Below are 288,358 nucleotides of genomic sequence, written 5' to 3'. Positions count from 1 at the left end.
CTTGGGTGTTATGGACCTCAGAAATGGTCTTCTGCTTACATCTTATTGTAATTCTTTCAACCAACTGACTTTTGCATTTGTGAAAAAAAAAACCAAAAAACAATTCTCTAGATTTAAATATCATTATGATTCCAAAAGTGAAATATTTCTTTTTTGGACCAGAAACTGTCTCTGGTTTAAATACAACAATCAACAAAAAAATGAAAAATAATAGTTGGTTTACCCAGCATACATTTTTGCTAATTTATAATTTAAATATTTGCAGAACTATGCTATAATTTCCTATGGCTATTAATTTTGTCACTAAAAATAAATAAAACAGTGTTGTGTTAGATCTGCTCAAAATCACATAGACATTACTGTTTATTGTCCCACAAGTAGGCAACATGCAGCCTTTGGTCTTCTCACATGGATGTCTGTACGCAGAGGCAAAGGGTGAAGGAAGATGGTGAAATGTGTATGAAAGAATGCAAATGTCATGATTTATTTGCATCAACATTCCAGACACAAATACATAAAGTCAGCCTTTGCATGATTGTGTCATCTGACGCTCCTTCTGATTTCAGCATTGTTGGGCTTTCTTTGAGACATTATTTCCCCATGCAGATTACAAATCATACTTTTGAATTTCCCACCATTTCATGATAGGACATATATGAAAATTATAGCATAAATGCGAAAGATTTCCATTGCATCACTAAACATTTTGAAAAATTTGCTTGGGGCACAGTGCTATGAACAGAGTACTTTTTTGCAATTCAGGCATTTTGCTCTCCTCCAAAGTATCTTTTTGGAATTGAATCTGAAGTACCGGGTAGTCCAAATGTAATATAGTAAGAGCCAGATTGTATAATGACTGAAGTGGAGGAGAAGGACTAGGAAAACTCAAGCCTGTTCATTTCAAGTCATGTATGAGGAGGGCCCACTTCTCGTTATATTTGAAGTTTTCATTATTTCTTTACAGAATTACAACAATAGTGCAGTTTTATATATAAATTAAGTTCGAACTACATTAAAGAAAATATGGTTACTGCAGGTATGTGAGGTAGGAGCATCTTACTCAAAATCACATTGGAGAATATATAAAGAGCCTATTAAATCAAAATAACAATCTCAGTACTCTGTCATTCAGTTTTTGAGAGAATTAGCAAATCATCAAATGGGCTTTTTGACTGCCAAACTAAAGGAATGTGGGCACTACAAATAGCAAATTAGTGCTGTGTATTGCATGTTGTACAGATAGTATAAAAACGGAATATAAATGAATCAGTACACCCACAAACATGCTCTTTTGCTATAGGCCTTCAAAACAATGTCCATTCAATGGGTAGCACAAGTTTGCTTTTTTGCAATATTCAGGAATTTCACATAAACCAAAGTTCTGTATCCTACTTTTTGATCAGAAGCATAGGGTAGCATACATGGCACTCCCTTCTCCTATTTTTCATCAGAAAACAATTCTGATTTGATGGCTCAGTGATTAGAATTCTGCCCTCTGTCAAATTCTGCCCACTGTCAGGAGTTCAATCCTGATCGGCTCAAGGTTGACTCAGGCTTCCATCCTTCTGAGGTGGTAAAATGAGAGGGGAATGAAGTATATAAGTCTAAGTGCTATTGTTATTTCCAATAGAAACTAATTGGCCCAAAATTAGCTGTTAGGTTTTTGTAGCAGAGGATGGACTAGAAACTGGGCCTCCATAATTCTCATCCATCATCTTAATCACTACATTGAGTATCTATAGAAATAATGTGATACCTGTAGATACAATCCTGCTATAATTATATTCATTTATTAAAGTCATATGTGTACAGTTCTCCTACATGTATCAAAATCTTAGCAAGTATAGGTAGTCTTCACTTAATGATCACAATTGGAACCAGCAATGCTGTTGCTAACGATGCGGTCATTAACAGAGTGCTACTGCACCAGGCTTACAATGTTAGTTCCATTGCAATTTTTTTTGAAAATTTTTTATTAGTTTTTATAGGGTTAAAAAGGAAGGTAGGAAAATGGGGATTTGGGATAGGGTACAGGAAAGGTTAAAGGTGAGGGTTGGGTTTTCCCCCAATAACATTCAATATTTGGCAAACAGCATGTTGCCTGGGTAAATATACATAAATAAAGATAATGAGGCTAACAATAACACTGATAGATATAATAAATTATCAGAAACAATACTAAATTTTCAATGTATGATATCATTCTTACTCAAATAAATTCAAAGTTGCATATCACATTCCTTTCTGTCTAACTCATTTATCTAGCCATTGATAAAATTTATTCCAAGTTCTATAATAAAGTAAATGTTCTTTCTCTTTAATCTCTAAAGTTAATCTATCCATTTCTGCACAATCCAATATTTTCTTAATTAATACTTCTTCCGTCGGTGACTTTTCATTTTTCCAATATTGGGCATACATAATTCTCGCTGCTGTCAATACATGTGACATTAAGTATCCGCTGTCCTTATCATAGAAAGGGCCTATCATTCCTAAGAGAAACAATTCTGGTTTAAATTCTATTTGTTTTTTTAATCATCTACTCTAACCATAAATGTATCTTAAGCCAAAACCTTTTTGCTTTAGGACAGGTCCCCCAGATATGATAACAAGTACCTGGTCTTTAGGGACGCAGTGGCTCAGTGGGCTAGGACACTGAGCTTGTCGATCAGAAGGTTGGCAGTTTGGTGGATCAAATCCCGAGTGCCGCGTAACAGAGTGAGCGCCTGTTACTCGTCCCAGCTTCTGCCCACCTAGCAGTTTGAAAGCACATAAAAATGCAAGTAGAAAAATAGGGACCACTCCGGTGGGAAGGTAACAGCGTTCCGTGCGCTTTTGGCGTCTAGTCATGCCGGCCACATGACCACGGAGACGTCCTCGGACAAGCGCTGGCTCTTCGGCTTTGAAACGGAGATGAGCACCGGCCCCTAGAGTCGGAAACGACTAGCACGCATGTGCGGGGGAACCTTTACCTTTACCTTTTTACCTGGTCTTTGCTTGCATTTCCAACAAATATTTGAAGTATTTTTGAATACTTCACTGGTGTCGTGCCATCTATAAAACATTTTATACAAATTTTCTTTATATGATACAGCTTTGGTTAATCTAATATTTCTATCCCATAGCTTTTCCCATTCTTCAAGCTCTATAGTGTGACCAACATTTTTTGCCCATATTATCATTGTTTCTTTAATTTGTTCCTCCTCCATCTTTAACTTAAGCAGTAATCTATAGAGTTTTTTAATCAGCTTTTCATCTGTTTCTAACAATGTAAGATCAAGTTCTGTCTGTTCCTTATAGAGCCCCGTTGCTTTCACGTCTTTTTCATATCTCGATTGAATTTGTAAATATGGCCACCATGGTAGGTCAATACCTTGTTGTTGTAAGTCTTGTCTAGATTTCAATCTTCCTTCATTATCCAGTAAGTCTTTACATGTTACAAGTTTATCATAGTTAATTAAGTTTGGGTAAGCAAAGGCTTCCATTGTTGAGAGCCATTCAGGTATCTTAGTATATTTTTTTTCTTTTGTTTTTTTCCCATTCTAAGAGAAGTGCATGGTTCTGAAAATATCTATGTGCTTTATTCTTTCCATACCACAGAAAGGCATACCAGCCAATCTGCAGGTCATGCCCCTCCATTGCAATTGTTAAACACATCACCCATGATCATTAAGCATGTCATTGTAGTTTGCAAATTATTACTAACTTCTCTATTTCTTTATAAAGCTACTTTTTGAGTGGCATTGTAAGTTTGAGCAGTCACTAAACAGGGCAATCATTAACCAAGGGATAACCATATTTGCTTATTTAATGTACTTGAAAGATAAAACATTCTATTTTGCTAATTTATTGACACGATAACCTGATAAAAAGTACTTAAGTAAATGACAGTAATTTTGAAAGAATACAGTATCTTTGTATTCTATTATTTATTGATTCAATATATTTAGCTATCATCTTACAAGAGCCTTGGTGGAGCAGTGGGCTAATGCCTCCTTAAGTAACACCAGCTGCCTGCAATTAGTGCAGGTTCGCATCCCACCAGGCTCAAGGTTGACTCAGCCTTCCATCCTTCCGAGGTAGGTAAAATGAGGACCGAGATTGTTGGGGGCAAAAAACCTGACTTTGTAATAATGCCACTTGGGGTGGTGTGAAAGCCCTAATAAGCAGACTTATACATAGAATGAAGGCTACTGCTAAGTTTGTAAGCTGCCCTGAGTCTTCGGAGAAGGGCGGGATATAAATGGAATTAAAATTAAAAAAAATTAAAATTAAATCTTGTAGATATTAAGTCAGTACACAGATATTAAAATAAAGACAATAAAGTCATATCAGCTAGTTTTATAATTTTAGAAGAGTACATTTCTATTAACTTGCTTATACATTCATTTTAAATTAAATTTATACCCAAGCTTTCCACCAATATAGGTAAAGAAGATAAATTCATGATATAAATAAAATAAAATAAAATAAGTAAAATAAAATAAAATAAAATAAAATAAAATATAAAATAAAATAAAATACTTATTGTTGGAGAAAGGGAGAGAGAAAGCAATGGATTCCACCTGACAAAATTTGAATTGAGGTTTGTTATCAAATTGAATTTGTGATCTTTCTCAGATGCTTGGTTCCTTCCACTTTTTTGTGACACAATGCACCTCAGCCAAAATTGTTTGTCGTAAAAAGAAATTATTTTCTTCTCATATACTGCATATTATTTTTCAGCAATTATTTGAAAGGACTGCCTGCAGGGCTTTTGGTGGTAGCGTACCACTAGTGGTACGTTGGCACCTGGCAGGTGGTATGCGTACCACCAGTTGAATAGCACTGTAAAAAAAAGTATAAAAGTGGATGAGGTTAAGCGGCAACAGTGCCGCACAGCCTTGTGGGAAAGTCAGCTTCAGCTGCACATTGCTTGGGTCCAAGAGCCCAGGATCAAAGTGCACAGCTCCAGCTGATTGGCGGTGGCCTTGGGGGTGGCAGGCAGCCTCTTACAGTCTTCAGGCAGAGATTCAGCTGGAGCTGCACGAGGCGTTGCATGGGTCCTGCTGAGGGGGAGAGAAGAGAGGATATAAATGGGGTGAGAGAAGAGATGATATTAAAGAGGGTGAGAGAAGAGAGGATATTAAAGGGGGTGAGGGCTACCTGTACTTTATCACTTTTTTCCTCTTTTTTTTTGGTCATCAAGTTTTTGAAACCTTGCTAGGCGATTGGTGGTACTTGAATATTGCCATATTCTAAAAGTGGTACAATCGGTGAACAGGTTGAAAAGCCCTGCTCTAACAGATATTTATAAAAAAAAATAGTAAATTTGCCCCTGTATTAGTCTATTTACTTGTTTTTTAACGTAAATCAGACTACGTGTTGCTGAGTAGAATCATGCCAAAAATTTAAAGAGACTTGGCTATAACCATGAGGTAGCCTAGATGATTCCCTCTTCCTAAACTGATAAACTATTAATAAAACTTAATTAAACTTAATTATTAATGCCTCCTTAAGTAACACCAGCTGCCTGCAATGAGTGCAGGTTCACATCCCACCAGGCTCAAGGTTGACTCAGCCTTCCATCCTTCCGAGGTAGGTAAAATGAGGACCCAGATTGTTGGGGGCAATAAGCTGACTTTGTAATAATGCCGCTTGGGGTGTGTGTGAAAGCCCTAATAAGCAGGCATATACATAGAATGAAGGCTACTGCTAAGCTTGTAAGCCGCCCTGAGTCTTCGGAGAAGGGCGGGATATAAATGGAATTAAAATAAATAAATAAACTTTAAATGTCTTAAATCTAATTAAATCTAATGAATTACTTGTACACCATAAAGGATCAAATAACGTCATAATTCACCCACACACTGAATAATTTTAACAATTTTGCATGTGAGATATTTTCTGGACTATTTTAGAAAACAAATTGGCATGGACTTTGGGACATGCTGAACAGATTCAACAAAATATTTCTTTCTCTAATTAATTCTCTTAAAAGCCAAAACCGAAAACAAGTTTCACTATAGTAATGTCACATTTTACAAACTGACAGCTTCCTGCTAATAACTGCTGTTTATTTGTGTCTCTGTATAACATAAAACAGCTTCACGATGTGAAAATGAAGACATTAAAAGTGCATGCTTCATGGAACTGCAAAATAATTGATTTGTCCATTTAAAAAAAGTTCAATCTGAAAGCCTAAATTAGGGTTTACAAAATAATGGCATTTGTCACTTTCATGCCCTCACATATCATAGCACATTTAGCTCCAATCCGGAGATCTGGTCATTTAGGACTGCTTGCTGTTTCATTCATTCAAAATGCAGAATGCAGTGTGTGTCAAGGCCACAGTTCAAAAGCAGAAGGCTTTCAATTTCAGCAAGTTGTCACTGGTGCAATTCAGAGCGAGGGTAAAAGGACTTTTCCCATTCTTTCCTTTAGTTTTACTAAAATTGTTGAGGTCATTGGTATAAGCTGATTTAAAATTTGGGGGTAAATAAGATATGTCATATCTGTCTCAGCTTAGAAGCTAAGCAGGGTCAGGCCTGTCTAGTAGTTAGACAGAAGATTTGCGGGAACATCAGGTCTGTAGGCTTTACTAGGAAGTTGAAAAAAATCCCAGAAGAAGGTCATAGTAAACCACTTCTATATTGTTGCCATGAACACTGCATGACTAATTCAAAAGTCAGCACTATCTCAAAGAAGATTTTAGACAGAAGCTAGAAGAAACTCTTCAAGTCAAGTTTTCCTTGCCAGTTGTACAGAAGTGTCTTTTTCAGGGATGTTTTCAACTTTCCAGTCTAACCTGCAGCTCTGATCCTCCAAGTAATTTTTAGTTCATTGGCTTTATATTCTCTTTAACTAAATATAAATCTTCAGAAATATGTTGGTTTCTTATGGAGAAAAAGAAATTATTTCCTTCTCATATACGTATGTTAATTTTCAATGAAGTTATTTGCAAGGACAGTCTGCAAGGAATAAAGCAAGCTCCAAACAAGTACTTATAAAAGATTAGTAAATGTCTACATTTGCCCGTTTATTAGTCTATCTACTTGGTTTTTGTCATAAATCAGACCATGTATTGCTGAGCAGAATCATGCCAAAAATAAGTTAAACAACATTCTAATACTATCTATGATTCAGGTTCCAGGCTGTGATCAGCTGTTGCCTCTTGGTGAAGCCTTCAATCCAGATACAACATCTGCACAAATGCATGTTTCATAAGTTAACCTGAGTAGTATCTAAGGCATTCAAATGTACCTTGTTGTTGCCCCTCTATATAGCTTGGACAAGCACCCATAATTCTCAACTATTGGCCTTGCTAGTTGTTGATCATGTGAGTTGAAGTTAATCTAATTGTAAAGAAATTCAATTGAAAACGGTTGTTGCAAGTTATTAAATTTCATATTTATTTTATTTATTTATTTATTTTAATTCCATTTATATCCCGCCCTTCTCCGAAGACTCAGGGCAGCTTTATAAACTTAGCAGTAGCCTTCATTCTATGTATATGCCTGCTTATTAGGGCTTTCACACACACACCCAAGCGGCATTATTACAAAGTCAGCTTAATTGCCCCCAACAATCTGGGTCCTATTGTAGGAGAATTTGCATAGATTTACATTCCTATGGAAATATATGAATAAATCACACAGCATCACTCTTCCCAGATTGTGAACTGGGAGCAGGTTAGGGCATTCCTATGTATTACACGGTTTCAGTGGTGGGATTCAGCCAGTTCGCATCACTTCAGTAGAACCGGTAGCTAATTTTTTGTTGCCCAGGCCCAGAACAGACTTCCAGAAGCAGCATCCACATAGAGAACCGGTTGTTCACATATTTGAATCCCACCACTGCACGGTTTGTTAAAATAATGTTAACTTAATAAACTATCATAGATACGATTTTATGCAGTTGTGTACAGTATAATAAATTAGAAAATAATTTCTCTGATATGCTATTTTCTTTTGATGTACTGCTAATCTAATGTAAGTTTTCTTCTAATGATATGAGTAGGGTGTTTGTGTCTGCCACAAACTGCATAGATCAGAACTTCAACTATAATTTTCAGTGTATCCCTTAATATATATTTAGAAATTATCTAGATGTAAAAGGCAATGTAAAGTTAAGTAAGTCAAGAAATTCAAACTTCCTCTAAGTATGTATATTTCATAATGCGGGAAAATGAAAATGTTTAACCCTGCCAGGCTTCCTCAACTGTAAATTTGTTCTCTGCATATCTCAGTGCTTTTCTGTCAAATTTGATGTTTTATAAGCAAGCAAAATCCAGATTTCTGAATCTTTGTTGTATCAGTTTTGATTTAATTCACTGTTTTGACTTTCTTCACCACTTAAATCGGTTGCAGCTAATTAAAAAACTGAAGTGCAGAAGTCTAGCACATGAATTCTTAATGCCACAAAGATTCTTCAGTGCTTTATACAAGCTCTGAGAGTCTACAAAGTTTCCACTTTTATTCCAGAAAAACTGAGGTACAGGTCTGTTGTGTGTTGGTATAATGTATACAGAACTGTGTACAATTCTTATGACATCATTCTTGCCAAGCAAATAAGTATTGGAGTGGGAAACATTGAACTTCATCTGTTTAAAAAAAAGCCTGAAAAGGCAACTTCATTAAACTTATGAAGGTTTTTTTTTCCAGTGAGGTAACAGAGCTTATAGTGTTTTGCAAAGAGAGATGAGAAAGGGCAGGTTTTTCTTATCTTTTGTTATTGGAGTTGACCCTCAGGATCCTTAGACCTTGGTGAGAGCTTAAGCAAGCTTAGATCAAGGAAGGATTTTGAAATTGAATTTATTCAGATTAGTAAACCCTTCCATGACAGGATTTAGTTTCAACAAGCTGTTGCCAAGTTGGAATATACAAAGCCCAATGCATTTTGCTGGTGTACAATCAGCTTCTTAGAAAGATAGAGAAATGAAAGAAAAGAAAGAAAGAAAGAAAGAAAGAAAGAAAGAAAGAAAGAAAGAAAGAAAAGAAAAGAAAAAGATTTCATATAAACAACCATTTAAGTGTTGTTTAAAACATGATAAAGAAATGATTCATAAATTAAATGCTCTTTTTTCTTTTTTAAAATAATAGTTCATTCTTTTTGTGCAAAAGTTATGTAACCAAATCAAACAAAAGAAAAATATAAATTAAAGTCACACAAAGTTACAAAATAGAATGGGCATGTCAAAATTAAAACTAAACACTGTCATTAATTAAGGTAGATTTTCAGAGAATTAACAAAAATATGAAAATCATTTGGAAATTAATTACATGCCTCCAAAATGATCTGTAATGTAAGAAATAAACAAATAAATACTGTTTCATGAAAAAGTAAACAAATAAACATTGTTTTATGAGGAAGTAGACAAACATTGTGTCATGAAGAAAAATAATCTTTCTTCATTCATTCCCTGCATCCTCTTCTTTTTACAAAATTATATATCTATGTACTACCAAACCACTTGTTTCTGTAATGTTTAACTGGGTGAACAGTGCATCATAGGACAAAACTTTTTCAACGAGGTATCTCAAATGGGCTAACTTACAGAATGCATCCAAAATCCTGTGGAAGCAAAATTTGGGAAATTTTATAAAACACTTTATGAAATAAAAATTATCACAAAGCATTTTTATGACATCATACAAAATATCACCAAAGATTTTCTGAGGTCAGCTGGTGATGTTTAACTGTGCTGTTCTGTTCAACATGGACTGTTTTCAAGTCAGATCCATTTCTGAATATTTCCCTAAATTTTTAAGAACTTTTCCAGTATGTTAAAAAGCTCTGCAATTGTTGAAGGCATTGAGAAATCTGATAATGAAATGTCTCTGATACAATGACTCAACAGGTTGTCTAGTATATTACTAAAACACTCTGTCTGTTTGATACTTTGTAAGCTTCAATTGGGCAAAAGGTTGCATCATAGGACAAAACTTTGTCACCAGAGGTACTTCAAATGGGTTAACTTACAAAGTGCTGAGACACATTGCTCCCAAGGGAATTAAATTTAGGGTTCTATTCCAAGTGTAAAGCCATATTTGGAATACTGCATCCAGTTTTGGTCACTTTTAGAAAGAGCACAGAGAAGAGCAACAAAAATGATCAGGGGACTGGAGGCTAAAACATATAAAGAACGATTGCTGGAATTGGGTATGTCCAGTTTAAGGAAAAGAAGGATTTGGGGTGACATCATATCAGTGTTTCAATATCTCAGGGGTTGCCACAAAGAAGAGGGAGTCAAGCTATTCTCCAAAGTGCCTGAAGGCAGGATAAGAAGCAATGGATGAAAACTAATCAAAGAGAGAAGCAACCTAGAACTAAGGAGAAATTTCCTGGCAGAACAATTAATCAGCGGAACAACCTGCCTCCAGAAGTTGTGAACGCTCCAACACTGGAAGTTTTTAAGAAGAGACTGGACAACCATTTGTCTGAAATGGTATAGAGGGTTTCCTGCCTGAGGAGGGGATTGGACTAGAACAGGGCTTTTCAACCTTTTCACCCATTGTACCACTTTTAGGATATGGCAACATCCGAGTACCACCAGTTGCCTAGCAGGGTTTCAAAAACGTGATGACCCCCCCCCCAAAAAAATGAAAAAAGTGATGAAGTACAAGCGGTCCCTGACTTACACCATTTCACTTAGTGACTGTTCAAAGTTACAATGGCACTGAAAAAAGTGCCCCCCAAGCCACAGCCGACCAAGACACCTACCTGCCTGCCCGGTGGCGCTCTTCCTCCTGTCCGAGGTTTTCACTATTGTGAGCATTTCTGTTGAGGATTGGCAGCAGGGGTGAGGTGGGGGGTGTTTGGTTTTATTCCTCCCCCCTCTGCTGGTTGTTTGCAGCAGGTTTTGGTCACTTCACATGACCCTGGGACACTGTGACCGTCATAAATATGAATCAGTTGCCAAGCATCTGAATGTAAATCACAAGACCCTGGAGATGCTGCAACATTTTAGCTGATCGGCGCTTCTTCTGGGCTCAGCTGGAGCTTGGCGCTGAGCCCTGACACTGATCCTGGCAGTTCCGCTGAGCCCTGACAGCCCTGCAGCTCCAGCCATCTCTTGCTCAGGCTTGTGCAGTACTGCCACCAGTTCAGCTCATTCCCCTCCCCCGCTGCCACTTTTCTAGGATGGTCGCGTGCCACCTGCCAGGTGCCAATGTACCACAGGTAGCACCCGTACCACTATTTGAAAAGTCCTGGACGAGAGGACTTTCAAGGTCCCTTCCAACTCTATTATTGCTATTGTTATTTTGTTTTGTTTTTATTTTTTGCCACTTCTGTGCTGATGTGCTGCTGCTGTTCAGTGCTGCTGCCAAACTGCTGCAGTGAGACATTGTTGCATGATCCTCATTTTCAACATTCCCTCCTCACAAGTCAATGGGGAACCCAGAACTGACAGTCCTTGCCACCTTCCCACTAGCAAAGTATTTGCTTGTGGGAAGCTTGCAGTGAGAAGGAGAAATGGTGCACCCTTTGCCAGTCCCTCTGTGCTTGCACCATGCCAGCCAATTGTGGAATTGTTCCATAAAGTTGGAAGTCAGTCCCACTGATTTCCTGCCCTTCCATGGCCATTCTGTTTGTCTATTTAGGTAAGGAGCTACCTCTGAAACAATGACTCAGCAGGTCATGAGTTGTTTAGTTATCTTTAAAAAAGACAAGAGAAAAAATATAAAATTGGAATTATGGGTTTTTTCTTTAGGGTTGCTGGACAAAGAATTTGAAAAAAAAATCATCATACGTGATGACTGCAGAAATGTAATAAGTGCAAACAGAAAGATATATTATCCCTCACAATGGAAAAAATGAATGGGAAAAAGGGATTTGGCTGAAATGGCATTGTTAACTTAAAAAAAAAAATAGAGAAGATTTTATCCACTTTTGTTTCCTATTTGGAAATTGCTTCAGACTTCATGCTTGAAATAGAAGGGAAAAAAATGAAGCCTGTTTGAAGATTGGTTAATTGTGTAGTAACAGAAGCGGCTTGTAGTAACTAAATGTAATGTAAAAAAATTGATGCTGTAATTGTAGTTAATATGTTACTGTAAAGACTTGGAAATCAATGGGCTCTTTTTTTCTTTTAGTCTTTATTTTCACTGTATTTTTATTGTTAATAAACCTGAATAACCACCTAAAGAAAAAAAAAAGATAAGTGAAAAAAATGTATCTTCAGTTGGGGATAGTGAAAGAAAACATCTCTGAAAATCATGTACCTTTATTTCATCAATTAAAGTTGAGAATTCTATAAGTAACTCATACATTAAGACCCTAATTTATAATAATAAAGTAGACCTACATTTGCAGAGGACCGACAGAAACATACCAGTTGAACCAATTACCAAAGAAAGAAAGAAATGCAGTCCTCTTCTCCAACTCAAATAGCTAATTAGGGCTGATGTTTGTTTTCTAACATGGCTTTTCTCATACTGTCCAGGGAGCCAAACAAGAAAGAAGTAGCAAAGATTTGGAGGAGGTTGAGAGGGCAGCCCCTGTTGGATAGATGTTTTTGTACGTGTCTATTTTCAGGCCATTTATAAATCCTTTTGCTAGTTTTATAGCTTTTTTAAAACACAGCTTATAGTTTAAAGAAAAGTGTCGGGACTTGGGTAGCTTCCAAATTTCTTGCATAAATAAATAGCCAGGGCAGAAGTGAGCTGAATTCGTATGGGAAGGCAGTTACTTGAAAAGCTGGCGTCACCATTTTTATTTAATAGGATAAGGAAATATGGCATGTGTTTCCTAATAAATAAAGCTGCTGAGATTCATTACTGGCAAGAGAGCTATCTGTTGTTGTGGCAGCTCTGCTGATAAGGTGTAGAGAACTAGGATGATGACGATCAAAATAGGCAAAGGGGCTTCAAATTGTTTTAAGTTCTGAGAAACAAGATAACATTTAGTAGCAAGTCAGGCAGATGCTATCTCGATTCGCTGAAGTGTAAGAAAAGGGAGGAGGCATAGCACCATCAAACTTGCAATATTCTGTTTATTATAGCCAATCTCGATAAAAGTTTTCTCCTTCCTGTGGAGTTGATTTACTGGTCCGATTTAACATGCCATTAATAGAAACCTATTAGGAAAGAGTCCACGATCCACTTTATAACTCTAAACAAAAAGAAACATTTTTCCTCTTGAGAGACGACAGGTGATGTGAGCTATGGCAACTTAAAGTGTCAGTCATGGATATCCCTTTTACCAACAGCAAGATTTTTTGCTCTGTAGCGTTCTATGTGTCAACTACTTTTAAGTTATCATTTATGCTACTCACAGGGTTCTCCAGACAGACTGGAATTTCCAGCCAACATAAAGACCACATAGTGATATTTTGTGGGAGTTCAAGCTGAATCCATATGGAATGACATAAGCATGAAGAAGGCGGGTCTGGAGCACTCACATTTCCTACAAAATTATTTTTGATACACTGTGTTCAGTTATATTGTGTTTAGCTTTCAAATATTGTTTATATTTATACTGTGTACCATTTTCAGATTTTAATGGGAATCAATATGTAAGTGTTTTAAGTAACTAGAGTAACTGGAATTTTTATTTTCAAAACACATTTCTGCATATATTTAGTGTTTTCCATCCATGTCATTTTTTTAAGCCAGTCAAGCAAAATTATAAAAAAACACAATTTAATGGTTTAAAAAGCAATTGGATTACATATTATGATGTACAGAAGCAACAGAAATGGGTTTAGAAAACAGAAGTTGAAACTACCGTAGGTCTCTTAATAAGTGGCATAATAATGTTATAATATACATATTTACATAGTATGTTCAGATATTAATAGGAAACAATATATAAATGTTTTCAGTAATTAGCATTGGGAAAAAATTTTTATTTTAAATATATATTTCTGCATGTATTTAGTATTTTCCATCCATGAACAGTATATGTAGCTGCCACTTTTTTAAAGCCAGTCAAGCAAAATTATTTTTAAAAAAGGTTCTAGTGCACTTGGATTAGATATTATGATCCACAACAGCAACAGAAATAGATTTAGGAAACTCTGAAACTAGTTCTCTTACTGGGTGGCATTATAACATAATATTAATAAATTTACAGTATTCATTTCTGTCCACAAAGTTCAACAATTACTATAGCAAATTCTGTAGGGCTTTTTCCCCTCATGTTTTTGCTTTCAAGAGTCTTTGCATTCATTGGTTTACAGATATGTTAATGAAACCTATCCTGCATGAATGGAAGCCAGGCCATGTAATTAAACTTTTTTTTGGTTCAAACATACCAATTTCGCTTCTAGATTTAGGAACACACTGTTACTCATCGGACAGTAAGGCATTGTTTTTATAACCTTTTAAGTATACCAAACTGAAACCAGAAAATTATACTGCCAAAATGGTAATTGTGGAAATATTAATTTTGGAGGTGAAGTGAAGTGAGACAAACTACCACTCAACAGGTCCCTCCCTCCCTCCCTCCTTCCCTCCCCTTCTTCCTTCCTTCGTTCCCCTTAAAGGGTATCCATAGGCAGGGATTGCCATAGGCAAGCTGACAATTGCAAATTCTTATTTTATATACATACTTGACTACAATTCCATTGTACTGGACATTAGGCCTGTTTCTTCTAAGAAAGGCTGCTTGTTGTATGTCTACTATTTTAAATGTCTTTTTGTGACCTTAGTCTGTAACCTCCAACAACTGAATCTTCTACTGACTTGGGGAGGGGAATAAGCATTACCCACGCAGTGCACCAAGGCATACAAACTTCCTTGTGACCGTATTTAAAGAAACAGACACAAAGAAATAGTCATTGCAGTTATAATAGGGGAAATCTAGTATGCATTTCCAAGGAATCGCATTTTGGGGAGAATTACAGAATAATTACACATATGCTTAGATCATGAGCATTCAATGAAGCGAACACTATTTTGGGGATTTAAGATGTTAGTGTTGTGGTCGTCTCTAAGAAACCAGGATAATTCAGACATTCAAATGCAAAAATGCACCATTTGGAGAGTGTAATGCGGTCTGTTCTGGTCAGTGTTACAAATTCGGAAAGGATTCCCTAGCTGCAGACATTAGCTACTTAATACTTAAATCTGTTTCTAAATGTAAAGCGCAGAACAAAAGTACTTTGCATTAATGAAACATATCCTAATACTGGTGTGGTGACACATTTCATTAATGTGTCGCTCTGGGTACAAAATAAATATCCCTGTCATATAGCTTGTTTCTGTTCATATATATATATATATATATATATATATATATATATATATATATATATATATATATATATATATATATATATATATATATATATATATATATAAAACAGTAGATTAAAAACATGTTTGGGGAAAAAACAAGGACATTAAACTTTTACAAAAAGAATGAACATTTGCATTGCCTTTAATATGGCTCTCATATCAAACCCTGGGAACTGAAATAGCAAAAAAAAAAAAATAAGATTAAGAGAAAAATCCAATGTTTCTAAATCATTACAATGTGATTAGAACATTCCAGAATACCCCCTTTTACCCCTTCCCTTTCCTTCCAATAAATTTGGTGATAATTTCATATAACATGGCCAGGGCTGCAACTATAAATTCCAAAAATGATTTTCTTCCCCAGAAACATAAGTGTGCAGCTCTTTGCAAATATATTTTCTTCCATAACAAATATTTTTGAATCAAGACCAATATGTGTTGCAGTTCTGATATTACAGTATAACAGTGAACAGCCTTAAGTTAACTTTGTCACTTATTGGTCTCCATTTCAACATAACAATTATATATAAGAAAACTTTTTAAAATCTTTTTTTTTAATGGAATTTATGTCAGTGCAGAAATCTGGTGGGGAAAATGCTATTTTGCACATGTACATATACCCTGCAAGTCTTCCTTCGAAGGCAAAAGCCAAAACCTGAGGCTAAATCAAAGCTTTTACGTGGATAATAAGATCTGACTATACTCTCTGATTGCAGATAGAAAATATCGCTAATAACACTGGAAAACCAGGGATATCTCTGTTACATTTCGAGTTATAGAAAGTACTTCTGTGACAGGCAGCATGTCAGAAAGTTCCAGTTCATCTTGCAATGAAACAAGAATGATATGAGTATAGATTCTGTATAGGCATAACCAGCATGGATGATCTGAAGAATCATGAAATGTGGCATTCCTGCTTACATTCATACTCTCAACCTGGAGAAATATATAGCCAAGTTGGTCAATATCCTCCCATAATGCACAATGGAAAAAAGAGGGTAATTTTTAAAAAGCTCAACAATTAAGTAAGATGCTATTTTTTAACCTGGTCTGCAGTTGGCAAGACTTTAGAAATATTTGAACACACTGATTCATTAATATTAGTGCTTAAATTTGTCTTGAGCAGTACTGACCTTTATTTTAGACTGTGTAGTTATAACTTTTTCAATGTAGGATGCAAATGCATAAAGTGCTTTTAAGAAGAGCAAACTTGGGACACTACAATACAATTATGTTAATTTTGATATGAAATAGGGTGAAGATGATGCAGATTGTTAACATGGGAACAATCCAATGAATGTTTTATGGGTATCTGTGGTTCCGTCCTTTATGAGAATACCATTCCAAAGAAGAAATAGAGTAGACCTCATGTGGGTTGTCCAAATGTGGCTTAGCAGGTTTGGACAAATGAAGGAGCACATCATATATGAATAAATGTGTGAAAGTAGAGACATAAGAACATTCTATCTAGAGTCTTAAATAAAGTAATTGAATCATTGGTAGCCTCTGCAAACAGCATGAGGGAGTAAATGACATTTGCTCTTATTCCACAACCTCCCTATTGTGTAAACAAAGAGGATACCCTTAGATTAATAATTCTCACTTTGCCGCTATTTCTACCTCCAAGTGAAATACCCATATTAAAAATAGTGTTTCCATTCTCTCAAAATCACCCCTTCCCCATCTCAGAAACAACACATCAGCTAGGGCAGCAAGCAAGCAAGGAAGCCAAGTATTGTCTGGATGTACTTCTTCATGTGAAAAAAAGTCTGATTATTACTGCTTTGGGATTGTAAAATTTGAATCTTCTGTAATTTTCCAGATTTTTCCCCCAAAACATTATTTTTGAAAGATTCTGCTTGATACCTATTATGAAAACATGACACACAATATGTGCTCTCTTGTTTGCCCTGCAGATGGCTCCAAATGCAAAGAGAGTCAGCCAATAGCCCCCATATGATGATGTTTGGGATATATTACCTGAACCATTTAGATAAGAGAGCAGTTATAGCGTTACTGTTACAATTTTTGCAGATTTCTTAAGGTTGGAATCCTGAATTACTTGCTAATAAATAAACGTTATCATACACAACCAACTTTGCTTCTGAATACATTTGGATTGGATCAATTCATATGCTATAATTGTGGAGTTAATGTAATAAAATAGGGACGCGGTGGCTCAGTGGGTTAGGATGCTGAGCTTGTCGATCAGATGGTTGGCAGTTTGGCGGGTCGAATCCCGAGTGCCGCATAACAGAGTGAGCGCCTGTTACTCGTCCCAACTTCTGCCAACCTAGCAGTTCGAAAGCACATAAAAATGCAAGTAGAAAAATAGGGACCACTACGGTGGGAAGGTAACAGACGCCAAAGGCGTTCCATGTGCCTTTGGCGTCTAGTCATGCCAGCCACATGACCACGGAGACGTCCTGAGACAAGCGCTGGCTCTTCGGCTTTGAAACGGAGATGAGTACCAGCCCCTAGAGTCGGAAACAACTAGCACGCATGTGCGGGGGAACCTGTACCTTTACCTTTTAATGTAATAAAAGTCACAAGACATAAGTAGTGTTGCAACACAGTGACTAGGCAGAAAATTTAGCTACTGTTGAATTTCTGCCACAGAGAGATTTTGAGGGATTTACTCAATAGAATATGGAGTAAAAGTAAGTCTTGCAACACTGTACCAAAAACAATGAAGCATGAATAGATTGTTAGAATACCAAGCCATAATACAGCTTCAATCTTTTGCTTTGTTTACCTGAGAACCATGGCTGGGCTAATAAACCAGGGCTCAGTTTTCTACAGTGCATCAGAATGCTCAACATAGTGTAGCTGCATGGTATCATGAGAAATTAAAATTGTGGACAACTTCATAGACACAACTAGATAAGTCTTCAATAGAGGCACATCAGTTGTGAAGCACCTTCTCTAAATTATTATCACTCTTACTTTCCTTTTCCCCCTGCACATAATGAATAACAGTGCACTGTTATAATCTGTATCATTTGTACATAATTAGTAGCCAGTGGCAAAAAATACTGTTATCAAGAAAGCAACATGGAAATATGTAGCAATACAGAATTGGGCTTTACTTAATATGTGTCCTTTACGTAGAAGAAGATTCTTGGAACACAGTTTTGAATTAAATATTTTTTCTAGTTGTAAGTCAAAACAAAAAAGGGAAATGGATTAAAAGAAATTAAATTGCAATTGCAAGCTCTTTACATATTAAATATATTGTATATTGAAACCTACTTGGACTGCTGAAAAAAAGGCTTGCACAGCCTAGTATGGATGGATGTTGTAGATCAGTGATGACAAACCTTTTAGAGACTGAGTGCCCAAAAACTTTGCCCCTGCTCCGCCCCCTGCCCTGCCCCCCACCCTCAGGGCCACCCACTGTTGTCACGACCCACCGCAGATCGTCCAGGCGGCCCAGCAGCACTATGGCAGCCATGCCCTCCCCCCGCACCCCGCAGCATGCTCTGCATGGGACAGGACGTGAGGGCGGAGTCTTGCATGGCTGCCATGTCCTTGGCTGTGCTGCTCCACATGGGCCGCACCCAGGGGCAACTCTCCTCTGGGGGGGCTGCTGGTGAGGAGGTGGCTGTGGGAGGAGGCGGGGCTGAGGCGACGGCACATGTGCCCACAGAGAGGGCTCTGAGCCACCTCTGGCAGGCGTGCCATACGTAGGTTCACCACCACTGTTATAGATGGATTATTCTGCCTGTTTCTCTATAATGTAAGGGCTTCAGTAATTCCTTGGTTTATTTCCATCAAGCATCTGCCCAAAGGAGCATTGGTCCTCAAGCTATGTCATAGTCATAATAAACTCACACAAGATCTCTTATAATGATCTGATTGGTCCTCACACTTGTCTGGGGACCAATCTTCAGCCTGGAACTCAGTCTAGTTCTGAAAATCAGCATATCCTAATGTTTTCTCTGACTTTTCCCAAAGATTTGGCTTCCACCTGTAGAAAGGAAATGTTATTTTCCAGGCCAGTCAACCTCTAAAAATTTCTCTGTTATATGAAATTTATATTTTTATTTTTTATAATAGAAAAGAACAGAACAGAAAAGAATAGAGCTGGAAGGGACCTTGGAGGTCTTCTAGTCATGCCCCCTGCTCAAGCAGGAAAACCTGTACCATTTCAGACAAGTGACTGTCTAATCTCTTCTTAAAAACCTCCAGTGAGGGAGTGCCCATGACTTCTGAAGGCAAGCTATTCCACTGGTTAATTGTCCTCACTGTTAGGAAATTTCTCTTTAATTCCAGGTTGCTTCTCTCTTTGGTCAGTTTCCAACCATTGTTTAATTCAAAAAAAGTTTATTGTTAAAAACATCCCTAACGCATGCTGGGAAAACCACATTATTTGAGGGACTGCCTCTCCTCAGTTGTATCAACCTATTCCGTTAGTTCCAGCAGGAGAGGCATATTATGGGTCCTGTCTGTTAAGGAGTATGATTTGATGGGGCCCAGGAGGAGAGCATTTTATGTTTTATGTCACAGTACCCTCCCCCTTGACATATCATCTCCCCAGAGGTTAGATGGGTCCTCATCCTGTTTGTCTTCCAGAAAATTCTGAAGATGTGATTTTGCCACTGTGCTTGGGGATTTGATCTATAGCATGAAGCATTCTAGTTGGTTGTTCTGTTTGTGATATGTGGATTGTACTGCTTGTGATATAAACACTGGTGATTATCTTTCTATAGTTTTACATTTTTTAAAGTATGGTTTTATGTTTCTTTGTATTTTGTTTATTATATTTTGCTGTGGTTTTTAATTTATTTTTTAAATTTAATTTTTAATCTTGTGGCTTTAATAATTTCAGGCTTTAATAATTTAGGAGAATAGGTTCCCAGATATTCATGTGTGTTGAATTGATATTCATATTGACACCTGTATTGATATTCATATTGCTATTCAAGTCAATATGAAGTGAAGGGGGGAGGCTTTGCCTAAGATGCCTATTGGTAAGGTTAGAACCAGTGGGAATTCAAGCTCCAGTCTTCTGCATCAAAGATGACACTCTGACAACTCTGCTACCCAAACACTTGCACTTACTAACAGCAACTTACTCATGTACTTATTCACAATGGTGCATGGATAATTAAAGTACAAATGAACCAGCTGTTAGCAGCATTCTTGCATCAGGACTGGCTAGGAGAGTGCAGATCATGAAAGACCTCCACTGTCCCACTGTTGGCCAATAATCTGACTCCCCACAGTGTGAAAAGTCCTATCAGGACCACATGGGCTAGTACATGACCACAACTCAGAAGGGCATTGGGAACAACACCAGAGGCTCAAAATACTAGTTGCAGATAGACAGAGCAGTTGTCCAAGACTCAAGATGGAACAGTCTGAGCACAGCCTGGATAACCTATAGGAAAGTCTGTGGTTCAGTATACATAGATCTGTAAATGCCTGGCATTATGCATAGTCAACCAGACACTAAGGTTCTTCCTCAAGAAATCAATGGGACTATGGAAGATAATAAAGGTAAAGGTAAAGGTTCCCCTGCACATGCATGCTAGTCATTTCCAACTCTAGGGGCCGGTGCTCATCTCCGTTTCAAAGCCGAAGAGCCAGCGCTTGTCCGAGGACATCTCTGTGGTCATGTGGCTGGCATAACTAGACGCCAAAGGCGCACGGAACGCTGTTACTGTCCCACCGTAGTGGTCCCTATTCTACTTGCATTTTTATGTGCTTTCGAACTGCTAGGTTGGCAGAAGCTGGGACAAGTAACAGGTGCTCACTCTGTTACGTGGCACTCAGGATTTGACCTGCCAAATTGCCGACCTTCTGATCGACAAGCTCAGCGTCCTAACCCACTGAAGTGTTCATCAAATGAGGCATACAGTATATCAATGTGATATACTGTCCCTGCTATACTAAATAGGCTTGATATCCTTCAGCTAGATAATCACAATGACTGGATATGGATACAAGTGGAATTACCATCTGCCACATTCTCTACATGGATAACATCAAGCTGTATGCTAAAAGTGAACAAGGTATCAACTCGCTGATCCACTTAATACAGATCTACAGTGATGACATTGGGATGTCATTTGGACTGGAGAAGGGTAGTCAGATGGTAATAAGGAGAGGGAAGGCACTTAAAACTGACGGGATGAATACCAGCAGGCCACATAGCAGACATACAGACCAGATACAAGTACCTCCCACAGTCAGATGAGAGTCATGAGGAGGAGGGAAGGAAGTCAGTAACATACAAGCACCACCAAAGGATAAGACAAGTTCTGAAGAGCCAGCTCAGTGGGAAGAACAAGATCCATACCATTGACGTGTTCCTTGTCTGCCCTAAGATACCCTGCCAGTATAGTCAGCTGGACAAAACAGGACATAGAAGCTGGCACTGTGAAGGCCCTGAAGTGCATCACAATGTGTAGGGGTTTCCAACCCAAGTCCAACACCTGGACACAATACACGAGCCAGAGAGAGGATGGTGGGGTGAGTGTCAAAACCACTTTCCTGGATGAAACGTATAGTATCCAAGAGTACATCAGTAAAATGTTACCCAAAGATGAGCTGCTGAGAGAATGCCTGAGGCAGCAGACATGGGAGAATGATCAACAGAGCAAATGCAAGATAATAACTGCATGGCATGTATCATTGACAGTTAGCTGAGGTGGCAGACATTGGGAAAGGCTACCAGTGGCTGGAAAGAGTTGGACTAACAGACAGTACTGGGGCAAGATTCTACCACACTAGACAGGACCCAAGGTGCAGACTGTTCAGATAAGCCTCTAAGACAGTCCAACACATAGTGGCCTGCAAGCAGGAAGAGCACACACTGAATGGAACAACCAAGTGGTTGGCATTGTGTACATAACTACACTGTAACTACACATAACTACACTGTAAATGGGAGATTCCACAGAAAGTCCTAGAGAGAAAAATAAATATATCTTTCCTACTGCTTGGAAATTTAGCAAGAAAAACTGCTTGTAGGCTATCATTCTCTGGGGGTCAAAGCATCAACAGTGTAATTGTTAGTGATTTTAACGGCATTATCGGAGCTATCTATGCCGGGAGACCTCTTTTATCGCATTCAAAAGTTCTTTGTGCAATTCCCATCTTGTCAGACTTGCTTTGGCCCTTCAGTTCCCAAACCTCTTTAAAGGGAGACAAAATTGGTTTCATTTAATAGGTGATGTTAAAAGACATTCCCAGTGAACCTGGAGGAAAAGGGGAATAGGAAAATCCAACTTATGCCCTCTCTGACAGAAATCATTCCAGTTTGGCCACCTGATGAGCTCTTGGGGTTAATTAGAAAATCCCCATCAGGACCTCAGAGGCCAATATCAGCTGTCAAAATCCCACATTCCCCCTCTTTCAAGTGCAAAATAACTTGTGTCTGAAGATATGCCAGAGTATAAAAGGGCACACCACCACCACTGTAGGCTCTGATTTAGCTCTATTCATAGCCTCACTACTATGAATACAGCAAAAACTCAAACGAAAGTTTTAATCTCCCCACTGCATTCATCCCAAAGAGAAAAGGGTTTCCCTTTTAATAATTTCCCCCCTTAAATCTTTTGTGTTGGTCTCTTTGGTGTGTGGGAGAGATGAGGTTTTACTCCGACCCAACTAGAGGGGGAGGATTTTTTGTGTTCTTTCCTTTCCTTTTTTTTTGTATGTGTGAAGGGAGCATAGAAATCATTGCACCTAAAAATTTTATGCTTGAATCGGAGGAAAGAGTTCCTCAGGCTAAAAGTAACTAATGCAAAGGGGCTTAAATGCAAACTGAACAAGCTTCAAGTTTAAAAGAAAAAGAAGTGTGATTAATGTATCCATTTCTGCTTGTCTCCCTTATACAACCTGCATTATGTAATTTGGCAAAATGTTAGGTGACATGAGACATACAATGCTAACATTTATATTTGGGAAGAATGGCAAATATACAACTTTCTGAAAAGAGACAAAGCTTACATCTTATTTAACCCCTACCCTCAAGCTGTTCACTCTACAAACTTTTGTCACTGTTTTACAATGACATCACTGACCTTGGCATTCCTATGACAAAATATAATCTCCAGGCACAGAAAATTGAATCATTATGTTCAAGAGATAAGTTATAAGCATTAATCAAAATACCTAATTTCATTTAAATAGCCAGTCTTCAACCTTTTGTATTTACTTGCTATTGCATTTAAAATAATAAAAATAATACATTGTTAAAAATACATAACAAGTGCCTAAAAAGCAAAAAAAACAACAGAAAAAGCAAACAATATAAAATATAATATATTGTTGCAACAATAAACAGTTACCATGAGAGAATTATCTAATAATAACATTATGCAAATATAGCCAATCCTAAATCTTAATGATTGCAGCAGTTACATTTGTTTGAAACATGAATCTGACAAAATTAGATCCAGATTTAACTTCCAGTGAAATCAATGGCACTTATGAAATTATTTTTATATCTATTTCAGTCAGACTTATATGATGGTATCTTTTCTTTGGATCTAGTCTAGAATAACAAATGAAGTGGAATATCTTTAGTAGTTCAAAATCCATGTGTTTATTCATTAGATTCTCATCTATGTATAGGACAAACACATTGTTTTTCTTCACTTTCATACAAGCTTTTTGTAAAATACATATGTGAAGCTATAATCTTTCCTATAGCAATTTAGGACGCTGAGCTTGTCGATCAGAAGGTCGGCAGTTTGGCGGGTCGAATCCTGAGTGCTGCGTAGCAGAGTGAGTGTCTGTTACTCGTCCCAGCTTCTGCCAACCTAGCAGTTCAAAAGCACGTAAAAATGCAAGTAGAAAAATAGGGACCCCTACGGTGGGAAGGTAACAGCGTTCCGTGCGCCTTTGGCGTCCAGTCATGCTGGCCACATGACCACGGAGACGTCCTTGGACAAGCGCTGGCTCTTCGGCTTTGAAACGGAGATGAGCACTGGCCCCTAGAGTTGGAAACGACTAGCACACATGTGCGGGGGAACCTTTACTTTTACTTTTAATCTGGATAACTTGACTACTGACAAAGCCTATTCAAGAAGTATATAGGGTAGGACCTTGTTTTATGATGGTTTGTTTGATGTGAAATACTTTCCCCAAGCATGCCTGGAACTAATTTTGTCATTGGATAAGATTACTATGCTTTAATATACATTTATGAGTACCTAGAGTTCTCTTTAACAAATGTGATATATTCTGTAGCACTGTTTGCTCAACTGATAATAATTCCTTGGTAGTTGTGTTGATACTGTTTGTTAGTTATTCCGCTGCTTGTGATCTGCTCCACAACATTTTTCTGAATGATGGAATAGAAACAGAGCTAATTAAATAAAGATGGCAATGTACCTCAGAAGTGTTACACAAAGCATAATGTGTTTGCAGCAATATGACCTATTGTAAAAGAAGTACACTCTCCTATAAGATGAGGACTCTTTTTTTTTCTAGTTTACTGTGGCAGAAAGGAAGACTGTCTAACAAATCCTACAGCAATATTCACTACTTCAAGAGGCATCTGTAAAGATGTTAATGGTGGATAATATCCATGCAGGCAAGCAACATGCATGGGGGATTTTTGTATTTAAAATGCATCTTTCAAAGCTCCGTTTGGTCTTTTTGAGGGCTATTTCACTCTAAAATGCCCACCGATTGACTCACAAAAACCAAGGCAGATGCTTTTCCAATTACACTGAGAATAGCCCTGTGCTTTCTGAGGGCTTCCCAAACCCCATGAAAGTACCATTCCGAAGTCACCTTTTGTACCCCTTCCCTCTTCCCGTTATGAAGGAGGCATGATTTTATGAGTGAGTGAGAATGTTCCCCTCCCTCAGCAGCCTCAGGTCCCTTCGAGTGATTATTGTTTAGTTTCTTTTCCTCTAAGCAGTAACACCTACATTGTACGCGGGTACAGACAGAAAAGCATTCAAACTCTCAGAAAAAGCATTCACTTAAAGGGCAGCTGGACAGACTAAAGTGTTCAGCTTGCCCTCTTCACTCTTGGATGAGTTTTGTGCAGAGCCCAAGCTTGGAGTCCTTTCCTTCATAGAATCAAGCAATTAATGAGAGAATTATTGTTTTTCTTTTTTTTTTCTTTTTTAAAAAGAGGGGGTAGGGGAGAAGAAAAATTGTGACCATGTTTGGTCTACTTTTCTGATTTGCCTATTTCAAGTTGTAATTAAACGAACCACTGCAACTGTCTACCTTAATGGAAAAGCGACTGGTCTTTTATTTTCTATCTCCCTTCTGCCTGCTTTTTAGCAGGCAATGAAAAACTAATGCTGGTTCCATAATTAATAGCCAAGTGTGGCTTTTCTTCACATTAAAGGACGAATAAGGATTTGAATATAGAGCCTACTGTTAAACTAGCAGTAATTGGAATTAATACTTCCCAAAAGGTTCTTAGTTAAACAGGATATAGGTGGGGCGTTAATTGTGCACAACACCCCCTAATTCTGACAGGCCAGCAACTTTGTGTGTTTCTTTATTGAAAAGTTTTAAAATACATTTTCCCTTTAACAATCCCCCCCTCCCCCTCCCCTACCTATCCCTCCCTACCCCTACCCCCTTCCCCCCCCCCCCACTTCCCAGAGCTAAGTACAGGGTATAAAAACAGAAAACAATCATAAACATCCATATGCTAACAACAATAAACTCTTAAATCTATCGCTCTCTAGCTCATACAAGATAACTACAAACAATATTAATATTACATATAAAAAGAAAGAAAAAGAAAAAAAGAAAGGAAGATTTATTCAAATGCTAAATGAAACTTTTTAGTCCCATATTTCTTCTGGATATATTCAATCCATTTTTTCCACTCCATAATATAGCGTTCTTGCGAGTGATCTTTCAAATAAGCCGAAATCTTTGCCATTTCTGCCAGGTCAGAAACCTGGCAGAAAAGTCCATTCCTCTATAGTCGGCAATTCCTCCTTCTTCCAATACTGGCCTATTAGAAGTCTTGCTGCTGTAATTAAATTCAACATCAACTTAGTGTCCACAACAGTAGCCTCTGTAATTATACCCAGCAAAAAGAATTGTGGACAAAACTTTATCTTCTGCTTGAAGATCTTCTGCATGTTCCACCAAATTTTTATCCAAAAAGCCTTAACCTTTTTACAAGTCCACCATATATGAAAATATGTTGCATCTTCATCACCGCACCTCCAGCATTTGGGCTGATAATTCGGATACATACTTGCCAGCTTTTTAGGATCTAAATGCCACCTATAAAACATTTTATAAAAGTTCTCTCTTAAATTTTGAGCTTGTGTAAATTTCACGTTCCTCACCCAAATCTTTTCCCACGTGTCCATTGTGATAACTTCTTGGATATTTTGAGCCCATTTTATCATACAATCTTTAACCAGTTCTGTTTCTGAGTCAATTTCTATCAATGCAAGATATATCCGCTTGATATGTGCTGGACCCTGATTTCTAATTTGCTTTATCAGATTTTCATCAGTCATTATAAAACCAGTTTTCTGATCTTCTTTCCACCTGGCCCGTAGCTGGATATATTGAAACCAAGTTTGAATAATCTTCTCATCTCGCAAGAGGCTGTACGGTTTCAGACACCAAACATTTCTTTCCAGGCTTAAAATCTCCTTATACGTAGTCACATCATGTTTAAAACCAACATTTATATTTTCTATTGCGTGTTTTGGGATTGCCCACAATGGTATCTTACAATCTAGCTTATATCTATACTTCTTCCAAACTCTCAACAATGCCTGTCTTAAAATATGCACTTTAAACACATTATCTACCTTCTTATCATACAACAAATATGCATGCCAGCCAAACAACAAGTCGTGGCCCTCAAGATTTAATAATCTCTCTTGTGTCAAATTGATCCAATCACTTATTCCTGCTAACGCAGCAGCTTCATTAACTTTGTGTGTTTCTAAAGAAGTTTGTGTAGAAGAAGCAGAGTTCAAAAATCCTATAGGAATGCTAAGGAGCTCTATATTATGCCTTGAGATTTGTTTTTACTAAAATCAAATTCCTAGAATCACTGTAATTATTCACTTCTCAGAAAGCCTATTTATGAAATTATTTATATATACTTCTTTCCACAAAGATATGTATTTTATAAGGCAGCTTGAACATAGTTTCTATGTTAGATACGCTTTATTATTGTTATACCAGCCCCTTGAACTGTGAAGATGCCATTCACTCGTAGTTTTATGCAGTCTTCATATTTCCACAGTATTCTATCTACAATAAATCAATGATATCAGATGTTCCATATGTCTGAAAAATCCATTGCGACTTGGTTTTCAAATATATGCAAAAAATAGATTTGTGGAGGCAGGAACAGACAATGATATAATATGCTTATATTTTAACCTCCTCAAAAAAATGATGATAAGGCCATAACTGAATGTCAGTTGGCACACTTTTGAGGAAGATCTAGAATTTCCAGGTATTTCTGGAAAATAGAACTGTCCAAAACCTGAAGAACTACTTTTTGTCGGTACATGTTAAAGCAGGGAAAAGCTTCTCCAACTGCCTGAATACAGCTTGCAAAGATTCTGATCAAACCCACTATTAGAGATCAGCTTTGTCTATTCTCTTATTTGCTTGTTTGCTTGATTGACATTGTTGTTGTTAGCTGCAAAGTCATGTCCGACCCATCGCGACCCTATGGACAACGTTCCTCCAGGCCTTCCTGTCCTCTACCATATTCTGGAGTCCATTTAAGCTCACGCCTACTGCTTCAGTGACTCCATCCAGCCACCTCATTCTCTGTTGTTCCCTTCTTCTATTGCCCTCAACCTTTCCCAGCATTATTTATTTATTTATTTATTTATTTTATTGAATTTGTATACCGCCCTGTTCCCATAGGACTCAGGGTGGTTTACAGGGCAGTTAAAACCATGAAATACAAAAATTAAAATCAATTAAAACAATTAAATTAAATTCAAGCCCCAAGAGTAAATCTAAAACCCAGTTAATTTAATTTAATTTAATTTAATTTAATTTAATTTAATTTAATTTAATTTAATAACATTTATATACCGCCCTTCTCCCTGAGGACTCAGGGCGGTTCACAGGGCAGAATAAAATAGCAAATACAAACATTAAAAAAAGATTAAACAATTGCCCTAGTTAAAAACAATGGAAATACAGCGCTAAAAACCCCAAAAAAAAAAATTAAAAGACCAAAGATAAAACAACCCCAGCAATCCCCATCAGGCTAGGCCAGCTTGTACAAACAGAAATGTCTTAAGATCGCGACGAAAGGAGCGAAGATCGGGCGCCATCCGGAGCTCTACCGGTAGCTGATTCCACAGCTCCGGAGCGCCCACAGAGAAGGATCTCCCCCTGGGGGCCACCAATCGACATTCTCTGACCGGTGGCACCCTGAGGAGGCCCTCTCTGTGGGAACGCACAGGGCGCAGGGAGCTTGATGCCGGCAGCAGATGTTCCCTGAGGTACTCCGGCCCCATGCCATGGAGTGCTTTGAATACCGTTACCAGTACCTTGAATCTCACCCGGAAGGCAACTGGCAACCAATGCAGCTCACGGAGCAGAGGCGTAACGTGGGAGTATCGGGAGACTCCCAACACCACTCTCGCGGCTGCATTCTGTACCAGTTGGAGCTTCCGGGTGGTCCTCAAGGGCAGCCCCATGTAGAGAGCGTTGCAGTAGTCCAGACGAGAGGACACGAGCGCATGAGTGACCGTGCATAGATCATCCCGGCTAAGATAGGGCCGCAACTGACGCACCAGGCGAACCTGTGCGAAGGCCCCCCTAGTCACAGCTCCTATATGGTCTTCCAAGGTGAGCCGTGAATCTAGGAGGACCCCCAAGTTGCGAGCCCTATCTACGGGGGGTAATAGTTCACCCCCCATAGCCAGAGGTGGAATGTCCGAATAAACCCGGGATGAAGGTATGCAAAGCCACTCAGTCTTGTCGGGGTTGAGCTGGAGTCTGTTCCTCCCCATCCAGACCCGAACCGCCTCCAGGCAACGGGACATCACGTTGAGGGCATCACTGGGGTGGTTTGGGGTTGAAAAGAAAAGTTGGGTATCATCAGCATACTGATGATACCCAACTCCAAAGCCACGAATGATCTCACCCAGCGGCTTCATATAGATGTTGAACAGGAGAGGCGAGAGGACCGACCCCTGAGGAACTCCACAAATGAGAGACCTCGCGGTCGACCTCTGCCCCCCTGCCAACACCGACTGCGAGCGTCCCAGGAGATAGGAGGAGAACCACTGTAAAACTGTGCCTCCCACTCCCAGTCCCCTGAGACGCCGCAGCAAGATACCATGGTCGATGGTATCGAAAGCCGCCGAGAGGTCTAATAGGACTAGGACAGAGGAATGCCCCCTGTCCCGAGCCCTCCAGAGATCATTCACCAGCGCGACCAATGCCGTCTCCGTGCTGTGCCCGGGCCTGAAACCCGATTGGTACGGGTCTAGATAATCCGCTTCATCCAGGACCAGAGGGAGCTGATGCGCCACCACACTCTCAACAACCTTCGCAAGAAAGCGAAGGTTGGAGACAGGACGAAAGTTGTTCAATACAGCCGGGTCCAGGGCAGGCTTCTTGAGGAGAGGCCTCACCACCGCCTCCTTCAAGACGGCGGGGAAGATACCCTCACTCAAAGAAGCCGATATAACTGCCTGGAACCAGCTGTGTGTCCTCTCCCGGGCTGCATAGACCAGCCAGGAAGGGCACGGGTCCAGTAAACATGTGGTGGTGCTCAGCCTCCCCATGATCCTGTCCACTTCCTCCGGAGTCACAGAATCAAACTCCTCCCAGGTGATATCGACAAGACCACCCGTGTCCTGATCGTCAGACTCTGCCCAGTCAGAGTCCAGACCGGTCCGAATCCGAGCGATTTTGTCCGACAGATGTTGGTTAAACTCCTCGGCACGTCCCTGCAAGGGATCCTCCCTCACCTCCTGATTTAGGAGGGAGCGAGTCACCCTAAACAGGGCAGCCGGGCGATTATCTGCGGACGCAATAAGGGTGGCGAAGTGGTTGGACCTCGCCTCCCTAATTGCAGCGAGATAAGACCTAATGTAGGCTCTTAGTCGCAATCGGTCGGATTCGGATCGGCTGGACCTCCAACCGCTCTCTAGGCCCCGTCTCCGACGCTTCATCTCCCGGAGCTCCGCAGAGAACCATGGAGCTCGACGGGATCTGCACCGGGTCAGGGGCCGCAGGGGTACAACTCGGTCAAGGGCCTCAGTGGCCGTCCTTTCCCAGGCTTCCACTAAGGCCTCGGCCGAGCTGTGAGCAAGGGAGGCAGGTGGGGACCCCAGCGCCGCCTGGAACCTCTGGGGATCCATTAAGCGTCTGGGGCGGTACCATTTGAGTGGTTCCAAACACCCACGGCGGGGGGTGGCAAGACGGAAGACCAGCCGCAGGAGATGATGATCGGTCCATGACAGGGGCATGATAATTGGAGAGCCCCCACCAAGATCATCTAACCACCGTCCAGACAAGAAAACAAGGTCAAGGGTGTGGCCTCCCTCATGAGTCGGTCCCGAAATTACTTGCGTCAGGTCCATGGCCGTCATGGAAGCCATGAACTCCCGAGCCAACTCAGATGATCCTCCCAGAGATGGTAGGTTGAAATCCCCCAAAACTATAAGTTTCGGGAACTCAACCACCAGCCCAGAGAGGGCATCGAGCAGCTCAGGCAGGGCTGCTGCTGCATGACTAGGCGAAAGGTACACCAGCAGCAAGCCCAACTGCGCACCAGGGCCGCATCTCAAAAAGAGAGACTCACACCCGACTATCTGGGGAACGGTGGCCTCCCGCGGACACAAGGTCTCCCTCATAACAACAGCCACTCCCCCACCCCTACCCTGAGCCCGAGGCCGGTGCAGCACCCGGAAACCTGGTGGGCAAAGATCAACCAGAGGAACACCGCCCTCTGGGCCCAACCAGGTTTCCGTGATGCAAGCCAGGTCAGCCTGCTCCCCCTCGACCAGGTCTCGGACGAGAGGGGCCTTGTTAACGACCGACCTGGCATTCAAATACACCAGCCGGAGCTCAGGAGGCTGCCCATCCTCACTCCCGGGACCTCGGGGTAGAACCAGAGGGTCGGAGTGCCTCACCGCTTGTAAGCAGCGGAGAGGCCTTCCCTGAGACCGATACGGCCCTCTGTTCCTACACCTGCTGCCATTCCCTATCGTCGTGGGAATAGATAATCCCACGACTGGCTCTGGAGCCCCAGAAGCAGCCGACCCCCGCTCCTCCCCTCCGCGATCAGCCTCAGCACTAGCCTGAACAAAGGTAGTTGGACTGCCCCCCTCGTCCAAACAACCAAGAAAAGAACCCTCCCTCCTCCCTAACCCCCAAAAAAATTTTGACAAAAAACAAATCAAGGACCTCCTATTAGGTTTACGTCGGAGGCCCATAACCGTGCCCGGCCATCTCTCAGGATCCCAATAAATGGGACCTTCCTCGAGATTATACTCGGCTGGAAAGGCGGGCCGCCTCCAGGAAGGGGGAGCACCCCTGAGGGCGAGCAAGTCCGTAGATGAGTACCTAAAACAAGGCATAAAAGCAGTCCAGATATAGGCAGTCCATAGTCAGTTGATTTAAGGAGGAACCAAACAGAGAGCAAATAGATGTCCCGAGCCTCCACCCAGCCACTGCCACTCAGCTGGGTGCCACCCCAGGACAGGCCAACCAACGCCCTCTCACGACAGTTGGAGAGCCTATACCAGGGGGGAATAGTCCGAAACATCCATCCTGGGTACAGCATGTCCCCTAGAGCTCTCACCTCTAGGGGCAGCAGATGTAAGTTCAGGCCACCCTCTCACTGTGGCCTGTACCCAGGGGACTCTGAATCCTTTGGGGCCGATATGTGAATGGCAATAAGGAACAGTCCGAAAGAAGGGATGAGATAGTGTGTTACATCATCAAAGTCTGCACTACTAGGTGGCCAAATCCTCCGCTGCTCTGTCCTTCGAAAAAGTTGATCATGGCCAGTTCTGCAGTCATTGGGGTCTTCCAAATTATCTAATTCTTTTAGGTCCACAAATCCAGTGGCACCAACCAGAGCCACAACTGGTGCCACGGAAAACATAGATCTTCCAAGGGACCATTGGGCTCCACTGGGATCCACCGGCATTAACCGGCTAGCCCAGGAACCTTCGAGGCCACCAACAGCAGTAAGAGTACCAGGCCATCTAGAAAGAACAAAGTAAGCAGAGGGAGCAATAAGTTGATTCCAGCGTCGCCGCTGAGCCGCCAGGGCCACCACCACCACCGGAGCGTTGCTGCAGACGACGACGCCATTGCTGCCGCCGCCAGGACGCTGATGGAGCCGAGAATAATAAGCAGTCGATGGAAAGGGAGGCCTAGAGCGGCCCTGGCGCAACGCCACCGCCGCCGCCATCCCCGTCGCCATCGGAGCGAGCCAAGAACGCCGCCGCCACAGCTGAGGGAGACCAGGCCGACCACAGAAGCGGCCCGAACGGCCCGAAACGCCTCCACCGAAACCGCCAGATGCGAGGTACCATCCGAAGGCCGACTCCGCAACCGCCGAGGACGCCCAGCGAACAGTCGATGGAAGGCAGGCCCAGAACAGCCCCGGAGAACGCCGCCGCCGCCGCCGCCATCCCCGTCGTCCCCGGAACGAACCAACAACGCCGCCGTCGCCACAGCCGAGGGAGAGACGCGAAAGACCCAGCCGACCACAAAAGCGGCCCGAAACGGCCTGAAACACCTCCGCCAAGGCCGCCAGCAGCGAGGGACCCCCCGTGGACGCCGGGTCCGCCACCGCCGAGGACGCCGCTGCCGAAACCGCCGGCCGCCAAAACCACCAGGCACCGCGAAAACGGCCCGGAAAACGCCCGAGGGAGCAGGTAGGCGCCGCCAACATCCAGTCGGAAAAAAACGGCAGAGCTGGCAGCTAACGGAGTCCAAACCTTCATCCTTCAGCTGCCAAATCAATTGCCCTCGCTATCCCCCCAACCCAGAGGGTGTAAACACCCCTGGGGGGCTCCTAGGACGCCTATTTTTCTGGGACTTGCAGAGCTCACTCTAACAGATCCGCCCGCACGTCCGCCATCTTAAGTTAATATAAATTAACAACCCCACAGTCTGGACCAAACAGATCAAAGAGCCAAGTTTTCAGGTCCCGGCAAAATGAGCAAAGGTCAGGGGCAGTCCTAAGTTCCGTGGGTAGTTGGTTCCATAGGGCAGGCGCACCCACAGAGAACGCCCTTCCCCTGGGAATAACCCGCCGGCATTCATTAACCGGCGGTACCCTGAGAAGGCCCTCCCTGTGGGGGCGCACAGGATGATGGGAAGATGATGCCGGCAGCAGGTGTTCCCTTAGATAGTCCGGACCCAAGCCATTTAGGGCTTTATAGGTCATTACCAGCACCTTGAATCTAACCCGGAGGGCAACCGGAAGCCAATGTAACTCATGGAGAAGAGGTGTTACACGGGAGTATCGGGAAGCTCCCATCAAAACTCACGTGGCTGAATTCTGCACCAGTTGAAGCCTTCAGGTGGTCCTCAAGGCTCTTCTCCAGTGAGTCCTTCCTTCTCATAAGGAAATTGAGTTTCAGCTTCAGGATCTGGCCTTCTAAAGAGCAGTCAGGGTTGATCTACTCTAGGACTAACCGGTTTGATTGCCTTGCAGTCCAAGGGACTCGCAGGAGTCTTCTCCAGCACCATAGTTCAAAGGCCTCAATTCTTTGGCGCTCAGCCTTTTTTATGGTCCAACTGTCTGATTGGCATTACCCAACTCCAATCAAAGCTGGGTGGCTCTCACCCAGCATAAAAACAAACTATATGCAGTCTTATAAAATAAAAACTGAGTAAGGAGTCCAACTACCCGAGTCTTTCCCACCCCATGCTCTACTTAATGCCCAAGTTCAGTGGGGAGGGGTTGTGATTGTTAAGTGAGGTGATTACATGGGGGCCTTGCACAGTGACTTATGACCATAATTCTAGGGTCAGTTGTGATCATAAATTGTGGACTACCTGTATGTGTTGGATATAGTTGTTCAATCCATCTGGCAATAGAATCCTCTGTTGCAGATTGTTCCATGTTATCAAGAATGAGCTTAAGGACAACTTACTCAAATCCCTTACTGAAGTCTAAGTATACTGTATCCATATCATTCTCTTTGTCTTTCTGTCATCACTTCTAGTTTAGACCCTTTCTCTCCTGGCCTGCTTAAACCCAGTCCACTTATCTTCTTGGTTCTTCATGCTGTGATCCAGCTGTAATTAATTCAGTGGGTGGTTCCTTTCAATCTCCACACTGGCAAAGCATTGCAAACTGATACAGCTGTCAGGATTCCTTTGCATCCTAAAGCTACCTCTCTCCCCTAACTAGCTGTAGCAATGAAATAAAATTGGATAAGGAAACTTCCTACTTTTCACCTGATACTCCTGACTTACTCATGAAAAATCTTGTTGGTCTCTCTTAACCTAACGCTTTGTCTCTTATTCTATTCATCTCTTTAGGCTGCCCATTTCTAAGGTAAACTTTCCTTTTGTTCCCCATGATACAAGGATAAAAATCTTCTGAGCCTCTTCTTTCTTCCTACCATCCCTGAACCACTGCAGGCATTTTGAACCATTCATATATCGCCCATGTTTTTTTTATCAGTTTACTAGTTTGCATCATAGAAGATTGTATCATCAGAATGACATACCCTAAGAGATGGGTTGTTGGTTTTTTCCCCCTCTAAATTAACAGCTTTTAAAATGTTTAAGCTGGTATAAATTTAATAATACTTCAGACCACCAGCTACTATTCTTTTTAAATCTCTCAATGAATCTCACAATAAATCTTCCAATTAATCCAGTTACTAGCTGCTACTGCAAGGATGATTCACGTGGTACAAGACTGCAGGGAGAATTTTCCTGCATTATTCAGAAATTTAAAGGAACGTGCTATTTACTATTTGGTGGATAAGAAGCAATAAGGCAATCTGATCCAGGATAAGGGATGCCCTATAGAAGAACTGTTTTTGTCATATGGATAATGTGTTCCTTTTGTCGGTGATAAATGTTTTCCTTGTCTAAGTAGTAGCAGATGACTAGGTGTTGGCCATCTATTTAAAATAAGAACATTTTGAAAAGGTATCATGTGTATATATACCCATATAAACAATTACACTACTCAAAATTAGATTGCAATTTAATTATATTGCATAATTCTGAGATAATACATTTTCGTGCCTTGTAAATCATATTGAATTGCACTACTGTTATTATCATTTATTTCCTTCTTCTTTCATGCATTTCAAATCCATATAACATAGCTGCAAAGTAGTCTGGAAGACAATGCTAATGTTACCCTCCTTATTTTGTTACTTTAAAATGCAATCAGCCATGATACTCATAGCTCAAATATGATTTCCATGTTTCCCTATTTTTTTATAACCACTTGCTATTCTCCAAAGGATTCTATCAGTTGAAAACTACCATCCTTTTTCTTTTGTCTCACAGAGCCTTCATGCTTAGTAAAAATGGGTTATTCCAGAGGTCTTCAAACCTGGCCCTTTTATGACTTGTGGACTTCAGCCTCCCAGAATTCCTCATACAGCGTGCCTGGCTGAGGAATTCTGGGAGTTGAAGTCCACAAGTCATAAAAGGGCCAAGTTTGAAGAGCCCTGGCTTATTCTAAGTCAGAGGCTGGTTCACAGACGTAATCTGGTTACCAGATGTCCAGCAAAAGGAGACCATGTCCTCCTTTTTGTCCTCAGATCCTCTGTCTGACAGGCATAGCCTTAAAATCAAATATTGTCTGGCTTCCAGAGTTTATTTTGGGTGTGACTGTTTCAAAATAGTATCCATTTAAATTTTTATGCATTGTGACTATAATCGTTTCTTTTCTTCATCCATCCACATGCATTATTTCATTTGTCAACGCTGCTAAGGTCAAATGTTATTGCTTGACAAGAGATGAAGAAGTAGCCATTTCATATGTTAAACTTGTGTATTGCTTTAAGGGACTGAATTTAAGGTTGGGAGGTGGGAAGAGGAGGATTGTACCTTCAAGGCCATCTGAAACTAAAGAAGATAAGACCTTGGCGGGTTTTCTAACGGAAGGGAAACTGATTCTTTAAATTAATTGGAGAATATGATTAATGACAAAATTAGAAAGGTGGAGAATTGTGTTTTAATATATTGTGCAAGGGGCGGAGATTTCAGATTCCAGCTTCCTTCGAGCAAGCATTTGCCGGTGTATTAGGCTGAACAAAGGACTTTTAAGGTAAAAAATGCCTCAGAGTCACTTGAAAAGCCCATACGTCGGAAACTTGACATAATTATTTTCTTTTAAAAAAACCCAATGAGTTGCATCATCTCCCATTATTACTTTTTCTGATGTGTTCAGGATTAAACGTTCTTCTGAGGGATTGTTAAATATTATAAATATGATGCCATCGACCCATAGTCTTCAAACTTAAGATACCCAAGAGATGTTTCTCAGTGTGAAAAATTGCTGTAAAACTAAAAAAAAAGTTTCAGGGTATATATATATATCTACATATTATTTGAACAAATGTTACACTTAGTGTTACAGTTAATTTCATGCAACGTAAATAGAAATTGTCAAGTTGAACCCCTGGATGATTCTCAGGGAGCTCAATTCCTACTTAATATTTTATTTGTTTGTTCAGTTTGTATGGCCACCCATCTCAGTCAATGAATCTGAGGGCACTTAGACTTCATAAAATATATTACAATTAAACATTTTAAACCATTTTAAAGCAATAAAAAGTAAAAACAGTAAAAACATTTTAAAAACATCCAGTTTAACACACACACAAGAGCAAGATAATATTAAATATTATCCTGATGGGAACAGAAAATCTAGCAAAATCCAATGGGATGGTAATCAGAACACGGTTCTCACAGGTGCTAACATGTTTTTCAAAGTACTTTACTTGGTGAAGGTTGCGACTGTGAAGGATGAGATATAGGTGTTTGACTGAATGCATCTTACGCATATATGTCTGACTGTGCATGCTGATGTTAGAATTTGAGAGCATACCCTCCAACAATTTATAAGGGTAGGGATAACCTGTTTGAAAAGAATTAAAGGGGCCCAGAATGGAATCCAGTCCAATCTCAAGGCTAAGCCCTGAAATATGTCTGGTAGAGAACAATAAGTCAAATTTGAAGCCTTGCAAACAGAAATGATCTAAATGACTCATGTGGCTGAAATTCAGAAATGAATTTGAGGAAGTAATTTAAGATTAGAAGGTGAGTCACACTAATGATAATACTCAGTAAAAAGCAGACTCTGCTTCTGTGCAATGTACAAGAATATCCACATCATTTCAACAGCAAAAAGATGAAATAGAACAATGGCACTTAAAAACACTTATTTTGACATAAGAAATACGTTTCTTTGTTGGTAATCTATTTTGGCCCTCCCAAATCTGGAGACACTTCTGATATGCTGGGAATTGTTGCTCCAGTCTTCTGGAAATATCAGATAGGAGAGATTGGTTTAATTAACTGGATCTCACAAGTATTTTACTTCATTAAATAATTTAAAATGCTATTCTGAAAGAATTACACTTGTTTTTATATTTGGTACATTACTTAACATATTCCTCAACCAGAGACTATCCAGATTTCATACGAATTGTAGTTATGTCCGGGAATAACTTACTAGATAGAAATATTATGCTAAATGGTTTAACATTTCTCTCAGAAAATGGTCATAAAAGCAAAGAAAATGGGAATGACAACAAAGAATATTATTCTATAGAAAAATATTCTTTTTTTGGCACTTCCCAGTTCTAATACTTATAGAAATTAGGTCTTCAGACTCTTTCTAAAAATAACCCCATGACTCTCTAGAAGTATTCCAGCTTCTATGACTTCTCACACAATATTCATTAAATAAATTTAAAGCTCCTTTTTTTCTTGTCTAAATCTCTTAAAATAACTGCAGTGTGGTTTCCATCTACTATTATGCAAATATATTAATCAGCTGGTGCTTGAGTGAGAATTAATTTATATTTGAATCAAATGAGGCCTAGGCGCTTTATTATCAAACCCTTTGCCCAAGGCTTGGGCTAGGTAACAGCCCCATGTTATTCATTTGACGAAATGTGAACTGACATAAATACTAAGGCTAACTTTCAATCCGATTATGCCGTTACTTCACTTCAATGCTCTCCCAGCCATCAGAGTCTGACATCCTGCGTTTCAATGGCTTTGCTAACAACTGACAACTCCACTCTGATAAACAAGCATCCATGCTACCACTTTGTACCCCTTCTCTTAACCCATAATTCCAACTCAATGTGCCCTATTGGACAAGGTACTTTATTCTGTTGGTAGGAATCGAGGGCAAAACTGGGCTTTCAAAAAAGTCTTTTTCTTGTGGCTAACATTCAAAAGTTCACATTCACAGCAGCCAACTAACATGAGCCCTTTCTCTCTTCCATTCGGTCTCTCCAGACGCATACATAAGGCATATGGGTGCTTTGTTTTTAAGTTTAAGCCAGTCACCCAAGTTTATTTTAAATCCTATTTTTGTAAAACATCTCTTTTTCTTTTCTGAACCAATGATTTTATAGGGAAAAAACTAGTAAGCAAAGATCAACATAAGCTAAAACCATGTTGTACACATACACAGTATATGCACACATATATTCTGTACTAAATTCATGTTAACAACTAATAAAATCTTACAGTTGTATTGCACAGAAACCTATCTCCCCCGCCTCCCCACCACTTCAAACTATGTGGATTTAAACTTTTTTCAAAAAGGACCGAACAATCTAAGAAGTGTAAGAACAACATTTTTCCACATAAGCTGTTTAGTGCTGATAAATGCCAGGTCCATGAGCAGCCATGACTTACAGAGGACTATGTGCGTACTGTATTGCTAAGACCAGGTTAACTGAAGCCTAAGATCTAGGACCCTAGATGCCTGGTCCATCAACTGTCAGGCACAAGCAACCGGAATCACTTGTGAACAGCCTCAAGCAGAAGCTTTGCTGTTAAGTCACCTATGTTATAAGAATCTCACCAGACTGATTACATTCTCTTGGGAACGGTCAAATAAGGCTTCAGGGATTCTGGGGCAGGTCAGGCCTGTGCCACTTTCTTCAGTGCAAGGATTCTTAACTCAGCCCTTCTTTAACACCTCCCTGTAGTCTAGCTGGAGAATCCAGCACATTAACAGCCTCAATGCTAGGACTGCCATGGGGGAAAGGAGAAATCAAGCAGTGATTGTTCAGTTATGGTACGCATCAAGATTTTGTTTTTCTCCCCTGCTTTTAAGTAGCTTTATAAAAGTACCAGGGGAGGTCATCCATCAGTTCAAGGTACAAAACCATTCAAAAGGACATTACTCCCCAGTCTTGACCCAGAGTCTGTGAATGTCTGGATAGAACAAAGCAGGCTAAAATTGAACTTAACCAAATTAGTTTGCTCATTGGACTTGTCTGACACCCCCAGGGTGGTCCCTTTATGGGATTGCGTTGCCTCTGAAATAGCAGATTTGTGAGCTGAAGTTCCTTTCAGATTCACAGCTACTGTTAGACAGGCATGTGGGGGTCATGACAGGTAAGAGGTTTCTTTGTCCAAGTTCAGCTGTTTACCTGTGTGAGGTTCTGGTAATGGGAACTCAAACCCTTCATCACTATTGATTTGGACTCCTACAGTGCAGTGTTCAAGGGATTATCTTTCAGGAACATCCAGAAACTTTACTTGATGCAGTTGAAATGGCTCAGATACTGACTGTCACATGTTGCTCTGAGTTCAGCACTGGTTATCTATCTGTTTCTTAAGTTCAATGCCAGATGTTGGTTTTAACCTCTGAAATCTTGCACAGCTTGGTATTTGCAAGATCATCTTCTGCAATCGGCGTCAATCTTTTAACACATATAAATAATGTGGGAATAAAGGTTCACTGGCACTTTTTTTTCCATCTTGGTATGTCTTGCCCTTTGGAATAGGCTCTCCCCAGATTTTGATCCTCTCCTGTGCTTTTACATTAGACTTGCCAAAGGCTATTAAAAAGGCAGCATTTTCGGGGAGCCTTCAAAGAAGCTTTCCTTCTTTTATATTATTCGCTTTTTAAAAATATGGATGTTGTAACCTTCCGACAATTCCTTCAGTTGTGGCAAGAGACAAATCTATAAAATAAATAAATAAAATACATTTTCTGGGTTTTGGTTCTCAATCATAAATGTGGCCTACTCTTTGATTTCCATGTTTTAAATTGAGAACTGACAGTGTTTACAAAAATTGGTATAAAGTTCTATTTTTTTTAAAAAAAAGGTTTGAAAATAAAGACTGTATCAGTCTTCCAGTTACATTTCCAACACAAAACACCAGGAACCTCAGTTACAGTTGGTTGGTGCCCCAGCAACCGTTTGGAAGATGCAATTTGACTAGAATTGAAGGATAAGACTTTCTCAAGAAACTCATAAATATTTCCCATTTTTCCGCATCCGAGGGAGCTCAACACCATATCTTCTCAACTTCTCAGTTTTATAGGATGTAAGTTCTGTGTTTTAAAATAGTCCTGGGTAGGTCTCCAACAGCTAATCCAACATCTCTATCCTTAGTTTGATAGTCTTTAGATATGTTGGCCTGTAATTGACTATTGAATATATCTGCTAATTAAGAAAATTGCCCTACATTTTCTTGTAAAATTCACAAGAGACTAGAAAAAAAACTAGGTTTTTTATTTTTATTTTCTCAATTCTTTGAAAAAGGGTGGCCAGTTAAGACAATTCAGAAAGGACTGCAAACCCTAGTGAAAGTTGCAGAAGTAGCCAGATTGCCTATGAAATATCAGTAGGCCAAGGATGCTAGCAGCACGGATGAAAGGGAAAAAGAATATAGGTGTTAAAGCCAAATAATTTTGTTTCTTGATTTATTTATCATATAGTACCAAAGTATAGTACCAAAGTATAGTACCAAGTAGCAGAGTGAGCGCCTGTTACTCGTCCCAGCTTCTGCCAACCTAGCAGTTCGAAAGCACGTAAAAATGCAAGTAGAAAAATAGGGACCACTATGGTGGGTAGGTAACAGCGTTCCGTGCGCCTTTGGCGTCTAGTCATGCCGGCCACATGACCACGGAGATGTCCTCGGACAAGCTCTTTGGCTTTGAAACGGAGATGAGCACCGACCCCTAAATTTGGAAACAACTAGCACGCATGTACGGGGGAACCTTTACCTTTATTTATGGGCCAAGGTTGTGATATTTTTTATAAAAGAAAGGTTTAGCTGGTTCTTATGGTTTGCCTGATTGTGCTATGATGTTTAAGTGCATAAAGAAATTGGCTGTAGACTATATGAAATCAATGAAAAATAATATCCAGAGCTATGGAAAATGAAGAGGGGGGGGATCCCCTCAAAGAAGACAAGAGAAACAAGTGAAGACGTGAAGGGGCAAATTAACCAGCCTTGCAGTTGCTCTAGCAAAGAAACAAGAACAAAACTCCAGTGAATTACTTTTGACCTGATCAGGTCCTTCTGCTCTGTATTTGAGAAGATGGTAGTTCAGGGCTGGCCAGTCTGAATGGAAGGGGTGGAAGCATGTAACTCTCCACTCCAGGTTTCCTTTGCCAAGTCTCGTCTTTACTGTTCTATCCAAGATCCTGTCTTTCTTTGGAGCAGGAGGGGAAAGAAGAAAAAACACACCACACAGTTAACCACCTGTCAGGGCTGAGGATACAATAAGGCAGCCCCCAAAAGAGCTTTTCATGCATGCGTAATATATTTGTTCAGCTATTCACTTAATGGAGCTGATAAATGTGATGCAAAACAATAGTCAAGTTAATCTATTTAAGTAAAATGTTTTGAGACTTTCAGGCAGTGTTAAGGAGGGTAGTGTATGCGAGCCATTTTCATTTCAATACACTCATCTCCCCACTCCTTTGGGGAATAGAAGGAGGAGGGAGTAGAGTCGGACAACCTATGTGAATATAATTTCGTATAAATGTGTCTTTAATGGGTTTAATTCACCCTTGCCAGCTGTTTTTAGAGCTAGTTTGAAAGAGCAAAACAAACGTGCCAGGTTTGGAAAGCTAGTTAAAATTAGTTTCGGTCATTGGGGCCAAGCTATATTTCCTGCAAACCATCTGCTTGATTGGCACAATAGAAGGATTTTCAAGGGAGAAAAAAGGTGGAGGGGGGGGAGAGACTAGCAAAGCTCTGAACAACCGAAGAGTTACTGTGGTTGCACTGCATTCTAAAGGTGAATGCCTTTCATGTCTTAATATAACATGCTCCATTCAGGAACATTAAGGAAAGTCTGTCAGCATTGGTAAGGATGCTTCCGAAGGTCTTAAAACATATAGAGAACTTCCCTCTTGAGCCACTCAAGGAAGCAGAGAGAGACAAATGCCACAGAAAAGCTTGCCATCCATTGCAAAATGCACAGGAACTCCAATATTTATCTGACTTCCCAATTCTGCAGGTTGAAAAAAAAAAGCATATATACTGAAGTGTGTTTAAATGGATACTTTTGTTCTTTTTAAATCTCAGCTGTAGCTCACCTAGATGCCCATCCCTCTCCTCATGTATGAATAACTAGACATACTTTCAGATTTTTCAGATTTTCTTACTTTAGAGAAACAGAATGATGGTGGGCGAGCAAAAAAATCACTGAGAATAGGAGCAACTTCTGACTTGTTGCTGGTTTTCTCATTGACTTTGCTTTTGGAAAGCTGGCAGGAAGCTTTGGAAATCACACTCCTCCTCCATCTTGGCTGGCACACACACACACACACACACACACCACACACCAGCCTGTCTTACTTCGCCAAAAGGCATCTGAGTTTCTCCCTTGTCCTTCCTTGCCACTCACGACTATTACAAGATTTGACATTTTAGCCTATGTTCCAAAGGAGCCAATTGCTACTCACCTGTCTGATCTTGCTACCAACCAATTGGAACCAGAAGGAAGTGGGAAAGAAGATAAGGGTATGGCCCTCCCATCTTCCCTTGTACCATGCAGTCTATAGGTTTCTGGGAAGTGTAATCAGAAGGCGCAATGGCACTGAAAACGGCCACAAGTTCATTCCTATGGGAGTCATGGGTCCCAGTATTCTGTAAGTTAGCCCATTTGGTTGTCTCATTTCAACAGCTGTTGCCTTACCTAGACCTTCCAGTTTTGCTCAATTCCAGACATGGTATTCCATAGTCCCCCAAATTATATTTTCATAATTATTTATGTAGATTTTCATTTAACAATAAGGTGAATTTTTAAACATTCTGAAAGTCTATAGAAACCAATTTTGCATTAATTAATCTTATTTCGGTCACAAGAATGAGCTTGTACTTGGGATGGTCCACAAAGGAAAAAGGCATGGACGTCTATGGATTGAAGCCTTGTCATCTACATGTCTTAAGTACCAAAGAGGGGTTCAACTGCAATGAACATTTTGCTCCCCTGCCCTTCTCCCACTTGCTTGTGACTTCTAAGCACGTGTGGAAAGGTTTAATCTGAGAATAAATACTTTAGAACTCTGAATAGACGTTCATAGGATTGCCTTGAAGAAAGCTTTTTCATAAAAGAAAAGAGTTTACTGTGTAGGCATTTCAAGAATCTTCATAGTCTATTACTTTAAGGAGGACAAAATTTGTAAACACCCTCTATGATCTCGATCCTTAGTTGCTCTTAACCCATCCTCCTCGCTATTTGTTGTGCTTTGTACTGTATCCTTTACAATTCTTTAACTTCAGGAGCAGATTTTCAGGAAACTGGGTATGGAGAAGATGCCACCTAATTGGGCATGATCCATGTTTACTCTACAGGCAAAGGTTTACTATCTTGACCTGTTTTCAGTTATAGCTCATCATGTCTTCTGGTAATCTTTTTCATGTTTTGCATTACCATATCGGTTGTCTTACCCTTCTTCTAATTTTCTAAACCTTGCAAAGGACAGATTTTTTTTAGACCATCAGTAACTTGAACCACACACCCAAAGTATATGGCTCTCTGCATTCATTGCTAGAAGACCTCCAAGGTCCCTTCTGTTATTCTATATTCTGAATAGTTACTGTATTGTTAAATAATCATCACAATTCAGAATTCTTCCATTCTGGGGGAAATAAGGGGTCCTATTCTCATCTATAATTTGTAAAAAAAAATGATGCCACTAAAAATTAGTCATTTTTTTCACACTATTTCAGCAGTGTGATGTCAAAAGGGTTGGAAGAACCTAAATAAAACAGGGAGGGCATGTAATCTATTCCTCAGTTAATAACTGTTAGAAAGGCTCTCTACTTTGGGCAAGGACACTAAGTGGGCACCACTTATTTATTTATTTATTTATTTGTTTGTTTTTATATACCGCCCTTCTCCTGAAGGACTCGGGGCGGTGTACAGAGCAAGGTAAGTATACAGTAAAAATAATAGTAAAATAAATGAAACCCCAAAATCTATCCCAAAATCTATCAGGCCAGGCCGGCTTGCTGGAATAGGTATGTTTTTAAGTCACGTCGGAAGGTGCGAAGGTTGGGGGCCATCCGGATTTCGGCAGGCAAGCAATTCCAAAGGGTTGGCGCACCCACTGAGAATGCTGTCCCCCTGGGCGCCACCAGCTGGCATTCTGACCGGTGGCACCCTGAGGAGGCCCTCTCTGTGGGAGCGCACAGGACGGAGGGGTGTTGACTCTGGCAGTAGGTGCTCCCGTAGGTAATCCGGACCCATGCCATGTAGGGCTTTGTATGTCATCACTAGCACCTTGAATTTCACTCGGAAGGCAACTGGAAGCCAGTGCAGCTCACTGAGGAGAGGTGTAATATGGGAGTATCGGGAAGCCCCCAAAAGTGTCCGTGCAGCTGCACTCTGTACCAACTGAAGCTTCTAAGTGACTTTCAAGGGCAGCCCCATGTAAAGAGCGTTACAGTAGTCAAGGCGAGAGGTCACAAGTGCATGGGTGACTGTACGCAAGGCATCCAGGTCCAGATAGGGTCGTAGTTGGCGCACCAGGCGAACCCGAGTGAAGGCCCCCCTGGTCACAGCTCCTATGTGATCTTCTAAGGAGAGCTGTGGGCAAGGACACTAAAAAGATTCCTAATGAGAACAAAAAACAAAGTCTTTGGGAAGTGGACAGCCCAGGAAAGGTCTAGCACACATAATCATTCTACTTTGGATCCATTATCTCTATAGAAATGCTCTAATGCTGGGAAAGGTGGAAGATAAGAATAGGACAATTGATAGCAAGGCGGATGGATTCAGATACAGAGTTGATGAGCACACTGTTGGGAGATGTGAAATAACATGTTAGGGTTAGGAACATATTAACTGTCATGAAGAAAATGTATGTGATCGCTAGCAGTGGAAAATAACTTTAATCAAAAAAATCAATCAGGAATGCTTTTGTTAATTTGGTTTGCTCTCAAGCCTAGAACAGATCTTTCCTCCATCCCATCCCAGCCTTGAACTTTTAAAGCCCAAAGAAGGCAGCAAGGAATTGCTGTCAAGAAATGTGAAGGTAAGGGCATCAGAGTGAAGGTGGGGCTGTATACCTGCTCCACTTGACACATGTCAGGTGCTGGCTTTCTGACAGGGTTTAAAGCAGGGGCCCCCAAATTTTTGGGCACCAGGGACCGGTACCGTGGAGAGAGGTTTTTCCGCAGACCAGCATGGCCGTCTTTTTCATGTGTTGCCTGCATCCCGCAGAGGGGCTTTGCTTGTTTGCTCAGAACAGTTTCTGGCATGCCACAGGTCGGGACCTGTCCACGGACCCCCGGGGTTGGGCACCCTTGGTTTAGAGCAAGGCTGTGCAACTTTGGCAACTTTTCAACCTGTGGACTTCAACTCCCAGAATTCCCTACCCAGCCATTATGGCTGGGTAGGGAATTCTGGGAATTGAAGTCCACAAGGCTTCAATGAAATCGACACGGTTGGAGACTCCTGATTTAGAGGGAAAATTCCCCTCCTTGAAATGACCAAGAGCAGCGCCTTTGAAAGAGGCATTCAAAGGTCCCGCGGGCCAGACGGTGTGTTTGTGGGGAAATAAGACCCCCTCCCCTTTTTTTTTTTTGGCTTTTCCACCTGGCTTCCCCGTCTCCGAAACCTTTCGCTTCGGCGCTTACCGAAGGCCCAAAACGGGCCCAAAGAGAGACCGGGCGCACGCGGCTGTGCCGCGGCGTGCGCTCGACCCAGGCCGCCAAGAGGCGAATAAAAAGCCGCCTTCTCCGAGCGGCCCAGCGGTTGCTCCGAAACCTGCCCCGAAGTAACCCGAGCAGACATCCGTTTGAGGCCCAGGCGCCTCCGGCTTCCTGTCGTGCTCGCTTTAATCCCCCGGGGCGGGGCGGGCGTTGCATTGCAGCCCATTGCCGTCGCCTTGGCTTCGGGGCCTTGGACGAAAAGTGGCGGGTCGCCGGATCCCGGCGGCGTAAAACTCCTGGATCTGCGTTCCGCCTAAGCCAGGGGTAGGCAACCTCGGCTCTTTTATGACTCGTGGACTTCAACTCCCAGAATTCCTCAGCCAGCCAAGCTGGCTCAGGAATTCTGGGAGTTGAAGTCCACGAGTCATAAAAGAGCCGAGGTTGCCTACCCCCGGCCTAAGCAAACGCGTTGGAGGAAGGAGGTCGCCGGCGTCGGACGCTAAGAAGAAAAGTTTCGGAGAAGTTTTGACGAAATGGGGGGGGGGGGGCGCAGGGGTTAATGAGTTGTTTGTCTGCGGCATTTCAGCCCGGCCTCGTAGGAGCCAAGCGCAGAGATGGCAGGTTTGTAGGGCAATTGGGCCCGGCCTTTAAGTCAGCAGAACAGCTTGGATAAATCAACGCGGGACTTCGGTCTTCCCCCGTTAGAAATGGTCTATTTGCAAACGACCTCCGGAGCTGAGGTTAAAAGGCGAATTATTTAGAGCTGAGCCTGGATGCCAAAAATCGCAGTTTATTTATTTATTTATTTATTTATTTTATTTTATTTTATTTTAATTCCATTTATATCCCGCCCTTCTCCGAAGACTCAGGGCGGCTTACAAGCTTAGCAGTAGCCTTCATTCTATGTATATGCCTGCTTATTAGGGCTTTCACACACACACACACACACCCAAGCGGCATTATTACAAAGTCAGCTTAATTGCCCCCAACAATCTGGGTCCTCATTTTACCTACCTGGGAAGGATGGAAGGCTGAGTCAACCTTGAGCCTGGTGGGATGCGAACCTGCACTAATTGCAGGCAGCTGGTGTTACTTAAGGAGGCATTAGCCCACTGCTCCACCAAGGACCTCAGTGTCCATAAAGGTAGACCCCGGTTATTATTTTAAAAATAAAAATCCTACCAGGTCTACCTCACTTGGTTCCAGCAGAACTTGCTTTACAAATTTGAGTGTGCCTTGCTGTCACTTTCTGACTCCTGGTGACCGCCTGGACAAGTCCCTGCAGTCTTCTTGGCAAGGTTTTTCAGAAGTGGTTGGCCATGGGCTTCTTCCCGGGCTGAGAGGAAGTGACTGGTCCAAAGTCAGCCAGTTGGCCTTGTGCCTAAAGCAGGACTAGTATTCATGGCCTCCTGTTTTCTCATGTGGTACCTTAACCACTACAAAACTAGAACTCACTACCAAAGTATGCCTTAACAGAGCTTTGGCTGTGTACCTAGAACTCAGTTAAAACATAGTACCACTTACTTGGAGATCTTCCAGATTAATGTCCTGAAGTTAAAGATTGGTGCGTCTTTGTATGATTCCAGTTTTCACAATAGTTTTTCCAATGTTTCTACTGAGGGAAAACATGAAGGCTGAAATTCTGTAACCTCTTCCTTTTTTAAATCATGGAACTCAGCTTTCAGAGGCAACCAGAAAGTCCCATTGTTAAGTTTCCTACACATCTCAGATTTCAGTTGTGTGCAGAAAGAAGCCATCATACTAAAACAAGTTTGAGGTGTTTCTTTCCTACCTGCAAATTAAAAGGACAAGGTTCCTTATGGCTGGAGGGCTAGGAATTTATTTCCATGGGAAAAGAAGCCTTCACTTCAGAACTGTTGAGGTCTGAAAAGCCTGAAGACAGAATGTGAACATTTTTTGCACACCTCTTCTGCAGATACCTAGTGTCCCAACATTTTTTTTCTGCTACTATTTTTAGATCATTGCAATCACTAGCTCAGTACTTAAAGAGTCAAGTTCCCTCCAAGCAAGATGCCCACAACTTTTCCATCTTATCTTTTTTTTTTTGAAAACTTGATGAACTAACTGACTATCAGACTGAGGCGGAATTTGTCTTTTTCTTTTTACTTGGTGATTTTGTAAGAATTCTTTCAAACTTCCCAAGCCAGGGAACAGTATCCCAGCAGAGACTCTGGTCTTCTGCAGGAAATTTAATTCAAACTTCAATCCAAATTGGCTTTCTTTGTGCACATTTAAATTCCATTTCTCTTTAAACCAAGCCACAACAGATTTAATGCATAAAAAACAAACCCTTAAATAGAAAAATCATTCTGTGGTTTCTTTTCGGGTCCCACTATTTTGTTTCAAGGCTCTCCAGCCACCCATCCTGAGAGGGGGGAGTTCGTTTGGTGGGGGGGGAGCAAGGGGTGGAATAGTCTTTCCTTGACTAATTCCCTTTGCCTTTTCTCAAATAACTTTTTGATTTGAGTCAAGGGAGAGGTTGAACAGGCGTTCTTTCTCCTCCTAATGTGATATAAATCGCCAATGCACTTTCACTTTTCTTTTTCCCCCCCAGCCCACGCCTTTCTCTCCCTTTTCTTTGAATGGTTAAAGCACCGACATGGAGATCATGACCATTAAAAAAAATCCTATCGGAGAAATAAAGCTGGTTAATAAGATTTTTGGGAGGGAGAAAGCTTTGTGTTCCCAAGTTAAAAAAAGGCAGGAAAAGTGTGTGTGTGGCGAGGGAGAACAGCTGAAGGTGACAGTTACTTCATGCTTAATAGGATCAGGGCTGCTTGCCTTGGGCTGCACGCTTCTACTGGCTAATAGTTCACCACAGAAAAGGATGAATGGGGGATTTTTAAAAAATACAAAGTTTTTAACACATCTGTTACTTTTTTTTGCAAAGGAAGGGGATTTTTTTAAGCCTTTGCTGTGATTCCATGCAATGTTCATTGCTTTCCCTTTCCTTTGCTCTGCACATTTTCTTCTTCCTCCTCCTCCTCTAACTCCATGAATTCTTCTTCCTCCTCCTCCTCCTCCTCCTCCTCCTCCTCCTCCTCCTCCTCCTCCTCCTCCTCCTCCTCCTCCTCCTCCTCCTCCTCCTCCTCCTCCATGTTTTAGAGGAATTATCCCCTGCTGTGATGGAGACTTCTTCAGTTAGGTAGAATAAAAAAGTGCTTTCAGAAAGTCTGCTTTAAAACCCAGATAAGCCAAGTTAACTTTTAGACTTGAGCAACAGGTTGCTGCAAGTCTATACATGTTGCATTTTGAATAAAACTAAAATTCCTGTTTGTTCAATGGCTTATTCCAGGGAGGTGTGGGCAAGGTTTCAGCTATATCTATTGTGGGGGTTGTCTGTGCTTTTAAAAAATCCAGTGTTGAAAGCCATCAGTCTAACTCTGTATGAATTTAAGCCAATTTGGTCCAGGTCATTTGAAGCAATTCAAGCAATGCGATTTGAATGTCAGTGGAAACAACTTAAATAAAAAAAATATTGTAAATTATGTAAGTGTGGAGTTCAAACCAGCTAAAATATTCTTGCAGTTTAGTTAGCCTTTCCCTCAAATCCATTTAATAAGTACAATTATGCTCCATATTTTTAATTTACAAGTAGGGGTAAAGTTAACCGGAGGGTATTTTCTTTCTTTCTTTTTTTTAAAGGCCTGTTATTTTTATTGGCACCACTGGAACATCATCAGGATGAAATCATCAGGAAGAAAATCTATTTACATGTAAGAGTCGACGCTGACTTGAAGGCGTCTGATTGTTATTGTTATTCAATAACAAGAAGGTGGAACAAGCAACGTGAAATAATTTTTTGAGTATTTAAAAAGTGATTTTTTTCACTTTTCAGAGTTAAAATAGGAATGAGCTACTGTAGGAAACTGTATGCACGCTCAGAATTTTCATTATATTTGGAGCCACTGAAAACAGATTTATGATCTGCAATCCTTTCCCAAAGCTAGGAAAACAAATATTAGAGCTCTTTGCCAGAATACTTTTAACTGTTAAAGGAACCCAGACCCTGGAGCTAGACAAAGGAACAGACCTAATAAACCACTGGTTCCTACTTCAGCCTCCTTTTTCATCCACAGCAGAAACCTGATTTCCTCTTGCCTCATTTGTACTCTCCATTCTTTAGAAAGTGTCAGAATAAGATTATATGAATATATCGTCTAATTTCCTTAGCCTCAGCGAAAAGGAAAACGGAATGAATGCAAATAAATGTAGCGTTCCGCTTCTCTTGAATAATCCTTTTCCCTCTGGAGGGGAGGTGTCATTGGAACTTTTTAAAAAGGCATTTAATTCGTGTGTGTGTGTGTGTGTGTGTGTGTGTGTCCCTCTGTCCGTTCGTGCCCAGCGCTTCGGATCAACACCCTGCTGCCGCCGGCCGCCTTTGGAGCCACAGCTTTCCCAACGAGGCGGTCAATATGCAAACTTGATGACCGCACCTTCTTTGTGGCGGCCCATTGTGCGCCGGTTGCTTATGAAGGCTAATCCAATCATAAATTGCACCCCCGGACCAATGAGGCAGCCCCGAGCGTCCGATGAATGAAGCTCAAGTGGAGCACCCCATTGTTAGAGCTGTCACTTTTGAAAGCGCCTCGGCGGCGCTGACCACTATAAAACCCACCGCCACGGAGGAAGGGCCAGGAGACCCCGGCCGACTGGCGAGGTGGATCTCTGCCGAAGAGGGCGGGGGGGCCGTCGGGCAGGCAGGGCTAGGAGGAAGAAGGGGGAGGGACAGAGCAGACGAGCATCGGGCGGTGATTAATATTAGTATTATCTAATCTGTAAGCGAGGGCTTCCCTCCGTGTCTCGGCGAAGAGCGCCCTTCCCTCCAGCCTCGCTCGCCTGCCTGCCTGCCTGCCCGATCTTGGCGCTCTCTCTCGCCCAGGCCATGATGTTCCCAAGCCTGCTTGCGCCTCCCGCCGTGTACCCTAGTCTCTTGCGACCGACCCCGGCTCTCACGTTGCCTCAGACGCTGCAGTCCGCCTTCACCGGCCCCTCCGGCTTCTTGGTGGAAGATCTCCTGCGGATCGGCCGGCCGGCCGGTTATCCAGCCCGAGGAAGCGCCCCGCCGCCCAGCTTGTCTCCCCCAGTTGCCGGCGTCGGGGCCGCCAGGACTGAAGCTGCGAGCTCAGCCGAGCTGGCGAGGGTTGATTCCTCCGGCGCCAAGACTAGCTGCTCCGCCCGCTCGTCGCTCACTTCCAGCGGGGACGCCACTTTCCTGAAGTTCGGAGTCAACGCCATCCTGTCCTCACCTCCGCGGACAGGTAAGTGGCCAGCGCGTCAACAGCGCCCGCCGAGTCAGCCCTCTGCGTAGAGTGTCGGGAAGGGCGCCGAGAGACGGAGAGGGGGGAAATCAGGTGGGTAGTGAATGGCGCCGGAAGGGCAAAGATCGTGCTCGTCGGACGCGTCCTCCGAGAGGGAAGTAGAAGGAGGGACTCGCAGAGTGGCGCGTCATCAACCAGGTGGGACTGGGACTCGTAAAGAGAATCCGGCACCACCACAGGGAGCCGGCGCGCTCCTGCCTCCGCAAGCGGTCCGCCCGTGCAGAATGAATCGGACCCAGGGTGAAAATTAGGGGAAGAGAAGCCAGGGGTCAGCTAAAATCTGCCAAGGGCCCGGAAAGACAGTCGCCCGAGTCGCTCCTCTCCTAGTTCCCGCCAGTGCGGCGGGCTGGCCAATGAAGGAAGCGGGATCCAACCTATGGGTGAATCGGAAGAGCAGTTCGGATCTCAAGTGTTTCGCTCGGTTCTGCAGGAGAGCGGAGAAATGTAAGCTTGCCACTTGAGACGCACTTCGGGTCTTTGCTAAGCTTCCTTTTCTTTCCCCAGAGACTTCTCCTGCGCTGATCCAGAACGTCCCCGTCAAGACCTTCTCCTTCCCCTACTTCGAAGGCTCCTTCCAACCTTTCATTAGGTCGTCTTATTTCCCAGGTAGGTTTCGAGGCGAGCGGCTTACTCAACTGCCCATCCCTCTTTCCCCTGCTCTCTTCGACTGCCCCCGACGTATCTAGGCAGTAGCTTCGGGAGCGGGGAGAGGTTTTCCTGTAGCAGAGGATCTTCCTAGTCGGGCCTCAACATAGTGTAAGCTGACCCCGCTGCGCTTGAGCCTCCTCCTCCTCCTCCTGATCCTGGATTCCTGCCTCAGAGTCTTGGCCTAACGGCATCCCCGAAGCTATTCCCTTTGTGGTGAGCATTTCTTCAAATCGGCCCCTTCTCTCTCTCTCTCTCTCTCTCTCTCTCTCGGAGGGGTGGGGAAGGGTGGGGAGAGGAGAGGAGGGGAGGACGGGCCTCCGGTTCAGAGGTTGGACGGGGTACAACACTGAAGAATCAGTCGCGCCAATTTGATGCCCTATTTAGCACAAGCGGCGACGGCGTGACATTTTGCTTCCCAATTCTTTCCCCCGCCTTTCCCCCCCCCCCGGCACTACAAATTAGCCGGGATGGTCACGGTCCAAGTGTGAGGCGCTTGATTTCTGACTGAGCTGCTGCCGGCCTTCCTTTCGGGGCGGCAGTTTTCCCACAGAGTCGCGGCTTTTTCGCTCGGCTATCAACAAAAGTTTCAGCACCATGACCAATTTGGTCAGCTCCCTCCGGGCAGCCACACACAGACCCGGCGCTGACTCTACGGTGCTGCTGATAGACATTTACCAGCCATGGGCTAATTTCTCATTAAGGGTCATTCGCTTTGCCAACGGTTTCACAAGACCTCATGGGGAGCTCCCTTGTTTGGGTGCTTCGGTGTGGCCACACCGAAGCCAACCTTCTTCAACCTTCTCTTCTCCGAAAAGTTTTTGCTTCGGCCGAGTTCTTACATCCAAGAAGGCATGGAAAGGAGGAAGGGTTTGTGGGTCTGCAAAATAAGGCTAAAAGGAAGAAGAGCAAGACACATCTATGCACTTTCACCTGAGAACTACCATTTGTCCCTATCCTTAATGTTGCTGGACCAATACAGCTCACTTCTCTCCATAAAAAAAGTAAATACCTGGAGAGCAGCTAAGACAAGTAGCAAAGCAACTTAATCAGTACTTGGAAAAGAAGTCATTAAGAATTCACTAGTAAGTCGCCTGCCATCTCTCCCGAGGATTCTTTCCTTTTTTTAAAGATTGGAATATCTCTAAGAAATGTCTAGAGCGATGTTCCAGAAGCAATATATAAAGATAATCATCCTTACTGAAGAATTCTATAGTGTTTGGATTTTCTAACTTCATTTGTAATTAGAGACACATACAAAGAGACCAATAGAAAGGGAGAGTTAAATATCAGAATACTCTCATATGCTTCATATTATACTTTAGTCCTGTAAGCAAAGGTCATAAAGTTGCAGAAAATTCTGCGTTCACCATAAACGAGCTAAATAGCTAAATCAAATTAACTTCAGACCTTAGTTTTGGAACTGAGTAAAATTATGACTAAAAATAACAAAGTTAATAAATATTGCTTCAACTGCATCTATTCTGTTCCAAAAGCCAAGAGCTCTTCCATTCATTCTCTTGATAATAGAATGTGCTTCCTTTCTCCACTCCTTGAATGGCCCAATGAAAACAACTTGAGCTTTATATATAGCTTTTCATGTCCATTTAATGAAAATGATTTGGGGAAAGAGAAGGCTGTGTCATCAGTATTCTTCCCAAGCAGCTTGGCATGCAGTTGTGTTTAGTTTGAAAGTGTAAATGTCTTTTGTTCCAATAATATATGGCTTTAGCTGCTTGTCCTCAGTCTTTTTCTGTTAGTTCATTACTACACAATTACTATTCACGCTTCATTAGAATCTCTGTTTCTCTTTGGGAGTTTTTCTTTCCACTTAAAGGCAAAACTCTGCCCTTTTTATCATACCAATCCCATTGGGAACCAGTCAGTGTGCTAATTAGCTGTTACTTTTCATGTCTCCAGAATGAATTCTACAAGTTTTGTAAGGAAGAGGGAGGAAAGATTCATATATATATATTCTTTTAAAAAAAAGATGAATACCTATTGACCACAATGTTTATGTAAAAATGAAGGCTTTATTCTAGCTTTTAAAAAAAGTCCCTTATTTTTACTTTGGATGTAATGATGTGTGTGGTATACTTTTTGAAAATCTAATAATAGTCACTTTTTTAAATACCCTCTTTTTTTAGCTCTTGTTTTCTTTTCTGTCCTCATATCTTTGGATTTGGTAACGAAGCAAGCTAGCTGTAAATATATTGACATGATCTATTAAATGGAATCAAGTTACATTTGCTGGAAAGAACAGCAAGTCTGTTTCATGAATTCAGATTAAAAGTTGTGATCTGCTAGATCCAGATAAGTGTATGTAAAGAAAATGAGGAGCCACAATAAGAGAGAAGGGATAACTAGTGGCCATATCTTTAGGCATGCAAGTCACGGGGAGATTTGTCATTAATTTGAACAGAATACACTGTAGATGCCCTCTTTGGGAACAGGGATATCCTTGGCTCCGTCTTTTTTCCAGCTGATTTAGCCAATCATGCTCATTCTTTTTTTCTGACAGCTTCCTCTGTGGTGCCTATCCCTGGGACATTCTCTTGGCCCCTGGCTGCTCGAGGGAAACCTCGCCGAGGGATGCTCCGTAGAGCAGTTTTCTCAGATGTACAACGGAAAGCCCTGGAGAAAATGTTTCAGAAACAAAAATACATCAGCAAACCAGATAGGAAAAAACTGGCAGCTAAGCTGGGCCTGAAAGATTCCCAGGTAATTCTTTATCCTGCTATCCAGTCATAATAAACTGGTTAATCTCTAGGCAGTTTGTGAGCTGTTCCTTAATTTATGGGCTAAATCACCCAATTACAATAAGCAACAAATTAGTCAATAATATTTGGTGTGAGGTAAGGAAGAAACTTAGCCAGTGAAGTTAGTTTATTATTCAGCGTGTTGTGTGAAAGCAGAAATGAGTGAATGGAACAACAGCTCTGAGGGGCTGCCCTTTAAAAGATGCTTGGGATTTGCAGTTAATGTAAGATAAAGCATCCAGTGGAATAATAACCAAGGCAAGTGCAGCATGCACATAGCATACTGAAAAGACTTACCCGCAAAATTGAAGGTATTTATATTATCCCAGACAGGGACATGGTAGCTCAGTGGGTTAGGATGCTGAGCTTGTCAATCAGAAGGTTGGCAGTTTGGCGGGTCGAATCACGAGTGCCGCGTAGCAGAGTGAGCGCCTGTTACTCGTCCCAGCTTCTGCCAACCTAGCAGTTCGAAAGCACATAAAAATGCAAGTAGAAAAATAGGGACCACTACGGTGGGAAGGTAACAGCGTTCCGTGCGCTTTGGTGACTAGTCATGCCGGCCACATGACCACGGAGACGTCCTCGGACAAGCGCTGTCTCTTCGGCTTTGAAACGGAGATGAGCACCCGCCCCACAGTTGGAAACGGCTAGCACGCATGTGTGGGGGAACCTTTACCTTTACCTATATTATCCCATAAAATCCTTAAACAAGGTTAGCATGATCAAACTTTTCAAAGAGAATTTTAGGATGAGAAGGTTTACCAAATTAAAATAGTTTCTTTAAAGAATTGAGCCATAGAAAAGATGTTTGCGCTCTCTCTTTCTACTCCGATTCCCACACTAGATGGGACAGAGATGTGGGTCTTGCTTTCTTACTTTAGAAAATCAGTGAGATCATTATAGGTGGGTCTGATCCATAAGGTGAACTGTAAGGTGAATTGGTGGTAAAGAATGGGTCAAGAACCTGAGATTTGAGGAACTAAGAGTCCCAGCGTTCCATATCCTTATCTGAAAAGGTGGAACTAAGGGTACTGGAATTACAGAGATACAGTAAAGATAAAAGTGGAATTGTAGGACTATTTCAATTAGAGAATGTTCCAACATTCAGTTTTAACTGACAACAGTTGCTACTGAATATTACAGGTGAACAGTGGTTGTAGCTGATGACTCGGGATTATGAAAACTATAGTCCAAAATATCTACAGGGCACACAAAGTTGAGAATTCAGCCCAGCTAATGTTTAAGATATTAACAGAAAAAGAATAACTAAAGTAAAGCTGGAGAAAACAAGCAGCAAAGGAAATATTTCAGGAAATGTGGGGGAGATGTGGGTAAATTCATCCCTCTGTGTGAGAAAAGTTCAGCCAAATAATTATTTCCCATTAGATTTAAAATCCAAGGAACTTCTTCAGTATTATGCAAACTTTAAGAAATTGTCTTGAAAGCCCAATGTGGGAAGAGGATTTGGGATAAAAAATCTCATGAATCACCTTGGAATTTTTTGTGGCATAAAATTTAATTTAAATCTGTATTGGCAAGTAATTGAGATGCGATCATAAAATAATTCCTATATTGATCTAAAATCATATTAGTTAAAATAGCTGTATTTTGTTTGAGGTGTTACAATCAAATTAGCTTATTTTATCATGAGAAGGCACATTGAATTAGTTAGGCAATCTAATGTGTTTGAGGAAATCATTAAAAATTGCCATACTATCTTTTGTAATCCATTAATTCTAAGTTTCTTGTCTTTATTTTACATTTTTATTCAACTGTGGAGAATTATTTTCTTCAATTTTCATCTCCATTTTTAGTTTTATTAATGATCTGTTTCCTACAATAAATTTTGTTCATCTGTTCAAATGTATTTGAATATGGATTTTTTTTTACAATTTCTCCTTAAAAATCTATTCCCAGATTTTTGTATATATTCCACCCTTTATATTTATTTAGGGTTTTTTCTTAAAAAAAACTTTTAAAACTTTCCTTCACTTATTTTCTTCTTATAACTGATATGCTTCTTTAACTGAAAAGAAGAAAAACTAGATTTTCTTAATTTTCACGTTGCTGCCACCTTTAGCAAGGCTACATGTCTGGGAAGCCAAATAATGGTCAGGCCTGTTGCAGAGTGTCATTAAAAAAATCTATAATACAAAAATCACAGTCTCTCATATTTAACAACAAGATGTGAATTTTTGGACCACTTTGATGATTCTGGAAGAATCCGATAGATTGGTTGCATCCTATAGATACAGCACTTTGTTTACATTGTAGATTAGATTTAGATTTTTTTATGCTGCTTTTACTATTTTTATAAATACCTCAAAGTGGGGAACATACACAATAGTCCTTTCTCCTATTTTCCCCACAACAACCCTTTGAGATAAGTTAGGTTGAAAATGACTGGCCCAAGTCACCCAGCTGGCTTTCATGCCTAACTCACAGGCTCCTGATTTCTAGTCTAGTGACCTAACCACTAAACCAGGGGTAGGCAACCTAAGCTCTTTTATGACTCGTGGACTTACTCCCAGAATTCATGCATGGCTGGCTCAGGAATTCTGGGAGTTGAAGTCCACGAGTCATAAAAGAGCCGAGGTTGCCTACCCCTGCGCTAGACCAAACTATAAAATTATTCTTGGTGTGTTTTGAAGTTGAAATTTCCCCAAATGCATTCATTTGTATCAATTTCCTACACTATACTATTGCCTATGGACTCATTGGAGCTTTGAAAGAAGAGAAGGATCGCAGTTCTTGAAAGGTTTGACCTCAGAAAAGTATTTCAGGGTTGACGCAAGTCTTGTGTGTGGTTAACTTGATCGCCTTTCTTGTATATTTGAAAATTCTAGGTAAAGATCTGGTTCCAGAACAGAAGAATGAAATGGAGAAACTCCAAAGAGAGAGAACTTCTGTCGTCCGGTGGCTGCCGGGAACAAACCTTACCCACAAAGTTCAACCCTCACCCAGACCTCAGTGACGTGGGCAAGAAGGGCATTGGGGAGGAAGAGGAGGAAGCAGGGGCGGTGTCCCCATTGTACCCAGTGAGCCCAAGAGATTCTTTAGGTTACCACCAGTCCACAGTTCACACACATCAGAGAGACAGGTTGGACTCCCAGATGCTCCCCTCCCCCACACATTCCAGTAGTCCCAGTAAACCATCAGACTTTTCAGACTCAGAAGAAGAGGAGGAGGAAGAAGGGGAGGAGGAGGAAGATGAGGAGATCACAGTTTCATAGAGACCTTCTCCTTATGAAAAAAAGAGAAGACATTGAGGGGGTTGTACATAAATTAAGGGCTATTTGATTGAAAAGGTAATGCTTTTCCACATCCATGCATTTCTTGTGGAAAATGCAATGCTCGCCATTCATCTACAAGACTTTTACATGCCATATGTTATATCTATCCAAGCTGTGAAGCCTTAGCTGTTACAATCTGTTGGGTTTTGTCTAATCAGCCAGCATTCTTATTTAAAAACCTATTTTTAAAACTAGTCTAGAAATGTTGGATTCCGATTCTTAATGTTCTCAGCCAAACTTGGCCAACACATCTAGAAGGCATATTTCATATGTGGGTATAAGTACACAAGTTTGCCTCTTCGGTTTTTTTAGTTAATTTTTGCTGTCTTTGCATAGCAGATATGAACTGTACATTATTTTGTATATTCATGTTGTAGGGCTCTTGTATGTTTACAGATAAAGCAGAAAGCTTTGTATATTTGATTGTATATGATGGGAAAATAGGAGACTGATTGTATATATGTGTTTTGTAATTTTGTTAAACCCTAAGAGGAGCTTAGATTTTAGCTATGTAACTTATATAAAGCGTTATTTTGTATTCTTGCTGTGTACAGATTTAAATATGTATATTTTACAAATGAAGCAGATGCCTTTGAAAATAGACTGCAAGGCTGAATTTTTTTTATTGAATTGGAGTGTTTTTTAAAAGCATTTATATCCTATTATTTATGAAGTATTTGCAATAAGGTGTTTCCAGACATGACCCGCTGAAATCTGCTGTGCTGAAATTTTACAAATCAGTAAAAGCTATCATATTTGTCTCCAATGCCAATTTACTTTTACAAGCATAGGAAAATTACTGACTAAATATTGTTAGCTGGAAATTGACTTTATTCAATTCAGAATAAACTGTCTGAAGTCAGTAGAAGGAGGGATGAGCAGCTTGAAAAGCCAAAGCATTCTTGTGTCCATAAACACCACTCTCTGTGGTTTATCTGTAGGATGCTGTTAACTTTCATGTACACACATTCCATTCCACAGATTTAAGAAGTGAAATAATTGTTTGCTCTTGTCCTATTTGAGGATTTCTTCTATCCTTTCCTGTGGGATAATCAGCTTTAGCAAGAGGGCCTCAGTTAAGAAGTTTGCTAGCAGTAAAATTCCAAATATTAGTTTACTATTACACTGGTTTTACAAAGCAGTCATTTCCACCACTGTCCTATGACCCAGCAAATAAGGCAAATGCATTAATCAAATGAATAAATAATACTATCAACATTATTCCATGATAGCCTCAATTACAGTGATGAAACAAAAGAAACTTCAAGGTCAAAGGTCTTTAATCAAATCCTAGTTGGACCTCAGTCTTCTGATTAAAACCTAGGGCTATGCAAAGCTTTGAGGCAATGTTGGAATTCAACTGAGCTTCAGCTGAATCACCCAGTCAAGGCAGATGTGAGAACCAAAGCAGGAATCCTCCTTTGAAGCAATATATGCAATCAGTGGCCTTCATAAATGTGTGCCTTTCGAAATACTTTGTGACTTTTGTGGTTACCCAGATGCTGTTCTCTCTCTGTGTATATGTATTGTTCAGAATCCCATACATTGTGAGGATGTTCCAGTTCTGTGGAGAGCTCGCTAACACTAGTTTAAGTAGCTAGTGGTCAATGAGTCTCATACCTTATCCATTGTGTGTGGCGTGGCTAGCACTACTTTGGGATTCAGTCACAGCTTCTTGACTGTGTCCAGTAAGAAGCTTCACTTGGTTCTCCCATGTATTATTGCCATAGGATATCACACTTATGTGCATCTCTTGCCAACCCAATTGGGAGTTCAGTTTGACCATCAGCGGCTCGACTATATGTTCAAAACTAGCCATTCTCATACTGGTTCTTGGGTCAGACCTTATTTTGAGATTCTTTGCTTGGAGCAGGTTGAAATATCTTAGCAAGGGATAAATGGATGCTGGCAAAAACACTTGCAGCTGGTAACTCAAACATTTATTGATTTGAGAAATGGGGAATGGCAGAAGGAGTGGTGAGCAGCTGGCCCTTTAAATCACATACAGGCCAGCTGTGCCCAGAGTGAGTCACCTGGGCCTTGAGAGCCAATAAAGAAAAAGAAGTTCAATCAGGTTTGGGGTGGGAAGAGCTTTGGGTTCTTGGGGGAGTTGCCAACATTCCCAATGTAGGACTTATCTCAGGGAAGGCAGGAACTTGAGGAAATTTGTTTGGCCTAGAATTGTACTAGGAATTTGTATATTTTATCTATTTTTTACTCTGTGTTTTGGGTGTGTGTAGCCTTCTTTTTAGGGACGCGGTGGCTCAGTGGGTTAGGACGCTGAGCGTGTCGATAAGAAGGTCGGCAGTTTGGCGGGTCGAATCCCGAGTGCCGCATAACAGAGTGAGCGCCTGTTTCTTGTCCCAGCTTCTGCCAACCTAGCAGTTCGAAAGTACTAAAAAATGCAAGTAGAAAAATAGGGACCACTACAGTGGGTAGGTAACAGTGTTCCGTGCGCCTTTGGCGTCTAGTCATGCCGGCCACATGACCACAGAGACATCCTCGGACAAGCGCTGGCTCTTCAGCTTTGAAACAGAGATGAGCACCGGCCCCTAGAGTCGGAAATGACTAGCACGCATGTGCAGGGGAACCTTTACCTTTACCTTTAGCCTTCTTTTTGCCAACTTTAATAAAGTTTTTGTTTGTTGTTTGTTTGGAGTGAATCCTGGCATTGACCAGTTGCCTTCTAGGATGCACCTCAGCTTGGCTGAACTACAGACTCCCAATGTTTTGTTCGGTTTCCGTTCTTGCAGTTTAGCTAGACCCTGAAGTAACCTGGATTTAAGAAGAAAGCATGAGGACAATTAACCAGTGGAACAGCTTTTGCCTTCAGAAATCGTGGGCACACCGTCCCTGCAGGTTTTTAAGCAGAGACTGGACAGCCACTTGTCTGAAATGGTATAGGATCTCCTGCTTGAGCAGGAGGCTGGACTAGAAGACCTCCAAGGTCCCTTCCAGCTTTATTCTATTCTATTCTATTCTATTCTATTCTATTCTATTCTATTCTATTCTATTCTATTCTATTCTATTCTATTCTATTCTATTCTATTCTATTCTGGTGTAAGAAATTATATAATTAATTAATATTACTCAAAATATTATGAATAGGATTGGACAATTGTAATTTGATACTCATGAGTTTGCATATGTAAACACCCCTTCACAAACAGGGGGACATAGGTTAAGTGGTGCTCTTCTGTTTGAAAGAAACTAATAACTGAACTTTTGCAAGTGTAAATAAAAAAATATAATAATTACAAAATAGATTACTTTTCACTACAAATTGTCACTACGGTGCATATGAACTGCAAGAAGCAAGCTTTATTTTTTAATAAGGTAGTCCTCAATGTACCGCCACAATGGAGCCCCAAATTGTTATTGTTCAGTGAGACATTGGTTGAGTTTTGCCCCATTTGACAACCTTTCTTGCCACAATTGTTAAGTGAATCACTGCAGTTGATCAGTTAAGTGAATCTGGCTTCCCCATTGACTGTGCTTCTGAGAAGGTCACAAACGTTGATCACGTGACCCTGGGACACAGCAGCGGTCATAAATACGAACCAGTTGGCAAGCATCTGAATCATGGGGGATGCTGCTAAGGTAGTAACTCTGAAAAATGATCGTGGCTCCCTTATTTTCAGTGCTGTTGTAATTTTGAATAATCAAATAATAAGCGAACTGGTGTAAGTCAGGGGCTGCCCCTCCTGTGCCGAGAGTGTTAGGAGCTGATTTGCACATGCTCTGGCGGCTGTATTTTTTACAACACATAGATCACTACCTCATGGGAAAAGGGTTTGAAAGAAGCAAAAAAACAACAACAACAGCCCTTCCAGTTCTACTTGGACATAAGAAAAAACACGGTGTAGCTATGTTATATCATTACAGTTTTACTAAAATTGGCAGCTATGTTATGTTATTATGGTGATGTGCATAGCATGTGGTTAGGAGAGTTCAGGCAGCAGGTCTAACATCTTCATTTCGCTGGCCACCCATACAATATCCTAACCCTAACCTATAATTCTTCGCTCCTTCCGGCGCGAGTTAAAGACCCATCTATTTGAACAAGCTGGCCTGGCCTGATGGGGGAATTTTAGGGTTTTAATGTTTTTTATATTTTGATCGTTTTAATTCGGGCAATAATTTAATCTTCTAACTTTTGTATTTCTATTTATATGCCCTGTTCACCGCCCTGAGTCCTTCGGGAGAAGGGCGGTATAAAAATTCAATAAATAATAATAATAAATAATAATAATAATTATGGTGGTGTTTTTGTTAACACCACATTCTCAGGAAATCTGGGCATAATAAATGAGTGTGGGACGCAGTGGGATAAAGTTTACAGAATCCAGAATGACTTTGGAGGTCTTCCAGTCCAACCCCCTGCTCAAGCAGGAGACCCTATACCATTGCAGACAAATGGCTGCCCAGTCTCTTCTTAAACACCTCCAGTGAGGGAGCACCCATAACTTCTGGAGGAAAGCCATTCCACTGATTAATTGTTCTCACTGTCAGGAAAGCTTCTCCTTTATTTATTCTTTTGTTTATTCCTTTATTCAATGAAGTTTTATCCCCTTTTTTCTGCAGTCTTTTTTACAACAGTGGCCCCCAACCTTTTGGGCACCAGGGACGAGTCCTGCGGAAGCGGTTTTTCCATGGACCAGAGGGGGGGGGCGGGCCTGGTTCCGCATACTGTCTGCATCCCACAGCTGGGGCTTTGCTTGTTTGTGCGGCCTAGTTTCTGGCGTGCCATTGCCCAGTGCCGGGACCCCGGTTCACAATCCTAAAACAACTGTCAACACTGCTAACATCGAATATTATTGCTTGACAAGAGATGAAGAAGTAGCCATTTCATATGTTAAACTTGTGTGTTGCTTTAAGAGACTGAGTTTAAGGTTGGGAGGGGGGACGAGTAGGATTGCACCTTTCAAGGCCATCTCTAACTAGAGAAGGTAAGACCTTGGCGGGTTTTCTAACGGAAGGGAAACTGATTCTTTAAATTAATTGGAGAATATGATTAATGACAAAATTAGAAAGGTGGAGAATTGTGTTTTAATATATTGTGCAAGGGGCGGAGATTTCAGATTCCAGATTCCTTCGAGCAAGCATTTGCCAGTGTCTTAGGCTAATAAAGGACTTTTAAGGTAAACAATGCCTCAGAGTCACTTGAAAAGCCCATACGTCGGAAACTTGTCAAACTTCTTTGGAAATTTGGAGCAACTTACTAACCCATGTCAGAAAATGTCACAAGGAGACAACGGCTTATCTTAAATCTGGCAGAGATTTAATCAGTTTTGAGGTAATTTTTCCTGTCCCTTTCACATCTACTTTTTAAAAAAAAAACATTTTGAATGCAGAGGGGTTTATAAAAATTCACTCCAATTTGCCAACTGGGCCTAGGCTCTGGGTTTGGGGGCCTGCCAATGCTGAGACTCTGCCATCTTTGGTAGTGAATGGGGTGGCATTGCCGCAAAGAGACCTGGGAAACAACTTTACATCCTCCTAGATTCATGAATCCTGCTCAAAGAGCAGGTAGCAGTGATGCTAGGAGGACCTTTGTGTGCTGTGCACCATTTGTACCCATTCTTGGACCAGAAGACTCTGTTCATGGTCACTCATGCCTTGGTCACCTCCACAATGGAGTACTGTCATCTCCTCCACATGGGCCTGCCCTTGAAGACTATCCATATGCTTCAGCTGGTGCAGAATGTCTGGTGCAGGCAGTGATATGTGCTCTTAAAGGATACATGTGACTCTTCTGCTTCACAAGCTTTATTAAAAAGAGCCATGGTGGCGCAATGGTTAGAATGCAGTATTACAGGCCAACTCACTGCTCACTGCCAGGAGTTCACTCCTGACCGGCTCAAGATTGACTCAGCTTTCCATCCTACCAAGGTCAGTAAAATGAGGACCAAGATTGTTGGGGAAAATATGCTGACTCTGTAAACTGCTTAGAGAGGGCTGTAAACCACTATGAAGCAGCATATAACTCTAAGTGCTTATTACTATTGCTATTGGTTGCCAGTGTGCTTCTGGGTCCAGAATGCTGGTTTAAAACCTTCATGGCTGGGCTGGGTTACCTGAGGGACTATGTCTCCCCCTGTATTTTCCTAGAATACTATTCAATTGTCTGGAATCCTTACTAGATATCGGACATTAATAGAGTTGAATGAGTTCAGAAGTCCTTTACAAGAAAAGTCTTTCATTCTTCTGTCCATAATAGAATAAATACCCTATGCTACTAGGCTTGAAATTCTTGGTCTGGATGGTTTAGAACTGTGATGCTTGCGGTCAGATTTCGGTATTGCATACAAAATTGTACACAATGCTTTATCTGTAAGTGACTTTTTTTAGCTTTAATTACAATGTAACGCATGTGAACCATTGTTTTAAACTTAGCATAAACCTTTTGATAGTTAGAAAAAAATCTATTTTTGTAACAGAATTGTCAAAATCTGCACTATCTTCCCTGATTCAGTTGTCTCAGCCATCAACTTTCAGAGTTTTAATTCTAACTTAACTTCTGTGCACTTCACCCTAAGGGAGAGTGCCTATTGTTCCTGTTACATTTTGATTTTCTTATTTTGTCTGTTCAAATTTGTAATTTTTGTTTGACAAATGAAATAAAAATAAAAGAAATTACATTGGCCTGTCCCATTAGGTCCAGCAGGAGAGGTCTACCACGGGTCCCATCTGCTAAGGAGTTCCATCTGATGGGACCCAGGAGACAAGGCTTTTCTGCCTTGGCCCCCACCCTCTGGAACATCTGCCCCCCCTCCAGATGAGACTGGCCGTGTCTCTGCTGTCTTTCCAGAAGTCCCTTAAAACCTGGTTGCTTCATCAGGCCTGTGGGGGGAGGGTGTCCCAAAGGAATGGAAATCTAATGAGGCACCCCCATTGTTCATAATCTCTTAGCCTTTTCATAATATTAACTTTTGTAATTTTTTGCATGCTTTTCAAATGGTTTTTTTATGGTCTGTTTGGATGCTGGCCAGAATCATACCATGTGAGATGGGCCTAAATACAGTAGCTTATAACATGATTCAACCTTTACCTTCCTCATTAGAGCACTTGCTGAAATCCTTGCTGAAAACACTGATATGAGTTAGTTATTTCTGTTTGAAAAAAACATTGATTTCCAGTCCTTACATGTGACTGGATTTACATCACTATATGATCATCAAAGAGGCAGTCTCTTAATTGGTTAAGGCACCTGGCTAGTAATAGGAAGCCTGGGATTGCTAATCCCAATTTAGACTCAAAGCCAGTTTGGTGATTTTGAACCAGCCACTCTCTCTCAGCCCAAGCACACAGGCAATAGCAAATTGCTTCTGAAAAACTTTCCAAAATAAGTGTAGGAGATGTCCAAGCAGAGTCCAGAAATCAACATAGCTCCCCTCCAAAGAACACGGAGCACTGCCTTATGAAGAAATGCTCAACTCCACCACATCGTTCCATTCTGATCCTCTTTAAAACAGGAATACAAGAGTTGGAAATGTGTTTTTTTTTAAAATATAGATTTATCCAAATATAGATTGTCAGAAGAGACTGTTATAGCCATTTCAATTCACTTGTGTTTGGTGCCATCTAATGGTCAGTTTTAGTTAAGACACCTTGTTTAAAATTCCTCTCAGACTTGTAAAATGCAAAGGAACTGGTCATTTGCTACAGTCAACATTAGTGATTTTCCTATTGTATTGGCTTGTTTTGTATACTGATATTCTGTTTAACTTAGATAAGCAACTCCAAATAAGCCAGCTATGGAAAAAGAAGAAGGGGACAAAAAAAGAACCTGGTTCTACACATCTGAAGAACTGAAGTTCGAAGACTTGCAAGGACTTTATACGCAAAGTATAAGTACATAGTTTATTCCAAGTGATAAATACAATCTACTAGAACTGCCTGAATTGTGGAAAGTGGAAGACTTGCATCCTCATTCTCAGAAGATGAGTTCCTTTTCAGGGAGTTGTGTATGTTAGCCAAACCACCAGTCCTTCTAACTATGTCTAAGATGTAGTGGGCAGAAATTATATTTGCAGACCCAAACATGGTTTAGTGTCTCCTAAATTCTGAATCTGTGTCTTCTATTTCAAATAACTAGTAGTACTAAATTAACACTAAATAGGTTTCTATACATTAAATCAGCAGTCTCCAACCTTTCTGGCTTTGCAGACTGGTGATGGTGGGGAAGAGTTCAGCATGAGAGGTGGGCAAGTGCGTGTGTGCATAGCTCCATTTGCATAAGCTGTGTGCATGTGCTCATCTGCCTGCCCACCCTCCTGCTATACACACAAGCAAAACTGTGCGCGCGTGCATGCACACATGCACTTGTCCACTGCTTTCATGAACCTGGTTCTGACCAGGCCACAACCAGGTTGTGGGCTATGGCCCGGGGGTTGGGGACCCCTGCCTTAAATTGCTCATTTAAAATAGGGGAGTTCAAGGTTTCTTCCAGAAAGGCTCCTGAGCAAATAATGGAAGGCAGTGGAATAATCAAGGAGAATTCATTTCGTCTCAAAGACAACAACAGAACTCAGTGCTATCCCATTCGTGTTCTTGTCAAGGACAACAATATTAACAAAAGAGATTAGCAATTGTGGAAAGCAATCATCTTCTAAACATGGAATTTTCTGTCTTTAAACTTGGATGGGTAGCACTTCCCCCATTCAAAAGTGGTGTGCATTCTGGAGGTCTTCTTGGATTTACAGCTCCTGCTCAAAAACCAGGTGACAACTGTGGCCAAGGAGGCCTTTGTGCAGCTCCATCTGCTGTGCTAGTTGTGCCCCTTCCTAGACTGAGTGCCCTTTCAGATAGCCACTCAGGCCCTAGTCACCCCATGGCTCAAATTATTAAGCACTTTACACAGTGCTGTGCTTGAGATCCACTAGGAAGGTTCAACTGGTTTAGAATGCAATGGTATGGGGAGTGATGGGCACGCCTTCGAATGCCCAGGTGACATCCATGCTCCACAAGCTGCACTGGCTCTATCAGTTTGCTTCAAGGTGCCAATTATCAACACAAATCCCTACATGGCACAAGGTCTGGTTACCTAACTGACCACCCACCTCCCATGGTGTGTGCTGGGCCATTATGGGCTGACAGAGTGGTCTATCAGTGCCATCTGATACCATGGTCTAGCAGTAGCTTCTATCAGCATGCAGAAAATATGATTCACTGTCATGGCACCTGCTCTCTGAAAAGAGATCCCTTCTGAGATCTCTGGGGCTCCCATCCTGACGATATTCCAGAAGGCTTTGAAGACCTGGCTTTTGGTTAGAGTGGATGGAGCCCCTTGTTGAATGCCTTTTTGTACTGAGTGTCCAAATTCCATAATTTTCTATTGCATTTTTATCTTGCTGTTTTGAACTTCGTTCTGAGTCAGGAGGGAGCTAAACCAAGGTTAATCAGTCTTTCTTGTAGGTCACTTTTATGCTGCCAAATGTCTCAGCTATACTTGGAATCGGCACAATGGCCCTCAAGTACGATGACGACAGTAGTGTTCTCTAAGTCTGCATGCCCAACAACTCCCCACAAGTTTTACAGAATGATGACATTAAAATAGATGTTTGGTATTAAGAAGCTGTGATCCTTCCCTCCTGAGAGCCATAGAGCACTTTGACCTTCTCTTATGAGAAACCAGAGAATTTAAGGATGTGAAGCATGCTGGGCTGGAGCTGCACTTGTTGTAGGGTTAATGTATCCACCAAGAGTTATGAGTCCAGCTCCAAATCCTGGTTTGATTTGGAATGTGATTATAGGTAACGTGAAACTAGTAGAAATGTTCATGGCCTATAGAGCTAGTAATAACCACCACGTGCAGGGGCTAGTGTTTGATTTGGAAAAGTCCTATACATCCTTGCTAAATAAGAAAAAATGGCAGCTCACTTAAATAACTGCAGAAGAATAGTCCAAATGATCAGAAATAAGAATTCTTTAGCATTTTGGCATCTGGTAGATGATCTTTCCAACATACTCTGAGGGTCAGCTAGTCTGATTATGAGGTCTGTGTGCTATTCAGTTATAATCAAAATGATTCACATTTTCATGGATTGTCCTTGTCTAACAGCCCAGAGAAGCCACCTGGGGCCCTTGTTAAGATCCATAAACTTGTCCTGAAAAAGAGTGAAACAACTAAGGGAGATGTCAATCCAGCTGAGCTCTTAGACAAAAAAACTGATTAATGGGTCTCAGTCCTGCCTCTCTATACACATTTATTGAACCCTTTCTCCAGATCCCCAAAGACTGATCCATGTCAGTATAGTCCAAATCTTGAAGCCAGGAATGATTCAGTATTTTCTCCCAGTCTGCCTTTTTAAAAATCTGAGCAAATTGTGAGACTTACTATTAAAAACCAATATTAAAAGCTGATTGATTTATTCAGGACCAAGTCCTAGTTAAGAACTATGAAGTGTATCTAACTATTACACTTGGAATCTGAGCTGTCTCCTTTTTAGCTTGCATGAGGCTTCACCTCCATATTCTGCCATAAGCCACCCACAATTGGATCCAAGATGGGCGGCAACTAAATTTCATAAATAAATTCCTACTCAAAAAAAATATTCTGTTTCCTTCTTGACTTTATAGGATAGATATTAATCATCCTGGGAAAAATAGAATTGAATTAGACTGGTTAAAAATAATTAAAAGAGAATATTACTGGAAGAAGAAGAATAGAAAATCAAGCAAAGCCATTATATGGACTATAGAATTATAGAAATTAATTGCTATTGTTTTTTTAAATATAAACCCAGACAACATGCTGTTTACCAAATATTGAGGTGATTATGTTAAAAATCAATAAAACATTATATTTTTTTAAAAAAAGTCTAATTAAACTCATCCATTCAGGTTTGAGGTCTCTGTCTTGAGCCTGAAAAAGTGCCCTTGTCTCTGATCTTCAGGTTTGCAGCAGAATCCCTTGCCATTATGATGGGACCCTGACTGCTCTTTAGAAGGCCAGATCCTGAAGTTGAAACTCAAATACTTTGGCCACCTAATAAGAAGGAAGAACTCACTGGAGAAGAGCCTAATGCTGGGAAAGATTGAGGGCAAGAGAAGAAGGGGACGACAGAGAATGAGGTGGCTGGATGGAGTCACTGAAGCAGTAGGCATGAGCTTAAATGGACTCCAGAAGATGGTAGAGGACAGGAAGGCCTGGAGGAATGTTATCCATGGGGAAGCAATGGGTCGGACATGACTTCACAAATAACAACAACAACAACTGACCAACATGTTTCTTTGTTGCCTAGGATAGTCTTCTCCCTGGTGAGTTTTAACATCATCCTTTCTGTCAGGGAGAGAGATAGCTCAGTTCAGAACTAAATATGCTCCTGCTAATTGGTACATTCCTGAGGGACGCGGTGGCTCATTGGGTTAGGACACTGAGCTTGTCGATCAGAAGGTCAGCAGTTTGGCGGGTCAAATCCCGAGTGCCGCGTAGCAGAGTGAGCGCCTGTTACTCGTCCCACCTTCTGCCAAGCATGTAAAAATGCAAGTAGAAAAATAGGGACCACTATGGTGGGAAGGTAACAGCGTTTCGTGCCCCTTTGGCATCTAGTCATGCTGGCCACATGACCACGGAGACGTCCTCGGACAAGCTCTGGCTCTTCGGCTTTGAAACGGAGATGAGCACCGACCCCTAGAGTCAGAAACGACTAGCACGCATGTGCAGGGGAACCTTTACCTTTACCTTTTTAATTGGTACATTAAGTCTGTTTCATGATGGATTGAATCGTCCTTTTTACATAGATTCATGATCACACTTAAGATCTCTATGACAGAATGGACACAGTCAGCACTGTTTAATTACTGGCACGGGGTTTGTTTGTTTTTAAAATTTAAAGATTAACTGTAGCACAGATAAGTCATAAAGTAATCTTTATGTAATCTTTGAATACTGACACAGGAAGAAGGGGACTATAGATTTGCTTGTATGCTTGTATGAATTCCATTTAGTTTCTGGCTGTAAAGTCAACTCTATGTCCTTCTATCTTTGTTATAGTAAGAACTTTTAAAAAATGAATTTACTCAAGACCTTGTTTGTCATATTTTGTCCAATGAATGAATGATATACTTTAATCTCCTGTGCTTTATGTAATATATATATATATTCTGCATATATGAGCTTTGAATATATAACACCTATAAAACAGTTAAAAGGCCATTCAATCTGTTAGGTCAACCTGACTGTCTACCTAACTCATAATGGTGTTGTCAGAAAAGTAATAATAGCAGCAATATTGATTTGACAGTGAGGACACAAATTGGGATACCACTTCTTCTCAACGATTGTAGAGTTTTAAATTAAGATTCAGTAGTTGTCATCTGTCCCTCGCAGCTGATCATCCTACAATAGTCTTCTCTGACCGAGGGTAATATAAAGTGGATTATGCATTTCAGTTCTATTCCCCAAAGCACCTGAAGGTAAGTCAAGAAGCAATAGATGGAAACTCATCAAGGAGAGAAGCAACCTAGAACTAAGGAGAAATTTCCTGACAGTGAGAATTATTATTATTATTATTATTATTATTATTATTATTATTATTATTATTATTATTATTATTATTATTAATTTAATTTCTATACTACCCTTCTCCCGAAGGACTCAGGGCGGTGTACAGGGCAATAAAATGCAATAAAAATACAATATACAAAAGTTAAGATAAAAATTAAATAGAATAGCCCAATTACAGTAAAAGTTAATTAAAATTACAATTAAAATACCCCAAACCCATCAGACCAGGCCGGCTTGTTCAAATAGGTGAGTTTTCAGGTCACGGCGGAAGGAGCGAAGGTCAGGAGCCACCCGGAGCTCAACTAGTAAATGATTCCAAAGGTCTGGCGCGCCCACAGAGAACGCCTTCCCCCTGGGGGCCACCAGCCGACACTCTCTGACCGACAGCACCCTGAGGAGGCCCTCTTTGTGGGAGCGCACTGGACGAAGGGAATTTGACGCCGGCAGCAGGTGCTCCCATAAGTAATCCGGACCCATGCCCTTTAGGGCAATATAGGTCATCACCAGCACCTTGAATCTCACCCGGAGGGCAACTGGAAGCCAATGCAGCTCGCGGAGTAGAGGCGTTACATGGGAGTATCAGGAGACCCCCAACACAACTCGCGTGGCCGCATTCTGCACCAGTTGAAGCCTCCGAGTGGTCCTCAAGGGCAGCCCCATGTACAGAGCATTGCAGTAGTCTAAGCGAGAGGTCACGAGCGCATGAGTGACTGTACGCAAGGCATCCCGGTCCAGATAGGGTCGCAACTGGCGCACCAGTTTAGAATATTTAGTGGAACAACTAGCCTCCAGAAGTTGTGGGTGCTTCAACACTGGAGATTTTAAGAAGTGATTGGACAACCATTTGTCTAAACTGGTATAGGGCAGGGGTCTTCAAACCTGGCCCTTTTATGAATTATGGACTTCAACTCCCAGAATTCCTCAGCCAGCATGCCTGAGCAGAGGGCTGGACTAGAAGACTTCCAAGGTCCCTTCCAACTCTGTTATCCAGTTCCTTTTCAGGCTACATAATTTGTGGAAGTGAGTGGTAAAGACCAACATATCTTTGATATTGGAATCTGAATGGTGACTCAAGAATCAAATATACACTATGAGCTTTTCCTGATTTAATCTCTCTTTAGCGATGCCCATATAAATCAGGACAGAGGCATCTTCCAGACATGCAGATGTTTCTTGGTGGATAAGGACTACTCACTTTTCCATTTGGATATTAATGTCGTCAAAATAAAAATATTTAGAAAAGAAGGATATTGGATTGATGAACTAGAGGCATTGTCATTTATACGGCATATGAGTTATATTTAAAATTATATTTTAAACGTGATGATGATGATGTAGCGGCCTAAGGTAATAAAAAGGATAGCAAAAGCATTACATCTGAATAAATAAGCATCAAATTTATTGAATCATGAATAATTTAAGACTGGTACAATCATTAGCTTTATTCTCCATGACACAGGACATGGGTAGGAAAGAAGGAAGAGGGGAAGGGGAAACAAAGGATGGCATGATCCAAAACAGGCCAGTTGCAAATCCCAATCCTAAATGGAAATGTAAAATTAAATAGAGAGGTGTGGGAAAGGGATCGTACTGTACATAAAATACTCGATTCCTAGTTTTTTTCTCTTTTAAAAATGGCTAGAAAAAATTCATCAAAATGCAGCACTTGTAATCAATTATTTACATTTCTATGTTACAATGAAAAAAAATGTACATCTTAGAGAACTTTTTTTCATAAATGGTTCCACTGGAAACAACTAGATCGAAACAGCAACTTTTTGTTTAATAGCCACGCTTTTGAGTTCATTTTCCTTAAAAGAGAATTGCCACATTTAGATAAAGTTCAAGACACAATATATTAAAAAAAAGTATTAACAGTACAGTGTTTTAGGTTGGATTTTTGTGTGTGTGTGTGTGAAAAATATACCAAAAGGAGGTTAGCCAACCCCTCCCTGTCTCTGCATCAACTTAAAATCAAAATTGCATCTAACATGTGACATAGGAGTTGCACAATTCTAGGCAGTTGTGTAGCAAAGAGAAAAGAAAGTTCCAATTTCTAACTTATTGGGAATGTTGCATAGTCTTGTACTAAAACAACAAGAAATCCTGCCAGCTTTGAGCACTGGGGCAGGGGGTGAGGTGGGGACAAAGCAAAAATGGAAGCAATCTGGATGACATATGTTGTCATTTTAAAAGGAAAAGGTAGACATTCACCTCAACTGAACTAGTTTAAAAAAGGTGCATAACAGGCAACCCTGTTTTCCGAAGTTTTAGAAGTTACAGTTTGTGATAACTTAAAAAAAAAAAACAAGATTCCATGTGAATCATTTCTCAGTAATCTCAGCAATTCTTATTAGAGATCAAGAAAAGTTCAAATTCTTTTTTATTTATGGCAACAGAACAGCTGGCAGCACTTCAGACAGACTCAATTAAAGGTGTCAATAAACAAGGGCTCTGAGGGGGAATCAACTTAGCTGCTAACCTTGGTCATAACTTAGATGTCATTTCTGTCAGCCTTACAATTCCAGCAAACATTTCTTGTGCCACCTGAGGTAGCCATATATAGGCAAATCTTCAACTCAAAACCATTTCTCCAATCATTTCATCCCCATATTTCTTTTATTCTTTTTTTTTTTTAAGAAAAGAGCTTCCTTTCCTTTGAAATATTCAGCTGAACTTTTGCCCCCAGGATATGCAGCAGAGAGCATTCATGCACAAGGAACTGGCTGGATCATGATTAGTATGGAACCATTTCTTATAAAAGACATTTTGCATACGTTAAATACATTTACAGGGAGTCATGTTGTCAACGAATACGTATTCACACATTGCATCTCAATGGAAATCGCTTGCAGTAGGAATTAGGAAAGAATACATAAGAACAAATTCTAAATATTTGTTTCCATAGATTATGATATACTTCACTCTCCTGGCAAATGATGTAGCTAGATTGTTTGCTTATTCCACAGGTTTGTGGCCATTCTGGATCAGAATTATTAGACTTCCTGAGTGTTTCTATATACAAAGTTGCCAAATGGGAATATTGGTGCTCTCCAGGTGCTGATTGTGAATTGGGACATACCGGCAGGCTCTCATCAATTTGTAATTGAGCACACCCGAGAAGCTTCACTTAACCTTAGATGGAGATACGAAGAACCTATTATATTAACAACCGCAGATTTGTCTGGAACAAATAGATACAATCCCTTTTCCTAGCAGGAAATTGACTTCCTGCGGAGATGCTCCACAGAACATACGTGCAATGTGTAACAGCTGCTTACAAAAAGCTGGAAAGCTGATGGCCACATTGATCTTGGTATGCCCCCTTGCCAAATCAGATGAGGAAATGCCTTACTCTTCCACTGTCCCTTAGGGTAGGGGTCTCCAACCTTTTGGCAACATTAAGACTGTGTGGCTTTTGACTCCTAGAGTTGCTGGCTAGGGAATTCTGTGAGTCGAAATCCACAGGTCTTAAAAGTTGCCAAAGTTGGAGAGTCCTGCCTTAGGCAATATACACAGGTCATCTTCCTGCAGTGGAATCAATCATTTCCATAGATGGCAATTTCTTTTCTAATTTCTTAGCATCTCATGGTTCTTACTAAAAAAAAGCAGGAGGGAAGGAGGGTGCTGAAGAGCTAGATGGACCTATTACAGTAGTCGGATCATTTTAGAATTATGATTTACTCTAGTCCATTTTCAGGAATCAGATTAGAATTTGCATTATACTTTTTTTTCTATTTTGTAAAGAAAAATAAAGACTCAAGAATTCGCCCTTGATTCAACAGTTAATGCCCACTGTTATTTTGCTATGCTAAAACAAATTATGTAATGCTAGCAAGATCACAACAAACTCAACGGACAATGGGTTGAGTTCACTAAAAGCAGAAATCATGAGGTATAAGAAAAGCTACCCACTTGGTAAATTTGTCATGGTAGCAAAACTGTGTGTCTGTTGCATCATATTAATCCTATAAATCCTATAAACTGTAGTAAATATTCTACCTGCATATTTTAAAACACAAACAAAAAATAATTTTCTTTTAGTTGTGATGGCACTCGGTGCCACAAAAAAAGATTTGCTTTTGCCTGGATTGAATAAACAACATCCAATAAAATGTTCCTTAAAAACTGATGTATAGAGATCTTAAAAAGCTGTTTCCCTCTTTTTATGCCTCTTCTTTGATTTTTGTTATATTTAAAACCTAGGGGTATCAAATATCTCATTTCAAACAAAACCCACAGCAACTCACATCATTGTATTCCAAAAGATGACTTCTATAGCCCTGTTTTGTCTAGTTCTTTAAAAAGACTACAAACTACAACACCAATGGAATTAAAATACAACTGTAGAAACTCAGTAAGGCATCACTTTTAAAAAATCAGCACCCAAAGATAGCTGAAAAGGCTTGCATGTGTTTGTGTTTTGTGTGTGCGTGTGTGTTGTTGAGAACCTCGGTTCTAGTTTGAGGTATAACCTGAGACAGCTATTGGTTGTTGTTTTTTTTAAATGGCACCAGTTGGTGTCCACATTTTTGTGAATCTTCTCGCTGTTTAGCATAAGCACTAAACAGTTTTCTAATCTTCCTCCCCAGTTTTCTTCTGAAATGAAGAAAAGAAAGAGGGCTCAGAGTTACGTTCTCTGCTTGGCTCTTGGTTTAAAACCAAAACCCAATAAGCTTTACGGAAATAACTTTCCTTTATTTAAGACTTGGTGAAGCAAAATGGAGCATTTTTCTTTCTTTCTTTTTATAAAAAGAGGCTCTTTATTATCGTGAGAGATTCAACAATGTTCAGTCCCAAGTTTTGTTAACAGATGGTTGAAGCTAATTATTTATCCATAATTTCACATGTGATGACCTTGACCAGAAGATATTTATCCATATCTTCATACGAATTGATTCTGAAGAAATACTAATGCCTGGCCCTAAGGAATTGGCAAAACAGCCCTGCCTTTTTCAGAGAGCTTTGAAATTTGAACCTAAGGCACCATTTTCAGCCTTGTTGAGTGCTCAAATTAGAGGAGCCATTTTCCTACACTTTCTCCCCCTGCCAGCACAGCCCCCCCTCCAATTTTATAAAAGATGTTTGACCAAAACCAAAACAAGGAAATAAATCCTATGCTGGTTCCTGAACTACAGGAAATTGTCAACCAATTTGTTGATGGTAACTTGGGGTGGGGGGAACTGGGAACTTGGAGGGCTTTGGATACAATGGATCTGCAGCTCCTTTTGGTATGTTACCCTGCTCCATCTCCAACACCGTGCAGCCTATTCTTTCTAATAACAGATTCCTACACAGGTCTTGGAGAAGTTGTGGGGCAAGGAAATTTGATGTTCTCTTTTTCCTCCCAGAAGGGAGAAAACCAAAGATTGCCTTGGCCTTGGGTGACCACTTAGAATAACGTCATGTTAGAAAAGCATAATACCAAATAGCCGCCACACTTTCCATTCAAATAGTCCCTTTACTGTATATGCAGGACATGCTTCCTAGCTGCTTCCTCCAAGTTATCGCTTCTCCTTGGTTCCATGCTAACGCCTGTGCACTCACTGCTGTCTCTGACAAAGGACCTCCAGAGATAATTTCTGCCTGCCCTTTGAATATAAAAACATTAGGGAGGGAGGTCAAGGAGGGCTAAGCATGTGAGGTGGGTAGCCATTAGGTGTGGTCCTCATTTATCCTTTGTGCAGAAAGGAGGCCTATATAGGACAAGTAAAAATAGATGCCATTTCCAATAGTTAGAACAGCTGAATGCCATTAACCCCAAGAGACTTAACACTATTCAGTAAAACGGAAGTTTCCTCATGTCTCACAACAAGCCACTTAGAGCAGGGGTCCCCAAACCCCCCGCCCATGGACTGGTACCGGGCCGTGGCATGCCAGAAACTGTGCTGCACAAATAAGCGAAGCCCCATCCACGGGATGTAGCCAGCACGTGAAACCACGCCCCCTCTGGTCCATGGAAAAACCTCTTTCCACGGAACCGGTCCCTGGTGCCCAAAAGGTTGGGGGGGGGCCCACTGATTTAGAGGAGTGGAACTTCAGGAACAGATTGCTATGGGACATGAGGCCATTGGGACAAAAAACTAAGAAACTGTACCATACAGTGGAAGAATGGAATTATCTTTTTTTTCTTTTCAATCTGGACAACTCTCTTTTCTGAGCTTTGCTGGAACATTTGGTACAGTTACGAAATGATCCCAAAACCCGAACGAATGATTTGAGGGAATGACACTCCTGTGTTATGTATTTGAGGCTGGCATCCGCTGAATCCAAAGACAAAGAGACTGGAGCTTTGTTTTCACTTTTTACAAAGCACTTCTTCTAGTTGCAGAGAAATGTTGTGATCCAGGTCACTTCAACAGAGAGTTCTGAAGCAAATATGAAAAGAAATTCTAGCAACTTGTTTTGGTTTTTTTCTTATATGTGTTTTTCCCAGACTTGGGATCATGGCTAAAACACTCCACAATTGTTGCTTTAATTAACACTGGCAGCTTTAGAGATGGTTTTAGAAAGATATACAGCGACTGTGCTCCAGCCCAATGCTTGGAACTATAAAAGCAAATGAAATAACCAAAACAAGGGATCATGGTCTCAAATGGCAGAAGACCTAGGTTTTGCATTATATATGTGAATATTTTAAACTTCCCTATTTGTAATCTCTTTGCCTTTTATGGAATGTTATTGCCAAGGCGAGCAATTATTACAGCACCAGAATTATTGAGGTTAGGCTGAAAAAATATGACTTGGAAAAAAGCCAGCCATTAAATGAGTTTGTACAGAAGCAGCAAAGCTGAGATCCTCTCCCCTTTGGGATCTGATGTGGCACAATGCTTCCTAGGTTCACAACTTCGATGGTGAATGGGTGTGTTTTTCCCCCTCCATTTATTGCCTCCAACTCACTCTGCCCAGAGATTAATGGAGTATACCTTATGTGAATTAAACACAATTCTCTCGCGCTTCAGTTTTTCCTCTACTCGCCTCCCCGGCACCCTTGTAATGAAATTTACTCCAGATGTCCCTTTAAATATTGGAGCAGGTTTAGGGAATCAAGAGATAATGGCAATCCACTTCACAAGCAGAAGTTGTTTGGTCAATGGACAGACACAACTAGATAAGCACCGTTGTTTTTATGAAAACAATGTGTTCAGTGTCGTAGGCATGTGAACTCACAGCAATGTAAACTACAAAACAAAATAAAAAACAAAAATAGTGCAGTTCTTATTAAGGAAAACAAAACACAAGATATAAAACATCAGCTGGGTTGCCTGCACCCATCTTGGACACTGAATGAGGGAGGCAGAGAGGATGGAAGAGACTGTATTGTTCTCGCAGCTCTAATACTGAGATGTCCTTCTGAACCAAGGTAAATTCTCTCCATGGCTTGGTGATTCATTTTTTCTAAGGGAGGCAAAGGATGGACCACTGGAAACAACCATTTCTAAGTTCTATTCATAACGTTGACTCCAGGGATGAGTCAAGGATATCATCGTGATGGCTATTGCTGTTGGAGTCACTGTCGTAACTCTGTGGACTTGAATAATTAGCTGCCTCCTGCAACCTCATCAGCATGTTCATCTGGTGAAATACAGAAAGGACAAAACATATTACTTGACTGTCATGGTCACCTGCCTCTCTCGGGCAACTGAAGCAGACATGGATTTTTATGAACTCTCTTCTGCAGTTAGCAGTTTGGCCTGGTCTCAGAGCCACACCAGGCCTATCCAAAGCTTTCACTGTTGGCTCTGCTGATATCACTGTGAGACCTTAAATCGGCATTCCTCAGTTTGCTAGGACCTCCACAGCAGAAGGAAAGCCTTACATTAGAGATTAAAACATGTTGTGTGTGCACTCATGAAGAAACACTGTTATAGAGGATAAAGGGACCTGGCTTTATGACTTAGTGCAGACATGTCAAACACAAGGCCCGGGGGCCAGATGCGGCCCGCGAAGTGGTTTCAAAAAGCCATCCTGGAAACAGTGAGGGAACGGCCCCCACTGCCTTGGTCCTGGCCCAGAGACCCTCCTTCTGCCAGAGACCCTCAGATCTGTCCCACTCCTGCCCAGGCCCCCATAGGCACCCTTGATGCGAACGATGTAGAGCTGGCCATGCCCATCCAGTAGGCCATACGCACTCTAGCCATGCCCACCCAGTAGGCCACGCCCACCATGGCCATACCCACCCGGCCCCCTGAGGGCAACCACAATGCTGATGCGGCCCTCAATGAAATTGAGTTTGACACCCCTGACTTAGTGGGATTGTCTAACTTTCAGCAAAATCCAATCATTAATCTTTTTTTCCCCATCATAGACTGAGTTGCTCTACCCACAGGACAAACAAAATAGACCTAACAACTAATTCTTTTCTAGGATAGAACTGGATACATCATTGATTTGCATTGTAATCGTGAGGAGAACTATATGGAAAAAATAAATGCACATTGGACATCCTGGTTGAATAAACAATGAAAATCCAGTATCGTGTCAATTTCACACTGGATGATCCACATGGTTTAACGCCATTACAACTTTTCTACTTGCCAGGCAATGTCATCAGTTCAGAAGAAACAGCCTGTTGTTCATTTCTAGGGCTTCAAACATTACAGCAGTTCCATAGGAAGCCATAGGAAATTTCAGCAATTTCTACAATGCTGCTTGGTTGTAACATAAAACAGCACCGCATACTGTATATGGACCGCCTTATTATAGAGATAATAAAGCCATGTTTTGTAACAAATATTCTTTCCTACAAATTTTCAATGGCAGCTGCAATGATGCAATCTCCTTGTCCTTAGTTCCAGTCAATACATTTAATAAAGCAAACATAAGTAACTGTCAAGTCTTAGAGTCTGGATCAGCATTTTGGAAGGATTGATTTATTATAAATTTGAGTTATTAAAAATATTTTACTAAAACTTGCTTGAGATCAATACAGGTAGTCCTCAACTTACAACGGTTCATTTTGTGACCATTCAAAATTACAACAGCACTGAAAAAAGGGACTTACGACCGTTTTCACACTTACAACCATGGTCATGTAATCAAAATTTGGATGCTTGTCAAGTGGTTCGTATTTATGATGGTCACAGAGTCCTGGGGTCACATAATCCCCTTTTGCAACCTTCTGATAGGTAAAGTCAATGTGAGATTCAGATTCGCTTATCAACCATGATACAACTGCAGTGATTTACTTAAGAACTGGGGTAATAAAGGCGGTAAAATGGGGAAAAAATCACTTAACAAATGTTTTGCTTAGCAGCAGTTGGGGTCAATTGTGGTCATAATTCGAGGACTATCTGTATAAATCACCACACACAGAGCCCCACAGTAATTTCATTTCTATCCAACAATAATACTAAATTCCTAGTATAAATCACACAATCTCGCCACACCTATTCCGAGTTTACCTTTAGAATATTTTACAAATTAATTTGAAGAAACAGCCTTGATACCTCCCAGCGTTTAATCCTTTCACCATCTAATGTCCCGTATATAAACAACGTTATGCTGAGAATCTCACCAGAGGATCTCCTTCAGCATCACTAGGTGGAACCTGTTTGCTGGTTGAACCTTCTCGTGGCATAGAATAGCCATCAAAGCCAACATCTTCTGGACGCAGTTGCAACAAAGGAGGCCACTCGTGGTGTTGTGGGGTAGCTGCCCATGGATAAGTGTCCATCACCCATTTGGCAGGATCCTCCCACGGTGCTCTTCTACCATACAGCTGCAAACAACAGTACAAACCCATTCTGAATAAAGGGATTTGATATCAAACTCGTTTTTAGCCACAAATGCATAGCAACACTCTCATGTTTTCCTCATGAGTTCAACTCATGTGAGGAATCTTCCAATCCTGTGTTTATAACAATGTGAATAAGAGGAAAATAAAAGATGAGAGAGAGCGAGCAGTGGTCTCCTCGTTTTTCAACCAGAAGGTCTACCCTGTGCTGAAAATAGTCTGACAATGTGGAGAGAAAACAAACAGAGCAGAGTTGGATGTTATTGGGTTTTTAAAAATCTAAATTACTGGGACTTTTTTAAAAAAATATTTTAGAAGTACCGCTATCTATATTTTTGAATCTCTCTCTCTCTCTCTTCATTTAAAAGAAAAATGCAGGAAGCAATGCTATATACATATTTTATACCTCCAAATCCTGAATGAAGGCTGGGATATGAATCTGCTAAATGAATGAATGCCTCCTACATAGACGCAAAACTTGGGAGAAAAATACGTTCATTTGAGACTGAAGAACAAATTGGCATTTTTAGATCTAAGCCAGAGATGATTAAAAAAAATTCCTGACAATCTAGAAAAAAAAATCTGCTAAAAGATACAAATACATGTGACCATGGATGCCTATGAGCTGGGTTACACTCAATATTTAGGGAGGAAGATTCTCCTCTCCTACCCATATTCTTAGCACCTTCTACACTGACAGCACAACAAAGGCTTTGTGAGCAAAATCTGCCCACTAGATGTCACCATATCTTCTGAAAGCAAATCATAAATTAGGGAAAGCCACCAATAAAAGCGCAGATCTTTTTGCGGAATGCTTCTTGGGTGGTTCAACAATTACTACAGGAGACAGCGGGTGGAAGAAAATGTCAAGATTGCCTCTCCCAACTTGATGTCTTCTAGATGTGCTGCGAATTTCAAGTCCCATCACCTCAACAAAATGAGACCAGAGATCAACTTTGCTGATTGGGTTATATTGCAACATATCGGGGAGCACAACAGCTAACAGCTGAATTAAGGTAGACAACTCTTTAAAAAAAATAGTTGTCTACCTTTTTAACTCTTCCCTTTTATTCCCCTTCCTTTGTAATGGCCATTTTGCCTTATAAGCCAGTTTTAATATTGATCTCTCTAAGGTGTTCTGGAAAAAGTGGGGCTCAAGAGCTATGATAAATATTTTAAATTCTTTTTTTTTAAAAAAGGTTCTTTATTCCAAAGGCAAGGGTGAACCTGGTAAGTCAAGACATACAACATTCAAATCCAATTTTTATGGCTCACACAGGACTGCGCAAAGCTTCAAAGGGGCCATTTCCCTCAGGCAAGGCACCTGGAAAGCTCGCCTTTGAAGCTATTTCCTGCATGAAGCAGTGCAGCCCATCCACCCTACCAGTTCCTAAAGCAAAGCAAAACGGTCCTGCGGCTTGGCTTCCTCTCACTTCAGAGGCCTCCTTCAGCACTTCCAAATAACTGCAGTGCAGCGTCCTGGCATGGCCAGTGGTTCAAAATGCTGCCTTCTGCATTTTTACCCAGGGACATTTATCTTAAATTTTATCTTCCCTTCACTCCTGGGGAAAAAACAAAACAAAAAACAGTTCTGGAAATGATTTGTTGCTGCTGCTCTGGATGTTGCCCAATTCACTTCTGGGTGATCAGGTGGTTTATTCTTGTTACAGGTAGCAATGAAAGGAGTGACAGACAGTGGGGCAAAAGCGATTTTGGGTGTCTCTAATTCAGTCTCAGGTGTAAGGAATGTGCAGAAGGGATTTCTGGTGCAGCTCTATCTATCCACTACATAACTTAATTGGGACTTCTACTCCCTGAATATAGGTTAGGAATTCCAGGATCTTCAACATGGCTGGAACACACTAGCTGAGAAATACCGCATTGGGGGGGTTGTTCCAGAGTTGAAGTAAAACTGAGGAGTCAAATCTAGTCTCACTTTATAGTTTGAGCAAATCCTTCTCTCTCAGTCCAATCTACTCAAAATGTTGTTATTGTGGGGATAAAACCACTGGAAACATTTCTGTCTTGAGGCTATTTCATATAATGGTAAGAAGTGAAAGTGGTCTTGGACTGCAAAAACTGCAGTGGTTCATCTTAGCTTCCTGTAAGGTGAATGTGTGTGCTTGAAACCAAATGTTTGATGCATTCACAGTTTACATTGTTTGGTATGCAGTTAAACCTTTTTCAATAAATCTTGAAATAAAGAATGGAATATGCAAAGAGATTCTACGACCTGCTGAACAACCCGTTTAATATACTCAGAGACAGATAGACAAGCATGATGCATGTCAAAGTTATTGCTATGTTACATCTGAAAGAGATATTCGTGCAAATATTGAAAATTAAACTCAAGCACTCAGAGACTTTTATTGCTTAGAAATAGTGAAAGGCATTTTTCCCCACTCAATTCCTCTATAATCAGAATAATATATAGTTTGTTAATGTGCACATTGCTATTTAATATGTCACGAACTAGTTTCTGAATCATGGTAAATTAAAATTACAATTTTCTCTTGACCCATCTCTTCCCATTACTAGTTTTCTGTCTGATAATTGCAAGGTGGTAAATATATCGATCTATTAGAAATATATACCTACATTTGGATTTATTTATTTATTTATGGGATTTATATCCCGCCCTATCTCCCGAAGGACTCAGGGCGGCTAACAACAAAACATATAATAAGTACAGAAATTAAGATAAAAATAAAATTAACTCAAGGGGGAGCTGATTCCATAGGACTGGCGCTCCCACAGAGAAGGCCCTCCCCCTGGGGGTCGCCAGCCGACATTGCCTAGCTGACGGTACCCTGAGGAGGCCTTCTCTGTGTGAGCGTACTGGGCGATGGGAATTCGTTCCCGGCAGCAGATGGTTCTGCAAGTATCCCGGGCCTAAGCCATGTAGGGCTTTAAAGGTAAGTACCAGCACCTTAAATCTCACCCGGAGGGCAATTAGATAGCTATATAGAGAATTGTAACTCTTTACAGCTAAAATGATATAGTATATATATTTTTTTCTTTTTCTTTTGTTGTAAAGGCTTTCTATGTGTTTTTGTTTCAGAATAAATTTATTTAAGATTGAATATGACACAAGGGTGGAGAGATAACGGCACTTTTCAGGAGCTGGTGAATAACCAAGTTGGAGCCCAAGTCAAATGTTTATTTAACTTTCCAATTTTCCAAATTTCCAGAAAAACTCAAACTAGAGCAAGTGGGGGCTATTACAATGGCCTGTTCATGGCTCAAAGTAGAATACCTCATGACAAAGACTATGCTATATTCTTTCCACAATGTACCCAAGAAGTCACTGACTGGACAGAAAAAAGGGCGGGTCCTGTTCTTCATTTCAAAGTCATAAAAAGTGTTTATAAGCATTAAAACCCTTGAGAAAAAGAGAGAATTGCCAAATTGAAATAAGTGCCAAATTTAATGTTTCTTTATTTGATAGTACTACAGAGGAAAGTCCCTGCAGCACACAGAGAGCCAGCTTTTTGCATCAGGATTAACATCCTGTTGTTGATGCAACCTGACCTCAACAAAACAAATATTCACATTATGGAAAGAGAAGTCTGCCCTAGGGCACTTTTTTGAAAACTTCAGTTGTTCTGAGCATGGCTCCCTGTGTTGATGTAACTTGAATGCCTCCAGTGGGGTGGTTTTATATGTCTATGCCTTGCACAACTGTGCTAACAATAGTCCAGCTTGGATAATATTAGTTAGACAGTATATAACCAAGGATTCCTAGCTGATTTATTCCAACTGTCTGCATTTCCTTCCATATCAGTAGCAGGGAATATAAGGCCTCATGAATGACCATTCCATCCACCTGAAGAAGAAGGCATCAGCATGCTCGGATACGCAGGAGTCCAAAATGAAATTTCTGCAGAACAGCCCGTTAAAAGGGAAATACCTTCTTAAAATGGGTAAATGAGAAAACTGGGAACAGTGATTAGTCAAGAACTCCAAGTTTGTCTATGATTATTGAGGTCATAGACCAAGGATAATTACCTGTAGGAGCACATGGCCTTAAATAGCAATAGCACTTAGACTTATATATCACTTCATAGTGCTCTATAGCACTCATTAAGCAGTTTACCAAGTCAACATATTGTCCCCTGTAATCTGGGTCCTCATTTTACTGACCTCAGAAGGATGGAAAGCTGAGCCAACCTTGAGCCGGTCAGGATTGAACTCCTCGCTGTGGGCAGAATTAGTCTGCAAAGTTGCGTTCTAACCACTGCGCCACCAGGTGCAGTGGTTAAATAAGTGAACAAATAAATAAATAAATCTGAGTCTCAGAGCACTTAAGCAGGGCTGATATTTTCAATTCCATTTGGAAGAAAAATGGGGGGGGGGTTTAAAGGTAAAAGACTACTCTTGTTGAGACATAGCAATCCTTAAAAAAAACCCTCCAAAATTGGGTGATTGTTACCATTTTGGCAAGTTTAAAAGGAAAAACCAATGTCTTAAGCACTAGCAATGATTTTTTCCCTTTAATGCTCAACAAAACATGGAAAAATAGATCCAAAAATGTTGGCTTTGTTGCCTCTTGGGACATTTGTGGCTGTTTTCAGAAAGGGCACAAAAAAGTGTGGTCCCGTGCCTGTTGTCCAGGGATTTCAGGATTTTGCGAGGTCCTGTCTGACCACAACCAGCCTGCATTTGTGCACCTGTGCTATATTTGTCATATTTATATCCCAGTTTTTGTAAACTGTGCTTACCTGTAGCCCTTCTCTGACAGCCTCAAGAAGATAGGGAACAATAGAATAGTTCCATAAGTCAGTAAACCAAACCCTTGACCCATCCACATCTAGAGGGCAAGAGAGAAACAGGCGTGGACCTGTGAAAATCAAGGGAAATGTAAAGTTGATTATTTTCAGTAAGGAGGAACTGATGCATTTATCTTAACCATAACATCATGCAACAACAACAGAAATAAAAAAATAAGACAGATAAGGAAAATTTATTATGATAGAGTATATTAGTTGTACGAAATAAACAATTTACATGTATTTATACTAAGCAGGAATTTATCATCAAAAACATGTTGTTTGCGGCATCTTGGATGATGAACATTTAAAAGTGAGTTTTCTCTGTATAATCAGATAATTTAGATTATATAATTATCAGATTATAATAATCAGATGACCTCTAATTTTCTATGAAAAGAGACATTAATGTTTTCTGTTCACAAGAAGCCTATGAAAGATTAGGACACTTATTTATTTATTCATCAAATTTGTATGGCTGCCCATCTCACTATAGTGATATCTGCAGCTAACCACAGCTAAAAAAAATAGCAAATAAAATATATAACTGGCAGCCAAAGTAAAAACTAGTCAGCCAGCTATTATAGTAACCATCTCACAAACTCTTAACTCGCAATCCAATCTCTATGTACAACTCTCTCTTGAGGACGTTGTGATACTCAGCAGGCTGGGGCCATCTAATCTCCAAGGGAATCATGTTCCAAAGGACAAGACCCTGATAGAAAAAGATCACTTTTTTGGTCCCACCCAATGATACGCCTTAATTGTTGGGACTCACAGCATTCCTGTTCGGTCAGATCCAACGGGTTAGGAAGAAATGATTGGACAGAAGTCACCCTGCAAATAATCCGGGCATAGTTTTAAATTTCTCACCGATAGTAACGTCTGAAGAACTGTGAGCTTCCAAGAACTTGTTGAGATGTTGCCAAACCTTGGGAATCCAGTCTACAATCTTAATTAATTCTGCATTTCTCACCCGGCCACCAATTTCTGTTTCAATGAGTTTTCTTCTCAAGAATCGGGCAAGAAAGCCCTTGACTGGCTCAGTATGATTGGCACATAGTACCCATCTAAAGTTGTGGTGCAGCTGGAGGTTAGGAGTGGAGGAAGTGGCTTGGTTCATTGTTCCAATGATGTAAGGGCTGTAGGGAAAAGATTAGCCAGCTTTTATTTTTAGAAAATCTTTTTTTTAAAAATTTGCATTATCATCCCATGTGCTTTTTTCTTTTTCTTTTTGCTTCCTACACATAACCTGTGAACAGATTCTATCCCAGGGTTATTGTGATGCTCCTCCGTGCTAGCTGAATTTCTGGGATGCTTTAGAATATTTTATTTACTCTTCAGGGAGACAGTCAGTTAAATCTTTGAAAAAAACATTTTAAAAACAGTGAGAGAAAAATTTAAAATGTACAGATTTAAAAGAGGAGGGTTTCTGGAAAGGAAAGTGCTCAGAATGTGAAACCCCCCCCCCCAAAAATTGAGAAATGAAAACCCGTATGAAATCTAGAGCAGTCTTCCTGTCAAGCACAGGAAATCAGGAGTCAAGGTGGCTCACATGAATACAGGTTTATTGCATGCTAACACTCTCTACAAGAATCTGAACTACTAAGGGTCAAAGCAAATTGGCAGTAGATAAGAGTTAATGGAATTCAAGGGGGGCTGGACTTAGATCTCTTGTGGGCATGAAGAGACTTGAGGCTTATGACTTACTTGACCTCTCCCTTGGACTCAGCCTGGTCATCTACACTTCCCTAACCTACTGTCCTTTGGATGTACTGCTCATGGTAGAATTCAGAATCTACCTAAAAGGTAGTTTTTGGTGAGGGATGTAGAGCAGGGGATGGACAGCTATTTTCAAATTACTCCAGCCATTATGTGCTATCAATGAAAAAAGGACAGGCTTTTTAAAAAGAAAAAACAGGCATTGGCAGAACTCTGCAGAAAAAGGCTGGTTTTCCATCTCTCCCAAAGCTTCTGTTAATATTGAATCTTTAAGAAGCTGGAGAAGTCTACATAATCAAAGCATAGAAATATTTGTTTTAGGGATCTCCTAGTTTTGTAGACACAGATAAAATGAAAAGCCAGGGATTTGCTTTAGATTTTTTTTTATTTCTGTGTGCTGTGTAGTTATGTCCTTTGGGTCTATCGGTTATAGAATGTAGCGCTTTACATCAAATCTCAGGGTACGTTTGTGAAAATAATTCATGTACTAATTTGAATAAATCTTCAGTCAAACCTTTGGTTGCAGGATTTATAGCTGCATTTATTTTTTACTGATTTAGACTATAATTCATATAGAAATCCTGCATGCTTACTTAAGAGAAATGCTTACTTCTGAGTAGCAGTTGAACTAAAATCAATAACATTTTACTAAGATTTATTTAAATAAACAATATTCTATTTGTGGGCACTGAAATCAGTTAAATGAATCTTCACAGAATATGTTTGTTGATAGAGAAAGAGACTTTCCACTATGAAAGGCAAAGGTAAAACAATGCTGTTACCATTTGTGGTACTTGCAGTTCAAAAGCCCATTGAAGATCTCTCCTAGAGAGCTGACATGATGTAAATTGTCCAGGATGATTACAAGAGGCATCTCCACTGCATTATTTTCACTGCTACATTGGTCTGCAAGGTTGGAGAGGTATTGTCGGAGTTCCTGTAAAAAGAGAAAAAAATGCAATCAGAAAAAAAACAACAACCTGGCTTGCAATTGTGTTTCGGAAATCTTGGGAGGGAAGGAAGGCTGATTGGTTCAATTCTAAAAAGTTTGTTGGAAAAATCTAGCAGTAACCCCAGAGCAACCTAGTTCTTTAAAACATATTTTGAATAAACTCTTGAAATAATTCTTCAGGCAAGCTGGTTTTCTAGCCTGAGATAAGTGTTCTTTTGCTTAATCCTCAAATAGTGATTCTCAAAGCATGTAATTGCTTCTCTGTATAGTGATAGGTCTACCTTGATCTCATATCTGAATAGGATATTTAGAATACTATCTAAAGCCAGGAGTAGAACAGGGCCTATGAAAAGCAGCAATTATGAAAATTTGGCATTATATGCCTGGATAAGGAAGAAGACAAAAAGGGAAGTAGCACTGACAGGCTTGGAATTCCTAAAGGATTAAGACACCAGTCAAGATATTCCATTTCCAGGAATGCCATTGTATAGGTGGATTTTGTAGAGTATTAGTACAAATTATCATTACAGGAGACAGAAGAGGAAATCCGAAAAGGCATTAATTAGTAACCAAATACTATTTCTCGTTATATAGAAGGATCCCTCTTCCCGGTCCAGAAATCATATCCATCTACTATTCAAGCAAAGTGCCTAACATATCTCCATTCTTGGTAAAGTATAAGAACTCATTTCCCATGAAATGTTTGCTCTGGAAGATAAAATTATTTATGAACAGAAACAACATTCATGCATGGAGACAAATTTACGTGTTCCAGGATAAACTTTCTGGATCCCATCTGGGTCAGTCACTGGGACCAGAGGTTTAATCTTCCAAGCTTTCTTAAAGGGAAAGGTTCCCCCGCACATGCGTGCTAGTCGTTTCCGACTCTAGGGGCTGGTGCTCATCTCGGTTTCAAAGCCAAAGAGCCAGAGCTTGTCCGAGGACGTCTCCGTGGTCATGTCACCAGCATCACTAGACGCCAAAGGCAAACGGAATGCTGTTACCTTCCCACCATAGTGGTCCCTATTTTTCTACTTGCATTTTTACGTGCTTTCGAACTGCTAGGTTGGCAGAAGCTGGGACGAGTAACAGGTATTCGACCCACCAAACTGCCGACCTTCTGATCAACAAGCTCAGCGTCCTAACCCATTGAGCCAAAAGCTTGGAAGACTAAAACTCTGGTCTCTGTGATCAACACAGATTGGATCCAGAAGCAATATTTTCACCAACAGAGTATCTGTAACACTCACCTTACTGGACTTGTGATCCACATTAAAGGTTGCAATAGCACCATCAGCCAGCTCCCTGCCCTCTCTAAGCACCATGTACTCAGACAGGCGATTGGCTAAGTAGGTCTTTCCAGTGCCGCTTGGACCAGACAAAATGATTCTCCGATGTTCTATCAAGAGTGACACGTAACGCTGTAGAATTGGCTTTGGGATTAGAGACTCAAATACCAGACCGTCCAAACTATTCTCTACAAGACCTGTAGTATTGGGGGGGGGGGGAACAAAAAAACCACAATTTAAACCTTTTTTGTGTTTTTTTCTTTAATCTATTATGTCACTTGCACAAGAAAGAAGCGGTACTACTTCATATGTTGTATCTTTGAACTTCCCCATCCTCAAGCTCTTTAATTTTCAATTTTTATTAACTTTGATAAATAGGCAAAATACTCCTAATAATTCTCAAAGAACGTTCCTTTTTACAAAAAAAAGACTTCTACATAGAATGGAATAGAAAAAGGAAGATAATGCAGTACAATGGGGTCCAGTGGAACAGATCCTAATCAGTATCAACATTTTGCAATAAAGAACTACAAAAATTTGTCACCTTGTAAGCCAGTGAATTAAAAACATGCCATACATGGTTTTTCAAAGGGAAAAAAAAATCTAGGTCTGACTAATGAAATAAGTAGTGCATTTCTGTTGTCAAAGTCAAGCTTCCTGTAGAGTTTTGAAACAATAAATACAATCATGATGTGCACACTGAGGTGATTTCAAGAGAAAAAATGAATGTGCAAATTGTTTCATGAATGTATAAATGCATAAATCAAAAGTATCCATATAGGTATTTGTACACTGATTAAAAATAATCTAGTGCTCTTTGTACTTCTCCATTCATTTTTTTTAGCTTATTCCAAAATTAATCAAAGTAACCTCTGAGAAATAAATATTTTGACTATCAAATGTAGGTGTCATGATTACTGGCCTAATCCATTTCTAAACATTCTCCATTCTTGTGATGGCTAGGCATACTAATTATGTGTATCAGAATCTTCTACCATCTGACAGATTGTAGATTTCTCTATCAATGTGCAACGATAACTTGAGTTGCAGCATACTTTTCTTAAGGAGCATTTTTAATTTCAGCAGACAAAATATTTCACCATCAACTCTTCATGCAAAATCCAAAGGCAAACTCTTGGTTTGGGTTTAAAAAAAAGAAGAAAGAAATTAGGAGAAAGCATTTCAAGATTCCCCCTCTTCCACACTTTAAATTATTTTTTGCTCATCTGTAAATCTTGCTAATTGATGTCTATGGAGATTGTTAGTCATCTAGGTCATGGTTGTCTCAAAAGGTGTTTTTTCCAAAGGCAGTTGGATTATGTTTCCCCCCCCCTTGAGGAAGTTATTTTGCTTCTCATCCAAGAAGCTTCTTCAGTTCTGACAGAAACGTCTTCCTGAAGAGGGGAAAAAAACATAGTCCAGTTGTCTTTTGAAAAAGCCCCTTTGAGACTTGCAAATTGATACTTGTCTCTTAATTCTCACTGGTTGCCTACTCATCAACATACATCATCTCAGTTTTCTGTTAGAAGAAGTTGCCTCCTTTTTTTTGGCAGAAAAGCTTCCATACACAAAAAAGCTATTCAATGTCAGCAGGCACAGCTGGCTGACATAAAAGAGAAAGCTAGCAATTCTTGCAAACCAACAGATGGAACTTCTGCAGAACGACTGCCTGGACATGGATGTTTTGACACTCAGGCAGAAATTATTAAGACTGAGCATCATAGAACAGTTGCATATGGGGGGGGGGGTTAATATAAATGTGAGAGTGGAGGTTCTTTCTCTGAGCTTGTGGATTGGTTTCCAAACGTTTCATTACCAGGCTAGGTAACATCTTCAGCGTAATGTAGGGAATGTCAAGTGTTTATTGTGAGTTTATTGAATCCCGGCATTACACAAGCAATTCCATCAACAGACACATCGACCTACAACCAGCCTATGAAGCCCTCAGAATCCAAATCAACCTCACCAGCAACAGTATCAACCTTCAACCAACCCTCACCCCCCACCCCAACCAGCACTTCCACTCCCAATGACCCTCACCTGATGTGACCTCCCCATCACAAGACCCTCATGTATCTGATATGACCCACACCTGATGCCCCACGAGATCCCTCAACTGACCTTCAACTGACACGACTCACACCTGACCCCTCACAAGATCCATTACAAGACCCTCACCTGACATGACCCTCTCATCACAAGACCTACTGACCACTCAAAGCCCTTATAAGCAGAAGAACACCAATACTGACATTCCCTACATTCTGCTGAAGATGTTACCTAACCTGGTAATCAACCCCAAGCTCGGAAAACAAACCTCCACCCTCATCCTATACCCGAACTACAGATAGTCACCACTGTATACAAAATTTTTAATAGCGTACAAAAAATGATGGAAACGTCAGTTTAGACCTTTCTTACTAAAAGAAACTTATTAGCAATAACTCAATATTCCTGGTTTTTTTAAGTGTAAACTTTTAGATACCACATCAGAATTTGTTACAGAGCAACACATCAAGAAAAACTGAATAGTAATAATCTTTGGAGGAGGGACTGCAAGCAATCACCTTTTTCCTTGCTGAACAATATTGGGTCTTTAAGATGTGGTTGAAGACAATAAACCTACATTCTCTTTATTTGCCAACGTTCATGGACTGTTACATTTGGAAGAACTGATTTTCAGGTAACCCAAACATCACAGCAATTAGAATAATCAGTGGAAAAAGTTGCCTTCAGAAGTTACGGGTGCTCCAACAAGGGAAGTTTTTAAGAAGAGATTGGACAACCATTTGTCTGAGATGTTATAGGGTTTTCTGCTTGAGCCGGGGGTTGGACTAGAAGACCTCCAAGGTCCCTTCCAACTGTTATTCTGTTACTATATAAATGCAAAGCTGTATTACAAAGCTATCTGTAGCACTTTCCAGTTTGGGTTGGGGAAGGGATGGAGAAAGGAAAAAAAATCTTCTTTTCATAGATTTTCACAGCTCTGTTGTGTATTCACTCTCTATCCTAGTCTGCACATATATAATATAATTCCAGTTCTTGGTCTTAAGCTTTGAGAATTTTAGCAACTTTAGCAAATGCCATTAAGTTAGCTTTGTTGGGTCCCAAGCTCTATTGTATTTATTTACTTCTCTTGAAATAAAGAATATTTCAACGATAAACAAATTATACAGGTTAACAAAACTCTACATAATAAGACAGGTCCTTTCTTTCTAATAACTGGAAATGTTTTGTGAAATACACACTTTATTTGCACAGGTGGTTTTTGTTATTTGTGGCTTAATAACCACAAATAACAAATCTCTGGATAATGAGACCTTGAGAAAAACTCATGCATAAAGTACCTAAGAACATTGCAGAAGGCTTCTTCCAAACAAACTCATCTGCCCCAAACTGTGAAGAGTGACAGCCCTTGCTTACCGACCATCACAATGCTGCTATGGTCACAGCTTGCAATTACAATGATTACAAATACAATCAGTCATGTGATTACCATCTGCAACCTTTCCTGCTGGTTTCCCACAAAGTCAGTGGGGAATCTGGCATGGAAAGTTGCAAGGTGGCTTTGATAAATCCCAGCCCAGATTTCAACCAACCCTTGCTCTTCCGCCTTTGAGCTCCCTGCACTTGTGCCACATTACAGCATCTCCTCCTTCAACTTGTGTGCAGTCTGTGCATCCTTCTCAGCCCCACCCTCCTGCAGTAACTTTGCGCTACTAATATGAGACTTCCCACCACCTCCCACTTAAAAACCCATGGACTTAGGGTTACGACGGCAATAGGAAAGTCCTTGATTGCTAATTGATGTGGTCACATGATCTCGTGCTTTATATGACATTGCTTAACAATGGCAATTCCACACCCAACTGCCATCCTAAGGAGGACTCTCTGTACATGAAACTAGGCAGTGAGTAACAAGGTCTGGTCTTTATTTGCCAGTCATGGATATACAAAACAATGCAATGGGACCATGACTAATGAGGCCCACCTGTAGAAATCCACAAACAGGGACGTGAAAAGTTCATAGGAATGTGGTTGCACTTGACCTTTCTTACTAATAGTGGTATCCAACTGAAGGAGAAACAACATTTAGCCAAGAAAGAAAGGCAGAAAGAAAGCTAATTAAATTTTCTTCTGTACTGAAATCCAGAAAGCCTACAAGTATAAAAAGTCGTAACAAATAAATCAGCTGCAATCTACCTTTGATTTTCACAGAGATGGTGTTGTTTTCACCAACCAGATAGCCACAGGGTAGCAGCTCAGGCGTTTCTGTGCTATTTGTGCGAATAATTTCCCCAATGCTGTATCCCAGGACACTGTCCGAATTCAGCCCAAGTTGACTCAAGGGATCAACATGAATGATGTATTCCTGGGAAGAGGGAGCAAAAGAGAAAATTAACATACAGATGGCTTTGGGCTTTAAGACAAAAACTTCACGATCAAATACTTAGGGGAAATAATTATATGCCATCAAGTCATTTTTGACTTCTAGCAACCACACAGATAGGCAGATCTCCCCAATGGTGCATTCATCACCACTGTAACTGAATCCATCCACCTTGCACTTCCTTTCTTTCCTTCCATCTTCCCCAGCATTAGAGCCTTTTCCAGAGAGCCAGGTCTTCTCATAATGTGTCTGAAGTAGAATAATTTGAGCCTGATCATTTGTGCCTCAAGATGAAAATTCTGGACTGATCCGTTCAATGATCTATTTGGTTTGTCTTCTTGACTATCCACTCTATTCTCAGGAATCTTCTCCAGCACCAATGTTCAAAGGCATCAATTCTTTTCCTATCCTGCTTCTTTAAAGTCCAACTTTCACTTCCACGGGGTATATACTACAACTTGCACAACTGTGGTGTTTGTGAACAGAAACACATTATGGCATTTGAAAGTTTTTTTCAGGGTCTTCATTACTGTTCTACAAAGGGCTAGTTTGGGGCATATTTCTTGACTGCTTGTTCCTTTACTGTTGATGGTTCATCCTACAAGGCAGAAGCTATTGTCATTGTGACAAATATTTCCCTGTCACTAGGACTGTGCAAAATCTTCTGAGTGTAAAATATTCCATGTTTAGAATGGCTGGTTTAATTATTTCAAATCCTGAGAGTGGCAATCTCTGTATATTCACCTGATCTGATGGTCTATTTGTCCAGGTAGGTAGTGAAGCAAAGATTGATGCATTCCATGAGTATTTTTTTTTATTTAGCCATATTGTAAAATGCAATTGTGCATAGTGCACATTGATTAAAAAGTGGTTGTTATACATTTAAGCTTACAGGCTGCCATAAACAAAAACTAAGTTGTTTTGTTTGCTGAATTTGGGAGCAAGATTGCAGAATGCAGAAGTGTGTATGTGCATTAGGAAGAAATTTCAAACCTACAACTAAAGAGGTATATTTTTATGAAAAATATATTATTTATAGGATGGGCTTAATTAATCCATTGCTCCTAGGATTTTTGATTGACTTAGGTTCTGGGGCTATATTGCATAAGCATTATAGCAAAAATGGACAATCAATCAATGATAGCATTAAGAATGACTAGTGATTTCTCCAATTTCTTCAAAAACTTTCAGTCAAGATGTTTAATTAGGCATTGTTACCAAAAGTAGTGCTATGTGCCGATTTGTTTACAGCCTTGTCAACTGCAATTTTTTGTAGTTTAATTGTACCAAATTGTAGTGCCCAGGTAGAAAGTAGAACCCAAGGTCTTCAGGTTAGATTGGATTGCCAATCCTACTCAAGCTCCAAATGTGGAAGAAGGCAAATGGCAAATTCTAGAAGAATGAAGGACATTGTTCTAGAACCATTTCAGTCGGAATTTGGTCCTGAAATTTTTTTTTTTTTAATTTAATTTGTATACCGCCCTTCTCCTTGGTAGGGACTCAGGGCGGTTCACAGGGCATATATAAAAAAGACAATACAAAAATTAAAAAAGATTAAACCCATTCCCAATTAAAAACAGTAATACAAAACTAAAACAACAATTAAAACCCATAATCCCCCGTCAGGCCAGACCAGCTATTTCAAATAGGTGGGTCTTCAGGCCACGACGGAAAGTTCGGAGATCTGATGCCATCCGGAGCTCCACCGGCAGTTGGTTCCATAATGCCGGAGCGCCCACAGAGAAGGCCCTCCCCCTGGGGGCCACCAGTCGGCATTCCCTGACTGGCGGCACCCTGAGGAGGCCCTCTCTGTGGGAACGCACTGGGCGGAGGGGAGTTGATGCCGGCAGCAGGTGGTCCCTGAGGTATCCCGGACCCATGCCATGTAAGGACTTAAAGATCGTAACCAAAACCTTGAACCTCACCCGAAAGACAACTGGTAACCAATGCAGCTCGCGGAGCAAAGGTGTAACATGGGAGTACCGGGAAACTCCCAAGACAACTCTCGCGGCCGCATTCTGTACCAGTTGGAGCCTCCGAGTGGTCTTCAAGGGAAGCCCCATGTAGAGAGCATTACAGTGGTCAAGGCGAGAGGTCACGAGCGCATGAGTGACCGTACACAGGGCATCCCGGTTCAGATAGGGCCGCAACTGGCGCACCAGGCGAACCTGGGCGAAAGCCCCCCTAGTCACGGCCACTATATGATCTTCCAGGGTAAGCCGTGAATCTAGGAGGACTCCCAAGTTGCGAGCCCTATCCACGGGGGGTAAGAGCTCACCCCCCATAGAAAGAGATGGAACATTTTGAATGTCCCGGGATGCCGGGATGTACAGCCACTCAGTCTTGTCAGGGTTGAGTTGAAGTCTGTTCCTCCCCATCCAGACCCGAACCGCCTCCAGGCAACGGGACATCACAGCGAGGGCATCACTGGGGTGGTTTGGGGTCGAAAAGAAAAGTTGGGTATCATCAGCATACTGATGATACCCAACTCCAAAACCACGAATGATCTCACCCAGCGGTTTCATATAGATGTTGAACAGGAGAGGCGAGAGAACCGACCCCTGAGGAACTCCACAAACGAGAGACCTAGGGGCCGATCTCTGCCCCCTTGCCAACACCGACTGCGAGCGTCCCAGGAGATAGGAGGAGAACCACTGAAGAACTGTGCCTCCCACTCCCAATCCCCTGAGACGCCGCAGCAAGATACCATGGTCGATGGTATCAAAAGCCGCCGAGAGGTCTAATAGGACTAGGACAGAGGAATATCCCCTATCCCGAGCCCTCCAGAGATCATTCACCAGAGCGACCAATGCCGTCTCCGTGCTGTACCCGGGCCTGAAACCCGATTGGTAGGGGTCCAGATAATCCGCTTCATCCAGGACCAGAGGGAGCTGATGCGCCACCACACTCTCGACAACCTTCGCAAGAAAGCGAAGGTTGGAGACTGGATGAAAGTTGTTCAAAACAGCTGGGTCCAAGGCAGGCTTCTTGAGGAGAGGTCTCACCACCGCCTCCTTCAAGACGGTGGGGAAATAACCCTCACTCAAAGAAGCACATATAACCGCCTGGAGCCAGCCTCGTGTCCTCTCCCTAGCTGCATAAACCAGCCAGGAAGGGCACGGGTCCAACAAACATGTGGAGGAGCTCAGCCTCCCCATAATCCTGTCTACTTCATCAGGGGTCACAGAATCAAACTCTTCCCAGGTAACATTGACAAGACCGCCCGTGTCCTGATCGCCTGACTCTGCCCAGCTGGAGTCCAAACCGGTCCGAATCCGAGCGATTTTATCCGACAGATGTTGACTAAATTCCTCGGCACGACCCTGCAAGGGATCCTCCCTCACCTCCTGATTAAGAAGTGAGCGAGTCACCCTAAACAAGGCAGCCGGGCGATTATCTGCGGACGCGATGAGGGTGGAGAAGTAATTACACCTCGCCACCCTCATCGCTGCGAGATAAGACCTAATATAGGTTCTTAACCGCAACCGGTCGGGTTCGGATCGGCTAGACCTCCAGCAGCTCTCTAGGCCCCGTTTCCGACGCTTCATCTCCCGGAGCTCCGCGGAAAACCATGGAGCTCGCTGGGATCTGCGCCGGGTCAGGGGCCGCAAGGGTACAACCCGGTCAAGTGCCTCAGTGGCTGCCCTTTCCCAGGCTTCCACTAAGGCATCCGCCGAGCTGTGAGCAGTGGAGGCAGGTGGGGACCCCAGCGCCGCTTGGAATCTATCAGGATCCATTAAGCGTCTGGGGCGGTACCATCTAATTGGCTCCGTACCCCCACGGCGGGGGGTGGCAAAACGGAAGACCAGCCGCAGGAGATGATGATCGGTCCATGACAGGGGCATAATAAATGGAGAGCCCCCACCTAGATCATCCAACCACCGTCTAGATAAAAAAATCAGGTCAAGGGTGTGGCCTCCCTCATGAGTTGGCTCTGAAATTACTTGCGTCAGGTCAAGACAACCAACTTGTCTTGGTTGTTCTGCTTGATGATCTTTGCTGACAGGCAAACTTGGTTTTCAATATCAAATCATCTCAGGTATAGTAAACTAGTTCTTAATAAACTTTGAGATAAGCTGTGGTTCTCAAAATCTTCTACAATTAATAACTGCTTACTTACCAACAAAAAATATCCTAAGTTTTCTTTTAGGTCTTAATCAAATAAATTATATATAAAAACACTGAGATAGCTTACAAAATTTGGCATTGTTAGAAAAAAAAACAATATAACATTATTTACCTTAAATAGTCTTCTAACAACGCCATCAAGAACATCCCATCTGGTTTTTCCACTGACTCCTATGCAGCCAATTAGGAATAAGCGAGGCCTAGAATCCTAAATAAAATTTAAGTTTATTAAAAGAAAGGTGTTCAACGCACAGCTCCACTCAGTCACCCTGACTCCACCCCAATAGAAAGTATTACAGGATCGTAAAAAAGGGAGGGGGAAAGAAATGTGTTCAAATAAATAATTCAATAATTCACAATATTTTACTATGGTCCAGAAGCATTGCTCCACAATCTTTAACCAAAATTATTCCAAAATATACTCTTAAAGTTGCAAGACCTTTATATCAGATACTACCTGTAATGGAGAAAGATATTTTTGTTTGCAAACACTATTGCACAATTTCTTGTGTAATTTTACATAGCTTTGGATCTCTCTTGTTCAATAGTTCATAAGACACTGTCCAAGCATCCTTCTCTATATTCTTTATATCTATCTTTATATCTATCCTCTAGATATTCTTTATATCTAAAATCCATAAACTGGGATACATCAAAATTAGCTTTTTATTGAGACTGAAACATCAGAGTAGGATTTTTTTTCCTTAGATTGGAATCACATCCAAAATAATTAATTTAGCCTAAAACGAGTTCTACTGACAGAAAAGTCCTTTGCCCCTTGCTCTACATCTGATGTAGGTGTTGAATCACTTTCCTCCCAAATACTTTCAATTACTTAAAACAAGAAAAGGAGAAAAGCCAGAGGATATTTTTTAATATGTACAAGACAGAGCTTGAAAATATTTTCCCTCAAAGCTTGGTTCAGTTTCCCTATTTATTTATTCTAAATTCCTAAAGCACTAAGAGGTCTGGACTTCACAACAGTTGCTACCACAATCATGGCTGCTGGCATTAGGTCTGGAGTAGAAGTCCAAACATAATCATACATCAGGAGCAGCAATGAAATAAGATACAAGGGGTTAAAAAAAAACCCAACACATATGCTAGGAGAACCCAGGTCAGAACTCATCTTTTCAGCACTGAAGCATTTCTGCAATTACAACATGACCTTTCCTTGCACAGCTTTTGAAAACTAGGATTAGTTTTAATAAATCTCAGCATTCTCAATTTCAATTTATGGAGGTCACGTAGCCTGAGAAAGGTGGCTGTGCATTCAAGAGGTACTTGAACAATGTGCTGGCATATTCTCTCTTTAACACCCTTCTCTAGTTATGTTATGAGCAAGGTGGTAAATCTGGTTCAAAGGCAAAATAGGTTTTCAGGACCCATTTCCATTTGGTGTCAGATCTGGTTCAGAAACTGCTTGTTGAGTGATTTGGGGATCCCTCAATGAAAAACACTCTATAATTTAAATAAACAGAGCAACAGTAACCTTATAGAGATAGTCTTCAACTTATGACCACAATTTAACCCATTTTTTTTTTTAAAAATCCCATTTATATTCCGCCCTTCTCCGAAGACTCAGGGAGGCTTACAATCTAAGAAGCACAAATCAATGTGCTTAGCAATAGCCTTCATTCTATGTATATGCCTGCTTATTAGGGCTTTCGCCCCCCCCAGCGGCATTTTTACAAAGTCAGCTTATTGCCCCCAACAATCTGGGTCCTCATTTTACCTACCTCGGAAGGATGGAAGGCTGAGTCAACCTTGAGCCTGGTGGGACTCGAACCTGCACTAATTGCAGGCAGCTGGTGTTACTTAAGGAGGCATTAACCCACTGCTCCACCATTGTTAAGCGAGACAGTTGATGTGAGTTTTGCTCCACTTTACTATCTTTCTTGCCACAGTTGTTAAGTGAATCACTGCAGTTGTTAAGTTAGTATCATGATTATTAAGTGAATCTGGCTTCCCCATTGACTTTGCTTATCAGAAGGTCACAAAAGGGATCATATGACTCTGGGACACTGCAACCGTTATAAATATGAGTCAGTTGCCAAGCCTCTGAATTTGGATCGCTTGACCATGGGGAGGCTGCAATGGTCGTAAGTGTGAAAACAGTCATAAGTCACTTTTTTCAGTGCCTTATAACTTTGAACAGTCACTAAACAAACTATTGTAAGTCGAGGACTACCTGTATTAACATGATTAATCATATTATCAAGACCAAAAATATTTCGACTCACTTCTTTCCATTTCTCTTCCTCCTGAAAGCTGACAACTATTTTAACATGCCTGCCACCTTCTTTCCGAGAAGAACCATCCGTGGAGTCATCCAGCAACATATCTGTTGGTAGGAAACACAGATTCTTTCTTCAAATATTGGAGGTTAGTTTTGATTTGGTTTTTGAAATTTATAAAAGAAAGCTGAGGTTCACATGCTGTTTAAAATGTCAGCTTTTGTATTTTGAAAATTGTGAAGCCCACTTTGAACAAATGAAAATCTCCTAACAACTGGGAATAGTTACATAAGAAACAAAGATCACATAACTATTAACACAAACTTTTGTTTTTTTTAAAAAAAACTTTTAACTCTACTAAATGTTTGCAATCAGATCATTGAATGTGATTTATTTTACTTGAGGTTATAACTAGAATGCTGTGTTTATATTACATTTCAGCTTATAGAAGAACTAACTTTGTTATGGGAGAAAGATTTACTATTCCCGTTCTTCCACTTTAACATCTTATCGATTAATTGAATTCACTGTTACAGGAGAAAACCTGCCCACTGACTTTCTTACATACTCACCAAGACTAGCTGACTCTGTGAGGTTCAGACTGTGCTGTGACAGACCCATAGATTGCCTTGGAGACGATGAAATGATAACTTGAGATTGGGCTCTACTACAGGTGCCTTGATTTTCAGATTTCAAGCGGTCATTTTCGGCTTTCAATTTCTCAATCTCACTCTGGATTTTTAAAAAAAAACAGTAAAGGAGGAAGACAGACATATATTTTTTGTTATATTGGAATGTGATCAAATATATCATGGAATAATAGAAACATAAAATGTAAGGTTTGGAAAGAACCATAGAGATCAGCATGTCTAAACTCCTAGGAAGTACAAACTTATGCTCCAGTATAGTCTCTAACGATGCATTTGTGTTACCCGCATCTCAAGTGGAGATAGACACAATTACACACATGTACCCACACAATACATAGATTCTAGCTGAGATCCTGCTTCCTTCTTTTGTACTTTCTTCACTGACCCTGTTCCAGTGAACTTTTTATTTCTCACAAAAGATAAGGTCTATCTTCTTGTCACTAGATATAGAGCAAAACTGGTGCACTATATACACACTAGAGTCCTCCAAAGTTCAAAGGGAAAAAAACAACATTTGTAGCTTTTCTTTCCTTGGTTGAGCTGGTTTTTTGTCAATCCTGCAACAAAAGTGTAACTTTCTCAGTTAAACTGTAAACCTGATTTGCAGGTGGTTAAAGACAGTGATCCCTCTCAGAAGCAAACTTGAATAGAGTTTATTGACAACACAGAAATTATGGTTCCTCCCAGATGATTATTTTGTTGCATTTTTATAAAATTTAAACACACAAAAACTCTCCCTGCTTTCTCCCCCTTCTCACTCTTTACCGCCAGCTGCAACTGAACGGAGTGGGAGGAGGTTAAAAAAAAGAGAGGGGGGAGAAAGGGGGATGCTCCCCTTTTTTTGTAACACCCTTTGTAACACTGTGTTCTTCTCTCCGGCCTTACCACATGGCAGAGAGGGTGATGGCCAATGCTCGGCTTGTGTCTCTGCGTGCTCCCACAGGCCAGGCATCCACCACACACTCCCATAGGCCAGACATCCCCTCGTTAGGGATTTAGTTGAGGGTGAGCACGCGGACCTGACTTGCATCACGGAGACTTGGTTGGGCCCAGAGGGTGGGGTCCCTTTGGTTGACCTCTGCCCACCAGGCTTCCGGGTGCTACATCGGCCACGAGCTCATGGTAGGGGTGGCGGTGTGGCGGTGACTATGAGGGAGACCTTATGTCCGCGGGAGACCACCGTTCCTCAGATAGTCGGGTGTGAGTCTCTCTTTGTGAGATTTGGTTCTGAGGCGCAGTTGGGCTTGCTGCTGGTGTACATTTCGCCTAGTCGCGCAGCGGCAGCCCTGCCCGAGCTGCTCGATATCCTCTCGGGGTTGGTGGTTGAGTTTCCCAAACTTATTGTTTTGGGAGACTTCAATCTACCTTCCCTGGGAGGTTCATCTGAGCTAGCTCGGGAGTTCATGGCTTCCATGACGGCCATGGACCTGACGCAAGTAATTTCTGAGCCTACTCATGAGGGAGGCCACACCCTTGACCTGATTTTTTTATCTGGACGGTGGTTGGATGATCTTGGTGGCGGCTCTCCATTTATTATGCCCCTGTCATGGACCGATCATCACCTCCTGCAGCTGGTCTTCCGTTTTGCCACCCCCCGCCGTGGGGGTACGGAGCCAATTAGATGGTACCGCCCCAGATGCTTAATGGATCCTGATAGATTCCAAGCAGCGCTGGTGTCCCCACCTGCCTCCATTGCTCACAACTCGGCGGATGCCTTAGTGGAAGCCTGGGAAAGGGCAGCCACTGAGGCACTTGACCAGGTTGTACCCTTGCGGCCCCTGACCCGGTGCAGATCCCAGCGAGCTCCATGGTTTTCCACGGAGCTCCGGGAGATGAAGCGTTGGAAACGGGGCCTAGAGAGCTGCTGGAGGTCTAGCCGATCCGAACCCGACCGGTTGCGGTTAAGAACCCATATTAGGTCTTATCTCGCAGCGATGAGGGTGGCGAGGTGTAATTACTTCTCCACCCTCATCGCGTCCGCAGATAATCGCCCGGCCGCCCTGTTTAGGGTGACTAGCTCACTTCTTAATCAGGAGGTGAGGGAGGATCCCTTGCAGGGTCGTGCCAAGGAATTTAGCCAACATCTGTCGGATAAAATCGCTTGGATTCAGACCGGTTTGGACTCCAGCTGGGCAGAGTCTGGCGATCAGGACACGGGCGGTCTTGTCAATGTTATCTGGGAAGAGTTTGATTCTGTGACCCCTGATGAAGTGGACAGGATTATGGGAAGGCTGAGCTCCACCACATGTTTATTGGACCCGTGCCCTTCCTGGCTGGTTTATGCAGCTAGGGAGAGGACACGAGGCTGGCTCCAGGCGGTTATATCCGCTTCTCTGAGTGAGGGTTATTTCCCCACCGTCTTGAAGGAGGCGGTGGTGAGACCTCTCCTCAAGAAGCCTGCCTTGGACCCAGCTGTATTGAACAACTTTCGTCCAGTCTCCAACCTTCGCTTTCTTGCGAAGGTTGTTGAGAGTGTGGTGGCGCATAAGCTCCCTCTGGTCCTGGATGGCCCCAGTGATGCCCTCGCTGTGATGTCCCGTTGCCTGGAGGCGGTTCGGGTCTGGATGGGGAGGAACAGACTTCAACTCAATCCTGACAAGACTGAGTGGCTGTACATTCCGGCATCCCGGGACATTCAAAATGTTCCATCTCTTTCTATGGGGGGTGAGCTCTTACCCCCCGTGGATAGGGCTCGCAACTTGGGAGTCCTCCTAGATTCACGGCTTACTCTGGAAGATCATATAGTGGCCATGACTAGGGGGGCTTTCGCCCAGGTTCGCCTGGTGCGCCAGTTGCGGCCCTATCTGGACCGGGATGCCCTGTGTACGGTCACTCATGCACTCGTGACCTCTCGCCTTGACTACTGTAATGCTCTCTACATGGGGCTTCCCTTGAAGACCACTCGGAGGCTCCAACTGGTACAGAATGCTGCCGCGAGAGTTGTCTTGGGAGTTTCCCGGTACTCCCATGTTACACCTTTTCTCCGCGAGCTGCATTGGTTACCAGTTGTCTTCCGGGTGAGGTTCAAGGTCTTGGTCATGATCTTTAAGTCCTTACATGGCATGGGTCCGGGTTACCTCGGGGACCACCTGCTGCCGGCGTCAACTTCCCTCCGCCCACTACGTGCCCACAGAGAGGGCCTCCTCAGGGTGCCTCCGGTCAGGGAATGTCGACTGGTGGCCCCCAGGGGGAGGGCCTTCTCTGTGGGCGCTCCGGCATTATGGAACCAACTGCCGGTTGAGCTCCGGATGGCATCAGACCTCCGATCCTTCCGCCGCGGGCTGAAGACCCACTTATTTGAATTAGCTGGTCTGGCCTGATGGGGGAATATGGGTTTTAAATTGGTGTTTTTTAGTACTTTATTATTGTTGTTTTTTTAACTGGGCACTGGTTTAATTTCCTTTTAACTTTTGTATCGTTATTTATATATGCCCTGTGAACCGCCCTGAGTCCCTAGGGAGAAGGGCGGTATAGAAATCAAATAAAACTAAACTAAACTAAACATCCCACAGGTGAGGAAAGGTGTGGCCCGGCAAAGCAGAGCTGGATGAGGAGAGGTCCGGCAAAATGGGTCATGGCTGGGCATGATGGGGTTAGGTTGGGAGGGCTGGGCTGGGGTGAGGCAAATGAGCTGCAGCTACTGCTGTGCACCACCAACCCCTAAGCACTCATGTGTGTGCGCTGGGTGGTGGTGGTGCTCAGCTGGGCTGGGGTAGGCCAGGGCTGGCGCAGCAGAGGCCAGTCCCTTGCCATTTCTGGGACAGTCACGGGTGCCAAATATGGGCCCTCCGTGAGCCGGATCCGTCCCGCGGGCCTTGTGTTTGACATGTCTGCTCTAGGGCATATAATGTTTTAATATAATTTTCCATTTTTCTCCATTGTAATTATATTTTTAACTAGTATCAAAATGTCTATTTTGGATGCAAATTTAATTGCAAATTGTACAAAAATAAAAGCAATAAAGATAGCAAGACAGACTTATGAAACAAAAATTCAAAAAACCCCTGAAAGAAAAGTGCAAAACTAGATAGAGGAGGTGGCATACAATGAATCTGCCTCACAGTGTCTTCAGCTCTCACACATTCAGTCGAGAAAACGTAAGTACAACTTTCTTGAGTAACTCAGGTCCCTGCCTTATCAGGTTCCAAAAACAGCTGCACAAGCAAACAAGCAAATCTGACTGTAGCTTTCCTCTTCAGACCTTCAAGTGAAACTTGTGGGAGTTGGGGAGAGAAAGAATAAGCTTCATGCATATTCCATCTTCTATTTACCTCCAAGCTCTTTTATGTTTGAGTAAACATCTGCAGAAGTGTTAGAGAAACACACAGATGTAGGAAATGTATTTTCTCAGAGTATACTTTTATCAAAGCTCTGAAGAGTCACAGTTGCATAAGAACCAAGCAAACAGTTGTTGCTTCTTATGAACTTCTGGATGACAATTAGTGGCAACTGTAGTTTAAGGCCCTTGTGTTGGCACTTGGTACATACAAAACTTTCTGGTTTCAGGAACCTGATCATCTTTGCTCAGTGGAAAGCATTAATAGAATACCACCAATGTCTTAACACAAGGGATCTGCTTTCAAGCTTCCTGGATAGACTACACATTTCCTACCTGCATCCTGTTCATAGCTTCCCGGAGCTGATCCAGTTGATGAGCAGAACTGAGGGCCTCTAAACGGATGTCAGTCAACTTCATCTCTTTGTCTCTCAGCTCATTTCGCAGCTGCATAACTGTTTCAGCTTCGCTGTCAATGCATTCTGAAATTCTGGGAATTTATTAAAAAATAAATAAAGATCAAGCTAAGATATTGGGAGGTATGAACAATGCATAGTAAAATTTAAATTTTGTTCCCTAGGTTTCAACAAAGATTTTTTTTTTACTTTATGCTAATGGTAGGATTCACAGGGCATAATTATTTGAAATTGGTATCAGTGCAAGACATGAATTTATGTATGACCTATTCTTTAGGGATGAACAGTGTGCTTTGGAGCCAACTGGAAGAAATGTTTTAGCACACGTTAAAACACACCCACATACAACTCATTTCCAAGACTGCACAGCCATATGGAAATCTTTCCTTCAGCAGTCTGAGGAAAAGCTGTGGCTGTTTCAATGAGTCTCACACAGGGGTATAGGATTTGCACTATTTGTTCTGACCAACTGCAGCTACTTAGTTTCTGTAGATAACTTGCTGCTAGATGTAGTGAGTCTGTGGAAAATCCATTTACCTTGAAAATCCCAAGTACATTAACAAGATGGAGAAGCAGCAGCAGTCACTTGGAGATTGATGGCCTTAAAGAAAGATTTAGACTCAGCAGGTGTAGTGCACAGCTGGGCCTCCCTGTATGATTCTAGAGGGCTTTGGAAACATATACCTTTTCAGACATAAAGCATTCTTTTGCACTCTATACAGCCCGGGTTAAAAAAGAAAAGAAAAGAAAAGGCGCCCTTTGTTTTCCTGGTGTCAGCTTTCTCCCTCGCCGTTTCCTTCCTTTGCCTTACAAAACTAAATTGAATTACTTTCTCAATACACAAAGGACCAGGAGCATCATTTGCTGGCAGTTTTTCACATACACATTTTATAAATACCTCCTGTTCACTTTTTTTTTTTTAAAAAAGTAAATGCACAGCAGTCAAGAAACATCAAAGCACAGTGAGAATTCTGAAGGAATCCCGTTGCATTTCAAAGAATTCAGACTTGGAATATAACCTTGAGAATTCATTAAAATTGGCCATCAAAGGAGAGGTGAATTTTCAAGGGACCCAAATTCTCCTACTGGCGTTTAAATCCAAGCTTCAGTGGGATATGCAGCTTGCTTTTGAACATTTTTAGCAGCCCTCCTCCTTTACTGATAGTGCTGCCCTTGGCCTCACCTTCCAGGTCCCTTGCGTTGAAACTCTGACAAAGTTAGTAGCAGTGGGAGCAAAATAAATGTGGGGAGAAAAGCAAGCCTTTTTTCCCCAACTCCTTTCCTCTTATTTTGCTTCATGGAAATTCAATTACAGCATTCTATAGATAAAATACATTGCACCTAAAGCCCTATTTTACTGTTATTTAGCTACTGCAAAGGTAGGAAAAAGAACACCTCCATCCTCTCCTTCCTTCATATAGCAATAGCAATAGCACTTAGATTTCTATACCACTCCACAGTGCTTTACAGCACTCTCTGAGTAGTTTACAGTATATTGCCCCCAACAATCTGGGTCCTCATTTTACCAACCTTGGAAGGATGGAAGGCAGAGTGAGCCTTGAGCTGGTCAGGATCGAACTCCTGCCTATGGGCAGAGTTAGCCTGCAATACTGCTTTCTAACCACCTGTGCCACCACAGCTCTGGGCTGTTGTTCCTACCACCAGTTTTTGGGAAATGTGGATTTGGTTATGTATGTAAAGGTAAAGGAAAGAAAGCCGTATGGGGCTACAGAAATATAAACAATGAATTATGTCATACATGTAACCTTTTTGCATCTCCTTCCTTCTCCCCAACTACAAATACTTTTAATAGCTCATCTGTAACCTAAATCAGGGGTCCCTAACCCCAGGGCTGTGGCCCGATGTCGGGCCACTGCCTGTTGGGAACCGGGCTGTGTAAGCAGCTTTTGAGCATGTGTGTGAAGCTACATTTGTTCAAGTGGCATGCACGTGAAACCCACCACCACCACCAGCAGCAGCTGCCACTGGTCCACACAGCCAGAAAGGTTGGGGACTGCTGATCTAAACAAGAAACTAAAGTAGCTGTTGGGAAAAAAAAATCTCATCTCTTCAGTCACAATTTCAACTTACTGATCTGGTAATTTGATATATTTTCTAAGGAAGAAAACTCCACTTTATAATTAATATACCGGGCAAATAAGGAAACAGTTAAACATATTTCCACTTTATAGTTAGATTCAATTTCAAATATCTCACATGTATATTACTGAAAAAAAATCTAAACGTGAAGATGTCATTTCTAAAGGTTTTTTTTTTAAAAAATACATTCTTAATTTTAAAAGTGAGGTATTTGCAGAAATTCATGTTTTGTGCTTCAATGCCTGAAGTGAAAGTTGCCCATTATCAAATACTGAAGATGTCAGCAACTTTTTGTTCAACTGCTGTTTGCAACTACTGTACGAAAAGTCATATAGGGATTTTATCAGCTGGAAAGAATAATGATGCAAAGAAGTTAAAAATGATTGAATTTACTTTACCCTTGAAGTAGTTTAAGTAAGAGAAATAACAGAAAGAGAGAAATACATGCATATATTCATCCCTGAAATAACAAGGAGAAATTCTTAATAAAATATTGCAGTCTTAAATGCAGCAATTTCCTCATAAATTGAATGAAGTTTTAAAACTGAGGCAAATGGGGGGAAAAGAATGAGGAAGCAAATACTCCAAGAGATACAAGGTCTGGAGATAAACTGATATAAAAAGCAAAGAAGTTATGGTGAAGAAAATCTGTTTGAACCGATGAATCTCCAGAAAAATGAGACTTACATTTGGTACAGTGTAATGTTACAATATTAAAAAGAAATGCAAGACTTTTTGCTGATGGATTCAACTTACAGGGAATTGGAATGTGAAGTTCTGAGTAATGGCGTAGATACCACTGTACCATTGTGTGGCAATTTCGGTGAAGAAGGCAATGAGCAATCTGTCATCTCCTCAATGTCGGAGTGAGAAGACGCTGATTTGGGGGACTTCTTTTTTCCAAAAGCTTGCTTGAAAGAGCTGCGCAGCTGAAAAGAAAAGAGCAAAGTAAAGACATAATGGATTTGAGGGGAAATGCTTTATGACAATAAAGAACAAAGGAGAGAAGAGCTAACATGCGACACTTAAAATAAAAGGTCACCAAGTCATTCCATTTGGTAGCAGTGCAAACTTGACAAGAGAAATAATTCCTTCCTAATAAGGCTAGCATCTGAGTTGCTTTGCTAATGAGTGCTGGTAAGGACAAGCGCTGTTTGGAAACATTTTCCCACCTCCCGCCTTTTTTTTTTTATAAACAAGACCTACTCCGACCTCTTTTTATCCCAAAGGTTGTTTTATTAAGATGTTATGAGAGGCTGCAGTTATGAGGTGACATGGCTCAGACAGACACTGATGCAGATACAGTTAATGGATGAGTTAGCTTATTTAAGATATATCTTCCTTACCTCATTGACCTGCCACAGGAAGTGCAAGCAGAAAGGGAAGGGGAAGGAAAAAAAGACAAGTTTTAACAGATAAAGCCAAAGACAGGGAAAGCACTGGATTGCTCAGACAAATATTACCCCTCTGCTCCCACGAAGCAGGCACAAACAATTTCACTACCGTAGTCAATTTTTTTCTTGCCTTTTAATGTATGATCGGGATGTTTTTGTACACCTAAATAGTTGCCATATTGGTTACTTTCTAAATGTATACAGTTATCTGAACTTCACTAAATCCAGAACAGGATGATAAAATACATTTTTACCTAAAAGCTCTCTTTTTCCCCCTCAAAAGTGATTAACTATGGTCTTGGGAGGATTTATATATAAATGATTGGAGATGCCGAAAAGGTTATAACATGGTATGTTCAAAGTTGTAACCATGATGTGTCCCTCACCCGCCATTAGTTTAATACATTAATCTATAATATGCCTAGAACAGACATGTCAAACTCGCGACGTCACGTGACGTCGTGCAATATATCAGAACTTTTTCCCTATTGCCGGCAATGGGTTGGGCGCGGTTTCCTTGTTATGCATCCGGCCTGCGGTCCGGCAGTTTGACACCCCTGTTCTAGAAGAACAAACTTGATCTCCTCCACGTGTTGAAACGTGGTACGGTGCAGGAAAAACAGATCTTAATATTATGCTTAGGCCTACATATGTATCCTTCCCATTTTGCCTCCTCAACCATTATGGAAGTTATTCTCTGCTCTAGGATATACACATTTACTTGATGTCCTTAAATTTAAGGAAAAGAAACAATTCAAGACTTTTTGGTAAAAAAACAACTTCAGACAATCCTAAAATCTCCAGATCAAGGAGCAAGGGAGATTACCAGATGATCTGGTGGTAAAGTGTCTTCAAGTTGCCAAAAACAGACTTTTAGTATAACTATTTTGAAGGCCAATATATGTTGAAAAATTAGTGAGCTAAATAGTTTCTGCAATAATGTTAGTTCGCAATTATTGTTTGGATTTTTAAATTCATTTGGGATAGCACATGGTTTATTTGGACACAACTCAGTATCTGACCATCTAAATGGGAGAAGGGCGGTATACAAATAAAATTAATAATAATAATAATAATAATAATAATAATAATAATAATAATAATAATAATAATAATAATAATAATAAATAGACTGTAGGAAGTAAGAGCTTTAGTTCAAACAACAGGTACTTCTAGCACAAGGGACTTTGCATAATAGAAATCATGACCAATGAAGAAACAGGATCTAAAAATATTACAAAGTAGCTTCTCCATCACAAGTTAAGTTCAATGATAAATATTTTGGCTTCACAATTCTTACAATAGCTAAAACAGGCTCCATGGGAATAATAAATGTAACTAATACTTGCTCAAAAGTTGAACTTTATTCAATACACAGATATTAGTTTTGTCTTATCAGCTAACACAGTGTGTGCTACATAACATACAACGAAGCCACAAAAAATAATAACAAAATTAAAATGACCAAAATATCATAAAATCTTAAAATCTCAGGAGATTCCAGTATTTTAGGGGCAAGGTCAACAATATCTTTCATGAGATTTTGGAATTAAAACAGACAAATTCTTGCAAGATTTAGCAATCTCTGACATTTTGTGTTTTTTTCATAGATTATAATTAATAACTCTGTGGGTAGCTGTCATTATACAAAATTGCATGATGGTGTCCACTACCTGAAAAGATTTGTTAGCTTTTGTCTAACTGCTAGACATTTTATCTCAAGCATGACTACAAATTGCAATTTGTGTGCTAAATTATATCAACTGATTTACATTTAAAGCCAACGTAGGCAACCCATGACCCATCAGGTTGTCCTCTCACATACTGTATGTCTTAAACACAGTGTGCTAATGGAAACCTGCTGCCATGTTTCCGTCAGCTGCGGTTTTGTGATCCCCACTGACTATTTCCCTGCAAGCTTCCCAGGCTTTCCTATTGATTTGTGGCAAGGTGTCAGGAATGGTGTAAATGAGGATCAGAAGACCATGGTCGAGCGGTAACAGTACCGTGTCATTTCCATAGATGTAATGGCAAGAACCTTCCAAAATATCATTCCTATGGGAGTAACAAATCCCAACATTTTGTAGGTTAGCCAATTTGAAGTATTTATTTTTTTGTTTGTACCCCACCTTTATTATTTTACAAATAATTCAAGGTGGCAAACATGTCCAACACAACTTCCTCCTCCTATTTCCCCCCACTACAGCAACCCTGTGAAGTAAGTTGGGCTGAGAGTAACTGGCCCAAGGTCACCCAGCTGGCTTTCATGGCTGAGGCGGGACTAGAATTTGCAGTCTCCTAGTTTCTAGCTTAGCCACTACAAGACCAAACAGGCTCTCTTGTGTCTCGGTTGGAACTATTTTGACCTACGGCAGCAGTCCCCAACCTTTTTGGCTTGGCAGAACGGTGGCGCTGGCAGGAGGGGAGAGGAGACGGTTTTGCACTCGCCGCTTTCACAAATGCAGGTTTGTGCGGACGCACACATTCTTCCACCATTTCCACAGCCTGGTTCTGAACAGGCTGCGGGCCACGGACTGGGGATTAGGGACCCCTGCCCTATGACACACCATCTCACCCTGTTAAAGGTTACACACACACACACACACACACACACACACACACACACACACACACTTCTTCCAACTTCTGTAACAGAAATATGACTTTTGGGTCTCTGTGCCTGGGTAACTCTTGTAAAATATGTTACAAAAATTAAGATTTTCAACTTACATATTCTTTAGGTTGCTTGCCCCTTTATCACCCTTCCAAGCACAATTTATCTGGAGCAATATACAGACATATGAGAGCCTGTTTGGTTTAATGGTTAAGGTGCCAGGCTAGAAAGCCAGAGACTCTAAGCTCTAGTCCCGTCTTAGCCATGAAAGCCAGCTAGGTGACCTTGGGCCAGTCACTCTCAGCTCAACTTACCTCACAGGGCTGTTGTTGTGGGGATAATAGGAAGAGAAAGATGTGTTGGATATTTTTGCCACCTTCAGTTATTTATAAAAATAATAAAGGCAGGATACAAAGAAATAATAAGGAAGTGTGTGATTGTGTGTTTAACTCTTCCTTCACACACTTTGCCAGTAAAATAAGTTCTCTCCTGCAGGCTGCTTTTGGCCATGGTATGTAAAATACTACATGATTGCAAAAAAATAAAAGGAAACCCCCAGATCAGAGATACAATTTTGCCCCCCACCCCAGTCCTCATGGGACACAGTAAAAACACCCACAGGTAGTCCTCGACTTATGACCGCAATTAACCCCAACATTTCTGTTACTAAGCGAGACAGTTGTTAAATGAATTTTGCCCCATTTTGTGACCTTTCCTACCACAGTTGTTAAACGAATCACTGTAGTTGTTAAGTTAGTAACACGGGTGCAAAGTGCATCTGGCTTCCCCATTGAATTTGCTCAGAAGGTTGCAAAAAGGGATCACATGACCCCGGGACACTGCCACCGTCATAAATATGAATCAGTTGCCAAGCATCTGACCTTTGATCACGTGACCATGGGGATGCTGCAGCAGTCATAAGCGTGAAAAATGGGTCATAAGTTTTTTTTCAGTGCCGTTGTAACTTTGAACGGTCACTAAATGAACCGTTGTAAGTCGAGGTCTTCCCGTACTGAATGACTCTAATACAGGGGTGTCAAACTGCTGGCGAAACCGCCCCCACCCCATTGCCGGCAATGAAAAAAAAAAGTCGCAATAAGTCACATGACTTTGCGAGTTTGACACCCCTGCTCTAATATATCATCACAGCTCAGGACAATCTTTTACTATTTGGCTCCTTATGTAAGACGCTTTGGTATATTCAAGGAAGCACGCTTTATTCCCTGGAAGACATTATTCAAACATACCCAGTTTTTCCTCTTCTTTTTCTTAGAATCACACTCTATATTGCTCCCCACACTGGAATGACTAGTAGCACTGTTAATGCTAGAGACGCTGTCTGAAGAATGTTGTCTTCTGATCCGCAAGTCAGTGGTCTGGGCAGTTCCACCACTTCCTAAATATGAATTTAAACATCCTTAATATTTATTTATTTTATTTATTTAATAATATTTATATACCGCCCTTCTCCCGAAGGACTCAGGGCGGTGAACAGGGCAAGAATAAAAATACAAAATTACAAAAGTTAAAAAAGAATTAAATATATGCCCACTAAAAACAGTAAATACTAAATATTAAAATAACAATAAAAAACCCCACCAATCCCCCATCAGGCCAGGCCGGCTTGTTCGAATAAGAATGTCTTTAGATCGCGACGAAAGGAGCGAAGATTGGGCGCCATCCGGAGCTCAACCGGTAACTGATTCCATAGCTCCGGGGCACCCACAGAGAAGGACCTCCCCCTGGGGGCCACCAATCGACATTCTCTGATCGGTGGCACCCTGAGGAGGCCCTCTCTGTGGGAATGTACAGGGCGAAGGGAAGTTGATGCCGCCAGCAGGTGTTTCCTAAGGTACTCCAGACCCCTGGCATGTAGGGCCTTAAACACCATTACTAGTACCTTGAATAGACATTTGGACATAACATTTGGCCTTTCTCCTCTACTCCATGTATTTTCTATTGCTGCATCTTATTGCCTTCTGCAATCCTTATTGTTTGTATTTTTTCCCCATAAACAATCCAACAGCTAGGATTTTTACACTGTACTTTTTCAACTGACATTTCTTTTATTACACTTAACTCGGTTTCTCATCCATAATTATCTATGACAGACAGTAGTGGTAGGGGGACGATGTCATTGGAAAAAAGAAGAGGCTAACCACAGTAAGTCTGAAATGACGAAATGTACTTTGTGATATCACAACACAAGTTCATCCCTTTTGTTCTTGGGTCCTACGGTCACATGCAAGGGGTGGAATTTGCGTTGTGACACACTGTTTGTGACACACCGTTCCACACCATGGAATCACAGACGTTAGACTAGAAAAACAGCACTAATTAAGGAGAATGAAAAAAAACAGACCAATTCTGAACGTTGTGTAAGATTATCGTAGCAATGAAAGGCCAAATGGCAATGCCCATGAAAGACTGCAGTATAACAAGCAGGCAGGTAAGAATGGCAAAGAGTGGGAAGACAATTTGTAATTATCTCCCCCTTTTGTTTTTCTTTTTGCAGATATTTGTAGTTTTGATCAAGCTTACACACATCTGGTATTAGTGCAGTTTATGTATCTGAATACTGTTTACTGTAAAACTATAGTTGTTGTTTTTAAAAAAATCTATACTTAAAACTATGGTATACTAATAATCAGTGCTTTTTTTGTAAAAGAAAAAAGTGCTGGAACTCACACATGTCATTCAACCCGCTTTGCCTACCCTACAAGGTTCCATCCAAAAAAGGTGCTGGAACTCCGTTCTGAGCGTTGTATGACAAAAAAAGCCCTGCTAATAATAATGTCATACTCTTAACTATTAAATAGTTCAGCTGTTCTTTTTAGTGTTAAAAGGATTAGGGGAAAAATAGAGATAATTTAAACATATATTATTTATTTATTTATTTATTTATTTAATTAGATTTATATACCGCCCTTTCCCGAAGGACTCAGGGCGGTTTACAGGGTATTTAAAACAACCAGTACAAAAGTTAAAAACAAATTAAAAAAGATTAAATTATCCCTAAAATTAAAAAACCCCAGTTAAAAATTCTCAGCCTGGGCCGGAGAGCTCAAAGAGCCAGGTCTTCAGGTCCCGGCGAAATGTGCGAAGGTTTTAACTACACTTAAAACTTTTTATATCCTGATTTTGGTTTATTGATTTTGGTTAGCCACCTTAATGCTCAGCACGGCATGATATAATATATATAAAAAGATAACATCTGGTTATTGACAAATACAGGCTTCCTATTTCATGAAAGACTCTTTCAAGATTGTCTGATAATTATCTGTCTCTAGGAAAGAACTTTGCATCAGCTATTACCAGGAGGCTGAAATGTCCTCTGAGTGCTACGTTGTTATTGAAAGTAAAGATTGTATTTGGGATACTTTACCTTTGCAGGCGAGCTCAGGTGTGTTAATTACTCCATTAATGGCAGCCTGAGCAGCAGCATTTTGTTTTTTCAGTAATTCAATTGTTTTCCTTAACTCATTCAATTCAGAATCCTGAAGCATGAAGAAAACAAGCATAAAGAAAAAAACACACACACTGAAGGTTTCAATAAGTACAATCAATTAACTGGAAAAAATGTTTTAAGACTCTGGTAAATCTGCAGCTGGTCTCTGAGCAACAAGCCAGCTTAACATCTTTCCAAATAGTCAGGGATTGTTGGTATTTTGATCTGGCTGATCAAGGATGGCTAGAGAGTAATAAAGTACAGTTCTCATTTCACAGAAACAATTCAATTTTACACCTGAAATGATTCGACAGATTGGTTTGACCATTCCTTCAGCACCAATATTATCAGGGAATATGAGCAGTGGTTCCCCTATATATTTGGAGGACATTTTGTCTGTTTAAGATTGGCCTGTTATTCACTATATATTTCTAGTATATTAACTTTGCCTCAAAGTATAGGGGCTGGACTCCAGAATCTCATAATGTATGTTTTCACTGTCCTACCTTCCCTGCTTCGTGGAGCATGTCTCACTTCTTCAACCATAGGGTGCACATTCATGCACAACACTTTTTAATTAATATTGTTTTCTCCATGTGCACAATCCATTGGATAAGATGCATTGATTTGTCAAAGATACATATTTTGTTTCCCACATTTACACTGAAATGCTTTAAAATGCAATTGCCTTAGCACTTATAAACTGTGTCGATGAGAAGGCATTGGTGGTGAAGCTTTATTCAATTTTAGGTGCTTTAACCAAAACTAGGGCTTCTAAATGTGTTGGGCAACAGTCACCTATTCACTAGCTGTTACTAAATTTCGTGGGACTTGACATCACAGCTGACAAGTCTAGGACTGCACAGTTAGATGATTCTATTATCCCAAATGGCATCAAAGGGGGAAAAATGTAACACTAAAATTATCTAAGGAGTCAGTTCTGAATACATATAATTTTTATGTTTACTTTTATGATAGGTCTACTGTTCTACAGAAAATATTCTTGATTTAGATTTAAAACGTATTAGTAGATAGAAAATATGAGAAATTGTTATTTATAGCTAGGATTGTTTCTATGTGATATAAATAGAGATAGAAAAACACAATACAAGTATAATATTGGCTGGATGGAATCATTTAGTGTTGTTGCACTTGATTTCAGATCTAAACCTATCTTCCATTATGTAAACTTTTTAAATAAGAAACCATCTGGAAACTATAAGCCAGGGGTGTCAAACTCAATTTCACTGAGGGCATCAGCATTGTGGTTGCCCTAAGGGGGCCGGGTGGGTATGGCCAGGGTGGGCATGGCCTACTGGGTGGGCGTGGCTAGAGTGCGTATGGCCTACGTGGTAGGCGTGGCCAGCTCTACATCGTTTGCATCAAGGGTGCCTATGGGGGCCTGGGCAGGAGTGGGACAGATCTGAGGGTCTCTGGCAGAAGGAGGGTCTCTGGGCCAGGGCCAAGGCAGTGGGGGCCGTTCCCTCACTGTTTCCAGGATGGCTTCACGGGCCACATGAAAACACTTTGCAGGCCGGATCCGGCCCCCGGGCCTTGTGTTTGACATGTCTGTTATAAGCTATTTGGCTACAGTTAAATGGGATGCAACTGAAACTGAAAGATATTTTTGGCTTTATTATTATCCTAATATTTTTATTTACTCTCTAATGTACATAAGACCTGAAATGCTAATTTTCTAGAATTGGAGAGAGAATGTCAAGAAAATGTGGATTGAAAAAAACCTCTTTGAATGGTAATTAGAAACCTGGCCTGACATGAATTGCTCAGATAAATGGTCAACAATCTCTTTCATTCTTTCTTCCGGGAAAGTTTTATACTTCGATTACCGGCAAAAGAGCAAATCAGAATTCTGACATGCGCTGAGGAAAGTTTTACTTTGCTTGCTAAGTTGATCTCAAAATCATCTCTTACAATAAACTCAATTTCAAAATGTCAATTTTGGAATCATCACTCATGGAAAACAAACAAAGGAATGTCAAACTTGCCTTCTGTTCTGCAGTCATGGTGAGACTTTGCAGTCTAATGGTCATGTTTCCTAGGCTCTGCTCAAATGCTGCCACAAGGTGAGCCTGTAAATTAAATTATATGATCTAGTTGATTGTGAGCTTATCTGCTAAAAAAATGTAAAATACTGCACAGGATATTTGATAATCCACAGATGGATCCACTCTGCTGCAATTGTCATTTACAAACCCAACATAGACACTTGAGATGTGGGAACAAAATCAAATAGCTCAATACCAACTAGCTACCGTATACACATCTTGAATGGATAGCACTACCTAACCAAGGAACAACGAACAACTTTCTACAATTCCTTATTTAGAGCTGTGGCACCTGTTCCAACTAATAAAAGCTTCACATTATGATGTTACATAGTTAATGATTAGTGCAGGGTGCTAATACTGGATCTGATACATACATACATCTCTGAAACAATGTCTAAAGCAATGTTTCTCAAACTTAGAAATTTTAAGGTGGTAACAGAACAGTGCAATGTATGGCAGTGCAATGTATGGCAGTGAAAGCTGGACCATAAAAAAGGCTGAGCGCCAAAGAATTGAGGCCTTTGAGCTGTGGTACTGGAGAAGACTCCTGCAAGTCCCTTGGACTGCAAGGCGATCAAACCGGTCGGTCCTAGAGGAGATCAACCCTGACTGCTCTTTAGAAGGCCAGATCCTGAAGCTAAAACTCAAATGCTTTGGCCACCTAATGAGAAGGAAGGACTCACTGGAGAAGAGCCTAATGCTGGGAAAGATTGAGGGCAAGAGAAGAAGGGGACAACAGAGAATGAGGTGGCTGGATGGAGTCACTGAAGCAGTAGGTGTGAGCTTAAATGGACTCCAGAAGATGGTAGAGGACAGGAAGGCCTGGAGGAACGTTGTCCATAGGGTCGCGATGGGTCGAACACGACTTTGCAGCTAACAATAACAACAACAACAGAACAGTTGTTTGTGTGCACAATTTAAAGTCCACAAGAAACATGAACTTTAGTTCCCAGAATTGCCCAGCCAGCATGGCTGGCTGGAGAATTCCTGAAATTGAAATCTACACATCTTAAAGTTACCAACTTCGAGAAACACTAGAATGGCAGCTTTTTCCTCTAACCCAGTTCTTTTTTTTTTTTGATTATGTGGTACAGTAAGTTTTCTGCATTTACCCATCAGCATATCTGTCCTCACATTTGCAGTGAAAACAACCATAACGAAGATGGAAACATTGGGATATGTGGCTTTAACTTTTCTCCACCACTGTAAAAACAAACTAGACTGAGACTGTGAGAAAAATGGCAGAAAACAAAACAAGCTTAGCACAGAGTACATGTATTATACAGCTAAAATGTTTATTTAAAAATACTGGAGCGTATCATTCTTCTTTGAAAAAAATATACCAACTATATCAAATACTCTCAAAGGTTTTCATTTCAAAATGAAATGGGGGGGAGAGCTTTTAAGATAAAATCAAATTTATGACTTTTGTGATGTGAAACCAAAAATTTGTTTACTATTGGGCAATTATTCCATCTGTTCCCCCCCTTTTTTTTAAAAAAGACAAGATATTAATTACACTTTTGAATAGTAGCAACCTTAATAAAATATTCCTACATATATACTATGGCTCAGCCTTACACCTAACTATTTCATAGCAAAATAGCAGCTTCAGTTCTAGAAAGTGAGTCATCTCTGCTTGGTGTACTGCTTCGCAACTTTGTCAATTTTCAGATATGTGGCACTCATATCCCAGAATTCTATGGCCAGCATGGCCACTAATGAGAATTCTGGGAGTTGAAGTCCATACACTTAGAAATTGGTAAAGTTGGGAAACACTGGTTTAGTGCATGAGAGGAATCTTACAATTCATGAAAATATTCATCAAAACAGCATTAGTTGCAATATTTTCCCCACATTTAGCCAACCTGAGTGCTATATCCATACTTGAGGGGCGGGATATATATTTAGAAACACATCTTTTTGGATGAATTGGTTCCAAACTATTTTATAGACAAACTCTTAGGACTGACATAAATTCCGATCATTCAACAGCTGTGCCAACTTGATCAAAACCCTAGTCATATATGGAATATCAAACACTTTTTTTGTGAAAGAAAAGTCATGTGAACAAGCTAATTTTACAGAAATATAGTATTGCACTGAATGTTCCCTGGTCATTTCAGGAAAAGAAGCTAAGTCATCCATTAAGGAAAAAAAGATTGTTTTCTTCCATTACAATGAAACGGAGAAAAAAAAGAGAACAGCTGATCCCAACATTTTCACGTTTGGAACTACAACACTTGCAATGCACACAAACATTTAAGATTAAAGTCAACACATAGAAACATGTACATTATAAAAATACAGGCTTTCATACTGCTTAAACATTTGTGGATGCTGACATGTTGCCATACGAGGTTCCAAAAAGATATTTGTTTCTTCAAAACAATAAGCAACTATCATAATGCAAAAAACCTAAAATGAATGTTTTTAAGTCATTGAAGCAAGTTCTTCCTTTCTTTTACAAAGATATCTATCTAAAGCTATATAATATTTTAGATCAGACAGGTCAAACTTGTGACATCACGCGATATATCGGAATGCCGGTAATGGGGTGGGTGCGGTTTCCTCATGACACGTCCCCCTGTTTTAGATCATTTTTTTTAACCATTCATTATCAGTTTCTGTCTCTCTGAACTGTACTCACGTTGGCAGTCAACTGGGTTGTCAAAGCTGAAACTTTCTCCTGGGACGCATCCAACTCCCTCCTTAGTTTGCGAATCTAAACATTATATTTCAAAACACGGTTTTGTTTAACAAGATCTTCAACACACACACACACACACAACCCCTATATATAACTTCTGGACGATTTTGAAGACACACTCTTGGCACAGTTATAATGAAACCCATCATTATTGGCTCAATTACTGCAAATAATGCCTTTGGCACTATGGCATGGATTTTGTAGAAATTCATTTTGATAGAAGTTCCAGATCCACCCTCCTGATCCTCTGGGGAAAGCAATTGCAATTCAATTATTTTGTATACAGCTGATTTCTACTATTATTTATCCTGTTGGTAATCATTGTTTTCCATTTACTTTACTAACTTGGTTCAGACACAATGATGGACTAAGATGTAGTTATTTGTTTTGGACTAAATGTGATGTTATTTATAAAACTGCTGTTGCTTAAACAATTGCTTAAACAAACTCTGACGGTTTTAGCAGTGCGGTCCATTTATTAATTTGAAAGTCTTGTTTTAACTTTTATGGAGATATATTGTCCTTTTGTTAGCTGCTTTCAGAAATATTTGATCAGAGAAAGAGATACAGATGAAAAGTTTGGTTTTCTAAATACTGGGTAAATATTACCTAAGTATTAGCAAATTGCACTTGTAGATCTTCTTAAGAGTTTACATAGGAACGTAGCCAGCAAAAAGATTAATTATTATGATTCAATGTTATTCAGGTCAAATTACATCATGCACTAGATTAATAGCATTACTCTCAATTCTTTCAATTCAATATGTACTGCCTATCAGCAAACAACTGTCCAGGAGTTCTCCACACTCATTCTTTATATAAAAAGCAGAAATAACATCCCAACAATATTTCCACCCACGTGGTTCAGATCAGATGACAGGATACAGAGCAAAATTTATTGAGCATTTGAAAAATGAAGATATTCAGACAAAAGACAAGAATGATACAAATATTACACTGCTGGAGATGTCTCTCTTCACACGTTATTGATAAATATAAGCAGGTGCTTAACTGCTGGTGGTTCTTAAATGATAGTTTGATTAAATTTTTGAGTGAGGAAGGAGGGAGAGACAAGGTTGGCAAAGTTTCCAGCAGGGAAAAGATTATAACAACAAGCCACGACTGAACAAATCTACAGCCGGTTGTGAACTTTTTAGTTGTAATAGTCATTTTGAAGTCCAAGAATATATTTTAAGTCAAAGCCAACTAGATATGTGATGAAGGATCAAGAGCAATAAATATAAATATGCAATAATGTTTTGGATATAATCCAGTCCATTCCTGTAGCTGAACCATTGGTACATGCAGTAACTGTACAGCACAATACACATTGGAAGGTATTCCAATAAAGTTAGTGAAAGGGATTTATATTAAGAGAATTAATAAATACTTTAAGAAGCCACTATATTAGCATCACTGATTTTTTTAAAGTGAAATATCATATCCAATTATCTAAATATTTAAAATGAGACCTGTCACTGAGTTTAGTAATTTTAAGAAAAACAAAATCCTCCTTACCTCTGATTGACATTTTTCTTCAGGCTATGGGGGGGAAAAATGAGATTCTTATTTGAAACATCTATTAAAATTAGTGGATCCATTTAACTGTTCAGCCTACCAATAATCTGTCATTCAAAACATTTCACTTCATTTGAGTCCAAAACAGCTTTTATTCAGCTAAGTGATAAAAAGGTTGTCCAAACCATATATTAATTTTATTAATGTACCATTTAATAATATTTGTGATGTGCAGTTCTTATAATATGAAAATAGGAACATTCAAATATTCTTATAATATTATTGCATTCTATTCCATAATGTCAGTAAATGCAGCAGTCACAATTTTTAAAAAAAATACTATTAGAATTTTTTCCCCCCTGATGTACAAAAAACTGAGTTCATTGTTTTTTGTCTTTCCTGCTAAGCTGTTCCACGATGTGTTATAGGAGTTAGGGCTTAAAATTTAACAAAAAGAAATACTGATTTCACTGATTATTTTCTGTTCCAATTCTGTAGCTGTACTAATGAATACAGGAGCTTATCAAATGGGACATGCTCCTCTTGATTGGTGGTAAATTATGTTAGGCTGCTGACCAATTAGCAATGTGTACTTCTCTTAAAGAGCACTTTTTTTAAGCTAAAGACATCCACTTTTCACTAGGTAATGTTTTATTTGAAACTGCTATATTACATAAAACAAATAGAAGAGCTTATGTAATTCCCTATGTGACTTCTGCTTTGATAGTTCTAAGTCCAAGAGGACTTGGATTCAGCACTTTGTCAGCCACAGTTTCTCCATCTACTGATTTCATAGGATTTTTCATCCATCTTATAGAAATCAAAGGATAAAAATACAACAAAGCATGGAAGTTCCTCGAGGGAACGATTATTCCTTTCCTTGTTCTAATTTCAGCTCTAGGGCAGGGGTCTTCAAACTTGGCGCTTTTATGACTTGTGGACTTCAACTCCCAGAATCCCTAGGCATGCCTGGCTAAGGAATTCTGGGAGTTGAAGTCCACAAGTCATAAAAGGACCAAGTTTGAAGATCCCTGACCTAATCCAATACATAATTTAATTGGGACTTCTATTCCCTGAATATAGGTTAGGAATTCCAGTATCTTCAACATGGCTGGAACACACTAACTGAGAAATACCACATTGGGTGGTTGTTCCAGAGTTGAAGTAAAACTGAGGAGTCAAATCTAGTCTCACTTTACAGTTTGAGCAAATTCTTCTCTCTCAGTCCAACCTACGTTGGCTGAGGAATTCTGGGAGTTGAAGTTCACAAGTCATAAAAGGGCCAAGTTTGAAGACCCCTGCTCTAGGGTCTATAGTTCTATTTAATGAATTAAATTTGTTACAATTTTTTTTGCTGCCAACTGATTGTGGCTAAGACACTCACCGTTGAGTAAATAGATGATGTGCTTGACACCAAAGATAGAGATGAACCATGCACTATAGGAAAGATAAGTAAACAAATTAGCCATTGGATTTTTGTGTATATATGATAAGTAACGACAGCAGATTATTACAGATGCAGTATACATACTACGGATGTTCGTAAGGGCTACACATTTCATCAGCAGCCTATTTAAAAAATTGCATCACCAGTCATGAACGTATTTACTGAACATAAATCTTTGCAGACGAATCAGAAGGTAAGCTGAAATAAATGGAAGCATTATACAGACCATAGCTCAAAATGATCTCAAAAAATCAAGCTTTTAAAAAAATCATTATTTGGATGTAAATATTTGCCTGCCTGCTGTATTTCAAACATTGCAAGGTTATGATAGTGCATGGAAAATGGAACAGAAGATGATGCGAAGCAGACAAAGTAAAGGTTCAACTGACCAGTCCAGTTTCACCATATTGTTGGCCTGAAGCATAAACAGTAAAAGGGAGTTAAAAGATTTCGTAAATAAAGGAATATTTTGGTGTGACTAGTTTAGGTAAAGACTCATTTAATTGTAAGTCAGCAATGTAAGAGAAAATACATTGGAATATATTTTGATATTTCCTAAAGGGAAAAAAAACCTAGGAAAAAATACATTTTTGTCAAATATACTCACAAAGCGATTTACAAAATAGTTTTAAAATATTAATATAGAAAATTTATTTACACTTAAAAAACAAATAGAATTATTTAAAATAAACCCATCCAGCTTTGGTTTCAAAAACTATTCATAGCTAAATGGCACCCAAAGTCTGTAAATATCTAGAGTTGAAAATACATTGAATTATTTTCCAGAAACACTTCCTATATTACTGCTTTTAAAATGGCTAATCCCCCAGTCCTTAAAGAATAAAGCTAGCTCTTTCACAGGCAAGATGACATTTTCTTTCTATATTAGTCCTCAAAAATCTTTATATTGCCAAGAAGCAGAGAGTGCAATGGACTCCTAGATCTGATTCAATGCAGAATGGCAGACCATTTTGTAGAATAATTACTGCAAACTAAACATGTTGCTTTTTTGATTATCTTCCTTCTAGCAACACACCTGAGTTGATGCTCAATAAAGTATTAAAATAATAGTAAAATGGCAATATATTTGTCAAAGTAGGACCCAGGATTCCTCATAGGAATTGTACACTTTTTGGTCCCTTTAAAGGCATATTCAATACTTTTTTATTGAAACTGAACAAATGTCAACATATAAAAAATAATCGGTTTGTGTGAAACATGAGTCTCGCCTGCCTACATTGCTGTGGACCTTTTATTGTACAGTATGTAAATATTATCAGTAATTTTAAAAATAAATAGCACTTTCAGCAAATATGTAAATCAGGCTATTATATTTTACAGTTACGGTATATAGTGTAATCAAGTTTACAGAAGTGACTTTATTCTGGTATGTGAGTTTTTGAAATGTGGTTTTATGACATTTGAATTCTGCTTCTATTAAACATTCCTAAATCATCATAAAGGGAGCTTGTATGAAAATAAATCACCTACTATTGTTACAAAGGCCAAAAAAGCATAGTGATTTCTGGTATTAAGGAGCTTACTTTTACATTCATTGAATACCAAGAATATTTTACAACCTCTTAGTTCACCAAAGTGCTTATTTGTCTGAAAATCTGAATACCAAGTATGATGTTTCTCTATTTCAAGACTGCATATTGAATTATTCTGTTTTGAGTTCAATATTATTCTTGGCACAGAAAATATTATACATATTTAATTTGTTATACTTTACCTTTTTTCTTTTAATAAATTTATAGTTCTCACAGAATGCAAATTTCCCAAGAAATTCACATATTTCCATCTAAAACATATATTCATGGTTCCTGTAACTGTGTAAAATAGTAAAAAATGTTTTGTTCTGATCCATAAGGGTCACAAACAAAATTTAAGGATTATACTAAGAAAAGTCTGGTCTTAAATTAGGCAATTAAAATCTCAATTTTATTTTTGAACCTTCACAATATTTTTTTACCTCTAGCAAAAACCAGACCCAGTTAATCCACCAACTGGTCATGCAAGTGCTGAGCTCAGTGAACAAAATATCGTCAGCAAAAAAAAAATAGTCTTTTGTTCCACCGCTAGTTTCAAGATCTTGAAAATCTACTTTTTTCCCCCGAGTGAAATCATTACCCTAATACTAGGCACAACCAATTCACATTCATTTGAAAGTAGAAAAAAGAAGACCGGGAAGAGAAAGATCACTAACCTAGGAAATTCCATTACTGAACTTCAATCAGTAAACCAGATAAGTGGGAAATGGGAATTACTGTTTTATGTGCCTAACTCAATATTAGAATAGAATGGAATAGAACTGAAAGATACCTTGGAGGTCTTCTAGTCCAGCCCCCCCCCCCCCGCTTAAGCAGGAGAACCTATACCATCTCAGACAAGTGAGCCTCTTCTTAAAAATCTCCAGTGATGGAGGACCCATGATTTCTGGAGGCAAGCTGTTCCACTGGTTAATTCTCCTCACTGTCAGGAAGTTTCTCCCTAATTCTAGGTTGCTTCTCTTGTTATTCAGTTTCCAACCATTGTTTCTTGTCTTGCCCTCTGGTGCTTTGGAGATATTCCTATTCAGGCCTTTTCTATGCTAGTTAGGTGCTTCTGTTTTTTAAATGCCAAGAGTCTTTGCTCCCTCCCACCTTTACTGTTAGGAAGAGTAAAGGCAACTTAGAGCAGTGTTTCCCAACCTTAGGAACTTGAAGATGCGTGGACTTCAACTCCCAGAATTCCCCAGCCAGCATAGCTGGCTGGGGAATTCTGGGAGTTGAAGTCCACGCATCTTCAAGTTCCTAAGGTTGGGAAACGCTGACTTAGAGGATGCTGCTTCTTCAAGGTGATAGATTTCTTGACATGGTAAATTCCCAGAGCACTCCTGGTGTATGAGAAGGAGTCTAGGATATGTCTGGTTCTGGGTCCAGGAAGAGTTATCACAGGCCTTGTTCCCTTAATTTGAGCTAATATTCCACCACTGACAACAAGTTGATTCACATCCCTGACCCAGTATACTTAATGCAGCCTTTAGGACAAAAGAAATTTTTCTATCTCTGCCAGGAAAAGTAAAGATGAGCTAAAAAGTTCACTATTTGAAATCAGTGATATTAGATAAGCTGAAAGCAGGGATAAGCAATATGGGAGGTCTGAAAAAGAGAACTTGTGCATTCAAGGGAAGCATTAAGGCTTTGTGGGCTTTTCCCCAGATCTTTTCACATCTAAAAATTACAAATTTGTTTATGCTTTCATCGCCTTGATTTATTTCAACCATTTTTTTTCAACTCAGGCAAAACAGTGGCATCTGATTCCTACCCTATTTTCTGACATTGACATTCATTGAATCCAAAGCCTACTGTGTAAAAACAGAGTTTAATATGCGTTTAGTTGTTTTTTTTTCTTTTCTCCCTAAATATAAAGGAAACAAATATTTATCAACAATTAATAAACACTTTTTGTCAAGTTCCTTTCCATATGCATACACTATTCAACTTTTTTGGGGGGAACAATGAACTGGATCACTTACCCTCTTCAAAGCCATCACGGAATGACCCAGAACGGCTCATTGTCCTGCTCTTTTCATCCAGTGACATTGAGCTGTTCCGGAACCGGGTGTCATTGTAAGGATCGTAAGGGCCATCTGCGTTAGAAAGACTGTGTGTCCGGAGCATGGTTGGGTTGGATAAGCTCATTTGGGCAGCTGTGGTGGGGCTCGCTAGAATGCAAACCAGAGATAGGAAATTCACAGATCTGTATCCATGCTATGCTAGTTTCACTAATGAACAAACCAAACTATTACTATAAGCACAAGAGTAGTAGTCTCTAACAAAATCTTGCTGAAAAATTTGTCCTGCGTTAATCAGACAGGTAGAAAATGAAGTCTTGGAAGAATCTTCTACAACATGCCTACTCCGACCATGTTATTCTATTGATTCTGGATAGTAATAAAATTACAGGTAGTAACTGAAATTCTGGTAGTCAGGCACAAAGTCAGACATTGTTAGAATATCAAGTCAATGAGAGTCACTGGAGAGGATACTCTCAAAGCTAAAACTCCGTGGATCAGAATCCTCCCCTTTCCACAATAAAGTAATTTGGTACCCTTATGACATTGCGATCTTCATTATCAAATAAAAAAGATAGTGTTCCCAGAAAAATAAGCAAGTAATATTTCAGAGGCAATGTTGATCCATTAAAAAGATATATTTATCATAGAATTGGTTATATGGTAATACATTTTTGGGTATCACAATAGACATTTGCAGTTCTGATTTTTGGCTCCTGTCCAAACTTATTGGTACCAGTTAATAGTTAAAAGGTAAAGGTAAAGGTTCCCCCGCACATGCATGCTAGTCGTTTCCAACTCTAGGGGCCGGTGCTCATCTCTGTTTCAAAGCCAAAGAGCCAGCGCTTGTCTGAGGACGTCTCCGTGGTCATGTGGCCGGCATGACTAGACGCCAAAGGCGCACGGAACGCTGTTACCTTCCCACCGTAGTGGTACATATTTTTCTACTTGCATTTTTACGTGCTTTCGAACTGCTAGGTTGGCAGAAGCTGGGACGAGTAACAGGCGCTCACTCTGTTACACGGCACTTGGGATTCGACCTGCCAAACTGCCGACCTTCTGATCGACAAGCTCAGCGTCCTAACCCACTGAGCCACCGCGTCCCTTCATGTTAATAGTTAGGGCTGTGCAAAACTGAACTGTTTTGCTTCACAGAGATTCAGTTCTGATCACTGGAGGAATTCACTTTAAAATGTTGTCCAGATTCAGAAAAGCAAGACACTCCAATGGGGAGCATTGAGGTGAGTCATTTCATTTCACTTGGCTGTTTTGCTTTGGTGGCAATATCTTCTATTGAAGACCAGTGAAACAGTCAATTCAACGTAGTATGACAACCCTCAGACAGTGTCTAGAAGCAGGGTGTGCATTAAAAGGGCAGTTGACTGAAACTTTTATCAAAACAAAGAATCTCTTTGAGGCTTTGTAGCAATCTAACAACCATTGTTCTTATGACTCTAGCAAGTCAAGTCTGTATGTAGTGGCTGCCAAACCATCATAGATGTTATTCATTCATAGTGAAGATTAACTAAAATAAAAAAATAATCATTTTTAAAAAACAATTATAACGTGCAATGTTTTAAAACCAGATTAGCGAAAATAGTGAACAGCTTTTCAGATATAACATAAACCTTGCATGGCTCTAAAAATCTGAAAGAAATGTTGTATGTAAAAGCAAACTCCTCTGACATGCCAAAATTCTAAGTTATAAATTAGAAAATTATGTGCCTAATAAGCATACTGGTTTGATATGTTTCAATTGGCATTCTATATCAGCACATACCAGCTTATCAGTATCAATCACCAATTAAATTTACATTTTTTCAAACCAGCTATACTTTTCAGAGTTGAAAGGAAACATAAAAGTTTACTCACCAAGCTGAGAGAAGTTAAACCTAGTCCCAGATGGTGACGTGATGCTGGAACCAGAAGAAAATGGAGAATTGACAACATTGTCCTGAAGACCTCCTGCAGAATGTGAACGCAGCCATTCTTTTGCTTCCTCTTGATTGCGAAGTTGTGATGATGGTGTATACCTGTACAAATCACAATCAGGTTTAGCTTTTGCTCAGAAAAATCTAAACTAAACTACAAAAGTATTTTAGAGAAAACAGCAAAACTGAAAAGAAGTCTGTCCCTGGCTTGTATCATGATTAAAGTAGGAACCATTGATTTCAGTGGACCTACTTTAAGCATGACTAAGTCTGGATCCTCTGAATGTCAAATTCAAGCAAATGCTTTTTTATTGGCAGCTGTTACTAATATCTGTTACCAATGAATAGGAACATTATGGATTCATCTGATAGTTTCCAATACATCCTGGCTTATAAATAGCCACTCATAAGACGACTATGCAAGAAACCATGAAATCTAATGTGTGACCTAAAACCAGTTAATTATTCCTTATCTGGCAAGATACTTGCGAACATCTTAAACTTGATGCCCCCTAGTTATGTTTAAACAACTTCCAATGTTCGTATTCTACAAGGCCAACAGGCATTGCTGCCACTACATACTAATTTTGAGAGTTGGTCCTACACAAATATATGTATAAGAAATACATGGAGGTTATTGACTAGTAGAAAGGTGTTGGGAGAAAAGCTAGAATTAGGTCCTTAAAATACTGCTGCTCAAAAGCCTAACACTGAATGGCAAGAATCAATACCTGAAAATCTAGCAAAAGGAGGTCCATGTATGCCTATAGATTGTATACATATTGGGTTCATATGATTACCATCAATTGATAATGACTTAGTTGATTGACTCAACCCTTTGCACTCCTGATACATACCATATACTCAAGGATAAGCCGAGAATTTTAGGTGCCAAAATACACCTGAAACATTGGTTAGGTTTATTTGTGAGTATATTTCCTCAGCTTTTTAAAGTATCCACATCACATATATACTTGTGGATAAACTCAATTTTTTAAGCAAAATACAATGAAAAATTGTATTCACTAGCCTTAAAATAAGCCAATAATGAAAACTAAATATATGAAAATTTCAAAGGCTGGCTTATCCACAGGTGGGTTTATATGTGAGCTTATACACAACAATACCCAATCAGAATATCAGATTGGTGAAGACTGAATTTAATACGTAATGTGATATGTGTTGATTTTCCCCCCCTTCTTCCCAATGATAAAAATAAAATAAACACTGCCAGCAAGTAAATGTATTCTTTAAAATACCTCCTTTAAAGTACAAGCATTTACATTTCATGCATAGCTTTGCTAGGAATTTCAATATTTAATTCTCAAGTTCCAGAGTGATCTAGTGGTGTTAATTTGTACTTGGCACGAAAAAACTAAGCCATCTAGATTTTTGCAGCTCAGATTTACTAACCCTATTAAAACTGGATATTTTGCAATTGTTATTTCTTATCAACTGATCTCTTATTTGGACATGTTGGTAGTGAATATGGAAACTGTTTTCTAACACATCTGGAAATTGAGGAAGTCTGATTTAAAGTAATTGAAAATACAAATGACAGCTCTGGAAGCAGCAGTCTTCCATTAGCCTTTATTTTCAGTAAAATTATCTGATATTAAAAGTTGTTCATATGTATTTAGAAATTGGAGCCATAAGGAGGCACACAAACGTTAGAGCAATGTGCAAATGAACAAACTACAGATACCTACCTCCTTGACATTTAAATGTTTCAAGCTTAAAAAATGGTATTCGTTAATAGTTGGAGACATTTGTTAGGTGGAGAAAATATTACAAACCAATTAACATATTCAATCTTAGCCTTGCCGTATTTTACACAACGCTTCTAGCATCCAGCTCAGTGAGACAATCAAAGATGCTGCAAATAACAGGGTGTTTATAGCACAGAATAAATTGCAGCTGTAATTTAAAGTCATCAGTTCAGTGATTGTAAAAAGCAGCAGCACACTCTAGTCTAAAATTGAACGGTTTCAAGTTGGACAGTATCTGTGAATTAGTTTAGAGCTTTCAATTTGTGACAATCAGGTTAATAAATGGAATAAAGTTGTAAGTTTTCATTGAAAGAAGAGCGCGTATTTTTTCGGTGCAATTTTTCCTGATATCAAATTGCTTCTAATACATAATCTAATTTTTAATCATTAAATCACCATCCTTTTCTTCTTAAGTACAAATACAGCTTCAGCTATCATTTAGCAAAATCTGCACTTTTAATGACTTCTCAGTTCTTCTCGATCTGCACTTCAGAAGTTAACGCTGTGGGAATAACATCATTCAGTTACTATTTCAGTCAGAAAAGCTGCAAATTATTGCTTGCAAGTCAAGCTTGGTGAGTTGGTTTTTGAAAAGCCAGCCAACTACAGTTACAAATCCTGCTCAAGCTGAGAAGCTATGAAAAGAAGCATGTAGGTGGGAAGACAGAGAAATGGCCTGCTTTGAGAGGAGGGGTGTGTGGGGAAGGGGATGGAAGACAGGGAGAAAGAGACTGCAGCCACTCACTGCAAAGCAGAGACCACCACCAACGCTAAAGAAGACACGGAAAACATACAGGCAAAAAAAAAAAAGCTCCAAAATCCACATGGAAAACTACTTATGCCATATGGAAACACCAATACCTGAGTCCTTTCTTAGGCAAAGTGTTCCTATCAAGATGTGGGTCGCTGTAGAAAAGTTAAAAAGAAAAAGAACTTCAGAGAAGAGGAAAAAGGGATTTTAAAGGTCAGTTTGAAAAAAGGAAGAACACACTATAGTATTAAACAACTCTGTCTCTTAGCACTGAAAAAGAGAGATGAAGGCCCCTGTCAAACCAACATGCAAAAACCTAACCAGGTTTTGACTCTGTTACACAGGACATGCAAGAGGGACCATGCTATATGAACTCAAACCCAGACTGAGATCACACAGCTCAATTCAATCTTCTCCAGTTTGGAACTTTTCTGATGGAAATTTAGGAAAGTTGCAGTCTAGCATATCTGGGGGACATCGAATTTGGAAAGTTGTAAATACTTATTTTAATGCAACTTTTCAAGCTCATTTGGAAGCTGGACTGGCTGTTTGTCTATCACAAAAGTAACCGGGACGGTTTCTTTTCTTAATATGTACATACTTCAAATGAATGTTCCTGGGTAAATTATACTGCTCACCTCTATGACAATGTCGAAAATTTGCCTTCAAAAATGCACAAAAAATACAACACTATCTCTCAACTCTCAGCCAAGATTGTTCCAGCATCAGATTGGAATTAATAATACAATCTACAATCTTTTGAAAGGTAAAAAGGGGATAAATTGCATGAACTAGCAAATAGGTATTTAGGCGTTTATGAGGAGAATTATTTATTTGCTTTCAGGAAAGAAGATTATCATTGAAATAAGCTATATTCAGATCACACCTGACCGTCTTTCAAAAAAACACAAGTTCTGTACAGAAACATATGGTTTTAAGTGTTCAAAAGCGTTCTGGATAATATCTACCAATAGTAAAAATAGTTTGTTTAATGAGGGAGTGAATAGTAACTAGAGTCCCTCTGTGACAGAGATGGGTGGTTCCAAAATGTGATAAATAAAATAAACTAGATGTTCTAAAGTGAATCCTGAAATGATATATCAAATGAAATGAGTTATGCCTGAAAAAATGCATTTATATTTGGGATCCCACAAGATTCTTTGCTATTCTTGCTCTAATAGAGTAACAATCACCTCTATGGAAATGATTTATTTATGTCGTTTATTAAACAATTAAATATCTCTAATAATAATAAAGGGACACGGTGGCTTAGTGGGTTAGGACGCTGAGCTTGTGGATCAGAAGGTTGGCAGTTTGGCGGGTCAAATCCCGAGTGCCGCGTAACAGAGTGAGTGAGTGCCTGTTACTCGTCCCAGCTTCTGCCAACCTAGCAGTTCGAAAGCACGTAAAAATGCAAGTAGAAAAATAGGGACCACTACGGTGGGAAGGGCGGTATATAAATCAAATTAAATAAAAAAAATAAAAAATAACAGCGTTCCGTGTGCCTTTGGCGTCTAGTCATGCCGGCCACATGACCACGGAGACGTCCTCGGACAAGCGCTGGCTCTTTGGCTTTGAAATGGAGATGAGCACCGGCCCCTAGAGTCGGAAATGACTAGCACACATGTGCGGGGGAACCTTTACCTTTACCTTTTAATAATAATAAGTTCTGAAACTTAGTAAAGAAGAGTATTGCCTGCATGGATACAGTTTTAGTGCAGGAAATATGGAGAATTTTATTCATTCTACCATTATAATTAGTTTCTAAACATCTAATGATAGCAATAACATTTCCAGTGTGCTTTGCCACATATTGTTTCCATACATTCATTCTTACAAGGAAGCACACATAACAAAATATCAAAAGAGACAAAGATTCCCAAAATCGACACCGATGTATGCAACTTATTACAGGGACTAATTTCAGCCGCAACGGAAGAATTGGGAGAGGAAACCAAGACAAAAGGTGAAACAACTGAAAACACGAGGGAAAGCTGCATGCCACCAGAATGCAGAAATGCTAGTGAGAGTTTGTTTACCCTTCCAGTACAAACAATACAGAACTTTGTAAGATCCTTAAGTTTGTGTTCTTGAAAAAAAACATGACTTTTGTCCACACTATTCTCCAGAATAAGGGTTATTGCTGCTGTTACTCTCACTGGCATGTCTTTGAGTGACCATTCAACACATCCCAGTGAAATAGACACACACTCTCTCCACTGAGCACAGTCTTGCACAATAGACTTTGGCTTCTTAAGTGTCACAATGAACCCTCCTGGATCTTGTTGTATTTCATTGCCCTTTGACAGACAGCATTACCTGTCCTGCCTCCTGGGTAAAGTATTTCTGCAGAATTTGGGACTAGCAGCAGGGGAAGAGAGAGGGCTAGAAGAAGTTCAACAAGACAGAAAAACAAAACAACAACAAAGAGAGAGAGAGAGAGAGAGAGGAAGATTAGCACAAAGGGAAGAAATGGAAAGCTTTTAGAAAAAAAATCCATTCACAGGTTGATAACAGTTGTTTTATGTTGTGAAGCCATAGATCATTAACAGAGTCAAGGAACTGCCTAATTGATTTAGCAAGGTCAGCTGCATCTAAAATAATTCAGAAAGAGCTACAGTCCTGGGTCTTTTTGTCCTAGGCCTCGCTTTTGGCCATTGGGTTTTCTCTGTTTATATGCAGAGACAGACAAAGATGACTCTTCCAATTGTTCATTTTCCTAGAAACAGTCTACTTCATTCAGTCCTCATTCTTGTACTACAAACGGATTTCATCTACAGGTAATCCTCGCTTAACAACCAGTTGTTAAAAGTTATGACAGCCACAGTAAAAGAGCTTTTTGGTCTATAAAGCTCAAAAGCCCTGACCATAGAAAATGGCCGTGCTGAGGCCATGTGTTCACATGACAGGCGGGTCAGTTTTATGCAGTCTGTAGTAGGGTGTCTGTGATTTGTGATTTTTTTTTTTGCATGTTTCTGGCATTTTTATCTGGTTTTTTTTGGGGTAGGGAGGAAAGGCCATTCAAACGAATGGGTACACTTAACGACCACTGTGCTTGCTTAATGCCTGTCACGAACAAGGCTTGAAAATTACTTCTGATCACATGGGTGCCTCCACTTACAACCACAAGAACTTACAGTCATGATTTTGAGCTCAGTTACGTAAGTCAAGGACTACTCATACAATACTTAATATGTTTATATGATCCTGGCAGAAATCTAAAAAGCAGCAGAAAAGAAATCAGACAAGGAAGTCTGCCTTAAAGTGTGGCTTAACATAAAGCATGTTCTTTATAATTTATTATTTATTTATTCAATTTCTATAGCCACTGAATCAAGTGGCTCTGGGTGGCTTACAATTCTGAAATTATACAACAATTAAAAGAATTTAAAAAAACCCAGTAAAACAGTAAAAACATCTGAGCTTAGGTGTTTTCTTGCAGACGTTTCACTATCCAAACTAGGTAACATCATCAGTGCTACTAGGGAGTGGGGATTGCTCTCAGTTTATATTGTAGTGGCTTCGTCCTATCAGTATTGGTAGGAGTGGTCTTGGAAAGTCTTTGATTGGGCTGCTTACTGTTAGCCTGTCTGGCAGTTCCTTAACTGGGGTATTGTTTACTTCTTGAATGCTGGTCTGATGTTAATCTTACCTGTAGTATTAATCTATGATCACCTGGATGTTGATTGCTGGTGAGGAAGTGTTTTGATCTTTTTCTTCTCTTTTTGGCTGGTTGTCTCTTTCACACTGTATGTAGATGTTGTTTATGTCTATGTGTCTATTGATGGCCAATTTGTCAGAATACCAGGCTTCCAGAAATTCCTAGTATTTTTGGACTAGGCTCGGTCAGTGGCGTAGCGTGGGGGGTGCAGAGGGGGCCGGCCGCACCGGGCGCAACATTTGGGGGGGGCACGCTCGCACTCGCAGCTCTCTGCCCCTGCCTGGCTCACTCACTCTCTCTCACTGCAGTGCTGGCTGTGCGAATCCAATCCGAGCCGCCGGGTCGCCGCCCACTGTGGAAGGGCGGGGTGCCAGGCGTGCGGTGCGGAGAGAGAGCGAGGGACTATCTGGGGGAGGGACAGTGCAGCGGCCGCCCAGCGCAGCGCTGAGCGCGGGAGAGAACCACACCAGACCAGACCAGACAGCAGCAAGAAGAAGCTTGCCTTGCCCTGCCCCGGGTGCTGACAACCCACGCTACGCCACTGGGCTTGGTATAGGATGGTCATACAGTAGTTTCCTAGTTGGAACTATGGTTGAATCTGTCAATATGTTATGAAATTAAAGAGTTTTCAGAGTTTTTCAAAAGACACTGTGGCAAATTGGCCATAAACAGACAAATAGACATTAACAACATTTACACACCATGCAAAAGAAACAACCAACAAGCCAAAAAGGGAACAAAAAGATCAAAACCCTTCCTCACCAGCAATCAACATCCAGATAAGCATAGATTAACACTACAGGTAAGATTTACATCAGATCAAGATTCAAGAAGTAAACAATACCCCAATCAAGGAACTGCCAAACAAGCTAACAGTAAACAGCCCAACCAAAGAATTTCCAAGACCACTCCCACCAATACTGATAGGACAAGCCACTACAATATAAACTGAGAGCAAACCTCACTCTTTACTAACACTGATGACGTTACCAAGATTGGGTAAAGAAATGTCTATAAGAAAACAACCAAGCTCAGAGAGCACACCAAGGACCCCTCATTTCAACCCTGAGCTACAAACATTCTTCTTTGCCAGTAAAAACATACATAAAATAAATACTATTATATCACATTATACTATATATACATTTCTCTCCCCCTCTACACACACACACACACACACACACACACACACACACACACACAGAGAGAGAGAGAGAGAGAGAGACACACACACATTTTGGCATATTATGTATGACAACTTAGTTAATTTCTACAGTTTATGCTAAAAGAAATCAAAGTTGCCAAGGGGACAATTTTCCAAGTTGTGGAGAAGTGTAATTTTATTACAATTGCTGGAAGCACTTGGTTTGAAATTTCCAGAATGACAGAGACCAAATGATATAGACTTCCATTTGACTGTCTATATTACCGTACTGTTAATAAAAATAGCCTTGATGGAGCAGTGGGCTAATGCCTCCTTAAGTAACACCAGCTGCCTGCAATTAGTGCAGGTTCGAGTCCCACCAGGCTCAAGGTTGACTCAGCCTTCCATCCTTCCGAGGTAGGTAAAATGAGGAGCCAGATTGTTGGGGGCAATAAGCTGACTTTGTAATAATGCTGCTTGGGGGGGGGACCGAAAACCCTAATAAGCAGGCATATACATAGAATGAAGGCTATTGCTAAGCACATTGAGTTGTGCTTTAGGTTGTAAGCCGCCCTGAGTCTTCAGAGAAGGGCAGGATATAAATGGGATTTTAAAAAAAAAGACCACTCTATATACCAAAGAGAAAAACCAGTTTGAGTAATTATCACAGATTAAGAAGACTTGAAAACTATGGAAAGCATCTAGCAGTCGGTTCCTCAATATAACACAAACAATAACTGGGGACAGGGAAAATATTGGTATCTTTTGAAATTCTCTCACCTTTCTGACAAGTTTGTCTTAATGCTGTTGGTTCTAACAAAGGGAGGCACTGAGTCATCCTTAGAAGCTGCAATCAAGCCACTGGAAGAATTGTGGTTCAGCCCACTTCCACTGCTGAGAGAAATATCAATGGATTCACAACTGGTGTGCAGGCTGCTGACAGACTGGTATCCAATCCCATCCTTGCTTACAGCAGATGAACTACTGGGGTTGGTACCCCAGGTCAAGCTGTTGGAAGGAGCCGAGTGAGCTGAACTGGGACTAGATGCTAATGGAGACTGATTTGTGTCTGCATTTTTACAATAAAGAGGGCTACTACCACCACTGCTCAATATGCCACTGCCAGAAGGAGATTCTGGATTTCCTTGTTGGTTCATGGTTGCATGTGGGTTGGAGATGACTACTGAATTTTTCATGCTTTCTGCTGTTGTTATGGGAGGTTGTTTATTTGGCTTTCCACCAAAAAGTCTGAAGAAGAAGAAGAAAAAGAAATCAGATATACGGATTTTTTTCATTTCATTTATTTATTGGTATGCCACCTGTATTATATTTACAAATAACTCAGGGAGGTGAACATATCCAACTAAGCCTCCTACTTCTATGTTCCCCATGATAACCCTGTGAAGTGGGCTGAGAGAGAAAGAAGCTCTCGCATAGATGAAAAAATTATCCTTAATATCATTAACATTATAAATTAATTTCTTCTGCTGTAAACATACCTCCTCTCAGTGAGGAGAGGTATATTGTGCTAAATTTTAGTAGTATTCTGGGGTCCTAAACAACATGTGGCATTTTTACTTTTCTTGCATTTACTTTCTTTACATTTAGCTGGTCAGTACAAGCAGAAACAGTCAAAAGGGGCTACAAGATTTTGCCCCATATTAGCTAAATTCTCTTTTGATTTTGCTGTGAGAAAGAGAAAAATACTCATCTATTCACATATTAGTGGTATAGGTAGTCCTTACTTAATGACCGTCTGTTTAGCAACTGTTCAAAATTACGACAGCACTGAAGGAGCAGTTATGAGCTTATGAGCAGTTCTTGTAGTAGCCCTTGATGACCAGCTTGCAGTTATGATGCCGCAGTATCTCATGGTCATGTGATTGCCATTTGCAGCCTACGTTGCCAGATTCCGACAAAGTCAGTGGGAAAGCTGACAAGTGGCGATCATGTGAGGTTGTCTTTAATGACCATGCAGTATTCATTTAACAACAACAACAGAAAGTGCTGGAACTGCAATTGGTCAAGTGATGTCATATTGGTCAAGTGATGTCTCTACATGGGGCTGCCCTTGAGGACCACTCAGAGGCTTCAACTAGTGCAGAATGCAGCTGCGCGAGTTGTGATGGGAGTTTCCCGATACTCCCGTGTAACACCTCTTCTCCGTGAGCTGCATTGGCTTCCGGTTGCCCTCCGGGTGAAATTCAAGGTGCTGGTAATGACCTATAAAGCTCTCAATGGCTTGGGTCCGGATTATCTAAGGGAACACCTGCTGCCGGCATCAACTTCCCATCGTCCTGTGCGCTCCCACAGGGAGGGCCTTCTTAGGGTACCGCCGGTCAAGGAATGCCGGCGGGTTATCCCCAGGGGAAGGGCATTCTCTGTGGGCGCGCCGGCCCTTTGGAACCATCTTCCCACGGAGCTTAGGACTGCCCCCGACCTTCGCTCATTTCGCAGGGATTTGAAAACTTGGTTTTTTGAGCTGTCTGGCCCAGACTGAGGGGTTTTAATTATTTATTAATGGGGTTTTAGTTTAAATTCAGGGACTTAATTTAATTTTAGTTTTAACCGATTTTAACTTTGTATGTATTTTTAATTTTTCCCTGTAAACCGCCCTGAGTCCTACGGGAATAGGGCGGTATACAAGTTTAAATAATAAATAAATAAAATAAATATTTTATAAGTATATCACTTAGTAACGGAGCTGTCGGTCCCAATTACCATTGTTCAGGACGGACTACCTGTTTGTATTTTTCAGAACGTAACTGCAATGTTCATATTGTCTATTATGTGTCCTATATTGTGGTGGTGAAGCAATGTATTTACCTAAACAGCACATACAGTCCTCACCAGGAAACTCATAGGCCGATACTAGATTTCAGTCACATTCCTTAATGGCTCTATTACACTTATAGGTAGGAGTGAGAAAATATATAATAGAAATTTGCCTTCCACATTATGTTCCTAAACAAATAATTTTTGGAACAGATGACCTAAAATAACTTGATGCTCTTCACTTCTTCTTACAAATCCTATTAATCATGCAACCTGGAAATTACCAGAATTTGAAATCCAACATATTTGGAGGATATCAAGAGGAAAACAGTGGTGCAACCAGGGCTTTTTTTCTCATAGAACGCTCAGAACGGAGTTCCAGCACCTTTTTTGGATGGAACCTTGTAGCGTAAGCAAGGAGGGTTGTATGATATGTGTGAGTTCTGGCACCTTTTTCTTTTACAAAAAAAAGCACTGGGTGCAACTACAGATTTTTATTGATAAAATGATTTCTATTCTAGACCCAAACATCAAGGATAACTTCCAGAATGTTTCTTCACATTCTTTGAAATACACAAATTCAAATGAAAAAAGCTACAATTACCTGCGCAGTGTAGGAGAGGCCACATCTGGGTACTTTACGCCTTGCTGGTGAGTGTTCTGGGGTGCACTGGACGTTGTCTGAGGTGATGGGTTTGCTTTAACAGAGTTACAAGAGACCACACTTTCATTATCTGAGGAGATCCCTTTCTCTTTATCCGTCTGGTTTATTAAGCCTGGCAGAGAGCTCCCAAGGGCAACTTTTGTTGGTTCTCTTATTTTAGGAACAGGCAAGCCTGCAGACTTGCTGCTTATGTTGGAGTCTATGCTGCTAGTGCTAGATCTATTGCCAGCTCCACTTCTGCTACTGGATTTGCTGGGGCGGGGTAGACTCCGATACTGAAGATTGGTTCGGGTAGAAATGGCTAAATAGCCATCATCCTGATTTTGTGAGCCATCAACACTAGTCTTCCGGCCAGTGGACCTACCCATGAGTCCAGATGACTTGGGGATTTTACCCAGAGTAGCAGCTCTACTAGTAATAGTTGCTCCACTAGCTGTAATCATGGTCACACCTACAGCTGACCCACTCTGCTTTTTAAATCCAAACATGTTTGTATTAGTACTAGCCGTTCTACAGTTATTTGCAGAAGGCTTTTTTGATTCATCCCCACTGCTTCGCCCAGCATCTGAAGGGGAACGTTTAATGTTTCCAGATTTGGGAGAAATTCTGCCCTTTTCTGAAACCTTGGCATCATCAGTTTTCCCTAGAAAAAAAGAAAAAAAAGGAGAAAGAAAATAATTTTAAATAATGAAGGGCTTCAAATATTATGCAGAAACATTGCAATTTTTTTAGGTTATTTGTAAATGATTAATATATCTGAGGGCCAGGAGAACATACTTAATATGCTATTTAAGTCTAAAAATGTAGCAAATGTAAGGTTACAACTGTTTTGTTCGATTACATGAAAAATTACGTTATCTAGAACTAGCATCTGAGATATCTCTACTCAATGATGGTTAAATATGCTCATTCTAGACAACAACAGTATAATTTTGCATGTACTAGAACAAAATATTTATGTAACTAACATTGAAACAGAATGATGAAAGAAGACTGAAGAGTGGTATAAATGCCTTCAGATGGCTAAAAGATTGAGAAACTCCAGTAAAAGTGAATGTGACACTTGAGGAGGCAATCAGTTTCACTGATCGACAGTTCTTACTCTTGAGTTCATACGGTAGCCACCTGGGCTCAGGAAATGATATGTCTGAATTAAATAAGTTTTAAGAAGATTTAATTTAAAAATTAAAATTTTAGTCTGTTGCTTCCAGCGTGCTATTTAAGGTTCACATCTGCCCATGGCACCCACACCTAACCGTAGCACCCTCTTGTTCCCAGGACACTGCTGGCGGGGACTCCTGCCTCTTCCTGTCTAACAGCCTATGCAGTCCTGGCTTATGACAGCAACCAGATCAGCTGGAACTGATGTCACTAAGTGATATGGTCACATGACATCACTATTCGGTCCCAACAGCCATCATAATTCGAGGACTACCTATATTATCGTCCTTATTTTCTTTGAACTGCTATGATGACAAGGAGATTATAGTGTAAACATCTACCATATCGAATGTTGATGAGGAATTTTGCTACCTAATTATATACAATTAGAAATGAGAAGAGAGGGAACTTAAAAAAAAGTCTCCCTCCTCCAAAAAATTTTCAGGAAAACTGTGGTATAATTTGGTTATAGCAAAATCTCTTGTTGAAAATACACAGCCTTAGAGAGATTTCCAAATTAAGGAGAGCTTGAAAAACAGTTGAGAAACTAGCTCTTATTAAACGTTATGTTGATACCTTTTAGATTTATATAAATTAAAAACCATGCAAGCAAATTTTCTTTTCTTGATCAAATCTCAGTTATCAGTATCCCTTTAATTTCCTTTAAAGGAAAGAAGATTTATTGTTATATTCACCATCAAAGAAGTGCATTGATCAAAATGCAGTTAAAATCTTGGCAGTGGATTTTTTTTTAATACTAACAGCATACATTCTTGGCCTGCACTGCATGGCTTTTGGCTGTGCATTCCTCACCTGTTCCAGGTGTCTTCAAAGTTCCTGAGGTGGCTGCCGTTTTCATCCTCGGTGTGGTAATACCAACTTGAGCTGACATGCCCCGTCTCCAGGATCCCGTCTGTGAAATGACGATGTTCTTCCTTCCAGAAGTGCTTTTATCAGATTCATCAGACACATCAGAGGGATTCCTTCTCCATTTAGATCCAGACTCCATTTTTACACCACTGTCTGAGCCTCCATCTGATTTTTTTATTTCATCACCAGACCACAAAGAATTCCGCTCCACTTGGGAATGCTTTTCAGTGTCAGTCTGTTGGAAAACAGAAATGAATCAACTGACACTGCAAACTTTTCTTCCTCCCAGGAAGAAGGATAATATTTCAACATTTTAGTAATTCCTATAGATAAAGAGTTCTGGTTTTTAATTATTTTTTAAAAAAAAATAAGAATAAGATACTGATCTACAAACAGAAAATCAAGGAATTTATTTTACATTTCTAATACGCTTAAGTAAAAGAAAAGCAAATAAAATGCAAATCATTCAACATTACATAAAACAAGATTAAAGAAAAAAAAATTATGAAAAGATCTGTCTTGATGCTGAGCAGCTTCCTTGTCCCTCTTATTTTGCACAATACATTGCAAAGCACAAACTCATTCACTTCAAAAATGTGTTGTGAGCTTTTCCTTTGTTCTGCCTTCTCTATCTCTTTGCTGGCAATTTGATCTGTGGAGCATGAAGAGGCAGCTTTTTCTAGCACTAAAGATAAATGAAGCTCTCTCTGTTTCAGCCTTGCACAAACTTCATCATCAACTGAAGTGAGAAATGTTTAGAAGTGACAATGATTCACTGCTCCATCTCGCTGAATTTCATCGCCGAGATTACTTATTTATTCATAATTAAATTTATCACTTTGAATTTACGTGAGTGATTAGGGCCCTTCAAATAGAGTAGCATTCTATTTTCTCCTTTCTCATGATGATTACCACAAGAGACAATGAGCTGGGCTGTATTCTGCATTTGCCCTCTTTGTTCCACTTGTACTGCCTTTATGAACTATCTGAAATCATTTGCAATTCAAATCACTGACATAGAGACCAATGCCAAAATTAATTGAAAACTCTGAACATGCTACACATATGGGGACCTCCCCAAAAAACATAGTGAGAGATCCTTCCTGTGTGGTTTTTTTCTCTTCTAGTCTAAGGTTTATAAAATGTGATTGAAATTTAATTTGGAAAGTGGACATGTAAAAAACTGTATGATTCAGTGAATGAGGAATTTTGGGTATAATGTGATGCTGGAACAATGGGAGAATATGTGGATGAAAAGCTTAAAATTTACACTGAATTATAATTTAAAAGAATTTTTTTATAAGATGATGTATCATTAGTATTTAACACCAGAAAAGTCATCTAGAATGTATAGAGGTATTTCAAATGAATGTTGGAAATGTAAGTGTAAAGAAGGGACCTTTTATCACTTATGGTGGACATACGATAAAGCAAAAAAAAAAAAAATGGCTTTCAAGGTTAAACCTAGCATCCTGAATTGGGCCTGGAAGCAAAGTGACAACCAGTGCAGCTTGTGGAGTAAAAAATGTGACATGCACTGTTCTAAGAACATCAGTGGTGGAACTCAAATATGTGAATAATCAGTTCTCTGTGTGGATGCTACTTCTGGAAGTCCATTTTGGGCCTGGGCAACAAAAAATTAGTTATCGGTCCTGCCAAAGTGGTGCAAACCTGCTGAATCCCACCACTGAGGAGCATACATAATTGCTTGCACCATTGCAATCTGTACAAGTGGAAGCTTCCAGATACTCTTTAAGGAAAATCCATGTGAAGTGAATTGCAGTAGTCCACTTTGGAAATATCTAGGGCATGAATGACTCTAAGCAGGGTCTGTTTATCTAGGAACAGGCATGGCTGGTGCATAAGATGAAGCTATGCATAAGCCTTCCTAGCCACAACAGTTTCCTAGTCACTGAGTGGGAGCCATGAGTCTAGGAGGACCCTCAGGTTGTGTACTAGGGCTGTCTTGGATAGTACAATCCTATTCAGCACCAAAGATGGCATAGACCTCAAATAAGAGAGCCCCAAACACAAAAGTCAGTCATTCTTGCCAGGGTTCAACCTGTTCCCCATTCAGACATTCATAGCTTCCAGGTACCAGGATAAAATGGTCATGGGATGGTTTAATTCACCAGCTAGAGATATACAATTGATGGATGAGCTCACCCAGTGGTCTCACGTAGATGTTAAAAAAGCAGAGGAAAAAGCACCACACCCTGTGGCACTTTACCTAGATGGGGCAAAGGGTAGGACCTTTCCTCCCCAATCATTTTCAGGTGAAACCAACCTGAAGGAAAGAGCTGAACCAGCACAAACTGTGCTGCCCACCCCCAGTCTTCTGAGCCAGTCCAGAAGGCCCTATGGTATGAAAGGCATTGAGAGATCAAGAATGGCAAGGATGCACTATCTATCCATCCTGCACACACCAGATGTCATCCAAAAACACAAGAAATGCCTTTTCCATACCACTACCACTTTGTCTACCATCTTCCCTCCCAAAAAGGGAAGTGAGATACTGGATGAAAATTGAACAGGGTCCATTATGGTTATAGGTTAAGGACTACCTATATTATGAAACAATGGTTCCATGACTCCCAAGAGCATCCCATTTCTTGTCTCCCAGAATATTTACTCATGCCGGTCACCACCATACTACTTTGGTCCATCTCCAACTACCAAATAATAGCCATTTCCAGGACCCTCAGTTCCCTGACTCAAGAACCATCAATATTCTCAGCCAATGTCCCGAGACATACTGAGGCATTTTAGCTTAACCAGCTTTCAGCACCAACAGGGTCCCCATAAAGAACTTCCCCCCTCTCTCCTGCTGCTCTCACCCACAGGTAAGGTCCCCTTCCCCACTCACTATCATCAGTTCCCCCTCTGACTCTCATTCACATTTGCTCCCATCAGCAAGGAGAGATTCCCAAACCCTTACATCCCTCCCATCAAAACCACGTCTGGTTCTAATCCAAAGGGAGCAAAGAAACGGGGAGTCCCCTCAGCCATATTGCAGTTTAGAGGTTTAGAGGACTGCTACAAAGCAATCCTCAAGCATAGCTTATTATAGAGGGCAGCTGAGGGTGAAAGTGTACTTTATAAATATCTCATACCATTATCCCATATATTATACTTCACATAAAGAGATCAGAGTGAGATTAAAAGAATAGCATATTGCTAATCCTATAGTATCACCCTGTGTCATTAATCCCACTTTAAAATTGCATGAGGGTGGGGAAGGGAAGGTTACATTAAAAAGGTACCCTATCAGGACTCTACAATGTTGTTCACTATTGCTTATAATGGAACGTAGTCCTCTCTTAAAAGTGCAAGGCAAAGGTGGGACTGAAATGCACTGAAATTGCTAGATAAAAACTTTTAATGGCGAACAATGCAAAATAATAATAATATTAGCCTATTTAAAACAATTGCAAACAGAAATTTTAAACTCTACTGGCTTGTCTGCAAAAGCTTTGAATTTTTTTAAAAAATGAAAAACAATCACGTTGTTCATATAAAATAAAGGTAATTAGCAACCAGCCTGTCTAATATACATACTAATATGTAAATTAATATGCCTGGATCTAGGGAACTGAAACAGGCAGTGCTACTGAGGGGGGAAAAAAAACTCCACTGAATGGCTGATCTGAAGCAAGGAAGCTGCAGGTTCAGAAACGCCCATACTTCTCTATTTCTAATTACTCATCCCAAAAGTGACTTTTCCAGTTTATAAAAGCTATTTGGAAATTAATCAACATGTAACATCTGATTTGCCTTCAAGAAACAGGTACTTCAAAATCAGTAATGAAGGATGTTATGAAAAATAACAGCTGAGGCACATAGCAATAGCATTAGCACTTAGACTTATTTACCACTTCACAGTGCTTTACAGCCTTCTCTCTAAGCAGTTTACAGAATCAGCGTATTGCCCCCAACAATCTGGGTCCTCATTTTACCGACCACAAAAGGATGGAAGTCTGAGTCAACCCTGAGCCGGTAAGAATCGAACTGCCAAACTGCTGGAGTAAGCAGAAATAGCCTGCAGTACTGCATTCTAACCACTGCACCACCACGGCTCCATACACCATATGTATATATAGTGTGGCTGTCAATTCAACCAAATTAAAACTAAGATGTGCTTCCATTTGGAACATTATGTGTATATTCCTAAAGTCCTTGATAGAAGAAAGACTGGACATAAATGCACTAAATAAATTGCTGAAATTTATTTATTCAGTCATTCATTTATTTTTTTGCTGCCCATCTAGCTGCAAGGCAACACTCAGATTCTAAAACACTGGTCTTGGATTCCATTCCCCAAAAATGCTTTAGATTAGAAGGTGTGAGAGTGTGACAAAAACAGATAGTCCACAACTTACAACCACAATCGAGACAGATGTTAAGTGAATTTTGCCTCATTTTACGACCTTTCCTGCCACATTAGTTAAGTGAATCACTGAAGTTGTGAAGCTAGTCACACAGTTGTTAAGCGAATCTGGCTTCCCCATTGACTTTGCTTGTCAGAAGGTCGCAAAAAGGGAATCACATGTCCCCAGGACACTGCAATGGTCATAAACATGAGTCAGTGGCCAAGGGTCTGAATTTTGATCACGTGATCATGGGGATGTGGCAACAGTCTTAAGTGTGAAAAATTCCCATAAGTCACTTTTTTCAGTGCCCTTTGTAACTTTGAACGGTCACTAAACGAACTGTTGTAAGTCGAGGACTACCTGTATAACACTTGTTGGCAATACTTTAAAGCAGCAGGACTTTTCTCCTTCCTGTCCACCTCAAGGCACCTTTTGGAAATGGCATCTGAAATGCCGCTAAGCAGCACAAAACAGATCTGGAAAACTCCCTCTGTCTCTTCCCCCAGTTGTTCCAGACATGGAATTATTTATTTATTTATTTATTTATTTATTTATTTATTTATTTATTTATTTATTTAATTACATTTATATACCGCCCTTTCCCGGAGGACTCAGGGCGGTTTACAGGGTAATTAAAACCAAAAATACAAAAGTTAAAAACCAAGTTTAAAAAAGATTAAATTTATCCCTGTATAAATAAAACCCCAATTAAAATAAATTAATCCTCAGCCTGGGCCAGAGAGCTCGAAGAGCCAGGTCTTCAGGCCCCGGCGGAATGAACGGAGGTCGGGGGCAGTCCTCAGCTCCACTGGCAGCTGGTTCCAAAGGGCAGGCGCCCCCACTGAGAAGGCCCTATCCCTGGGTGTTATATCTGAATGTTTCCATGGAATAAAATTCTGTTGAAGAAAGCATCCACAGGATAACTTTTCCGAGAACGTGGGCACTTTCTGCACATGGAATGAAAGTGTTGGAGGCAATCTGTCCATTCATCCGAAACCACCTGATACAACTATACCAATTAAGCAAACGGAATAAGCATGGAACAGTTCTACCAAAGATGTGGCAATTAGCTTCAGTTAATTGGGGGCGGGGGGGCGGGAGTTTAAATGCAGAATGTGAATTATATTTTGGCAGAAAAATCAGAATGGTCAGCATCTAATGCAATCACTCTGTGAAAGGAAGCACACAGAGAGCTCCTTCGGTGAATGAAGCCCTTGTTCTGCAAGCAGCAATTCCTTCCATTCATGGAGCAATCAAACTGGATTCCATCCAGTGTAAAAAGTTTCAATATACATTTTAGCCATAGACACAGATTATTCTGTGGTAAGAACAGCCAGCACTCTGTTATACATATGCAAGCCTATCTATTTAACACTGGGTTGTTCTTTTCTCCCCAAACTCCAAAAGGCACATTTTAAAAGTAGTGTACTGTATTTCAGTATCTAGTTAAACAATAAAAGAAACAGAGAACAGCTGAAAGAAACTTGTTGCTATAGATTGTAATTTTGCAGGCCTAGGTTAATAATCTCATTTAATATTTGAATAATAATTGGACACATAGATTTACATTTTTTTTCTTGGTATTAGCAAAATACTTGTGATTCTTCTAATTTAGCACACAAAGTCCATACAAAAGTTATATTTGTTCCAGCTTTTGAATTCTCTCAGAAAGTGAGATGATTTAGTTCATTTATAGTTAAGACACATACATTAAAAAAGGAGAGATTTCCTATTTAGTCCATCTCATTGCTTTTCATTTTTATACTGTAAAGACAATTGAATGGAGGAGAAATTCATGTGATTCACATTTTGATGTGAATTTATCTAATTTGTACTTTTCAAACTAGTCTGTGAATTCAAAGCGCTGATGTACTTTGCTGAGTTTTAAGATGTGGTCCTCAAAACAAGGAAAAAAATGCACACAAAAATATGACAACACGGGAAAGCAGCAAAGGAAAAATGGATCTTTTATGGAGAAAATATTTGCAAAAAGTGCAGAGTAGAAAAGCAAGAACAGGAGAAATATGCCTCAAAATAAATTTTGTGTGCACTTTAAGAAGTCTGGCAGCAGTTTTTCAGCTTACACATTTTATTAAAAGGCACCAGCTTTTAATAAAACATGTACTCAAAAAGGTGCAGCCAAACTCCTGATTTTTTTGCCACCAGAGACTAAAATGGGCCTCTTACTACAACTTCTCCTGCCAGAGTGAAGCTCAGAAATGATCAAGAAATGCAGCCATTTTTCCAATAAATCGTATTCATCATCTGGATTGGTGTGATAATCAGAACATTGTGAAAACTTTTTTATGGGTTGGTTTCCATTTGCTAAGAAAGGTGTGCAGAGAATTCTGGGAAAATTATTTTAATTTTCTATTAATAATAGTTGTGGGAGGAAAATGCAAGCTGCGTCTCTCTCTCTCTCTCTCTCTCTCTCTCTCTCTCTCTCTCTCTCTCACACACACACACACACACACACGTTTAGAATTTAATGTTAGCAGTTGAAACTAAAGCAACAAAACCCCTTGTTTACAACCAGAGGCAAAATTCTTTCATGCAACCAGGGCTATATGCTCAAGTGAACAAAGAGTAATATGATCCTTGCACCGATGTACAAAAGCAATTTAGCACTTTATGGCAACTCTATGATACATTAAGAACTGTTATTAAAGTAAATTTTGGTTCTAATCAAAAAGGGGTGGGGGAATGAAGTAAAATAATAACAAAATATTTATACAGTAGTAAGTTTGAATGAATATGCAGTTTGACCCTTGTTTGGAAGACACCCCCCATAGATCGTGTGTGTGTGTGTGTGTGTGTTGTGCTTAACAAGAATTATATGTGCTATATATAAAGCAACACAAATAATATATATGATCTCAACTTATATGTTAGTAGTTCAGAGGTAGAGAAATATTAAAAATTTCTAACTGATTCAGGATTCTTTACTATGTTGTCTGTTGGATGAAAATTTGATGAACAAGAAAGTAACATTAGAATATAATTTACTTGTGAAAAGCTGCCAAAAGCTGCTTTTAGCTTGTAGCCACATGCAGGTCTAGAAAATCAGAATATACTTAATTAAATAGCAAGTGTTCACATTTCCTCTGACAATGTAATAACACTTGAGCTTTTGCGTGACCAAAACTAGATTTCTATTCCTTAATTAATGTATATAAAACAGTATGGCCAGTTCTGAAATATGAAGTGTCTGTGTGAGTACAATTGTGTATTCATTACAGCATTTAATACTATGTCCATATTACTGGGTTTCAGACATATAAATATTGCTAAATATTCTCAAACTCTGCTCTAAACTATCTCTGATTTTTTTTTCTAAAGATTTAAGGATCTAAAGGAGGCTGTCTGAGAGAAACAATCCAATTCTTTTCCCAAAGGTGCTTTTTTCAACAGGAAACTGGACTTTTGTGTTTTTTTTTTGAAAATGTTTCGCTTATCATCCAAGAAGCTTCTTCAGCCTTGACTGGATGGTGGGGAACGAAAGGATTTATACTTATAATCCAATTCTTTCTGCAGATGGGTGATGGTATTGGATATAATTCTTCATTTGCTGAACATGAATAGAGTCAGTGCCAGTACAAACAAATCAACAGATAAGACATTCAGATGTTTCTCTCTTATCTCAACCTCTTTTCAGCCATGTATCACACAATTGGCCATGTAAGCACATAAATAGAAATATTGTACAACATTAAGCAAGAACATTAGCATGGATAATTCATTATTCTAATTTGGCCCCATTGCTCTGTGTGTGTTACCTCTCAAAGCAAGCATCAGAATTTTCTAACTGTTGTAGCTATGCTCAATTAGTAAATGTATTTAGAGGTCAGCCCTGACATTCTTCAATTATTTATTCTCTTTAGTTGTTGTTGTTAGTTGCGAAGTCGTGTCCGACCCATCGCGATCCCATGGACAACGTTCCTCCAGGCCTTCCTGTCCTCTACCATCTTCTGGAGTCCTTTTAGGCTCATGCCTACTGCTTCAGTGACTCCATCCAGCCACCTCATTCTCTGTCGTCCCCTTCTTCTCTTGACCTCAATCTTTCCCAGCATTAGACTCTTCTCTAGTGAGTCCTTCCTTCTCATTAGGTGGCACTTGAGTTACAAACAACAAAACTAGCTTTCGGGGTGGTGAGTGCCCTCAGCAATATTATAATTTACATGGAATTTAAGAGAAACCTTACCTGGGATTCTAGGTTTTTCCGTGAGGATGCAGGGGTGTTGGCGTAAGAACTGATGGAGGAGCTTGTATTAATGTCATCAGTGCTGAGGTTATCTATGGTATCACTTATACCACTGCTGACGGAACTGCTGTCATCCCAGCTGCAGAGAGGCAAAAGAATCCCCATAAAGATAACTCAAACAAGCAGCCGCCAACACACACACACACACAAAAGCAGTGTTTTAAGAAAATATTAAGATCTAAAGCAGTTTAAGCTGTTTTCAAAATCTTCCAACGTAATCCAGCAATATCCTAAGCAAATATCTCAGGTAATTTTTCACCCTGCTTTTAGACCTACAAAAAGATAAGTTTTTTTTTTAAAGAAATGCTACTACAAAACTTGAAAGGAACAAGAGAAGCAGCTGCAATTTGGGGAACAATGAAGTAAATCATTCTGAATTTGAAAACAGCAATTCAGAAGTCGTCATAATATTCAACCAGTTCTTATTTTAATTATTAAATAACAGTTTCTGAACTTTAAAAATGCTTTACAGAGATGCACTGCATTTCTTGTTACCATAATTTTGTGTTGAAGGCAATCATTCTGCTCACCAATAATGTGGATCAAAGTTTCAGCTTATCTTCATTATTATTATTATCAGCAGCAGTGCTGGAACTTGTGCAGACCAGCTGTTCACGGGCTTGTGGTACAGCTGGGTTTACATGTTTAAATTGGCTGAATTTCTTCTGTTTCTGAAGGGGAGCAGAGTTTAAAATCTCACTGCCACCTCTTCTCACAATTTAGAATTCTCACAAAGTTAGCTGCTTTCTTATTGACTGTATCCTGCCTGATATTGCTGTATCTTGAAGCTTAAATATATAGCAATATATTATGCCTTTTATTATTTAGATGACCAATTGTTGGCAAACCTTTAATATTTCATGTAAAGGCAGCACTATATCAAAAATTACTATAACATATAAAGGATTTCTATTAAAATGTACATCAAATAACCTTGATTTTTTTCAAAATGATATTTTACTTTTTCTCAAAGGCCACCTGTATTTCTCTCTTTTTTAATATACCAATTGTTTGTTTCCTTTCTTTTCCTTCTATTTACTCAGTGTGTTCTTCCCAATACAGGTTTTCTTAGTTTTAGGCATTATTTTTCTTATATATATATAAAAAAGTCTGGTTAACTCTTAACTTGAATTCCATCAAATAACAATCTAGCATGGCACTATTGGTTATTTAATTATATGAGAAATTATGGAGAACATTTCCTTTGTCTCAATTTTACCAATATTTCAGAGAAGCTTCCCACAATATACTATTAAGAAAAAAATATATACATCATTAAGCATAATTGCCAAGGGTGTTTGGTGCATGAATACCTATGTATCAAAGTTATGATATTCTACAACCACCAAGCAGTATTGGGAAATATCACATTTAGCAGGGTGAAGGGGTCCTTGGGAACTGGATAGGCATGATTGAGAAACTAGAAAGTATCAAATGAAGCAAACTTTGAACTGCTTCAAAGAGGAACTCATTTGTGTTCCCCAGGGATGCCGTCAAAGTGCATGTGTGTGCAAGCCACCTTTCATAGATGTCCCTGACAGGAGGATCTGCTCTTTCATCAACCTTCTCAATATACAGAATTCTAAATTCAGGTGCAATTGGCAGAGTGCAATATAGGATAAGAGGTGTACCCAAAAGGGGCATGCTGGCTCTAATTTCCAACAGTTTAACCATATGATCATATCCCTAAGTTTTTAAATAACCAGCTATCCTTTTCTACCAAGTACAAAGGCAGGATTAGCATGTTGAAAACTACAGATGCAAATTTGCAGTTCCCTGAACATGTGATTGTAGCCCAGAAAGTAATGCAACTACACATGCTGTTGTAACTTTCATATTACATGCTTTGCATTGAATACTGTACAACTGCAAAGAAAAAAAATATGAATATTTATGCATTTTTCACGGGCAGCCCTAGGGAATTATTAGGCACTCACCCAGCTGTTTGCAATTTATTACGAAATGTGTCACATAAACAGTAGCTGGGAAAAATGAACTCAGAAGATATGATCTGGGACTGAGCTACTAATTTCAGTAAATAACTGGCAGACTATGATTTGGGTCAGATGTACTAATTCCTACTATTGATTCAGAATGCAATCTCCTCTTCTTTCTTGCAGAAAAAAAAAATCTTCCACAAACACTAATTATCTTCTGAGTTTATGGGATATAGAGTTTTCTGCCATTTCTTTGAATTGAGAAAAATAAGGACATTGATTTAATCTCTGTGCAGTCATATAATTCTACTATAGTATACTAATGCAATATATATCAAAACTAACAACGATATTTCCATGGAAAGTACAAAGGACAGGAAAAGGACAGGCCATACAATCTAATACTCACTGCTAAAGAACTGTACCATGTTTTTTTTCCTTAAGCCACAAGAATATATTTCTGTTGGTACTATATCATAAAAAAGGCTTATGTTGTAATATATTCAACTGACATTTGTGGGAGGTACAAATGATAAAATGTATTTCAGTAAAGTCTAAAGGTAAGGATAGAAAAGGGAAATACAATAGCTCTCTTGCTTTCCAGGCTCTGTAAGCAAAGATAGGATCATTGCAATTTAGCTGAGGCAATTAAGAACCTAAAAACCTATTCAGCTGTAACTTCCTTTTACTCAGTTGATCAATCAAATGAAATGTATGTTGGATACTTGAATTCATGTATTTAGAGGCTTTGTATTCTATCTAATGAAAAGCACAACTTTAAAAAGGTTGGAAAAAATATTGGAATACATTCTGTGAAATAAAGCATTAAAATTGTGAGAGGATGGATAGTTTCTTCAAATAAATGTTAACAAGCCCTCCATGAACTGTGGAAAAAAAATCCATTTATAATTTATTAAAGTTTGATTATTTTACTATACTTGTTGCCTGTTAACTCCTATGAGTCTGTCTGGAGTCAATCCTTTAAAAATAGGACATATAAACAAACAAATAATTCCTGGTGTTATGAATCAGAATCACAAGAAATCTCCTTTCCCCCAAATTCTGAAGCTGATATCAGACATAAAGAATACAGAATGAACTAACTGCCTTGGAGAATGCCTCTCAGTGCCTTGCAGAGTGTCATCCTGGCATGATTTCCCTACAAGAAGCTTCCCAATCTTAACTATATTCTGATTAACGATCCCTGAAGGATTTTCCTAGGTTGTAGCCAGCAAGTTTACTCTTTCCATAATTTTACAGAAGAATAAATGCTGCTGATTATGTTCAGAGCAACTTCACATATACATGTATAATCTTGAAACTCTAGATCTAATATGAATATAGATTTAGAACTATGATATGTAAAATACATATTTTGGGTAAGATAAAGGTAAAGGTTCCCCCGCACATGCGTGCTAGTCGTTTCCGACTCTAGGGGCCGGTGCTCATCTCCGTTTCAAAGCCGAAGAGCCAGCGCTTGTCCGAGGACGTCTCCGTGGTCATGTGGCCGGCATGACTAGATGCCAAAGGCGCACGGAACGCTGTTACCTTCCCACTGTAGTGGTCCCTATTTTTCTTGCATTTTTACGTGCTTTCGAACTGCTAGGTTGGCAGAAGCTGGGACGAGTAACAGGCGCTCACTCTGTTATGCGGCACTCGGGATTCGACCCGCCAAACTGCCGACCTTCTGATCAACAAGCTCAGCGTCCTAACCCACTGAGCCACCGCGTCCCTTCTTGGGTAAGATACTTACAAGCATAATTTTCAAGTCTATCATTTCTGCATGCAATCACTTTTGTGATGGCTGATTATGAACATTACCAAATTCAGCCCTGCTGGGTGCAGCCAGCCTCAGGAATTCAGCCTCTTCAGAAAAGTAGGATAATAAAACCAATAGTTTTTAAGAACATACGTATATACTGTTCTCCAACAGTCTCCAATGTTACTTCTCAGCATTGCTTAGCTATTCATAGACTTACAAACCAAGTATAGAAGTGTCATAATTATTTCTGAGAAATATCACTTTAATGATTTGTTTGTATTTGTCTACTAGGATAGTCAGGTGTATATATTTTTCAAAAATTCTTCCCAACCAAGAATGACATTCAGGTGCTATTAAGAGGTTTACTGAACTGGAAAGAGGTGGAAGGCACTTTCTTGTATACCTACTAAGTAATATATTAAGAGTTTGAGAGTAACTCTCTTTGTAGTTAAACATTCCCACAAAGGTTACCTTACACTTCAGAGAGGAAGACCTTGTGATATTTATATTGGTAACTTTCTAAATGCCTTCTTTCTAAAACACTTCATGTTGCATTTCAAACTGGGAATTTGCTTGCTAATTTCCCTTTTTTTTCTAAAAGATTAGCTACTCACTTCTTTTAGTACAGTATAAAAAAGAATTTTTAAAGGAAGGAAAAGGCTACAGAGCACATTCAATTATACCATAAAACAATTTGTTCCCATTGTGCCCCTTTGGGACTCCATCAAATACTGACATCATGGTATGAGGAATTTCAAGAACAATATTGTATGGGATTTGTTATCAAAGTTGTGTCATCAGCCTGCAGGTTAAATGAAGACATGCTGCCGCAAGTTGAAAAAATAAATTAGGGAAATAATAATTTTATCTTTTAAAACTCTGCATCTCCAGAGATTTAAAACCAAAAGGTCATGTTTTGTAACCTTCCCCCAGCCTAGTGTATTAAAACATCATTTAAACACTATCATGTATCAGCTTTTTCATCAAGCTTCTTGATCTTATTGCAAAAAGAAGACCTTTTTCACTTTGGCTTTCTAGCATATATATTGTATGTAGATCTTTGGTCATTTGGGTTTTTCCCCACGTAGAATTGAAGGTATAAGAGCAACGTTTCGACAAAATCTCATCTGTCATCCTCAGGCTGGTGGCTTCAGCTTCGTTCTTCTGGGAGAAGTGTGTGGTAGTGGCTGTTTGTTCCTCTTTTTTAAACTGCCAGAGGGGGTGTGTTCTGTGGGTGGAGGTGTGCTCTGATTGGGTGGGGGGTTAGCTGTGTTCTGATTGGGTGGGGGGGGTGTTTTGAATGGATTGGCTGGTCTCAGCTGCCAGCCTTAGACCTGAACTGCCAACTGCCAACATCATCAAAGTAAAATTGCCGGAGATGAGGGAACACGTTTATACTGCCGGCGTTTTTTGCGCTCTGCTCACAGAGCACGTCACGGGTCTGTTCGCCTCCACTGGCCATATTGAGAGCTGCCTCGCACTCACTCTTGTCCGTGTGATCTCAGGTTGGGGGCACTGTGCACTCCTCATGAAATGCGAATGTGTCTGAATGCCTGTTGTCAGGGGTGGATCGTGGGCTGTTCTTTCTGCCGCGACCGGCTCTCCTGTCATCTCTCATGTCTCCATGTTAGATGTTTTTGGGGATTCCTCCCACCCCCATTTACCTATTATGATGCAATGGGGTCGTGCGGCCAAGAGATCTTAGTCCTGCCTTAAAGGCGCTCTCCATAAGTATAAACATGTTCCCTCATCTCCGGCAATTTTACTCTGACGGTGTTGGCAATTGGCCAACAAAAGCTAGGTATATTAAACTGGTTAGTTTTGACTCTATCCCGGTGTTCAAGTATTCTTTTCTAGCATTAACATGCCTGGGATTCGTATTTTTGGTTTCTCTCCCTCTCTCTCTCTCTCTCTGTGTGTGTATGTGTGTGTGTGTGTTAAGGAATTAATTCAATCTATTTAAGAGGAAAATTTTTTAAACAATCTAATAAAGGAAGAATGCATTTGAAAACTGAGTAATAATAAGGTGTTATTTTTGTCCATTATAAGTACCTGATTACAACTCATTTATCAGCTCTTGTCTTTATGAGGCCTTTTAAATCTTGTTCAACCATAATTAATAGTTTGTCTAAATGATACCATCAACAACCCAAAGTCAGACCATAATAAATAACAATTGTAAGCATGCTTATAGAAAAAAATGTGACATTATTAATTGGCATTTTTAAAAAAATGAAATGAGGACTGTAATGTGCTAAAATCTTTGGGAATAAAACAAGCAAAGCAACTCAGGCCTTAGCACTTATGCAATAATCTCCAAGGGCCTCCAAGATCATACCCCTGAAATTTATTTGAAAAATATTTATTTATTTATTAATTTCTATACTGCCCTACTCCTGAAGGACTCAGGGCAGAGTACTGGGCAATAAAAATACAATTAAAGTACAAAATACAAAAGTTAAAAATAAGATTAAATAGAACTAGCCCATTACAATAAATAATTACAAATTACAAATTAAAATACCCCAAACCCATTAGACCAGGCCGGCTTGTTCAAAATAGCCATTATTTTGTCTCTGTCCCTTTTAACAGTATATTTCCAAAACTGCAAAATCTCAGCATTCTCTCGCAACTAACCAACCAATAAATAAATGACCAAATATACAGGTTAAAGTGTGGCCCTTGGCTGAGAAATAGGTCTTCCATATATAAATGAGCACAAAGCAACTAAAGAGAGATCAGACCATCTTATCAATGTCATGATAGCCATATAACTTTAGAATATTTTTTTAAAAATAATATAAACAAACTTAACCATCATGGCATTCCCTATCAGGGCAAGTAACCCTGCTGCCCGTAACATTGGATCCACTGCAGTTTGCATACCGCTCAAATTGTTTCACCGATGACGCCATCTCTACTACACTCCATCTAGCTCTCACTCATCTAGAAAACAAGGACTCATATGTACGTATGCTGTTCATAGACTTTAGTTCAGCATTCAACACTATTATTCCCCAACACCTGATGGGGAAGCTGGCCCTGTTGGGCCTGAATACCTCCCTCTGTAATTGGGTTCTGGACTTTTTGACTGGAAGACCTCAGTCAGTCCAGATCGCGAATAACATTTCTAACACCATCATACTGAACACTGGGGCCCCTTAGGGCTGTGTGCTCAGTTCCCTGTTGTTCACCTTGCTGACACATGACTGTGTAACAATGCACAGTTCGAACCACATCATTAAGTTCGCTGCTGACACGACCGTGGTGGGTCTCATCAGCAAGAACGATGAGTCAGCATATAGAGAGGAGGTGGAGAAGCTAATAGACTGGTGCAAAGCCAACAACCTGTCTCTGAATGTAGATAAAACGAAAGAGATGGTTGTTGACTTCAGGAGGACAAAATATGACCGCTCTCCACTGAACATCGATGGTTCCTTCGTGGAGATCGCAAGGGGCACCAAATTTCTTGGTGTTCACTTGGTGGAGAATGTCACTTGGTGCCTCAACACCTGTTCCATAACAAGGAAGGCCCACCAGCGTCTTTACTTTCTGAGGAAACTGAGAAAGTCACAGCTTCCACCACACATTCTCACAATCTCCTACAGAGGGACTATTGATAGCATCCTGAGCAGTTGCATTACTGCCTGGTTTGGAAACTGCACCGTTTCGGATCACAAAACCCTACAGCGAATAGTGAGGATGGCAGAGAAGATCATCGGGGTTGCTCTTCCCTCTGTCGTGGATATTTACATCACACGTTGCATCTGTAAAGCCAGAAACATTGTGGCTGATTACACACACACCTCATACACACTCTTCACTCTTTTGCCATCTGGAAAGAGGTTCAGGAGCATTCAGGCTCGGACATCCAGATTGTGTAACAGTTTCTTCCTACAAGCCATTAGAATTCTCAACACGAAGAAACTGGAATTATAAATACTTGTATTTGTAGTTTTTTTTAAGTTTTTAGTTTAGAGTTATGTGTAGTTTGTGTTCTGTTCTTTTTTTGATTCGTGTTGTCTGATGTAGCACCTTGGTCCTGGGGAAACGTTGTTTTGTTTCACTGTGTACTGTACTGTATATTGTTGAAATGACATAAATCTACGTCTACTACTACTACATTATGCACAGAAAAATAATGGAGATAGTAAATAAAGAAATGAAATATAAGTTGCAATAGAAAAGAAAATGTAAGTAAGTCTGATTTATAGCTACCCTATACCCCCATACCTTTCTTTCTCTGCAAGCCATCTTCACTTTCACCATGTTCATAAACCCATTAATAAAACTTCTTCTGTTCTTTAAACTTCTTGCTTTTTGATTGAGGATCACATTAATTCCATTTAACTATGACTTCCTTGATTTACATTCCTTTTAACCCATTCACCATTCTTTCACAAATTCTTTCTCTTTAATTCCTGATTACTTCTCTCCTTGATTAGTTTCCATCCATTGCTTCTTGTCTTGCCTTCTGGTGCTTTGGAAAATAAGTTGAACCTCTCTTCTTTGTGGCAACCCCTCAAATACTGGAATATTGCTATCATGTCACCCTTAGTCCTTCTTTTCTCTAGACTGGCCATACCCAATTCCTTAAGTAACTTGTTCTATGCTACAGTTAAAGAAATACGATTTCAAGGTAATTGTAAGCTTTTCCCTCAATTTTTTTATTTGTGAACTACCCAGAATCATTGGGAATCAGGTAGCATATACATTTAAATACATCATAATATTTATTATTCTGCCCTATCAGAAGAGTAATAAAAATATTACCACTTTTAATTGTAGACAACAATTCAAAATAGCTAGCAAACATAATTTCCCAAATAACAATCAAGTAACTGAACCACAATATTTCATATGGTTAAAAGCAAGCAACAATAACCCCATTGATGCAAGCTTAAAAATATATTTCAGATCGTTAAAATAATATTAAAAACCATGCCAAGTATCAAAACAAAATAACTTAAAAGCACTATTGAGCACTGCTCTCAATTGAAGATTTTGTTGCTTTAGATTCCACCAGCAAACCAAATAATTCTAAAGTTGTAAAGAAATAAGATTCATAATAACCCATTTATTATTGCCAAGACATTTCTCATTTTAAACTATGTATACCCAATAAGGACTGTGGAATTTTTATTGTCTAGATAGATCATTTCATATTTCTCCCTACAAGAACAATTTTTGCTTTGTTAAACTTGATTTTCATGTTCACCTTTGCCAATCTTCTTCAACTTCTTCAGCCTTCAGATGCTTTGAACTTTAATTCCCATAATTTCCATCTAACACAGTCCCAAAGATGGGGGTAGAGTAATTTTGACAGAGTTGAGCTAATTTAACTTTCACTTATGTTTCCAGTATCTGTTGATCTATAGTTATTATACCTTAATGAATGTCTGTATAATCTATTTTATTTAAAATATTTATATGGCTCAACTCAACTGGGTAGCTTATAGAATACACCCATGGAATGCAGTAGAAAGAATACAAATAATACATAAACCAGTAAACAATGATGAAATAATAAAATTGTGATCTAAACAAAAATGACACATCATCCTTTCAGGGCCCCAAAGGGTAACTGATGATTATATCAATGCAATAACACAACAAAAAAGTTTGGGGATCGATTCATTCACTTGATCCCCGAGATTATTTCTCAGTTTAAATTTTAGGGTATTTTAAAACATTAAAGTTTATTTACTTGCTAATTTTTATACGCTGCTCATTCAAATGAGCAGCCTCCTTAGTTCTAGATATAAGAAAAAGTCCCTGCAGATTTTAGTCTGCTACTCGTTGCTGACAATAGGGGGCAGTACTAATCTTCATTTCAAGACCATTGAGCTAGCACTGTCTGAAGACATTTCTATGGTCATGTGGCCAGCATGATATCATGAAGCGCTGTTACTTCCCACAAAGTGGTACCTATCTATCTACTCACATTTGCATGCTTTCAAACTGCAAGGTTGGCAGCAGCTGGGGTGAGGAATGACACTCACCCCATTGCTGCTGACAAGCTTAGCATCTTAGCTGCTGAGCCATCACCCTCCCACCACAAATCTCTAGATGTAAAGCACATCATCAATCATAATTTTCAAATATGTCAGGCATCACACCTTCACAAGCAACTCTATAGTCACCTTTCCAAAATGGCCCTCCAACAATGGCTTAAAAAGTATAATAAGAATATAGTGAAGTATTACTTCATAATTTATTTATATATTTAAAAAACTCTGGCCCATGTTTGCTTGGATTGCATTTCCTAAACTTTCTAGACAACTATGGTAATGCTGGGTGGGAATTCTGGAAAGTATAATTCCATTTTGTTTGTAGGATGTCATATTAGGGAAGCTGGTTTAGATTAATTCCAGATTCTGTTAAATCAGTGTCATTGTGCTATATCTTTAAGATACTTATTTGGGCATTTTTCTGCTGATAAAGAGATGCTATAACACCTTTGATAGGCAACTGTCAGGTGCCCTGTGATCTGAAATTAACAAGAGCTGCTACCCTCCAAGGCAGTGTTCTTTCGTCAAATTTCTCATATAATCAGACAATGCCTTTACTTGTAAACAAATGTTAACCTGCACTTTCTTTAGGAGCTTGCAATGCCAAAAATTAGGATTTTTCAAACTTTTTCAAGCTGTAGAAACCATTAGTTAAACAAACAAACTCTGGAACCCTGGTCAAGGGACAACTTCAGAGACAGAAAATTATCTGTATTTGAATAAACTTGATTTTAGTCTTTCGTGGAAACCCATCAAGATTTTGCACAACTCCAGAATTCAATCGAACACTGAAAACCTCTAGCATTGAGAATATTTTTCTGCCTGTTATTTTTTATAAACAAATTCTATAAGTTAAATATAAACAAGTTACACTGGAAGATAAAGAATGAGTCAGAACAGGTACAGCATAGCTGAGTCAGACCAAGACTCATTGAGTCCAGCATTTTGTTTCAGACACCAGCTAATCTGATGCTGGAGTTGAGACCTGTCCTCAATTCTATATCAATACTCTAATCATGCTGGCTGTGTTCACATAACATGGTAGAAAAATAGCAGAAGGAACTGAATAATTTTTGCTTTACCATATTATCTCAGACCAGGGGTCAGCAAACTTTTTCGTTAAAGGGTCAGAGCCTATTTTGCTTCTATGGGTGCAGCTGGCAGGTCTGTAGGCCAAAGAGCACAGCAGCCATTGGAAGGCACTTGCCCATCAACAAGGAGGCTGCTGATATGGACCATGAACCAGTTTACTGATGAATCTTAGCTGTTAGATGCATGTAATCATCACACTAAAGGATACTCTGGTTAATTTGTGCATGTATGAAAATAAAGCAGTATTGGCTAATATTTAGTCAAAATATTCTAGAACATTAACACTTTTAGTCCTATTAAATTAAAATAGACATATCTGAACATGGCTATAACACCCATTCTATAAGGTGAATAGAGACAGCTCCTCCAGCCTTTCAACACAGGTCTTGGTCTCCTGGTCCTTAAAGAACTTCATTGTCCTCTAGATGCATTATAGTTTGTTGATATCCTTCTTAAATTACAATGACTAGAATTAAGGGCATCCCTGACCAAAGCAAGTTAGAATTACTACCCTGAAAAGCTTATGGCCTAACTGTCTTCTATGATCCTGCCTGCTTACTTAGATCAGCAAAAGGCACAGTTATGAAGATATCCCCATTGCCAGAAGCTTGACTACCTAATGTAAGGGGAATGAATGAATGAATGAATGTTCTTTTCTTGTGTGGTTCCCACGCTATGGAATGCTTATTACAAGGAGGCACGATTGACTCCCAATTGCCCAGTATTTAGAAAAATTACAATGAACTTATTTTGCCAATCTTTGGATTTTAATGCTGTTTTTTAAGTGCACTGAGTTGCACAGTTTAATATGATGTTTTATATTTTGCCTTACTGCCGTATGATATATAAGTCATACTGAGTGTTTATATAAGAAGGCAGGAGAGAAGGAAGGATACAATTTGAACACTACATAATGCAGAATCACCTTATAGGTTTTTAAATATACCGGTAACTGGCTTATGTTTTATTGTTTATTAAAATACCACCTACTTTCGACAGTATCAACCAGGTATCACCCATCTTGTTTATTTGTTTATATTTTATATTTGTTTATATTTTTCTTCCATTTAAATCCCAAAGGCAAATGGACTTGGGTTTTGTTTTTGTTTTTTACAAGAAAGTCCTCATGAAAAAAGCACCTTTGGGACAACCATGACCTGGATGACTGAGAATTTCCACAGACACTTCAATTTAAATGCACTTTTTACATTAAGGTCTGTCAAATTTGATTTTGTATTATTGTCAAATATATTAAAACTTCTATCTTCTCTGAAATTAGTCCCTCTAGTTCAGGGGTGTCAAACTCAATTTCATTGAGGGCCGCATCAGCATTGCGGTTGCCCTCAGGGGGCCGGGTGGGTATTGCCAGGGTGGGCGTGGCCTACTGTGTGGGCGTGGCTAGAGTGCGTATGGCCTACTGGGTGGGCGTGGCCAGCTCTACATTTTTCCCATCAAGGGTGCCTATGGGGGCCTGGGCAGGAATGGGACAGATCTGAGGGTCTCTGGAAGAAGGAGGGTCTCTGGGCCAGGGCCAAGGCAGTGGGGGCCGTTCCCTCACTGTTTCCAGGATGGCTTCGCGGGCCACATGAAACCACTTCGCGGGCCAGATCCGGCCCACGGGCCTTGTGTTTGACATGTCTGCTCTAGTTTGTGTAAATTACAATCTAAGAAGCATCCGTTTTTACTCCTTCATCTAAATCACTTCATCACTTCATTCTCCTTCATCTAAATCTTGTGAGGTTCCATTTGTTAGTTTTCTGCACATTGGCTGGGAACCATTGAACCATTATATCCAGGGTATAATCAATCAACCACCAACAAATCTGCTTAAAAAAAGCATTCTTCAACCTAAATTTATCTAATTGCAATTACACTAGAGGGGAATGCTAATTTTCTATAGCTTGGTATTTGTCATAATCATGCTATTAACCTAAATTAGCTCTTTTCTTTCCATAGCACTTTTTTTTAGTAATGTGGCTTTCAGTGATGAATAAATCACTTGGTGCTATGATTTCTCTCCCCCCCCCCAAAAAAAAAATCCCTCAAAGACTTTATTAATTTATATGCTGACCTCCAGTTTCACTTTGGTTGACATTCTCATATTTCTTACGCAAATGACATGCCAAAGGATTCTATTTCAATAATACAAAGATTTCCCTCCAGCTATTTTAACTGCTTACAAATGAAGGAATCCTCTTTGTCTTACACTACGTTTCTCAGACACTCTATGTCTGCAGTCCCATTAAATATACCATATCTTAAAGGACTGTCCAGGACTTCATTCTCAAGAGTGCAATTACCTCAAAAGGGAATACCATGAGAAGTATTACGTATAGAAGTAGTCCTTGAGTTACGGCCACAGTTGAGCCCAAAATGTATGTTGTTAAGTGAAACATTTGTTAAATGAGTTTTGCCCTATCTTATGACTTTTCTTGCCACAGTTGTTAAATGAATCATTGCATTTGTTAAGTTAGTAACATGGTTGTTAAATAAACATGGATTCCCTATTGTCTTTACTTGTCAGAAGGTCACAAAACATGATTCCAGGACACCCATCATAAATACAAACCAGTTGCTAAGCATCTGAATTTTGATCACATGACAGTGGGGATGCTACAATGGTGATAAGTGTGGAAAACAGCCATAAGTCACTTTTTCAGTGCCATTGTAACTTTGAACGGTCACTAAATGAACCATTGTAAGTTGAGGACTGTCTGTACATAGATAATGGTAGTAACGTAGCTAAAAACTTCTGTTTTGGTGATAGGTTTTTTTTTTGAGTGTGAAAGGTTTTAAGGCACAAACACCTAACCCATATAATAACTCTTCTTAGAGATAAAAGTGCAGAGATTATTGTGATTATCATAATAGATATGTCAATTAAAAAAAATCTTTTTAGATACAGAACATTTTTCCAGCACTAAATCAGAATAGTAGTGCTACATTCTCTCCAATCTAGGAATTATTCGGTCTTTTTCATGCTTCTGCCAAAATGTGTGTTGGATTAATATGTAAATTTGTACATTATCCATGGTATTACAGTGTAAAGATCCTACTTATAAAGGAAACAACTGTCCCCATGACTTAACAGCTAATAGCTGGGAAATTGAGTCCCAGAAATTCTAGCTGTATCAGCTTTTGCTTCCTGATCACCAATGATGGAACAATGTTCAACTCTCAGGCTCTACATTGTGAACCAGTTTCTCTTGGTTAGTGAAAATCCTATCTCTTACTCCTTAGTAATTCACCTTTAGTCTCTGATTCTGATCTTTTGGGTTTTGATTTTGATTCTGTTTTCAATTGCAATGTGAACTGCTGGTCTTTTGCAGCCTCTGATCTTGCTATCAGCTAAATTGCTCTATTACACTGTGCCTCTGAGAAAGGACAAACCCATAAATACCTCTATGTGATGCAACTATACCCAAGGAGAAACAAAGACAATTTGAATGTGCTTCGGAAAGCACATGCTAAGGCTGGGGATAAAATGCTCCCAACCAACTCTAACTGTTGAAATCATATAGTTCTAGTAGCCATTACTGTTCCTTGATGCTTTCTTAAGAATATAAAATGTACTCCATATGTATTATTAACCACTACCTACTTTGTTACTTTGCATCCCACAGAAATGTACACCATATTCCTATGATGGCAGATGTACTGTAGTTTTACGATGTATAAGCCGGGGGTCATGCTGACACCTCTAGTGGGTTGTAGCTAACATTTCAGATCTGAAATACATTTGTAAATATTTTCTGGACTTTAGATCAGAGGCATAAACTGGTCTTAATCATGTCTGCCTGAACGTTCCCTGAAGCAATGTAGAGAAATTCAGTGATTGCTCACCAAACAAAATAAAAGTAAAATAAAGGATAAATATGAGCAAATAGTTTGTGTTTATTCTCAGTGTTATCATTCATCACAGGGCCTGTGAGACTGCATTTGGATGCCAAGTGCCCATCAGTCTGAAAAACAAAGAGACCCTGAACTTTTCTATAAACTCAGCACATTTTCTAAGTATGCAGAACTCTCTCTTTCTCTCTCTCTATCTGTGTGTGTGTGTGTGTGTGTGTGTGTGTGTGTGAGAGAGAGAGAGAGAGAGAGAGAGAGAGAGAGAGAGAGAGAGAGAGAGAAAGAAAGAAAGAGAAAGAAAGAAAGAAAGAAAGAAAGAAAGAAAGAAAGAAAGAAAGAAAGAAAGAAAGAAAGAAAGAAAGAAATATTGTGGGGAGGTTTATACATGTTTAAAAATAAAACAAAGCATACTGGCCTAAATATTTGGGTGGTTCAATGCCTTGGACTCTGCCTTAAAAAGGCAGTTTGGAATACACAGAAACACAAATGTAGTTTCCGTTTGCAACACCATAAAACAGCAGTCCCTTTTCCTGGGATTGTAGGGCGGCATCCTAGGAAAAGATGCAGGTGTTCTAACATGTTGTGAGCAGGTGTTTTGTGAGCATTATTACCACATATTCTGAACCATCATTGGTAAACTGATTCTCAATTGCTGCATATATCTACTATGTATTGTCCTGGCTTTGATTGTGTTTCAATTGTTTTAATTATAACAAAAAAAGGAAAAAAGAAAATATTAAATAAGAATCCAGGAAACTCGAAAACCAAATGAAATGTCTCTGGAACCTATGTTAGACATTCTTATAAAATGAATATGGTGTATTGCTGCAACCTTTTGACTTCCTTCAAATTTGTCCTATACAAAGGAGAAGACCGGATTTGTGTTTGGGATAGGTGGCTTCTAGAAAGTCCTAGAATTCTAGATCAAATCATCTCCCAGAAGAAGAAAAGAGGCAATCACTTCAGTACTCCTGCCAGGAAAACTACCTAGCTGTGTGGACAAAGTCATCAAGAGTAGAGCATAAGTCAAGTGTGAATTTAATGTCTGTTGACCTCAAGGTAATCTGTCATCTGGAAAGGGAATTCAAAACTCAAAATATACTCTATTTGCTCACTGCTTTTTTTCTTGCTATTTTAAGATAATTATGCATGTGTTTAATACAGCATATGTTACTGTCCAATCCCATCTATACTGAAATCCCAGAGAGTGAAAAATGCACAGGAAGGTTAAAAGTTCAGGCCTGTAGTCTAGCATTTAAAGGGAGGCAGAGGCTCAAATGAATCTAGCAATTAAGGAGAAATTGACACCTAACCAAGATTCTATTCTTGTTCTCAGTGCGTAGAAGAATGGGAAGGGAAAGAAAATAATAAATTTAAGTAATCTGAAAAACTGAGGAAAATAATAAAAATAGGAAGGAAGGAAGTCTTCTTGAAGACTTCAAGGCAACTGTATTTACACTACATCAGTTTAAATAAATAAACCTAGGTTAAACATTGCAAAAGATCCAGGCTAGAAAAAGTGAACAGTGAAAATACAAAAGCCTCAACTGTTATCTTAAACTTAGATCTTGACATTTACTAACCAAACCTAGAATAGCTGTAGACACTGTTTTTCTTATTGACTCATATGCTGTTCAAAAGGATCTAGAATAGCATCCCTTTCTATAGAGATCTGCTGAATAATCTTTCTACAATTACTATTTAATATTAATATTTTTATAAAACACTAACATTAACTAAGAAAATGGGTTTTTTAAGACAGCTTTGCCTGAGGCTTGATTATTATACCATACTCTTCTAGAGCACTGAATAACTAAGAAATAAAAATGTCCACCAGGTGGTAGACATGAAGTGAGAAGGAGCAATTGCTTGCTCACCCTAACCATACAGAGAGAGATTCGATTGGCATGCTTTTTGTAGTCCAGTAGCAATTATAGAACCTCCAGCATAATACATAAAAGTGGAACATCTAGGGAAGCTTTGTTCACATCTCTCCCTTGCTACAAAGCAATAGGCCCAATTCAAGCCTGCTTGTTGGGATACTTGGGTCCCAAAAGCAACAGGATGATCACATTTTTAATGATATATAAAGCATGGCTGATGTCCTCAAGCACAACAAGCATTCAAGGTATGTGGTGGTAGAATCAAATAAATTTTGGAGTACTCAGAGAGGAGCCCAGTAAGATTGGTCAGCATTTTCCAAAGTTATGGGTGATTTTACATACGTATAGAATACACATTATAATAACTGCTTTATAGGATATTAACCAGGAGAACTTTGATGGACATTCATTAAGCCTGAGGTAGCTGTTACAAAAAGTAAGTTTGCTTAATTGCATTATGATATACTGAGGTCACTTCAACCTATCCTGAACTGCCATTCTTCTATTTTCCGCTCTTTTTATTAGAATATTTCTATATTAGTAGGGTTCAGTAGAATGCCAAACTCATTTCTATGCACCCTTACAGTTTCCCAACTTTGCTTTATTTATACAAGAGGCTACCTCAATAATGTAATGCCAAACTTTTTCTGCCCTTCCTTTCACAGAACCATTCTCAGGAAAAACACATGGAACCAACCTGAGGTCTGAAGATTATCCCTGAATTAAAATGTGGAAACAGTGACATCAAAGATCACCACAAATCTGTGTTCAAGACTTTGGAAACATACTGAATGACTATATTTGCAATGGCAAATTGAAAGATTTGAGCATTTTATAGGAAGACAAATAAAGCAAACTGTAGTGAAGGAAGGCGGGTCTTAGTTTCAAAGAAACAGCTGCATAATGGAATGCAGCATAGTTTGAAAAAATTGATGCAAAAAAGTGCCCCAAATTATCCATGTCCCTATTTATCCCAATATTTAATGTGCTATGTTTGTCATCACTTCTTCCGGACCACATAATAAATCTATCACCAGATTTCTGACTTGAAATTAAAGTTCTTGCATTAAAAACTACCCTTCTCACACTAAATGATATTCTGCATAATGTTATATATATAAGGGTGCTGATGATAATACACACGCTCACAAGAGAGCCTCACTGAGTTTTGCCCTAAACTTGTAAATAAAAATTATTTATTATCAAAATATTGCTGTTAGGTGTGTGAACAAAAAAGGAAAGCATAGAATGTAAAAATAATCAAAACGTATTTGAAATTAACTTGCAGAAAGCAATATGCACTTACAAGTGTACCAAAGCAGCCGAGAGGAGAAAGTCATACAACTATCTTCTAAAGCATGTAATCACACTGGAAATTAAGAGAGTAAAAGTTAGATTTCATTCTCTGGCTTAATTTCAAAACACTGCAGATGTTTGCAGCCCTTGGTGAGGAAATTCTTATTTCAGCGCTGCTAAGATACGAACACCTAAAACTACTTCTTGCTCCCCCTTCTCTGTGATTCTCCCTTACCTTCTGCACCCTGATTTTACTTTTGGTGAGCTGACAACAGTCTTACCTTGCCAGGTCCCTTGGCCAAAGCATCTCTCCACTTTGCTGCCCATGAAGAACTCTAGAGAAAGGGGTCAGGTTTATTTTATAGGTTGACACCTTCATTGGGCTGCCATCAAAATACTCCACGCTGGAGGAAGTGACAGAAATGAACAAGGCAAGTTTTCTCAATAGCTCACTCAGTGGCTCTGGAAGAAGCTGGGGAAAAAAGCAAGCTAGCAAGAAGGTGAACACTATAAACAGCCCTAGAAAGTAATTTGATCCCTCTGGGAAATTAACCTGTAAAGTGCTGAAGGAGAGTGAAATTAAGCCATTCTGGCATTAGGTTAGCTGAGAAAGTGTTCCACCATCCTTGATGGTAAAGAGGTAAAGAAAGTTATGCAAAACTTTCAGCTAAGATAGCTGGAGGGCTGCAACACAAACAGGCAGTGTTGTTGTGATTGAATATTTTGGGCTGCTGGAAACTCATTCACATGTGTCCTAACCTACTTTGATGTATACTTCTTAATGCTTTCAGTTCATTTTATCTACTGCAAGCAGCACAATGCATTTTCTTTACTTGCATACCTATACTGACATTCACATGGAAAAAATATGTTGGATTTTTTTTAAAAAGAAGTTTCCTTATTATACTGTAATAGGAATTAAACCTATACATAAACAAATCTGTTTCCATGGAAAAAAGTTTTTAAAAGTTCTGCTCAATATAGAGTAGCCACTAGAATTAATTTTATTAAGATTGAGGGATGGCATATACAGTCTCCTTCTGTATGAAGATAGTAATCTGATTTTTCCCCCTATTAAATTTAACAAAATTCAGCAACAAATTGATATTGATATTTATTACCTTTAAAGACGTGCATGACAAGAGTCCAGATTACATGGGGGACTGCATCCATCCACTGGTATCTGAGTGTCCCACCAGAACATAAGAGTGGGCATTCTTATAGGTCTTTGAAAGAAAGTCATTTTAGCCCCTGCTCTAGGGAACACCCTCCTCCCAATATCTGACAAGTCGCCACCTTCTTAACCTTCAGGACAGCACTTAACAGCTGTCTCTTCTCCCAAATATTGGGATAGGTGAGGACATAACAGATTGAGAATATTCCATCGATGAAATATGGATGGGGCATTGCAATTCTCTCTTCTGGTTTTATTGGGGTCTTTTGGGGGTGAGGATGTTGTTTTTATTGCTGTATATATCATTTTATTTTTGGACTGTAAGCAAGCCAGAGCTTGTATAAGTTTGGTGGCTTTACAAATATGTTACATAAATACTGTACATACAAAATACAAGATAACTAAACATTGATTCCATCCATCAGCAATAAACATATCAAAAGAAATCAAAGGTTTGGCCTAATCGGCAAACTAAAAGATAAAACAGAACCATTGAAAATACTGAATGTACTTCTAAAAAGTTCCACAATGAGCATGACAGAATCAAGAAGGATAATACATCAATACATCATTATTAATTGAGATAATCCTCATCTCAGTTATTGCCCTTACACCCAAGCCCAGATGGGATGGATGGATGGATAGATAGATAGATAGATAGATAATAAATAGGGCTGGATAAAAGAAAGAAAGAAAGAAAGAAAGAAAGAAAGAAAGAAAGAAAGAAAGAAAGAAAGAAAGAAAGAAAGAAAGAGGAACAACGCTTTTGTTTCCAAAGTGATCAAATATCAGGAAGAAGCAGCTGCAGACATTTAAATCTCTTCTGCCTTCACACAGTGCTGCCAACCCGACCAAGCACTATATGCTCATTTGTGAATAAATAAAACTAGAGGAATTGCTTGAGGAAATTCTGAATGAATGTAAATGCAAATGCAGAGACATCCAACTCTGATCTCAGGGACCTCCTTGTCCTCTAAATAGAATCAGCCTGGGGAAACTAATGGGCCCATTCCTTCCCTATGAAGAATTGAGCCTAGGCCCTTGGGCAAGCCTTCTCCACAATGGCTCCCATGGACTGAAATTTCTTATTCTTATATGGCATCCACCCTGCTGATCTTCAGAAGGGACAAGTCTTCAGAGGCTGATAATTGTGAGGTGTCATGGGTGGGCAAGTTAATTCCTTGACTGTTTTTTTTTATGAGCTACTAATAATACCAGAGTCACTCAGCAAAGTGATATGGAACTAACTGTGATAAATAAATAAAATGTCACTTGAAGAAAGATGCTCCAAAATTAAAATTTGGTGCATAATTTACAACATCATTTTGCATTTCAGATACTAATCCCAGGTCACCCAACCACCTGATATAACCTTCATCACACCATTCCTCCAAAGGAAAATTACAAAATAGACTGTGGTTCTTTAAATGCTTCTTTTAATATTTGTTATCGCCAAGCGCTGTTAATAAATCACCTAAGGGAGGTCTGCACAATTTCTCACAGAGTGCTAAATACAGATACTGACCATGTGTTACAGTCTACTAGGTAATTGAAAATCTCCCTGTTATTGCAGCTTAGGACCCAAAACAATTTAACTCAAGCAGCTTTTGCAGGCACCTTACAATAGATTGAATTTGGCCAGTGGTGGGATTCAAATATGTGAACAACTGGTTCTCTGTGTGGATGCTGCTTCCAGAAGTCCATTCTGGGCCTGGGCAACAAAAAATCAGCTATTGGTTCTGCCAAAGTGGCGCAAACCGGCTGAATCCCACCACTGAATTTGGCCTGCCAAGTCATAAACTGTCCATACTGTATAAGACTTAAAATACATTATAAAGGAAGGTAAAACACAATCTAGATGTGACGGTACTATCTTTGACTTGAGTAGCAACAATCTTCTACTGTAGAACAGGGACTTTATTGTGATGTCACAGAAGACAAGACAGTGACCACAACCACATGATCTAAGTACATTTTCCTTTTTTTTAATAGATGTTTCCAAATGGACATTTAAAAAAAATTAAATAACTGAACTAGTTAAAATAATAATGACCGCATATAAACAAATTACAAGGGGAAAACTGACTTGGGTCTCTGTATGTGACTGCATGGATTATTCCCAAAAGTCATCACACACACACAGAAACACAAACACACTGAAGTATATGAAATGAATAGATTTAATAGGCAGGAAAAAGACAGATTTTGGTGTACTGGCTTGGGAGAAAATGAAACTTTCAGAATAGATAAAAATCCAGGCAGAGAAAAATTTGGAGTCTTTAACTGTTGCCTCGTATTCAAAGCATGCATTATAAGTTCTCCAATCTTGCACTTCTGTGCTGAAGCCAGAAGTTCTGCTAACATCAATACATGGACTTACAACTGTGAAATATTTTCTATTTTTATAGGATTACTTTGCATTTATAGAATGTAGATGAGGGGAGACTAACCCTAAAACTTTAAGGAGATGGGATATTCCTAAAACTGCGCTAAACAAGCATTTAATATTTCCATATTTGGTATTTTTTAAAAATCCATCAGTTTTTCCATTTGGAAGGAAGAAAGGAAGGAAAGGAAGGAAGGAAGGAAGGGTTTGATTCACCATGTACCGATGGTTTAATCTTAAAGGCCAATTTTACTGCTTTTTGTTATCTGAAACTATAATGTTCAAACTAATTACCTTAGACCAGGATTAATAGTTAACATTGAAAAATAAAGTGTGAATGCAAAAACCTGATTCATCATATAGGTCAGAGAACTGGCTGCAGTTCTCCATTGACAGTACATTGGGTAGATCTATCTTTAACCATTCTCAAAAGAGCCATTTCTTTTGCACCTATATTTATTAACAACACAGACACGTTATTTAACTTAATGGGTTAAAATGTAAGTTCTCCAGCTGGTTATAAAATACAGACTTTGGAGAGGAAAAAAAGTGCTCCCAAACCCCTTATATAGGTAAGCCAGTCAAATCCAGCACTTGCTTTTTCTTTCCTGCAATCTATACTTTAGTGGCCGCTGGTTGCCATAGCAACACTAAAGACTGCTTATTTGGAAGATGGTGGATGTGACAATTTGCTATTTTTGAATAAACAAAACAAAACACAAAATCACAGACAGTTGGAAAAGCCTCATTTAAAAACAGATGATTGTGTTTTTGGGATGAAAAGAGAGAGTGCTAATGAAATTCCTTCCTGCAGCTGGAATCATTATCTGCATTAAACTAGATTAGCAGTGTGTATATAAAGACAAGTGCTGCAGCCTCTCACCACAAATTTGGATAATGATAGACTTGGAGGCCTTGTTAGTTGGGCGGGGGCTAGATAGGACAGTCATCAAAAATAAGTTTAGCATGGTTTGAAATAAAAAATATGAAGCATATAAGAAATCTTAGGTTCAGTCCTGGATATTTTCAGTAAGGATGGGAAAAACCCCATTCATTCATTTCCCATCTTTGTTATTTTTAGAAATAACTCAAAGCGGAGAACATATTCAACATACCTTCCTCCTATTTTCCACACAACAGCCTTGTGAGGTGGCTTGGGCTGAGAGAGAGTGACTGGCACAGCCCACCAGCTGGCTTTCATGGCTAAGGCAGGACTTGAACTCAAGGTTTCTTGCTTTCTCAGACCAAACCGGCTCTGGTAATCTTGGAGAGTAGCTGCCAATCAGTAACTATATTTGCATATAGACAACACCCACTGTTTTAAACATGATTTAAGGATCATGTTCATATACAGCCTTCCGCTATAAACCTGGAAATAAATTTGTTTAATACACAGCTTTCCAGTGTGTCTTTTGCAGCTCTCAGACTGGGACTGAAGAACAGCTTTTATCCGTGGGCTGCTAGGCTTTTGAATGGGATATAATCTTATGCAGAGTTGACTTGGGAGGCCGGTGTGTGGTGTAGTTGGTTCACATAGTGTGGTGGGATGGAGGGTTTGTTGTCACTGTGTGTTGGGGGGAGAGAGCACAGGGGGAGGCTCAGCTAATCTCAATGTACATATGTTGTACTTTGTACTTTGACAATAAAGGTTTATTATTTATTATTACTATGCTTTCAAGCCTTTGGAAGATTGAGGATTCAATTGCTTTAATTATGTTGATGTTATTGTCATGAATTGCATTTTAATTGTTATCGGCAGCTTTGAGTATTTGGATAGAATGATAGAATGTAAATTTGATACAATTAAGCCTTGCAGAGGCTTAAAGCACTCACTGAACCCCTTAAATTCTCTGGTACCTCCCAGGAATTTATTGTTGATTTGCTCACTTTTGAAAGTTGACTCTTTACATGTTGTGCAAAGCCAGGGCAACTATGACTTGCAACCCACAGAGCCTGAATTCATACAACTAAGTGAAATCAATGTATTGCATCTTGTGAGATCTGAATCTAACAAGTACCTTTAAAAGAGACCTACATGGATGTTCTAATTCAAAGTCTCTTACCAGATTCCTAGGACTTGGTTCATTCAAATGAGTTGTTATTATGGAAAATAAACTGTTTGAAAAACTTTTTTTTCCTACCTCAAATATACAGAACGGACTAAGTCTATATTCTGGATGCGATAGCATGCCCTTCAGAGAAAAGGCTGTGGACCTTGGGAGTGTTCCTTAATTTCATTTTTCAATAGAAGACTTCAAATGCAATGAAAGCTGATGCCTACTTCCAGGTGCTGAGTATGCTATGGCTCTAGATCAGGGGTGTCAAACTGCTGGCACGCACGCCAGTTACATCATATGGAGGCTGCGCCCACCCCAGCTTTGGCAATGCAGAAAAAGTCACGATACGTTGCGACACATCACATGACGTGGTGAGTTTGACACCTGTGCTATAGATGGACCAGTGATCAGTGTTAAAATGATACACAGTTGCACTAGGACAGAGTTCCACAACCTTTCCTGTTTTGCAGACCCGTGGGGGTGGGGGGAGAAACAATTCTTATGTGAATAGAATAGAATAGAATAGAATAGAATAGAATAGAATAGAATAGAATAGAATAGAACCTTGGAGGTCTTGTCTCTTGCTCAAGCAGGAGAACCTACACCATCTAAGATAAGTGACTGTCTAGCCTCTTTTTAAAAATCTCCAGTGATGGAGCGCCCACGATTTCTGGGGGCAAGTTGTTCCACTGGTTAATTGTCCTCACTGTCAGGAAGTTTCTCCTTAATTCTAAGTTGCTTCTCTCTTTGATCAGCTTCCAACAATTGTACCTTGTCCTGCCCTCTGGTGCTTTGGTGAATAACATGACCCCCTCTTCTTGGTTAAAGGTAAAGGTAAAGGTTCCCCCGCACATGCGTGCTAGTCGTTTCCGACTCTAGGGGCCGGTGCTCATCTCTGTTTCAAAGCCGAAGAGCCAGCACTTGTCCGAGGACATCTCCGTGGTCATGTGGCCAGCATGACTAGACGCCAAAGGCGCACGGAACGCTGTTACCTTCCCACCGGAGTGGTCCCTATTTTTCTACTTGCATTTTTACGTGCTTTCGAACTGCTAGGTTGGCAGAAGCTGGGACGAGTAACAGGCGCTCACTCTGTTACGCAGCACTCGGGATTCGACCCGCCAAACTGCCGACCTTCCGATCGACAAGCTCAGTGTCCTAACCCACTGAGCCACCGCGTCCCTCTTCTTGGTTGCAGCCCCTCAAATACTGGAATACTGCCATCTTGTCTCCCATATTTCTTCTTTTCTTTAGACTAGCCAAACCCACGTCCTGCAGTTGTTCTTTCTATGTTTTAGTCTCCAGGCCTTTGATCATCTTAGTTGCTCTTCTCTGAATTTTCTCCAAACTCTCAACATCTTTTTTGTGATATGGTGACCAGAATTGCCTGCAGTATTCCAGGTGTGGTCTTACTAGGGTTTTATAAAGAGGTACTAATACTTCAAAAAGGGACGCGGTGGCTCAGTGGGTTAGGACACTGAGCTTGTCGATCAGAAGGTCGGCAGTTTGGTGGATCAAATCCCGAGTGCCGCGTAACAGAGTGAGCGCCTGTTACTCGTCCCAGCTTCTGCCCACCTAGCAGTTCGAAAGTGCGTAAAAATGCAAGTAGAAAAATAGGGACCACTACGGTGGGAAGGTAACAGCGTTCCGTGCTAGTCATGCCGGCCACATGACCACGGAGACATCCTCGGACAAGCGCTGGCTCTTCGGCTTTGAAACGGAGATGAGCACCGCCCCCTAGAGTCGGAAACGACTAGCACGCATGTGCGGGGGAACCTTTACCTTTACCTTTTACTAATACTTCACATGATCTTGATTCTGTGCCTCTGTTTATATAACCCAGGATTGTATTAGCTTTTTTATTGCTGCTGCACACTGCTGGCTCATAGTCACGTGATCGTCCACTAGGACTCCAAGGTCCCTCTCACAGTTACTGTTTTTAAGCCAGTTCTCGCCCAATCTGTATTTATACCTTTGATTTTTACTACCTAAATGTAAAACTTTCTTTTGTCTAACTCATTTTTTTGGATAGGGCCCATTGTTCAAGTTTGTCAAAATCTTTTTGGATCCTGAGTTTGTCATTGGGATGTTGGCTACTCTTGCTAGTTTGGTGTCATCTGCAAATTTGATGAGTTCCTCTTCAATTCCCTCATCTAAGTCATTGATGAAGATATTGAAGAGTACTGGGCCTAAGATGGAACCTTGTGGTACTCCACTGCTTACTTCTCTCCATGTGGATGTATATATATATTGTACTTATTGTTTTCAAAACCTGTTAGTTTTAATGTGGGTGGTTTTTCAAAGATTGTTTACAGATGTATGAAAAGACTGCTTATAATTAAAAAAAGATTTGATGGAGAACTGTTTCAGAAAAGAGATGAGTCTTCATCCACTGGCTTTTCAAAGCAGTCCCATGTAAACAAGCTTTTAATTGTTGTACAACCAAAATTTATCAAGAAAATTCCAAATATTTATTTTTCAGGCTCATTTACTACCATAATTGGTGCTTTTCATACTTTTATATACCACAGCTTGCACAGAAATAGGTAGAACTGCTTGAAATGCTTTAAAATATTTAAACTAAAAAAAATTCAGAAATGCAATTTCCCTTTTCTAAAAAAAAGAACAATCAATCCTGTTGGAATTATATTTGCAGGACCACACAACTAAGGAACTATATAGTGGTAACTGATTTGTATTACTCAAACTCAACTATTTTTGGTGACAAAGCAAATTAGAAACAGCATCTTATTTACTTAAAATAACTGAATTGTTCATTTTGCTTCAGGCAGCCAAAAATAAACATGGGTTGGAATAATCCTTTGTTGGCTCCAATGAGTTTATTTGCTTTGTATTTCTCTGAAGTTTGATTAATTTTTTTGCAATTCTTCAGAGCACAGAAAATAAACACCGTCTTGTTTTATCGATTTCATACTTAACTTTACACTAACAACTCTTCGGAATCTATGTGGGATTAGTATGCAAGATATGGTATGCACTTCTTTTTAAAAAAAAAAGATCCAGAAAGTAATCTAGCAAGATAAATTAACAAGTTGTTTCTTATGGATGTTTGCTTCTACATTTAAAATAATGATCACAAAGTCACCTGTTAATTTATCTAAAGAACAGTAGTTAGAAAAGACTTTACTTTGTGTCAAACGTATCTAGTTGTAATGAAATCACAGTCAAATCAAAGAATTCTGGTTTAGCACTTAAATCTGTAGCCTAAGAAATGTATTTAGCTCTTTGAAATGTTAATGAGACATGGATCCAGACTGCAATGAAAGGAAATTGTAGCCCTTAACTTTGTACCATTAACATGAAAAGACAACTTAATTCTTTTATTTCTATTGCTAAACTGCAATGATTAAAGTCAACCTGAAGCTTGCATTGCAATCACATGAGGCTGTGAGAAAGGATGTATTTTTAATTTGATACATGCACTTGGAGTTGTAACTATTTTTAGGCTAACTAAATTGACTTGGTAATGCTATTGGACAAATTGTAATACTTACAGTATTTATAAATGAGAGACCGTGTAGTACTAGGCTTAAGTTGTTGGACTAGAAAGTTGGAGATACAGGTTTAAGTCCACTCTTAGTCATGGATATTTACAGGGTGAGTTTGGGCCAAATCACTCCCTTAAATGACTTAGAATTGTCACATGGTACAGAAAGAATGGCTGTTGGGAGAGTGGTAAGAGATAAGCATTTTTAAAATATGCAACTGGCACTGAATAAGCTACGCTACCTTTTTGTTTCTGGGTTGAAATTAAAATGTTTAAATCCCCCCCAATAGCCTATATAGCTTAGGACTAGACTATCTTAAAGGAAAACATAAAGTATAGATCAATGATCATTTTTCTCTTGTGCATAGAATAAAAATAATAGATTTAAATATTTTGAAGATTCCAAATGAATGGTAGGAAAAACCTATTCACAATAAAAGCAATTGATCTCATACTAAGGAAGTGAAGGCATCACAGTGCTGACCATGTTCCACTGCAGACTGGAGAGACATCTGTTGAGATGCTCTAATTTGCATTTCTTCAGGGATTCAATGGACTAAGCTATCCCTTTCAACTTTCAGACTCTATGCTCGCACTGAAACAAACTTTGACAAGCTTTTTTAAAATGAATCTCTGCAAACTTTAAAATCAGCATCTGAGATCTTGTTCACAGGCTCCCAAGATGCAAAATGAAATGAATCATTACTGTTAATCTTAACCAAAGAAGAAATAAACATATCACAAACAGATAAGCAAATAATCAATGTGTTCAACATACCTTACAGCATGGACTCAAGCTAGCTGGCATGGAAGCATCAAATAATGTTATTTCTGGTTGCATATATCAAATATCAGATTTACTGAAAGAGTAAGAACTAACAACAGTCAAATTCCTGGATTAACATTTGCCTAATTCTGTAGGTAGCAGCACAAAATTTTGCCATAAAGGTCTTTAGAACGCCCAAAAGTTGATAGAAAATTTAATACTTATACCAGATCTGATCACAGAAAAGTGAGTAATGAGGACAAAGAAGGTGAACCCTCACAATAGTCTTAACAATGTAAGAGGACATGACTCACTGCTTCAACTTCCCCCATTCCACATGGGTGAAGCTAGCAGGAATTTTATGATAGCTTCCCTCAACACTGCTGAAGGGAGGGGACTGAAATGAATCAACCTCTAGTTTCTTTGTTCTTCTAAAATCACAAGTTTACTCAAGCTTGTGAAGATTCAGAAACCCTTCCAAAAAGTGGATCTCACTTTAAGTTCAAATGTAAATCACTTCTCAGTATCCAAAATATCCAAGCACTTTCATAATTAAAAAAATGAACATTCTCCAATCAGTTGATATCAATTGAAATAGAAATAAAAATAATCATTGTTTTTATTGCTATTTTGAAAACTGCATTAAAAGAATATCTTCTACATGGGATGGAACTTTGTTCTGAAAACAGCACGGACACTATAAATAAAAAAAATAAAGCAAACAGCAATCTTCGCACACATTTACTAGAAAGTGGGGGGATTTCATTGCACTGAGGCATTATGTCTGAAAATAGCTACAGGTATGTGCTGTCAACCTCTCAAAGGAGGTTAACAAAGGCTTCAAGCTGCTACTTTTCAAAATATAAAAACCAACCACCACCAAGAGTCATAATTGTTTTTTCTTTAGAGCAATATCTGTGGTGGCATGCAAAAAATGGTTACCACACTAATTAAATATAATTTTATTCAATTTTCATTTACATTTAATTATTAAATATACTTTCTCTGCAGGCCCTCACTCTCAGTACATAGTGATAGTTAATAATGTGTAATTCTTTACTCAAGCCTTTAAACAGTAAAGAGTTTTAATATTTGTGGTCTTAATTTCTATTTTCTTAAATACCAATATAAATGCACAATATAAATTAAGCAAGAGATTGATTCAGCACACAAATCAGACTAGCAAGGCAGATTTATTCTAAAAAAAATGGTATCTGAAAATCAATCATCCAAAACAATATATTTTGATATATTTATATCCTGCTTAACAAAACAAAAGCTGGAAGAATCACAGTAATAATGATATTGCAACGTCTTTTCTTTGGTTGTACAACTGGAAATGGATCTTGAAGGAGAAGATAAGTTATAGGGGGGGAAAAAGACTTCAGTCCAGAGAAAATAATAGGCACAACATAGTGAGGGCAGCCATACTTCCAAGCAAGGGTTCCCAAGCATAAAAAGTTTATTACTCAGAGCTTCAGAAGAAAAGTGGAGCCAATTAAGTTGTGTATCATTGAATGATATATTTCTCTTTCTTCACTTTGAAATAAAATTGCTTCTCCCAAGAGGCCTGAAACTAATACTTATGAGATGAGGATGAGGGAATTGGGCTCTATGATTAATTCAAAATTCATGGTGGTTTTAATTGTATTCCTTTTGATGCAAATAACAATTTAAGGAAAAATCTTCTTTTAACAATCATGACAAAATGTACAGATTTATTTAGCCAGCCAAGCACTCTAATTATAAATGGTATTTGTAATGTGATTTGTTTATGCTATTCCTACTTCAGGACTGAAAATTAGTCAGACTTATAAAATGTCTTTTAACAGCTGATTAAAAAAAATCTATCATGAATGAAAATAAAATTAATATATAGTACATTATAATGTTTTAGGCTCCTTTTTTTCCAAATTCCCTCTCATATTTTAATTCTACCACTTAAAATAGAATTTCCACCCAATATGTAATTAGCATACATTTAAACTGTTTAATAAGCTTACATTATATATATTAGGAATTAATTTAGATTTCCAAATTAATTATCTTGTATAGAAGGGGAAAACCTCTAATCTTCCAATTAACTTAAGCCTGTCATACCTGGGTTGCAAAATCTGGACAACTTGTCCAGATGCTGTATCAACATAGCATGATGGTGCCATCCAAGTCTTTACTATCAAATAAAGGAATCCCTGCAGATTCTACTCGGCTAGTCATTGCCAAGTATAGGAGGTGGTGCTAATCTCCATTTCAAGGGCCATTGAACCAGTGCTGACCCCAGGCACGCTGGCTGAGGAATTCTGGGAATTGAAGTCCTCAAGTGATAAAAGGGCCAAGTTTGAAGACCCCAGATTTATCTACTTGGATTTGCATGCTTTCGAACTGCTAGGTCAGCAGAGCTAAGGCGGGGACAGGAGCAATGCTTGGGTCTTGAACCTGGGCTGTTGGTTTTCCAGCTGACAAGCCCAATGTCTTAACCAATGAGCCAACGTGCTGCCCCTTGCTGCCAAACATAGTAACTTAAATCAAATATTACACTCACTCCTAATTAAGAGCACCGATGCCTTGTTTTATGTAGGTGTTAATACTGAATTACAAAAAAGATTTAGTCAAGCAACATAATTCTCTCCCTTTGCCTGTTTCACCAGTGAAAAAAAGAAATATTTTATACACGCACACACACGTTGCCATTAATTCATGTCTGACCCTCAGCCACTTTATAGATCTCCATGCTCCTCTGTCTTGCATTGCCTCCTTCAGCTCCGCAATCCACTATAGTTATCCCATTGTCATCCTTTATAGTGTCCAGCTAGCGGGCACTAAGCAGTATATCAAAGATCATTATGATTCTATGCATTTCTGAGTTTGGATACCTGTGGAACTCTCTGCAATAGAACTAAACTAATCATAAACCCCTTTTTATTTAACAAAATGAAGGAGGTCAAAGAAAATTCACGGGGACACAGAGTTTTCTTTTGGAAACAAGACTTTTTTTCATTATGTCTAATCACAATCATTCAGCCATGTGTTCCTTAGATAAAAAAAATGCTTTCAATGTTTATTAGGCATTTTTTGAAAAAATCTGCAGGATTCTCACATAACATACTATGTCTTTAAAATTTTTAACAGATATTAGGCTCCTACAGCTTTTGCTAACTTAAAGTTGTTCTTGGACGTGATATAGTTAAAAGGGCTGCTGAAAAAACCTGTAAAAGAAACATATTCTTCCTACTCCACAAAAATGAACTGGATCTCCATTTATCCAGTGGTTTTTACACAGATGTGTATATAATAGAGAGATATATTCATATGAAAGGTATTCTTTACTGGAACACAGTTTGGTTATACATGTAGGAAAATACATACCTCCTTTGGGTTCTTACTTTCATTTGGAACTGGTACACACACAATGGTTAATATGGCACTGTGTAAAATATGAATCTGTAGTGATTCATATTTTTTTCCACCCCTTGAAAATGAAGATCAAGCAAACCTTACTGTACCCAGATACCAATATTTTCCCCAACATTCAGTGGAGCAGACTGCCACTTCTATGTGAATCTAAAACAACTTGTGATTAGGCCAAAAAAATTAGAATTTTGCACATTTTTCTCCCTTAAAAAGTTATATCAATATCTCTATTTTTTGACTTGAAGCAAGATGAAAAATATGTAATTCAAGAATTTGAATAGCTCCATTTTCTCCCTGTTAACATGTACAGGCATGACAGACTTTTGCTACTTCCCCTCTTAATGATACTGCTCTCACTCAAAAGATAATCTATTAGAAATGTGACAGACTCCCCCCCCCCCCCATTTCCAACTTAGTTTCTTTCTCAAGTTAATTAGTTTGAAACAACAGGCCTTTTCATTTTGTCTGGGTGTCATTCCTTGAGTTGTAGCGACTTATATAATTTATATTTATCCCTAACCTTCCGGTGGTTCAAGTTAATGAAAAAAGTAGACTCCCAAATTCCCCACATACACCTTTTAAAACATCAAGAATTGAAGAGGCTGCTTTTGACATACATTTTACACAAAATGTAGTCACAGAGTAAGGCCAAAACCATGACACGTGTGTCAAAGGTGCCATGCTAGAATGTTTTGGGTGACATGCCACCATTTACCAGCACAGGTTTTTCAAAGCACCCTCCATTCTCTCGTGATTTTCAGATGCTGCTGAGGCTATTTGCGAATGGGGTGTGCTGTTGCAGAGCCTCAGGAAGTTGCATGAAAGGATCGTGCTCTTGTGTAGCTTCCAGAGTCTCCAAAAATTGTGTGAGAGATGAGCATGATTTTCTGCAGTTTTTTAGAAGCTACCAAAGCCATGGAATAACATTTTATGAAGCCAATTCAATAGCAATAGCACTTACAATTATATAACACTCCATAGTGCTTTACAGCACACTCTGTGTGGTTTACAATGTTAGCATATTACCCCCAATAATCTGGGTCCTCATTTTATTCAGAAAGATGGAAGGCTGAATCAACCTTGAGCTGGTCAGGATCAAACTCCTAGCTGTGGGCAGAGCTAGTCTGTAATACTGCATTCTAACCACTGTGCCACCATGGCTCAAGAACAAAGGCCTCATGCCACTTGGGAGCTCAGGAACAACAGGCTGAAGGTAAGTGGCACATGGCAGAGGCTGGAAATCACACACATGAATTGGACTGTATTTTTTTAATAAATGTGTATATAATTGTTTTCCTTTTGTTCGGGAGTGTGACACAGCAGTAGAGTCAAATTAGACATTTTCTAGATGTTTGACATGCAAAGCCCAAAAGGTTTAGCATCAGTGTATTAGCACTTAAGAGTATCAGTGCCATTTTGATATGTATGGATTGTTACAGATAATCCCAGTCATTCATTTCCTGCTATTAACACTTTATAAGGTAAGATAAGAACACCAATTTCATGGAGTGCTTTTGGAAATATACCAAAACCTACAAAAATAATAGAATCAAATGCCTCAAATTTTCATTTCATGGTCAATAAGTTCTTCTTTTATTCCTTTGTACTAAGAAGAACTCTTATCAGGCATTCACCTGCCTCGTTTGAAACCCAAACTGGCACATTTTTCAAACCTATCATTAGAAGAAAATGGTAAATTCTTCAAAAATTCTGCAAACAGAAGAAAAAAGTAAATATCATAAATAAAATAAAGCAGTTAGTTTTGGAAATTTTTAATAGAAAGTCCCATCTGCAAGGTTATGGCTGGACATCTCCACTGGTTTAAAAATGCTAGCTGTCATGCAATTTATTCTTCTACATTTGGAAAGAAATTTAGATATAATACCTTTGTAAAAAGGCCTGCTCCTGCAAAATTAATAAGGTAGACGTCCGATTGAGAAGATTGCTAACAAGCTGCTTCCCAGGTATTCTACAAATAAGGAATAAAGATTTTTCTCTGTATTAAAACACTGAAAGATATCTTTCAGTTCTAACACAATTTACTATTGCCTTAGCAAAGTATAGCCCAACAAATATGTCTTTTGTAACTTTTCTATTGCAAAACAACTTTTTACACGTGTCAGTTTATTTACCAGAATTAAATGACAGTTAACAGTTGTATTAATAATAAACGTTACTTCATTGTTCTTTAGCAATTGGAAAGAAAAAGGAGTATCATTGTCACAGCAATCAGACTAAATACCTTGGTTCAATACTAGGTTCTATACTTTTAATACGGAAGAAAGAATTTAACAATTGAATGTTTATAAATAGAGACCCTATAATCACAAAAGCCACTCATACACTAAAAAATTATTTTCTTAGTAACGTGAGAGATTTGCACTGCCCTTTTTACAACTAAATCTTGTGTACATAACTGCTTATTCATTCTGTTGGGTTTTTACATACCGTAATTACTTGACCAGCTAGTGCCTGGAGGTTTTCCCTGATTAAAATAAAGTGAATGTATCTATTATTTACCTTAGGAGTGGAATTAAATGTTTACTTTGGGGCTGCTGGGAGATAAATGTCCACCTAAAACCACTCTCCCCCTTAACTCCTTGTTAAATTGTTCACTCAGGCTTTTAACAAGTGGTATCATTTTAACCAGAGGAAGCAATGTGCTGTTCGGGAAATACAATCTGATAAAACATTAAACCAAACTGAGTAATCCAAAATCCAGTTGCAAGAAAATAAATACAGGAAGGATAGATCTATCAATGATTATAATCACATGACCACTTTGTTTTTCAGCAAAATCCATTCCTCTAGCTGGCAGCAGTAGGGCCTGACTTTTCTTTTCCTTTTGTAGGAGAGGTTAAATGGATTCAGTTCTGCTTCAGGAATTGACAATTCAGTTTGTTTTTTTAAAAGAAAACAGGTTAAGTGCTGATTCGGGGCTATATTTTCCTTTAAAGTTTTAGAGAGAAACTTGAACAAAATGTATACAACAGGGAAGCAAGCCATCAGTATTTTTTTTCTGAGATGATCCTTCATGAATGTGAAGGATTCTACTTCCACCACCATCCTAAATAAAGCAAATAACTTTCTTCTTAAAGTGAAGGAGATATTGCTAATATGTTAATTACCTACGCAAGTGAACATCACACTAGCCAGGTAGCCCAAGAATCTATCCTACCATCACTTCTTGCAAACCAACCCAGTGTTGGTCTACAACAGGTTCAACACCTTCCAAGCAATATTCCTACCTTTTGCTCTCTGCTTCAAAGTCTGCCATTTCCTGAAACTGTTGGTTTTTTTCCATATTAGTCCCTCTGTTGGATTGCAGGGGTAGGCAACCTCGGCTCTTTTATGACTCATGGACTTCAGCTCCCAGAATTCCTGAGTCAGCATAACTGACTGAGGAATTCTGGGAGCTGAAGTCCATGAGTCATAAAAGAGCCGAGGTTGCCTACCCCTGGATTAGTGGAATAAGACAGTTAAGAAGGACTTTGTGTAACAGATAGGCAAGGCTCAGTTTTGCAAAAGTTCAAGTGGGCCTTTCACTCATTAATGCAGGATTATATGTCACATATACAATATCTGCATCTAAAATCTGCAGAGGAGAAAGGCTCCATTTCTTTTTTAAGCTTAGTCTATGTATATACTATTTATTTAAAGGCTTAGTCTATTTATATACTTTAGCAGTATGCCAGCCTACGTTTAAAAATTTTAAAATAGGATTTTTTCTCCATTTGTGTTCCCTAGCTATTGGCTGAGAGTATTTTAATAGAACAGAATTTAACAGAATAACAGAGCTGGAAGGGACCTTGGAGGTCTTCTAGTCAGAACTATTTTTTAAAATGGCTTTAGAATGGAGTTAAAATGTTTATATCCTGGCAATAAAAATGTACAGCAAGGAAAAGAGACAACTTTCCTTCTGGAATAAGATATCATGCCTGCTTCCATCTTATGCACACTTAAATCTACTGATTAAATGGTTTTGTTTTGCTCAACAAGGCAAAACAGAGCCACTATTTTATCAGAGATACAAATCAGAAAATAAGGACTCTCCTGCAACTAAAAAATTAGAACATTTGTAAAGAAAAAGTGAGCTGAGGGAGTGGTTTGTATCACTCTAGATCAGACATGTCAAACTTGCGACGTCACGTGATGTTGTGCAACATTTTAGAGCCTTTTTCCCACTGCCGGCAATGGGCTGGGCACGGTTTCCTGGTGACACGTCCAACCTGCAGGCCAGCAGTTTGACACCCCTGTTCTAGATGTAAACAAGAGAATGGAATTTAAGCCAACCTTTATAGGAGGATGACTTTAATGAGAATTAGATTCTAGGCTTGGCATTTTCTACTTTTTAATAACTGTCTTAATAGGTAGTCCTCAACTTACGACTACAACTGAGCCCAAAATTTATGTTGTTAAGTGAGTTTTGCCTCATTTTACAACCTTTTTTGCCACATTTGTTAAGTGAATCACAGCACTTGTTAAATTAGTAACAACTAAGTGACAGTTTAAGTGAATTTGGCTTCCCCACTGACTTTGCTTTGTCAGAAGGTCGCAAAAAGGGATCACATAACTCTGGGACACTGCAACCATCATAAATGTGAGTCAGTTGTCAAGCATCCAAATGTAAATCACATGACCCTGGGGGATGCTACCACAGTCATAAGTGTGAAAAATGGTCATAAGTCACTTTTTCAATGCTGTTGTAACTTCGAACAGTCACTAAATGAACTCTTGTAAGTTGAGGACTATCTGTATTACGTAACCTCTCTTCAGTTTGAAATGACAATTTACAAGTTCAAGATTTAAATTTTTCCATTTTGCAGTTTGGAAACAAGGGTGCTATCAAATTCAAAGTTTGAAACAGCTACTTATGGGTATATGCACTGGGAAATGTTCTTGTTTAATAAAAGCCCATGAACATCCTATATGTTGACTATTTTCTGAAACTCAGAATTTCTGAAGTTAAATATCCTTCTTTGAATCATCAAATAAATGTTTCTCTCTCTCTCTCCTTCTATTTTCAAAATGTAGTTTGATTTTGATAACTTCTGGACAGAAGGAAAATTTTCCAGGGAGGAGGATCTTGCAAAATTACTCTTCTATTCCACCACTCTTCCCTTGGTGGAAGACTACTGGACTTGAGGACCTGCAAAAAAAGGACTATTTTTGTTTGTTAAAAAAAAGATGCATGCTAAGTATTATGTTGTGGGCTCTGATGAGCAGGAACGAGAACACACAGAGGAGTACAGACAAACACATACTTTATTTAAGCAGAAACTGTACTGAGAGATTGGAGTCACCCTGCCTCAATATATAGCCAGGCCCTATGGTATTAACCAATCGGATTGAAGCTATACTTGCCGCCCAAAGTTGCCCAATAGCAGGACTGGAGACGTCCTGTCTGAGTTGCTGGAGAACCATTAGTTCTCCAGCAAAGCACGTGGTGATATTCCAAAAGCCCAGTACATAACACTAAGCATCAAACAATCCTCAACTTATGACCATTCGGTTAGCAACTGTTCGAAGTTATGACAACACTGGAAAAAAATGGCTTACCACTGTTCCTCACACTTATAACCAATGCAGTATGATTGCAATTCAGGTATATGGCAACCGGCTTGTATTTACAACAGTTGCAGCATCCTGGGATCGTGTGATCACAAATTATGTTCATGTGATATCTTTCTAACAGCTCCAGTGCTTCGCTTAACCATGGCACAAAGGGCTGTACAAACGAGTGCAGTCATGGGATGCCTTGCTTACTGACCAAACTGCTTAAAAACAAATTTTCTGATCCCCATTGTAGTCATAAGTCAAGATCTATGTGTGTAGACTTCTTGTGTTAAGACTAAGCTTCATTATTTAAGGTTCCCAGGAAAGAGACCCTAACCAGCATTCTGCTACTTTACTTAATTGCTATATTATCTCTTCTTTCTGAAATTTAGAAGCAAATAGCATAGATTTCTAAAAAAACTAATTAGCTAATCCAGCTAGGTCTAAAAAAATAATACAAAGAAAGCATTTGCTTTGTAGATAACATATTTTAGAATTGGAAAAATGTCTGCATAACAACCATACAAAAATATATCAACCTACATTTTTACTCCGTAGCATATTTTTTAGCATTTTAGTTCTATTACCCTAACAAATAATTCCACATATTAGCTAAGTCCATCAGAGGAAGACTGGTTTCAGAATAGATATTAGAATACAGATAGTCCTCAGCTTACAACAGTTCGTTTAGTGGCCATTCAAAGGCACTGAAAAAAGTGACTTATGAACATTTTTCACAGTTAACGACCACTGCAGCCTCACCACAGTCACATGATCAAAATTTGGACAAATGACGTGTATTTATGACCCTCCCACTACCCTGGGGTCATGTGATTTCCATTTAGAATCTTCCCAGCCAGTTTCCAACAAGCAAAGTTAATTTTTTTTGGGGGGGAGTCAGATTTGCTTAGTGACAAATGATTCATTTAACAACTACAGTGATTCACTTAACAACTGTGGCAAGAAAAGTTGTAAAACAGGGCAAAACTCACTTAACAACCTTCTTGTTTAGCAATTGGCCTCAATTGTAGTCGAAAGTCGAGAACTACCTGTAATTATGATTGAATTTAAATAGACGTCATCATTATATTAAAAATCCTTGTAATGCAGTGTCAAGTATCTTTTCAATCGGAGTGGGGACAAATTTTTGTAAAATAAGTAAATAATAAACTCTAAAAGAATGTATAAACAAACAGAATGTTTTGTGATTTTAGCCCTAAATATCTTAACAACTATATAAAGGACCCATATTATTGAGAGTTATATATACTTATATGTAACACTGCTTACATGGAATAAATCCCACTGAACTCAGAAAAGTTAATGCTCTTAAATAATATGCTTAAAGTTTAAATATTGGAAAACCAAAAATGTTAATTTCTTTGCCATTTAAAAAATAAAGACAATTTAATTTTACAGCTTTCAAGACAAATATCCTTATTTGTTCCAGCATGTTCTTTGATTATATGAGCATTTAATTAATTTTCCCATTTCATATTCACATTTTGCAATCACTTTGTGTTGTTTCCTGTTCAACAACTTAAGAACAAGAGATAAGTATCACTCACTCAAATGAATTATTGATTCATCCTTAGGATTACTTACTAACTCTAGTAAAAAACTCTTCCTGTATGAAAATTAATAAGAGTTTAGGTATAAAATTAATATAAGTGGATTGAAGAAAGCAGAAGGGGAGGACAGCAAGCGGTGAAACCTAATAATTTTCATTCCTTCTATCCAAACCATTCTAATCACCTAGTTTTAAACATAAAATAATTTCAAAAATTATATCAATAGAGGGGTTGCAATTGAACTATAGGTTCAATTATCTTAGGAAAATAAAACAATGCTGTGTACAAGTTATAGCACAGAGTGAAATACTTCAAACTGAACATCACAGTATAGCAGGATATTCTACATACTGACTGAAATAACATTCAGTTTAAAACCTTTACTCAAGTGCCAAAATGTCTAGCTCACTTATCACCTATGAAGCTGTTCACTGACCATTCATATGCTGATATCAGTGTAGCCCGACAGTCAGCAGTGTGATCATGACCAGAACATCAGTAGACCTCAGTGCTGTATCATTGCATATGTATCAAGTCGCAGGTAAGTGGCCTCTTTTTCATTCAAAATATCACACATGCTTTTCTGTCATGAGGTCCCAGGACTAAGCAAGCTAACCACACTGGTACATTTCAGGATGTACCGATGCATATTTCCCAAAAAGAAAAGTTGTCACAAAAATGGAAATCCATGGAATGAGAACTTGTAATCTAGTCTTGTTCATATTTGCTCCCCTTAATATTACATAGCAATTGTAATTTAAAAAGAACTTGGCTCCCACCTAAGAATATAATTTCATCTTTAGAATTCATCCTTACATCCCATTTACTGTGTGACATAGTGGTCTTGTGGTCCAAGGAAGCAAAATTAAACAAAACTGTTTTCTCCCTCAGTATTGGTGGACAAGACCTAGCTGATCGAGAAAGCTAAGCAGCATTGATCACAGTTAATGGATAAAAATCATCTGGGAAGCTCAAGTCCAAGGGCTAGTGTTAAGCAGTGCTCACAACCAAGCTAGGTTTCATAAAGCAGAATTATTCAGAATGGAAAGGGAGAGGGGCTAAATCTCTGCAATTGGGTATGTTTACTTTTAGCATCCCATTGTCCCTAAGGGCAAGAAGTTCTACATTTATAATAATTTGCAAAGCACCATTCTCTTTCACTGACTCTGACAAATCTTTCACAGCTAGACTGGGAAGTTCAAAAGCTTCTCAGAAAAAGACAATGGCATACCATTTCTGCATCATGCAAAAAACCCCAAAAACAAAAGACCAGGCCCCACTTTAAACACCACATACGTATATTCATAACTTTTTTTTTCTTGCTTCCTTGAGGGAATTAAGAAAAGGATAATTGCATGAAGGGAATAAAATTTTCTTTAGCACAAAACTAAGATTCACAAGACTTCCAAGAATTGTATCCTTACCCTATTGGGAAGATGTATATTCAGCAACATATTAGATAGAACACTCCTAGGTTTTGGAAAATGCAAATTATCCTTGGGCCTTGAAGGAGAAGGCCCAATGAGAGGGCCTATCTCAAGGAGCAAAAGCCACAAACGTAATATCCCAAAGGTGCTTTTTTTTCTTTTCCAAAAGGCAATAGGACTTTCTTGTTTCTTTGAAAATATTTTACTTCTCATCCAAGAAACTGAAGAATGAAAAAGCAAAACTGAAGACGCTTCTTGGATAAGAAGTGAAATGTTTTCAAAGAAAAAAACCCAAGAAAATACAGTTGCTTTTTTGGGGAAAAAATGAGCTGAAAGATTGAGACTCTCCAAAGACACGTACATAATATTCCTTCTTCTAGAATTTCTTACAACATCCCTGTGGGGCTGAGAGACACCAGAGCTTGCTAAACAGTGTGCCACACCCCCTTAAAGATATATTTAAATTTACCTTGCCAGTGCCAGGAATTCCAATCAATATAGAACAAAAAATGAGTTGGTTCACTTAAACACCCAAAAAAACCACTTATAAAATTAACAGTTATGTTCTGTTACAGTATTTCTAGTGCAGTGATTTTCCAGGAACGGAAAACAGGGCTTCCCCACCTTTATTGTTCTATTGGCATTTGATTTTTCAAGGTAAATGCTAGCTTACAAAGGCAGAGAAAGGTTATCTCCATGACCCAAAGAAAGACCTATATCTTTTTTTTTCAGACTGGGGTTGATTTTGAGCTTGCTGATAAAAACTGAACCAGACAGCTAGCAGAGAAGCGGGATTTGCTGGGCTGAACATTTAAGTGGCCCTTTGATTTTTCTATTACAGGAACTCTAAATATTCATATAGTACAGTCTGAGGGGCTAATTTTGGATACATGTACTTTCCCAAGGACCAAGGTGTCAACAAATACTTGGAGACAAATGCCAGAAGAATGGCCATGTTAATTGCAAGAATGAAAAAACAAGAAACAAAAAACAAAAACCCAGTAAGTATTCTAGGACTTCAGAAACTACGGTACCTAGTGAAAGAGCTATTTGGTTTGGATATCTGACTGTGTTTTTCCCATAAGGAAAGTGGATATAATTTAGGGTTACAGTATATAATCTCATTGAATTCATGGATATAAGCACACTAAATGTTTATATTTAAATGATGTTTATGCGGCAGTACTATTTACATGTTCTGGCTAAACCTAAGTTACTGTATGTTTATTTTATGCATTCAGTACATAAATATCCATCTTAATTTCATTGCTGTATAGATCTCAAGGTTGCATGTAAGCTATCCTTGTTAGTAACTCATCCAGACATTGACCAGATCCAAATTTTGTTAATTTGTAAAGCAAAATATATGTTGCGACTCAAATAATACCTCAAAATTAAACTATTTTTTAATGTGTTGTGTTTGATACGGTCCTTTTTCTAATCAGAAGAATGTACGTGGTCTTTCCCTGCTCTCATTTTTTCTGCATAACGAATTTGTGGAGAATTTTTGAGAGAAATTGATACAGTTATGTAGCAAGAGCTTCACGGTAGATTTGAGTCTAATTCTTCTAATTCTTATTCTGAAACTATTCATCTTAGAGACAGGCAAACTAGTGTTCATTAAATGTTTGGCCTTCTATTTCCATCTGCTACAGCCAACCTGATCAATGATAAAGGAACATATGTCTTTCAAAATGTTTTTTTTTTTAATTTGATAAAGCATGTATGTGTATACCATCCGAATCACAAATCTTGACAGATTATATATAACAAGTTTGTAAAAGAACATAGTAATGATAAAAAACAACCAATAGCAAAGGAAAAAAGCAAAAACCCAGTAAGAGTCGAGACAATATTCTAAAGGAATGGACCAAAATCTATCCTAACCCAAGATTTTACATCTCTTATTCTCTTTCAACATTAAGGATCACGTAGTAAGAAATAAAACAAGGACTATGCAATATTTTGGATTCAGTTTAGAAGAATTATTTTGGAACATGGAGAAGCACAAACCCAGCAATTTAATCCTGGAAACAGATGTGGCATCTTTAATAAGTTGTAGGCAGGTGCTGTATTCACAGCATGTCCCAAGACACCTCTTCTGAACTGGACTCAAGCATCACATACCCTGCTAATTGTTACTCATAAACCAGATGTTTATGTAGAAGACATATTTGCTTGCATAAAGATATTTTTTAGTCTTTATTAATTCCATAAAGTGATTGCTTTCATAAAATGTATTAGAAGTATTTATTTTTTTTTATTTTTTTTCATAAATAAGTCAAAGTGGGGAACATATCTAATATTTATTTCTCCTATTTTCCCCACAACAACAACCCTGTGAGGTGGGCTGAGATGACACAGAGCGACTGGCCCAAAATCATCCAACTGGCTTTCATGGGTAAAACAGAACTTGAATTCACGGTTTTCTGCTTTCTATCCTGGTGCCTTAACCATTAGACCAAACTGATCAAATTTTAACTATACTATAGGATAATAAACATCTTTTGTCTTAAAGCAGTCCTGTAATCACTGTTTTCTAAGGTCTTTATACCTTGGATTTTATCAAAATGGAAAAATTCTACTGTACAAACTAATAATACTGGAGGGGTCAAATAGTCCACATGTGATATATTCCATTTCTTTGTCTATATCTTGTTTGTGGATGCTCTGTCTGCCTCACCCCACCCTACTTTCTTATAAATGCTATCATCTGTTGCCAAGTGGTTTCTATTGGGGCTTTTCTAATGGGGAACCTTTTTGTAGGCCATGCGCTGTCTCATTTAGATAATCTTTTTTTTTCCTCATGGAGAGATGCAAACCAGAGTTCTAAATGATGAACCATGTTTCACAACTTCATGCAATAATAATAAAAAGATCAAGCTATTTTTGGTCACTTGGCATCCTCTCAACTATGAACAATAAAGCTAAATTTAAAAGGGGGTTCAGAAACTAATTACTGTGAATGGCATGTATGCTTGCACACTAAAAAAAACAAAGGAGCTATGCAGCTTAGCTGTTTTTGTGATGATCTCCATTAACCTAACAATCAGGCATTAAATTGATTTTCTACTTTCAGAGCTCCTGATCTGCTATAGAGAGAAATGCATCTTGTAGAGGCTATGCTGAAGGCTAATACAATTAATAGCGAGAAATCTTCATTCTGTCTACAATTTACAAGCTAGGTTTTAGTTTGGACACGCAAGCTAGGCATTTGGAAACATTACAGAATTTTCATTGCAAAAATATTAGCCAAAAGATATACCGTACTCTTTTATTTCTTATGGTGCAATGCAAGTTCAGTCTTGGATTGTCTCTATCCTGGAGCATGGAGCTTTATAAAGATTTAAAAATGGCCTGTGTACAATTTTTAGAAAAAGATGGGGCAACCTGGTGCCCTTTAGCCCTTTGCACTATGACTCCCATAACCCCCAAAAGCACTGGAGGAGGCCTATGCCAAAATGTCTTATTCAAGGAGGGAAACTTGAGGAGATTTGTTTATTTAGAAAGGGCTGACCACAGTTGCTTCCTACTTTCTTATGGTGGGAAATCAAAACTCTACAGAAAGCTCAGAAATATAGTCAGGTGTTTTTAAAACATGAAAGACATCCTACCTCCCAACCCAAGACATTAAAACACCCACCCACACAAAATGTTGAGGAGGGAGCTGAGATATCAATATTGCCCACTTATGGTGGGCCTTAATTTTTCCAAATATCTTAAATATATCCCTAGGGAAAATAAAAATGTCTATTTTTTTTCTCAAGAACATTTTGCCATAAATTGTGTTTGAAATATCTTCTCTTTTAATGTTTTATTTAGGAGTGAACAAAAATTTCTCACATACTTTGCCCTGACTTCATTCAGGTGGAAAATTAAGGTGAGTTATTGGTAGTTTGAAGGGCTGGAGGTGAACTCTTACAAAATTGATTTGGAAGTGCATGCAATTTTTCCATTTAGGGGATAATGTTTCCTCTTTCTGACTATCCTTTTACTTTATCCATACTTATTATGTGCTTCTTCACCTGTTCAATGCATTCTACACTGAATTCACCTGAATAACACAAGCTATTCATCCAGTTTTCCATTTCCTCATATGGCAGAAGGGCAATAAATAGAGAGTGAGGTCCATTAATTGGTGGGTAACTTTACAGATGCCCAGAATTCTGGTTAATAATAATAATAATAATAATAATAATAATAATAATAATAATAACAACAACAACAACAACAACTATAATGTTGGAAGGGACCTTGGAGGTCATCTAGTCCAACCCCTTGCTCAGGCAGGAAACCCTATACCATTTCAGACAAATGGCTGTCCAGTCTTTTCTTAAAAACTTCCAGTGTTGGAGCATTCACCGTTTCTGGAGGCAGGTGGTTCCACTGGTTAATTGTTCTAACTGTCAGGAAGTTTCTCCTTAGTTCTAGGTTGCTTCTCTCCTTGATTAGTTTCCATCCGTTGCTTCTTCTTGTCCTGCCTTCAGGCACTTTGGAAAATAGCTTGACTCCCTCTTCTTTGTGGCAGCCCCTGAGATATTGGAACACTGCTATCATGTCCCCCCTCGTCCTTCTCTTCATTAAACTAGACATACCCAATTCCAGTAACTGTTCCTTATATGTTTTAGCCTCCAGTCCCCTAATCATCTGATAAAAACATATGGCCTGCTGTTATAGAGGTTTAAAAATAAAGCCAAAATGGCATTTGTCCCTGTGGATACCTCAAACTATTTTTAATAGACAAACCCAATAAATTCCAAAATATCTTTTTGCTAATTAATCTAGTTTTTAAATTATAAGAAAGATACTTGATATCTAGCAATATCTAACACCGCTTATTTAGTAATATGGCATATCTAAATTCTCTATTCCAAATTCCTTGTTAATCAACCAAAAATATTTTCTCATTTTTTTAAAAAAAATGTGGTGATAATACTGGATAGTTGATTTAGCCTCTATTAAAATCTCAGAGCTGTTGGAGTTTCAGAGGCTGCCCTGAGGTCCGAAACCTAGAATACAAAGCAGCTTATTTCTTGAAATGGTTTGAGACTGGAGTTTCATACTAGAAGCCCTATGCAATGCACTAGAACAGACATGTCAAACTCACGACGTCACGTGATATCGTGTAACGTATCGGAGCTTTTTCGCCATTGCGGCAATGGGGTGGACACGGTTTCTTCATGACGCATCTGGCCTGCGGGCCGGCGGCTTGACACCCCTACTCTAGAATTAGGGAGGTATGTTTTCACACTCTGTGTGTGTATTGTCATATGCATAGTGCCTATGGCCTCTTCCAACTTAAAACAAACTCTCCTGAGTTAATATGAACTCCAGTGATCTCACAGAAATGTCTAGGTTGTTTTCCTGGCAACAATCCAGAAGTAGTTTGCCATTTCAGGATGGCTTAAGACTTCCCAGTCTAGCTACAGCTTTGCCTGTCTTGCAGTCAAGTATTAATCACACCTGATTTTGCTTAACTTTTTGAAATGAACCAAATTTAGCTGATTAGTTAACTAAAAACACTTGCACATTTTTCCATTATGTTTGTTGCAATTCTGAGTTAATATATCATAGTGTAATTAAAAGACTAATAAAAATTTTTTCTATCAAAACATGACATGTTTTACACAAAAAGGCCATGGCCTTCTTATGAGCCATATTACAATATAGCAGCTTTTCTGAGCCTGATCATCCATAGCCATAGGATTTTAAATCTCCAGCAACAAAGAAGGCAACCCACTGAAGAAAGAATCATTTAAGTGGACTCTGCTGGGTACATTTGGGTGATGGAAAGTGCTAAACTGGGTAATCTGCATGCCCTCTATTGCAATTCAAGTCAAATCTGTAATATATGCATTGATTGCTTAATTGATTTATGTATATTTAAGCATATGGATGCTACTTATGCTGTTCTGGTTTCTGCTATGTTCCATGGAAAATATATTTGAATAAGGCCTAACATTCCACAAGGAACCAATCATTAGTTCAACATTCTTCCATCCCCCAAACACAGTTTTAAAGTTCAGAGTTTGCACATGGATTTTCTGGCTTGGAACAAAGTAATAGCAATAGGATTTTCTCTCCTAGCCAAAAAACCTCAGTCATAATTATAATAAAACTTCTTATCTGAGTGTACGTGCACCTTCTGATGCTAAACCAACATCATGGATCAATCCTTCAAGGTTGTATTGTCTCTCCCCTGCCCCTTTCTTATTTGACTTAAGAAAAAGTAGATAAAACATCTCCTTGTTTGCTTGCATTCCAGCTGCAAACCTTGTGTAGAAATCTTTCAATAAACCTATCAGCTCCATGAATAAGCTTTCTACCAACAGCTAGTGTTTGCATTTCACCCAACACCTTGTCTGTGGTACCATGAAAAAATGCCCATCAGAGAAGAATAGTTGTATTGGTAGATTTAATATGCTTTTACAACATGCAAGAGACACCACATGCTAATATGTTCTTGTATCCTACAAAGCATCTATTATAAGAGGTGCTGTAGATAAATGTTTTGCATACAAGAAGACTCAGTTCTACACAGTTTCCTCAAACAAAAAATGCTTTTTAATTGCTTATAATTTTATTCTATTAGTAATGAATTATGAACATGAATTATGAAATGAACAAATACATTCTGTCCTGCTATACTTGCTGTAAAGGTAAAGGTTCCCCCGCACATGCATGCTAGTCATTTCCAACTCTAGGGGCCAGTGCTCATCTCCGTTTCAAAGCCGAAGAGCCAGCTCTTGTCCAAGGACATCTCCGTGGTCATGTGGCCGGCATGACTAGACAACAAAGGCGCACGGAACGCTGTTACCTTCCCACCGTAGGGGTCCCTATTTTTCTACTTGCATTTTTACGTGCTTTTGAACTGCTAGGTTGGCAGAAGCTGGGACGAGTAACAGGTGCTCACTCTGCTACGTGGCACTCGGGATTCGACCCGCCAAACTGCCCACCTTCTGATCGACAAGCTCAGTGTCCTAACCCACTGAGCCACCGCGTCCCTATGATACTTGCTGTATCATAGTTAAATTCTTGTCTAACTATTTCAGCCAAACAACAGCAACATTTAAATGTCTATGGAGATTCTCAGTCATCCAGGTCATGGTTGTCCTAAAGGTGCTTTTTCAAGAGGCAACTGGACTTTCTTGTTTTTCTTTGAAGATGTTTTGCTTCTCATTCAAGAAAGCTCCTTGGATGAGAAGCGAAACATCTTCAAAGAAAAACAAGGAAGTCCAGTTGCCTCTTGAAAAGGCACCTTTGGAGCAACATTTAAAGTTGAATATTTCTGCCTTGCAACGGTATATTTCAAATAATACATTTCTGTCCTTATCTGCAGTGAAATATATTTCAAACTGAAAAATTTGAAGTGAAACAGATCAGCCTACCTGTCTGCATCACCAAGACCCAGTGAGGTGTTGCGTTGTAAAGTTTCCCTTACAGCAGCCATCCCGTCAGGAAGTCTGTTTAATCTTCGAGTATAAAGGCCCAATCCACCATCAGTCATGTACCTGTAAATAATAATAATAATAATAATAATAATAATAATAATAATAATAATAATAATAATAATAATAATAATAAAAATAAATAATTCACCATCAGTCAATTTCAAAAGTCAACTTTACTTGAGCTTAATCTTGCAACCGATATATGTAACACCATCAAACATCCATATCTGCCTATCACAGGTCCTTAAGAAGGACTTGATAGGTGGACAAAAATGTCAAATCCAGCCTGAATATCTGCCTGACTGTGCAACAGATCTAAAGTTAAGAAGGCAAATAGATCAACATAACTGGTACTGATCTAAATTCTGTGGGCCACAGCGTGCCATCTATTTGAGCTAACTGTGGCAAAAACTGCAACACATTTCTATTAGTTAGTGCATATTCATTATATAAAAGTCTGACTGAAAAATGAGAGCTTGGCAAGATATATGCTATCAATAACATTTTCTACCAGGAGCATATTAGTACTAATTTGCTTACTGTCTTATGTCGACATTTTCCTTCATAACTAAAGAGGTAAAAAAAAACAACTTGTAACCAGACTGTTCTAATACTGCAGAAGGATTGTGCAAGTTTCTATACAATATACCGGTAAGTAAGTTAACCTGCAGCAAGCATTCTGCTCATAGTTATAAAGTAACCAGCTTCCCAGTTACTATTACATCTCTTGCTTGAGTTCTACATTCGGTGCCTCAGCTGATGCACACCTGGAGAACCTAGAGTCTGCTTTACTGCATTGCCATACCTTCCTATTGTTTTCAGAAAGGGAACTAAGCACTGAAAAAGGCAAGAAGCTCAGACTGTTTGAAAGAATCATTTCCATATGAATGCTGAGTTACTTGGCTGTATTGATAGTTATCTGCAGACTCTGATCTACCAGAGATTTTCCTTGTAAAGGATATGTGTATGCTTAGGATGCGAATAGTTTATGTAAGCCTGCCTTCCAGAATACTGTCTGGCATTTAGAGATTCAACATTTCTGGCCTAGGAGACACATCTCACTGAAGACCACTGAATGCAAACCACTCAGCTACACCAGAACTGTTTTCTTTTAACCATCAAGAAGACACATTTCTTAGGAGCTTTGTTCAAAGAGTTTAAATCTCTTGTCTGCAGATGACGGATGGGTGTAGTTCCTCTACACCTATGAACAAATGAACAAAAATAATTTCTATGTATTTTTATGCATCAGTGTACAAATATTTATCTCTCTCAATAGTTATTTTGCACTACCCATTAGCAACTGTGGGTAGAACCAACCAACTTTAAGAGAAGCCTCTCACAAAACCCTGATCACGGCTATAGTTCCACTGAATTCCAGAAATATCCAGATATTAGGGGTGTCATAGAGTAAAAAGCCTCTTGAGAATTGTAAGAGATCAGGAAATACATCAATTGGCTTCAAAACCTACCACATATAGGATTGTCAAGTCTGCTCTGCTAGAATTTGATAATGGTAAACAGAATATGAACCCTACTGATACTTTTAAAACAATGGACTACCCTAGGGTGGTTTCTCAAATCATGGTACTTAGCTAATTTGATCTTTGATCTGTTTTAGCTGCTTTGAAAGGTTACCGAGAAGCTGAGCCCTTATAGAAACATGGAGATTATGTTTTATATACTGTATTGGTCAGACTGGTATTACCCATTTTATTCCAGGAAAGAGAAAGGGGGAATTTAAAGGTCCCAAGAGGACATAGCCAAGGTTGGAGGAGAAAGTAGCATATCGCTATGCTTATGTGCATCTTGACTGATTCATGTAAGAGACGACACATGGCAAACTCTACCTAATTGTCCTCAAGAATGCAATTCATTAAAGTCTTGGCAGGAATCCCAATCCATTTAAAAAACAAAATCCCATCACAATATAAATCAGATTAAATATTACCTGTCTGTTCCTTGTTATAACTTTCTGTTGTAGTACAGCTTCTATAAAGCCAAGTCAGATGCCCTTAACTATTGTAACTCGGCATGAATTTTCTATGAATTTCCCTGTAGTTCCCTACCATTAATCTAGAATTACTGTTTATATGTATGTTTTATTTTGTAATTTGCTGAGTGAGTGAACAGGAAGAAATTAGAAGATTTTGGCAACCCAGTTGGAAGAGGCAGACACAAGAGGAAGAGTCAGGCACAGAAAGATTGTTCATTGTTTGCTAATGGTAATTCACTGCCAACTGCTGCTAACAATTTCCTGAATACAGGAAATAATTATTCCATTCTACTCTGCCCTAGCCAGATCTAATATGGAATACTGTATCCAGTTCTGGACACCACATTGAAGGACAGCATTCATTCAAAAATAACGACAACAATTGGAGCAAATTCAGAGGATGGCTACCAAGAAGGCTACCAAGAAGGTGAGGAGTCTGGAAACAAAAGTCTGTAAGGAACTTAACTGTTCCTTACAGACTTTTGTTTCCAGACTCCTCACCTTCTTGGTAGCCATCCTCCCGCACATGCGTGCTAGTCGTTTCCGACTCTAGGGGCTGGTGCTCATCTCCGTTTCAAAGCCAAAGAGCCAGCGCTTGTCCAAGGACGTCTCCGTGGTCATGTGGCCGGCATGACTAGACGCCAAAGGTGCACGGAACGCTGTTATCTTCCCACCGTAGTGGTCCCTATTTTCCTACTTGCATTTTTACGTGCTTTCGAACTGCTAGGTTGGCAGAAGCTGGGACGAGTAACAGGCGCTCACTCTGTTACGCGGCACTTGGGATTCGACCCACAAACTGCCCACCTTCTGATTGACAAGCTCAGCGTCCTAACCCACTGAGCCACCGCGTCCCTTTGTTAAGGGTTCTAGGTACATTTCAATCGTAGAACAGACAGCTCAGGGAAGCTATTACAACAATCTTCAGTTATATGATGGACTGTCAAATGGAAGAATGGTAGACATTCTTTATTGTCCCAGAGAGCAGATCTACAACCAAAGTGTTAAAAGTACAGTGAAGTAGATTTAATCTAGATTTAAGTAGCATTTTTAGATTTCAGTGAACCATGAAGTGACTGTGAGCAAGCTAAGAAATGAGAGGAATTCTAGATATAGTCAACTAACAGATGGGAGCAGAGTTCATAGTATTTCACATGGCAGGTTAATTTGGGCTGCAGACAAACTAGGAAGAAGAGATTCAGAGAGACTCTGCCTTAATGAACTGACTAATAAAAGAAGGCAGAAGGTCCCTATGGCATTTCCAAAATTCTGGACCTAATTTCTTCATTAAAACCTTTTATTGAAATCAGTGCAATTTTCAGTTCCTTGCTTGTGCCCTGAGATATGGAGCTTGACAACACCTCAGGATGAATAGTCATGTATCAGAAATAGTACACTAGATCCAGGCCCTAGCAGAAAGTTGAACTAGATGTTCTCTAAATTACTTTCCTATTCTACCTTTCCACAAACATATAAATACCCTCATATTTGAGCATTCAGTATTCTCAGTATCACAATTAATTTTAATCAGATCCAGGTTTGCTCATAAATAGTTCTTTATGTCTGTCCCATTTCCTACGCTGGTTCCAACACCAAAGTTCTCTTCTCTTTTCCATCTGTATCTGTTTGTTTACCCATGTACATCCGGATACAGCTTTCCTCACTGATGAAATAATTACAAGCCTCTCTAGCTAGTCCCGTATGTGGAAACCTAATAATAAAAGCACAAGTTTCAAATAATGTGTTTTGCATGGAAGATCTGGATAAATAGAGACTTGAGCAATCTATATACTTGTAAAAACTCTTGCTGTCATGACCTTTAACTGGGCAAAATGGCCACAGTTTTTGACCCATGGTGCCTCAGATTGTCTAATTTATAGAATGTGTCAAAAATCAAGGATCCATGACTTCTGAGTGAATGAAATATGGGAAGGTTGTGGCTGCTTCAGTGTTACTGGCTGTTGTTGAAAATGCAATCTCCATTATCAACATTTTGTGACAGTTTCCAAGCCAATCCCTCACTCTCTTACCAGCCTGCTGGGAGGGAGGGAGGGAGGGAGGGAGGGAGGGAGGAAGGAAGGAAGGAAGGAAGGAAGGAAGGAAGGAAGGAAGGAAGGAAAAGGAAAGAAGGAATCCTGTACACCTTTACTACTCACCATGTGTTTCCCCAACCTGTGCTGTCTCCCATGTACTTTCCCTGAATTGCACCTGCCTATGTTTTTTCCTTGACCCATACAGCACCTCTTGTTTGGTCTCATGCACTTTTTCCAATGTGCATCACTCCACGCATACTTTCCTTGATCTGTGCACTTTTTTCACTCCCACATATCCTCCCTTACCCATTCCCCTCCTGCCCACATTCCTCAACCATGCAGCACTTCGTTGGTACCACACCCAAATGCACTTCCTGACCTATGCTGCACCCCACACACCAACCTGACTGGGCTGGTACCCTTCACACACCCCTGCAGCCCCCACATATTCTTTTTGAACCTCATCATCCTCCAAACACCCCACTTAATCTATGCAGCAACTCTTATACAACCCCATGACTTCAAGACCGGACTAAAATACTGCCCTCAGCATTAAAATATAACAAAATGAGTCTACATCCAAACCATTATTGTTTAAGCAGGATAGTTTCAACAAATGGAGCTCCCACAATTATCTTCACATTTTAAAAAATTCACAGCAATGAGTAGGCAATGGAATATTTCGGACCATAGGATAATGTGCCATTTCCAAATTCATTGTAAAATCCAACCATCAAATATTTTTCAGTACCAATGTTAATACTGTAATTGGAGTATTATTAATGGAGTCATTCTTATAGGTGTTTTACAGATTTTTCACTTAAGAAAAAAGCTGATCTGAATATGTTTGGAGTTTATGATTCTCTACATGCTTTCTGATATGGTACCCCAAACCATATCAATATTTTCAGCATATGAGGGTTAATGGAGCATAAACTGCCACTGTGCCAAATGTTTGAATGAAGTTTTCATCTTAAAAATAGAAATGGAGGAGTAAAACAAAATATAGACATTTAAACAGATAATGAAAGAGAACTTAAAAGTTCTGACAATCTGCATTTTAGAAGTTTTTTAAGTAATCTTAATAACATTAATTCATACAAGGTTTAAGAGTTCATATTAAACCAGATATGCTGAAATTAAAGTTTCTTCATGTAACTAAAATGGACAAATGAAGTCCAAACATATAATTTTTTAAAATTATGCATATCTTTCTAAAATAAATAGTACAGCTTATAAAATCAACTGCAATTTAAATGACTATTGCTATGGACATTTAACAACAACAACAACAAAATCCTTAAACAGGTCTTCCTCAAACTTCCTGGGGCTACAAACCTCTCAAATCCATCGTTCAAAAAGTTTACAGTAGAATCCCACTGATCAAGTGCCAGATTGTGAAAGTGATGCTAATTTACAGTATGGTGAAAATGTCCCATGGATCTCTGAATTTGAATTCCCCCTTCTCTTCTGCTAGATTCTGTACAATTCAACAATACAAATCCAACTATGCCACAAGCAAAAAGAAAACAGTGAAATTGATACCTTTGGCAAACGTTCAGCAAAATAACATACTTTACTAAGTCATGAATGAAGCGTTATTTCCTTTCAATCTTTTCGTTGCCGGTCTGAAAACACTGGCCAAATTATCTGAAGAGTCTGAATATGTTCTTCAGTTCTGCGAAGTTTGCTGCCATTGACTGATTTTTTTTAAAGACTCTTTGTGGAGGAGGAGGAGGAGGAGGAGGAGGAAGAGGAGGAGGAAGAAGAAGAAGAAGAAGAAGAAGAAGAAGAAGAAGAAGAAGAAGAAGAAGAAGAAGAAGAAGAAGAAGAAGACAATTTAAATGTTGTAACTTCTATGCTGATCTTCTTGCAGTAAATGGAAAAAATAGTGCTTTGTTCAGCACTGACCCCATTTCTAGCTTCTGAAAAACCCCACTGAATTACACTGTCAGCTATAATAGATATCCCCAAACTATAATGCCCCAAACAAGATATAAACTTCAGAATCAACAAGGAGGAAAAAGGAAAATGCAATGGATGTAAGTCAGCTCTGAAGAGTCTCTACTGGTGCAAGAACAATAAACAATTGTCCCTCTGGAGTTTGACAAAGAGGTTGCTAAGCTAGTTAAAACTAGGGACAGGACTATTCTCATTTCTGTTTTGTCCATGGGGACAAGACACAATACTTTCCCCTCAACTGCATAAACAAGGAGGTCAATTTCAATGGCAGCGAGAGAAGCAAGTCTCAAATCTTTCAGTTATTATAATGTTTGTTTGCAAGGCGCTACAGACCTCAATCTTAAAATGGGAAAAGCAAATGCAAGCATTATGTAAGAAACAAGAGCTTTACCATGAGATTTTTTTAAATAAGAAAATAAATTTTTAAAAAAGATGTGTGTGTGTGTGTGTGTGTGTGTGTGTGTGTGTGTGTGTGTATGCATATCAGTGTGTAAAAAGAGATGCACAGGCATTCCATGAATAGATTTGTTACCATCACTATATTCAACAGAGGTCTACAGTGAATCCTAACTCTTAAATTTAATAAAATAAATAAACATAAACATAAACAACTACTGTATCCTTTTGTGGTAAACAACTTTGCAATGCCTGTTTGTTATAGTCAATTCTTCCTATGTAGAAGTTGATACACTTAGAATTGTTAGAAATGTAGCCCAAATACGGTAATAAAATTGAAGAAAATTAAGTACTTTTGAAACTCCATTTATTTTAGTAGGACAACTAATAATATGCCTACAAATTTCTCTTGAATTCCCAGAGACACAGGGAAAACAGGACCAGGTAAAAACAGCATGAGAAAATAGAAGACGAATGCAGAGGTAGGAGGCGGCAATGGGAATCCATGGAAGAGGGAACAATTTGAGGTCCATGTGCACCTAATGTTCTCCCTCCCCAGTACAAAAGTAATGTATGTCATATAAGCTGAGTACTGGGGAGTCACCCAAAAAAAAAATCCTTTATGCTTTAAAGCTTTTCATAATAACAAAATATGGGGCCTGGAGATTAGAGTAATGAACAGCTCTTCCAGAAGCAAACCCCTGCATATGTACACCAGACATACTCAGACTAGTAGATCAGTGTGTATACAACAAAAGCTGTCTTCACAAATCAGAACTGGGTTGCCTAATTTAGATAATAACCCTTTATCTGTGACAGAATCTTCTGGCCAGTCAGTTTATACATTACATATATAACAATCTGGGAATGAAAAGGAAAAAAAAGCTCCACTGAAGTGCATTTTTGTCCTGCTCTTACCAGGCTAATGGGCAGATTTTTTTTTTTGCTATGTTCTGCACTGAAAATATGTTACTAAATTGAAAATTAGCATTGAGTAAGTTGACACCGTGGTACAAAAGTTAATATCATAAGACTGTGTAGTAGTCTTAAAATGACTTTTGGAGAATTAAAGCAATGCTGAATTCAGTGGGAATTAAATTGCAATGGGATATAAAGATGGAATTGAATCTTTTTTTTCTTCATAACCATTTCTGTTTTACCTAATATTTTCAAATATCACTAAATATCATAGTTGGAGGAGGGCCTTTAATGTAAGCAGAATAATAATCTTTTAGCAAATTACAAAATCATCATTATTTGATGTGAATTCTTGGTTCATTAGTTTGAGAATGTTAGGATCAATTTTTAAACTACCCAGTCTCCAAGAGTCAAACAGCAGCCAACAGCTATAATTCCTCATTCTTAAAACATTGTTCATGCCCCAAATATTAATTTAACCTCCCACTATGAATAATGTACTTTTTATTTTTTTTCTCAGAACAAAGCCTCTGTGTGTATGAATATGAATGACAAATGTTTAAAGAAAATAACAGTTGCTGAAAATATTAATACAAAGTCAAGAGACTTAACATTCTAAAACAGGTGATAGGATGACATTGGATTCCATTTTATATTGTATATATTATTATGCTAACATTTGTTGAATATTGCCTGTTCTGCTACCATTATTGAAAGTTACAACACAGACATAAAGCCATTTTGAATTTCTAATATGGTATTATGCTATAGCAACAGTTTATAATATGGTGAAACATACACAATCATGCTATCAACAATCTAAGAAAAAATACAGGAAGGTTTAATATATAAATACAAATAAAGCAGCGTACAAATTCACACTGGCCTAAAAAGAAAGAAGATTTCATCCTGTTTCCTTTCCTAGAGGGAAGAATATTCGCTCCCTGGTAACCAGTCATTCATTTGCAAATTATATGAAACAATTCAAATGTGCGTTTTTCCAGGAAATACATATTTGAAAATATTTCTTCAAATGTCAGTTTCCACAACATCATGCTACCACCTACCTAAATATCGTACAGTAGAAGTTGCATAATTTGAGCACTATCACAGAAAAAAATCTGCTTAATTTGATTACAGGTGGTCCTAGGCTTACGTCCATTCATTCCATGACATTCAAAGTTATGACACCACTGTAACAATATATACACAACCTCAAATTCCACCCATTGCAGTGTTCCCGTGGGCATATACAGAATATAGAATAACAGAGTTGCAAGGGACCTTGGAGGTCTTCTTGTCCACGCACTCCTCAGGCTGGAAACCCTATAGTATTTCAGACAGATGGTTGTCCAATCTCTTCTTTAAAATCTCTTCCAGGGTTGGAGCATTCACAAATTCTGGAGACAGGTTGTTCAACTGATTAATTGTTCTAACTGTCAAGAAATTTCTCCTTAGTTCTAGGTTGTTTCTCTCCTTGACTAGTTTCCATCCATCGCTTCTTGTCCTGCTTTGAAGTTCAAAGACCAGACAAGGTTAGCAGTGGGGTGGAACTTAGAAGGGTTAATGAAAGTAACAGTAATAATTTCTGGTAACCCACTACTTTCGGACCAGCCAATATGATTATGAATTGGACACTCAGATGCCCATCTCACAATATGACATTGCAGTCATCTGCAGTCACAAGATCACCATTTGTGATCTCCTCTTCCAGCTTCCCATAAGCAAAACTAATGGGGAAGGTTTATCCCATTCTTTTATTCTTTATCTCCTTTTACTCAGGAGGAGTCTATAGCATTTTCTCCAACTAACAAATGTTACAACAGGTGTAAGGTTTTGTCAGCTGCAGCCCCCACAGCCTAACATAGTTTTCCTCCTGCGATGTACTGCTTTTTCTTCTTCTTTCTCCCATCTCATGCCATTCCACTGTCTTTCTTCTAGTGAATCTGGCAGCATTTTTATCCTGACAGCTAATCACCCAGTGTAAGACAACTAGCAGCTGTATCTTGCAGTGTGAATGAAATGCTCTGTAAAAAGATCCTCCTTGTTGGGATTATGTGGCCTTAGCAATTCCTATCAAGGTGAGAAAGTACCACAGATAATAAGCTTCAATTGCTTACTGAAACAATTGAAAAACCATGAAGAAAACAGGTACAATAAGAAAAATAAGTTTTCCATATTAAAAAAGAGCATCTCATAGTATAGTTTTGAAACAGACTAATGCTATGATGGTAGTTAAGACAGAGCGCACCCTACTTTCTTGGGGGGAAAAAACTGTTCCACAAAACACAATTGTGCTTTTCTTAACCTTGGCATACCTGCTAGAACAGAGATCTGTGAAATTCTAATACCAGTTCAAGTTGCAACAAGTATTAAAGAGAAGGGCAGTAGTTGTACATTTAGTTATATAAGTTCCATGAAATCCTCAATCACTGACTATAACACATCATTCACTAAACCAATCTATTAATTGTCAGTACAGATGGTTTCATATTTCCTGCATTCCACTGAATGTTTAGCCTGCTTTATTTCTTTTACTCTTCCAGGTATGTGGTTATAATATGCCTATAACAAACATAAAGCATTTAAGGATAAAACAGAATGCCTGGTTGTCAGTTTATCTTTAGCAGTAAAACAATATGGAGCAATTAATGGGATACTAGTAACACCTTGCTTAATTTTTTGTTTACATCTTGTTGTACCCACCCAGAATCCACCTGAATCAGAACAAGCTTCAAACATTATAAAATAAATAAATAAAATGTAATTGCAGCAGAAAAAAGATACTTCAATTGTCTGTGAATTATTTCAAGAAACTGTCAAGTAAATAAAATAATGATTTGTAGATAATCACCAAAGGAACAGGAAATGGAGCCTGACACACTGAGGAATTTTAATTAAAATCTGAGTAACTAAGCTGGTTAATACTTGTTGAAATCTAGGAAATATATACATTTACAGCTATTCAAAATGTTTTAAATTTGAAATGGCTGAAAGCAACAGATATAGCTATCATTTCTTGAATAAAACTTTAAAATTAAACTTAATAGCCATTAATTGTAAAAAAAAAAGTTCTGCTTCATTTTCTGTCACATTATCACCCCAAATTTTATTCAATGGTTGTAACAAAATTCATTTTCCTACATTTAGTGTACTATACAAATTTGGTTGATGCAACTGCTGTTAATAAAGTACTAAAAGGACTTACGCAAATGGAAATTCAAAAGAAAAAACTCTAAGGAGAAAAAAAACAACCCCAAAGCCTCACTCCTAACCTCAGATCTGTTTTATTAGCATAGGCCAACTACTTCTCAATTCTCTTGAGAACAAAACTTTCTCCCATTCTGCCAACTGCTAGTGCCTCAAACATTTTGTCCTTCCAAGCCTCCTTTGTAAGCAACGCTATTTCTCACTATCACTATTCTTTGGAAAAGAGAACTAGAGCAGAATTCTTTTGAAAAAGAGATGAAAACAGAAATTAGACTGAATCAGGCCATCTCTTTAGAGATTAAATGCCTTATGTATATGTGTGCAGGATCCTATAGTGGCCTATTGGGTGAAAAATTACTTTCCCCCCCCCTCAGTTTTTGCAGCTTTAATTGCTCTTTGATTGTCCCTGCAGTTTTCTTGGCAAGATTTCACAAGTGGTTTGCCATTGCCATCTTCCTAGGCTGAGCAAGTGTGACTGGCCCAAAGTCACCCAGCTGGGTCTGTACTGTACGTAAGGCAGAATTAGAACTCATGGTCTCCCAGTTTCTAGCCTGGTGCCTTAACCACTACAGAATCTTACTAATTTATTAGTCACCTTTTTTTTACACTTTTCTGTGTATTTTATACATAAAGATGATCATCCCCAAAAGACTGAACGTCTGGTGATTGTTAATATTGCTTTGTATTGTTCTCTACGTTGCTTTTAATAACCCCTGATGCCAAATTTCAACCTTTGAACATCTCTGATCAAATCAAATCAAATCAAATCAAATCAAATCAACCTTTATTATCAAAGTACAGCATGTGTACAGTGAGATTGGCTGAGCCTCCCTTCGTGCCCCCCCACAACCCACAGAGACAACAAACCCACCATCTTGTTGCACCATGTGAGCTAATTGCACAATGCGCCGGCCCACCAACTCAATCATACATAGAGTTACCGGTATTTCCCATTCAGGAGCCTGACAGCCCATGGGTAGAAACTGTTCTTCAGCCTGTTGGTGCGGCTGGCTATACTTCTATATCTCCTACCTGATGGTAGGAGAGTAAAGAGGTACCGACCAGGGTGTGAGTCATCCCTGATAAATCCATGGTTGGCATGCCTCTTTTGAAAAAGGTGAGTATATAGTTTATTTACAAGTCATGGTAATTAAATTTCTTACAATAGAAATTCAAACACAGAACAGTTGAGATTCGGAGTAAGAAAATTAGCTCCATTACCCAATCTAGTACAATTCTGAAGTTCTTAATGTGAAGGGTAACACTGTGGAACAGCACTATCACTTCTTCAAAGAGATAATAATCGCTGGGTCCATCTTAACTCTCTAATTGCAGACTATCCAATATTATGTCAGAATATTATTATATTCTGTTGGGTTTGACTCCAAGTGATTGTATGTACAAATGTTTGCCATCCAGTTCTGTTTTTTTAATACTGTGTTTTAACAGCTGGTTGGCACTTTGCACCAGCATCTGGGATATCTCTGACACTGTTGCCATACTTGTAGTTGAACAGCACTCAACATGGAAGTATCATCTATATCAGGGCTTTTCAACCAGTGGTGCAGGTACCACCTGTGGTACATTGGTAGCGGGGGAGGGGAATGAGCTGAACCGGTGGCAGCACTGCACAAGCCTGAGCGAGAGATGGCTGGAGCTTCAGGGCTGTCAGGGCTCAGTGGAAGCGCCAGGATCAGCGTTTCTTCGAGGCTGTCAGAGCTCATTGGAAGCTCCAGGATCAGTGCCAGGCTCCAGCTGGAGCTCGGCACTGATCCTGGTGCTTCTGAGCCCAGAAGAAGCACCGATCAGCTGGAATGTTGCAGCATCTCCAGAGTCTTGTGATTTACATTCCGATGCTTGGCAACTGATTCATATTTATGACGGTCACAGTGTCCCAGGGTCATGTGAAGTGACCAAAACCTGCTGCAACCACCCAGCAGACGGGGGGAATAAAAACCAAACACCCCCCCACCCCCGCTGCCAATCCTCAACAGAAATGCTCACAATAATGAAAACTTCGGACAGGAGGAAGAGCGCCGCCGGGTGGGCAGGCAGGTGTCTTGCTCAGCTGTGGCACTTTTTTCAGTGCCATTGTAACTTCAAACAGTCACTAAGCAAACTGTTGTAAGTCGAGGACTACCTGTACTTCATCACTTTTTTCCTTTTTTTTGTCATCAAGTTTTTAACCCCTTTGCTAGGCGACTGGTGGTACTCGGATGCTGCCATATCCTAAAAGTGGTACAATGGATGAAAAGGTTGAAAAGCCCTGATCTATATGAAGCAGCACTATAGGCAAGGACATGGACAGTCTGATTTGATAATCATGGTAGCTTGTAATGCACTCACTCTAAAGGCACAAGTTATAGTGGCCAACGATGGTCACAAATAGTGACAAAACACTAGGTCTAACATGATCTAACATATAGGTTTAATAGGATTAAAGTAGTCTTTGATGAGCTATTTTAGGTCATAGCTTTTAGTTACTGATGTGAAAAACTTGTTGATTTCACAACTGGAATGCAAAACTTCTGAATTTTAGTTTGGAAAAAAATGTGGGAACGACATGAAAAATATATACTGGCTCTTAAAGCATCAGTGTTTAAGAATTACCGTATTAAAACCAGGTTAAGAAATAAGAAGAAAGATTCTTAATTTTTCTAGTGAAATATTAATTCAGTACAGATTTGTATTTTTCTTATTTTTTCTCTCCTATATTAATGTTAGTGCCAAACCATGCTTTTTATTCCCCTATTCTGTCCACTCATCAAACTTAACTGACCACCATCTCTCATCAACTTGATCTTTCTGGTCAAAGACTGGAATGCAAAATTTGCCCACAAGCCCTGCCTTTCAAGAGAAAACAAAGAAATGAACAACCAGTTAGCTAGGGTCAATTCAAGTTTCAGTCTGCACAAACTTGAACAGATGAGTGAAATCAAGTCAGGGTGTAGCTCAGTCATAAGCTCTTATGTTGTATTTTGTTGTCATGTTGCCAGAATTCTCAATTAATGCAAGTGGCTTTTTAAAAAAAGATATACATGAACTCAAAATATCCTGAGTATCAACTTCCCATCTAATTACAGGGTTTGGTACAATCAAACTGTGAAAAAGCCAACATGTAGTTACATTAGATATGTTTAATGCCACTCATTTTTAGCACGTACATTCTCAAAACTAGACTCTCTTTTGAGGAGGAGAAGCCTGTTAATGAAAGGCACGAACAAAACGGGCCACTAAACATTCTGATAAAGAGTTATAAAAGTTTCTTATATTTTCAGTGGGACAGTTCCATAGTTCTTGGAAAACATTCCTGAGGCATTCCACATTTCTGCTTCACAAATGTCCTAAGTGACAATAGGATTACTTGCCTTCTATGAATCAAGACAAAGAGAGAGCAAGGATGAATATTAAGCACATACGATTTGAGAGGGGAAAAGTGATCTGGAGGTCACACACCTTTCAACAACAACTTAAAGGAGCCACATTTCCACCCCCACCCTCCAAAAAAAGATGCATTTGATTTAAGGAGTCATCAACATTCATAACATTCATCTGAATCCCCTAATTTTATTTGCTTATCAAATTTATATAGCTGCCCAACTCATAAGACGTGACTCTGAGCAGTGTACAACAATAAAGAAAAGCAATCAATATATAAACATGATCAATATTAGAAATATAAAACAATGTTTCATATTATATATTATTGATAAATATAAAAATCATTTAAAATATACAAAACCTCTACACAATAGAGAGTAAATGGAGCCCTTTAAGAATGTCACCAGTCCCCTGAGACCCCGAGACCAGATGACATAGCCAGGCCTCAAAGGACTTATGGAAACATTAATAGGGATGGAGGTAGCCTCACTTCTGGGGGGAGAATGTTCCATAAGGCACATGTGATGGCACAGATGTCCTACTGTAGGAGATGACTAGGCTGAGCCTGAGGGAAAAGTCAAATGTGCCATCAATCAGGAGTCCCTTTGTACCCACAAGAGATCTAACTCTAGCCCACCTTGAATACCTTAGATTCTTATCTACTTCCAATTTGCTTGGACCGTTAGTAGTTCAGATTGCTTTATATCAGACGTCAAACCTGCGACGTCACATGATGTCACGCAACGTATCGGGAAAGTTTTGCCATTGCTGGCAATGGGGTGGGCGTGGATCCCGGATGATACCCTTGCTTTATATGGTTTGACATATAGACATAATCATTATGAACCACAGAACCAAAGGTCATGATTTACAATATGTTGTGTGAACTCATACATAACAGTTTGTTTAACAAACCAGAATGCAGTATGGAAGTTAGCATAATGCATGAACTCAACCTAAATACTGATGTGAGATGATGATGATGATGATGATGATGATGATGATGATGATTATGATGTTGGAAGAGACCTTGGAGGTCATCTAGTCCAACCCCCTGCTCAGGAAGGAAACCCTATACCATTTCAGACAAATGGCTATCCAGTCTCTTCTTAAAAACTTTCAGTGTTGGAGCATTCACTGCTTCTGGAGGAAGGTTGTTCCACTGGTTAATTGTTCTAACTGTCAGGAAATTTCTTCTTAGTTCTAGGTTGCTTCTCTCTTAGTTTAGTTTCCATCCATTGCTTCTTGTCCTGCCTTCAGATGCTTTGGAGAATAGCTTGACTCTTCTTTGTGGCATCCCCTGAGATATCGGAACACTGCTATCATGTCACCCCTAGTCCTTCTCTTCATTAAACTAGACATACCCATTTCCAGCAACCGTTCCTTATATGTTTTAGCCTCCAGTCCCCTAATCATCTTTGTTGCTCTTGTCTGTACTCTTTCTAGAGTCTCAACATCTTTTTTACATTGTGGTGACCAAAACTGGATGTAGTATTCCAAATGTGGCCTTACCAAGGCATTGTAAAGTGGTATTAATACTTCATGTGATCTTGATTCTATCCCTCTGTTAATGCAGCCTAGCACTGTGTTGGCTTTTTTGGCAGCTGCAGAGCTCTGAAGCACCCCACTACACACTTTCCTCCATTTAGATGCAGTTCCATTGAGGACCACATGCTGAGTACAGCCTGTCAGCCAGCTACAAATCCATCTGGTAGTGATGCTGTCTAACTCACATTTTTCTATCTTATCAAGTAGTAGGTTGTGATCTACTTTATAAAATGCCTTACTGAAGTCCTAATAAATTATATCCACCACATTCCTCTGGTCCACTAATTTTGTCACTTGGTCAAAGAATTCAGTAAGATTTGTCTGGCATGATCTGTTTTTGACAAACCCATGCTGGCTTTTAGTAATGACTTTGTTTGCCTCTAGGTGTTCGCTGATTCATTGTTTGATTATCTTTTGGTCAGGCTGATAGGTCTGTGGTTTCCTGGATCTAGTTTTTCCCCCTTTTTTGAAGATAGGAACTACATCAGCTCACTTTCAGTCTTCTGGTAGTTCCCCAGTGCTCCAGGATCTTTGAAAAATATAGTTCAGTGTTTCTGAGATCACATCTGCCAGTTCCTTGAGAACCTTGGGATATAATCCATCTGGTCCTGGCGATTTGAACTTGTTTAGGCTGGACAGGTGCTCACTTACCATTTTCTTGCCTATCTTAACTTTGTGTTTCTAATCTGTTTTTTATGGTACTGTTTTTGATAGGTTGGACTGTTTTTTCCCCTTTGTGTAAAGACAGATGCAAAAAATGAGTTAAATAGTTCTGCTTTCTCCCTGTTGCTTATCACTTTCTTGCCACTTTCCCCCACCAATGGACCAACCATTTCCTTAATTTTTTTCTTGTTTTTTACATGTTGAAAGAAGCTTTTTTTGTTATTTTTGATTTTGGTCGCAAGCCTTAGTTCATTTTGAGCCTTAGCTTTCCTCACTTCATCTTTGCAGGCTCGGGCTATTTGCTGATATTCTGCCTTAGTTATGTGCCAGTCTTTCCACTTTTTATACTTGTCCTTCTTATCTTTCAATTTATCAGAGAATTCTTCATGTAGCCATGCTGGTTTCTTTTGAGAGCTGTTATTTTTCTTCTTTGTTGGTATTGTGTTAACTGGGCTTTTATTATCTCACTTTTCAAAATTTCCCAAGCTTCTTGAGTTGTTTTCCCCTTGAGGATTCTCATCCATGGAATCCTTCCCAAGCTCTCTCTAAGTTTATTGAAATTAGCTCTCTTAAAGTCCAAGACTCTAGTTTGACTGTCTTCTATTGCTTGGGCTTCCCTAATGTTGAATTCCAATATTGCATGATCACTTCCCCCCAAGGTTCCTGTGGCTTCAACACCTTCTATCATTTCATCTCTGTTAGTGAGGATTAGATCCAATATGGCTAATCCCCTAGTTCCCTTCTCTACTTTTTGGGAGACAAAGTTGTCTGTTAGGTTTGTCAGCAATTTGTTTGATCTTCCACTTGGTGCAGTTGATATCAGGGTAATTAAAGTCCCCCATTACTATTGTGATGTGCTTCCTACATACCTTAGTTAGCTGACTAGCAAAAAGTTCATCTATTTCCTCTGTTTGGTTTGGCAGCCTATAGTATACACCTATAGCAATGTCATTTCCCCCCCTTTTATATTGACCCAAATGCATTCAAGACAGTTTTCTCATTGTTGTGCTCTATGTCTGTAGAGATGTAGTTATTTCTTGTATAGAGAGCAACTCCGCCTCCTCTTTTGTTTGATCTGTTTCTTTTAAATAATTTAAATCCCTCTAGCTGTGTGTTCCATTTGTGGGTTTCATCCCACCATGTTTTCATAATGGCAACAATATCATATCTGCCCTCATTTACCTGAATTTCTAGTTCACCCTGTTTACTGTTCATACTCTGTGCATTGGTGTATAGACACTTGAGTTCTTCATGACTGACCCTGTGTTTACTTTCTACATAACCTGTGTGGTGCCTGAGTTCCCCTATTTTCTTACTACCTGTTTGGTTAGTGCACTTCGTGTGGCACTCATTATTAAAAGTTTGATTTTGCTTCACAGCAAGGTTGATATTCTTTTCCACACATACATCTATGTTACATGCACTGATAACCTTATAATTTTTAGATTGCTGGGGACAGGAATGTTCTGTATCAATTAACTCACTGTCCTCATTGTTTAGTTTAAATATTCCTCCAGAAAATCTGTGAATTTATTGCCAAGTAACTCAGTTCCTTTCTTGGATGGATGTAAACCATCTCTTTTGTATATTTTTTCATTGGACCAGCTGCAGACATCGTGACTAATATAACCAAAGCCTTTCCCCTTTACATCGCTCCTTTAGCCACATTTTTTTTTGGTCATTTTTGACTTTGGTAGCAAAGTCAAAAATTGAATTCTGCTATACACTGGCCTTTTCCATTTTGCTCCTTATACACTGGTAAAATCTCTGAAAAAGTAAGCCTACAGCCTATCCTGCTAAGTTCCTGACCCAAGCTCTGGAAATCATTCTACACAGAGTACATCTTTTTGGGACAGATCTTTAGTGCCAGATATACAATAGCATCCACATCACAGTCCTTGCTGGCATTCTTGACTATTTTAAAAATACACTTCTTGTCCCTACTGGCAGTGGCACCTGCAAGACACCTGTCCTCTTTTGAAACCTCTGTGTCCTTTCCTAAATTTACATCCCTTATAATTGAATCACCAACCAGAAGGTGGCTTCTCTTTTTGGATGCCTTGCTCTTTTTGCATGACTGATGTGTGATGTCTGATTCGCATTTCTCCCTGTCAAAAACAAGTTTTCATCTCGGACCACAATCCCCTGCTTATTTGAGTTATCATCACAACTACCTTGACCTGTCTCCTTAATGTCCCTATTAAGGTCAGTAAGGGCACTGTATCTGTTATGCAGGGACACAGCGAAAGCTTTGTGTTTATGGTTCACAGCTCTCACCCTGTCAGATCCCACGGTTGTCCACACTGCCCTTCTCCTGCAGGATCTTTGTAGTAGAGGGGGCTGATAGCGCGGAGGCTCAATAGGGTAGAAGGGCTGAACTGGACACCTAATTTCTGCCTGAAGAGCACAGATTACAGACCCTAGATAAATAATCTGTCCTTGTAGACTATTGATTCATTTAAAGATAGGACAGTTTCCAAGTTTGAAAAGAGTACTGCGAAAGACAGCTGCAAAACAAGTGTTGCACTGAACTAAGCCAGACATTCTGAGATGAAAGGAATCTGAGATGCACTTGCCCTGAATGTACCAGCACTGTTTTTCGATTTTTAGTTATATGATTGATGTGCCATTAGGCGCACGGGCCACTACTTTCCTCCTCCACCCTCCTCCTTCTTAACTCACAGATTCTTCTGTCACTGAGACTATCAAGAGAAGCTAATACAATAATTTTAATTATAGAAATAATTGTACTTGCTTTAGATGATCAGTAATTTAAGCAAGCAGCTTGCAAGGATATATAGCTTAGATGCAAATTCACACTTCAATCAAACTTGCAAGTAGCTAAGATGAGCAACAAAGCCACATATCCAAAATTCCTGTGGTGCTTGTTATTGCACATTATCCATAAGTGTGGTATGTCAGCTTGTGGTTTCTACTTCACATCCAATACAAAGTAAATAAAAACATAGCAATCTGAAGAACATAGAATTTATGGCTGAAATAAAATATTCATTAAATTTCGGAACAATCAGTGCAGTTAAGACTGACTAGGGGATAGTTAGGGAGGAAAAGAATGCTAATATTTATAATGTTAAACCTCTTCAAAAAAACTCGTTTGTCTCCTCCTTTAAGAGATGCACGTGGAAAGATTACAGGAAAAAAATCTTGAAATTTGTCCAGACTCAGTGTTCTAGTTTCACACCCATCTTTCAGATTGTTTAAAATGTAAAATGAATAGAACTTAAACTATTTCCACCCACCCATCTTTTGAATGGCTGGGGGCAAATAAACTCGCAGTGACCCTGGGTAGATAGAGGGAAGGGTATTGCCACATATTTATGTCTAAAGTACAGCTGAAATCTTAGGTATGCTAAAGAAGGAAATAAGCAGCTTGGCTTTACTTCCTCAAGAAGGAAACAGATTGAAGAAACAAGGCTAGAGTTATTGCACTGACAAATCAAAATGGGAATGCTGAATCCAATAAGGCAATGCATTCCACCAAATTTTATTGACTTAGGTGCTCTTGATCACATTTCCCTCTAGTGGACAAATCTGATATGCAATAGATAGATTGCACAGATTAGTCCTGGGATGATCCAAAATATTTAGGAATGCACATGATTATTTTTAAAATGCATACACTAAAATAATAACAATAAGACAGTATTATTCCACAATTAAATACCAGGTGATTATAATATGTACCTGAATTACTATATATATATCTATATCTATATATATATATACACACATACATATATATATATATATATACACATACATATACATACATACATACATACATACATATATATATATATATATATATATATATATATATATATATATATATATAAATTTATTTATATCCTGCCTTTATTATTTTTACAAATAACTCAAGGCAGCGAACATACCCAACACATCTTCCTCCTCCTATTCTTCCCACAACAACACTGTGAGGTGGGTTGGACTGAGAGAACATTACTGGTCCAGAGTTATCCAGCTGGCTTTTATGGCTAAGGAAGCTCTTGAAATCATGGCCTCCTGCTTTCTAGCCTAGTGCCTTAATCCAGTGACCCCCACCCCAACCTTTTGGGCACCAAGTATTGGTTCCATGGAGAGAGGCTTTTCCACAGACTGGAGGGGGCTTGATTTTGGGTGCTGCCTGCATCCCATGGATGGCGCTTTGCTTGTTTGCATAGACCAGATTCTGCCATGCCGCACACCGGTGCTGATTCACAAATTGGGGGTTGGGGACCCCTGTCTTAACCACTAGACCAAACTTTTTAAAAAACCACTTTTATAGAATAATGAGCACATGCATAGAGATTGGTGCCCCAATTTTTTACCTGAAGCGAAAGAAGATTATATGAATTCTCAGTCATAAAAAAAATGTACAACTGATGGTTTCCAGACAAAATTTACACACAGCACTCATCAACAGAGGCACTAAATACACATCCGTATCTTGTAATGTTACACAACACTCAAAGAAATCCATGCTCTATCTTGTTCCACTGACCTTGCTGATGTCTTATCTTCTAATTTCTAATCAGCTTTTAACCGATGACTAAGTTCAATGACATTTGCCCAATGGCAGAATTCATCCTCTTTCTGACATGCATCACAAAATGAATGAGAAAATATAAGTTCTAGGGCTAGGCTGTACAGAAATTTGCACCTGCAACTCCTTAAACCAGAATTCCCAGGTTCTTAAAAAACAAAGCGAAACAAAAACTACAAACCTATCTTAAACAATCATGGCAAGTCTATAGCATTTTTCTGAAAAATCTAACTTGACAGATAAGTGAAAACAATAGGAAGCAGACTACTAAATGACATCACATCTTGAGACTGAATTAAGAAAGTAAACATTTATAATTTTCAATTTTTAGTTCTCCCCACCAAGAAATAGTATGGAGCATTATACCATCTGAGACCAGATTGACAGGTTAGACAAAATTGGGGGGGGATTGAACCCATTTTATCAGTTGAGCAGAGAAATAAGGAAACTGGTTTCTTCTTCTCTCTAGTAGACAAAAACTCTGATAATTTTAACAAAACTATTATCCACATTGTTTAAAAAAAATCAAAAATCATTTGAATAGTGCTTGGATTTTCTCTTTATCCTTCAGTTTTTCATGATAATGCTTCAAAATATATCCTCATACAAGAAAACTGCTTAGAAAACACAGTCCAAATGAGCATTCTTGATCTTCAGGAGAAACTACTAGCCTTCATAAAGCTTATTTGCAAATATTAGAACACTAAGTGTAAGAAATAGTTAGCTGTTTGCTAAAATCTGTGCAGGGAGACTTACAATTGGTCCATGAAGATGCACCATCTCCATAATCATGTGATCGTGAGCTAGCTGCTTGTGACCAGTAAACCACAATCATGTGACTGCCATTTGCAACCTTCCCTGATAATTTTCCATGAGCAAAGTCAATGGGGAAGTCAGCAGGAAAGGATGAAAGTCATTCCTACTTTTAATCCCAAGGATCCCCACTACAGACTATGAGTTTCCAGTAACCTCACATTTGGCAGCATTCCCAACTCACCTGCACACTCTAGCATGTGCTTACCTTTAGCAAACTCCCTGCCAGTGACCCTTGCCACCTACCTTCATTCCTTAGCAGCTTCCCATGTGTCTTGCTGGCTTGCCCATGCTTTCTAACAACCACCTGTGGATCCCACTGGCCTGCATGCACCCACTAGTGCACACCTGCAGTATTTTCACCTTCCCCCCATAATACCTGCAAAGCCCAGCACTCCATGTCTGGGACTCTAACCTCTTCCCACTTAATGACTGGCACAATACTGTGATGATGGCAACTGGGACTGTCATTGTTAAACAATGTGGTCAAGTGACATCCCACTCTACAAGTTCATTGCTTAACGACGGCAATCTCAAACCCACCTGCACTCATAACCCAAGGACTATCACTATCCATATAAATGCATCCTCTATAACAGGGGTCTCCAACTCCTGGTCCATGGACCGGCACCGGTCCGCAGCATGTCAGGAAGCAGGCCGCACAAGCAAGCAAAACTCCATCCTCAGAATGCAGGCAGTATTCAAAACCACACTCCCTCTGGTCGACGGAAAAACCTTTCTCCATGGCACCGATCCCTAGTGCCCAAAAGGTTGGGGACCTCTGCTCTATAATCTAAGAGGAATGGATATAGTTGTCCTCTCCTGAGATTGGTGAATTAAAGGAATACGATTTTAAGTTTTTTTTCCATGAAGAAATGATTCACCATGGAAGACAAGCCTTTGTGGTGAAAAAACCCAAACAAACCCCATTATGTATATATTTAAAAGGAACTTAAATACTGAAAAGAATACATTCACATCCTGGTATTTTCCTTATTCTTTTCTCACAACTTGTCAACTTTTCCCCATGATGAATAACTGATCGACCATCTCTTTTCTTTTGGCTAAGCTATGACTACACGTACACGTTAATATTTTGTTATAAAAATGCATGACTTTGCTTTCATTAAAGAACCTAACTTCATCAAACTAAAACATCAAACAAGGACCTCAGATCTATAAGGCAATATAAGGGCAACAGTAGAGAAGGCACACAAGCTGCTGCTAGAGGGATTGTATATTCATCCTTAACTTTTTCACGTTTTAAGGACTGTAGGATGGATTGGTGCTGATCCCCTAATGTAGCCAAAATGCGCTTGAACTTTTCAGAACAGTTTTGGTAGCTTTAAGAAGAGATGAGAAGAGCATCAGAACGATATCAGGGCATAAAGCCTTGACAATCTTTTTGAATATGTTCTTCATTATGAAAAGAACAAAGTAATATGTTGCCAGGTTGCGAACAGCACTAGGTGACTACTTGGGCAAACTGCAGATTTCTTGGCCATAGTATATTGTTGTCTTCCTAGTCAAGTCTATAGAGCCTTGGTGGAGCAGTGGGCTAATGCCTCCTTAAGTAACACCAGCTGCCTGCAATTACTGCAGGTTCGCATCCCACCAGGCTCAAGGTTGATGACTCAGCCTTCCATCCTTCCGAGGTAGGTAAAATGAGGACCCAGATTGTCGGGGGCAATAAGCTGACTTTGTAATAATGCCGCTTGGGGGTGTGAAAGCCCTAATAAGCAGGCATATACATAGAATGAAGGCTACTGCTAAGCTTGTAAGCCGCCCTGAGTCTTCGGAGAAGGGCGGGATATAAATGGAATTAAAATAAAAAAATAAATAAAATTTAAAAAATATATATTTCCTGATAACTTCCCATTAAACTAGGTTAACTAGGCCTGATCCTCTCAGTTTTTAAGCCCAGACAACATTAGTGAGATGCTGCCACCTGCTGAGACATTATAAAAGGCAGATTCAAAAATTTACAAATGAATTAATACCCTTATTTTGGCCATTATTAAAAAACAAAAATTCAAAAGGAGAACAGCAATATCCAAAAGTGGCATTTTCATTACTGAAATCTGGGGGTAATTTTTGACACTGTGAACTGGGTCCTAGGGAGAGTTTAAAATCGTAAGTAATCTGTCTATAGATTCTAGGAATTTGATATTATTTGGATATGGTATCCACCCTTATATTTTACAGGTAGTTCAACCCATGATTATACTTAGCTTTTCATTGAATGGCTTGCCTCAGTGTGAGGATGAATAGCCTGACAATTAACTATAAGTGGAAAGGAATTGTAAAATAAAGAGTGAGCCATGCATTCCATGTTGTTCTGCAACTATTGTATGAACTACCAAGAAAGGTGAACCTTTCTTGTATTGTAGTGACAAAATGTAGTAGAAGGGAAACACCCTTCTCTGCCAACACCTTGTACTTCTAGGTAAGGAGATCACGTTTGTATGTATGCATCCCAGTCTACATTCACATGCAATTAATTGTGATAGCTGAATTTGTCTCAGTCCTAAAGAGAAGACTGAGTTACAGAAACATCTTTATAACCTCTGCCTAGGCTGATTGATTTGTGTTGATCTTCAGTATCCATAAAAAGACAACTTCCCAGGCTGAGTTAATTGATTTTAGGACAAGCACCTAAGCCTCTTACATTTTTCATAGACAGGCAAGGTCACAGATATTTTCAGATAATGACAAGCCAAGAAAAAAGAAATATTTCTAACCTCAAGATACCCTACACAAGGCTGTCTGCTAGAATTTTGGCTTAGATAGACCTGAAAGTGAAATCTCTACGTTTCCCACGACCCAACACAGATGGGGGAGGTATAACAATTTTCCTTGGGCACTAGATTTGCTGTGGCCGTAACAAATATTTTGGCACTCTCTCCTATCTAATTGCCAGTAAAAATATAAAAGATTTACCATTTAGAAAATGGCAGTGGAACACAAATCAATTAAACAAAGGGCATTCATGCTGTAAACATATTATATTCTGAAAACTAAGACACAGCAAAGGGTTGTCCTGAGCAGTTTCCAAAGCAGTACTTCCTCCTCACTTTTTTAATTGTCATGTCAAAGTGGTAAATACCACATTCAAAAAAAAAACAATGTTAATTAGCCTGAAAAAATAGTTGGGTAATTTTTGTTTTTCCCATTAAAGTAACATAAAATGCTTCTGCAAATTCTCTTAGGCTAGGGTGTAGCTTCTTCTATGCTTTTGATTTATTGTGGTTCTTGCTTCATTCACTTTTCTCACGAGATTTCTAACAAGTGATAACCACACATTTTCCCAGCTTAGAAAATGAGATGGAGGTCAGACAAGGAATATTAGCTTCATTAATAGAAGGGGGTTGTTACCACTTTTCTTTCTTTCAAATTATCAAGTAATTGCCACATTATTAATGCTATTTTTTGAACAAAGAGATCTACATGTTGTGTTGCAGATATTTTTTTAATTGTGTACATTATGAATCATGTCCAGAAGGAATATCGTAAACTTGGAACCAAACGGAGACAAATAGTTGGCATGTCTTTGGGGAAGATGTGTTTATTTACTGAATAAATAAAACTTGTTCTGCATTTGAACAAGGTCCACCTAATTCTGTATCATGTTATCAATACAGTCCTTGCTTTCTCACCCCTGATTTCTTCCGCATTTTTTTTAAAAGGTGAGGATCACGTGGTTTTCTTTTCATTATGGCATGGGTCCGGAGTACCTTAGGAATCACCTGCTGCCAGCGTCAACTTCCCTCTGTCCAGTGCGCTCCCACAGAGAGGGCCTCCTAAGGGTTCCGCCGTTCGGAGAATGCCGTCTGGTGGCTCCCAGAGGGAGGGCGTTCTCTGTGGGCGCGTCTGACCTATGGAACCGTTTACCGGTTGAGCTCCGGATGGCTCCCGACCTTCGCTCCTTCCGACGCAACCTAAAAAACTATCTGTTTGAGCAATCCGGTCTGGTCTGACGGGTTCTGTTGTAATTATTGTTTTAAGGTAATTTATCTTCTACATTAATGTTTTCAATATCTGTATTTGTGCATTTGATATTTATGTCACTGTTCACCGCCCTGAGTCCTTAGGGAGTAGGGCGATATACAATCAAATAAATAAATAATTTTGAAATGTATAACCACACTGCTGAATGTTGATTGTGTAAAGCTGGGAACTACTGAAGGCTACAAAAATAAAAACACAGGTGACAGTCCTTTGTCCCCCAAATGGTGTAGGGCTGCTCACCACTAAATATTTTTGGTAGTCATACTTTTAAATAGAAGAACTCTATGCATCTTTCCAGGAAGGACCATTTCTTCTGCTACTTCTCTTCAAGCATGACCTATGAAATATTTTGCAAATGCATTTGCTGCAAAAACAAAAACAACAACAAAAAAACCCCCAAAAAACCCCACAGCTTATACACACCTAAGATGTTTCCTTGAATAATTTCATTGAAAAGACAAGTGCTACGCAAACTAATTCCACCACAGTAAGAAATATGGCTTCCTCATTTTGTCTTGTTCTAAATTATGGACATCTGGAAGGCATGAATCATAAAAGTGATGCTACAAAACCATCTGTTTATAACTGTGTAGACACTAGTCCAGTATGATTAGGTGATTGCATTGTTTAGTATGTTAACTCCCTTTCCCTGGAGGCAAAACAGTTTATGTCCCACATTACATTTTGAAAGCTCAGCCAAAGCTGTCTTTATAATGGTGGTAGTGGAATGCTAACTTCCTTTGGGCAAGCATTAATATTAGCCCATAGTCTACACCAGAAGTCCTCAACCTTGGCAACTTTAAGACTTGTGGACTTCAACTCCCAGCTTTGCTGGCTGAGGAATTCTGGGAGTTGAAGTCCACAAGTCTTAAAGTTGCCAAGGTTGAGGACCCCTACTCTACACAATCCAAAATCAACTGTGCAGAATTTAGTTTCTCTGTTCCACTACAAAACCTCTTTTCCAATGTTTCTAAGCAGACTATGACATTTGCTTAATTCTCAGGCTCCAACAACCTCACATTCAGGGATTCATCTGGCAGTCAGAAAAGACGTGCCAGAATAAAGAATCTGTGCCTTTCTGAGGTAACTTATAAATCCAGCCAGAGAAACAGAATGAATGGCAATGAGTTTTCTATTTCCTAGACCTGCTTTCCCAGCCTGCTAGATATGTGAACTTCAACTCCCAGAAAGCTCCAAAACTGAGATAAATCCTTTACTTTGACCCCTGGGAAATTTATGAGAATTTTATATACTAATACAGGGGTGTCAAACTGCCGGCCCACGGACCAGATGCCTCATACCAAAACCGTGCCCACCTCATTGCTGGCAATGGAGAAAAAGTCACGATACGTTGCAACACATCATGTGACATTACAAGTTTGACACTAATACTTAACATCTCAATCACTTTTCTATATGGGAAGTCCTTAACTTACTACTAGTAGCTGTTTGAAGTTACAGTGGACTTCCCCAGGGGTACTTATAACCTGGTTCTGAAGTTCTGATGCCTCTTCTACCATGGTCATGAGAACACATGTTGGACATTCAGCAACAGACCCATATTTCTGGCTGTTTCATCATCCCATGGTCACGTTACCGTATTTTATGATGGTTTTGCCAAAAACCGGGCATTTATCTCTGGATTTTAGCAAAACTGGCCCATAGAGAACAATGGGTTCACTTGATGACCATGGCATTCACTTTATAATTATGGTGGTCACTTTATGGCCATGGCATTTGCTTAACAACCACTGCAAAAAATAGGTCATAAAATTGGGTGGGTCATGTGAATTACCTCCTTTACAATTGTCACGACTTATGACCATGATGTTAGTAAGTTAAGGATTACCTGTATGCATGGGATAACTGATTAAATCTATGCCTTCTATTGTATCCAGAATAACATTTCCATCTGTCCTGTGGTTGGCCACAGTGACCAGCAAAATCTGGACCAAGATGGGCATCAGCCTCATCTAATAGGCCTGTTCTAATGTTCAAATATGTCAGGCTTTGGATGTTACTTCTATCTAGCACAATGCTTATAGTTCGTACTAAATAACTGTGTGGTACTAGCTGGAATTCAGTTATTAAAGAACAGATTTAGTTATAAATACTATTTATATAAATATTGATATAAATATAAATACAGCTGGCTGACTGGCTGTACTCAGGGTATGGTCCTCAATGGAACTGCATCTACATGGATGGAAGTGTATAGTGGGGTGCCCCAGGGCTCTGTTCTGGGCCCAGTGCTTTTCAACATCTTCATCAGTGATTTGGATGAGGGGAGATGGGGAACTCATCACATTTGCAGATGATACCAAGTTGGCAGGAATAGCCAACACTCCAGAAGATAGGCTTAAGATACAGAAGGATCTTGATAGACTTGAACATTGGGAGCTATCTAACACAATGAAATTCAATGGTGAAAAAAGTAAGGTTCTACATTTAGGCAAGAAAAAACAAATACACAGGTACAGTATAGGTGCTACCTTGCTCAGAAGTAGTAACTTTGAGAGGGATCTCGAAGTTCTAGTGGACAAGCAGTTAAATATGAGCCAGCAGTGTGCTGCAGCTGCCAAAAAAGCCAACACAGTGCTAGGCTCCATTAACAGAGGGATAGAATCAAGATCATGTGAATTGTTAATACCGCTTTATAATGCCGTGGTAAGGCCACATTTGGAATACTACATCCAGTTTTGGTCACCACCACTATGTAAAAAAGATGTTAAGACTCTAGAAAGAGTACAGAGAAGAGCAACAAAGATGATTAGGGGACTGGAGGCTAAAACATATAAAGAACGTCTGCTGGAATTGGGTATATCTAGTTTAATGAAGAGAAGGACTAGGGGTGACATGATAGCAGTGTTCCGATATCTCAGGGGATGCCACAAAGAAGAGTCAAGCTATTCTCCAAAGCATCTGAAGGCAGGACAAGAAGCAATGGATGGAAACTAAACTAAGAGAGAAGCAACCTAGAACTAAGAAGAAATTTCCTGACAGTTAGAACAATTAACCAGTGGAACAACCTGTCTCCAGAAGTTGTGAATGCTCCAACACTGAAAGTTTTTAAGAAGAGACTGGACAACCATTTGTCTGAAATGGTATAGGGTTTCCTGCCTGAGCAGGGGGTTGGACTAGATGACCTCCAAGGTCTCTTCCAATTCTATTATTATTGTTGTTGCTGATGCTGTTTGTTTTTGTTATTTATCAGTATGTCCTGAGGACAATTCAGCCATTGTAAATGTCAGAATCAACTTTGTCTTCTTGATTATTTTAATTTTTACTTGTAACTTAAAGATAGAATTTCCCCTTCTGCCCTACAATAACTGTTAAATGGAAGGAAACTTAGGGTTCAATTTAAGATGCAGATTTACTAAGGAAATTGCTCACCACTAGATGGAGCTATAAACAAATAAATTTGCTATAAAAATTAGAAAAAAGATAGACAAGACCATCCAGGTATATGAAAGATAGCCAACAATAAAATACAATTCATTCATTCCTATGGTGACAATGTCTTACATGCTTCCATTATATTATTTTGTACAAAACTGATGTGCGTGTGACAACTTTACTAGCAAGTGCAAAAAATAATAGAATGAGAGGCAAAGTATCTGTACTTCTGGAAAAAAAGACCAGAAAGTTTTAAAATGGTCCATCTTTTATTGGGACTTTAATATTTTTGGTAGTTCATATCATGTATAACAGGATTTGGTTTTCTTCAGCTTATCCCTGTTCAAACAAATCATTAATTTGTCCTATTCCCATGCATCTTTTTGTGTATACGCGGTGGCTCAGTGGGTTAGGACGCTGAGCTTGTCGATCAGAAGGTCGGCAGTTTGGCGGGTCGAATCCCGAGTGCCGCGTAACAGAGTGAGCGCCTGTTACTCGTCCCAGCTTCTGCCCACCTAGCAGTTCGAAAGCACGTAAAAATGCAAGTAGAAAAATAGGGACCACTACGGTGGGAAGGTAACAGCGTTCCGTGCGCCTTTGGCGTCTAGTCATGCCGGCCACATGACCACGGAGACGTCCTCGGACAAACGCTGGCTCTTCGGCTATGAAACGGAGATGAGCACCGGCCCCTAGAGTCGGAAACGACTAGCACGCATGTGCGGGGGAACCTTTACCTTTACCTTAATACTGCTGATAGAGTATGTACATACATACAATTTGGAAAGCAAACACGCTCTAGATGCCATAGTTTGTAGAAAACAAAATACTTTTTAAAAATATATCCAGACACTAGACAACAGACAAAGCAATTCTGTTATCTATCATGTCCTCATGTGAATAGTTTTATTCATGAGTTAAAATTTCTGCTGTAACTTGGATTCTAGGTCTTCCAACACCTAATATCTGCAAACACAATGTCTATGGAGATTCTCTGTCTTCCAGGACATAGTTATCCCAAAGATGCTTTTTCATGAGGCAACTGGACTTAAACCCCAGTAAGTACTTGTATGTATACAGACAGAATAGGCTGAATCAGGCTGCATGCTTATTTGTGTAGGGCCGATCTTAGAGAACTAAGAACGACAATAGGAAAGAACTAAGTCCTATTAGAACTACCATGCTGCAGTTTGCCCATGCTGCTAATTGGAAGACAATATATACAGCAATGGTGTGTGATAATTTGCTATGGCATTTCTCCCTGTGAAACAGACAAAAGTTTGAGAATTTAGGCAGCTCAACATAACATCATTCAATTAACCAATTTACAGATCTTGGGCAAAGGCTACAGAAGCCTAAGTTCTTGATACATTTTCTTTTATTAAACTCCATTCAGAGGCTCACAGCTAAGCAAAATTTTCAACGAATTAGGTAACAATTTCACAGAAATGGAAAAGGAAGGCAATTTAAACTAATGTTATCTACTGTATCTTCTTGCTTAGTGAGTGCAAAAACCCAAACGGAAGCACCCACAACAGATGGCTGTCTAGACCGGATGTCACCAACCTTTGTCAGCTGGCGGACTGGAGGAAAAGGGAGAAGGAAGCATTTCACATATGTGTGTGCACGTACACATGGGCCTGCGAGCACGTGTGTGCCCCAAATGGGGCGGGGCTAGCACCCATGTGATACTCACTAGCCCTGCCCCGTTCTTGCATGGCACAGCACCTTGTTTCTGCGCCCAGGGTGCGGCGGAGGGCATTTTTGCACCTCGCAGCACGGCAGCAGCCCATTTCCGCATCCCACGGCACAGTGTCATCTGCTTTTGCACCTTGCAGCATGGCAGCGGTCTGGCTTCTGCACCCCACAGTGTGGTGGCACCCAGTTTTGTGCCCCGCAGCATGGCAGGGGCCCATTTTCACACTGGCCAGCCTGTCCCACAACCCAGTGGCCAGCAGGCCACTGTCGAGTACTGGGCTGTGGCCCACAGGTTGGGGACCCCTGGTCTAGACTCTGCTTGAAAATGTCATTTTATTATCTTCAATAGCTATTTTTTTTTCTGATCCTTACTTCTAAACCTGGACTATCTCATCAATAACCATAATGTGCTGCCATATATTTAACCAATATATTCTTAATACATTGCACCATTTTAACTAAATTTAATTGTTGGAACTAATTTTATCTCAAGAGCAGTGAACAAACGTGTTTTTTTTAAGTAACAAACAGATTTGATTGTACTCACCCACTTGTAATATCATCAGTTCTTATATTTTTTCCAAGGACATCTCCGTCACTCATATAACCTGTAGCATCCATGTTGATTCCTTCAAGATCTACTTCATCACCTCCTTTGTCTGTGATATTCACGTGGCAAACATTATTGTCCCGAGATGTTGGCTGTCTTCTCAATGGTGCTGAATACATGTAACGTCCTGATTCTGCATTGATGAATCGGCTGGCATTGGCTCTTGGAGGATATCCATTCCCCACTGATGGAGCATCACCTGCCTGGAGGCGGGGACTGGACTGCCCAAGTCTCCAAGATAAAGGTGTTGGCCTACCCGTCAAACTGAGGATGCTGCGACCGCTTATTTCAGTGGTGACATTAGTATCAAAGGTGGTCTCCAAAGTGCTTCAAATAGGAAAAGATTCAAGGTGTAATACATTTCAACCAATGTTTATGACAAATGCTAGAAATATTTTATTTAAATGATTTAAATACTAGATACCTGGAATGAAAGAAAAGCAAAAAAATGGTTTTTTTAAAAAACTTACTAATAAACTATGGGGCAGAGGAGCATTAACTTTTGGCTATAGAAGGCAATTTTATTTTCCTGGGTTCCAAGATCACCGCAGATGGGGACTGCAGCCAAGAAATTAAAAGACGCTTGCTCCTCGGGAGGAAAGCCATGGCAAATCTAGACAGCACACTAAAAAGCAGATACATCACCCTGCCAACAAAAGTGCGTATAGTCAAGGCTATGGTCTTCCCAGCTGCAATGTATGGCTGTGAAAGTTGGACCATAAGAAAGGCTGAGCGCCAAAGAATTGAGGCCTTTGAACTATGATGCTGGAGAAGACTCCTATGAGTCCCTTGGACTGCAAGGCGATCAAATCAATCAGTCCTAGAGGAGATCAACCCTGACTGCTCTTTAGAAGGCCAGATCCTGAAGCTAAAACTCAAATACTTTGGCCACCTAATGAGAATGAAGGACTCACTGGAGAAGAGTCTAATGCTGGAAAAGGTTGAGGGCAAGAGAAGAAGGGGACGACAGAGAATGAGGTGGCTGGATGGAGTGACTGAAGCAGTAGGGGTGAGCTTAAATGGACTCCAGAAGATGGTAGAGGACAGAAAGGCCTGGAGGAATGTTGTCCATGGGGTCGCGATGGGTTGGACATGAATTCGCAGCTAACAACAACATAGAAGGCAACACATTTGATCAAGGCAACCTATAGAAGTCTATTTAATACACTTGTACATCTTAGGTGGAATCAAGTTATGGTGCTTCCTTGATGAGACCTTTTGTTAAAGATGTCAACCATAACTCTTTATTATTAATAATGGCATTATTTACCAATGCTCTGTATAGACTGTTTTATTGTCTAAAAACAATAAATGGCTGTGGAACTTTAATGAATAAACCTATGAGATTGTTAGGGAGCCTTTCCAACAGTGAATTCATTTTAGCTTCTTTTCTTATTTTTCTGTAGTTAGGGCAGAAGGTATCATTGGAAATATTACTTCTGAGAAAACTATGTGGTATTGAGCTTTCAAGTTTTAGGTGTGATTTAAGGACTGTTTAGTTGTCTCAGGCCCCCCTGTATTATGTTACTGATGGCTTTTTCATATTTTGTGTTCAGTTTGTGGTATTTTTTAAATTTTGATTGTATTATTTAAAAACTAGGAAAGCTTGGATAAAATACGTGTGTCTGGATAAGTGAAATGTCACCGTTGAATCATACTACCTCTTTGATGTGGTTTTTTCCCAAGCATTTAGCTGATTGCCTAAATTGTGCTACAGTGCAACAATAGACCATTTTGATTTCTTTTTTGAAATATTACTATTGAATCATTTTTCACTGCTTTAAAATATGACCAGGCATACCTCATTAATAGAATTATAAGGCTTTGTTTATCCAAAGGCCAGGTAGGAATTCAAACTATGTGCCTTATCAAACAGGTCAAATACAGTTCAGCTGCTTGTTTAAACACAATAATGCAGATCTGGTTAAAATACGTTAAGTTTCAGAAGTAAACCTAGGTAACTTTTTAAAAAGTAATCTTTGCACCTTTCTGTTCAAACATCACCTAAAAAATATTTAACTAATATTTTTCCAAGATTCAGCCTTTATATACAGCCTTCTCTGAAATGGTTTTTTCCACTTCCTAAACTTAACTCTTCATTAATCTCAGTTATGCCCTAATATGGTACAGATTCTAGGTTTTCACGTAAAAAAAGATAATGAAGTGCAGTGTATAGTCAAATTAATCTTTGCCGTTAGTCATTCATAATCTTTCAGAAGCAGAAAGAAAGTAAAGTATGGGCAAAGTAGTTCTATTCCTCGTAAATAAATAATTCACGTGTCTCTTACCTATGAGACACCTGAGTTCCTCGTAAACTAGACATGGTCTCTTCTAAGTTTTGCCGAAGATCAGCTATATTCTTGACAGTTCGTAATCTGCGCGTTTCTGGATCTTCCCCTATGGAAAAATGCAACTTTTAGACAAGAAGTAATTTGAGTTTATCAGCAGAGTATACACATACACATGTTTCGCATGTTCAACTCAAAAAATACTTTTCTATTTTTATGTTATCTCAGGCTCTTTTTTTTTTGTAAGTGGCATTTAACCTTGGGCTGAATGAGACCTGGTAGGGTATAATCAATCTGACGAACATAGTCCTCTGTTGTACATTAATCTGAATTGTATTTAATATTCAAAATTATTTGAATTATTGGAGGAGCCCCGATGACACAGTGGTTAGAATGCAGTATTGAAGGCAAACTCTAACCACAGCTTTGAGTTCGATCCTGATGGGGCTCAAGGCTGACTCAGCCTTCCATCCTTCTGAAGTCAGTAAAATGGGGACCCAGATCATTGGGGACACTATGCTAACTCTGTAAACTGCCCAGAGAATGTTTACAGCACTACAGGGTGGCATATAAATCTAAGTGCTATTGCTATTTATGAATGCATTCATTTCCACTATCCCAAACAATCTCAGGCTCATGCTATTATGTTTGTATCCTAGTCTTGTAAAGAAGTTCTAAAGATCAACGTGGGTTTGAAAAACTCTATTTGGATTTCTATTTGGATTCCCATCTCTTTAAACATGCAATTTTATCATCTCTGGAGATGTCTAACGTATCAAATTAATCTCATTGTTTCTGAAGGAGTGGTTTCTTTAAAAAAGGAATATTAAATACTTTATGGCAAACACACACACTGATTTAAACTAGCTGAATACAAGGCTTTGTAATTTCAGGCAGACTGGAATCTACCATTTATTATAAAATTGAAATGTTATGTCATGTTATCTACCAGACTGCATTCTCAATAGAAAAAAACTTGGGGGAACATAGAAATACTGTAGTGTATCAATCTGATAAGGATATCATCTGGGTGCTCTCTAGAAAATTAATAAACAAAGGATATCCGTCTTAGAGTAAGGAATACTGCAGGAATTACTTTAGCGCACCACCCAAAATTCATTTTGGCATGTTATAACCATAACAGCAATTACAGCAATTGTTCCCTTTTTGTGTTTCCAAAGGGAGAAGAGTTCTCGCTCCTTTACCTAAATATGTTTTAGTTATCTTCAGATCAAAGCATGTCTCTGTTCAGAAGTTTCATTTCATTCAAGAGGTTTTCCTCAAAGGTAAAACATCCATGGAGTAAAACAACCTTAGTCTACAAAAACATTTCAAGTGATCATCATAAAAGGAAAGTCTGAGCTCTCTCTGCAAGCTTGGAAAAAAAACACCCTCTTTTCTATGCCACTTATTTAAATGTATTTTATTTAAAGCATTTTACCCCAAGTTTTTTGTGTGTATGTAAAATGCACTTAAAGCAGCTAATAGAAATAGAATACATTTTAAAACATCAATCAGAAAAGTAAGCACTAATTAATAAATCAACTGAATAAATCTAGCAAAAAAGAGCCTTGGTGGAGCAGAGGGCTAATGCCTCCTTAAGTAACACCAGCTGCCTGCAATTAGTGCAGGTTCGAGTCCCACCAGGCTCAAGGTTGACTCAGCCTTCCATCCCTCCGAGGTAGGTAAAATGAGGACCCAGATTGTTGGGGGCAATTAAGCTGACTTTGTAATAATGCCGCTTGCCCCCCCCAAAGCCCTAATAAGCAGGCATATACATAGAATGAAGGCTATTGCTAAGCACATTGGTTTGTGCTTAAATTGTAAGCCGCCCTGAGTCTTCGGAGAAGGACGGGATATAAATGGGAATAAAAAAAAAAAAAGAAAAGCAAAAGGGGAAAGCCACGATGTTACCTGGAAATGGAAAGAAATGATGTTAGATTAAATTCAGGCCACGAGTACTTTTACAAAGTGGGAGCAGCTAATGAGAAATCTACCTTCTGTGAAGATATTGGCGTAGCTTCATAGAATCCAGGTGGGACACAATGACTGGGAAACAAAACTCTTTTGATCCTCTAAGAGACTGAGCAAATTTGTGTAGGAATAAGAAGTCTTGAATTCTTTGTTAATATTTGTCCTAAATCCAGGTTTAACAAGAACTTTGCGAAACCTGAAGAGCCGTTTGTAACCTTAATGTTGAAACCTTAGTAATCCTTTATTCAACATGTGAATAACTTTTTTTTAAAAAAATAATAATTCCGATTTAGTGCAGAGGACACGGATGAGGAAAAGTTATAATAAAGAATACTAACATTTGGTGGAAACAATAGCTGGCAGTTTGAAAGTGCTGATAACTGCACAGTAGATTTCAGTCCATTTTTTTTTGTCAAACTAAAGATGCTTCTTTTTTAAAAAAGAATTTTTCTGGAATCGTGGAAACTTTAAACTCAGTTTATATTCTATGCAAATTAGCACTGCCTCTTGTCAAAATTAGGAATTTTGACAGGAAATATCTGCTTTGGACTTAGAGGGCACAGACCCCTGCCATGGACAGTCCACTTCCTGTCAAGCCTTGAATTCTCAGCAGCTGCCGCCCGTCAATGCAGAGAAGTCGGGATCCTCCTGGACTCATGGCTGCTGCTTGATGAGAAGGTGGCAGCATTGGATAGTGGTGTGTTTGCACAGATTCATCTTGTGCACCAAAGAGCCCCTTCCTGGACTAGGAGGTCATGCTCACAGTGACTGATACCTTAATCATTTCCCAGTTAGATTATTACAATCTGCTTTATTTGGGGCTGCCCTTAGAAACCATTTGGGAAGTTACAGGCAGTGGCGTGTACAGTTTTAGATGTTCACAGGTTAGTCAGGATATATCTCTATTGCACAAGCTATACAGGCTACCAGTCTCATTCTGGGTACAGTTGGAGCTACCTTTAAAGGACTAAATCAGGGGTCAACAACCTGTGGGCTGTGGCCCACTACTGGGCATTGGCCACTTGGCCACTGGGCCGCGTGAAGCCCACACTCATGCTAGTGCCACCCTGAGCAACCTGCCGGTGCTAGCACTACCCTGCCCTGAGCGTCCCACTGGCATTAGCACCGCCCCAAGCATCCTGCCAGTGCTAGTGTCGCCCTGTCCCCAATCATCTCACTGGCACTAGCGCCACTCTGAGCATCCCACTGGCGCTAGCGCCGCCCTGCCCCAAAGCATCCCACTGGCACTAGTGCCGCCCATACCGTCCTGCCAGTGCTAGCGCTGCCCCATTTCCAGCACTTGCGCTCACATGGCCCCGTTTGCACTTGCGCTAGTGCTAACCCATTTGCAGCACTCATACCTGGGCAGCCCCATTTGCATGTGCGCATGCACTCACACACGGCCCATTTGTGCATGCATGGGGCTCATTTTTGTGCACACAGGCACGAAGTCTATTTGTGCATGCGCACATAGCGTTGCCTACTTTCCTTTCTGGGTCACCAAACCAAAAAGATTGGAGGCCTCTGGCCTAAATGATTATCTGCAGGACCATCTCTCCATAAGAATATCTGCTTGTTCCACTAGGTCAGATAGGATAGGCATGCTTCAGATTTCCCTGAAATCTTGCCACCTATTTGGACCTTGAAAGTGTGTCTTTTTCATGTCTGACCCTAATGTTGTAAAATATCCTCCCCAAGTGATTTGGCAGGCTCCTACCCTTTTAGCCTTTTGAGAGATTACAAACACCTGGCTTTTTACCGAGGTGCTAAGGTAGGATTCTATAGATAGAAAGTATGAAATGAGGGCAACTGGAGATTGCTGCAGGGTATTCTAAGACAGAGGTCCCCAACCCCTAGTCCGTGGACTGGCACTGATCCGTGGCATGCCAGAAACTAGGCCACGCTAAAAGCGAAGCCCCATCTACAGGATGCAGGCAGCACCCCTCCAGTCCGTGGAAAAAGCTCTCATTGTGGAACTGGTCCCTGGGGCCCAAAAGGTTGGGGTCCACTGTCCTAAGGGGATGGTTAAGGTGCAAGGTTTTGTTTTATTTTACTTTTTTTATGACTGTTTTATGGTTATTGGTTTTGTTGTTGTAATCCGATTGTTTAAAAGAGTTGACCATATAAATCTTTTGAATAAACAAATAAAATATGATTGGAAGTACAACAAGAGGCTCACGGAGTTGTTAACTTAGGTCCATGTAATTCAGCCTTCTCAGTCTACTGCCCTTTAGATATGTTGAAAGAGCAACTTCTAAAATTCCCAGGGAATGATGATATAACTGAATTTGTCAAAGGTATCTCTGGGCTGAAATGATAAGATTTCAGGCAGCTGTAGAAATACCAAATCCCATTTGTTAATTATCTTTAACTGCTTCTCTTATTCCCGTACTGTATATGTTTTATTAAAAGTGTATTTAGAAACCTGCTGAATAGCACTAGCCACTTGTCTTCATGGAAATATTGTTCAGAGTTCACAAATGGCTAAATAATAATCTGTAGAATATTAAAATCTTTACTAGCCTTTTGTACATTCATAACCTGGGTGGATGATAAATTAGGTACAACTACGGTATACAAAAACTGAACACCAGGGTGAAGGATTAATTGTGAGAACAGAAACTGTTGGAAACTTTCCAAAAGCTGTGTAACTTCTAAATACTAGCCAATCTCCTAAAGATAGACCAACCTAATTACCCAAACATGGAAAACTAGTTTTTAGAAAGGCAAGATCAAAGAAATATCATGTGAAACAATGAGAACAATTCTGAATCTCTAGTCTAAAAAAACAAAATAAACATCTGGAAAATACTCAGCGCCAACTCTAATAAAGAGCATGTTGAATAATTACTAACTGCCGTTCCATGTATTGCTTGACATTGCAGCCAAGTGACAATATATGGCTTAGAGCACGGGTGTCAAAATTGATCGCGTCACGCGACGTATCGTGACGTATCGTGACTTCTTTTGCCTTTGTGGAGCTGGGGTGGGTGTGGCCTGCACGTGACGCATCTGGCTTGCGAGCTGCCAGTTTGACACCCCTGGCTTAGAGCTTCAGTAATTTTAGGCTCTTTAGGTATTTCAGGTCTTATCTAGAAACTATTGTCATCATAGGTGGCTTTTTTCAGCATAAGAACTATATTGAAATAATATGAGCAGCTAACATTGTATATCCATTTTTAGGTATACACTAAATTTGTAATACTTGTGAATGCAATATTTATAGGGTTTTTTTTTTCATGTCGGAAGCACTGAAGTGCTTCTGTGACCAAAGGATTTGCCAGTGATATCACTGTTGCCCAGGGGATGCCCAGTTGGGGGATCCTTTCATGTTCCTGTGAAGTTGCCCACCGAAGTGGTACCCATTAGAGCTATTCATAGTCATCCACTTTCAAACTGCAGGGTCAACAGGAGCTGGAGCGTGTGACGGGAACTTATCCTGCCCCACAGCATCAATGGATCCCAAACACAAGCCTGATTGGCAGCTCAGTGTTTTAAGCTTGTAAACCACTGTGTTCCTCCTATATGTTTATAATTAACTAGTTTCATTATAATATACATACACTCATTTTTAAGAATCCTTCATAGCATTAGGCCTTTGAACACACAACTGATATTTCAATGATCCAAATTCCTTAAATAGGATATTCTTTATAGACTTTAACATCAGGAGTTGAGACAATGTCTAGGGTAATACTTCAGAGTCACAGTTCTGTGTGTTTTTAAAATTATTTTTAAATTATTATTCTAAATTATTAAATAAAGCATTCTGGCCATTTTCCATAAATGCTACAATAATTATTTAAGGCAGAATTCAACATTTAAGAGAAGTGGGCATTTTCACTAAGTTAGATATAAAGGTTTTTTTTAAACTCATTGATAAAGATTTACATAACGCCCAAACTGTATTCACAAAATAGTGTTTCCTTTTCTGACTTTCCTGAATAAGAACCTGCCATTAGCTGCTTCTGCAGTGAAGATACTGAAAAACTCTCCAAAATAAATGCGCATGCTGTCCTCACTCTCATAAAAGTAATAGCCTAAATAACAAAATAAACCTTCTGGAAAAGCATCTTTTTTTTTTAATCCTCTGATTCGGAGACTCAGCACATCCTATCTCTTACCAGAAAGATCTTCTAAAATAGGTTGTCCAGTTTTTGTGCAGGGAGCAGATTCCATGCTTGTGCTTCCTCCTCCGGTACCGGACTCTGCTGTTATGTTTCCCTCATTGTCTGTCTGGGATCTGAAGTAGAAAATAGAGGTCAGGAAAAAGGAAAAGACATTCATTCATTCATTCATACATTCATTCATTCATTTGCAAAAAAGAATTCTGGCATCAATAAAACAATGCTTGCAAGTATAGCACTACAGTATAGTGTATCCACAGGATACACTAGCACGCTGACTGTACATAATTCATTAGTCCCATGTTGTGCTATGTCCTAGATATGGAAACAGGCACTGAACTGTAAAAAATACGAAATTTCTGCTGTCAAAAGGCCTTCTGCCATCATTTTTATGCCATTATTATTATTATTATTATTATTATTATTATTATTATTATTATTATTATTATTTTATTTATTTATTTTTATTTATTTTAATTCCATTTATATCCCGCCCTTCTCCGAAGACTCAGGGCGGCTTACAAGCTTAGCAGTAGCCTTCATTCTATGTATATGCCTGCTTATTAGGGCTTTCACACACACCCCAAGCGGCATTATTACAAAGTCAGCTTAATTGCCCCCAACAATCTGGGTCCTCATTTTACCTACCTCGGAAGGATGGAAGGCTGAGTCAACCTTGAGCCTGGTGGGATGCGAACCTGCACTAATTGCAGGCAGCTGGTGTTACTTAAGGAGGCATTAGCCCACTGCTCCACCAAGGCTCTCAAGGTTATTTTAAATAACCTCTGTTCTAAATTAAGTTTCCAGTCAGATCAGTAATCTATACTGGTGGCCATCATCCAAACATTGTTGAGGGCAAGGTTATTCATGCCAGCTATTCTTTATCTACTTATTTATTTCATCTCTTTCATAGCTAAATAGGGGAAGAAAAGAAGTTACAAAAATTACACGAAACTCTGCAACAAAGTTGTGAGAGGATTTGCAGGTAGTCAATTTAGATAGAATTTTCTAACTAATTTTTCTAATGATTCTTTGAGAAATTAGTTGAAACCGAATAGGATAAGAAATATTGAAGACTGGTGGCAACTACCTTTTCACTGATTCATACCTCTCTAGCCATTGGCATTATAAACAAACAAAACAGAATATGAATTTTCCACGTTCACACCTAGATGCTAGATTTTATATTCCCTTGGATGGCATTTCAATAGTATACTGGACCACTTTATTCCCCACTACGATAGTTTGGACTAACAAGCACCATTGCTTCACAGAAATAGAAAGCCTCATTGCATTCTTCTTCTTCTTCTTTTTAAAGTGTAGATCAGGGGTCTTCAAACTGGGCCCTTTTATGACTTGTGAACTTCAACTCCCAGGATTCCTCAGCCAGGCACGTTGGCTGAGGAATTCTGGGAGTTGAAGACCACAAGTCATAAAAGGGCCAAGTTTGAAGATCCCTGGTGTAGATAAAGACCAATGCTACTCCAGGCCTCTTGCATAGAAAACAGAATCACATGGCTTTTAATCTTCTGTTTCCTTTTGGCTGAACATGTGAAAGAAGACTATGGATGTATTCCTGCTCTGTTCTGTTCTGTTCAAATGGTATAGGGAACTAGACTAGAAGACCTCTAAGGTCTCTTCCAGCGTTTATTCTATTCTATTCTATTCTATTCTATTCTATTCTATTCTATTCTGTTCTGTTCTGTTCTGTTCTGTTCTGTTCTGTTCTGTCCTGTCCTGTTTAAGGACAGATGAAATTGGGCTAATAAAATATTTGGAGTGAGAGGAATAGTATTAGGTAATAACTAGTCTTTGTTGAAAATCTTATGATGCTATTTCTCCTTAGAAGGATCTGGCACACCGTAAGTAAAATATTTTTATTTAATCATGTAATCTAGTGTATTAATTCATACTTCACCTCTTTGACTTTCTTCTTGAACATTTTTGCTTTAGTCTCAATTTTTTTTTCTACCAAACTTTATCTATAATCACATAATGTCTTAGGCACATCAGACAAGATTGAATTCACTTTTTCAGCCCCCACCCCCACCCCCCCAATGTTGCCCAGGTTATGGCTTTGGTAGATGCTGGAATGTAGCAATTAACTGATTAGCGTATTACCCTCAAATTATGTCAATGAAACCAGTGAAGCTGGCATCTATTTTTTAACCAATGTATCAAGCCAGAATATTTCTATAGATACTATATAATTACAGAGAATCATTTTTAATTCTGAACGAAAGCAGCCATTAGGGTTTGGCACAAAGATAACAAATCTATGATTTTATAAGATGAAATTGTTCTTTACGTCATAATGAATTTTCTCTTTACCAACTTCTCACTTTTTCTTCAAGAAAAAGGAGGAGGAGGAGCACGAGAAGAAGGAAACTTTCCTTGTATGTAATAGTACATTGCCCTCAGCCAAATGGTGCCATATTTTCTCAGGTCAAAAGCTACACATAACCTTTAACTGCTTTGCCAAGGTCATGTTACAAAAAGGAGCAGAGCTAGAACAAGGTAAAAAGGCTAAAATTAGATGACTCTGCAATTGGCCAACTTTCCAAGGACTACCTGCATTCCCATGACCTCAGAATATTTATTTATTTATTTTTATTTATAATGAGACTTGCATGCCACCCTATCTCCCGAAGGACTCAGGGCGGCTAACAACAATAAAATACAAATAAGTACAAATATTAAAAAAGAATTAAATTATGTCAAAGTCCCACTAAAACCAATAAAAACATTTAACATCATAATTAAAAACCCCATTATCATCAGTCCAGGTCGGCCTGTTGGAAAAGATATGTGTTAAGGTCACAGCGAAAGGACCAAAGGTCTGGGGCCATCCGGAGCTCCCGGGGGAGTTGATCCCACCAAGCAGGTGCCCCAACAGAGAAGGCCCTCCCCCTGGGGGTCGCCAGCTGACATTGTCTGGCCGACGGCACCCTGAGGAGGCCCTCTCTGTGTGAGCGCACAGGGCGATGGGAAAACGTTCCTGGCAGCAGACGGTCCTGCAAATATCCCAGGCCTAAGCCATGTAGGGCTTTATAGGTAAGAACCAACACCTTTAATCTCACACGGAGGGCAACCGGTAGCCAATGCAGCTCATGCAGGAGGGGTGTAATATGGGAGTATCGGGATGCTCCCATCACAACCCGCGCGGCTGCATTCTGCACCAGCTAAAGCCTTCGGGTGGTCTTCAAGGGAAGCCCCATGTAGAGAGCATTGTAGTAATCTATCTGGGAGGTGACGAGCGCATGAGTGACCGTACGTAAAGCATCTCGGTCCAGATAGGGTCGCAACTGGCGCACCAGGTGAACCTGTGCAAATGCCCCCCTGGCCATGACTCCAACGTGATCTTCTAAACTGAGTCGTGCATCCAGGAGGAAGCCTAAGTTGCACGCCCTATCAACAGGAGGCAACACCTCTCCCCCCATAACCAAAGATGGAAGATCTTGGACTACATGAGATGCCGATATGTAGAGCCACTCGGTCTTGGCCGGGTTGAGCTGGAGCCTGTTCTTCCCCATCCAGATTCGTACCGCTTCCAGGCACTGGGACATCATGTCGAGGGCATCACTGGGTTGGTTCGGGGTGGAGATGAAAAGCTGGGTATCATTCGCATATTGATGATACCTCACCCCGAAACCACAGATGATCTCGCCCAGTGGCTTCATATAGATGTTGAACAGGAGGCGAGAGAGGACTGACCCCTGAGGCACCCCACAATCAAGGGGCCTCGGGGTTGACCTCTGTCCTCCTGCCAACACTGTCTGCGAATGGCCCGAGAGGTAGGAGAACCACCATAAAACGGTGCCTCCCACTCCCAACCCCCAGAGACGTCGCAGCAGGATACCATGGTCGATGGTATCAAAAGCCGCTGAGAGATCTAATAGGACCAGGACAGAGGAATAACCCCTATCCCGAGCCCGCCAGAGATCATCCACCAGCGCGACCAATGCTGTCTCTGTGCTGTACCTGGGCCTGAAACCCGATTGGTACGGATCCAGATACTCCGTTTCCTCCAGGACCAACGGGAGTTGCCGTGCCACCACACTCTCAACAACCTTCGTAAGAAAGCGAAGGTTGGAGACAGGACGAAAGTTATTCAAAATGGCCGGGTCCAGGGCAGGTTTCTTGAGGAGAGGCCTCACCACCGCCTCCTTTAAGGCGGCAGGGAAGCATCCCTCACTCAGAGAAGCATTAATCACTGCCTGGAGCCAGCTTCGTGTGACCTCCCGAGCCGCATAAACCAGCCAGGAGGGACACGGGTCCAACAAACATGTGGTGGCACTCAATCTACCCATGATCCTGCCACTTCATCTGGAGTCACAGGGTCAAACTCCTCCCAGATAATATCAGCCAGACCCGTTGTTTCCCCCTCGTCAGATACTGCCCAGTCAGAGTCCAGACCGGTCCGAATCTGAGCGACTTTGTCCAGCAGATGCTGACAAAACTCCTCGGCCCGTCCCTGCAAGGGATCTTCCCCTGTCCCCTGATTTAAAAGGGAACGGGTCACCCTAAACAGGGCGGCTGGGCGATTATCTGCAGACACAATGAGGGTGGCGAAGTAAGCACACTTCGCCACCTCCATTGCCACAAGGTAAGATCTGGAAAAAGATCTTAACTGTGTTCGGTCAGATTTGGACCAACTGGATCTCCAAATGCTCTCTAGGCCCCTCCTCCGGCGTTTCATCTCCCATAGGTCCACGGAAAACCAAGGGGCCAACCGGGACCTGCGCCGGGTAAGAGGCCGCAAAGGCACAATGCAGTCAAGAGCCTCAGAAGCAGCCCGTTGCCAGGCGTCAACCAAGGTCTCGACTGGGCTGTGGGAAAGGGAGGCAGGAATCAGTCGAAGTGCCATCTGAAACCCTTCCTGGTCCATCAGGCGTCTGGGGTGGAACCACCTGGTCGGTTCCGCCTCCCAGCAGTGGGAGGTGGCATGATGGAAGCCCAGCCGCAGGAGATAATGATCTGTCCATGAGAGGGGTTGAGTAGATGGAGAAACCCCACCCAGACCATTAAGCCACTGCCCGGAGATAAAAATAAGGTTGGGCATGTTTCCCCCCTCATGGGTCGGACCCTGAATAATCTGGGTCACGTCCATAGCCATCATGGAAGCCATGAACTCTTGGGCCACTCCCAACATCTCCCCCAAGGAAGGCAAGTTGAAATCCCCCAGAACCATAAGTCTGGGAAACTCAACCGCCAATCCCGAGAGAGCGTCAAGCAGCCTGGGCAGGGCCATTGCCATGCAGCTGGGAGAAAGGTACGCAAGCAACAGGCCCAACTGACCTCCAGGGCCCCACCTCAGGAGGAGGGACTCACATCCGCCTATCTGTGGGGCAGTGGCCTCCCACGGACAAAGGGCCTCCTTGATGACAACTGCCACCCCTCCGCCCCTACCCTGAGCCCAAGGCTGATGCAGCACACGGAAACCTGGTGGGCATAATTCAATCAGAGGGACTCCTCCCTCCCGGCCCAACCAAGTTTCCATAATGCATGCCAGGTTTGCGTCTTCCTCCTCGATCAAATCCCGGATGAGGGGAGCTTTATTCACCACAGGCCTGGCATTCAAATAGACCAGCCTGACCTCAGGTACCTGTCCTCCCCCACCCCCGGAAAAGCAGGATGAAGCCAGAGGGTCGGAGCGCACCACCGCTCGAAGATAGCAGTGGCGTGATCCCAGATTTCGATATGGCCCTCTGTTCATCCATCTGCCGCCATTCCCAATCACCATGGGGATCACTGTCCCCACCCCATCCACTCAGGCCCCAAGACCCCCCACCCCGCCCCCCCCATCGCCGCGACCTTCTACCAACCTGGGCTGAGAGAATATGCACTGTTGCCCAGGTCTGTTTAAAATAAATAGCCCCAAGCAAGTCAGCAATTACTATAGTTTTCTTCATCCTTGAAGAAAGCCATGCCAGAAAAATCTGGCTATACTAGAAAAGTCAGATTGGACGAATTATGATTAAAAAGTGCTCCTTACCTGTACATGAACGGAGCTACTGTGGCGGTATTTGGATGGCTGTATTGCTGTTGCGGATGAGGTAGCTGAACACTCACAGTATTGCTTCCTGTTGTCTGGGTGGTACTGTTAGTTGGCCCATTGACAGCATGGCTGCTGCTGCTGGAAGTTAAAGCTGACCACCCTCCCATTCCTCTCCCGTCAGTGGATGCTAAACTTGACGTGGAACTTGAATTCTTGCAATCTAGCTGTGCTTTTGGATGAGAGAGGCTGGTGGCTGGCTTTGCGCTTCGGCTTCTTTCACCTTCTTTTGCAGAGGAACTTGGGGCACTTGAGGATTTCCCTGTGGTGTTTTTCATCCCTGGTTTTGGTATTCCACTATGTGAAGGGGCAGCGGCTTCTTTCTTGGCACTGTTGAGCTTTCCTCCTTTGGGGATAAAGCTTGCAATCTTGGAGGATTTTTTTGGCATTTCGTTTACAGCAGGGGGGACCTGTTCTTCCTTCAGCTCTTCTTTCATGTCAGCTTTTTCTATCACGGAAGTTCTCTGGGCCACATCTTTGTTTTTTTCCTTTTCTTTCTCCTTTTCCTTCTCCTTTTCTTTCTGTTTCTCTTTTTCTTTTTCATTGCCCTTTGGGGAACTCTTTTTATTGGTCAGAGCGCGACTAAATGTCCGTTGTGCAATTCCCTTAAGTGCAATTTTGGGACTATTTGATGTGGGTCCTGGGGTGTTTAAGTTCCGGTTTGCAGCCTCCATCTCCTCACTTTCTTCGAAGTTTGAGAGGCCCTCTAATCTTTCACAGCTAGTGTCCCGAGACCCCGGACATTCAAGAGATGACCCGACTGCTTTGGAACCCCCTTTTGTATTGAAGAGTTTCAGCTTCTCCAGCATTGATTTCTGACCATTGGGAGTAGTTTTGACCATCTCTGGGAGGGGTTTGGGAGATTCCTGAACCTGCTGTTTTACAGTTAATGTGGATGTTGTGGTTGTGTGCTTAGCACTTAATGATTTGCTGCGCCAAGGTTTGACTGCGGAATTGGGCTGGGGGATGGCCGAAGAGTTACTGCAAGTGGCAGCATTGTTGCTACTGCTGCTTTGAACCAAAGACGTTGCATTTTCATTCATTCCTGTGGGTTGGGGGTCTAAATTGTCTGCTGGTTCTGGGGAGAGGAAAAAAAAGATAAGATACAAGATTGTTGGCACTTTGCGTTTGGATAAAATCTTCAGGTGAACGTGATTTGCTTTCACTGTATTTCAGTATTTAACAGTATTTCAAAAATACAGAAATGACATTTTATACTTTGTCTATCATCTATTTCTGGACTTGAAATAAGATCAGTCTGGGGGGAGGGACTAAATAGTCAACTTTTGGCAAATTTTAAATGTTTTTTTTTTCTATTACAAGTTTACTGAACATTCCATCTCTTTCTTATTGTTCTGAATCACCCAATCTACATTTCTTTACTCCAATTATAATGATAGAGATTGGAAGCTGTCTAATCAAAGCTATGTTTCAAACAAACAAATAAATAAACATAAACTCAGTCTGTGTGGAACCATCCAGTTTGACAAACTTGAAAAATAATTGAACAAACAATTCCAAATGTAACAAGAATCAAACAAAATAAAACCAACATTCGCATATCAGAATCACCACAAACAAAGTCCACAACAACCAAACCTTAAATATACATTTCATTTCCTAATCCACAAAGCTGAAATTTCTTATACCTTTATCCTGACAAGAATTCACGTAGGATCAGTTTTATCTTAAACTGACAGCAGCTATATGAAGAAGATATAGCTGAAGTATTTCCTTGATGAATTTAAACCCCTTCTACGTTCTTTTTTCTGAAGGCATTTCATGTTTTGTCTTTTAAAAAGAGAGCTTAAGAATCTCCCTTACTCACCTCTTGAGAGCCACTGCTTTTTAAAGCTACTCCTTGCAAACTTTCTCTTCTGCAGACATTACATCCCAATTACTGCAAACACATCTTCTGTTAGACTGCTGATGTTTCCAATTAGCTTTTGTCATCTCTCACTGTTAGTCTGCCCTGCAGCTTGCTGGGATTAACGGTTTTACCTGCTATCCTGGATCCTTTAGCAATAAACGCCAACTAGACCTTCTTGTGCTTTTTGAACTTAAAAATAAACAGCAACCGGCAGTGAACGTTTGCAGCAGTTTGGAAAAGAACTGTGAATGTTGCTTTCTGAATCATGCACTGCTGAAGCCACAGAGAGTCTCTTTGACTTCACTTTTAACTGCTCACGGAAGAGACAGCTCTGTTAATCTCACCAGTGTGATTTGCATCAAACTGCTTCATATTTCTAAGCACACCCATCTTCCTTACTTAGCAGAGATTTAGGTTTCTAAGAGACTTCTCCTGCAGTCAACTCCCACTGTCCTAACTGAAACAGCAGATGTGCATGCTCATTTTATAGAGAGCAGGCATTGCTAGGATTGGAAGATTTCCAGAGTGTCATTAATTATAAATGATTAAACTAGATAATTTCTATTGCACTTTTTCCCACTCTCACCCACCCACCCCTTAGACCAGAAGTTTGGAAAAGGGAACCAACTCAGGTCTAAATGCCTCACAGAATGAACTAGATTTATAGATTTTTTTCTTTTTGTAGGTGTAGTTAAATACTTAAGCAATCCCTTTTCATTTTGCAATTGGGATAGAAGTTAAAAGTTCACCAGAGGTATGAATACACATGCAGTCAACACATACAAATCAGGTTATACTAAACATGTCTGAAGAGCCAGATACTTAAATATATGATTTTATACCCAACTGTATGCAAAACTTTAAACTACCTGTACAGATCAAGAAACTAATTTAATTCTACAGCATCAGCTGCAGCAAGGCGGAATTATTCATTATTTTATTCAAAGTTCTGTATCCCATCCTTCTGATGGATATGCATCATTTAGCTGCATGTAGATATTAAAGACTGCTTTGAACATTTCCAGAAAACGGTAAAAGTCCTTTTTTTAAAAAAAAAAAAAAAGAAAAATAGTGCCTTAGATCAATGCTGACTCCTGGACTAACCCCTGCAGTTTTTTTGGCAAGGTTTTCAGAAGTGATTTGCCATTGCCTCCTTCCTAGGGCTGAGACAGAATGACTGACCTAAGGTCACCCAGCTGGCTTCATGCCTAAGGCAGGACTAGAACTCAGAGTATCCTGGCTTCTAGCCTTGTGCCTTAATCACTCCATAAACTGGCTTTTAATCACTCCATAAACTGGCGTTCTATCTATAACATTTGTAAACACTTCCCAATTATCCCTCCCCATTATACCTTTTATTATAAGCAGGCTGTTAATTCCTTAAAACAGAGAAGGGTCTTCTGTTATTTTTGTGGAAAATTGATGGTGATGGAGTTATTATTATTATTATTTAGATTTATATAGCGCCCTTTCCCGAAGGACTCAGGGCAGTTTACAGGATATTTAAAAGAAAATCAATACAAAAGTTAAAACAATTAAAAAAGATTAAATGAAACCCTGAGAGAAAATAAAAACCCCAGTTAAAATTAAAATTAAAAATTCTCAGCCTGGGCCAGAGAGCTCGAAGAGCCAGGTCTTCAGGTCCCGGCGGAATGAACGGAGATCATAAGGAGTAGTGAAGACAATGGATTCATTCATTTTTGGCTTCTATTTCTCATTCACCTAAATCACAAACTGCAGAAATAGTAGTCACGTCTCGATGCCTGCCATGACTGATTGTACAGAACTTTTGAAATTAGGCTGAAGTTTATGGGCAACCCGGGTAAGAGTTATAGGCAGCCCTTGGGGCATTAATTGCCTAACCTTGCCTTCAATAAAACACCTGTGAATTGTATATGAGAAACTGATGGGTCTAACTATAGGTGGAATCCACAAAATGGATCCATCCCTTCTTTGCTTCAGTTCCAAGTGTGAGTTTGGGACATCTTCACAGATTTGGAAGTTGCAGAGGTGTCAAATGAAATCTAGTAATACTTAATATTTATCCTTGCTTTTGGGAGATCCCTGGACTGTAGTGTTAGGAGTTTACCATGTACTTCCCTTATGACTGAATAAATATTGATCATTATTTCAGCTGCTTTTTCTGGTCATTGCTTTTGGTCCTACTTCAGTGATATACCTTCAAACATTTCATTTCAAAAAGAAGCTCTTTGCACTGAGTGTCTCAGATTGTCTCATTTTGCAATGAATAAAATAAATTCCCACCTGTCATCTTCCCTGAGGCAGTTTTGTTTCTTCAAGAGTGTTTGCCAACTTTACTTGACAACAAGTGAGACATGTTCAAATTCAAAATATGGTTAAGCTAAATAACCACTTTCTCCCCTCCTTTCAAAGGAAGAGCTCGACTTGGAATTTACTTAATTCCCAGTGTTTCTGTTACAGATTCGCTGGTGGTCCCGTTTGAATGCCAATGCATACTGTACCATAGTTAGTTTGAATTTCATCAGCTCCTGTAATATCTTGACTGCAAATTCAAACCTAGCCACTCACAATGAAACTATGTCAATAGTTTAAATTGTTCTGTGAAATGTTTGTGTAAGAAGAACTGGAGAAAACGCATATAATTTACCATCATTTGTCAAGTTAAACCTAAACACAGGCTGCTTCCTTATGGTTACCAATAGCTACAGAGATTTGTCAGAAATAAAGAAAATTACTTCTAGAAGATAATTCTAACTAACTTTAGTCACTGGGGAGAGTAAAAATGAGTTTATAAACACTAAGGGATGGGAGGGGCAAGTTTGTGTGTGGGAAATCTGTGTCCTCCCAAATATTAAGCCTTGGGAGACAACCTCTCACTGTCCCCCACACAGAATTACAGTAGGGTGAATTTACTATCATTTGCAATTGTCAGTTAAATGCAGCTGGTCTTTCTGAGAGAAAGCAATGGTTTCCCTCAGATAACATGTATGTGTCTTCCCGTACTATTTCTTTAAAGGTCCTAGAGGTATAATGAATCATGGAACTGCAGTTAGTTTGCTTCCCCACTTGCTAAACTAAGTATTACATGACAAATGGTGCATCTCCATCCAAGAATAAACAAAGTCTAGATTGACCACTTTGAGATTACTCAATTCTACAGATTTGATCTACCAGCAGTGATAGATGACGTTAGTGGTGTTCCATGTAACTCATCAGTATCCATGGAGAGTAGGTAGGTTCCCTGGCCATTTTCTGGTTGGGGACAGAAAGCATGTGCCAAAAGTGTGGGAATCACATGGTCTCAACCCTTAAGACCTGGCTTTTCCTTTAGGCCCTGGGCCAAGAAATTATGTAAGTCATTTCAATATGGGACTTTATTGAACATAGTGATATATATGTCCTGGTCCCCATTGTAGAATCTTGGGCTCTTGTCCCTTTTTTGCCCACTGCTAGCCTTATAGTTTCATGCCCCAAATGTGTTTGTCTTCTGCATATATAATTGATTGCTGCAAAACCCTTGCCGTGGTACATACATTTGCAGAGGTACATACATTTGCAATCATCTAGGGATAATCTTATTTTCTAACCCATTTGGCAGGGAAAAGGTATGAGACAGCTTAAATTAGCAGAGGTGTGAAATTCACTCGTGAACTAAAACAGTTTTGGCAGGAAAAATGGAACTACAGCCCAATCTTGTTTGGGAAAATTTGATTAATTGCATATAAAAGAAGCAAAACAAGGCTGTTGAGTTCAATATGATTTACATTTGAAGGTGCACATTGCAAAACATTACTGAAGATTCAGTCAAAGGACTAAAGCTACTCAAAGGAAATAGCCAATAGACTTTGATTCTGTACCATGAATAGTCAGAATGTTCTTCATGGCACAAGGTTTGACACTATTTTATACGAATTGTTATAGATGAAATTTCCACTCAAAGGAATGGAATATACCTCATGAGCAGACTGAAGCAGAATACCCCTGTACTGAAGACATACCTGTGGGAAGTGATGGATTTACAGTAGGCTGCAATTTATTTGATGGCATCCTCAATTAGCCCACCACAGTAACACAAAATGAAAGTAGTTATAGGTCTGATACAAAAGAGGGATCGCCCATTTTATAGTCCCCGTAGCCATTAAGCTAATTATAAAAATTACTAGGATTCACAGAGTAGGAAATTGATCGAGTCTCGGGGGATAGTTCAGATTAAGCAAGGAAAGAAGTGCATATGTTTAGATTGTTTTGCAGCTAAGGAAGCAGGTACATAAATAACTTTTCTCAGTGCCACTATAACCTTGGTCACTAAATAAATAGTTGTAAGTCAAGGACTACTGTACTCTATGAGTTATACTCTGTTTTTTTTTCTCCCATAGTTAAGGTTTAATGGATACTTGGCCATTCTCTTGATGGCTTTAAAAGATAACTAATTTATATTGGCATAAAAGTTCTTGCTAGCTTAGGAAGCCCCAGTTCTAGTTTGATAGCTTAATTTAATGCACATGGGCCTCTTGAAAATTCAAATGTCCTTAAATATTTCTCTTCAATCCTGCTCTTTAAAACTCACCCTGGATAACAAAAATCAAGCAACCAGCTCCAGAAAATCCAGCCCTGATATAAAAACCCCAACCAAGCTCTTTGTAGCCACTTGACATAACAGAAGGAGCTAGTATAACGCATACACCATAAAAGGGTGTTCAACTTGATCTTAAATTGTACCGTCTTTTCCTACTCACACATCTAATTTAAAATCACTCAGTATAGCTCCTGGATCCATAGGGAACAGCTTGCATAATTCTTCCCCCTACTTCATGGGTGTCAAACTTGATTGCGTCACGTGACGTATCGCAACGTGTCGTGACGTATCGCGATGTTTTTTGCCTTTGGGGAGCCGGGGTGGGCGTGGCCTGTGGGTGACGCACCTGGTCCGCCAGCCACCAGTTTGACACCCCTGCTTAGTTCAACAACATCATTCGCACCTTTCTTTTTCCTCATGTTAGAGACACATAAACAACAATGAAATTATTCACAGTTGGCTTTGCTTGGCACCTGATCTATTGATGAAGTTATTTCTTTAGTTTTAAATTTTGTTGATTTACTATCCTAGGGACAGATTTGGAAGAGAAAGAATCTAAATTGTGTTTTCTCTCCCTCCCTCTCTCTCTTTCTCTAGTGTATACACATCAGTAGGCTACTTTTCCGTTTCTGAGCTGTTTTTGAGCAGTTTTGCCAGCTTATCAACCTTTACGCATCCCATTCTAAAGATTTAGTTTTTCAGTCTCCTTTGTGGCCTCTTAGTTAAGAGATGACAGTTGAGAAAATTTCTGTTCCTTGGCAAGTGTCGGTCTCTTGAATAATCATATTCAAACATAATTTTGTTTTGAACTAATATTTTAGAAGTTCATACCTAGTATGGTAGTCTTCCAATATTTCAGTTGCTAGTGAAACAGCCTCTCTGTGTTTAAATAAGAGGCCGAGGCATGATTCAAATGCCAAGTCTAGCCTATTAAAAGCAACATAAGATTAAACAGCAGATGTACTTCTTGCTGTTAAATTCTGTCTGCTAACACCATTGGGTCTCTGGATTTACTGTGCCCTGTGGCACATCCCCAGGACAAATAAACTTAAGCCTGACTCAGACAAGCAAACTTTGCTCTTAAGACACAGCAAGTTTCATTTTAAAAAAAACCCTGATAAATAATACATAGAAAGGATAATTGCATTTTTTAGCAGCTGATCACAGCTGATCTTTTTTTTCAGATGTCTTTCAGTTCATCATTGAACAACAGTAGTCCCAAACTATCTTTCACATAAGGACAAGGCACCTGATGCCCTAACTCCTTGCATCTTTCATCATCAACGGTCATCAAGACATTTTAGAGCCGTAGTGGCGCAGTGGTTAGCTTGCAGCATTGCAGGCTAATTCTGCTGACTGCCAACAGTTCAATCCTGACCAGCTCAAGGTTGACTCAGCCTTTCATTCTTCCAAGATCGGTAAAATGAGGACCCAGATTGCTGGGGGCAAAAACATCTAGGGAAGTGATTGAAGCCTGGGAAATGGTGCCCCTGTATTCTTTCTAGAGTCTCAACATCTTTTTTACATCATAGTGACCAAAACTGGATGCAGTATTCCAACTGTGGCCTTACCAAGGCATTGTAAAGTGGTATTAATACTTCACGTGATCTTGATTCTATCCCTCTGTTAATGCAGCCTAGCATTAACTGTGATGGCTTTTTTGGCAGCGGCAGCATACTGCTGGCTCATATTTAAGTGATTGTCCACTAGGACTCAGAGATCCCTCTCACAGTTACTACTATTGAGCAAGGTACCCCCTATACTATATCTGTATATTTGGTTTTCTTGCCTAAATGTAGAAGATTACTTTTTTCACCATTGAATTTCATTTTGTTAGATAGCGCCCAGTGTTCAAGTCTGTCTAGAAGGCAAGGGCTTGGCAGCAGAAGCAAACAACAGCCAACAATTTCATAGCCAGCCAATAACACCCCAATCAACATCTAAAAAGACACATTCAAGAGGCACCATATAAATACCACACAGAGAGCACACAACTCTGCTAGAGAGAAGTTCCCTGAAGATGGGCTCCAGTACGAGTCCAAAAGCTCGGAAGACAAAGTCTCTGGCCATGGTGGCCGACCTGGATTGGATCCTGCAACATTATCCTGGGACACGTATATTCACCTTCATTCATGCAATATGCTGACTCTGTAAACTGCCGAGAGACAACTGTAAAGCACTGTGAAGAGGTATGTAAGTCTAAGTGCTATTGCTATTGCTTGCCATCATTGGTTTGGACTATGCTCATTTATAGTTTAGCAGCGTCTGCAGAGCTGCTAATAAATACATTCAACATGTCTTATTTTTAATAAAGATTCTTGTTGCCTTCCCAAGCAAAACCGAGGTCCCAGAATTGTTCTGTGGCGTCTGGATTGCTTAAACTCAGTTCAGATAATTCAAAAAGAGGTGAATGAAAGTAATCAAAATTATCAGAAGAAATATTTTTCAAATAGGAGTCTTGACTGTAATATTATATCAGAACAATCAAGAAAACTTCCCACTTTAAGGTTTTGGAAAACCTTTACAGGAAGATACTTCCACTATTTTTAAAAACTGTATGGGAAACAGTCTAGTACATTTGAATTATTTTGAGTCCCACCAAAAATAAAGAAAGAAATACTTTCTACAATCTTTAAAGTATATTATGCTTTCATGTTTATAGGAGTAAAAAAAACACAGTCTAGTACTACCACTTATCAGATTGCTATAATCAGAAGCAAAAATGGTGTTCTGAAAACATTCAGGGCTACTTATTTTGCTCATAGAAGTGATATTAAAAGAAAAAAAAGCTTGCATGATTCTTTAATTGAAACAATATTTACGTTCTACTTTCCAATTTTTAACACCCAAGATTGCTGTTAGAAAGACATTTAAATATAAATTGTTCATGGCCTAAATAGACTTTAGATGTTTACCAAAGGTATAAAACCATCCCAATGAAAATCTGTAGGCACCCTTCTCAAATATATGTAGAACTAAGCTAAATATAGGCAACGGGACTTGAAGTTATACAGAAAAAGTGGGTTCATTTTCCAAGCTGAGGAAGATTTTATTTGGTTTAGTGTTTAGTGAAAACATATACAAGAGAAAAGGTACATAAAACATATTCTTTAAACATTATTAACTTGTATGTTGATAAATTAATAGATCTGGCATTTGTGTCTTCACCGCAGTTCTTTCCAAGATTGGTTTCAAAAGAATAATGTTTAGACACAAGTACTGTGTGTAAGCTCCACCAACTCTAATGTTTCCCATTCATATATATTTTTCCATTGAATGTGCCAGGTTCCATCCAAATATAATTGCTGGCTGAGTTACAACAGTAGCGTTTGGATCTTTGTGCACAAAACCATTGCATTTACATTGGAGACTTTAAAACTACTGGGGCTGGAGGATTCCAAAGCTGGAGTCTTCACACAGGGTATAAATTGGTGAAGGCTGGGTTTCTTGTTGTTTTTGTGTGTGTGTGACAATGCTCCAATGAAATTCCATAACCACACTTATTCATATACACATGAATGAACACACACACAGTTTTGTATAAAGTAAATATTTTTTTATGAAATGTTTTAAAACAGCCACAGTGCAACAGGCTGCATAGTCAAGGGCTACTGAAATCAGCCAGAGGAGCTCTTTTAAAGACAGTTGGCTCCAATATTTAGCATGTGGGGAAGCCTTCTCCTGTTAAGGAGAGTCATTTAACTCAGCGTTTCCCAACCTTAGGAACTTGAAGATGCGTGGACTTCAACTCCCAGAATTCTGGGAGTTGAAGTCCACACATCTTCAAGTTCCTAAGGTTGGGAAACGCTGATTTAACTCATCCCCTTTCAATATTTAGGAAGAGACTAAAAGCTCTTAATTTTTAATTTATTCCAAGGTGCAATTTAAATTCTAACTGCACAACAGTGCCTAGTTGACTTACTTTTTCACTATTGTAAGCTGAAATTAAAAAAACACACAACTGTATCTGGATAGAATTTTGATTCAGAGAGAGAGAGAGATAAGAAGTTTAAGTGCAGTGTGTAAACCAATGTATGAATGTATGAGTCTAGAAGCAAGAATGGTGTGCAAGTATAGAAGAAGTACAGGACAACTACGCCGCTTTCTTTCTTACTGTTCCTTTCTGCAATCATTGTCCCTTCGTTCTGCACTGTTTTTATGTTTTCTGCATCGTTCCTTGTGTTTTTTAAAATGTTTTAATAATTGTAAACTGCCCAAAGCCATTGGAAGTTGGGTGGCATATAAATTTAATAAATTATATTTTATATTATATTCATTATAATTCATGAATGGTGTTTTAAACCAGGTTTATGCTTCCTTTCCTTTTTCTTATCTCAAGCCTTTAGTTTCTCTGGTTAACATTTCTGACTCCTTTCCTGCATTCTGTACAATGCTGCTTACCCCAAAAGGGAATAATATAATAAGCATGGATGTATTATATTCAGAAATATCAAAGTAATACTGACAGGTTTTTTAGTGTGTAAATTAGTTTGTATTTTTGTTATAAAGCCCCCCCCCAACTTTGGCGGTGTTGGAACACCTGAGGAAAATTGTTTTACTCTTCAGCTGTTGCTAGCCTTCCTGTTTTTGCCTTCAAAGTAGTAGCCACTAATAATGAATCTGAGCTTCATTTCAAAACCTTATTGATTTTTGACATTTGGACAAACTGTAGCTAATCCCTTCCAGTTACTGAAAATTTACCACCCCTTGCCCTTCCTCCCTTCTTCAACTAACCTACTTGTTGGCTTCAGTCAACCTACTTCAGTTGGCACAGTCAAAAATCAAATTTACTGGTGATATGGTAGTTTGTCCAGAAAGAGACAGATAAATTAAAGCATATCAGAGTTTTTGCTGGCAAATCACATTAATAATTAGAGCATACAAGAGATCTTAGTAAAGCTATCTATCTTTACAATTACCCATCTCTAGCATTTGTTTTAGGAAGGACACATTTATTTATTATGCAATTAAGCCAAAGAGCTTTTCTGGGAAAATGTTAGAAAAAAAAAGTTAAAACATAGTTTAAAACATGTATTTTACAGATAATGCATATAGGTAAAGGTAAAGTTTCCCCCCGCACATGCGTGCTAGTCGTTTCCGACTCTAGGGGCCGGTGCTCATCTCCGTTTCAAAGCCAAAGAGCCAGCGCTTGTCCGAGGACATCTCCGTGGTCATGTGGCCGGCATGACTAGACGCCAAAGGCGCACGGAACGCTGTTACCTTCCCACCGTAGTGGTCCCTATTTTTCTACTTGCATTTTTACGTGCTTTCGAACTGCTAGGTTGGCAGAAGCTGGGACGAGTAACAGACGCTCACTCTGCTACACGGCACTCGGGATTCGACCCGCCAAACTGCCGACCTTCCGATCGACAAGCTCAGCGTCCTAACCCACTGAGCCAGCGAGTCCCTTATAATGCATATATTGCCACACAAATACCAATGGAGTTGAGTGAAATAATGTTTGAATAAAGTCTAGCCAATAGATATAATTTCTTAAGGGAAAACACTCAGAATTCAACAAAATGGGATATACCCTTTTATATCCTTTAATGTCATAGTGGGGTATTTTTATATCTAAAGCTTAAACAAGTCATTTTGTATGGTATTTTGGCAACTACAAATAGAGGAAAGAAAGAATACATGCAGTCAGTACTAAATCTATTTTTTCAAATGGCTTAAATTTCATACATACTGCATTTGGAAATAAATTTTCATGCTTGACATGAGTCAAACTTACACTTAGGATTGTACTGTAATGAAATTGTGAGAAAATTCTTTGCACATATTTTTATATTCCAGGTTCTGGTTTTCAGACTATGAATGAATATATTCTGGCCTTCAAAACTGTACATGGGTATAACTTAGTTCTTCCTTGTGGTAATAACGAAGGAAGGAAATTGTGAAAAAAAAGGATTTTCATAAAAAATGATTAAGGACTCTTTTATGTTTGCTTGAGTGAAATTCAGACTTTTCTCAACTAAGTTTTTTTAAAAAAAACAACTATAAAATTGAAAGATACTGTGCAACAGAATGTTAGAAAACAATTAAATACACTACAATGTCTTTCATAACTTGGTACCCTCCAGAAAGTATTCTGATACACAATTCCAGCTGAAAAGATCTTTGTTTATAACTGGGAATTTGGGAATAATTGTCCAATACATTGAAGAACATCAGATTAGAAAGTTTGCACTGAACACTGATTGCTAGAGAAGAGAACTATTTCTCCAGGTGTATACTGCCATCTGCAGGATTACTTTCAGGTCCAGCTTACAAAGAGAAACATTTTCTCTTGTAACATTAAAATCAACAGCATGATTCTAGGGTTAAATGAAATGGCACATAACCCATAAATTAAATGGCACATAACCCAAGCAACCACTGCAATTAAAGAAGTAAATCACTTTGGATGGAACAAACTTAAAATATTCGATTTCAGAAATGCTATTTGTTAGTCCAGTTCAATGACATGTTGGGATATGCTATTGAGATGTCTTATAATGCTTTGTTAAGGTTTAATGTTATAACCGTGTTTCAAGAGGCACTTCATTTATTTATTTGTATTTATTAAATTTCTACACCGCCCATAAGTGACTCTGGATGGTTTATCACAAAACTGTCCTTCAACTCAAACTATGAAAGGAACAGTGTTTCATGGGAACAGACTTCAACTGGAATTAGAGCACTTCTATGATTATTTAAATGGTTATATATACAGCCAATGAGAAATATGCAATGGGATATGAAACGCAAGGGGTTTTAAAGATAAATACACCCTAAGAGATAGAGTACAGAATGATGAATGTAAAGCTTCTGTACTGATAATTTACATTTATTTAGACTATAGCAAAATGCTACAAGTAATTAAGAAGATTCCAGCATGACCTAATCTGAAGGCAGAAGTTTCTGATAGCACAGTTTATTCAGAGGGAACAGAAAAAAGACAATGGATACTTTAGATAAGGATGCCTAAGTGGAACTGACAATTCAGAAGTGAAGCACAGTGTTTAATTACAGCGAAGCTGACAGGCAGCAGTTCACATTATAAGCTTGAATACTTCATTATTTTCTTTATAAACCCAAGTGCCCAAGATGACATTAAAGCTGTGTTCAGTTAAGGGCAAACAAAAAAACCCCTCCTTAACAGGTCAAAATGTTCAACAGTTCACATCAAAAGCACAATGTTTAGACTGTCCATTATTATTACAAAATCATCAGTGACAATGAATAGAACATTATAAACTAAGGAAGGCTACTGGATATGATATTGGTGTCTTAAGAAATCAGTGCATTTCATTTCTATTCACTTGAACAGTGAGCAGTGATGTTTATATAAAGGATGAATGTATAGCTCACACTGAGAACTAGCAACATTTTATTTCTAGCAAGTTTTTCAATTGCCCCTGCGTCATTTTTTGATAGGTTGTTTTAACCACAATGCTTAAATACTTCATAAATTAACAGTTCAGTCCTTTTTCTTTAAGGAAGTAGAGAAGTTATTGATCCTCCATGAATTCCCATCCAATCCACAGAGCTCTTGATCCAGGTACATAACTTTTGTGTGGCTGAGCTCACTTTTTTAATCTCTCCAATCTACTTTTATTCTGGCTTTTTGGAGTATTTTGGTTTCATTCCTATTATTTCTTTTTCAAGCTATATAAGAACTTTTAATTAAACTCCAGTAATCTCATGGAGCTCTACACTGTGGCCCCTTATCACTAGACAAATTCTAGTAATCTAAAATCCCAATGTGACTAGAAGATGCACTGTATTAAAAAAGATTAAAACAACTTTGTTACATCCAGGTAGAAATCTTTCTTTTGTTATGTTTTTCTGAAAGTTATGCTTTTCTGAGACAATTATCCTTTTCTGAAAATGACTTCACATACACAGGAAGAAGTGATGCTTTAACTGATTTTTGAAGATGGCTATCATTGTGTGAGTATTTTTTTCCATTTGTTTTTAATAAAACATAAAGGGGTGGGAGAAAGACAGAAATATGCACATGTTGCCAGTCCCAGTTGGGCATTATTTGTACGTAGGCTAATCTTTCTTTGCTATGAATGTGTTTGTGAGTAGGAATGTTTCCAGAATTGCAACAAAAGTGATACCATTCCAAATGGACAGAAAATAAGAAAATGGAACTTATTCAATCAATCAGGAAGGAAATCTGGCCTGAGAAAACTCGAGCTGAGAAGTTATGAATCTAGATTTATAAGAAACATGTCCATTTTCAGTCCCACCACTGATCTAAAGGAGAAACTTCCTAACAGTGAAAATAATTAACCAGTGGAATAGCTTGCCTTCAGAAGTTGTGGGTGCTACATCACTGGAGGTTTTAAGAAAAGACTGGACAGCCATTTGTCTGGAATGGTATAGGATCTCCTGCTTGAGCAGGGGGGTGGACTAGAAGACCTCCAAGGTCCCTTCCGGCTCTATTCTGATTCTTATATCAATCCCTCATATTCAATTCACCTCCCGTCTTGACTATTGCAATATGATCTACATGTGGGGCTGCACTTGAAATGTATCCACAAGGTTCAATTGGTTCAAAATGCAGCAGCCAGTATGGTTTTGTGCAAGCCTAGATGTGCACATATGTCATCTTTCCTGAAGGAGCTGGATTGACTGCCGATTTGCCTCTTGCTCCAATTCAAGGTGCTGGTTTCATCTTTAAAGCCCTACATGACTTGAAACTGTGATGGCTCCCTCCCTAATAGAACATTATGCCTGTGGTGATAAGATTAGCCCCCACTTTGACAGTCTTTTGCAAGGCTCTGAAGACCTGGTTTTGCCAACAGTCCTGGGTAACCCAGAATGTTATGGAGCTCATCAAGTGACTTATTTGATTGACTGATTATTGTGAAAAGGGATTTGGGAGGTTATTGCTTTATGTATTGGGTTTTTATATTTGTAAGCTATCTGAAGTCATTGAGAGTGAGTTGCGCAGCTATATAAACTTTCTTAGGTTAAAAAAAGTTATATATTCATTTTTTGTGCTTGATTTTGGATCTTAATTTGTAATTTTTGAAAAACACATTTTATCACACTGCATTTGTACTGTGATGAATTTTAATTTTGTATTTTAATTTGCTTTATTGTGTAAATCACTTCAAGATGCTTTGTGATAAATGCATTCAATAAATATATTTTTATACCCTTTGAAATTAGCATTATATCAAAATGTATAAAACACTACATCGTATTTTACTTCCTTTTAACTCAAGTAAAAGGACTTTCAGTAAGCTTAATTCAACAGAGCACCTTTTAAGAATACATATAAAATCTGCATTCATAATGAGTTCTTCATTTTTATGTAACAATAGAACACAACAGTACATGTACAGCTATCAACCCTGTACTCAATGATCCTTGAAATTAAATTTAAACCATGTGCATTCAAAATCCCTTCATCCTCTCCATAGCAAATAGGGAGTAAAAGTCAACAGGCTAATTTATTATTCAAAAACAGCGGAGATGCACTTGAGATGTTTACTTTTGCTGCTGCTCTTAATTAAGAACATGCTACTTCAAAGGGACTGATTTTCTGCTCCTACTTCCCCGGACTGATAGCATTTTCTAAACAACAAAACAAAATTATATGGATGGTGGTGGGAAAGGTTATAGACTAACAAGGGATCTGCTTCAGTTATGTTGAACTGCAGCCAACTGGTTTCAAATAGAAAACTTTATAGATATTGCATACCATTTCAACCTTCACTTTTACTTTATTTTCTAATAACAAAATAGAGCACATGTGTAAAGCTAAATCTAGAATTAGCAGGAATAATTCCTTTTTAATCCTTTTAATCAGTGCTTTTTTGGTGAAAGAAAAAGGTGCCGGAACTCACACATATTATACAACCTGCTTTGCCTACCCTATAAAGTTCCATCCAAAAAAGGTGCCGGAACTCCATTCTGAGCGTTCTATGAGAAAAAAAGCCCTGCAATGGATCTCTAAGAAATCTAACATAAGTTCATCTGATTGTAGCAACTAGGCATTAATTTTAGATGCAAGTAATTATTCTCAGTAGGCTACCTTTTTGGCTGACAAAACACTTCTGAAATAAGTGAGTGAAGTTGCACATTTTTCTCTGCAGATCACAGATGCACGTTTTAGAATGTCCAAATTGGATTGGAAAACTTTTCTAGCTAAACGCCTGAAGAACTACTACAAGATGGATTAGACAGAGCAAATCTCTATCACAGTGGTTCTCAACTTGTGCTCTGTGGGCCCCTGAGGGTCCCCGATGTCATAACAGGGGGTCTGCAAATGCTTGAAGAGATGTTATGATTTAAATCCTGAGTTAAATCTTGGTGGCCCGGGGCTACAAAGGTTTATTATTTAAAGGGGGTCTGTGGTGAAGAAAAGGTTGAGAATCACTGTTCTACCATGTTTATGCAAGGCAGTTTCCTATCATCTTATATATATTTGAATACCTCCCCCTCCCCAAACGTGGTCTCAAAACATACAATTATTGTTACAGACTTTTGTTTTGAATTCAAGGGGCTATGGCAATGTGGAGGGGAGAGGAATGCATCATGGAAGGCTGGAACAGAATATTTCATAAAATGGCCACAAAGCAGGTGTGGTTACCCTTCAAGTTGGGAAAGGGCAGAAAATCAGAGAGAAGCCATTTCATGTCATTCTTCAATACAGTGTTTCATTCTTCATACAGGATGTCCTTAACTTACAACAGTTTGTTTAGTGACTAGTTTCAATGGCACTGAGAGTGACATAGGACCAGTTTTCACACTTACGAATGTTGTGGCATTCCCATGGTCACGTGATCAAATTCAGATGCTGGGCAACTGACTCATATTTATGACGGTTGCAGTGTCCCAGGGGTCATGTGATCCTCTTTTGTGATTTTCCGACAAGCAAAGTGAAGCCAGATTCACTTTACAGCTGCGTTAATAACCTACCAACTTCAGTGATTCACTTAACAACTGCGACAAGAAAGATCGTAAAGTGGGGCAAAACTCAGTTAACAAATGTCTGGCTTAGCAACAGAAATTTTGGGCTCAATTGTGGTTGTAAGTCGAGGACAACTTGTATGCAGCAAATCCAACCAACGAATTTCCTTTAATATAAATTAGAGGGCAAGCTTCTCGGAACTCCCACGTTTTTGTACAATCCCAACATCTTCAGCATATCTGATACCTATAGATTAACCTATGTGAAAAATATATAATTCAGTTCTTAAACAATACATATACGGTAAATGTTGTGTCACATCTTTTCTTATGACAGACTTATTGAACAAGAAAAATGAAAACAGGAGAGCACCTAAATTTTCCAGAAATTGCACAATACCACATCAAAAGGGTCTTACTGGCCAAATTAAGTTGTATTTTAAACATGCTTGAAAATGATTAACTTTGGCTGAATCGTGTCATTTATTTACAATTGGTTTTTTTTAAAAAAAATCTGATCGGGTTTTTATGCAGCTTTTGAGAATAGCACGTGCAGCGTACTAACGAAAAAAAAATTCAGCTCACTTACCTTTTTCACTGCTACTTGCTAGAAGGGAGGTTGGGCTTGTGGGCTTGGATTTATCATAGTTGTTAAAGCTCTGGCTGCGCCTATTGTTAGCATTTGCTGGACCACGGGTTTTTATTTCGCTGCCTGCAGCTGAAACCCTTGTGGTAGGACCTGGAAGCCTGTTTTCAAGGTAAAAAGAAATAAGTCAATAGGCTTGATCTCCAAATGTAAATGGAGTTGGTTTAAAATTCCTTATCAAATTGGAGGAGGGCTTACCTCCTCTATAAAGACAACTGGCCCCAGTGAAGAGCTCCATGAAGACTCATGTGCTTCTATGCAGTTCCACTGCAAAAGCTTCTCTTACTAGATATCTAGGACATATATCTACCTGGACCAGCTTTTTCCCACTGTAGGAAACGGATTAGTGTTTTTGTGTGGGAGATTTCACATCCCTTCCAAACTGGATATTGGAGCTTGACATATTACTGAATATCTAGGCATCAAAACATTTAAATCTAAATGTTGGATTCTGCTGTGAGCAAAACATTCTGCTTTAAGGAGCTCCAGTCACCTTGAGTAAGTGTTTCCTCAGTTTCTCAGTTCTAGTTATGCTTCCTGCACTAGTTAGAATTTTTTTTTCCTGCACCAAATCCCAGAGAGGAGTTAACATTTCTGTATCTGGATATGCAGGCTGCAACATGCCACACAGTTGTTAATTACACTGATTTCTTCTCAACCTAAGTATATGCTAGATTACAAATGAAGGCTTTAATTGAAAGAATCCTTACATATGAACATTACCTATATGAACATTAACCATGACATGATGGATTATGTTTTGAGAGAGAGAGAGACATAGATAGTAGATATATAGATATACAGACAGACAGACAATTAGACAGACAGACATTCTTGCCTCAATGACCAACTTCTAGAGTTGATATTCAGTGCTCTAGATTGAAAATATGCAGCATAATCCTTAGTAGTTTTACTCTGGAACAAGCCCCAATCAGTTCAGTGAAACTGATTTCCAAATATGTGTATTTAGGGTTGATTCTTTTAACGTTTGCGTGCTTAATGTCCACATTTTTAATAAAGTTACATAGAACAAAACAAAATGAATATAAGTCACCTTTGATGCAACATATTTCAAATTTCTCCTAAAGGTATGTACCTTTACGCACCTCATCTTCATTTAACAACAATTTGTGTGTGGTATGGAAATTTTCAACAGTTAATACCTTTTTAACCAGAAAGCATTTTGATGTGTCATTGTTGTCAGTTATCACAATAGCTAACTTCACTTTTCTTTACCGAGTGCAGAATGCAATGCTCTTGAGATATACCGTAATCCCTTTGGTTAACACATTACAAACCTTTGTTGCTTCCAGTGGCATTTTTATGACTGTAAAAAGGAAATGTTGGCAATGTTTCCTTCCCAACAGTTTCTAGAGAGTGACCAGGAAGTAGAGAGGAGAGAAAAGGGAGCCAAAAAGAAAGGTCAGCCTTAGAAAATGCATGCACATGCTTTCAAAGCTTACTGACAACATATTCAAACACAAATCAACATCTTTAGCTCTCTGCTTTTGTGGCTACTGAATCAGAATATAAGTCTTGCTTTTTCTAAGGATGAGGTCTTCTGTTTTCAGATGCTTCTGAAGAAGCAGACCAAAGTAAGCAGATTAAGACAACCATTAGAGAATTGTACGTGGCAGTCATCACAAATGCACACATAAACAGCTTTTGATAGAGAAAGAGACCTAAACAAAAACTGTAAGGGTGGAGTCAGAACAGACTTAGAAGGAAAGTAACCAAAAAGAAAGTATGATTTCACTTTGCATGCTTTGGTGGGACTGGCATTGACTAGAGAAAGGGCCATTCATGCAGAGCTAGCATTGGAGAGAACAGATTTAACACCAAACTTATATCAATCCATATCTGCCCATTATGTTTGCTTGGTATCCGAGAACACTTCTCCCATATCTCCTTCTAACCACATGAAATGGAATAAAACTACACAGACATTCCTTCTCAAGAACCCAGACATGGACAATTTCAAAAGATAGATTTACAGGTAGAAGCACTGTCCAGTTTTGTTCAAAATATCTCTTAAGTTTTCTCTCTTGCTGTGGTTGCATTTGAGTATCTATCTATCTATCTATCTATCTATCTATCTATCTATCTATCTATCTATCTATCTATCTATCTTCTATCTGCTTACCTACCTACCTACCTACCTACCATCTATAGCTGTCTAATTCTTAATCTCACATTATGTCCAATTTGACTGTAATTGAAGATCTTTTGTACTTACAGACTAGACAAATGTAATGGTGGTGAAACAAGAGTGATGGAATGGGCATTTTACTGTAAAATATAGCTATTTTCTGCACCAAAGAGTGAATAGGTAGCTGAGAGGCAGGCAGATAAATTACAGAACAGAAGTAATATCTTGCAGTCTGTGGTCAAAAAAGGCATAGCATAATGTTGCATTCCAAAATTCAGATTTATGGGGCATTTCTCTTAAAGTTTATCACAAGAACTTTAATCTGTGATAAATAACATAGGCATTTCTAAAGATTAGAGAAAAATGAATGGACTGAAAACCTTATTACTCATTGCCAGGCAGATTAGAAATTTGCTATTATAAGACATTGAGAAAAAAAGATGACATGTATGCCACTGTGTTCCATCACTTGACACAGGAGATACACTCACTGCTATTTGTTAGTGTTGAGAACTAATTGGAGTTTAAATGCAATCAAGAGTAATTAGAAAGAAAGTTAAAACAGGAGGAAGGGTGGAATTAACAATTTTCTTTCTTTTTCTAGCACAGAAAATTGACAGCATTTACTTTGTCATTTAAGACCCTTCAGGTATAAATAGCAATAGCACTTAGACTTATATACAGTCTCAAAGCGCTTGATAGCCCCCTCTGAGCAGTTTACAGAGTCAGCATATTGCCCCCAACAATTTGGGTCCTCATTTTACTGACCTTGGAAGGATGGAAGGCTGAGTCAACCTTGAGCCGGTCAGGATCAAACTCCTGGCAGTAGGCAAAACCTGCAAAACTGCATTCTAACCATCAGAGCTAGATGATATATAGAAGGCATGAGATGACTTTGACATTGCCTCCATATATTTGTGCTCTTGTGAAAGCAATTGTAATGCTAACATCTAGCTGTGTGGGAGGAGCTGCACATACATAAAAACTTCTATGTGTTTGGGATCCCCTGGACCTGAGAGTATGGAAGCATGCATTGTGCTTTGGCAGTTCAGGTACCCATATCCAAGAAGATCCCCCAAAAGTATCTGATGTTGGGACTGGCACTAGTAGTGTGCCCTATTCCATTTTAATAAGCTGAAACAAAAATATGATTCAGATTTGACATAGAATGTTACATTACTGTTATGTACTAGAAATCCTCCAAGGTCCTTTTCAACCCTATGATGAGTAGAGTAGAGTAGAGTAGAGTAGAGTAGAGTAGAGTAGAATAGAATAGAATAGAATAGAATAGAATAGAATAGAATAGAATAGAATAGAATAGAATAGAATAGAATAGAATAGAATAACAGAGTTGGAAGGGACCTTGGAGGTCTTCTAGTCCACCCCCCTGCTTAGTCAGGAAACCTATGCCATTTCGGACAAATGGCTGTCCAGTCTCTTCTTAAAAACCTGCAGTGTTGGAGCATTCACAACTTCTGGAGGCAGGTTGTTCCACTGATTGATTGTTCTAACTGTCAGGAAGTTTCTCCTTAGTTCTAGGTTGTTTCTCTCCTTGATTAGTTTCCATCCATTGCTTCTTCTTGTCCTGCCTTCAGGCGCTTTGGAGAATAGCTTGACTCCCTTTTCTTTGCGGCAGCCCCTGAGATGCATGCCTCCATACAGTGTGCAGGCTCAGGCCCACCAGCCACAAGAGCCTTTCTTTTCATACAAAAGCACTCCTGCCCTAAACAGGCTTTGCATCAGTCTCAACTGATTGTGTCATTCTTCACAAATATTCCTTTTACAGGATAGTTTCATTTCTCATCTTAATTAGATCTGTTCATCTTTAAGCTATAGTAGTAATAAATCTGGATATATTACATTTATTATTATATCTTATTTTCTGATATAAAGATCAATATAAACCAAATGGCTACTAGAACGCCTTTACTTAGAGGAAGTAGTAAGTGACTAAGTAAGACACTAATCAGTCAGCTAATAAAAAAAGAGTTCTCTCAGGTTATTCATAATATTTGTTTTAAAATCAACAGGTAAAGCATTGGTGAGGCCTGAAACATGCAGAATGGAACTGTTGCAAATGGGGTTATCCATGCTTTACATTAGAGGAAGAAACGCTAACCTAGAATTCTTTTTCTGACCGAGAGTGAATCGGATGATTTTGCTTTGAGATGAGTCCCTGGGTGATGCACTGTACAATAAGAAAGGAAAAAAAATTGATAAGATGTAAGTGAGTAAAGAAGAAATATTAATATAGAAAGCCTCTGAACTAAAAGGTATGGAAAAATAATTTATCCAGATGTTTTCAAAGGAGAAAATAATGTTGCTCACCCCAGTCAAATGTCTAGACATGATACCTACTAAAAAAGTGTATGTACCAAAGCAATGACAGTAAAGAGTTAGAGTGTGCACATTTATATCACAATCAAATAAGCTTTTTGAAAAACTTCACAAGTGAATTTGTATTGTAAAAATAAATGGTAAAACCCCCATAGGATGATATGATGAGGCATGCCAGTACATTTTGGTGCTGATCAGAATTTATTATTATTATTATTGTGATAAATACCAAATTTCACCACATGAGGGTGCCTGCTAAAGACAGCTTCATGAAACGGAATTGAAGAAATCCACATCATGTAAAAAATAAAGAAAGCAATGGTAAAATTCAATGTGTATGATCCTCATATTTACACACACACAAACTTTTAGCTCAGGTTCATTTTGTTACTGACAAAGATAGATATTGTGCTATGCTGAAAATAATGCTAACTGTATTTCTTGTAGGAAAGTAAGTTTTTCTTATATATAAAAATACTTTGAATGTTTCAGAGGGAGGTAAATTGAAAAAGACTGCCCCCAGCCTCCGTATTACAAGTGCAAAAGCATCAGGATCCTGTTCTTAAAAGATTCACCACTGTTTTGCAGTTAAACAGACAAGTATCCCCATGTTGTATATTTCCCCATCTCCTGCAAAACTAATAGCTGTTTATAGTGAAGGGCTTTCAATGAGGAATCAGCATAGGGCTAAGCATTCTTCCTTCTATCCTGGCAACTGCTTTAAAGCATGAAAAACAAATTGGGAAATCCAATCATCTCCAGTCACTGGAAGATCCAATTACCTGACTGTAATGACAGCAGAATAAAGCACACGCAGTTGTGTAAAGAATTAAAGAAGGAATTCTCTTGTTAGTAACCACAACCATAGTGGACTTTGCATATACTCATTCCAGCCCAATTAAGGAATACATATTTCTGGAAAGCAATTTTTGCACCTAGTCCCATGACTGGAATCTCAGGCATATGTGGCTTTTGTGCATACAGGTCTTTCCCCTGCAACCCAGTTGCCAAGAGTGCACAAATGGAGTCCAGTTGCAAAACAATAATGGCATAATCAGCTGTTCAGAGGGCAGGCCTGAAATACTGTACAGTTCTCCCCATTGCTAAAAAGCTGAACAATGTGATCAGAGTTTTCTATCTTCTAGTGTGTTTGTGTGTGTGTGTGTGTGTGTGTGTGTGTGTGTGTGTGTGCGCACGTGCGTGTGTACACACACACACACACAATACAAAATTGATCTGGTTTTCAAACCGACTGCCAGGATCAGAAACCCATGTATTATTGACATAGTGTCTATGAGCAAAATAGCATTGAATGTTCCTTCAGAGTTTTTGAAATCCATAGAACTACATTATTATTTAAAAAAAAATTCCACAACTTTAAAAAAAATGAAAAGAACAAAATGAAAATGGTAACAATGGCCGGAAGTTTACGAAATCACCCTAGGTCAAGAACTTTGGTAATTTTGAGTGACACCTCATAAATCTCATATAATAAAAAAGAATATTTGTGCTCTCTCATGCTGAGATTTTTAATCACCCTTTTAAGATTTCTATCAGTCAGGAAAGGCGTAGTAGTAATTACAGGTGATACTCATGTTTAAACTTGTGACAATGCTGAACTTATGATTGGTCCTTGAAGTTCTGGCCACTGCAGCATCTCCACAGTTACATGACAGCAATCCAAGCCCTTCAGAATGAACTTTGTTTTCCAACTGTCACAGTATCTCATGGTAACGTGATAATGATTTGTGATCTTCCCTGTCATTTTCAAATGGGGTAGCCGGCAGGAAGTTGGACATTACAGTCATGTGAGGTTTGCTTAAGAACCCACATGGTCTTCCCTTAATGATAGTAACTGAGAACTGCTGCTGTTAAGCAGTGCAGTCATGTGACATTGTGCTTTATAACTGCATTATTTAGCAATGGAACGTCTAGTCCCAATGACTGTTGTTAAGTGAAGACTGCTTGTACATGATCTCATAAGACAATGGCCAGAGCTTGAAAAAAAATGGCCGATCCCTGTCCTTCTTACAAGGTGCATCTGCTCTAGGCAGAAATATATTGAAATAACCTGCTGTGAAATGCTTTGGAAAAGTGATGGCTGAGGGAGATGAAAAAGCCCACTCACCTGGACTGCATTTCTGGTTGTGCTTTTAACTGAAGCTGTGCTGCTTGCTGGAGGTGTTGGCACTGAGTCTGAGGTGAAGCTGGCACCAGTGGTTGTGGTTGTATCTGCTGGTCAGGTAGTCCCACCTGGCTGGGGGACGGAGAGCTTGCTTGCTGGGATGAGGTGGGTGGTTGCTGGGATGGAGAGTGCTCTGAATGTTGCTTTGGGGACTGCTGTTGCTGCTGCTTATAACGCGATAGGCTAAAGAAAAGGCCCAAGATGGCCTTTAAATTCCCATTCCTGATCTCTGAAAGGCAATTTAAAAAGAAGCATTTATATCATGAAATTGCATGATGACCCAGCTGAACAAATGTTTTGCTAAATTTCAACTTTCTTTATTCAGCTCAGGCTCCTTGAAGATCCAATTGATCAAAATAGAGAATCCTTACAGGAACAAAATCCTCCAAAGAATTTAATATATATTCTTTTTAGATAGAGGGAGATATAAATTGCTAAGCTTGTAAGCCGCCCTGAGTCTTCGGAGAAGGGCGGGATATAAATGGAATTAAAATAAAATAAATAAAAAATAAATAAATTGGTCTTTGTGGCCATAGTCCTCCAGACAACTTCAGTTCAGGGCCAGAGCAAATAATTGTATATTGAATGAAATAGTTACAGGAAGATCTGATAAAATATCCTGGTAAGAAATAATAAACTGCCATTCAAATTATTGTCCCTTTTTTGTTTCCTTTGACACTTTTGTTTGGATTATTTGTTTTTCCTAATTTACAGAATATTCTGGAGAACAAATGCCCTGGCCTACTGAAGGCTATATCCAGGACCACTGTAGAATTAAGGTCCCCATATATACAGAAAACAAATAAACGTAAATATCAAGAAACTGTCTCTCATCTTTGCATACATTGTATTTATTTCATGCAAAATGAAACTGGCAATTGGCAAGGCTTGGTGTATCTCAGCAACAGAAGTGGGTCAGCCAGTGTGACCTTTTCATGCATACTTTCAACATGTGAGAGGGGTCATGTAAACTTCTAATACTCTGGGACTTGACTGTACAGCAAAATACCATTAAGAACAAATGCAATTAAAAGCTTCAGTAGCTTGATGCTTCAGAGGTCTTACCAATAAAGCTGATACCTGGGAAAAGCAAACCGTCATTGGACTTGGTTATGTGTTGGCATATGCTTATTTTGAACTCTACAAATGTATTTCTTCTTATCTCAGGAGAATGACTGAGGTAATTCACCTGGCATCTTGCAACTGGACTTTGTATACAGAGGGATCATCAAGCCTAGTCTGAATTACTTCCTCTTACTACCTCCTTCTCCCTTTTAGGGCTGTTTAAGTACACAGACTCCAACTTTCAATCCTGTGAGTCTATAACCTAGTCATTTCCATTCCAACCACAAAAAAGGATTTGGGTGGTGGTTGTTTTTTAAGCTGAAAACAAAATACTGCCAGATGTCACCGTTTTTAAGGCACAGAGAGTTTCTTTTCAGTCTGGAGTTTGGAAACTTCCATGCTGTGAAGTTCCTTTGGTTGCTTCGATTTCCTTTGCGCTATTATTACGTTTTAATATTTGTTTTCCTCTCAAGATGTAAAATCACTCAGCTCTCAAGTGAGACAAAAGGAAGACAGTGCAGAAAGCTGACAAGAAGGAGGTGGAGCAACTTGAACGTAAAGGCTTTGTTCAAAAATCTCTGCAAGTATCTTTATGCCATTCGACATTTAACCCCAAACAGAATTTTTCCTACAAGCCAATCAACCGTGAGTCATTAGATTCTGAGAATATAAAGAGAGGTATTAATCAGGCTTTACTGGAAGTACTTAATCATTCTAAAAAATGATGAACCTCATAACCTATTCAGAGAAACACAGAAGCCTGTATCTGGTCATTCTAGGTTACCTTGATTGTACATTTGAGAATCCAGTGCTATCTGCCATGTCTGCTCACTTAATATTCCTTCTTTGTGCATAAATACAATCAAGCAGAGAATGGAAGACAGCTAGAAAAACAGTATAATTATCTCGCTGGCAAATGAAGCTGGGATTTCCCCCAGTAATCATAGAGTTAATACTCAGAGCCAAGGAATTCTGTTGGCAGGCTACAAACTGGGTGCCACAACTGAAAAAAGAAAATCTGTCAGCTGGGAGGACTTTTCTGGGTTGTGAATCTTCATAAGCGTTCTGGCAGCTGACACGTACAAACGTTCTTTCAAATTCACTTGGGCTCAAGAGGCAGTGTGAACTCAATGGTAGGGTGGCTGCTTTTGTTGTCAAGGTAACTGTGCTACGTAGTCTGGAAAGAAAAACTGCACGGTTTGGAGAGAGACCCACAGCTCATGCAACCTGTCTCACAGATAAATAATCAAGGAAAAAAAATATAGTCTCACCTTGATTTCCATCGAGAAAGGCATACAGTGGCAGATTTAACTGCCATTTAATTGAAGGGTTTTCTTTTAAACTGATTTCCGTTTACAAATAGGCAAGTGAAAGTAAAAGTTCAGCTTAGAACTGAGATAAACATGCAAATGCTTTTCAGTGCCAGACCAATCATCCTTTGAACACACAAAGCAGTGTGGAAAAACAAAAGTAGGGATGCTCACAACGTGGTAAAAGCCAGAAAATTTTACATAAGAGTATTTCGTTAAGCAGAACCAAACCAACCAATTGAAGTAAAGCAAAGCATGAATTAAATTACCTGTGAAATAAAATGTATTTTTGGACCTAGATCACAGGTCTGCAACCCGTGGCTCCGGAGCCGCATGCGGCTCTTTCAGCCGTCTCCTGCGGCTCCCAGTCCTGTGCCATGTGCAGTCCAAAAAATAAATAAAAAGTGGGACTAAAAAAGTTCAATCAATTCAAATATGCAGGGGAGGTGCATATCTCGCCTTGGCTCCACTCTTCAGTCAAACCTTGTTCTGCGCATGCGCGCATGTATGCGCATATGCAAACATTTTTGCGGCTCCCAGTTTTTCCTTTTGTGAGGGAACCGGTTCCGAGTGGCTCTTTCACTGTTTCAGGTTGCTGACCCCTGACCTAGATTATCCATGTCAGTGTAAACACCCATTAATTTTGTCAAGGTAACATGGCATTGCATTTACAAATTTAGCCTAATAATATACCTATTAGTAAAACTATCAGAAATAGACCTATATTAGATCCCAACAGATGTGAAAGTATTTTTTTATATGAAGAAAGGAGAAAAGGAAGCAGGAACTCTTCCCTGGTATAAATAAAATGAAGAAAACAATGAAAGGACAGAAGTAGAATGAAGATGGAAGAGAGTGAATTTATGCCATTCTAATTAATATGCATTCCAATAAGTTCAAAAGCCCACTTGTTAATATCCAGCCATCTTATCCAGAAAGAAAGAATGGATGGGCCAAAGCTCAGGGGTATAGCACAAAGTAGATGTGTAAATAGGTAAGGTAAAGATTCCCCCGCACATGCGTGCTAGTCGTTTCCGACTCTAGGGGCCGGTGCTCATCTCCGTTTCAAAGCCGAAGAGCCAGCGTTTGTCCGAGGACATCTCCGTGGTCATGTGGCCGGCATGACTAGACGCCAAAGGCGCATGGAACGCTGTTACCTTCCCACCGTAGTGGTCCCTATTTTTCTACTTGCATTTTTACGTGCTTTCAAACTGCTAGGTTGGCAGAAGCTGGGACGAGTAACAGGCGCTCTGTTTAATTCTGGCATCCCAGGTGAAGCTGGGAAACACTATGTTGTGAAGTCTTAGACTACTTCCAGTTGTTATCCTTGTTCACCACAGAAGATAATACTGAGCTGAATGAAAGGTAATTCAACCATTGCTTATTATATTTCTGTTACTTTTTCTACAAACATTTCTTACATGGCTTTCTAGTCATTTTTTTTCCTTATGCAATATTTTCCCCCTTTTGGGCTTTTCATTGTGAAATATTCCATCTAAGAATTTTTCATTGTCACCATCTCAAAATCATCACCCTCTTGTATTGCCCTGACATGTGACCGTTCTCTCTAAATATTTATATCTCAAGATCTATAATGAATTTCTTGCATTTACCTCCAAAGCCTTTTAGATTTTTTTTATTATCATACCGAAATTGGATTTGAGCGGTGTGCCTGTTCAAAATCTTTCTCTAATCCAAACTTGAAGCTTTGAACCCAAGCTTTAGAAGAAATGACATGAATACATAGTATTCCCATGTTTACTTAAACCTTCATCATGCTTTCCTCCTCCTTTTCCCTGTGATGAATGTTGAAATTTTAATCCCTTAGGGCATGAACAGCTTGCTATTATTATATAACACACTGATAGTGAAGGTAATTAATAGCTATTATGACTTATAGTATATTATTATCATTACTAAGATTTGCTAGTGTTAATCAGCCTAGGCCAGATTTCTTTCTATTTCATTTATTTTATGCCTGTTGAAAGTCACATTTGCAGACAGAAAATTACCCACAGATTAATAAAATTCACTTTGAAAGTAGTCTTACCTTCTGCAGATAGTCCCTGTATGTTTATTCCTTTGGCAGCCAGAAAACTCAGGCACACGTCTATGTTTTCAATCTTAAAAGATGAGGGGTAGGAGAGGAAATATTTTTTAAAACTGTGCTGTAACCAACTTGTATTTTTGTTCAATAGTATACAAGAAATTAACCGGCTATGAAATGTTCACGTTGAAAACAGAATTCTATTTGCATAATAGATTCCTTATCTCAGTTATTGCTCTCCTGTATTTACCAACGTTGGTCTTGAAAATTCAACCAGTTCTTTGACCAGAGATGGAGAGAAAACAAGGACACTAGGACAGGGGTCCCCAACCCCTAGTCCATGGACCGGCGTGCCAGAAACCGGGCCACGCAAACAAGCCAAGTCCCATCCGTGGGATGCAGGCAGCACATGAAACCATGCCCCTCCGGTCCGTGGAAAAATGTCTCTCCACAGAACAGGTTCCTGGTGCCCCAAAGGTTGGGGGGCACTGCAGTAGGAGGTAGAGCAAGAATCCCACCTGCTGATAGCAATCCCTTCTTAGAAATACTCTTGGATTTTGCTTATTGGCTAAATATGCTTAACATTTTGTTACTATATATCCTTTTTAATTCCAAGAAACTCCAGTAAGCACAATGTTTCGTGACTAATGCATAGTTCATTGCTTACTTTTTTGTGGATTGACATTTTTGTTTTATGTTACTTATGCTGGAATTAAAATCCATGTGTAAAGCTTCTTGTGAGTCGAATTAACCACTATAGCTAAGATTTTGATTTTTTGATAATTTTCATGATATGAGAACAATTACTTAGCATGCAAAGAACTTTTTCACAAACATTCCTAGCAGTGCCCTAGCAGCAGTACCAGGGTAGAAGCATAACTTTCCAGTGTTTTATATCATCTTTCTTGAAATTAAACAGTAACCTTGAAATTGTTTGATACAAAAATACCATTTATCTGAAATTAAAAGCCAAGTAAAAATTTGTAAAGGTTATAAAAGTTAAAAAAATACCTGAAACAAAATCCAGAGCTTGTTTAATCATACAATTGAACAATTATTTACTCCTCAATTGTTTTCTAAAAAGCAAATTATTATTTCTCAGTTTGGTTTTCATTTATATCTAAGATGAACAGCCTCAAATGGGTTATATAAAACTTTAGAATTGCCTTCATGAAAAAGGCAATAGATTGTTTCTACCTACTCCTCACAGTGAACCGTGAAAGACTCTTTTCCCATTTATTATTTTGCTTTAGAAAGGCATAACACTTCTAACACCAGGCTTCATTAAAATGATTCTGATATAAGGTTTAACATTGTATGAAATAACTGCAACATAAAATTAATGACCAAAAGAATGAAATAGAATTCACTCAACAGTCTTCTTTGACTGACCATCCAAACGTAGCCAGAACTATAGTAACACTGCTTCTACCACCATATAAATAAGTGAGACTCTGACTGGTGAGAACAAGTGATGACAGGCTACAATAATATAATTCAATCTACAATGAAGCTCATTCACTAGAACTAGCTGTTTATGTCCCATAATATGATCAGAATCAAATATAAATATATCCAAGCCAATTTCTTAAAAATCTGAAACTGAACATCTGTTACCTTATCTAGAACTTTTTTTTTAAACTGGGAAGATTGGAAAACATCAATTTTAGAGGTATGTAACAAATGGAAAATATTTCTTGTTTCAAACCTGAAACAACCACCATATATTGGAAGCTCTGCCCAACCATTTTTGTTCAACTATGATTAGGCAGAAAGAAAAGTTTGGTTCAGCCAAAACCAAATATAGAGGGATTCTACAGCAGCGGTCTCCAACACTTCTGGCTGGGGGGGGAAGGGGATGGTTCCACATGAGCAGTGGACGAGTGCATGCACACAGCATTACTCGCAGAAGCAGCGGTCATACACGTGCGCCACTCGCACAAGTGGAGATGAGCATGTGCTCACCCACCACTTCCATGGCCCGGTTCTGAATGCTCTGCAACCTGGTAGTTGGGATAGTTGGTTGGGGACCTCTGTCCCAGAGTGATTCGTACAGTGGGAGCAGGGCAAGGCTATTATGCTTCATCCCTCTCTTCCATGGTATCAAACTCACCATGTCACGCGATGTATCATGGCTTTTTTTTTGCATTGCTGGAGCTGGGGTAGGCGTGGCCTCCAGATGATGCAACTGGCCCGCAGGCCAGCAGTTTGACACCCCTGCTGTACATGGCTTGTTAACTGGCTTGTCCACCTACCATCTTCTCAATTGCCATCTACTTCCCCCTCCCAGCCACTGTCACCAATGTCACAATTCATTATATTTCACAAACTCTGCACATTTTCCTTGTATCCCCTCAGTGATTGCTGCCACTAGTGATAACTATACATGCTACTGCTTAGGAAACGCTTCAGCCATTGCTTTTCCTCAGTCTTCCCTCCCCAAACTATCTCTACTGAGAACGATTATATTTTAACCTACATGGGGAAGAATCCTGTTTTATTCAGGGTATTAAGAAGAGACTGGACAGCCATTTGTCTGAAATGGTATAGGGTTTCCTGCCTGAGCAGGGCATTGGACTAGATGACCTCCAAGGTCCCTTCCAACTTTACTATTATGATTATGATTACATATGGGTGCATACTTCAGTTCATACCACCCCACCAACTCTTTCATACAAGAGCACTTCATACACAGAATGTTTTGTGCCCTCTTTGAATCTATAACATTCTTCCATAAATCTGTGGAGATTCTCAGTCATCTAGGTCATGGTTTTCCCAAAGGTGCTTTTTCAAGAGGCAACTGGACTTTTGGCTCTGAAGAAGCTGAAGAAGCTTCTTGGATGAGAAGCGAAACTTCTTCAAAGAAAAACAAGAAAGTCCAGTTGCCTCTTGAAAAAGCACCTTTGGGATATTCCATAAGCCACCCAGCCTTTTCCTAAACACCACTGACAAGCTTCTCTTATTCTTATGAAGTTTTCTTAACGTTCAATCAGGATATTTTTTTTGTGTGTGTAACTTGAGGCAGTTATTTCATGCCTGATATTCTAAAACAGGGGTGTCAAACTGCCGGCCCACGGGCCGGATGCGTCATGCCAAAACCGTGCCCACCCCAGCTCCGGCAATGGGGGAAAAGTCGTGATACATTGCGACACGTCACGTGACATTGCAAGTTTGACACCACTGTTCTAAAACAATAGAGAACAGGTGTTTTCTCTCTTTTGCATAGCACCTCTCTATGTACTTCAAAAGTGTTACACTCACCTTTTCTCAATGCTATTTATAGCCAGTTCCTCAGTCCCCTGATCTTTTTTATTACCTTCTTTGAAAATATGGTCACAGTTGAAGTGGGATTTTTTATAAGTACTAAATACAAGGGAATTATTATTATTTCTGGTGATTTCAAAATCAGACTTTGGTGTGGTATAAAACAGCATTTTTCTTTTTACAAGCCATGTCACATCATTTATTCATTCGCAGCTTGTGCTCAGCAATTCCAAGAACCACTTGATATGTGCTATTACCAAACCAGACAATCTCTACTCTTCTCTTTTGCACCAGATTTCTATTTTTGTGCTGATTTCTAATTATCATGGTATTTTTTCCAAGGTAGCAGTAACAGAAGGATAGGCCCATACTTTCCTGAGCTCTTCTTTCCCCCCACCCCTTTCTTTTTGCAGAGAGAAACATTGGCCCTCTTCCATTCATTCTTTCTAGGTTTTATTCCTTCAACCCACACAGGATTCAGTTGAGAGTCCTCTTTATCATGGTTGACATGTTTTGGCCACAAGCTTTCTAGTCTGAAGTAGTACATTTTTCATTTTTACCTCGTTCTGCTGCAAGTGCAAGCTATAATTATATCTTGTTGAATGCTGAATTATATCACTGTTATTCTTCCAAATTATAATTCTTCACAATTGGGGGGGGGGGTTGCAGGCAGGGAAGAAGCTTAACAGATCTTAACACAATGGTTTAATGCATTTTTAAAATGCCCAGGGCTTTATAAATAATCTGAAATGACACTGTGTACACATACACATGGGGAAAGATTTCAACTGGTCACCTATATTTTCAGATTTTATTGGGGGGAAAAAGCAAAGTATAATCATTCAATATATATTTTGTTACCGGTTAAATTACTTATATTTCTTAAAAATTGTTTAATAGCAAACTTGCTTTGTTAGTTTATAATATAGCCTTATAATAGCAGCCTACAAAGATCTGCATTGGGGAAAAAGCAAAACAAATAAAATCTTTCAAGTTGAGTAACTACGTCTGGCAACTATCACTAAAACTATTAAGACTGGTTCAGGTAAAACCAAAACACCAGCTGCCTGCAATTAGTGCAGGTTCGAGTCCCACCAGGCTCAAGGTTGACTCAGCCTTCCATCCTTCCGAGGTAGGTAAAATGAGGACCCAGATTGTTGGGGGCAATTAAGCTGACTTTGTAATAATGCCGCTGTTGTGATTCAGGGTCAGCCTGTGGGTTCGGCAGTTGGGTCGGACGACTCAGAGGAGGAGGAGCGGGGTGTTGAAGAGCTTGCTGATGATGGCCTTGAGGCTCCGCAGAGCCCTCAGCCGGGCCCCTCCCACCTGGTCACGACGGAGACCCAGCTGTGTGAGCCTGACAGCGTGGATGAAGATGACCCACAGCTGGCCCTGTTCCAGGACGCCCGACGCAGGAGGCAGTCAATCAGGAGTAAACAGAGGAAGGCAATGGGGCACCTCGGAAGGAGGCAGAGAGAGGCCACACCCTGAACTGTATTTAAGGGGAATGTGTGGGAGGGCTGGTTTGCTGAAGGCAACCACTTGGATAGTTCCTGTTTCATAGCTCCTGTTTCATGGTTGGTGTCTTCTCTTGCTCTGTTTTATGTTAATAAATTTGGCAGGCTTTATTCCAGCCTCTTGCCGTTTGTAAAGGGGTTGTCCCTGCTTTTGCTGCAGGGCCGGTAGCAGGCTGGTACAGAACAGCCGCTTGGGGGGGGGGGCGAAAGCCCTAATAAGCAGGCATATACATAGAATGAAGGCTATTGCTAAGCACATTGATTTGTGCTTCTTAGATTGTAAGCCGCCCTGAGTCTTCGGAGAAGGGCGGGATATAAATGGGATTAAAAAAAAACTATGTCAGAATATCAATATGCACAGAATGACATCATGATGCAAACTCCATCTTTATGTCCTTACATCCATATCTTATCCAAAAACAAGAATTGCAGTTGTTGACTCATGATGCAAATTTTATTCCTTGCTGCTGCCACTAAAGATATCTCCAGTATTGGTAGCTTCTTCCTGACTCTCAGCTATCATTCATTCTCTTTTCTCATATAATTTTATACCACCTAAAATGTGACTGCTATAAAAGTCTCCTTAGGCTTCATGTCAGCTCTGATGCTACATGGCCCATACAGTTTACTTGGCAACAGTGGCTAAAGTGTTTGTCAATCTCTTTTTCCAATCTCTTTTTTCAATTAGTACAGGTAGTCTTTGCTTAATTAACAGACTTGGGACCATAATCTCAGTCACTGAGTGAAGCAGTCATTAATTAAGACATCACATGACTGCCCATGTTACTGCATTCCTCAGTGACCATAATCTCAACACTCCTGGTTGCAATAATTAATCAAATGCATAGGTTGTAAAGCAGATGGAATACCAGGTAAGAAACGTAGATGCCTCTGGGAGGAAAGGGGTCAGGGAGGCTCCACTTAGGAGTTTAATATTCTCTTTGTCATAATCCAATCAGGATATTCAGCATCTGGGGGAGATCCATCTGTGTGCAACCTCCGCCAGGCTTCCTAGGGCCTCCTGATTGCCTGAGGCACCCTACGCTTGTTACTTTATTGTTCTGCCTGTCCACTCTCTGCTCAGATTTTAACTTCTTATCTCTGGGGTCTGTCTAGAAGAGCTGCCTGCCAGGATGTGAGCTGATCTGTTTCTCCACCTTCCAAAGGAATTCAGCTCCCCTCCACCATCAGAAAGGAACATCTACAGCAGGGTGCAGAAACGGAGGTTAGATCTTCAGGATTTGGGCAAGGTGTTCAGCTTCCCTATGTACATGGAAGGGAATACTTTCAGCAGGGTACAACTTTATCTCTTGCCAGGGACATGAAGGGAGCCCCCAACTAAGCATCCCCCAGGCAACAGTGATGTCATCAGCTAATTCTTTCTACTCGGAAGTGTGTCAGTGCTTCTGACACAAGGGTGACTAGGGTACAGGAACATAGCTCAGATCTTTGGGATCTGTGCTCTGTTTCTCCACACCAACGGAGATCATCTCCCCTTGGCAAGCAGCCCTTTCAACCAGCCCTCAGAGATAAGAGGGAATCCTTTGAGCAGGTGGCAGCAACTTGCAACCTTCCCTGCTGGCTTTCCTATCGACTTTCTGGGAAAGCCAGCAGAACAGATTACAAATAGCAATCACATGATTGTATGGTGCTTAGCAACCAGTCGGAAGTATGAAACGTTTCCAAAACCCTAGATCACTATCTCCTGACTTTGGGGGCACATTTTACAATGTCCAGTTGTGTTTTATGGGTCATAAAGCACCCTTTCTAAAGCCACAGTAACTTCAGAAACAGTCTTGAGCCTTTGAGCCTACCCACCAATCATCATTTAAAATGAATGCTAGTATAGGCCAATAAATGCTAGATTCCAGTAGCAGGCCTCAATCTTTATTCAGTACCAGTCTATTTGGGGTCATCCCATGCTAGGAAAAATTGATTGCTGTAAGGGTCACCATCACCTGTACTACATGAAAATCTGCAAAAGTCAAGTTTATTGTACCCACTTGCATCTGTAGGGCCAGATGCCTCATGCTGAAACTACGCCTGCCCCATTGCCGGCAATGGAAAAAAAGTCACAATACATTGTGAGTTTGACACCCCAGCTTTATAGTCACGATATTCCCCACCTAACTTTGTCTTCTAATATTTAGTTTTAAATGAACATTCTTATCAGAAAATTACCTGCTTGGGTTTTCTTTAATCCATTGAATGAATGCATAAGCAATTTATAGAGCTTACCATTAACCATTTATTAGTACGTAATTTAAGGAGGTAAGACAATCTTTATAGAGGACTCAAATAAATTCATTCCTGACACTGGGGAAGATTTTTTTTAAAAAAATGAAGCTAACTTAGAATGGGATACCACAGCAACTTCTTAAATGATGATTGGTGGTGGAGAATTAACTCTTTCAAAATACAAAAACAAAGGCTATACTAGAGGTGAGCGTGTGTGTGTGTATGTGTGTGTGTGTGTATTTTATGTACAGTATACCCAAACATTTAATAAGTTATAAATAATACAAGTACACTTGGCTGGAAATCTAAAGTGGCCATTTAATTTTATGTTTGATATGAAAAGTATTGATTTATGTATTTGTAACTGCCAACCTCTCTTCAAAGTGAAATATACAGTAAAAGCTAATTTCTAAATGTTACCATCACATTTCTTCCAGGCACCCTATTTTAGTTCACAATACTTGAGTTGAGTTCCAAAGATTTTATAAATCACAAAAAGACAGGGCATCACTGAATGTTTGCTCTGTATCTTGGAGACAGGAAAAAAAATACTCTTTGTTGTGACAGTTGTCATGATATCATTTTCCTAAGAATCTCCAGCCCAGCAACTTCGTGTAAATTATCCTTGCTGAAGTAGAGATGAGTCTATCTGACGGCTGCCTCAAGCATTTCACATGTAACAATAGCAGCGTTAAAAGTAGGCTTCTGAAATATGAGATTCGTTTATTTACGGTTTTCTGTATACAGAAATAATAGCAATAATACTAACAGCCACAGAACAGGCAACAAATAGGGGTCCTTCATAGTGGAATTATGAAATTAAGGTATACTTGGAAAGCCAGTTTACTGCATAAGGCACCAGGCTAGAAACCAGGAGAGACTTGTGAATTCTACGGAAGTCCCAACTTAGCCATGACAGTCAGGTGGGTGATTTTGGGCCAGTCACTCTTTCTCAGCTCATAATGTGAGCGTTGGGTGACAAGGCAGCCAGTCAATTCTTGCTACAACCAAAAGGATCAAAACTTAGTTGACAATTAAAAAAAAAAGTGAACCCCGGACTTGTGGGAAAACATTAGGAAGAAAAAAACAGAATTAAGATAAGTTGAACAAAACACTTTTTTAAATTCTAAAGCACGAAATTTTTTTTAAAGTACAAAGTTGAGCTGATCAGCCATTATGAAGAATGATGGCCACAAAGCTCCCCATATGATGCTTACTGATTAAATTACAACTGAACTTTGGTTGCTGAAAATGGCAAGGTTGGTTTTGCATCAGAGCCAGAATGAATCCGCACTCCTAAAAGTGACAATAGTGAAATATCATCTTGGTAGTTTGGAAACAGCTTGTTTCTGTTTGTGCTATGGCTTAATGTCATTTTCAAGAAAGAAAAAAGGGAGATTGTTCAAGAGCTTTCCATTGTTTCACAAAATTGAGTAGGTACCAACATACTGATATATTCCTAGGCAAAAGGTACATTTTGTGAAGAGAGCACAACATGGCAATCTACTTCTCCAATTTGTGTCTGTTCATATTACCACTGATCTGTGAGCCCACAAGTCTCACAGAATTGTCATTACTCACATTGAGGACCAGACCCCAGTACATGGCCATTTCATCCTTCTTTGGAACTCATCAAGTGTATGTATAGTAGCCATAGCAGGCCCTAGAGCAGGGGTAGGCAACCTTGGCTCTTTTATGTCTCCTGGACTTCAACTCCCAGAATTCCCGAGCCAGCACAGCTGGCTCGGGAATTCTGGGAGTTGAAGTCCACGAGTCATTTATTTTATTTATTTATTTAATACTATTTCTATACCGCCCTTCTCCCGAAGGACTCGGGGCGGTGAACAGGGCAAGAATAAAAATACAGATTACAAAAGTTAAAACTAGATTAAATAAATGCCCACATACTAAAATACATCATAAAAGAGCCAAGGTTGCCTACCCCTGCCCTAGAGCTTAGCATTGTGGACAAATAAGTGTATATGGTCTATCTACAAAGAAAAATGTGAAAAAATCTCCTTCACCAAGAAAGGAAGCAGAAGTCATTCAAATTAGGGCATGACATTTATGTCACCTGTACCTTCTGATCTGAGAGCTTAAGAAAAGGATGTAGGACAGTATATAACAGTCTGAAGATGGAATAAATGACACAGTTCATCACCATCTGTTAGAGACGGGTTCTTGTGCTGGAAAAAGGATTTGATCAGATGGTTTCAACATAACATTCTATGAATGATTTTGTGCTTGTTCAGATGAATAATGCCCAGAATCATTGTAAATTGGGTGGCCTATAAGTTTAATAAGTAATAATAATTATTATTCTAATGTTACACCAAGGCCTGATCTTATGCTCCAGTAATTCCCCTTCCACTGTGTAATTACTGTAGCGCTAGTATTTAGAAACGAAGATATAGGGACTTTCCTGAGGCTCAACAGCAGTGTGTTTCCATCTTGGCAGCTTTAAAATGTGTAGCTTCAGCCTGCTGATTGGGGATTCTGGGAGCTAAAATCCATCATCTTAACATTGCCAAAGTTGAAAAACACTGCTGTATAGTAGCTGAAGGAAGAGCAATTTCTGCTCTTTAGCCATTGTTCTACACCAGCTCATGACTTGATTGTAGGCAAGAACATTTTCTATAATTACGTATCAGTAATTATACATTTTTTTATACTTTTCCTTTTTACACATCTGAAGAAAAAGTTCATGATTCAGCCTCTGGTAGTGGAAACCCTTACTTAAAACTTACTCTGTTTACAATAATGCTAGTAACATTTAAGCCAAGCCAGCACCTTATCAAAAACAAATACAAGGAAGTTAGCCAAAAGGAGATTCTATGTTTTTTCTTTACTCTTTGTGCAAATCTGGCAGGTGTCCTATTTTCAGTCACTTTTGTCAAGTTCCTCCTGTTGCTGTTGAGGGCAACATATTAGTCAGAACAGTGGGAACTGAACCAAAGATTTTATCCACACATGAAGGAAAATGACATCAAGGAACATGGAAGCAATCAAAAGATGATCAGAATCTACATGTTGAATTTCAGTGCAGTACAAATCTTGATGAGTAACTATAAGGAGGTTGTAACATCCCAGGATATCAAATATTGAAAAAGCTTGTGGTTTGCAAATCTTAATATACATAAGTTTCTAACAATTTCTTTATTGTTTAAATCAGGGGTCCCCAACCTCTGGTCCGTGGACCAGTACCAGTCCATGGCATACCAGCAACTGGTCGGCAGAAACAACCAAAGCCCCATCCATGGGATGCAGGCAGCACACTGAACCACGCATTCTCCAGTCCATGAAAAAATCTTTCTCCACGGAACCGGTCCCTGGTGCCCAAAAGGTTGGGGACCTCTGGTTTAAATAATCTGCGGATTGATATAACAACTAAATATTGTTCTGAGCCGAGTATCAACGGACAGTATTAGCACATAATTTTTAAGAAGTAAATTCAAATAAGACTATTTGAACATAATCTAATAGGATATATTCATGCATGAGAACTAGGACCAGGTCATTATTTGATAGATTATATTCATTTAAACTATGTCAAGGAGAATAAACTTATTTCAGCCTGTCTCAATCTGGATCTGGAGCTAATACAGCTGTTTGCATTCTAACTCCCCCCCCCCCCCGCCCCAAAGCCTAAATGGTTGACTGAGGATTATAGGAATAGGAGTCTAGATCATCAGGGAAGAACTATTATAGGTTCAGGAAGGCTTTCTGATCCGCAGAGTCAAGCACAAATGCTAGCCCAATCAGAAATAACTTATTCTTCACTTAACCTCTTAGAACCACTGGGGCAGTGGATTCACTTTTTCACCCAAATATTTTTTCCCTTCTCCCCAAACCTCACAAGTTTACATTTGGAGAAAAGTGATGCTGAAATAATAGAAGTACATACCTCATACAGCAATCTCCTACACGGTCAGGACAACACCAAAAGAGAGGGTGGGGGTGGGGGGGGAAAATCATTTCCCTATTTTTCATGTAAGCAATTGCCCAAGACCCTTCATCATTTCTCATTCAGTCAGAAGTTACCCAAAAGTAAGCTGCCACACATGGGTTAAATATGGCTTAGAATTATAACCTTACCTTTCAATCAGCCATAAGGTAGAATCCTGTCTCTGCTTGCCCAAGCAATCAAACCTGCCCATAGTGAATAAATAGTTGCCACTGCATTTCAATATGAATATGAATTAGCTTAACCTCTATCTAACCTTTAACTACTTCTGAGAAATATACTCTTCTATGTTTATCCTGGCTTTCTAGAGCTCCCTTCTATGAAAACAAAGTCAACCTTCTTCAATTGCATCAGTATAGCCACTCTTTGCTTCCTAGAACCAGGATCTATCCACTGCCAGTCCAACACCTTAAACATCCTACCACATTGGCTTTCTTTGATTTCTGTGCAGTTGTGAAATAAGTGCCAGAATCTGATTGTGGCTGGAAATTCTGGATTCTTATTCTTGGGAAAGATGATGATTCCCATTAATACTTAAGCTCTGATTTCTATCTCCAGCTATTACTCAACAAGGTGAAGGAAGCATATAGTTCACAGGATTGGCTTTCTTGTATAAGTGAAACTGTCTTGTCAGCAAAATGCAATGAACTGGGTCTGAGAGGACCTGCTACTGTGCCGAGCTGTCTGGCTTACATCACTGCTTCCTGACTTGGCTAATTGGCTCCTGCTGATTTCTTGCTCGCTATGCTATTTTGGTAGCTGAGGGATTTGCCACTGCAAGGAAGTGACTGATTATGGCTGGGCTCTGGGCTGCCTGAGCCATGTTTGACTGCAAATGAAGGAGAAGATGTTCTTCAAAGCAAGATATTATGCTCAGCGCAGTGGTGGGATTCAATTAATTTAACAACCCGTTCTCTGCGGGGGGGGGGGAGCCAGGGGCACTGCCACAAGGCAGCTGCCCCATGCTCCCCGCTTACTATGCCGAAGGGCCCCCACAGCCAGGCCTACCAAGCCCTGACACCTGTTGCGCCTCGCCTGTTCGGTAGTGACTTCTCCCACTTTCTCCTTCCTCCTCTTCCTTTGAACAAGCCTTCGCTCCCATTGCTGCTTTTTCAGTCCCAGATCTTGGTTTGTCTGGAGCCTGTGCAGAGGGTCTTTGGAAACGAAGCCCCATAGCGACTGGGTGGGATGGGAATCCATTCCCTTTGCTTTTGGACCAGCTCCAAAATGGCTGGAAGGAGCAGCCCGAGGTCCTTAAATCTGGCTTTGCAGCAAGCAAGGGGATGGGAGGCACATGAATGCACGCCAGTCTGGCATCTCAAAAGAACAGGGTTTCTCCCCCCCCCTGCTGCTGAATTTTTGCTGCCATACTGTTTAACTTTCTTTAAAGATTACTTGATGCAGAATGCGTATTTTTCCCATTCTGCATCTAGTAATCTTCAAAGAAAGTTAAACAGTATGGCAGCGAAATTCCAGCAGCGGGGGGAAAAAACCTGGACTCATGCACAGGGAATCTGACCGCCCACCTTCCTCCTTGCCTCTGCCTATGCATTTGGTCTGCTAAACCTCATTTTTAGCTGGGTGATCAATTTAACAAAGGCATGGGGGGAGGCGGGCAGTGCAGATTCCCCATGCATGAGAAGTTGACGAAAGAGGAAGGCGAGCGGCAGCCCCAGTGGCAAGAAAGGTCACTGAAAACAGTGGATTCTGTGTGTGTGCTTGCCTTGCCCAAGTCAGCCATGCTCTCCATGGCGTGCTGCAGCTGATCTGAGGCATGGAGAGCACAGCTGATGGGTGAGCGCGTAGCAGGCACGCACACAGACTCTGTTGTTTTCAGTGGCCCTTTTTGTCATTAGGGCTGCTGCTCCCCTTCCTCCTCATGCACAAGAAGTTGGCAAAGGAGGAAGGCGAGCAGTAGCCCCAGTGAAAAGAAAGGCCACCAAAAACAATGGAGTCTATGTGCACACCTGCTACGCACTCACCTGTCAGCTGTGCTCTCCATGCCTCAGATCAGCTGCAGTGTGCTATGGAGAACATGGCTGAGTCAGGCAAGGCAGGCGTGCACACAGATTTCACTTTCAATGGCTCTTCTGTGCCTGGCTGGTCACCTCAGATCAGCTACAGTGTGCCATGGAGAGTATGGTGGACGTGGGGCAAGCGTGAGGCAGGTGCCCACACGGACTCTGTTTTTTTTCAAGTGCCATTTTAACAACCAGTTCATCAAACTGAAGATACATTAGGTATCAGTTCTGCCAAACTGGTGCAAACCGGCTGAATCCCACCAATGGCCCAGCAATACTTGCATTGATCCCATCTGTACTCAAGCCTGGGTCCCTAGATGTGTGGTTAAGCCCACTTCATGGCTATATTCAATGTTACTTCGCTGCTATTGATGTTATTTGTGATTTTGTTTTGCTGTTTATTGAATTTTTAAGTGCTGTTGGACACCCAGAGTCTTGGCAGCCATATAAATTTAATAAATAAAAATTTTCCCTCACAGCGGAAATAAAAATAGTTTAAAATTGACATAAACCAATAATGGGTAAATTTGTAGTCCTTGAGAAATTTCTGATCTACAAACCCTAGCATCCCTCACCATTGTTGGATGTGGTAGTTCGGCATCACCTGAAAGGTCACACTCTCTGTATTTTAACTTTAAATAGTATTTACTACCATTGTGTCAACAACAGCAGTCATGCTGGTAATATATAGAGTCATCTTGTGCACAATGCCTCATTCTGAAGAAGGATCTGATCACTCTGAAATGGGGGGAGGGGAAGAGACCACATTGCTATTGTTGATCTAACTTTAAGAAAATAACTTAAATGCAAGCCAGGACCCGTCTACAGTCCCTAAGGATGATGATTTTCCTTGTTATGCATTTCTACTGAGAGTTTGTATAAAAAGCAAGGTCATAATATTTTGTTGGTATAAACCTAATGAGTTTGCTTGCTGGATGTATCTCTTTTGGGGGGAAAAGCATGGAAAGGGGATCTGGGCTTAGACAGAGCTTGAGCCCTTTTCTTTTATAACAAGAGACAAATTACAGAGAAATAAGATGGAAAGTATGAAACGAAGTTAGAAGGTAACACAGGAAATTCTCCATAGTAAGACAGACCATGATATATCTAGCTTTATGTTGTTTACTGTGATTGGCTGCCAATTCTCCATAGCCTTGCAGCGAGGTGGGCAGCAAACTAATCAATTAATTAATTAGTTAATTAGTTTCCAGCCATCAACTGAACTTGGGACCTTGTGGTTGGAAAAACTGTATTCTGGCATTGATATATTTATTTTTATTTTTATTTTAATTCCATTTATATCCCTTTCATTTATATGAAAGGAAATGTGTCTTTTCATCACTAGATATGTTTCAGGGAGTGTAATTCTTCACCTCATGCCTCAAGAGATTTATTATGGAGACACATCTGCCTTTCATCCCTTCAATTAGCTAACCTGGATTACTGGAGAAGTCCTATGATCAGTATAGTCATTGGCTTGAGAATTTTGAGAATTGTAATCAAGATGCAACACCACTGGACACTGCTAGGCTTTGTTTATTCAATTTGTATTGTTGCCCATCTCAAATCAGCAATCCTGGATGAACAAGCCTACTTCAAATATCTGCTGTTCACAAATATTAATCAAAGCAAGCGGCATCTAAACGGCCATATAAAATGTAAGAAACATTTTAAAATGGAGCTCAGAAACTTATGTCATATGCAGAGGAGGCACGTATGTTTTAATATTACCTATGTATTTGTAGGAACATAGTATTTTGGATGTATATAAAATTCTGAAAAGCTCTATATGAACTTTATTTAATTATTTAGTGAGAAAGAAAAGCCAAACAAAATTTTACCCAACCTTTCAAAAGAAGGTTGGGGAAAAAAACATGTACTATTTTTCTCTTCATGAGAATTATTTTTCAAGAGTGACTCACTTTCAATATGCAAGTTTGAACAGTGTCAATATTAAGTATTAACAGAAATATATTTTAATAAATAAGAGCAGCTTTCTTCAAAGAATTGAACGGTTTTGTATAAACAGCTTTGCTATTAAATCAAGTTTCCAATGCAGGGAGAATATTTAGCAGCCATCTCACGGTAGATTGCTGAAGAACATCATTGGTCATATCCAGGTTCCCGTTATTAAACTTCATAAAGTAAAGCAGAGGTCTGTGGACCGGCACCAGTCCATGGCACACCAGAAACTGGGCCACGCAAACAAGTGAAACACCATCTGCGGGATGCAGGCTGCACATGAAACCATGTCTACCGGTCCACAGAAAAACCTCTCTCCTCAGGACCGGTCCCTGGTCCCCCAAAAGTTGGTGGCCACTGAAGTAAAGCATCAACTCTGAATACTTAAACACTGTCCTAAGTATATAAACATAAAGCACCATTCTTTGTAGTTCTCTTGAAATGACAAGTGACCTTCACCTTTGTCAGAAAATAAAACAGTTAGGGATCTTGCTTGAATCTTGCATATAGTATGATTGTTAATTCTTTTGTGATTCCATGCAGTTCCTTACTTTATATACCCATAGGTTGAGATTTTAAGTCACAGAAATGGTAGTTGATCTGTTGCTTTATCAAAAACAAGGTGAAAGTCAACAACAGTGCAACCCACATATTATCTGCTGAAGATTCTACCTCACACATGCACTTCTTAAAGATTCTTTTTGCATTATTGTTGTAGTTTACTGCAGCCAACAAGACCATGAAACTTGAAGCAAAAACGATTTGGGTGTTGGAAGCCATACAGTTGTTGAATTTAAAAGCATGTAGAAGAAATATGCACGTGTCTTAAATCTTTTCTAGGAAAATATTTCACTTTTTCCATCCAATTTTATACCTATTACATGTCATAATTTACACTTAAGAATAGTTCAACCCATATTTACTGAAACCTTTAAATGAATTCTTAAGCATCTGTAGAAATATGATGATGTATAGTCAGATAATTCTATAGATAATTGTTCCCCCTTAAGATAGCAAACATCATTAACAGTAGAAGAGAATTTCATAAGATTCCAGGCACTTCAGCCCAGCATTCTAATCTGTGCTGAATGTTTTACCTGATAATTATAATAGCTGAGATGAGATTTGTTTATTTACAATGATAATTTTGCTTGAAATCCAAAAATAAAAAATGGTAATAAGATAGACTAAAAGTACTGGCGTTGAATAGTATTTAATTCTTTTTTTTAAAAAAATCAAATAACTAAGTGAAAATTCAAGTAAATTTTTAATAATATTTTAAAAGGATGGCTTTCCAGCAAAACTGAAATTAGCTCACAAAAAACAGCTTCATACCATCAATTTAAAAGTCAGACTCTCATTAGAGTGCATATCTTTTGACAGTGTATGAAATAGGTATTATTTTGATTCAGCATCTGTAAAGTTAATTTATCTACCAGCATTTGTTGAACGATAGTTTGTTGAATTACCAAATTTGGTCTGTAATAATCTGGAGACCATGAAATAATACTGGTACTACAAATATACAGAAATCTGTAACTTTGTTGCCATCTAGTGGTTTTCCAACCTTTTGCAGTCCAGGTCTGGTAGTTTTACTTTACATATAATGCTAAACTATAATCTACCTTGGCTGGGTTCTTATTAAGATAAAATAAAACAATCTGCATTTGTCTTCATAATGGAATCACTATGAACACAGTCAATATTTCAAGCATAGCTCTTCTTTTCAAAGATTATTTAGCCGTATTTTCAAAAGTGTACAATAAAGACCTCTGAGAGTATTTATATATGTCCTCAGTGAAATAAATATCTGCAACATTATGATTTGAAGAATCAATTTACGCAGGGCTTTTTTTCTCATAGAACGCTCAGAACGGAGTTCCGGCACCTTTTTCGGATGGAACCTTGAAAGGTAGGCAAGGCAGGTTGCATGACATGTAT

At 39.5% G+C, this 288,358-nt stretch overlaps 2 protein-coding genes across 2 annotated transcripts; one reads left to right on the top strand and one right to left on the bottom strand.

Annotated features, from left to right (window-relative positions):
- Positions 1 to 51,174: 51,174 nt before the first annotated feature.
- On the top strand, positions 51,175 to 58,247 carry DBX1 (developing brain homeobox 1; the record flags this gene model as incomplete). The annotated part of the gene is made up of 4 exons (XM_083358269.1): positions 51,175 to 51,550; positions 52,115 to 52,216; positions 54,777 to 54,976; positions 57,861 to 58,247. The coding sequence occupies 4 exons, from the start codon at positions 51,175 to 51,177 to the stop codon at positions 58,245 to 58,247; spliced, it is 1,065 nt and encodes a 354-aa protein (XP_083214395.1).
- A 19,382-nt stretch (positions 58,248 to 77,629) lies between these two features.
- Positions 77,630 to 266,989, bottom strand: NAV2 (neuron navigator 2). The gene is made up of 34 exons (XM_083355147.1): positions 266,973 to 266,989; positions 264,627 to 264,695; positions 260,302 to 260,459; positions 242,308 to 243,445; positions 236,310 to 236,428; positions 230,212 to 230,320; positions 227,861 to 228,250; positions 196,671 to 196,793; positions 149,540 to 149,678; positions 140,912 to 141,203; positions 138,878 to 139,580; positions 136,279 to 136,746; positions 133,013 to 133,078; positions 130,804 to 130,848; positions 128,115 to 128,275; positions 126,204 to 126,392; positions 122,621 to 122,673; positions 121,237 to 121,260; positions 119,659 to 119,733; positions 116,946 to 117,029; positions 114,877 to 114,988; positions 112,739 to 112,887; positions 108,240 to 108,412; positions 105,304 to 105,457; positions 100,614 to 100,773; positions 100,048 to 100,148; positions 97,917 to 98,012; positions 93,490 to 93,658; positions 89,248 to 89,483; positions 87,828 to 87,982; positions 86,197 to 86,465; positions 85,276 to 85,394; positions 80,336 to 80,539; positions 77,630 to 78,393 (listed from the first exon to the last, which is right to left on the bottom strand). Exons 1-34 carry the CDS (start codon positions 266,981 to 266,983, stop codon positions 78,268 to 78,270), a joined length of 6,639 nt encoding a protein of 2,212 aa, XP_083211273.1. The 5' UTR covers positions 266,984 to 266,989; the 3' UTR covers positions 77,630 to 78,267.
- Between the last annotated feature and the right edge of the window lie 21,369 nt (positions 266,990 to 288,358).

This window comes from Vipera ursinii (assembly GCF_947247035.1).
Source record: "Vipera ursinii genome assembly, chromosome: 1".
NCBI classification, from domain to species: domain Eukaryota; kingdom Metazoa; phylum Chordata; class Lepidosauria; order Squamata; family Viperidae; genus Vipera; species Vipera ursinii.
This window is presented reverse-complemented; position numbering and strand designations above follow the sequence as displayed.

What these genes read in the sequence shown, in the direction of transcription:
- NAV2 (XM_083355147.1), bottom strand. An exon ending in CAACCCAGTTGACTGCCAAC is followed by an intron (nt 117,030 to 119,658) that starts GTGAGTACAGTT and finishes TTTAATTTACAG; the next exon opens with GCTCACCTTGTGGCAGCATT. An exon ending in AACTGCAAGTACCACAAATG is followed by an intron (nt 86,466 to 87,827) that starts GTAACAGCATTG and finishes TTTTCCCTACAG; the next exon opens with CCCTTACATCATTGGAACAA.